Source organism: Lynx rufus, unplaced genomic scaffold (assembly GCF_022079265.1).
Source record: "Lynx rufus isolate CCGP_SWC_20201006 ecotype Redwood Valley unplaced genomic scaffold, mLynRuf1.p SCAF_4, whole genome shotgun sequence".
Classification (NCBI taxonomy): Eukaryota; Metazoa; Chordata; class Mammalia; order Carnivora; family Felidae; genus Lynx; species Lynx rufus.
This window is the reverse complement of record NW_025814856.1, coordinates 125,983,850-126,195,852: the sequence shown is the minus strand read 5'-3', so window position 1 is coordinate 126,195,852 and position 212,003 is coordinate 125,983,850. Positions and strand designations below refer to the sequence as shown.

The window sequence follows — 212,003 nt, the reverse complement described above, 5'->3', positions numbered from 1 at the left end:
GATATTTCCTAAACTATAGTTCCATGTTCTTGCTTGATACAAGCATCAGCTTTGTCTGTTTATTTATTTATTTAGTTGGCTGGAGGAAAGACAGTTTAGCTCATGCCCGTACAATTAATTTCTTTACAAAGCGACACCTTCATTCTCTGACATCTTGGGGGAGTGTTCATTGGAATGCGGCGTTCTCAAATGGAATGGGCATCAGAATCACCTGGAGGGTTTGTTAAAACGATTGCTGCACCCTGCCTCAGAGGGTTCTGATTCAGTTGACCTGAGGACCCGAGGTGGTTGTATGGTCTGAGTGTTTGTGTCCCCCCCAAAACTCATATGTTGAAATCCTGACACCCGAGGTGATTGCATTAAGAGGTGGGACACTTGGGAGGTGATGAGATCATGAGGGTGGAGCCCTCATGAATGGAATTAGTGCCACTGTAAAAGAATTCCAAGAAAGCTCCCTTGGACCTTTTCACATTGTGAGGGTATAGCTACAAGGTGCCATCTGTGAACCAGGAAATGGGCTCTCATCAGACATTGGATTAGCTGGAGCCTTGATCTTGGACTTTCAACCTCTAGAACTATGAGAAATGAATTTCTGTTCTTTATAAGATAACTCAAGGGGGATTAAACAGGTAAGTCCCCAGAATTTATATTTCTAACCATTTCTCAAGTAATGCTGATGCTGTTGGTCCAAGGGCCGCACTTGAGAACTGCTGCTCTAATGGATTGCAAAAGACTATTTGGATGACTGGCCTCTAGAGGGCGCTCCGTTCTTGACAGCATTTATCCCACCCCGACAGGCTAGAGGGTCCCTGTATTGGAAACTGAATTGTGTAGAGCCTCTTCTTTGTCTTTTAGGGGGCATTGCTTTCAACAGAACTTGCAAGGAGCAAAGAACAGATAAGGTAGTTTTTAACCAGAACATCAATACACATTGTGTTTGCTGAGCAGGTGGCTTATGATCATTTAAATATTTTGAAGCCATAAACTGTTTCTTTTCAGCTCAGAGATGGAAAAAGTGAAATCCTTTAAAATCGAACTTCTTTTTGTAAAATTACTTTGTCTAGAAGAAAATGGATAAATTCAGTGATGTGTGTGGATTTTAAAACTTCATTTTTCACTTTATTACCGTTGGCCCCAGAAATCTTCACTCTTCTCCCTCTATTAGAGAGCAGTTAAGAACTAGCTTTGAGTCACGGATCACCTGTTTCTCTCTTCTGCCTTCCCTTTCTCCTTCCCCCCAACTAAAAGCTTCTAATTGAAATCAGTAAAATTGTTCCCTATGCAGAAAAAGAGAAGCTGCTTTTAAACTTCATTACATTCTTGAATTGGTCTTTATTTCACAGTACTATATCAGTACAAATACAGTTTTACATTTGGAGTCGAAAAGGACATTAAGGTATAGAAAGGTCTTGAAAACTCTTTCCTTTTACCTTTCTTCTCATGAGAGAGATTTTAAAATTCTGAGCGAATGTTCAAGTTGAAGACTTTTTCCTGTTAAGATTTTGAGTCATTGTAGTGTAATTAAAAGGTAGATTTTTCTTTCTTTTCTTTTTTTTTTTTTTTTTTTTTTTTGCAAAGAGATTAGGATGGAATTGATATTGGGTCTGCTTTCAAAGGAGCATTCTCTGTACTCAATTATCTCTAGCTCAAAATTTTAATTACTTTAAGTAAGCAATGTGTTGTCAAAATGACTTTCAAATAAATGGTAGTGCTACCAAGTATTATGTTTACGCAGGCATGTACTTTTTAATTCAACATAATATCATTTCATTGATTTGTAAGTACCTGGACTTTTTCTGTATGCAAATTTAATACCTTGAAAGAAAGTTCAATGTAGCGAAATTAAGCTCATTCAGTTGTTATGCTGATTGCCCTAAAGCTTAAGTACTCAGCCATTTCTAGAAAGACATGAAAACAAGACATGGCCATTTTTAAGTAGATTTGGCATTAGGCCATTAAAAGGGATTTAAAAAAAGAAAAGGTGCCTGAAGGCCAGCCCTTCAGCTCAGTTTTATGGGCACAGTTCACATCTCTGGCTCTGTCCTGGGTGCCGATGCCCTGCACACTGGCCACGCCCCTCGGGTCTTCACTCTTGGTATCTGCTCCTTGACAAGGCCAGATTCTGAGGCCTCCCTCTTGCCCTAAAACATCCTCCCTCGGAAGTGCAGTTTGGTCATTCTTCAACCCTTTAGATCTGACTTTAAATTTTTTTTTTTCAACGTTTATTTATTTTTGGGACAGAGAGAGACAGAGCATGAACAGGGGAGGGGCAGAGAGAGAGGGAGACACAGAATTGGAAACAGGCTCCAGGCTCTGAGCCATCAGCCCAGAGCCTGACGCGGGGCTCGAACTCACGGACCGCGAGATCGTGACATGGCTGAAGTCGGACGCTTAACCGACTGCGCCACCCAGGCGCCCCTTCTTTAGATCTGACTTTAAATCCGAATTAGACTTTTTCTAACAAAGCCCCCTTATGGCAGTCATTCCCAAACTTGTGTGCACATTGGAAATTACTTGGGGAGCTTCAGAACTGCTGAATCCTTTCTCCCACCCCCAGAGTTTGGGATTTGATCAGTCTATGGTGTGGTCTACGATTTGGAACTTTAAAAAATGCCCAAGTGACATTGTAAAACCTGGCCTCCTTGCCTCACCTCCGGATCCACCCTTCCCATGTCTCCTCCACTCCACGAAATTAGAAACGGTCAGCAAGTTTCTCTCATATCCACTCTCTTTTATTAATGATGAGGGCCTATTTCTACTTTATTAATCATGTTGAGTCGACTCTATAAGGAAAAGATTCTGTGTTCAGGTAGAGATAGCTGCCATGGGGTAGGTGGGAGTGGGCAGCCTATGTGCCACATATTCATAAACACGGATTAGAGTGTCAGTGAGAAATGAGAATAGAAGAGCAAGAAAATAAGTGAAAAGAAATTCCTTTCCGAATCACTGACAGTTTAATATCAGTGTGGAGAATCATGCTTTTTTCTCTTTCCCTGGACTGTACTTTCTTGATCAGTTTAACTGAAAGGTGCAACTCACGTGTCCCCTCCTCTGCGAAGCCTTCCCTGAGGGCCTGCTGCTGAGTGAACTGCCCCCACTGCCCGTGCTCCTGTAACTCAGTGTGTTTATTCCACATATTTAACATGACTTTCTCTACTACACCGTGGCCCTATAGACTGGACTTCTGTCTTACTCCATTCGGAATCTGCAGTGCCTCTTGGTACAGTTCCTGGCATGTAGAAATGCTTAATGGTTTTCTAAATCGTGCTTTGTCCAACAATGCAGCAAGTTCCATATGGCAGTAAAAATTATTTTTTGAACTGTAAGAAACGGAAGAGTATGTACTATAGCTGTGGAGATGAAAAATAAGGACATTCAGAACACCTTCAGATGAGATTAATATCATATATAGGAGAAGAATGTCCTTGACAAACAGCAAAACAAAAATTAACCACAAGACATATTCTGACTAGGTACCTTGATACACTCAGACGCGGCTAGTAACTGAGTAACTATTAGATAGCAATATGGCAAAGACAGATATGTCTGTCTCCAGAGAGAAGCCTCTTATTGGCCTGGTTTAGGTTGTGTGGCTTAAGCTACTATAATGGCTGGTCCTGGGCATATTCACTGCTGGCCGGGAAGCAGAGAACTCTGATTAAGAATTTGGTTAAAGTATGGGAGAGGAAATTTCTAAACATGGGGAGAGATTGATATGTTGCTGCTGGATGAGGATATTAGACAAGACAAATGACAGTAATACAATATTGTCCTAATTGAGACAGCTAAATGAGAATCCTGGCTCCATCTTCACAAACTTCATGAGATAAGACATGTTTCTTATTTTGAAAATCAGTTTTCTTGTCTTCTAAAAGGATAGGCCTCCTATGGTGGTAATTAAAAACAAGAAAAATAGATGAATTCACAAATACACCTGGAAATTCTAACATGCCTCTCTTAGAAATGCTCTAGGGGCACCTGGGTGGCTTGGTAAGTTAAGCATCTGACTCCTGATTTCAGCTCAGGTCACGATCTCATACTTCATGGGATCAAGCCTGACTTCAGGCTCTGCAGTGACAGTGCAGAGCCTGCTTGGGCTTCTCTCTCTCCTGCTCTCTCTGCCTCTCTCTGTCTCTCTCTCTCTCTCTCTCAAATAAATAAACATTTAAAAATTGATATATAAGCAGGCAAAAAAAAAAGTAAAGATATACATAATTTGAGTAATAGGAAAAGCAGTGTTGATCTAACAGTCATATTATAAAACAGCTGCACTGAACAAATGAAGAATACACATTTTGTTTAAGCATTGAGACATTGCCAACAATTGACAACAGAGCATGAATTCCAGAAAGCCATGAATTTTCGGTCGATTTTGTTCACTGAGGGAATCCAAGCACCTAGAACAATACCTGGAATGTATGAGTGCTTAATACTTGTCGAAGAAAATGATTATGTGTAGAACTAAATAGCACTTTGCAAAAAAGTTATTGAAAAACCCTTACATTAAAAATTAATACAGGGGCGCCCGGGTGGCTCAGTCAGTTGAGCAACCAACTTCGGCTCAGGCCATGATCTCACGGCTCATGAGTTCGAGCCCTGCGTCGGGTTCTGTGCTGACAGCTCAGCAGAATCCTGCTTCGGATTCTGTGTCTCCCTCTCTCTCTCTGCCCCTAACCCACTCGCATTCCGTCTCTGTCTCTCTCAAAAATAAATAAACATTAAAAAATTTTTGTTTAAATTAATACAAAATAAATTTTAAGTTATTCATGAATTGAATAATCTGTAAAAATTTGAGGAAAAAAATAAAGCAATTATATACCACAAACAGCTTGTAGAGTGTAATTAAAGCAGGTCTAGAGGTATGGGATTTTTTTTTTCCTTTTAGGTCTAAAATGCACACATTAAAAATGAATTCAAATATCTATGTCATAAATATAGACAAAACAGGAGCACACCCTTTCCTCTGCCCATGAAAGGAAATAACAAGCAAAACTTGATGAAATATAAAAGAGACCAACAAAGCCAAAGTTGGTTATTTGACATCATTCAGATTCAAGACTAAGTAGGGAAGGCATAAAAAAATTAGGAATGGCAAGTTACTGAAGCTGTGAAGAGTAAACAGATAACAGGAAGATATGAACAAATTTGTTCAGTAAATGTGAACACTTAGATAAATGGTTAAATTCCTAGAAAACTACAACTTAATAGAACTGATCCAAGAAGAAATAGAAACTGGGAACAATCTTATTTCCAGCAATGAATTTGAATTAATAATTTGAAGAAACATCTCCCCTCAAAGAAAACAGCATAACCTAGAGAGTTTTACAAATTTGTTCTACTAAACGCTCAAGATACTGATGATTCCAATCTTACACAAACATCCAGAGAATAGAAAATTAGAGAATTCCATTTTGTTAGGTGACTGTAAACAGGAATACCAAGAGCAGAGTGGGGTTAATGCAATAAAAGAAAATTGCCGGTCTATTACATGCATGAACAAAGATGCAAACAAGAACCCAAGAATAAGTTGAACGTAAGATGTAAAAATATCAATTCTCCTCAAATTGACCCATAGTTTAATCAGCATACCAATAGGGCTTTTTATGGAGCTTGACAATCTGAATATAAAATTCTTATGGATGAATAGTCCAGACAAGTCTGAAGAAGGACATGAGAGAGGGGCATTTTTTTCCCCTGCCAGATAACAAGATTTATCACAGCAGCTGTAGAAGCATTGGCACAAGGATATACAAATTAACTCCTAAAAAGAGACGAGGATAGCTCAAGAACAAATGTGCACATATTTAATAAGTGAGGCTGATAACAAGTAAATTAATGAATTGTTTCCCTACCTCACATCATACATAGAAATAACATTCCAAATAGGTGAAAGACCCAAGTAGGAGAGTATGCTGGAAGTATAGAGTATACTAGAAGACAGTTTAGGATAATATCTTCATGCCCTCAAGGAGGAATTCCTCAAAGAAGGACTTCCAAAACAAAAGGAAACAAAAACCTGTATAAGAAAGGATCAGTCAATTCACTAGGGCTAACAACTTCTGTTTACTAAAAGATATTATGAAGGAAGTGAACCTAGCCATGATATGTAGAAGGCACTTGATTAGTATTCAGAAGAAAGATTAGTAACCAGAATAAAGAACTCAGACGAGTGGTAAGAAACAAAGAGCTCATTAGAAAAAGTGGCCAAAGACATGACATTTCACAGAAAAAGAAATGCAAATGGGCCGTAACTGTTAAAGAAACTATTCATAATCAGGGAAATGCAAAATGAAACCATAATGATAACATTTGTCACACAACATTGTTTAAAAAAAAAAAAGTACGTACTGGGAAACAGGAGGAAAAACACAAAGTTTCCTTCATTCCTGGTGGAAGGTTGCCATTTTGGAAATAAATGGCATAACCTGATACATTTGAGAATGTACGTACTATGACCCAGCTTCTCTATTCTTTAGACATATACCCCAGACAAATTCCTATACACATGCATCAGGAGACTTGTCTAGGAAGGTCACTGCCAAGTGTTCATAATAGCCCCAAACCAGGACGTCACTTGAACGTGCATCTGGAATAAATAGTAGACTAGATAAAGACATTTAGGAATAGTCATCCAGTAGGGTCTTACCGAATACGTAAAATAGCGATATGCAACAATGTGGATGACTCCCAGGGAAATATTATTAGGCCAAAAAAATCTAATTTGCAGAAGAATACATGCAATGTGAGTTTATTTGCAGAAGGTTCAATAACATGTAAAATTAAACTATATTTTTAAGGGCCTGAAGCAGCAAAATACAAAGAAAATCAAATGAATAATAAATACAAAATTAGACGAGTGGTCATTTCTCAAAAGATGGGATGGAGGAGGAGTTCAGTGGGGTCTTTGAAGTTGAAGGTTATGTTCTCTGAAATTGGGTAGTGGATATGTGGATGTAACCTTATTATAATTACTTATGCTTTAAACATTTTATGAGTATTCAATATTGAAAATAACAAGTAGACACTGTCAGATGCTAATACACACGAAAAGAACAATCTCCAGTAGGTGTGGCAGGAAGTTGGGAAGAAATCCTCAATTTCTCCGGCAATCACAACTTGTAAGTAGGCTTTCCCTTGGGGTTTGGTGCACGATGGACCCTCTCAGTTCAATATGAAGGGACTAGAGGGATGAAGGAAACAGGTGTCTCATTCAAAAAGTCAGCAGTAACCACTTAGGATAATAAAACCACAGACTGTTAGAAGGAAGTGTTGACTGGCAAGTTTGAAGTCAACATCTTTTTGCAAATGATGAAACTGAGGCCCTGAGTGGGGAAGTGATTTGTTTAGTTCACACCAGTACTCAGGAGGGGAACTGAAATTAGCAGCTGTCTGGGTCCAAGGCACTGTGGTCACCTCGGTAAGGTGGGAAGAACATGGGCTCAGGAATACATTGAAGCTGGGTTGGAATCCAGGCACTGACACTTAGCTCTATGAGCCAGCACAAGTCAGTTATACTCTGGAAAGCCTAATTTCCCCTTGAGTAAAACGGGGATAGGAAATCATGCCAGTCTCATATGGCTGCTGGAAGATGCATGAGGTACTGTATGTAAAAGTTTTATAGTCAGAGTATATGATAGATGCCCGTTGCCTCCTTCACCTGCTACCCATGGTGGCAGCAGGTGAGGAGGCTGAAATGCTGTGACATCATCAACCCCACACACACCCAGGCAGAAAGCAGCACGTTTGCTCGCAGGAGAGCCAGAGCCCTGCACCTCCCGGGCGTGCTGGCACGTAGAAGGGCACATTGGGGTTTCTAGGTAAGTGTCTTCTTGGTGCTCTTTCCTTCTTATTTTTGATACTCAAATCAAATTTATTTCTGGTTCCAGATGACTAGACATCCACTTTGCATTTGTGCAAACAAAACAATTATTGTTGTTTCCTGTTTCCTCCAGACACGCAGAGCTTTTGTTATCACCAAGAGATCCCTACGGGAACAAAGAGAATCGAGCTGAACAAAGATTTTTTGCCAGAATCAATTTCCTGAAGCTGGGAAGCTTTATCATTCACAGTCTGTGTGCAAAGCTTATTTTTATTATTATTATTTTTTTTTTTTGGATGAATGATTGACTCCTTTATTGATTTCTCCCTTCACCCAGCCTCCCATTGCCTGCTGTTCCGCCCTGACTCTGGGATCCTACCCTCGGTGGAAAAGAATTGGCAGGACATTCTCTGCCCATGGAGAGTCAGTGACATTCCTCTGCTCCTCCTCGGGGACCTTTCACCTTGGCTTGAACAGGTGTGCAGGCTGTGGAGATTTGCGATGCCCTGACAGGGCCACTAGGAGGTTGGCTGAGGGTCCTCAGTAAATGTTTTATTGAGGCACACCTGGGTCACATTCCAGCTATGTAATCTCAGGCAAATTAATTAACTTCTGAGCTCTATGGAAAATATTCTCCACGATAATTTGTAGGATTTAATTTGGGGGGGGAGGGGGGGTTGGGTGTTGCAATTTAGCCTATACATATTGAGTACCCACCTGCTGGATTTCAGGCAGTGGGAGAGCACTAGAAAATAAATACGTCACACTGCCCTACCATCAAGGGATCCAGAATTAAGTTCAGGGGTGTGCAAGTTTTATCACAAGCAGACTGGTCAGGAGCACATGAGCCGGAGTGGGTCAGAGCAAGTTATGCAGCCTGGTTCTGCCAGTCTCCAGAAAAGGCTGAGTGAGCTTAGGCAACCCAGTATACCTGTCCAATTCTGGTTTCCCGTCTGTAAAATAGGAATAATGATTCTTCATAGCCTGGGTGTGAGGTTTAAATGAGATCTTATTTTTTGAGCAGGTTACTGCCAGCTCTCTGTGCTCAATCTTTCATTCGCTGCAAGAATAAACTCAGCCTAGGGACGCCTGACTGGCTCAGTCGGTTAAGCGTCCGATTTCGGCTCAGGTCATGATCTCACGGTTCCTGAGTTCAAGCCCCACATCGGGCTCACTGCTGTCAGTTTGGAGCCCTCTTCAGATCTCCTGTCTCCCTCTCTCTGCCCCTCCCCTCCCTGGCGTGTGTTCTCTCTCTCTCTCTCAAAAATAAATAGACATTAAAAAAAAAAAAAAAAACGAAGAGAATAAACTCAGTCTACGAATCCTGTCACACGCATTGTTTGATCATGTTGGCCTTTCCACCACACCAGCATCTTCTTCCCTATCGCTCATCTCTCCCCCTCCCCCTGAAAAGTGCTTTAAAGCCCCCCAAAACACTGCTAACAAAAGATGTGGCACATTGTGGGCTTCCCCTGAGGTTAGGGGTGACAGCGGTGCTATCATCGTGGCCCCATTTCTACCCCAGGAACTTTTTCACCGGCTGAGCTTCCTTCCTTGGCCCTGTGGTATGAACATTTAACACGAGCTCTGCCCTTCTAACAAAATTTTTAATGTACAACACACAACTGCTAAAGATCGGCCCAACGTTGTGAGGCAGAACTTTTGAACTTGATCTTGCAGAACGGAATCTTCATACCCGGTGATTAATGATGCCCAACTTCCCCTCCCACGAGCCCGTGGCAACCACCACTCCTGTCTCTGCTTCTAGGAGTTTGGCTATTTTAGATTCCTTATGTAAGTGGAATTGTGCAGCGTTTGGCTTTCTGGCGCTGCCTTATTTCACTTAACATAATGTGCTCACAGTTCATCCATGTTGCCACATACGGCAGGATTTTCTTCTGTTTTAAGGCTGAATAATATTCCATTGTATGTATAGACCACGTGGTAAGAATCCGCTTGTTACACACCTTGGCTGTTATGAATGCGGGGAGCCCAGGAGGGCTGACATCTCTTCAAGATCCTGATTTCGGTTGTTTTGTCTACTCTTCTTCTCGTCTGGGTTAGCTATTCCAAGGGGACTTCACATTTATAAGCAAACATGTTTGTTAGGTTATTTTTTCCCAACCAGAGGATCAGAAGTCTCTTTGAAATGAATTTTCTATCAAGCTCCAATAGCAGAGAGCTTTAAAAAAAAACTAACATCAGTCCACCTTTCCCTTACCTTAATCATACGTAGTGCCCAGTGGGATGAGCCAATCAGGGTGGATCTGATCACTAACCATTTCCAGCGCTGAAAACCTTTGAGGTTTCCTTTTTGTGCCTTTTCTCCCACGTGTCTCCCCAAGCCCTGGGGAATGATTTCTTGCTGTTCCTCTTCGCTTTTCGTTGAGAATAGGAAGAATTCATCCAAACATAAGGAGAGGGGGAAAAAAGGCTTTTGGGGAGAAGGGGGAGAAATCAATCCCCTGTCAAAATAGTCTGGCTCCACATCTGCCCCTTTCACTCAGCCTTTGCTTAAAGCGGGGCCGGTTGGGTAGGATGGGCCGGGCTCTGCTCCCCAGAGCATCTGTCGCTCCCAGCACAGCCAGGGCTGCCTTCTGAGTGAACAGGAAAATGACTAAGTGAAGACAGAGAAATGGCTGCCAATTCCAAGTAGAATCATCACCTCCGAGAATGCACAGCATTGTCTTTTCAGATGGCACTTTCACAACCAGCTTGCTGTCCCTGAAGAGGCTTATGATCTGAAGATTTGATTTCTGTCCAAGTGCTCAGGCATCCACTGAGTCCTAGAGTTGCAGAGTTTTATGCTGGGAAAGAAACTTGACAGTGAAAGGCCAAGTTGAAAGCTATGAGGTTGGTCTTGGAAGGACAGGACATTCCTAAGGAAGTTTTCAAGATTCCCAAGGTTTCTGGATGAAGTGCTGAGGAAAGGACACTGGGCTTCCGGCAGAAGACTTAAGTATTAGTCTCTGCTTTAACACCCTGTGTGATCTTGGGCAAATTACTTTACTTTTTGGGACTTTAGTTTTCTCATCTATAAACTGAGGACATTGAATGGGATCAATAATTTTCAAATTGCATTCTGAGGATCCTATAGTCAGTAAGTTGGAGGAAATGCTGGGATGAATTACTTAGGTTGCCTTAGTAATGATCTTTTCATTGATTTAAAAAAATTTTTTTACGTTTATTTATTTTTTGACAGACATAGACAGAGCACAAGTTGCAGAGGGGCAGAGAGAGAAGGAGACACACAGAATCCGAAGCAGGCTCTGGGCTCAGAGCTGTCAGCACAGAGCCCGATGAGGGGCTCGAACCCACAAACTGTGAGATCATGACCCGAGCTGAAGTCGGATGCTCAACCGACTGAGCCACCCAGGCTCCCCGACCTTTTCATTTATTTAAAACTTTAATATGCCAATATGCACCACAAGTTTCCAGGACAAGGATAATGTGCAAGTTTTCATAAGCAATCAAAGGCCCTTTAGTGGAACAGGTGGCAGACAAGCCACTTAATGGCTTTATTGGTATGAATGATACTTGTTCCGGACATTTCGTTACACAGCTCAAGAAGGTGGGGAGAAGCTAGAAGAGGGAAAAGCACAAGTCCTAGTGGTTCAGCGAGCGAGACCATGAGAATGAAAGCCCATGGAAATGGGGATATGAATTAGGAGAGATGCGTAAAAGGCTATGTGACTCACCTTCACTTACAGGAAGGGCTTTAATGAAGTGTTGGAGGTCGTTGAGACCCAAGTGAAGGAAGAGCAACTTAAAACTTAAATAGTAAGAAAATGAATCTTACGTGTTTGCTCATGGCTTTATCTGTTCCGGTGATCCTCGTGCCTTTGTGCAGCTCCAGATTTCTGTCCAGTATCAATTTCCTTCCACAAAGAGGACTTCCTCTCACTTCCCGTAGTGCAAGTCTGTTGGACATGAACTCTTACAGTCTTCCTATGACTGAAACGTCTTTATGTGGCCCTTGTTTTGAAATGTTTTTACTGAGTAAAAAGTTCCAGGTTCACAGGCTTTCTTTCAGTGCAGTTCTTTCAAGACATTGCTCCACAGTCTTCCTGCTCTCAACATTTTCAAGAAGAAATCTGCTATAATTCTTTTTATTATTATTATTTTTAAGTTTTTAGAATCCTGCTCTAATTCTTTTTATTATTTTACTTTATTTTTTAATAAATGTTAGTTAGCATATAGTGCAACAATGATTTCAGGAGTAGATTCCTTAACGCCCCTTACTCATTTAGCCCACCCCCCCTCCCTCAACCCCTCCAGGAACCCTCTGTTTGTTCTCCGTATTTATGAGTCTCTTCTGTTTTGTTCCCCTCCCTGTTTTTATATTATTTTTGTTTCCCTTCCCTTATGTTCATCTGTTTTGTCTCTTAAAGTCCTCATATAAGTGAAGTCATATGATTTTTGTCTTTCTCTGACTGACTAATTTCACTTAGCGTAATACCCTCCAGTTCCATCCACATAGTTCCAAATGGCAAGATTTCATTCTTTTTGATTGCCGAGTAATACTCCATTGTATATATATACCACACCTTCTTTATCCATTCATCCATCGATGGACATTTGGGCTCTTTCCATACTTTGACTATTGTTGGTAGTGCTGCTATAAACATGAGGGTGCATGTGTCCCTTCGAAACAGCACACCTGTATCCCGTGGATAAATGCCTAGTAGTGCAATTGCTGGGTCCTAGGGTAGTTCTATTTTTAGTTTTTTGAGGAACCTCCATACTGTTTTCCAGAGTGGCTGCACCAGCTTGCATTCCCACCAACAATGCAAAAGAGATCCTCTTTCTCCGCATCCTCACCAACATCTGTTGTTGCCTGAGTTGTTAATGTTAGCCGTTCTGACAGGTGTAAGGTGGTATCTCCTTGTGGTTTTGATTTGTATTTCCCTGATGATGAGTGATGTTGAGCATTTTTCCATGTGTCAGTTGGCCATCTGGATGTCTTCTTTGAAGTGTCTATTCATGTCTTTTGCCCATTTCTTCACTGGATTATTTGTTTTTTGGGTGTTGAGGTTGGTAAGTTCTTTATAGATTTTGGATACTAACCCTTTATCTGATATGTCATTTGCAAATATCTTCCCCCATTCTGTTGGTTGCCTTTTAGTTTTGCTGATTGTTTCCTTCGCCATGCAGAAGATTTTTATTTTGATGAGGTCCCAGTAGCTCATTTTTGCTTTTGTTTCCCTTGCCTCTGGAGACGTGTTGAGTAAGAAGTTGCTGTGGCCAAAATCAAAGAGGTTTTTGCCTGCTTTCTCCTCAAGGATTTTGATGGCTTCCTGTCTTATATTTAGGTCTTTCATCCATTTTGAGTTTATTTTTGTGTATGGTGTAAGAAAGTGGTCCAGGTTTATTCTTCTGCATGTCGCTGTCCAGTTTTCCCAGCACCACCTGCTGAAGAGACTGTATTCCATTGGATATTCTTTTCTGCTTTGTCAAAGATTAGTTGGCCATACATTTGTGGGTCCATTTCTGGGCTCTCTATTCTGTTCCATTGATCTGAATGTCTGTTCTTTGCCAGTACCATACTGTCTTGATGATTATAGCTTTGTAGTGTAGCTTGAAGTCTGGGATTATGATGCCTCCTGCTTTGGTTTTCTTTTTCAAGATTGCTTTGGCTATTCGGGGTGTTTTCTGGTTCCATACAAATTTTAGGATTATTTGTTCTAGCTCTGTAAAGAATGCTAATGTTATTTTGATAGGGATTGCACTGAATATGTAGATTGCTTTGGGTAGTATCAACATTTTAACAATATTTGTTCTTCCTATCCAGGAGCATGGAATCTTTTTCCATTTTTTTGTGTCTTCTTCAATTTCTTTCATAAGCTTTCTATAGTTTTCAGTGTATAGATTTTTCACCTCTTTGGTTAGATTTATTCCTAGGTATTTTATGGTTTTTGGTGCAATTGTAAATGGGATCGATTCTTTGATTTCTCTTTCTGTTGCTTCATTGTTGGTGTATAGGAATGCAACCGATATCTGTGCATTGATTTTATAACCTGCAACTTTGCTGAATTCATGAATCAGTACAGTCCTAGCAGTTTTTTGGTGGAATCTTTTGGGTTTTCCATATAGAGTATCATGTCAGCTGCGAAGAGTGAAAGATTGACCTCCTCCTGGCCGATTTGGATGCCTTTTATTTATTTGTGTTGTCTGATTGCAGAGGCTAAGACTTCCAATACTATGTTGAATAACAGTGGTGAGGGTGGACATCCCTGTCTTGTTCCTGACCTTAGGGGGAAAGCTCTCAGTTTTTTTCCCACTGAGGATGATATTAGCACTGGGTCTTTCATATATGGCTTTTGTGATCTTAAATTATGAGCCTTCTATCCCTACTTTCTTGAGGGTTTTTATCAAGAAAGGATGCTGTATTTTTTCAAATGCTTTCTCTGCATCTATTGAGAGGATCATATGGTTCTTGTCCTTTCTTTTATTGATGTGATAAATAACACTGATTGTTTTGTGGATATTGAACCAGCCCTGCATCCCAGGTATAAATCCCACTTGGTCGTGGTGAATAATTTTTTGAATGTATGGTTGGATCTAACCGGCTAATATCTTATTGAGGATTTGTGCATCCATGTTCATCAGGGCAATGGTCTGTAGTTCTCCTTTTTAGTGGGGTCTCTGTCGGGTTTTGGAATCAAGGTAATGCTGGCCTCATAGAAAGAGTTTGGAAGTTTTCCTTCCATTTCTATGTTTTGGAACAGCTTCAAGAGAATAGGTGTTAATTCTTCCTTAAACGTTTGGTAGCTAGAATTCCCCTGGAAAGCCATCTGGCCCTGGACTCTTGTTTTTTGGGAGATTTTTGATTACTAATTCGATTTCCTTACTGGTTATGGGTCTGTTCAAATTTTCTATTTCTTCCTGTTTCAGTTTTGGTAGTGTATATGTTTCTAGGAATTTATTTCTTCCAGATTTCCCATTTTATTGGCCTATAATTGTTCATAATATTCTCTAATTGTGTTTATTTCTGCTGTGTTGGTTGTGATATCTCCTCTTTCATTCTTGATTTATTTAGGTCTTTTCCTTTTTCTTTTTGATCAAACTGGCTAGTGATCAATTTTGTTAATTCTTTCAAAGAACTAGCTTCTGGTTTCATTCATCTGTTCTACTGTTTTTTTTTTTATTTTGATAGCATTAATTTCTGCTCTAATCTTTATTATTTCCTGTCTTCTGCTGGTTTTGGGTTTTATTTGCTGTTCTTTTTCCAGCTCTTTAAGGCATAAGGTTAGGTTGTGTATCTGAGACTTTTCTTCCTTCTTTAGTAAGGTCTGGATTGCTATATACTTCCCTCTTATGACAGCCTTTGCTGCATCCCAGAGGTTTTGGGTTGTGGTGTTACCATTTTCATTGGCTTCCATGAACTTTTTAATTTTGTCTGTAACTTCTTGGTTAGCCCATTCATTCTTTAGTAGGATGTTCTTTAGTTTCCAAGTATTTGTTACCTTTCCAAATTTTTTCTTGTGGTTGATTTCAAGTTTCATAACGTTGTAATCTGAAAAATATGCACAGTGTGATCTTGATCGTTTTGTACTTGTTGAGGGCTGATTTGTGTCCCAGTATGTGGTCTATTCTGGAGAACATTCCATGTACACTGGAGAAGAATGTATATTTCGCTGCTTTAGGATGAAATGTTCTGAAAAAATTTACACAGAAGTAAAAAATACAGGATAAAAAGTTAAAGATAGTTTTAGTAAAAATTAAAAATAAAAATGAAATTTTTTTCTCTTTCTGTATTCAAGAAAGAGAAAAGAATTAAAAAAGAGAAAAATGAAAAAAGAAAAAAAAAGAAAGAAAATTAAATAGATGGACCGGTGAACAGATTGAAGTACGACTGAAATTACTTCATTTCCCCCTAGAAGTCAAACTATGAAGCACTTATAGTCCATAAACTAAGCAGGCGGAGAGACACGTTCCTGAAGAGGGAGATTGGCCCAGTTGGGCGGGGCTTAGTGTAATGGCTCCATTCTCCACTAGATGGCGCTGCCTACTGGGGTAGATTGTTGTGGTGCTTGTAGGTGTGTATACGCATGCGCGGGAGCGGTTAAAATGGCATCACTCAGCTACCCAGTCTCTAGTATTGAAACTTTTCCTGGATCAGCAATCGCGCACCGGTCCTTTGTCTTCAGCCTCCGTCCACTCCCTGTTTTTACACAGTCTGTGACCAAGCCCCAGGCAGCACCTCCCTCCTGAGTTTTGTTTCCGGCGCGGCTTTTTTTTCCCCACCCCTAACTTTGAGGGACTGCGGCTTTGACCCATTCTGCCCCTCTGCGGAGGGTCTCACCGAGCAATGGCCGTGTGCCGGCTGCACCCAGGAACGTTTGCGGTCCGTGCTGCTGCTGATGTCCCGAGACTGCGGCCAGGTGCCAGCCCGCCCCAGAAAAAGTTCGCGAGATAGTGTAGCAGCAGCGTTTCGGGGATTATGGAAAATCACAACGCACATCTGGCATCAGGCTTCACCCACAACGACCCTGTTCCAGCACCAGCGAATGTGGTTGTTCTCTGGGGTCTGCTGGGGTCTCTGTGACTGTGGGCAGCCACAGTCTCCGCCAGATGTCCTCCCAGCAAGGGAACCGCCTGTTCCGTGTGGCCAGAGGACCACCCAGACCCCACTCTGCTCCTGGGGATTCGCCCTTCCCACCAGAGCACCGCCAGGTATGGAGCTGCGGCGTTTCAGACTCTGCCCTCCCCTGTTTACAGTCTTAATGGAAGTTAAACCCTCTCCTTTCTCCTTTCTCCCTTTTTAGTTTGGTCCTGCGGCTGTTTACACTTTTCCACTTTCTCTCCAGCTGCTTTTTGGGGGCGTGCTTTTCCTGTATCCCCCCCCAACCCCGTCTCCGTCCTCTCTCCGCACACAAAATTGGCTCCCTGCCCTCCGCGGCTTCTCTCTCCCTCAGTTTACCTCTCTGCGCCGCATACACACTGAGTTCTGTGGTTCAGGTTGTTCAGATTGTGTGAATCCTCAGATCATTTTTCTAGGTGTGCAGGATGGTTTAGTGTTGGTCCGGCTGTATTTCATGGGCAGGAGACACACAAAAAACTTCCATGGTGTTCCTCCATCTTGGCTCCTCCCACCAAATCCTGCTCTAATTCTTATTTTTGTTCCTCTGTATGTAACCTGTCATTCTCTGGATATTTTAAAGCTCTACCCTTTATCATTGTTTTTAAGCAATTTCATTGTGATATGTCTTGGTGTCATTTTCTTCATGGGTTTTGTTTTGTTTTTGTTGTGCTTGGGTTTCATTGAGCTCTTTTCATCCATGGGTTTATAATTTTTACTGAAGTTGGAAAATTTTAAGCCATTATTTCTTCATTTAAAAGAATATATTTTCTATCCACACCCCCTCTCTCTAATGTTTCTTATGGAGACTCCAACTACCTACATTTTAGGCTGCCTGTAATTATCCTGCAGCTCACTGATTCTTTTTTCATTTGGGGGCGCAGAAGGGAGGAGGGATTCTTTTTACATCCTGTGTGTCATTTTGGATAATTTCTATTGCTATGTCTTGAAGTTCACTAATCTTTCCCTCTGAAATGTCTAATCTACTCTGGGTGCCATGGAGTATATTTCACCTCTTAGACCTTATAGTTTTCATCCCCTGAAGTTCCATTTGGGTCTTTTTAAAATATTCTCCATGTCCCTACATAACTTTTGAACATATTGGAATAGTTATAATAAATGTTTATTGAAGAATTTTTAATGTCCTTCTCTGCTTGTTCTACTATCTGTGTTAGCTCTGGGTCAGTTTCTGTTGATTGATTAATCTTCTCATTGTGGGTCATATTTTCTTCTTTACATATCTGATGATCTTGGATTAGGTTCCAAACATTGTGAATTTTATCCTGTTTAGTGCTGATTATTTTTTATATCCCTATAAATATCCTTCAACTTTGTCTGGGATGCAATTAAGTTACTTTGAAATAGAGCTTTTTGGCTCTTGTTTTGTGATGTTTTTTGGTGGGCTCAGAGTTGTGCTCAGTCTAGGACTATTTATTCCCTACTACCAAAGCATGGCTTCCCTGGGAACTTTCCCCAGTGTGCCATGAGTTATGTGTTTTCCCCTTTGCCTTAGGAATAGGAACTATTCACAGTCTTGTGTGAGCACTGGGCACTGTTCTTCAATCCTTCCAGATGGTTTTTCCCCAGCAGCATGTAGTTTCCTTAAATGTATTTGCTGCTCAATACTGTGCTGGATGCCCAAGAAGGACCTTCTACAGACCACTCACTGTGCAGTTTTCTCCTTTTTTGGTACCCTGTCTTGCCAGCTCCAGCTCCCTTCTTTTCTCCAGACCCTCAATTCACAGAGTCCATCAGGCTCTATCTGGCTTCCCCCTTCTTAGACTGCAGACTGTAAATTCTTTCAAGTTCATCTGTGGCAGTTATAGGGCTCACCTTATTAGTTCACCATCTCAGCAATCACTGTCCTTCACTGCCTAACATCCAGTGACTAATCTGTTTCATATATTTGGTCTGTTTGTTGTTGTTGTTGTTGTTGTCATTTCAGTAGGGAGATAAATCTAACTCTTGTTACTCTATCTCAGGTGGAGGCAGAAGTCTTTAACTTAAAATTATAGCAGAAAGTTTAATTTGAACATAAGGAATGATTTTTTTTTACTCTCACTATTAGAAAAACAAAAAAATCATTGAAATAGGAGACCCAGGAATGTGTTGGAGTCATCTTGCTTGGAGACTTAATAAAGGGGACAGGTTGAGAGTGTGATCTGGCTGGGACATCCATGGCCCCATTCATGAGAGGATTGACTTGGCTGCTCTGGCTGTCTAGACAGGTGTCCCCTTCTTTCCTAACTGCTGCATGTGCATACCTCCCAAAGCTGTGTGCTTGATCAAAGAGAACGACCACACCCATAGGGGAAAATCATTCTTCAGTCAAGGATATATGAGTAGCCAGGCTCCCCTGTTAGAACCTCTAATCAAGCCCTCAATGTCCATTTGCAGAAGAACATAATATAGGCAAGCTTTCAAAACTCCAGAAACATCCAAATGAGGCACTGAATATGGCAGTCTACCTTTCTTAAATAAAATAAAATGAAATAAAATAAAATAAAATAAAATTAAATTAAATTAAATTAAAATAAACAAATAGTGTTTGTCATGGGTGGCTATTTATTAAGAATTCTTTCTGGTGTGTGTGACAGAAAGTAAATTCAAACCTTCAGCCAAAAGGGTTATTAATTAGTTTAACACTTTTTCTGAAAAGTCCAAGGAGTTGGGCCAGGCACATCTGTTACGCAAGGTTTGAATAATCATTCCAAACCCAGGTCTTTCCTTGACATGAGGGCTAAGACAAAGAGAATGATCCTCTCCCAAGCATAAGTAATTTAAATGGGCTCTTGAGTCATGTGAACACTGCCAGATTAATTACTGCTTCCAGGGAAATGATCTAAATTACTCTGATTATTTAGCATGGATCTTGTTTTTCAGTCTCTCCACACTCCCCTCCATCCCCCATCCCCATGATTGACAGTTTTGTTAGAATCACACTAGAGGGGGAGGGACACTGTGTAGTCAAAAATGTACCCGTGAAACATGAGGGAGCTTTATGAGATGATGTTGCAAGATTTCTACCTACTCTAACAATTCCTGAGTCTAAAGACCAAAATGTTTGAAAAATTATAGGGCCTCAGCTGATACACACAATAAATTGATTTCCTTCCTAGGAATCCTTTCTTAAGGTTTTGTTGTTTTTCTGATTTTTAAAATAATGCAGGCTTATTACTGAAAATTTGGAGAATCAAGGAAATGTCACTACCCAAAGAAGGTCCTTGATAACATTTCAGCGTATGTCCAAATTGTTCTAGAACTTGATTGATATGAATTAAAAGAAGGCATACCTGAACAAACACTGCTGCTAATTCTCTTGATCTTTCATGCATATAGACCAAGTTGAATACCAAATCTTGGCATTTATGCTCCCGGTAACAGTAAGCAGATTTTTCAATTAATTATGGCATATGAGCACTCTTGAAGGTCTTATTCCTCTAATTACCTACTGGTGGCTGTTCTGCATTTTGCCTTATTGAATAAAAATGCACATCATTAATGTCTAGTCACTGCTGCTTCATCCTGCATTGCAAAGCTTCACCACAATACACATTTTATCTTGACATATTTCTGAAGGATCTTACATACAAATAGGAATGGTGGGGTATGGGTTGAATGGGACCTATAGCTAATTTTGTGCTAATTCTACTCATTCATTCCTGCATTCATCATTTGTTTACCCATTTATTCAACAACCTTTTATTGAATTTCTACTATGCTCCAGGTACTTACAGGGTAGTAGAGAAATAAATGTGAACAGCACACATGGGGTTTTTCCCCTCTCATAGTTTGAAGTTTAATGGGAGACTTGGAAAAAAATAAATGTCAGGAAAATACTTACAAACTGTGATAAGTGCCGTGAAAGAAGCAAACAGAGTGTTGAGGTTTACAAAATGCTGACCACACAAGAGTTCTTCTCTGCTCCCAACCTTCCGTAGCTCCCCACTGCCTACCTACACAAGGCCGCCAGCAACTCAGCACGGCGTTCAAGGCTCTTCAGAATATGGATCCTGCCTGATGTTACCACTCCCATTGCCCCAGTACTCAAGCACACATAAATATTTGCCACTGCCTGGATGTGTATGTAATGCCAAGGGCTCAGATGTTTTACTTGCAAGCGATAGAGAGTCTTTGGGTGGTTCCAAGCAAGGCAGTCAAACAAGCGCACACAATGCGTGCTTTGAATGGGACAGAGCGCAGTGTGCAGGATGACCTGGTGAGGTGGGGGTGTGAGGATCTGTGAGGAAGCATCAACAGGGCTTAACCAAGAGGATGGCATTGCCTAAATGTCAGTGGGAGTGGCAGACCTACTAGACATGGACCCGAGCCCTTCTCTTGGACGTGGTCGTGGATCGGCTGTGAGGGTGAGGACATAACGAGTGACTCCCATCCTCCTGGCCTCGAAGAGGTTGGCGAGCTGCCAGCTGCAGCAGTAAAGTGGCGGTAAAGTGGTATTAAGGTAGTAGTGCTACTTAAATCAATATATAGATTCTTCCAGAGGAAAGTCAGAAATAATTTCTTCCTCCGGGATTCGTCAGTCTTACTAGAGAACTACCCAGACTCCTTGCTGGTGGTGCTCTCATATCACAGGGTATGTCAAGAAAGATGATTTCGTAAGCCTTCAACCTGGGGTCTCACAAGGGTGGCCCACGGGCTGAATCTGGCTCACAGACCAATGAGCTGATTTATCTGGCACTGTGTTTTAAAACTGGGAATCTCCCCCACAGAATTTCTGATTTCCACCTTTTCCTTAAAAATAAGATCGGCTGGGTGTGCCTGGGTGGCTCAGTTGGCTAAGCGTCTGACTCTTGGTTTCTGCTCAGGTCACCATCTCAGGGTTTAGTGAGTTCGGAGCCCCGCCTTGGGCTCTGCATTGGCAGTGTGGAGCCTGCTTGGGATTCTCTCCCTCTCTCTGTCCCTCCCCTGTTCACTCCCATCTCTGTCTCTCTCAAAACAAATAAATAAAAATAAATAAAAATAAGATCTGCTAACATTCTCATGTGACAACTGGCTGGAGCTGAGGGGAGACCCTTTTTTCAAAGGCATTTACACCCTAGGCCCATGGCAGGCCCCACCAGTCCCTAACAGCCGTCGGGGCTGCAGGTGGAGAAGGCCCCAGCTCTGCAGATGGGCCCTGTGTCATACATGCAGTGCCTTCCAGTCTGAGCCCCAGAGCACACGGGTGAGGTTGTAAACACAGTCACCCTTCGCTGATTGCCAGGGAGGCTTGACTCTCCTCTGTGCCCCACCAGGTGCCTGCCCCTGGGGGGTGCCAGGCCATGGCTGTGCCCCTTCCCCAAGTCTGCCCCAGGCAGTATGTGCCCGTGCCTTGGTGACATTATTTGAGCACTAACAATACTTCCAATAATATTAATAGGAACAATTATAGAGCACTTAGCATGGTCCGGGCACTTTGTCAAGAGCATCACACGGATACACGACTCCTTCAATGAACCTGAGGGCAGACATTACTATTCCCATTTTATAGATGTGGAGACAGAGGCACAGAGAAGTGCCTTGCCCAAAGTTACACCATAGGTGATTAGGAGAGAGAAGAATCCAGGTTAAATCCTTGGTGCCTACCCTTGAAGAATTTTAATGTTTATTTATTTTGAGAGAGAGCGAGCATGAGCAGGGGAGGGGCAGAGAGAGAGTGAGAGAGAATCCCAAGGAGGCTCCACACTGTCAGCGCTGAGCCTTATGCGGGGCTCAATCCCATGAACTGTAAGATCATGACCTGAGCTGAACTCAAGAGCCAGACGCCTAACACAGAAATGATAAAAATCATTTCTGTTTTATCTATTCTTTGAAGTTTAATAATGTATATTTGGAATTATCTTCAAACAGCTACATCTATCTGGAATTGCTGGTTAATTCCAAATAGTGTGCCATATGCTTTCCTATCCTTCATCTTTGTGCACACGTTTCTCTTACGTGGGTTGTGGTTCCCTCCTCCTCTTGCCCATACCGAGGTCTCTGCCCTGGAAACTTCTGGTGGCAATTTGCATATGCCTTTTACAGGTGGCATGGCCCCATATTCTGAGGTAGTGTTGATTTAAACTATTTGGTCCTACTGTTATGTGTTCTTGAAGCTTGTGCCCAGGGCATGGATACCTGATTCAGAATACATGACCATAGTGTGTTTATAGTCCTTTTGGTTTCTATTGAGGGTTTTTAAAAAAATTGCACACAAGTTTCCCTTATGAGACAATGAGGTCCTAAGAGCAGAAATTACGTCTTACTCAAGTGCATGTTCTTGTCCAGCTCGAATGATAAAGAGTATTGCATGGGGTGGGCAGTCTGTCTTTTATCCATCTGGATGTTAGTTCTATGTCCTCTTTACTTAACAGCACATTCAGATCCCTTTTTCTCTCCCCATCAATTCAGCTTGCTTGAAATAATGGAAACTCATTCTGAGGTGTCAGAGACTGATGACGGCTTTGTGTGGAATCTCCCTAGGCACTTACTTTTCAGCTGGCATCAAAGGCCTCATCCAGAAGCATCCATATAGAAAAGGTCAGTGAACAGAATCCAATGTGTCTGAGGACAAAGTGTGTATTAGAATGAATAACTGTGGAGGGTTCAGAACAGCTGTTCTGGGCCAGGGGTGATTTTCCCCCTTCTGTCCCACTCAGGGCAATGTCTGGAGACTTTCTTGATTGTTACAACTTTGGCAAGGGTCTCTATTAGCATCTTGTGGGTAGAGGCTAGGAATCCTACTAAATATCCTACAGTTCACAGGACTGCTCCCACAACAGAATTTTCCAGTCCCAAGTGTCAATAGTACTGAGGTTGAGAAACAAAGTTTCTGACAGGGTTTTCTACGTATCCACAAACACAATGGCTTCAACCAACACACAATTTTTGTCTCCCAGTTCTGGAGGCCCGAAGTCCAAAATGGGTGTCGCTGGGCTAAAATCAAGGTGTCAGCAGGGCAGAGTTCCTTATGGAGATTTTAAGGGAGGATCCACCTCCTTGCCTTTTCCAGCTTCTAGAAACCACTCGCATTTCTTGACTTGTTGCTCCCGTCCTTCATCTTCAAAGCCAGCAATGGCAGGCTAGGTTCTCAGGTGCCAGGGGTCTGGTTCTCCCTTCTCGGCCTCCCTCTTTCACTTAAGGACCCTGTGATTATGTTGGATCTATCTGGAGAAACCAGGATAATCTCAGGTCATCTAATTATCAGCCTTAGCTCCATCTGCAATTTTAATTCCCTGTCACCATGTAACCTAACATATTTGTAGGTTTGGGGAGTGAGATGTGGACATCCTTGGGGGCCATTGTTCTGCCTACCACAGAGGACCCTTGTCCTACAACCCAACCCTAAATCAAATGCATTTACTGGCCTTACCAAGGCCAAGTTGCAAGTCATTTAGATAATTCCCAAATACCATAATATGATTTGAAGAGAATTAAGTGTGGACTGCTCAAGACCTATAATTCTCTTCCAGTTACAGTTACTTCTTTTTAAAAATTAAAAAAAAATTTTTTTTATTTTTTATTTATTTTTGAGAAATAGAGAGTGCAAGCAGGGGAGGGGCAGAGAGAGAGAGAGAGAGGGAGACACAGAATCTGAAGCAGCCTCCAGGCTCTGAGCTGTCAACACAGAGCCTGACGCAGCTCTTGAACCCACGAACTGTAAGATGACTTGAGCCGAAGTTGGACGCTTAACTGACTGAGCCACCCCAGATGCCCTCAGTTACAGTTACTTCTTCACCAGGGCCTGCCATTGGACCTCCAATGACATTATTTCCTGAGCTGTGGGAGTCTGGGATCAATCACACCTGCCTCCCTGTGTAGCTATCAGGTGAGGGGCTTGCACACAAGGATTAATAGCCAAATGGAAATCCGTATGCCCCTTCATTAAGTGCCAGATGCAACAACTCCCAGTACAGATATAGGAGTCTAAGAGAGAGTTCACTCCTCTTCCCAGAAAATTCAAGACAGCAGCCTAAATTTCTTGCCCAGTTATAGTCAGAATGAAGGTGGAAGAGAAGGATCCCAGGCTGGGCTCACACAGAGCTGGAGGCCCTACCCAGGAGTGCCTGCCACAGGGGCAGGGTGGGCACGCATGCCTGAGTGCCCTAGGCTGTGACCAATCAATGACCATTTTCTGCTGTTTTGTACCAAGTTGGAAAACTAGGTAGGAAAAACGGTTAACATGAGTTTAAGTAGCCTATTGGAGACTTATACTTACTTGTAGGAGGCATGTTGGAATTTGGGGGCCTCCAGCACAAGAACTGGGGTTACCAGTAATGGTACAGAATGGCTGGTGGAGAAAGTACTGGCTTTGGAATCAGAAGGCTCTGTGCTCTGTGCCGGCTCACCTCTGCCTGGGACGACTGCCTTATACAGCCTTGCAGGGCCCGGTGGCTGTCCTGCCCCTGCTGTCCCACAGCCTCACGTTCTAGCCCTCTTCAGGTAGGGCAGGTGCATGCAATATAATGTTCCCTGTAGAAGATGCACCTGTGGATCAGTGGTATTAGTTTAGGAACACAGTAGGAATGTAGCTGTAATCCAGGCCCTTTCCAGCTTTTGAGAGTAAGGCCCTAGTGCCTGGCATGTCACAGAGACCACGGTGCTGTTGTCTCTTGCTGGCTTGTCATGTGGGCCCGGAGAAATATTCTCCTTTGCAGCCAGCAATATGATTTATTTGAAAGAAAGTCTGTAATGAGCATGTGCTTCAAATGAAAGAATCAGGATGGTACTACTGCCTGAGCTCGTTTATGCTAATGCTCTGCAGGGAAGTTGCTTGGAAATTGCTTTTATTAAGGGAATAGGACACACAGAGTGGGGAAATGGAGCCTGCGGGCAGCCAGAGGCCTCCCATCTCTTCGCCTTCAATTTGCAAGCATCTGGGATGCCATCCGAGGTTGGCAGGGGCCTTGGCACAAAGTTGGTGTGGCTGGTGTTGGCCCCGTGGGCTGTCTGGGCTGGAGAAGTGCTTTCTTTGCACCCTCGTGGTCTGCCTGAACTTGCTCTCCCTGGTCCCTTTGCTCTGTCTGGGTGTGAGTCAGGAAATAAGAGCAGGCCCCTAGTGTCCCTGCAGTGACAGGGTAAAACAGCTTCAGTTAATAAGCTTGGCGGCTGGCAGAATAGCTGAGCCTCACTGGCCCTAACAAATGCAATACTGGGAAGAGGATTTCATAGGGCTCTGGGTGGACCTGACCTTGCCACCTTTACAGATAACCTTGTTGGCAACATATAGAGCATTCTTCTAAGTGGGTGAATGACCCAGGGGTGGAAAGAGGAACCTTAGGAGGTGCTGATGTTGCCATTTGCAGCATATCTTGGCCCCTGAAGTTTTGGCAAAAGTCCTGAGCTCCCCATGCACACCTGTCAACCCTCCCTGCACTACACAAAAGTGTATTCCTTTCCTATTATCTCTGTAACAAATTGCCATAAACTCAGTAGCTTAAAACAACACACATCTATTCTTCTACAGTTCTGGAAGTCAGAAGTCTAAAAGCAAGGTGTCTGCAGGGCTGTGTTCATTCTAGAGGCTTTAGGGGTGAATCTATTTCCTGTCTTTTCAGAGTCTAGGAGTGGGCTGTATTCTCCTCTCTAACTTCTTGCTCTATTCGCACCTCCTCCTCCTGATTCTGAGCCACCTGCCTCCCTCTTACAAGGCCCCCGTGATTGCACTCAGCCCCCTGCATATTTTAGCATAATCTCTCCATCCCAAGACCCTTCACTTAATCATGTCGGCAGACTCTCTTTCACCATGTAAGGTGCAGGATTCCGGGACCAGGATAGCACAGGAGGACTGCCGCGGGTGGGGTAAGATGAGGAGACCACAAGCAAACCCTGCCCCATCCGGCCCAGCAATGCCTCCATCAGCGTGATGGCTCCAGTACCGTGTCGGAGGGCAACTCTGGCTCTGCTTGTGTATTTAGGTCTTTACTAACCACTCCCCATATTCTCTCTCCTGCACCCGAGGGTGCTCATCTTCCCCCGCTGCCAAGTGACTTTGCAGCCCCTTCTCTCCCTTCTTTTGCTTAAACACTGGAACGTTGGGCCGTGCCAGTTCCCTGGTTCTAACCTTGGGTTCTCTTATCTGTGTTCTGCTTCTTCTCCTTGTGGCTCTCCTCAGTGGAACATTTCCTCCAGAACTCCCATCATGGCTCTACAGGTTTTAGGAAGTTGAACACATTAGTGTTATAACAGAAGGGCGGAAGTAGACCATCTCTTGGAGCCGAAGGTAGAATTTCAGGGCAGCAGGTGTGAACAGGAGTGAGGTCACAATGCTTCCTTCTGTCCTGTGGGCAGAGCATTGGACACGATGAGCAGGTGCAGAAAGGAAGTTCAATGTTCCTCACATTGGGACAAACTGGGGAACCAGAGAGATTTGTCCCGCAGAAGTGGGGATGCCTCAAGGAGAGACCTGCCTGGAAGGATTTGAAAATGAATGAGGAACCCTGGGGGGTGCTGACAAGGCTTCCACTTAGGAAGTGCTGTCTCTGGGACAGTGGAGGCAGTCACTGCTTAGGGCACCAGGAGACCACTTCCAGAAGGGCAGGCTGTGCACCTGAGACAACAGCTGAACCGACCAGAGGAGAAAGATCAAGATCCTGGGAGCCCGAGCTCAGGCTGGAGCTGAAGGTGGTGGTGGCCAGGACAGACCACAGAAAAGGTGGTACACAAACAGCCAACCGGCTTCATTAGACACAGGCTGGATGAGTGAGCAGTCCGGGTGTCTAGAAATTGCCTCCTTCTGCAGAGGGTCCCTGTCTCATATGACAACGAAAGGACTTTAGCCCTCCCTAGAGCTGGAGGGACAAGTGTTTATCCTGTGGGAGAAAGGACAGTTTCAGTGGCTTGATGTGCATGTGCAGTGAACGCGGGGTGTCTCTAAGGTGGTTTGGGAAAAGAGAGCAGTGAGGCCAAGGCTGGAGGAGCATGGATGGCCAGTACGGGATGTGTTTGCTTTGGAAGATGCTGGAAGACTGCTGGGAGTGATCCAGCAAAGAAGGTGGGGAAAGGAGTCAGCCTGGAACTAACCTTTAGGTAGCTCATCTGTCCTTTGGGAGGGGATCTCCCACTTAAATTCCGAGGTGCCCTGTCGGGGTTCCCTCCTGGTCCAGTCACTGTCCCTATCCTTTTCTTAGTTTCCTGCAGGGAAGTGGCAGTGGCCTCAGGAAACCGGGCAGAGAAGAGCCAGGGGCCATCTGAGTTCTCAAACCTCTCCAGGTTCCTCTCTCAAGTGATGTCGCAGCCCGCACCTGTTCCTCTCACCAGGGCAGGAGGAAGGCCCTGGCCACCCAGCAAGCAGACACTGTAAGCACCCGCCTCAGTGGACTGTAGTGTCCCTTGGCAATTCCTCATTTGCTCCTCTATCCTTTTTCAACACAACCCTCCCTCCCCCTTAAAAAAAATCCCTTGAGGAAAGATCTGCCTCTGCTTCCTGTGCAAATTTCTCTCTCTCTCTCTCTCTCTCTCTCTCTCTCTCTCTCTCTCTCTCTCCCCCCTACCCCTCTTTCCCTCCCTCTCCCTCTATCTTTCTCCCTCCCTGTTTCCTTCCTTCCTTCCTTCCTTCCTTCCTTCCTTCCTTCCTTCCTTCCTTCCTTTCATCTATTTTGAAGCTTAACTATAGATAGGGTGGTGGCTCTGAGGAGTCTGTGTATTTTGTTAATTTTTTTGCTTTGATCTTAATCTTTTAATCATATTTTCCCTAGATCCTGATTCTTTTATTCCTATTTTTGTCATTACTTCATTTAATGTGTTTTTGTCATTGTGACCCAATTGTGTGTGTGTGTGTGTGTGTGTGTGTGTGTGTGTGTGTGTAGCACAGTGCTATGCACTAGGTCTAGAGACCTCAAGTAGCTTTACTCATTAGGAACTGGTTAACTGATCTTGGACAAGCTAAATAACATCCTTGGATCTTCTTTTCCTCATCTGAGAAATGAGATAATTACACTGCATATTGGCTTCTTTTAGCTCTAACTTCTTCCTTAATCAGATGGAAACCCAGGGCTTGGGTGGACTTCATTTCTGCAGAGGTGTGCACGTGGGCATCACGGGACAGCATCTCACTCCTGCAATGATCAGTATAAATCAGGAAATCTACATTGGCTTTAAAGAGTTCTTCCCACTTGGTAATGGAATAAATTTATCAACTGTATTATTTTCTTGAGGCTGCTATAACAAATTCCCCAAAGCTTAGTAGCTTAAAACATCAGACATTTATTCTGTCATCATCCTAGAGACCAGAAGTCTGAAGTCAGTATCAGTAGGTGAACATCAAGGTGTCAGTAGGACTATCTGTGCTCTGGAGGATTTGGGGAGAATCTGTTCCTCGCCTCTTCCCACTTCTGGTGGCAGCTGGCATTCCCTGACTTGTGCTACTTCAGTCTTTGCCTCCATGGTCACATTGTCTTCTCCCCTTCTCTGTGACCTCACGCTGTGCTCTCTTCTCAGGGCATTTGTGATTGCATTTGGAGCCCACACCCTGATAATCCATGATAATCCTCCCCTGCCAAGATCCTTAACTTAATCACATCTATAAGGACCCTTTATCCTTATAATATTCACAAGTTGCAAAGGTTAGAATCTGATATATTTGTAGGACCGTTTTTCAACCCATGACACCACCTTACACCAGCCCAGTTATTGGCCATCGGCAAGGAAGGGAGATAAGTGACTGTGGTGGCATTTCCAGCCTCTCATCATAGCTTCAACCTTTGTAAAATCAATCACGGAGGTGGGTGCCGATAACGATGGCCCTGACATTCTTGGAGAAAAAGGCACAGAACTTTTACAGGCAAAGAAGACAGAGCGTGTGTCTATGCATCTGCAGTCTGGGCTTCTTGTTGGGGGCACCATGAGACCCACAACGCCCCAACTTCTGACAGATTATAGGAGACAGATGACCTGTTCTAAGAATTTCTTTGCTTTGTCCTCTTCTCTTCTAGGTCACTATTTAGAGAAAGAGTGGCATGGGAGGGAAAACTGCAGAAGGAACTGAAAACTCAGTGCCACGGACAACTCTTTTATTGTGAACATGGCACCTTCTGATCCAGAGCCTATCAACTTCCAGAGCTCCTCTCTCTCTCTGTCTCTCTGCACATGGCTGACTGGTCAGATTTTTACTAGACATTTTTGAATTGAAATATATTAATTAAAAGTCTCAACCTCAAAATTTATTGCCTGTTTTGTTTCCCTGTATGACATTGGGCAAATGCCTACCTCTTTCTAGACCTCAGTTTGCTCATCTGTAACTTAAAAGAGGATGAACCATGAGGGCAGAGGCAGGAAGGGATGTCTCGGGTGAAAAAGACTATATGATGTAGTGGAGAAACCCGTGCTTGAGAACCAGCAGACTTAAGTTAGAAACCTGACTGACACTCTGTTAGTCATGTGCTCTTGAGAAAGTCGCTTTTCCTCTACCAAGTCCGGGCTTCTCGTTGGTAAAATGGAGATAACAATTGGTGTGGGGATTGTTATGGGTTGCATTACATCCCTCAAAAAGATACATTGAAGTCTTGATCCCTAGTACCTGTGAATGTGACCTTATTTGGGAATGGGGTTGGTGCAGATGTAATTAAGAAGAGGTCACACTGGAGTAGGGTAGTCTCTAATCCAATATGACTGGTGTCCTTATAACAAGGGGAGAAGACACATGGGGAGAAGATGGTCATGTGACAGTGGAGGCAGAGATTGGAGTGATGTGTCCCCAAGGCAAGGAATGCCTGGGGCTACCAGAAGCTGGAAGAAGTAAGGAAGGATTCTTTCCTGGAGGCTTCAGAGTGAGCACAGCTTTGCCAAGCTTGATTTCAGAACTCCAGCCTCCAGAACTGTGAGAAAATAAACTTTTGTTGTTTTAAGCCACCCATTTTGGGGATGTTTCAGCATCCCTAGGAAACTAAGTAGTCATGTCTGCTTAGGCTCCTCTTGGCTGTAATAGTTTCTCAGGCTTTCCTTGTTTTCAATGACCTTGACAGTTTTGAGGAGTGTCGGCGAGATATTTTGCAGGATACCTTTCTATTAAGATTTGTCTGATGGTTTTCTCATGATTACACTGGGGTTTTGTAATTTTGGGACGAAGACACAGAGGTAAAGTGGAGTCTCATTTCATCATACCAAGGGTGAATGCTATCGATATGATTTATGACTGTTGATGCTGACCTTGACCACTTGGCTGAGGTAGTTTGTCAGATTCCTCTACTCATCCATTCCTGTTTTCCTACTGTGCTCTTTGGAAGGAAGTCACCATCTGCAGCCAACACTTAAGAGATGGGCGTTCTACTGCACACCCTTGAGGGTGAAATGTCTACAGACATTATTTAGAATTCTTCTGCATGGGAGATTTATCTCTTCTTTCCTATTTATTATTCAATCATTTTTCTTTGAGTATGGACTCATTGATATTTATTTTATACTGTAGATTATGATTCAACACTACTTTCTTTATTTTTGTTGCTCAAATTACTCCAGCTTGGCCATGGGGTGGCTCTTTCAGTTGGCTCCCATTTTGATAGCCCCATCACTGGGATTTTTTTCCTTCCCAAGGACTTCCTTATTTCTGGCACTATGAGATGCTCCAGGTTCGTCTTGTATATTTCCTGTCCTGGTTCTGGAATCAGCCATTTCTCTAGGGAGACTTGGCTTTTCTTTCTTTCTTTCTTTCTTTCTTTCTTTCTTTCTTTCTTTCTTTCTTTCTTATTAGAAGATGGTATTATAAATCACTAGGTGCTCATTGCCACTAGGGTGTCATTTCTTCTAGTCCCTCTCAGCTGACAGAGTGAGGAAGTATATATGGTCATACTAACTGTGTTTTTCTAAGTTGTCCTTCACTTTACATTTGGTGCTTCTTGGATTCCTCCTCATTATATGTCTAATAGGTATCTAGCACCCCTGATTTTTGGGCCCATAAGTAGGAAAGGTCTATTTGAACTCACCTAATGAATGGGTCTAGGTAGATACTTTTTATCTTAATGACCCAGTTTGTTAAGCCTGTATTCTCATATCCTCTCCAGTCCATCTCAGAAGCTCCTACCTTTGGACTTTGATTCTTATAGCTCCTTTTTCCTGTCATGCCTGGCTGGACTTTCACTTCTGTTTCTCCAAATTTTCTAGGGTCCAACCCAGGTTGTTGCACGGGTGTGTTCCTAGTATCATAATTCATAAAACTGCACACCTAGGATTTGCACACATTTTTAATTTATGAGGAATTATAATAAAATACTTAAAAAGATAACTTTGATCCAGGTAGAAGACATCAATAACTTTGCTTCCATGAGGTTGCAAATAATCTTCATGATACTAAAAATAAAGCTTATTATTATGCATCAGTTAAAATATGTTCATCTTTAAGAAACAGAAGCCCTATCTCAAGCTGGTTTAAATGGGGACTTTATTATCTCAGGGCACAGGAAGCGGTGAGGTAGGCAGCTTCAGGGACAGCTGACTTTGTGGCTCAGTGATGGCACTGAGGACCCAGGTCATACTCTCTGCTCTGTCCCCTGGGTACTGGTTGTATCCAGACATCAGTCTCTTCCTGTGGCTCCCCCTGAAGAGCAAGGGAACTTTCCAGCAACCCCCCCCCCTTTCAAAAAAATCATCCCTTCAGACCCCTTCAGTCAGAATTGAAGAAGAGGGGGTTCCGGGGTTTTTCAGTTGGTTAAGCATCCGACTTCAGCTCAGGTCATGGTTTGCAGTTTGTGAGTTCAAGCCCCGTGTCAGGCTCTGCACCTTCTTTGGATCCTTTTTCTCCCTCACTCTGCCCCTCCCCCCCTTTCAAAAATAAGTAAATATTTTTTAAAAATTTGAAGAAGATAAGTCCAGAGTCTTTGAGTCTTGTATTGGAAACAAACACTGTCACTCCTTCCTGAGGAAGGAGAGTTCCTTCAGGCAGGAGAATAGGTGAGGCTCTTGTCCCAGGGATTTTCTTAAGACTTTCAACAACTTATTTTTTGACTCTTCTCTGCCATGTCTTCCAATATTGCTGAAATCTGGTTGGAGTGGTCATAGGACAGCTAACTTGCAGGATGAGAAGGTGGGCAATGAAGGGTCAAGCAGTGGGCTTTATAAAGGAGGGCTGCACTGCCCTGGTCCCCTGTGGGGATTATTACCAGCCAGGAAATAGCTTCAGCACCCAACCCAGGCTGCATCCCGGCCTCAGGCTCCTGGTTCAGATGTCACAGTGCCAGAAAAGTGTTCTCTCAAGGCATTTAGCACCGTTCTAATTTTACATTTTCTTTGGCTGATTAACAGCTTTCCCCTTACTCTGTAAGTTGCCCAAGAGTAGGGAACATATCTATTTTCCTCAGCTTTGTATCTCCAGCATCCAGAACAGTGTGTGGAACATATGGGAGTTAAACCCTATTTATTAGTTGAATCAATTAATGTGGTAGGTAGAACATGGGGTTTTATTTTATTTTATCTTTATTTATTTATTTTTAAATGTTTATTTATTTTGAGAGAGAGAGAGCGAGCACACATGCAGGAGACGGGGAGGAGCAGAGAGGGAGGGAGAGAGAGAGAGAGAATCCCAAGCCAGCTCCATGCTAAGCTCAGTGCAGAGCCTATCACAGGGCTCGATCCCATAGTCCTGGGACCAAGACCTGAGCTGAAATCAAGAGTCAGACGCTCAACTGATTGAGCCACCCAGGTGCCCCAGGACATGGATTTTTAGATCAAACCAATGTTGTTTCTTTTCTTTTTCCATATAAGGAATATTTTTTTTAATTTAAAAAAATTTTTCAAATACAATTTATTGTCAAATTGGCTTACATACAACACCCAGTGCTCATCTGAACAAGTGCCCTCCTCAATGCCCATTTTCCCCTCTCTCCCACTCCCCATCAACCCTCCGTTCTCTATATTTAAGAATCTCTTATGGTTTACCTCCCTCCTTCTCTGTTTGTAACTATTTTCCCCCCTTCCCTTCCCCCATGGTCTTCTGTTAAGTTTCTCAAGATCCACATAGGAGTGAAAACATATGATATCTGCCCTTCTCTGACTGACTTACATCACTCAGTATAATACCCTCCAGTTCCATCCATGTTGCTGAAATGGCATGATTTCATTCTTTCTCATTTTCAAGTAGTATTCCATTGTATATATAAGCCACATCTTCTTTATCCACTCATCAGTGATGGACATTTAGGCTCTTTCCATAATTTGGCTATTGTTGAAAGCGCTGCTATAAACGTTGGAGTACACGTGCCCCTATGCCTCAGCACTCCTGTATCCCTTGGGTAAATTCCTAGTAGTGCCATTGCTGGGCCATAGGGTATTTCTGTTTTTAATTTTTTGAGGAACCTCCACACTGTTTTCCAGAGGGGCTGCACCAGTTTGCATTCCTACCGACAGTGCAAGAGGGTTCCCGTTTCTCCACATCCTCGCCAGCATCTATAGTTTCCTGATTTGTTCATTTTAGCCACTCTGACCAGTGTGAGGTGGTATCTCAGTGTGGCTTTGATTTGTATCTCCCTGATGATGAGTGACATTGAGCATCGTTTCATGTGTCTGTTGGCCATCTGGATGTCTAAACCAATGTTGTTTCAATGTCCAACCCAGGGACATTTCAGCTCCCAGCTTTGACAGCTAAACTTCTCTGAGCCTCTGAATCCCCTACCTGTAAAATTAGGATAATGCCACCTTGCCTTTAGAAGAGCATGGGGCGCCTGGGTGGCACAGTCGGTTAAGCGTCCGACTTCAGCCAGGTCACGATCTTGCGGTCTGTGAGTTCGAGCCCCGCGTCAGGCTCTGGGCTGATGGCTCAGAGCCTGGAGCCTGTTTCCGATTCTGTGTCTCCTTCTCTCTCTGCCCCTCCCCCGTTCATGCTCTGTCTCTCTCTGTCCCAAAAATAAATAAACGTTGAAAAAAAAAAATTAGAAGAGCTTAATACATGTTAGCTTGCCCCTAATTTTTCACTCCGCATTTCCCAACACCTCCTGTGGACTGTTTCTTTATGAATCAAATGGGGACCAACAGCTTATTTCATAGAATGGTTATGGAGATTAAATGAAGTAAAATGTATAAGAGAAGGTGCTTGGTAAAAGTTGGAATTAAAATTATGATAATCATCATGTAAAACGGAGGGTGGAAGAGCATTGAAGTCAGTGTCCACCTCACCAGATTGTCTGGAATATACAAGACTTCCTATGCTGCTATTGATTTTGCTCTGTGTCATTTGAAGACCTGAGTGGCATCTTTGAGGGTTGATTTGCTATATTTTAAAATTGTTATGTATTGCCTATATTTTTGAAATGTTCTCTGTTCTTGATGCTCTGGCATTTAGGGCCTTATTCTGGAAAGACTGTCTCTCCCTGGGCTGGCAAATTCCTCCAGATAGCAAGCATCTCCCCTGAGAGTGCATTTCTGATACACAAACCAACCAATCTGGAGCCCACATCCCCAACCATCACTTTCATCAACCTCTCCCACACCAAACCAGTATTCCCCTTGCCCCAGAGCACCACAGGGTCAGGTTCATGGGACAACTAGCAACCACCCCTATAGCCCAGAGCCCACCAAGATTATTCAAACTATCAAATCCCAAGCTATTCAGTGCACCTACCCCAATAAATGCTCTGAGCCATGCTCTCCCTTCTCACCTCTTTTGCCTCCTGACTGACAGTATTGTTTCCATGTGTCCTGCATGGTATGGTGTGTTTCCTGTTTCCTGGGATCTGTGAGCATAAACTTCTTCCTTCATGATTGTCATATCTGTGTTTGCATGTCTTACCAAACCTGATTAAAACAAATCCTGAGTACATTTTAACACAGAAACAGCCCCCAGGACCAAATGCTCTGTGTGGGTGTGGGTGCCCAAGTTAGAGAAAGGATATCTAAAGAGCCCCCTTCCCATCTTCTGAGAGGACACCCAGTGGCAGAGGCTGCCTGAGCTGTGGGCTCAGATGCTAGGAACCCAGGCTAGAGGACCCTCACAAGTCTCGGGCTTGGCCAGGGAAAGGTTCATGAACTTCATGTTTATACAGTGAAGAGTGCCTGTACCCCTCAGAAATCAGTGGGAGAGATATTATTTAATGCCCTGGAGACTTAACTGGAATCAAATCTGCAGGAATTTCCAGTAAAGGAGTCAGGCAGGAAAAGATTTTGTTGAGTGTCTACATTATGCTCTGTGCCAGAGACATGGCAGCCTTTCAAAGAAGGTGCTATTTAGCCTCACTGTAGAAATGGGGAAACTGAGGCACAGACTGTTGCCCAGCTTGTGAGACCAGAAGCGGAGCACAGGTGTGTTGCTCCATGGTCTCCCTGACCCCACCTGCCTGTTGTCTCTAGACTGTGCTGTCACACATGTAGGGACAAGGGAACCCAAGGTCATCCCCATCTTCTGGGTAGATATGCCATTAACACATCCATAATTATTGTCATGCAGATTGATGCCAGTAGTCCACCATATTTGTCAATGAAGGATTATTCTGACTTAGGATATAGACTTGGATTGCTCCATTTTGCATTCCACAAAACGAGATCTTGGTTAATGCTGAAAGTGATAGTATGGATGGGATTATCCTCTGTATCTTCAAGAAAATGAAAATCAAAAGGTTCATCCTTCTTTTCTGTGCTATTGATATTTTGTCATATGGGGAGAACTCACAGTGATATAGAAAACCAGAATCATGGGCACCCAAAGAAACCCAGAACTTCCCTGGCTCAGAGAAGCATGATGAAGGAAGGGCCTCTAGGACACCCAAGCCTCTCAGTGAGCTCTTTGTGCAGCATGAGCCTGTCCTGGATGTTTGTGCAGAAGCAAGACCATGGCAACCCCTCCCCTTCCACTGGGCTTTGTTGGGCCCTTCTGCTCCCAGGCTCTCCCAGGGAACCCCTGGTGCCCACCACCTGCAATTTCATGCCCACCCCTGACTTGAGCCCATCTTGAAGGCAGGGAAAGGGTGTTTCCTGAGGGCCCTCTGTTGTGCCAGATACCATACTAGACTTCTTTTAAGTCATCACTAGGACTTGGAGGTGGGTTTTGCTATTCCCCTTTTGCAGGCGAGGAAATGGAGATGAAACACATTTATTTGGGGTACCCAATGTTAAATACAGCCAGTAAGTAGTGAAACTGGACACAAATCAGATCCTCCCCACTTCCTGTTCCAGTATGAACAATAGCAGACCCAGACCTGGCATGGCTGGGCTCTGGATTCAGTATGTCGGGGGGAGCCTAGGAGCCTCCCTACAGCCACAGTCACCCCTCTTCACTACCATGTTGATTTTAGTCTCAGTTTTCGTGCTTAGGCCTGCCATTTCCTTCTGACTGGAGTCCTGTCCTGAATATATGCCCAGGTACCTGATCTCCTCCTTAACTCCTGTTAACATAAAAAATAAACAAACGAACAAACAAAAAAATGAGAAAAGAAAGAAAAAAAAAGGAAAAGAAAAGGTGAGGGGTGTCTGGGTGGCTCAGTCGGTTAAGGGTCTGACTCTTGATTTCAGCTCAGGTCATGAAATTGAGCTCCACATTGGGCTCAGAGTGTGGAGCCTGCTTGGGATTTTCTCTCTCTCCCTCTTTCTCTTCCTCTCCCTGCTTGTGCTCTCTCTCTCTCTCTCTCTCTCTCTCTCCCCGCCCCCCTCAATAAATAAACAAAACAAAGAAAAAAAAGCAAACATTCTAAACCAAAAAAAAAACTTTATTTATTTATTTACCGCAGTGAAATGAGCGTTCCTTTACAAAAGCCAGCCAGGAAGTTCACCAGTCAGAACAAAAAAAGTACATTGAAGCAGACATTGGCGAACTCTCTCCGGAAGAAAGGAAGGAACAGCACACCTCTCTGGGAGGCATTATGTTTCTGGGAAACCCACATCAAACATGTCATAATCTCCCGGCCTTCACAAAAACACACATTCATTACAAAACAAATACGTATTTATTGTAGAAAATCTAGAAAACTGAGAAAGGAATAAAAAGGAAAATCCTATGATCCTCTCACCCTGCCACCTAGTATCTGTGTATCTAAGACGTGTGTGTATTTACAAAATTGGAGTTACGCTATTATATACTACAAAGTATAGATGTATCTATATTTACACTGTTTATGATATTGGTATTTAAATGTCTTTTGTTAACATCTTTTTAATGGTTGGATAGTAGTATTGTGTAGCGGAAATCGGTACTTTACTACAGGTTTGGTGCTGCTTCATCATTGCCTCGGGAGCTTACATGTGTTTGTGGATTCCTGGGCTCTTTCCCGTACGTTACTGCGTCAGAATTTCTAGGTTTAGAACCCTGCATTTTTATAAGCCTCCCTGGTGATTCTGATACAGCCCGGCCTGCTGTGACCCATTTTCAGAGCCACCAGTGACCGTGAGCTGTCGTAAGCAGTGAGAAGTGGCACCGGGCAGAGGGCCACCTGCGGCACGTGATGAGAGCAGAGGAGCCCAGGAAGGCGGCTGACCAGTTCCTCCCCGGCTCTCTCCTTGAGGGAGGGGCAGAGTCGGCCTCCTGGAGTTGACATAGAAAGGAGAAAGATGGGAAGGAAGAAAGATGGCTTGAAATGGATAAGGCCTGGGTCTTCTATGTGTGAACTCATTTTGGGAACTCCTCATACCACGTATAGGTCACCCCTGACCGCTGTTTTTCACCTTCTAACTAATACCACTGTGGGGGTCTTTTTAAAATGTTTTCTCCTGTGAGCCTCTCTGATGGTTTCTTTCATCCTCTTTCTTCAACTCTTTCCCCGGGGCTGGACCCATGCTGCTCCGTCTGGGTGTCTGCTGGGAGGACAGCTGGCGTCCTGACCAGTGCCAGCCGAGTGGCTCCCTCAGAGCCTCACACAGTCAGCTCTCACCTCGCCACTGGGGGCCCGAGCAAACCTCTCAGCCTGGCTGAGAAAAACGTGGTCCCGGACCCACGTGCAGAATCTCAGGCCAAATCCAAACCTGTATTTTCAAAGGGTCCCAGGTGATTGCTATACACATTCAAGTGTGAGAAGCCCTGTTTGAAGGGGTAATAACATCATTCAGGAAGCATTGCTGCCCTACACTCGAGGGTCTAATTCAAGGAGTGAGACCACAGGCTACAAGTGCAAACAAGCCACTGAGAGCTGGCCCTGCAGCTCTAATACCGGTCTGTTCTCCATCCTGGACTGGCCCGGAGATCCCAACTTTAAGGGAAGCACACAAGCCGTTCTCCAAAGGGCATCGAGCCCCAGCGCTGCCTGGAGGCCTCGGGCTGTGGCACTCACGCTCTGGGCAACACCTGGCTGCTTTGTTAGGGGAGAGTAAGGACCAGTGGGGATAGTGAGTGGCACTGCAAATTCTGAGTGACTCGGCAAAGCTCCTAAATGCATTGGGAATGACAGTCCAGTTCTGTTCAGGAAAGAAGCACAATGGCTCTTTATCACTGGGTGTTACCAGATTTCAATGGCCGGAACCAGCCAGATAGGCCAGGGGATGATTAAGAGGCAGAATGCAAGGCATTGTGAGGGAGCCACGCTGCACCCCGTCCTGAAAGTCCTATCATAACAGCCATTGTTCACACAGCCCCTGCCGGGGCCCCACCTCCTTCCTCAGAAATACTGTGGGACAGGAACACGGGTCTATTCATCTCTTCCCAGGAAAAGGTGTATGGAGCCGTAGTAAACTCTAGGGTCCTGGAGGGCTGGTGGGGGAGAGGGATGAAAGAGGGTGCACAGGCAGGACAGAAGGTGATGGTGAGGGTTGGTTAGCTCATAGGACACAGCAGATCGGAGAAGACATGTTGGGGGCATGATCGATTAGTGTTGCACTTTTTGGCTTTGAGGAGCCAGAAGCAGGTGGAGCGCGGGGAGGGCAGGGGAATGCTATTGCTGGCCCACACTCCTGAGACAGGATGTCGGGAAGCCCAGGCTCAAAATCCATACCCCACTGATGGCTAGGTGGCTTTGCCATTTTGTGTACATTTTCTGAGTCTTACTTTCCTTGTCTGTAAAATGCAGATACTGACATTTGCCTCACTGGAGGATGTGACAATGAAATTAAATGAAACGAAGCCTAAGAAAGCACCCAGCACAGCACTTGGAACAAATCAGGAGCTCAGGTTCAGAAAGATGTTGCTTTCTGTTGCCTGCCAACGAATGCACCACACCCTGCCAGTTCCACTCCCTAAGAAAGGTTCACAACGTGTCCCCAAAGGCAGCCTGTGAGGAGGGGGCAGGGTACGGCTGTTGTCCATTAGGCTGCTGCAATTAACCAAGAACTAGTTAATTATGGTCTGAGTCGAGGCAGGGTGTGCTGGAATGGAGAAAAGGCAGTGATTTTAAACAGGATCTGATGTCACCAAATTTACATTTTAGAAGAATGACTTTCAAGCACTGTGAATGACTGGGCCTGTACTTTCTCCCCTTGAATTATTTAATTGTTTTACTTGAATTGTTGTATTGTCCAGTCCATTTGCCTGATTTTTGCCTTCACCTGGTAACGAAGGCCACTTTCTCCCCTGCAGTTGCCAGAGGGCGTCACCCAGCCACAGATCTGTCTGCTCCTGCCTTGTGTTCAGCCCCGTCTTGCGCCTCTTCCCAGTTCCTCAGAGGAGGTTTGTCTCAACCCCACCCGGAGCCACGGCTGCCTTTGAGCAGACGTGGTATTGCACACAGGGCCCTCCTTGTTCTGGCCCCTTGCATCTAGGCCTTGGTGATTTTAGCGCCGGAGGCACCTCTGCGCCATATGTTGACAGAGGGGGACAAGCAACCCTGATGAGTTTAAACTGGAGTCCATGGAGGCTGGCTCAGGGGACAGACACGAGTGACTACAATACTCCACGATGCCTCTCTCCTCTGAAGAACAAGACGTGCCTTACTGGGCCACATTTGCACACCCAGCTTGCACACGCAGCTCTGCATTAGTGCAAATGCTTTCTCTCTCTTACTCCAAGAGTAGGCTCCCCCTCTGCCAACCCCTCTGCTGCACAAGTGAGCTGCTGCTGTGCCCAGTGGCCGGCCCTGCGAGGGTGTATGCTGGGTGCCAAGTATGGCTGGCTGTATGTTCAGACCTCGTTTCCTTTCCTTGACTTTTGGGGTTACTCCCTCAACTCTCAGTGGTCAGGGAGACTGAAATTTCCAGTCTGGTTTCTCCCCATCAGGGTCAGAGCTACTTAGGTCAGGCTGAGGGAGGAGACAGAGATGGATAGGCCAGGGAGTACATGTGGGGTGCTGTCCTGGGTGCTGCAGGGGTAGCTGCTCTCTAGTAGAGGATGCTAAGGGGTTCCAGACTCCCTCTCACTTTCACTCCTGGCTTACCCCCTGGGCTTCTGAAATCTTTCTCCTGCTCACTCCTCGCTCTTTAATAAAGGAAACTTGGGCGCCTGGGTGGCGCAGTCGGTTAAGCGTCCGACTTCAGCCAGGTCACGATCTCGCGGTCCGTGAGTTCGAGCCCCGCGTCAGGCTCTGGGCTGATGGCTCAGAGCCTGGAGCCTGTTTCTGATTCTGTGTCTCCCTCTCTCTCTGCCCCTCCCCCGTTCATGCTCTGTCTCTCTCTGTCCCCCAAAAAATAAATAAATAAACGTTGAAAAAAATTTTTTTAAATAAAGGAAACTAACCAGGGGTTTATTTAATAACATTCTAGTATGTACACCAGATTATTTGGCTGTTTGGCTAGTTGAATTGTCAGTCTTAGCTTCATTGCATTCAATTTCCTCACTAACTTCTTTGTTTTGGTGAGGATTAAGATAATTCAATATGTTATAGCTTTCTAAGTTATACATTTTAAAGATTGGAAATTTTTTAGTAAAACTGGCTGAACTTTCTGCATTTGGGGTAGACATGCCTCATTAGTTTATTCCACAGATCTCAGAGTGTCTCCTTTTCATAAATGAACTCTCTTATTGGATGTAAGACTGTTTTGGATTTATCCTGGAACCCAGGCTGGGAACACTATGCCGTAAGGAGAACATTGAGCAGGGGGAGCCATTTGTTTTAGAATTTATTTTTTTAATTTTTTTAATTTTTTTAATGTTTTATTTATATTTGAGAGAGAGAGAGAGAGAGAGGGAAAGGGGGGAAGGGGCAGAGAGAGAGATGGAGACAGAATCTGATGCAGGCCCCAGGCTCTGAGATGTCAGCACAGAGCCCGACGTGGGGTTAGAACCCACTGGCCACGAGGTCATGACCTGAGCCAAAGTCAGATCAGACACTTAACCAACTGAGCCACCCAGGTGCCCCTAGAATTTCTTAAAAGATATTGCTTCTGAGAGAAGTTCTATTAATGTCCCCAGTGACCCTTTTCTTATTTCCAGATCAAAATCAATCATCATTATTGCTCTTTAGGTAATATACGGGAAATCTCCAGGAAGAAAGATGCCACTCGTCTATAGCTATAACAGGTGTGGTCACAGGGACTTGGATGTGTTTCTCCAGTAGGACCTGAAATAGTACTGGCAAGTGAGTATTGTCCACAGACCTACATTCTTTGAAAAAAATTTTTTTAATGTTTATTTATTTTTGAGACAGAGAGAAACAGAGCATGAACGGGGGAGGGTCAGAGAGAGGGAGACACAGAATCCAATACAGGATCCAGGCTCTGAGCACCCGACGCGGGGCTCGAACTCATGGACCGCGAGATCATGACCTGAGCCGAAGTCGGCCGCTTAACTGACTGAGCCACCCAGGCGCCCCATAGACCTACATTCTTTGGATGAACGTGCCGATCTGGCCGAGTAGCCCCAAATAGCCCCAAGCGATTCCTGAAGATGAGGACAGAAGATGCACTGTGAGTTGTCAAGTGCCAGGATCTCCTGTCTCATGTGGGGATCCACATCCGCCCATCTTCCCACTTGCCACTCTGTTATTCCCTCCGGGGCATGGGTTGGAGCTAAACTCTTTCACCCTTCCCTCCTCCCATTCACCCTGCTTTGGAAACTGGCCACTAAGCCTCTTGGCCCTTGCAGCTCTGTCAGGACAACTGCCCTCTTTCTTGGGGACACTTGTTGGTCTTGATAATGGATCCAGGTTCTGGGTTCCACGTTACCGAAGCTCACATCTGTGGGCTTTTGTACACAAAGCCTCTTTACCTTAGCTTGGAAGGGTTTCATCCAGGCCTCAACATCCCACAGCAGGAAAGGATCAGTATCTGTCTTGGGTTGAAAGATGACAGTGAGGACATGATTTAGTTCTCTCTTTATTAGAAGTAAGGGAAAGTCAACTAATTTTTTACCAGCCCGATGATGTCCTTGAAGAAACCTTCCTTATTTCTTCATGTGACCTGGAGAAGTCTTCAGTGTGGCATGGATTTTCTGTGGGTGACTTTTCTTTTACCCTAATCCCCAAACCTTGTAGAAACCTAAAGAATGCCATAAAAATTCACCTGTCTTATTCTCCTTTCTTCACAAAGTACCAATCTTGCCAAGCTCTCTATTATTTATTCACAGCCTCTTCCCAAAGTTTATAGCTCAAGGCATCTGACAGGTAGGTAGGAAGAGGAAGAAGCTCATATGAGCATAGTTTTCTAGGGAATCACTCATCACAGTTTGATAACACAATTATGGAAATGAATTCTTCTAGTCAGATAAGACACAGTGATGCTCTCAAGTCAGGTCAAGGAAAAGGGAAGTTATTATAAGGATAGACATGGAAGGAATTGAACAACTGTCAGGATCCAAGATATCTCTGTGGATGGGTTCCTCCAAACTGTGTTCTCTCTCTCCCTTTCTCTCTCTCTCCATTTCCCCCCCTCTCTCTCCCCTCTCCTGTCTCTGTTTGCATTTCTCTGCACAACTATATCATTGTCCTTTCTCTATCAGTCCATTTCCTCTGCTTACTGCTGGGTCCTATTGTTTTATGGGTTTGAGATGGTCCATTGTGACCTCCCTTGTTTGAATCTTATACCATGAACTTTGGGTTTCAGTTCCCACTAAATGGCTCAGTCTCTTGGCCATAGTTGGTGGATCAGTCTGTAGGTGAGCCCCCATGGATTGGAGGTCTTCCTTGTCTAATCTGCTTTGGCTAGGAGGTGTTAGGTCACATGGTACTAAGCCAAATCTTGGCCTAAGCATTAATTGCTGTGCAGGACAGTGTCCCTCAGAAGGGACTGTGGGCATGGCAAGTACACTAAAGTGGGCCAATCCCAGCATATATTCTTGCTATGGTGAAGATCTGGGCTTTTCTATTTCCATTTCAAGTAAAGGCATAAGAAAGGTGGTTCCCAGGAAGGTGGACTCTGGGGGTGGCTGAGAGCACAAATTTCCCTCAGAAACAGCCTGGTGATTTGTAAGTAAATGCTACCATTCTTTTTTAAAATGTGCCAAGAATCTCCTGTTATGTCTGCTGAACATGACCCTTTGTGGATTCTGGAATCTAGAGCAGGTAGGGAGGTGGGTGGTCAAGAAGCATTATTTTCCCTTTAATTTTACTCCATCTTTGCCCAGAGGACAATTTGGCTGGGCTTCCATGGGCCAATCACCAGAGAGAAGCAAAGGCAATTGCCCTCTTTTTCACACCTGTTAAGGAGGCTGGGGTGGAAGTGTGTGTCTTAGGAAAGAGACAATAGAATCTGGATGGGGAGCAAAGGAAAGATGTCAGTGATGAAAACAAGAGGTGTACAAAAAGAAAACACATTTTTGATGGGCAGATATTTCCTTCCACAAGAAGGTATAATGATCTTAGCTTCTGGAAAGAGGCCCCCTCCTGCCAGGTGGTCTTAATCTGATTGGTTTGAACCTGAGAAAACTGTACTGAGCACACTCAGCTCAGCCCCACTCTCCTTCTCTTGGGCTTGGGCTGTCCACAGGGTGCAGAAAGTTTTTTCTGCTTCTCTGTCTCACTGAAGCAAGCTAACTCCATGCTGTAGGAAAACCCATCCTGGGTCAGCACTTCCCGGAACTGAATGGGTAGATCAGAGAGGGGGTAACCTAAGTGCTGCAGGAAACAACTTTTGGAAATTTAGTAGCTGCTCCCTTTTCTAAGCCCTGCAGAGTCCCCTGCAGATCGGGGTGGGAAGGGAAACATGAGAAGGAAAATTCACAGCAAGTGTTTATGGATCATGCCAGGAGGGTGTGCGTGACTTTTCCACTGGGCAAAACTCACGAGCAGAGTTACCTCTAAGAGAGGCTGAGAAATGTATAGTGCCACGTGCCTCAGAGAAGGGCTGCAGATAGTGATGAGCAGGAGCTGTATGAAGTCTCATTCTAGAATTCATTATTAGCAGCTTCTCTTGCCTGTAGGTACAAGCCATATTTATTTGTAATAAGGGTGTTTTATTCTACCTTCTGTCATCCTTTGTTTTGTTTTATAATCTGCTCAAAGCTCTCATGGGGAAGAGAGAGGCTATTTTTGGGCCTCTCAACTCCAACATTTGGTGCATGGCCTTGGAACACTGAGAAATAGAACGTAGGAGTTGAATAACAAATTGGGAGGAGATTTAGATTTTAATTTTCTTTGAACCTTAAATCACACAGGGAAGAGAATATGATTTTGGACTTTAAATCCTTTGGATTTTAATATCTTTGGACTTTAACTTAATCATTGAACTTTAATTCCTTCCTAGAAAATTCATGATGAGAAGGGGTTGATATTCAAATTTGGAGCATGTTGTAATTGGTATTTTATTGCTGGAGTATCTTAACATCATTTGATTTTATTGCAGAACATATAATGGTCTGTATTTAGAGTGACCATGTAATTTATCACCCCAACTAGGATAGTTTTGAGAGAGACAGGAGGCTCTATTGAGAGTTCAGTTGCAACAACGGGCATGAACCTGGACTGTTTTGGGTGAACTTGGATGTATGGAGAACATGTGGAAAGACATAACTAGAAAAGAGAAATGGAATGCGGAATGAATTTCCAGCAGTGTAGTAAATTTAATTAATGAAGATTTTCTGACCCACATGAGAGCCCTCTGGGGATCAGTTCTAACTTGTTCACCAGTGGTCCCAGCAGGATCTACAAAGGAGCTGTACCAGTTGGGGCCATGCAGCCAGGCAAGAGGAGCCACCACAGGCATTTCAGATAGAGGGGACTCAATGCAGGGAATTGGTTGCACAGGTGTGGGAGGGTAGAAAGAGCAAAAAGGAAGAGTAGCAGAGATATGAATAACGACAGGAAGCTGCTACCATCCCCGAGACTGTGGGAACAAAAGGAAAGAGGAGGAGTCATCCTAGGAGGTTGGGCCCCCAGCACAGATGCTAGGGTCCAGGCTCCATTCAACTCAGGAGAGGCACAGCCTGGATATTGCTAATAACTCTGAGGAGATGGTGAGGCTGGTGCTTCAGACAGAAAGGAAGCCCCCCATTCTCCCCAGTTGTGTTCTCCCCTCCAGTTTCCTGCCCATGTCCCTTTGTCACACCCTACCTAACAGAGCCAACTACCAAGGGAGTCTGGGAAATGTGGTTTGCAGAGTCCCAGCCCCAAATGGAAGGTGGACCTGAAGGGTGGGATTGGAGCTGAAAAGCAGTATGGAGATAAAGGGCCTACATGCAGTGGATGGCACCAGGGGCGTGCCTGACAAAGGAGGAGCAGAGAGGTCTCGAAGGAACGTCCAATCTCCTTCTCTGAGTATTGCCACCCTCTGGCTGACCACAGCGTAATAATTAAGCAGACGGATTGAGAACAAATAGTTGAAAGTCACAGTGGATGTTTCTCTATTCCTGACGTTTCCTTTCACGTGGAGATGTCACAGTCCCAACTTTTATTTGTTTGCCCTTCAATCACTCAAGGAAAAAGGAATGGCCTAATCTGTGTCACAAATCTGGGAAGAAGAAACTGGGCATGCTCGGCTCAGCGTTCCCCTTCTCCTGGGTGCAGGTTCCTTGTAGGAAGCTGAGGTTCTCCTCTGCTCTTCCATGTGTAAATCTTACCACTTCATTCATAAGACTAATATGTATCGGCACCTGCTCTATTTCAGGCACCATTCTGGTCCTGGGGATACAACAGTGAATGAAACAGAAAAGATCCTTATCTCATGGGATCTGCAGCTAATAAACAATAACCGTAACCAATAAGTACATTGCATAGTATATCGGAAGGTGGTAAAAGCTGGTATAAACACAGAACAGTGAAGGGGACCAGAGTTGCCGGACTGGGCAGCTACAGTTCTGGGTCAGCCTCACTCAGCAAGCACCTTTGAGCCAACAAGGAGTGCTATTTGTTGCTGACACTCAGAATCCCTAGCTTTTGAGGGGAATATCGGCCATTGTGTTCCTCAGTCTAAGCAATCACTTGTCCCCAGTCCTGGACATGCACTAGGGGCTCGTATGGGTAGGACTAGGAGCCCAGCCCCAGCAGAGACAGGCTGAATCATCTCCTGAGGTGTTGTCTGGGGGCCTGAATAAGAACTGCCTGTGATTATGCTTTAACCAGCTTTGCAAACAGATGCACACGGTCCCTTACCCTACCCCCCTCACCCCCACCCTGCATCTGATTTGCACCCAAGACAGTGGTAATAGCAATGCTCTTGGCAAGCAAATCAACACTGTTTTTCTTTCAGGCAGCAGTCCTCAAAGGGTGGTCGAGAAGCTGGAGGCTGGAGGGCCATGTCCTTGAGAACTTTTCAGGGGGTGATGTGTGAGGTCAAAACTATTTTCACAGCAGCACCAGGATGCTATTTGCCCTCTTCATTTTCATTCTCTTATGGGTATGGCAGAATTTTCCAGAGGTTACATGGCATGTAATAGCACAACAGATTGAGTGCAGAAGCAGATTAAAATACTCTTTTTCCCCCTAACTACATATTTGTGTGAAGCCTGATTTTCTTTATATATTTCCATCAAAACAACATATTGCAACAGATTGAATGCAGAAGATATGAAAATCCAGCTGTCTTCTGTTAAGCCAAACTTAAAGAGATTTGCAAAAGTTAAAACAATGTCACCCTTCTCACTAATTATTTTGGGGGGAGATATAGTTGCTTTCCATATAAAAGATATTTAGGTTAATATGTAATGAGCTTATTATTGTTACTTGTAAATGAATCCATAAATATTGAACATTTTCTCACTTTTAATTTTTAATGCAGTAAATATCAATGAGTATAATCCACATAAACAAGCATAAAGGGGTCCTGAGGAAAAAAAAAAGTGTAAGAAAGCCTGCTCTAGAGGGCTTTGATGTGATATCACACCCACATGCTGTTAGATCTCCCCAGACTCCTCTTTGGAAGCATCCTTCCTTGTGTCCAGGCATCATATAAATACACGGCCATACTTATCCACTTGATTCTCTTTTGGGTATCTACATGGATGCAGAACTATTTTAGATTAAGTCTGTCTTCTTGGGGAAAAATGCATTTAACCCAGAGTAGAAAGAAGAAGAAATTGAGCTGTCTTGGGTTTATCTAACAGATATACAGAGAGTTGCAAGCTGAGAAAGTTGGACTCTTAGGAGAACACGTTTGTCCTCAGGTGGGTCCCAGAGCAACTGGATGCAGGGAAGCAAAGGGAGCCTGCACACTTCGGCCATGAGAAATTTAGGCTTCTAAATCCTGGCCCATTGAAGGGCTGCACAGACTTGCTACACCATAACCACCTGAGTTGCTTGGTATTCATACAGATCTCCTCACTGCCCAGAACCCAGTGAGGCAAAATCTCTGGGGCTGGAGATCTAGCAATCTGTACTTGTTTATTTTTTATTTTTTAACTTCTGTGAGGTAGGTTTGGGACCATTTGATCAGCCTCCTTAAAGCCAGTCAGGTAGTTATGGGGATGTGTGAGTTATAAGATTTTGGCCCCAAATATTTCTCCCAGCTACCTACTGCAGGCCTAAAGTGCCTACCTTTGGTGATTAGTTCTTTGGGGTTAGGACATCACCATCTTCAGTGTTCCCAGTTTACATGTAAATCTCTCAAGGAATGCTGCATTCAGCTGAGCTCTGGGTAACATCTTAGCCGGTGTATTGTGTATCTGCTCTGCCCTGCGGGATGAAGAAGGGCAGGAAGGATGGGGACAAGGAGGAGAGGGAGACTTTGGGAAAGGATATGGAAGGATATGGGAAGAGCTTAAGTACTCCAGACCCCCAGACAGACAAGAAGAGAACAGAAGATGAATATTGATTTCTGCTGAACTGACTCCCAAGGCTCTGTGAAGGAGCCAAGATGTCTCTGCAGATTTTGAAAAATGTTGGCATCCAATATCCCTATTACTTGATGCTAATGATACATGTTGGCTCTGAATGCAGAGAAGGAACCCAGAAGGATCTTTCAGCCATCTCTGCTGTTTCTTATATGGAACTGAGACACAACTGATCACCTCCCTGTTGCCAGTCTGGCTCCTCTCTCCGCACTGTGTCCAGAATAATTGTTCCAAAAGCCTTTTTGAAATACAGTTTTAGAAATTCTGTGTACTGTGAAATATAATGCACATTCATAAAAGTGCACAGGACGTAAATATACAGGTTAATGAGTAATTAGAGCATGTAACTGCCACCCAGAGCAAGAAATATAGCCTGTCCATCCCTCTTCTGCATGCCCCCCTCTCAAAGAGAGTTCTTCCTCTCTCCCCTACAAAGGTGTCCTGGCCTTGGCTTTTATAAAAAGTAATTTTCTTGCTTTGCCTTAGAATTTGTATCACCTATGTGTGCTTCCCCAAACAGGGCAGTTTAATTTGGACTGGTTTTGAATTTTACACGAATCAAATTATACATAGTATCTTTTGGTATCTATCTTCTTTATCTTTTATGTTATTTTTAAAAATATTTTTTCATATTGTGGTAAGCAGCTGTGGTTGTTTTTTTTTTCATTTTTGTTGCTATAAAGTATCCCATTGTATGAGATCCAGCATAATCTGTTTCTTCTACCATTGGTGGACATTTGTTTTGTCTCCAATTGAGGTTCTTAAAATCAATGAAATCAATCCTTTCATTTGTATCATGGTGCACATAATTACACTGTTCTGTGGTATGTGCACTCAGGAATGGAATCTCAAGGTCATGGGGTATATGCATCCTTAATTTTACTAGTTAAAGGCACATAATTTTCCAGAATAGTTGTATTAATTATTCACCCACCAAAACAGAATGACAATTTCTGATGCTCCATGACCTCACCAGGGCTCGATATCTGTCAACGTTTTCAATTTTTGCCAGTCCAGCGGATGCATATTATTTTCTCATTGTGGTTTAATTCACTTTCTCCTGACTTTTGATGGTATTGAATTATACATGTTTACCAGCCACTTGGATCACCTCTTTTCAGAAGTCAAGTATTGCCCATTTGTCTCTCTTCTATTGTCTTTTCTTACTGATTTGCATGAGCTTTTATATATTCTAAATACTAGATCTTGCTCAGTTTTATGTGTTACAGACATCATCTCCCATTCTAAGGTTCTCTTGACCCTTTCTATGATGGCTTTTGGTGAACCGAGTTTCTAAATTTAATCAAACTTATCGCTATTTTCCTTGACAAACTATAGTTTTTGTTTTTTGTTTAAGAGCTACTTCCCTATTCAGAGATCTTAAAGCCATTGTCCTACATTATTTCCTTAAGGTTGTTTTGTCTTTACAGTTAGATCCATAATCCACCTCGAACCAATTTTGCATATAATTCACTAGGTTTTCATTTTAATTTTTCCCCATGTTAACGCCCAGCTGTGCTAGTATGATGTATCTGAAAGAGTATCCTTTCTCCATCCCTCTGCAATGCTACTCTGAAATAAATCAAGTTTTCCAAATGTGAGCATCTTCTCGATTCTTTCTCTGTTCCATTTGCTAATTTGTCTACTCTGAAGACAATACCACAACGTTTTTTTTATTATTATTATTATTATGGCTTTATGATAAGGTTTGGTACCTGGTTCATCAAGTTTTTCCATTTTTTTTCTGCTTAGTGTCTTGACTAAGCATTTCTATATAAATTTTTAGAGTTATCTTGTCAAGTTTTACAAAATTCCTGTTGAAACTTTGATTGCCATTGTATTCATATTATACATCAATGGAGAAGAATAATTTTATGATGTTCAGTCTTCCAAACAGTAATCATTATATATTTATTTCTACATTTTATTTCTACATATTATATCTCTCAATAATATTATGATTTCTCCATAGAGACTTATATACATTTTATAAATTTGTTCCTGGAAACCTCATCTTTTAAGGCTATAATAGATAATAATTTAAAAGTTTAATTTTCTATTTGTTGCTATTATGTGAAAATGATACAGATTTTTGTGTATTGATTTTGTATCCTGCTACCTTACTAAAACTTATGATTAATTTTAATAATTTATCCACATATTATTTTGAATCTTCCACTATATATTTATAGCAATAATATTGGTTTTTATTACTCATTATCAATGCTTATACCTTTTATCTTATTTTGCTTGCTTCGTAGCATTGGCTAGGATCTCAGTACAATGTTGAAATGTAGAAATGATGACGCTAGTGTTGTTAACTCATTCTTTCAGGAGTAGAATTTAGTGATTCATCACTTACATATAACACCCAGTGCTCAACACAACAAGTGCCCTCCTTAATACCCATCACCCATGTAGCCCATTTCCCACCCACCTCCCCTCCATCAGCCCTCACTTTGTTCTCTATAGTTAAGAGTCTCTTGGGGTTTGTTTCCCTCTCTTTTTTTTCTCCTTCCCCTATGTTCATTGATTTTGTTTCCTAAATTCCACATGAATGGAATCATATGGTATTTGTCTTTCTCTGACTTATTTAGCTTAGCCTAATATAGTCTAGCTCCATCCATGTTGTTGCAAATGGCAAGATTTCATTATTTTTTACAGCTGAATAATATTCCATTGTGTATGTGTGTGTGTGTGTGTATATATATATATATATATATATGTATATGTACATTTGTACATACACACACACACACACACACACACACACACACACACACACACACTACATCTTTATCCATCATGAGTCAATGGACATTTGGGCTCGCTCCATAATTTGGCTATTGTTGATAATGCTGCTATAAACATTGGGGTGCATGTGCCCTTTTGAATCAGTATTTTTATATACTTTTGAGTAAATACCTAGTAGTTAAATTGCTGGGCCATAGGGTCAGTCTATTTTTAACTTTCTGAGGAACCTCCATACTGTTCTCCAGAGTGATTGCACCAGTTTTCATTCTCACCAACAGTGTAAGAGGGTTCTCCTTTCTCTGCATCCCCGTGAACATCTGTTGTTTCCTGTGTTGTTAATTTTAGCCATGTTAACTCATTCTTTAATTTAAAGGGAACACCTTTAAAGTTTCATCATTAGATTTTTTGGTATGTAACGTTTAGAGTTAGTTAGGAATTTCTTTTTATCTCAAGTCTGTGAGTTTTTTTATTGTGCCTGGATGTCAAATAATTTTATCAAATATCTTCTCTACCTTTATTATAAATCATTTAATCTATTAATGTAGTGAGTTATTGAGTGATTTTCTAATGTTAAGCCAACTTTGCATTCCTGGAATGAATGCAGTTTGGTCACAAGTGTTACTCTTTTTATATTTTTTCTGGATTTGGTTTATTAATATCTTATTTCAAGTTTTTGTATTTATTTTCATGACAAAAGGTGGCTTGTAATTTTCCTTTTTGTAATCTTTGTAGGATTTTGGAATTAAGTATTTTTAGTCTCAAAAATAATTTTAAAACTCACCCCTTTTCTAGTCTTCTGAAGAGTCTGTAAAATTGGGAGTTGCTTTGTACTTAAATGGTGGCAGAACTCACCAATGAAAGCATATTCTTTATTTAGTAGTTATGATACTACTCAGATTATCTGTTTCTTCTTATGTCCATTATGGTAAGTTGTCCCATTCATGCATATTTTCAATTTTTTTGGCATGAGTTTAATCATAATATGCTTTCATCATCTCTTTATTGGCTCCAGGACCTACAGTGATATCCTTTAAAAAAAATGATATTGCTTATTTATGAGTTCTCTTTTTTTCCCCCTTGACTAATCTTACCTGAGTTTATTTTATTATTTTTTCAATGAGCAGAAATTTCTCTTTGTTGAATCTTTTAAATTACATTTATTTTCTATTTCCTTAATTTTACTCCTACTCTATTATTTCCTTAGGTTTGGGGGGGGTGCTATTTTGGTGATTTTTTTCTAACTGCATGAGACAGATAATTTGTTCATCGACTTTAGATTTTTCCTCTTTTCTTTAAGCATTATTTTATCTGTATCCCACACATTTGATATATAATTTCATTATCACTTAGTACAATTGTTTTCTAATTTCCATATACTTTCTTCTTTGACCATAAGTTATTGAGGAGTATGTTTCCTAATTTCCAAACATATGGCAATTTTCTACTTATTGTTCTAGCATAATTGCATCGTGATCAGAGAAACTCTTTGACTGTATGAGCTCAGTCTTCCAAAGGTTTTGAAGCTTGTTTTATGGCCTGGCACGGGGTCAACTTTTATAACTGCTTCACATGTGCTTTAGAAGACTGTTTATTCTGGGGTGTTAGGGTAACGTGCTTCATGTGTTACTGACGTTGTTCAAATTATCCAGATCATTTCTAATTTCTGCTTCAATAACTGGAATTAAGCGTGATAAAATTCCCCATGAGGCTATATATTGGCCTATTTATTTTGTATTTTGACTGCTTTGCAAAATATATATTTGAAGCCATGTTGTTAGATGCACAGAAATTTGGAATTAAAATACCACCTTGTTGAATTAAAACATTTATCATTTGAAGTGTCCCTGTTTAACTCTATAAATGCTTTATGCCTTAAAGTTTATTTAGTCTTTGTTAACATAGTCTCACCAGCTTTCTGTTGGTACCGGGTGCCTGGAATGCCTTGGTCCATTCTTTTACTTTCAAACTTTCTGCGTGTTGTTTTGTTTTCTTTTTTTAAATTTTTTTTTTCAACGTTTATTTATTTTTGGGACAGAGAGAGACAGAGCATGAACGAGGGAGGGGCAGAGAGAGAGGGAGACACAGAATCGGAAACAGGCTCCAGGCTCCGAGCCATCAGCCCAGAGCCTGACGCGGGGCTCGAACTCACGGACCGCGAGATCGTGACCTGGCTGAAGTCGGACGCTTAACCGACTGCGCCACCCAGGCGCCCCTAGTTTTCTTTTTTTTTTTAAAAAACATCCAGCCTGACAGTCTTGGATTATTAATTGGAGTATTTTATCTGCTTACCTTTATTACAATTACTGATATATTTGCATAAAAAATCCTCACCATCCTCCTATGTGCTTTCTATTTGTCCCAGCTCTTCATGTTCCTGTTTCTCTCTTTTCTTGCCTTCTTTCAGACTGCTTAAGAGATTTTGTCATTCAGTTTTTCTTCTTTTTTGGCTTAGAAATTTTACACCTCTTCATTTCTATTATTTTACAACATGCATTCTTGAAATCACAGCATGCATTCTGGGTGTATCAATGTCTAATGTACTGTACATTCTACTCTCTCTCATTCCAGGTAATTCAAGGACCTTTAACCAATTTAACTACATTTAGTTCTCTCTGGACATATGTTATTGTTGTGTGTACAAATGGTAATACCGAGTCATACGTCCTGTGAACCTCTTAAAGGATCCCTGAGCAGTTTGAAAACCATGAGACTAGACAGCCAAGCCTCCATCCACTTTAACATTCTATAAGCACAGAATTGCACTTCTAAAATGTTAACTGGACCAGCCCAGTTAATCCACTGTTGTGGATAATGCATTTTAAAAATGCAATTGCAGAGCAATGAGGCATGGATTCCTCACGATTCCAAAAGCAAGGAGGTTGTTGCCAAACAGGGCTATCTCTTTTTAATCAAATGCAATTGAAAAGCTGTAGGGAACACAAGCAGATCTGCATATAAAATGAGGTATATTCAGAGGATGACAAAAGAACTGCAGTTGCCACCAGGTCTGTATCTCACCTAAGATGATTCTAGAAGTACAGAATAACTCTATCTCCCGCTGAGACTATCTTTGTTTTCCTGTTTCCTTGTGGCCCCTTTCCACACCATGCATGCAGAAGGAAAAAAGCAAAGTCATTTCTGCATATGTGTGTATAAAGTTGTTGAAGTGAGGAAGACAGTTTATGCTGCACGTTTGTTTGCTTTAAAAGGGATGCTTTTTTTCTCATGATTAATTTCAAGTTAAAGCCATTAAAAAGGTGTTGCCACTTACTTTCTGGAGGAAAAATGGTGAGAGATGTTGCTTGGCAAGATTAAACTTCAATTAAATTATGCTTCACACAAACCCTGAAAGCAGAGAAGTTTTTACCATTCATGTTTAATTTAGTTCAGTAAAGTGGAGACACTTATTTCTATAGCATGGCTAAATACATTGAGCACACCTACTCTTCTTATCCTAGATTTTCACCTGGGCCTGGAAGTATGTGATAATGTAACCACAGACCTCCTCTCAGTGTAAGAAGTGAGCATCTTTATTTTATAAAGCACCTTGTTGACTTCTCTGGCCCCATTTGGGCATCCAAAGCTACCGACAGTGACATCACATCACCAAAGCTGTCTTTTCCTCCAGGAGCTCAAACTGTATTTCTCGATTAGGAAATGATGTTTCTCTGATATCATAGTGATAGATAGTGAAGTTACACCTTCTAAAGGGCAAGTGACTCAGTGCTGAGTCACCAAGTCACCAGGCCCATGGGTAAAGGATTGCAAAAAGTCTGACTCTCTGGGTACAATTTAAACCATTTCAGTCTCAGAACTGTATCTATAGAGAACGTATAAGATCCTCTGCTCCAGCCTTATTCTGTTCCCATCTTGCAGATTGAGGCAGTTGATACCCAAAGACATTAAATGATTTGTCTGAGGTCATAAGACTAGTAAATTACCAATGTTCTCATGTTTAAATTGTATTTCCCTGAACCTAGCAGATAACATGGAGATGAGGATTCCAGAATCCACACCAATCAATATAAAGCAGTATAAAGCAAGTTTCATTTCATTTTCATCTTCCAGGGGCACTTGGGTAGCTCAGTCAGTTAAGCTTCTGACTTTGACTCAGGGCATGATCTCATGTTTCATGGGTTTGAGCCCTGCATCAGGCTCTGTGCTGACAGCTCAGAGCCTGCTTGGGATTCTCTCTCTCCCTCTCTCTGCCCAGCCCCTGCTCATGCTCTTTCTCTCTCTCCTCTCTCTCTCTCTCTCAGAAATAAAATAAAACATTAAAAAAATAAATAAAGGCAGCTTATCCTGCAGTAACATGTATCATTATCTTACTGATGTCCAGTCTTCTCAGGGAATGAGATACACCGCATTACAACAACTACAAAATCACATTCCCAGTTTCTAAAGAGCACACAGCCCCTCACTCTACTCTCTCCTTCACTGTCAGACTCCACTGATAGATGAGGTAGACATCTAATATCTTTTGCAGACCAGGACTTGACAGAGATTGAAAGCGTCTGTCAGGAGAACCCAGGCCTCCTATTTTGCCATCCCGGACACCTGCCAGATTTTGCTCTGTTAATTGGCTTCCATGCAGGCAGCGATTTTAGCAACAATTCTGTGGGTCTTTTCTTTTGTGGCACATCTTGATTGAGAATGAAATGTTGAAAAGTACTTCTCAGCCGCTCAAAGTGTTCAGGGTTGCTCACATTTAGCTGATTGGACAGAAGGGGAGGCAGTCTTCAAAACCATTGTGTAGACATAAACTAGATTATTCAGGCTACTCAATTCAGAGAATTATTCTCAGAGAGATAGTGACTGAAGAGTCTGATTTCTGCCCAAGGAGATACTTTCCCTAAGGTCAGACAGAATTGATAAGAGAGTTTGCGGGAAAAATGCCACTGTGACCTTAAACATGCAGTTGCTGGGCTGACACCATAATGAGGAATGGAGTGCTATTAAAATATACTGCACATTTTAATGACTCCACTAGCAGTAGGCCAAGAAAAAAAAAAGACTTAAGCTCAGAATAATTCTGGGAAGGAGGATTTTGCCAAGGAGATTTTAATGTCAAGAATGTATGTGAGGCTAAAAATAAGGAGTTCACGCACATTCCACAGCCGTGGGTGGGGTGTATATATAATCAAATTAAATTATGCCATTTCCACTTACGAAAAAATCTGATGGCAAAAATTGACTAGAAAACATTTAGTCATATTTCACTTGGATTATGCTTATAAATACCAAACTCCAGACTTGTCAAAATAAACCCCACCAGCACTTTCTGGCCGAGGTGTTAGATAGACAATGGCTATGATATGCAAAAATGATAGAGCTTCTGGGACCGCGCCTAGAAAAGCCACAGGAATTCAGCTCCCAGCTAACGAGAGAGGGTTCATGGAAGGGAAAGAAGTGTCCCTGCGACATGAGGAACAGAGCCCAGAGTGGCCCAAATGTTGAATGCAAAGGGAGGGGCCTTCAGAGAGCCTCAGATATGTGAGACCTAGGTCCCAACTCTCAGAGACTGGAAATCTGGGGCCCATGATTTTTTAGTGTTGTTTTTTTTTTCCCCATCAGTGAAAGCACCCTTCGATTATAACTTTCCTCTGGAGGGCCAGCATTGGGTTCTTTTGACAAATCATTTGTTCATACAACAGCACTGTGAGGTTGATTCCTGCCAACACACCCAACTACAAACCAAGGCTATCTGCAGAGGAGACACAAAGTACCCATGCCTGGAAATGAATTTGTTGGCATTTTGAGGACAGGTATCTTCTGGGCTACAACTACTAAACAGCCAATCCAAAGATGGGGGGACAATCTAAGCTTTAAGAAGTCTTTCATTTACATCCGAAGTTGTAATTAGAAGACTCTCGTAGCACAAGTATGCTTCTTTAGTCCCCTCTGCTTGCCCAAGCTTGATCCTGGGCCAGAGATGTCTCTGTTCATTGGGTTCTGGTGCTGACCAGTGGGAAGGAGGGCTGGGAGTCATGGGGAGGAGGGAGCATCTTTCCTGGCTGACATGAACAGTTGGTAACTTCACATTAGCCAATACTTGCTGACGTAGGAGATACACACTCATTGGGATGTTTGCTTTGTGCAAAGGAGCAGAATGGAGAAGTTCCATGCACGTGCCCAAGGTAGAGACGGACCCGGCACTGCTGATGGGGCTCAGACTAGCCATACTACTGTCCCAGAGTCTAGATAAATTCTGGCTTGGATAGAACCTGCATCTCGTGCCTCGCGGTTCTCTCCCGGAATGTAATTCTGGAATCCCGTGATGTTTGCTGCCTAGAGAAAGAATAAATCAGAGAGGGAAAATAATTTGACCTGATGAAAAGAGAAGTAAGGGAGTTAAACCATAATAGTTATGGAGGACGTATTGATGACTAAACACTGGACTAAGCACTTTGCGTGTAATATCCCTCTTTCCTTCCCACTCCCAGTCTTCCCACTGGTCAGCACCAGAGCCCAGTGTACAGAGACATCACTGGTCGAAAGGTAGGCACTGCTTCTAGTCCCATTTTATAGGCGAAGATACTGAGTTTTATGGAAGTTAAATAACTTGCTCAAGGTTATTGAGCTTATCCACATCTATTATCCGTAGCCATGGATCAGCAATGGCAGGATTTGAACTGTGGCCACTGACATCAAACCCAAGCCTTAAACCACTTTATTATTTTATCTCCTATGGATATCTCTACCTATTCTCTGTAGCCCATGCATTAAAACAGCTGAAAAACAGCAAGATGGCTGAGTAGTTGTGGGAGGGATCTAATTTCAGCTTTGCTACTAATTTTTCAGATAACCTCAATAGTGTTACTTAAGGTCATGGGCCTTCATTTGTTTATCTGTAAAATGATAATAAGGTTTTGGATCCTGCTATCACCACAGCATTGTATTGACTGTAGAGAAATTAGTGTAGAGAAACTTTGGACAAAAGAAAGCTCTTCTATGTGTGACCCGATTAAGATGGTTGCTACAGGAGGTGATACGGTTATAGGAGAAAGAGCATGGACAATGGCCCAGGCCTGGGTTTGAATTTGTCACACTAGCGAGACCTTTCTGACCCTGAAGCATCTCATCTATACCTGTCAGGAGGCACTGAAAGAGAAGACACATGTCAGTGTCCTAGTGCAATGGCCATCTGCGCTGGCCCGGGCAGTAGTGACCCTTACCCATAGGGAAAACAGATGGAGCTGCTGAAGACACAATAGATAAGTGGGTTGATGGCACTATTCAAAGCCGGCAGGTTCTGAATGATCACAGAGGCGTAGAAGCGCTCCTCGGTGTCTGGAAGGAGACTGAAATTGTCCAACATGTCGAAGAGGAAGTATGGACTCCAACAGCAGATGAAGGCTGGGGAGAAGAGAGCCATTAGTGCCATAGCAGATCACAACCAGGGGCCTTTCAGTGGCGTCCTCAACTGGAGCTCCAAATAGGAGGCTCTTTAGCCCCTGGGATCTCTCAGAAATATTTAGGACCGTTGTGTGTGTTCACATTAATGTCATGTTTCCTCACACACACACACACACGCACATGTACACATGCATGTATACACATCCCACAGACACATTGTTAAAGTTGAGGGAATTTCTTGGATCTTCTCTGTCTGTAAAGGGAGTGTTTGATTTGACCATTGTTGTCAATCTTCATGGAAAGGTTGGGAATGGCTTGGCATGGCCTCAGCCTCTTATCCTGTATCATGTGGAAGGAAAACCAGCAAAACTCTTTGGAGATTCTATTAAAAAAAAAAAAAAAACCCAGAAGAACAGGAAGCATATTAACCAGATAGTGATTTCTGGTTTTAGTGTGCGGCAGGGGAGAGTTGTGGTGCCTAATGTTTTCAGAGCAACGTCTGGCCTCATCACAATGTTCTTAATTTTCTTTTCCATTTCTAAGTTAGCCACTCCAGAAAACAGCTGCTCTCTACCCCTCTCCCAGTCAGTCGGTGCGTGTGAGCCCCTGATTCTGTTTGTCTCAACATCCTCAGAGGAAATGAGTGGTAAACAGAGATCCAGAGTATGATGGTTAACTTCATGTGTCACCTTGACTGGGTCAGGGGGTGCCCAGATATTTTGGGAAACATTATTGCTGGCTGTTCCTGGATGAGATGAACATTTGAATGGGTAAACTAAGAAAAGGAGATTGTCCTCTTCGATGTGAGTGGGCCCCATTCAATCACAGAAGGCTTGAATAGAACAAAAAGCTGACTGAGAGATGAATTGTGCTGTCTGCTTGACTATCTTCTAGCTGGGACATTGTTCTCCTGCCTTCACACTCAGACTCGGACTGGAACTACACCATGGGCTCTCCTGGCTCTGCAGATCCTAAGCCAATTTCTAACAGTTCTCTTTACATATATGTCTCTCTCCTCATTCTCTGGAGAACTGAACCAATCCCCACATGCACAGAGGTAAACACTCTTAGGCTGACTAAACACCGAGATGTGCTCTTCTGCTTTCTTGTCACACCCTCTCCACCCTCCTTCTCCCCGCTTTCTCACCCATAGGACTTTTCTCAGAGAAGTCAGGCTTCCTTCCCCATCTGCTTGCAGGGGCCAACTTTCTTCTGAAACTGTTCAACTGACATGTGTTTGTTTCCCCAGACCTTGGCAAGGTATTAAAGAGGAGCAATTGAAACACAAAGACCCCTGAGCCTTCTGGGTGCTGGTGGTTGAGCTTAGCATTGACCTAGAACAGTGGTTCTGGGGCATGGAGGGGCAAAAGTCCTCTTGGGAGCATTTTGAAAATGTGCATGCTTATGGATTTGTGTGTGTTGAGGGGGTAAGGGGTCTGGGGTGCCCAGGGATACTAGTCCTCCTGCGGGACCCAGGTCCCATACAGCCTTTGATTTATGTAGCAGAGCACTCTGTTTATAATTTCCAGAACTCTGGAAACCTAACTCTATTTTATATATGAACACAAATATTTGTACTAAATAGTGAATTTTCCAGAAATGCAATTCTCTTGCAAAGGGAGGAAAGATTACTTTCTGTAATTTGGAACTTGAGCAGGATTTGTTTACCTGCTCAGAAAATCAGGTCCCTGACAGCAATACTGCTTTATTTTCATGCCTTCATGAAAACACACCTGTACTGATTTTCCTTTGTAGCTGTTAATACATCTAACTGACTACTTCATTATTCTCCTAGGGTAGCTGTGCCTAAGTATTTACATATTGAAATCTGCATGGTTTTATTATAAATTATTTTCTTTCTAGTCCTCCTTTGTATTATTAAATATTGATCTTTGAAGACTTATGTTGGGTAAGTGGTATTAATTATACATTTCATTTCAGGTAAAAGGGCCTTACAAAACATGTGTTTTAGGAAGGGCTGCTTTGGTCTGACTGGGCTGTTAACATGGGCTGCCCCTCTTGTGGGCATCTCTGCTCTCTGACTAAAGGACCCCCAGGGCCTGGGCATATGGTTCCTGATTACAAATAATTATGTTGGCTCTGGCACACATGTATGACATATATTTCCTGACTCAACATCCATGGGAGGTATATCTGTGTTTCTGATTGTCTGGGAAGGCAAGAGAATCTTTGATCTACTTTGTAAGCTGTTGGGAAAGGATTCTGAGCCCCCGTGGTTATATATGCTTTATCCCCAGGTCGGCCTGCAATGCTGTTTTGTGCCTTTATTCTACTGGCTGTGTCACACTGCATGTGGTCTGTTTGGCATTTTGCAATTGTGTCTCAGAAAGGTGAGATATGGACCGTTTTGGTGAGCTGACACGCAGCTTCCACAAGAGGTATGCTTTCTCAGAGCTCCTGGAGCTGCAAGAGGGCAGGGAGGGTAGTATTTGAGCCAAATAAAAAGAATCCTTTTTCTTCCTGCATATCCTAATCCATTTGTTCCCAGCAAATATTAATGAAGCACCTAGTGTATGTGGGATCTTATTTAAGGCTTTGGTGATAATAATATAAGGAACACAAAGCAAAGGTCATTGCTCTCATGGATTGAAGCCAGTAGGGGATACACAAAATGCAGATTAATAGATATAATGTCAGGTAGAAGTGGGAATAGGCAGAAAAATACCGCAGAATAATGACGAGGGGGGCTGTTTACAACTTGTGCTGGAGGACTGGATGAAGAGGTAGCACCGTTGGTAAACAAAATGATGTGAGGGGGGAGCCAGGCAACCATCTGGGGGCAGAGTCTCTCAGGTGGTGGAAACAACACAAGGTCCCTAAGGTGCAAACAAGTTGACATTGTAAAGAAATAGCAAGAAGACCAACAGAAGTTGGAGAGAACGAGCAAGAGGGAGAGCCCTGGGAATGAGGCTGGAGACCTGGCTGAGCGATAGATCACACATGGTAAAAACGTGGGGTTTTATTCCGATGTAATGGGAAGCCAGAGGTGGGTTTGCAGGATTGTGATGATACCTGGTTTACAATCTTGAAAGATCACATTGGCTGTTTTGCAAAAAAGGAATAAGACAAGACCAGTTCTAATGTTACAGGCAGAAATTCGTGGAGGCTTTGCCAGGAATTGTATAGATAGCGAAGGATGATTGGGTTTGAGAACTATCTTGGATGTAGAGCCTCCAGGCTTTGCTGATGTGCTAGTTATGCAGGATGTCAGAGAAATAGAATAATGACAGACAGATGGCCCTTAGGTTTTTGATGCAGACACCGGGTGAAAGATGGTATCATTTACTGAAATGGGGACAAATGGGGGGAAGAGTTACTCTGGAGGAGGAGAAGAACATGCCAAGACTTTGGGTTTGACGTGCTGAGTATGATGAATTTATTGGAAATGCAAATCAAGATCTCAGGTAGAAATCATAAATATGATTTCTAAGCAAAGGAGGTGTTCTAAGAAGGAGACCCTGATCACATGTTGCTTACAAGTCAAGATGAAGATTGAGAATCGACACTGGGCATTTTGGAGGTTTTGGTGACCTTGGTGAGGGTGGTTTCAGGAGTAACAGGACAGAAGAGAGATAGAAACAGACTCCAGAGAATGAGAGGTAAACTGTGGAGGAGTTGTACTAGGAGAGAGAGTGGTGAAGCAGGTCTATTCTGAAGAGCTCACTGAGGGAGCTACTGCACAGCATTTACGTGCACATGATCCAGGTGAGGGGAGGCCTGTCATGGAGGAAAAATACCCAGAGAGGCAAAATTCTTGAGGAGGCAGCAAGGAATGGGATGCACGGCTCCAGCCATCATTTTGGGCTTAGAAAGAAGCAGTGTTGGTTTATCCACAGTAATAGGAGAAAAGAGCACATTGTACAGAGGCAGATAGGTGGAAAAATGTGAAGGTGAAAGGGTGAGGGAGTTCTTTTTTTTTTTCAATATATGAAATTTACTGTCAAATTGGTTTCCATACAACACCCAGTGCTTATCCCAAAAGGTGCCCTCCTCAATACCCATCACCCACCCTCCATCAACCCTCAGTTTGTTATCAGTTTTTAAGAGTCTCTTATGCTTTGGCTCTCTCCTACTCTAACCTTTTTTTTTTTTCTTCCCCTCCCCCATGGGTTTCTGTTAAGTTTTTCAGGATCCACATAAGAGTGAAACCATATGGTATCTGTCTTTCTCTGTATGGCTTATTTCACTTAGCATCACACTCTCCAGTTCCATCCACGTTGCTACAAAGGGCCATATTTCATTCTTTCTCATTGCCACGTAGTACTCCATTGTGTGTATAAACCACAATTTCTTTATCCACTCATCAGTTGATGGACATTTAGGCTCTTTCCATAATTTGGCTATTGTTGAGAGTGCTGCTATAAACATTGGGGTACAGGTGCCCCTGTGCATCAGTACTCCTGTATCCCTTGGGTAAATTCCTAGCAGTGCTACTGCTGGGTCATAGGGTAGGTCTATTTTTAATTTTCTGAGGAACCTCCACACTGTTTTCCAGAGTGGCTGCACCAGTTTGCATTCCCACCAGCAGTGCAAGAGGGTTCCCATTTCTCCACATCCTCTCCAGAATCTATAGTCTCCTGATTTGTTCATTTTGGCCACTCTGACTGAGTGAGGTGATACCTGAGTGTGGTTTTGATTTGTATTTCCCTGATGAGGAGCGACGTTGAGCATCTTTTCATGTGCCTGTTGGCCATCTGGATGTCTTCTTTAGAGAAGTGTCTATTCATGTTTTCTGCCCATTTCTTCACTGGGTTATTTGTTTTTCGGGTGTGGAGTTTGGTGAGCTCTTTATAGATTTTGGATACTAGCCCTTTGTCCAATATGTCATTTGCAAATATCTTTTCCCATTCCGTTTTTGCCTTTTAGTTTTGTTCATTGTTTCCTTTGCTGTGCAGAAGCTTTTTATATTCATAAGGTCCCAGTAGTTCATTTTTGCTTTTAATTCCCTTGCCTTTGGGGATGTGTCAAGTAAGAAATTGTTACAACTGAAGTCAGAGAGATCTTTTCCTGCTTTCTCCTCTAGGGTTTTGATGGTTTCCTGTCTCACATTCAGGTCCTTTACCCATTTTGAGTTTATTTTTGTGAATGGTGTTAGAAAGTGGTCTAGTTTCAATCTTCTGCATGTTGCTGTCTAGTTCTCCCAGCACCATTTGTTAAAGAGACTGTCTTTTTTCCACTGGATGTTCTTTCCTGCTTTGTCAAAGATTAGTTGGCCATATGTTTGTGGGTCTAGTTCTGGGGTTTCTATTCTATTCCATTGGTCTATGTGTCTGTTTTTGTGCCAATACCATGCTGTCTTGATGATTACAGCTTTGTAGTAGAGGCTAAAGTCTGGGATTGTGATGCCTCCTGCTTTGGTCTTCTTCTTCAAAATTACTTCAGCTATTTGGGGCCTTTTGTGGTTCCATATGAATTTTAGGATTGCTTGTTCTAGCTTCGAGAAGAATGCTGGTGCAATTTGGTTGGGATTGCATTGAATGTGTAGATAGCTTTGGGTAGTATTGACATTTTGACAATATTTATTCTTCCAATCCATGAGCACGAAATGTTTTTCCATTTCTTTATATCTTCTTCAATTTCCTTCATAAGCTTTCTATCGTTTTCAGCATACAGATCTTTTACATCTTTGGTTAGATTTATCCCTAGGTATTTTATGGTTCTTGGTGCAATTGTGAATGGGATCAGTTTCTTTATTTGTCTTTCTGTTGCTTCATTGTTAGTGTATAATTATGCAACTGATTTCTGTACATTGATTTTGTATCCTGCAACTTTGCTAAATTCATGTATCAGTTCTAGCAGATTTTTGGTGGAGCCTATCAGATTTTCCATGTATAATATCATGTCATCTGCAAAAAGTGAAAGCTTACCTTCATCTTTGCCAATTTTGCTGCCTTTGATTTCCTTTTGTTGTCTGATTGCTGATGCTAGAACTTCCAACACTATGTTAAACAACAGTGGTGAGAGTGGACATCCCTGTCGTGTTCCTGAACTCAGGGAAAAAGCTTTCAGTTTTTCCCCATTGAGGATGATGTTAGCTGTGGGCTTTTCATAAATGGCTTTTATGATGTTTAAGTATGTTCCTTCTATCCCGACTTTCTCGAGGGTTTTTATTAAGAAACGTTGCTGAATTTTGTCAAAGGCCTTTTCTGCATCGATTGACAGGATCATATGGTTCTTATCTTTTCTTTTTATTAATGTGATGTATCACGTTGATTGATTTGGGAATGTTGAACCAGCCCTGCATCCCAGAAATGAATCCCACTTGATCATGGTGAATAATTCTTTTTATATGCTGTTAATTTCGATTTGCTAGTATCTTATTGAGAATTTTTGCCTCCATATTCATCAGGGATATTGGCCTGTAGTTCTCTTTTTTTACTGGGTCTCTGTCTGGTTTAGGAATCAAAGTAATACTGGCTTCATAGAATGAGTCTGGAAGTTTTACTTCCCTTTCTATTTTTTGGAATAGCTTGAGACGGATAGGTATTATCTCTGCTTTAAACGTCTGGTAGAACTCCCCTGGGAAGCCATCTGGTCCTGGATTCTTATTTGTTGGGAGATTTTTGGTAATTGATTCAATTTCTTCGCTGGTTATGGGTCTGTTCAAGCTTTCTATTTCCTCCTGATTGAGTTTTGGAAGTGTGTGGGTGTTTAGGAATTTGTCCATTGCTTCCAGGTTGTCCAGTTTGTTGGCATATAATTTTTCACAGTATTCCCTGATAATTGCTTGTATCTATGAGAGATTGGTTGTAATAATTCCATTTTCATTCATGATTTTATCTATTTGGGTCATCTCCCTTTTCTTTTTGAGAAGCCTGGCTAGAGGTTTGTCAATTTTGTTTATGTTTTCAAAAAACCAACTCTTGGTTTCATTGATCTGCTCTACAGTTTTTTTAGATTCTATATTGTTTATTTCTGCTCTGATCTTTATTATTTCTCTTCTTCTGCTGGGTTTAGGCTGCCTTTGCTGTTCTGCTTTTATTTCCTTTAGGTGTGCTGTTAGATTTTGTATTTGGGATTTTTCTTGTTTCTTGAGATAGGCCTGGATTGCAATGTATTTTCCTCTCAGGACTGCCTTCGCTGCATCCCAAAGCGTTTTCATTGTTGTATTTTCATTTTCGTTTGCTTCCATATATTTTTAAATTTCTTCTCTAATTGCCTGGTTGACCCACTCATTCTTTAGTAGGGTGTTCTTTAACCTTCATGCTTTTGGAGGTTTTCCAGACTTTTTCCTGTGGTTGATTTCAAGCTTCATAGCATTGTGGTCTGAAAGTATGCATGGTATGATTTCAATTCTTGTATACTTATGAAGGGCTGTTTTGTGACCCAGTATGTGATCTATCTTGGAGAATGTTCCATGTGCACTCGAGAAGAAAGTATATTCTGTTGCTTTGGGATGCAGAGTTCTAAATAGATCTGTCAAGTCCATCTGATCCAATGTATCATTCAGGGCCCTTGTTTCTTTATTGACCATGTGTGTAGATGATCTATCCATTTCTGTAAGTGGAGTGTTAAAGTCCCCTGCAATTACCACATTCTTATCAATAAGGTTGCTTATGTTTGTGAGTAATTGTTTTATATATTTGGGGGTTCCCATATTCGGCACATAAACATTTATAATTGTTAGCTCTTCCTGATGGATAGACCCTGTAATTGTTATATAATGCCCTTCTTCATGTCTTGTTACAGCCTTTTATTCAAAGTCTAGTTTTTCTGATATGAGTATGGCTACTCCAGCTTTCTTTTGACTTCCAGTAGCATGATAAATAGTTCTCCATCCCCTCACTTTCAATCTGAAGGTGTCCTCAGGTCTAAAATGAGTCTCTAGTAGATAGCAAATAGGTGGGTCTTGTTTTTTATCCATTCTGATACCCTATGTCTTTTGGTTGGCGCATTTAGTCCATTTATGTTCAGTGTTATTATAGAAAGATATGGGTTTAGAGTCATTGTGATGTCTGTAGGTTTCATGCTTGTAGTGATGTCTCTGGTACTTTGTCTCACAGGATCCCCCTTAGGATCTCTGTACGGCTGGTTTAGTGGTGACGAATTCCTTCAGTTTTTGTTTGGGAAGACCTTTATCTCTCCTTCTATTCTAAATGACAGACTTGCTGGATAAAGGATTCTTGGCTGCATATTTTTTCTGTTCATCACATTGAAGATCTCCTACCATTCCTTTCTGGCCTGCCAAGTTTCAGTAGATAGATCAGTCACGAGTCTTATAGGTCTCCCTTTACATGTTAGAGCACGTTTATCCCTAGCTGCTTTCAGAATTTTCTCTTCATCCTTGTATTTTGCTAGTTTCACTATGATATGTCATGCAGAAGATCAATTCAAGTTACGTCTGAAGGGAGTTCTCTGTGGCTCTTCGATTTCAGTGCCTTTTTCCTTCCCCAGATCAGGGAAGTTCTCAGCTATGATTTCTTCAAGAACACCCTCAGCACATTTCCCTCTCTCTTCCTCCTCTGGAATACCAATTATGTGTAGATTATTTCTCTTTAGTGCATCACTTAGTTCTCTAATTTTGCCCTCATACGCCTGGATTTTTTTAACTCTCTTTTTCTCAGCTTCCTCTTTTTCCATAATTTTATCTTCTGGTTCCCCTATTCTCTCCTCTGCCTCTTCAATCCGAGCCGTGGTCGTTTCCATTTTATTTTGCAGCTCATTTATAGCATTTTTTAGCCTCCTCCTCCTGGCTGTTCCTTAGTCCCTTGATCTCTGTAGCAAGAGATTCTCTGCTGTCCTCTATACTGTTTTCAAGCCCAGCAATTAATTTTATGACTATTATTCTAAATGCACTTTCTGTTATATTGTTTAAATCATTTTTGATCAGTTCGTTAGCTGTTGTTATTTCCTGGAGATTCTTTTGAGGGGAATTCTTCCGTTTCGTCATTTTGGCTAGTCCCTGGAGTGGTGTGGAACTTCGGGGAACTTCCCCTGTGCTGCTTGAATAACTTGCGTTGGTGGGCGGGGCCGCAGTCAGACCTGATGTCTGACCCCAGCCCACCGCTGGGGCCACAGTCAGACTGGTGTGTGCCTTCTCTTCCCCTCTCCTAGGGGCGGGATTCACTGTGGAGTGGCATGGTCCATCTGGGCTACTTGCACACTGCCAGGCTTGTGGTGCTGGGAATCTGGCGTATTAGCTGGGGTGGATCAGCAAGGTGCACAGGGGCAGGAGGGGCAGGCTCAGCTCTCTTATCCTTTAGTGATCCATTTTGGGAGGGGCCCTGCGCCACCAGACCTGCTGCGGGAGGGATAGATCCGCAGAAGCACTGGATCCGCAGAAGCACTGTGTTGGGTGTTTGCGCGGTGCAAGCAAGTTCCCTGGCAGGAACTGGTTCCCTTTGGGATTTTGGCTGGGGGATGGGCGGGGGAGATGGCGCTGGCGAGCGCCTTTGTTCCCCGCCAAGCTGAGCTCTGTTGTCCTGGGGCTCAGCAACTCTCCCTCCCGTTGTCCCCCAGCCTTCCCACTCTCTGAGCAGAGCTGTTAACTTATAACCTTCCAGATGTTAAGTCCCACTTGCTGTCAGAACATTCCGTCTGGCCCCTCCACTTTTGCAAGCCAGACTCAGGGTCTCTGCTTGGCCGGCGGGCTGCCCCAAGGGTGAGGGAGTTCTATTCTGATATAGTATTTTCTTAGTGAAATAGGAAGCAAGGTCATTAGTTGAGAGGGCGTAAGAGGGAGGAAGCTTTGATGGTTTGAGAATAACGAAGAATACACACCAATCCAACACATACTATGTGCTCTAGAAATGCCTTTTTTTTCCCCCTAAGGTGAGGTGACTTTATTGGTCTTAAGAGTAAAGAGAAAAGGGGTGCCTGGGTGGCTCAGTCAGTTGGGCAGCTGACTACAGCTTAGGTCATAATCTCATGGTCTGTGAGTTTGAGCCCTGCATCGGGCTCTATGCTGACAGCTCAGAGCCTGGGGCCTGCTTCCGATTCTGTGTCTCCCCCTCTCTCTGCCCCTTTCCTGCTTGCTCTCTGTCTCTCTCTCTCAAAAATAATAAACATTAAAAAAAGAGAAAAGGGAAAAGAAAAGGAAAGGAAAGAAGATAGGATGATGGGGGAGAAGGTAAAGTGACCATTAGGGAGAGATTTGTAGTGAGTCTGCAGTTATATATCCAGAAGAATTGGAATGTCACTTCTGTCTTTACTTTGCCCATATACTTCAGCTCCAGGGGGAGTATGTCTTAGAGAATGCAACTGGGTCAACTGGATATGGTGAACATCATCAAGCTAGGTATGGTTTTTTTTTTCTGTTTTTAATTTAAATCCAAATTAGTTAACATGTAGTATAATAATGATTTCAGATCAGCTCGTTATGTCTTAATCGACTTTCTCCAAATTATCCACCCCATGGTCTTGGTAGGCTACTCGAGTCATACAGGGAGGCATCAGGCACCAATGTCTTCCCTTAAAGGAGATGCAGATGGTGTATGGCAAGTTCCACACTCTCCGCTCCAGTCAGACAAAGCTGGCAGTGCCTGCAGACAAATTCCTTTCTTGCGTGGGCTCTCCACTACCAGCTCCCAGGTGCAAGTTTGCTTTTGGAATGTTCACCCAGTTCTACAACACAAAGAGGGACTTTGCTTACCGAGAATGATGACAATGCTGTACTTGATGGCCTTGATTTTTGCCTTTGAGATGAGCCCTCGGTTGTAACTGGTGCACAGCTTTCCATCTGTAGATACAAAAGGGCATCGTGAAATGAAATTGTTGTTGCCAACAGGAACATCACAGGCTAGACCCACAGCTGTCACGGGACCTCTTGTATCCCACTCACCTCTTCCCAGGAGGACCTCCTGGACATTTTCAGAGTAAAGACAGCTCTGGGCCTGATGCTGGAAACTGCTCAGTTTGCAACTTGATATAAAATGCAAATGCATCCGGACATCCAGACTCTCTCGAGTCATGGCTGAATGCCCTGAGTCAGCGGAAGCTAGAATTAGCCTTCAAACCTTGAATTGGCCAGGGGGCAATGCTAACATACCCATCTAGTCACTTTAGCAACTTAGGGTGAAACCATTGTCTTAGAATGGTTACCCCAAACTAACTCATACATCTAACTCAGAAACTCCACTCTCAACAAAAGCTCAAGCCAGGGATATTAAAAATAAAACAAAGACCAAAAAAAAAAAAAAAAAAAACAAAACTGTCCCAAGTAGGAGCCTGGTTATAATTTAATTCTATGTAGGCTATTGTTTGATGGTAAATACATGAAGGATAAATATAAGAATCCACTAGAATATGAACTTGATGGAAGCAAGGACTTGGCTTTTTTACATTCCTGTATCCTCTAAGCTTAGTGAATGATTAATAAATATTTGTTGAATCAATCAATATAAACCTCTCTCTCGTTAAAAAGTAGTGGTAAAATTAAAGTTGATTAGGGTGGACAGAGTTCAGAGAGCTCTTAGTAAAAGGAGTGTGTAGATGGCAACTCTGGGATTGGAGGTGTTGGACACAGGGTCCATTGATGCTGTGGAGGAGTTTTTATTGTCAGAGCTTCTGCCAGGCAATAGGGCACCTTTGTAAAAACTGGGAAAAGGTGCCCTTCCTCTGCATGCACACAGCCCTGTCCCAGCATACCCTCAGGGAGGATGGGATGCCAATCCCACACATCCCTGGGATGCCACTGATTAGGGCTCGATGGGTACAACCCTGGCAGTGGTCCAGGTCAAAAGCCTACCCAGGGCCCCTGTCACATGGGGCAGGACAGTTGTATACTACAAACCAACTGCTGTGCTTGCTTGTCCTCACTACATTGTTCAGATTCCACATTTGAAATTTATTTTAAACCCATGGAAACTGGTGTGAAATTTACATTTGCACTTCTTATTCTAGCCCCTCTCCAGTCCAACCCAGCCCAATCCAAACAGCATAGCACACTGTCATGAGATAAGGACCCCACCACGATGCTGAGGAGGCTGCGGGGCAGATGCAGAGATTCCAAAGGTAGAGCTGGGGGCAGGAAAGACTCATGAAACAGAGGGAGTCCTCAGCCAAGACACGGAAACAAGAAAATGTCGGATGTATTTGGACCATGGTGGAGTCACCTCACTTGGCTGGAGCCTGAAAGAATGTTGGCTTTGGAGTGGGGAAAACTGAGGCCAAAATGGGGAGACCTAAAATGTCTTCAAGCGGAGTCTGGTCTGAATTTCTGAGCTGGTCGCAAGCCTCTGAAGCTTCTGAGTCTTTTCACAGTGTGAGCATTTACTCACTGGAGTGAACAAACTGTTATCAGGAATAATAGGAATAAGGGGCTCTTTTATGGGCAATAAACTGAAATGCTAATTATAATTGATTTTTTTATTTCTTAATGTATACCTCGCAAGGCCACTCTCAGGTACTATTATGGCTTCCAATTATTCTGTGCATTTCACAGAACCACAAGGCTTCAGTGGTGGAAGGAAGCAAACGCTTCAGAAGCATTTACAGCAGTGGATCTAAACTACGGGCAATATCGCTCCCCAGGGTTACATTTGGCAATGTCTGGACACATTTTTGGTTGTCTCGATGTATGGGAGGCTGCTAGCAGCCTCTAGTGTGTAGAGGCCAGGAATGCTGTTGAACATCTTAAGATGCAGAGGACAGCAAAAAAGAATTATCCAGCCGCACATACCGGTAGTGTCAAGGTTGAAAAACCCTGATTTCTAAGGTGGTATCCTGGGAAGGATATAGGCTTCAAGGTCAGAACCTATTACACCTTCCAGCTCTACCAATTACCAGCTGTGCAACCTGAGGCAAAATGCTGACCGTTCCCAGCCTCAGTTTCCCAATTTAAAAAATGAGGCATAAACACCAAAGTCAGAGTTTTGAATATTGACCTAAAATAATGTATTTAAGGTGTCAACCCTATGCTGAGAATATCAATTCTCTTATTAATTGAGATGAGTAAAGTTTTAACAGTATTTCAGGAGGAATATGAACCACCTTTATGGAAGTGAACAGAAGGTATTACTACATTTAGATAGTCTATTATACAATGTTGTTACCTGTTTACAGGAATTATATACATCCAAAACTTATCCCGGAAGGATTTTACCCATGGGAGGCAAGTAAGAAATACAGCCGACCAAATTATATCCTTTCGAAGTATTCCCATTTGCTGGAGTAACAGCTGGCTTTGAAACAATATGGTTCTGAAGACTTTGTTTTTCAGAAAAGTTCTTGAGCATGACATTTGTACTCTGAAATCCTTTTAAAATGGAAACTTGCAGTACTTTCCAGGGGGCAACTGGGTGACAATATAATCAACTACCTGCCCTTTGATCTCCCAACGAGATCAGGGAAAAGCGTCTTTAATCTGACCACTCAGGGAAATGCAAAGCCTCCAGCTTCTCAAGATGGCCCTTCAAAGAGAGCTGAGCTACAAAATGCCAGTAATTCTCCTTTATTGAGAGATAAAAGGATTATTTCTACCCGGGGCCTTGGCGCTGAGTTGGAGCAAAAAGCAGTTAAATTCAGCCATCACTGAGCATTAGTAGCTGGGGTAGCCTAGAGGCAGCAGGTCCATGAGATTCGGACTGGAAGCGTCATGCTGCCTTAGGCAGTTTTGGTTCAAGCATGCATCCCTGGATACCCCACACTGTAAATTTAGTGTCTCAGGGGCCAGTTCCTGCTCTTTACTTCCCCTCGCTTCAGGCCCCTTGCAGAGCCACGGGGAACCCTTTGTTCTTATATGCCGAGAGCTTGAAGGAGGAGCAATTGGTGTATTGGGATTTTTAAATGAGACAATTTATTCCTGGCCGGAGGAGGGAGCCATCTATGGACTTACAATGAGTGCAGGTGATTTGTTTGTAACAAGGAAATCCACCTGGTGATGTTTTTATTTATTTATTAATTTTTTTTCTATTTTATTTATTTTTTAAAATTTACATCCAAGTTAGTTAGCCTATAGTGCAATCATGATTTCAGGAGTAGAATCCAGTGATTCATCCCCTACATATAACACCCAGTGCTCATCCAAACAAGTGTCCTCCTTAATGCCCCTTGCCCATTTAGCCCATCCCTCCACCCACAACCCCTCCAGCCACCCTCAGTTTGTTCTCTGTATTTAAGAGTCTCTTATGTTTTGTCCCCCTCCCTGTTTTTATATTATTTTTGTTTCCCTTCCCCTATGTTCATCTGTTTTGTATCTTAAATTCCACATATGAGTGAAGTCATATATTTGTCTTTCTCTGGCTAATTTCACTTAGCATAATACACTCTAGTTCCATCCATGTAGTTGCAAATGGCAAGATTTCATTCTTTTTGATTGCCAAGTAATACTCCATTGTATATACTTTATCCATTCATCTGTCGATGGACATTTGCACTCTTTCCATACTTTGGTTATTGTCAATAGCAGTGCTATAAACATTGGAGAGCACATGCCCCTTTGAAACAGCACACATGTATCCTTTGAATAAATACCTAGTGGTGCAATTGCTGGGTCATAGGGTAGTTCTATTTTTAATTTCTTGAGGAAACTCCATACCGTTTGCCAGAGTGGCTGCACCAGTTTGCATTCCCACCAGCAGTGCAAAAGTGTTTGTCTTTCTCCGCATCCTCACCAACATCTGTCATTGTCTGGGTTGTTAATTTTAGCCATTCTGACAGGTGGTGGTATCTCATGGTGGTTTTGATTTGTATTTCTCTGATGATGAGTGATGCTGAGCATTTTTTCATGTATCTATTAGCCATCTGGATGTCTTCTTTGGAAAAGTGTCTATTCATGTCTTGTGCCCATTTCTTCACTGGATTATTTGATTTTTGGGTATTGAGTTTAATAAGTTCTTTATAGATTTTAGATACTAACCCTGTATCTGATATGTTATTTGCAAATATCTTCTCCCATTCCATCGGTTGCCTTTTAGTTTTGCTGATTGTTTCCTTCGCCATGCAGAAGGTTTTTATCTTGATGGAGTCCCAGTAGTTCATTGTTGCTTTTGTTTCCCTTGGCTCCAGAGACATGTTGAGTAAGAAGTTGCTGTGGCCAAGGTCAAAGAGGTTTTTGCCTGCTTTCTCCTTGAGGATTTTGATGGCTTCCTGTCTTATGTTCAGGTCTTTCATCCATTTTGAGTTTATTTTTGTGTATGGTGTAATGACATGGTCCAGGTTCATTCTTCTGCATATTGCTGTCCAGTTTTCCCAACACCATTTGCTGAAGAAACTGTCTTTATTCCATTGGATATTCTTTTCTGCTTTGTCAAAGATTAGTTGGCCATATGTTTGTGGGTCCATTTCTGGCTTCTCTCTTCTGTGCCATTGATCCATGTGTCTGTTTTTGTGCCAGTGCCATACTGTCTTGATGATTACAGCTTTGTAATACAGCTTGAAGTACAGAATTGTGATGCCTCCAGCTTTGGTTTTCTCTTTCAGGATTGCTTTGGCTATTCAGGATCTTTTCTGGTTCCATACAAATTTTAGGATTATTTGTTCTAGCTCTGTTAATGATGCTGGTGTTATTTTGATGGCATTGAAACCTTTTTCTTCTTTCTCCCTTTCTTGTTCAGTCTCTTGTGAGTATTTCTACTCTTTCTCTTTCTCTCCAGGTACTTTCTGGGGGAGTGCTTTTACTGCACTCTCTCCACTTTCTCTGTCCACTCTCTGCAAAAACAGCTCCCTACCCTCCACGGCTTCTCTCTCCCCCAGTTCACCTCTATGCGCTGGGTACCTGCTCAGTTCTGTGGCTCAAGTTATGCAGATTGTTGTGTAAATCCTCAGATCAATTTCCTAGGTGTGCAAAATAGTTTGGTGCTTATCTAGCTGCATTTCAGGGATGAGAGAAGCTGAGAATTTCCAGGCTGCTCCGCCATCTTGGCTCCTCCCTCAAAACTCTTACTTGGTGATATTTTTAAATAAATATTTTTTCATGTGTTGGGAATTCCATGTATTTCAGGTTGATTTAAAAAATTTTTTTTGTAGTTAGGCTTGATTTGTAAAACTTTTAAATTTGAAATTAATTTTTGATTTCTGATCACTGATGTCCTGTTTATTTACAAATATAACCTCAATGTTAAATATTTTTCATACATTAGGTCTCATCTGCTTAGCTGTGGGATTTTGACTACTACTTTCCCTTGTGGGTTTTTTTGTTTGTTTGTTTTTTTGACCCTCTAACAAACCAGAGGTCATAGCTAGATATGAGCAAGTTTAACCTAACTAACCTACCTCACATCCTTGTCTATTCCTCAGCTCCTCAGCTCAGGTGGAACCAGGAACCCTGACAGAACTAAGATAATTGTGGCAGAGACAGGTTAACTGTCCACCAAATCGTTTTCTTTTCAGCAGGGTGGAGTCACATGACTAAGTTCTACCTATGGGAATAGGGGAAGAATCCATATACACTATTGTCAGGTCCGGCTCAGATAAACCACCTGAATATTCCTCTGCCTCTCTCTTCCTCCCACCCCTGACTATTGGATGTTGATGTGGAGGGGTACCTTAGCAGCAATCTGTTAAGTGTGGCAGAATCTCCATCTCTTTGAGTTTCTGAATGACTGTGGAACAGTGCCCTTCCCTTTGACCTTTACTGTCAATTGGACTTTAATTAAACCAGAAACATAGTTCTACTTTGTTAAGGCTACTGTATTTGGGGGTTTCTTTGGTAGTGCATCTAATGTTTCCTTACCTGAAACAGAAATTGGTATCTCATATGCAGTGCTATCATAACCAAAATCTAAAATATGTGACATTGGCCTAGTGGGCAGGCAGCAGGTGGCAAGGAAACTGATATTGGAAGCTGGAACACTAGAGATCCATTTGCTACAACGTTCACATATGATGCCTGGGAAATCAAATTGTGTGCCTACGGAGCCCAGAGCCCATGGGACAAGGTTGGTGTAGGAGTCGGGGCTCTCCAGAAAACAGAACCAATAGCAAATACATAGAAGAGGAAATGTATTATAGGAACTGGTTCATAAAATTATGGAGGCTGAGAAGCTCCACAATTTGCTGTCTGCAATCTGGAGAACCAGGAAAGCTGGTGGTATAATTAAGTCCAAATCCAAGGAATGAGAACGAGGGGAGATGATGGTGTAAGTCTGAGCTCAATGGCTGGAGAATCAGGCAATTATGTAAATCCTGGTCCTAACCCAAAGATGAGAAACAGGAACACTGAGGTCCAGGAGAAGATGGATGTTCCAGCTCAAGTAAATTTGCCGTTTGTTTGCCTTTTTATTGTGTTCAGGCCCTCAGAAGTTAGGATGATGCCCACCCATATTGGTGAGTACATTTTCTTTACTTAGTCTACCAATTCAAATCCTTCTAAAAGTGCCTTCCAGATATACCCAAAAATGGTGTTTTGCCAGCTATCTGGGCATCCCTTAGTCCATTCAAGTTGACACATAAAATTAACCATCACTATTGGTAAACAGAATGTTATTAGTCTCTGTTGATTGCTACCAGATGTGTTTAGCAAGGTATTAGGAAAAAAAAAAAAAAAGATGAACTCAGACAAGAGTTGGTTGGTAAAAATGAAAGGAAGTTAAAGAAAGTCTTACAACTTCAGATTTCATAGAGCTGTAAGCATCAATTACTTCTAGTCCCTAATAGTAACAGATACACACTTTACCTGATCCAGTGCAAGAGGAAAATGTGAGCAGAGCATTAAAGCAAATGTGTACAACTTCTAAGTGTGCAAGACTTATGCCAATGAAGCTGACCCTCGTCCCCAAGTTAAGTTATAACTCTGAGAAGTTTTAACAAGCAAAGACCCATTTAGAATCATTCCCAAGGCAAAGATCAGACTAAGGACGGGGCCTCCCATTATTGTTTCAGGTGGCTTCAAACTAGCTTCCATTAAGTTAAAGATAGGGATTGCATGAGAAAGCAAAGAAAGTCAGACCTGAGAATTCTATTAAGAAAGACTTTTTGGACATGATTGTTGGCACATGAAACTCACTGAAAACAAATATGTCAGAAATCTACTAAGTTTTTGAGGAATGATATTGCTAAACAAACCATGACCTCTTTATCTTTTACAACACTTTAAAAGATCAAACGGTACAGGGCGCTTGGATGGCTCAGTCGATTAAGTGCCCAACTCTTTTTTTTTTTTTTCATGTTTATTTATTTTTGAGACAGAGAGAGACAGAGCATGAACGGGGGAAGGGCAGAGAGAGGGGGAGACACAGAATCCGAAGCAAGCTCCAGGCTCTGAGCCATCAGCCCAGAGCCTGACGTGGGGCTCGAACTCATGGACCGTGAGATCGCAACCTGAGCTGAAGTCAGACGCTTAACCGACTGAGCCACCCAGGCACCCCAAGTGCCCAACTCTTGACTTCGGCTCATGTCATGAGTTTAGGTTTGTGTGATTAAGCCCTGAATCAGGCTCTTGGCTTACAGCATGGAGTCTGCTTGGGACTCTCTCTCTCTCTCTCTCTCTCTCTCTCTCTCTCTCTCTCGCCCCCTCCCCTACTCTCACTCTCTTGCTCTCTCAAAATAAATAAAAAATAAAGATCAGATATCAAAATTTTTACTAATCCTGTGGTTAGAAGAAAATTGTACCCAAATGAGGTTTAAATGTGCACTTTCCTAATTATCTGTGAGGTTGAGAATCTTATTTTTGTCCATTCCTCTTTTCCCTTCTGTGAAATGCCTGTTTATGTCTTGCTCATTTTTTTCTATTTATCTTTTGTTGTTGTGGCTATATATATATTTTTAATGTTTATTTATTTTTGACAGAGAGAGACAGAGCATGAGCAGGGGAGGGGCAGAGAGAGAGGGAGACACAGAATCTGAAGCAGGCTCCAGGCTCTGAGCTGTCAGCACAGACTATGAGATACGACATGAGCTAAAGTCGGACATTCAAGCGACTGAGCCACCCAGGCACCTCCTATTTTTTAATTGAAGTATAATTAACATACAATGTTATAGGAGTTTCAAGTGAACAACATATTGATTCAACAATTCTATACAGTACTTAGTGTTTATCACGATAAGTGCAGTCACCATCTGTCACTATACAATATTATTAGGTTATTATTAATTATATTCCCTATGCTGTAATTTTTCATCTCTGCAACTTATTTATTTCATTCATATTTTTAAAAAACTCTTTTATCAATTGATTTTTAAGTGTTCTTCATATATTGTGGATACTAATCTTTCCCAGATATATGTGTTGCAAATAACTCCCACTTTGTCACTTGACTTTTTAAATTAACTTTTTAAACAAATCAAATTTATCTATCATTTCTTTTATGATTTAACATATTTTGGATCTTGCTTAATAAATCCTTCTTTATCCCAATGGCATAAAGGTATCACCCTACATTTTCTTTTAAAAGTTTTACATATTGTGAAAATAAAGGAAACCTCACTTAAAATGGAGTTGGCAAGCCCTGCAGGGGGTGCTCACATACTTACCACTCCTTGCAGCCTGCTTACTATCAGAAAGAAGAAACAATCATTTTGACAACGGAGGGCACTTTGCACATAGAATTTAATTCCTGCCTTTAAGAAAAGTAAGGAAGGGGTACCTGGGTGGCTCAGTTGGTTAAGCATCCAATTTTGGCTCAGATCATGATCTCACTGCTGGTGAGTTGGAGCCCCACATTGGGCTCTGTGCTAACAGCTCAGAGCCTGGAGCCTGCTTTGGATTCTGTGTCTCCCTCTCTTTGTCGCTCCCCCCACTCACACTCTGTCTCTCTCTCTCTCTCCAAGATAAATAAACATAAAAAAAAAAAAAAAGAAAGAAAAGTAAGGAAGATCCGTACCTCCCTGCCCCAGCCACAAAGCACCAACCTCTGCCTGCTGTCAATGAGAAACAACCACCACCTGGAACTCTTGTTCTCAAATGAACTTTTGTTCAGAACAGCCCTCCCCAGCATCCTCCTAAAACCTAATAAAATCTCACCTCCCCTTTGTCTCTTTGGACTGGCCTAAGGTTCATCATAACTTGCTTGTCCCGAATTGCAATTTCTCTGCTATTTATAAATAAACTCATTTTTTACTGAAATAAAATTGCTTTTTGCTCTGTTTAAAGTTAACAAAATTTAAGTCTCCAATTCACCTGGAATTTGTTTTTTCCCTATAAATTGAGGTAATGACCTAATTTTATTTCTTTTCCTGTGATCTTCTGACATATATGAAGTTCTCATATATCTGTAGATTCTGTTTTGGGGTTGTTTTATTTTCTACTTGTCTGTTGTATTGTGTCAATACCACACTCTATTAATCACTCTGACTTTATGATGAGTTTTAATATTTAATACAGTAACATCCCACCCCCCCACTTTGTTCTACTTCTCCAGGAGTGTCTTGACTATTCTTGGCTCTTGAAATTTCCACATATATTTTAAAATTGGTTTGTCAAGCTCAATAAAATGTCCTATTTTAATTTCAACAGGAATTGCATTAATCTATATGTTGTTGGGGAGAACTGACATCTTTAGGCTATTGAATTTTACTACCCATGAACTTGTTATAAGCTTCATTTATTTATATATTTATACTTTTTTTTTGCATGAAGTTCTTTATATCTTTTGCTAAATGTAGTTATTTGTAGAGAAGCCGTTTTACCTACATTTACTGATGAAAAAAGGTACTGAGAGCAGTTAATGGGCTTATCTTAAATTCATTTAGCTAGAAATGAGTAAGAGTCTAACCCAGTTCTTAATACAAAGTTTTTTTCTCCACCTCTTTGTGCCTCATTTAATTTGAAACCTGCAATTTGGCTATAGTATGGATTGTATCGCATCTTCCAAGCCACAATGACCAGATGCAGTTATATGTAGATATGTTACTTTATCCATGCTGTGTCTGCACCTCCCACATCTCCTGTCCCTCTGCAGTTAAATGTTCTATTTTATAGAAGTAAATATCCCTGGGCATCAAGAGCATGTCTGTTTATGAAAGATAAGCTACAAGATTGAAAATCTTATCTCCTCTACCTCTTGCCTTCTACACCTGTTTTTGGGAAAGTATTTAGATCATTTATTAAAAAATGCTTTTCCTTTTCTTTCTGTCAGCCTTTGAGGGAGAGAAAATAGACATATTTGCCAGTAAGAAGAGTGGTTCATAAACGAGTGATAGATTGAATTTTGCAACCTATATTTATAAAGTGCGCTTCTGTTCACACTAATCATTGCTGATGTCCCCTTGTTGATGAGCAATAATCCTGGCCTGCTAACACCACTGGAGATCTATTTACTGGCCAACTCCATAGGTGCTTGGCTGTAATGACAAGTAGAAAATCATGGGGCACTTGGGTGGCTCAGTCTGTTAAGTGGCTGACTCTTGATTTCAGCACAGGTCATGATCTCACGGTTTGTGAGATGGAGCCCCACGTTGGGCTGTGCTGACAGTATGGAGTCTGCTTGGTATTCTCTCTCTCCTTCTCTTTCTGCCCCTCCCCTGCTCACTCTCTCACTCCCTCTCAAAATAAATAAACTTAAAACAAAAGAAAATCAGGTGAATTCCATTTATGAATCAGATACAGAGAGTATACAGGCTTTTGATACAATTCTCTGCTCCTCACTCCAGAAGGGGCTCATGGTGGTGATAGTGGACAACTAGAAAATAGAGGTAATGGAGATGTAAACTTGTATTAGAGAATAAAAATTGACTGCCACCATTTCTACCTTCGGGGAAGGGTAATGGCATACTGTATATCAGTGGGAAAACTGATCACTTTGAGGCATTGTACTATTTCAAAGACTGGAAGACGGGGGAAGCCAAGAATTTAGGGACTGGAAAATCTAGTAGCAGGGAGATATGGGAGATTCTGGAGAGAGACAGAGCTCAACCATAATGGTGAAAGACCTAATGAGAAAGGGGGAGGGGTGGGGCAGCTGAGGGGATGTAGAAACCTTTCATCACCTCGAACCTCCGGCAACATTTGCTGTATTTACTCTTGTGAGTGATGAACTCAAGGAAAATGATGTGGATTCCATGCTTTCTGGGCCAGGAGCGGAGGGAACAGAAGAACCCTACGAGATGAGTCGTTGAATGTGAGAGCTTAGGGGTCAAGGACATACCAGCCTCCTGGAACTGGCAAGAATCACAGGACAGGGATTTAAACCAGCCTGATTTACATCTGAAAGCACAGGAAGACCTCACCTACCTAAATAAAATTGAGCCCTGCACCCGTAGCGGCCATCTTTTAGATATTAAATACTTCAAAACGAAACAGTTTAGGAGAGAAGACAGGAATAGCGCTCTGAAGGCAAAAGCCACGCCACAGAGCATGTGTTTGGGTTTTTTAATTAGGAAAAGTATTTTTTTCACTCTGCGCTTTGTTTTTGTTTTTGTTTTGTTTGTTTATTTGTTTTGGTAGGCTTCACACCTAGGGTGGAGACCAGTGTGGGGCTTGAACTCACGACCCTGAGATCAAAACCTGAGCTGAGATCAAGAGTTGGACACTTTAACTGACTGAGCCACCAGGCACCCCTGAGCATTTTTTTTAGCCATTTACCACCTCCCTTTTGCAGTGTCCTTCCTCTGAGAGGCAGCTTGATACAGCGGGAAGACACACAGGCTTTCTGGTCAATCACATGGGCTTAACCTGCACGCCTGTCTTCTATTTGTAAAAGAGAGACGATAATGCCCCCTTGCAGCATCGTGTAAGGATTCAGGAAGACAACGCATGGAAAGAACTTAGCGAAGTGACTGGCAGTAGACGTTCTGTCTGTTCCGCTGTCTCGTCAGATTGTGTTGACAGACCGAGTAAACAAATGGATCATGGCAAGATCAAATATAAAAACAGAACTCTGACCCACACTCTGCAGCTGCCAGGCCAGGAAACCCATCCACTATCTATAGTAGGCAGACCAGAAAGCCACCTTCTTATGTACAAGTCAGACCTGTATCTCTAGCATGCTGGCCAGTAAGACCTGTGACACTCTATGCCAAACAGCCAACACTTGATTAATGACTGGAAGCTTCTTCAGGTTTTGTCCCTGCTTTCAATGTAAAACCAACCAGAGAAAGCCAAATGCACACCCCTAACCAATCAGACAGGATGTCGTGCTTCTACTTCGCTCTGCCTGCAGCTTCCCAGGCCAATAGCCACCAACCAGGCACACCTGATATCTTCCTTTTTTTCCACTATAATGCTTTCCCATTCTACCACTGGCTTTTGAGTCTCTGCCAAAATGTAAGTCATGGCTCTTTTGCAAGCCATGCCATGCAACCCATATGGCTCTTTTGCAAGCTCTGGATAAATAGTGTTTGTCTATTCTCATTTCGTTGGTCTTCAGTTACTTCCACGGTGTCTTTTTTTTTTTTTTTCTCTCAATTCTCTCTCTGTATGGACTAAGTGTGTGTGTCTTCCCCAAATCCATATGTTGAAACCCTAATTCCCAACATGCTGGTATTTAGGGATGGGGCCTCTGGGAGGTGATCAGAGTTAGATGAGGTCATGAAGGCCTGGAGCCCTCAGGATGGGATTTGTGCCTTTATAAGAAGAGAGGTGAGAGCATGCGCTCCCTCTCTCTCATCTCCTGCCTCACAGCAGGGAGGAAGTGGCAGCCATCTGCAAACCAGAAGAGAACTCTTACCAGGAACACAATCAAGTGGCACCTGATCTTGGGCTTCCAGGCCTCTAGAACTGTGATAAAATAAATTTCTGTTGTTTAAGCACTTTGTTAGGGAAGCCTGAACAGACTAAGATATCCCCCTTTTTACTTTGTCCCCCTTTAGACCCAAAGCTCTGGACCTTCCAAACCCCTCTGGTCCCACCACACTTGATCTGTCCACCATCAAACAGGGGTCATGCACTCTAAAGTGACAACTTGACCAGTATATGCTCGTGTGGTGCATGCACATTGCTCAATCCAGGCTACAAATGTACTGCTGGGTCCTCCTTGAGAGAGTACCTTAAGGAAAAATGACTGACTCCACTGGTTTGAATTTCCGGCATCATGGAAGGCTCAGGAGGGAGATAGCTCAGGGCAGACAGAGGCACTTTTTCTATCTCTCTTATCAGCCTCTGGGAGCTTCCTTATTGCTTGTAGCTTCTAGATACTACCTATATATCCAGATATATCTGATCTTGGTCATTACCCATTCACTGAGAATGTAAGTTTTGAATGTTTAGATATTCATCAGTATAAGATCTCTATCTATCTATCTATCTATCATCTATCTACACAGTCTCAGCATTGGGTCTCTCAGAGTTCAAGCATAAAGTTTACCCAGAGAAGTGCATGAAAGGATAATTTTTTGTGGGGGCTGAGTTGACAGTTAAAAAAATATCTCATATACACAGCTAGCATAATGATGGATGTTTATACTGACTAAAGGGCCAGTGGGCTATTACTTTATATTATAAAATGTATGTAATCATGGAAAATTTTAGCCCCTGGATAAGCAAGGGAGGAAGGAAGGAAGGAAGAAAAAAAGGAAGGAAAGATAAAATTCTACCACTCAGAGATAGTTACTATAACATTTAGTGTTTGTCCTTCCTGACATTTTCAATCATCTATCTATCATCTATCTATCCATCTATCCAACTAGCTATCATCTATATGTGCATGCACATGCATATTCTATTTATTATATATTAATATACTTAAAAAAGTGATATTTACATGTTTCTGTAATTAAGTACTTAATAATTAAATAAATACTATAACTGTTTCAACAGTTATAGTATTCAATGTATTTATCTGATACCTGATAGAGGAAGGATGTCTTCCTCCTTTCCTTTTTCAGACAAATATTCTGACTTTTGACCAAAGCCACTCACAATAAATAAGATGAATGCATTTGTGTTTAGTCTTCCCGACGGCTCTTGTTCTTCTAGAAAAACCAGGTTGCAGAGACTAGACTGGCATGAGGGAGTCTGTGTGGAGGATCTGCGTAGAGGCCAGAATGAGCCACGAGCTGAACGATAGGTATTTCACGGGCGGAAAATTTCCAAGCAGCCTGCACACACCTCTGGGTTACTCTCGTCAATCATCGTGGGAGTCAGTTGCCTATAACTGTGTCTCCCACTGGATGAGAGGTTGTCAAACCTGGTTGCACATTAAAATCATCTGAAGAGCTTTTCCAAAGTAATGATGCCAGACCTCCCTCCAAACAAAGTGAATCAGAATTTCTCAGGCAGTGGTAGCTGGTATTGGGGCATTTGAAAAGCTCCCCAGGCAAACCCTTGTGCAGCCGGAGCTGAAACCCAGTGCACGAGAACAGGCTTCCTCTAGCCAGGAATCGTGCCATTTACTCATTTGGCATTCCCGGTCCTTTGTAGCACTGCTGACATGTGGGGAACACAGCAGAAATGAACTGAATTCAGATGAAGACACTAAAACTTACACATCTCTACCTATTCTTCTAGAGAGAGGGACACAGATTATCAGTGCCCACTTGGGAATCCATGTGACTTTCTCACTGGAAGAAGTAGCTTCAAGAGGGAGGAAGATGAGATGAGTGTGGTCTCGGTCCAGTAAAGGTACTGGCTCAAAGTCTGAAAAGAGGTAGACTTAGAGACCATTTAGTCTGTCCCCTTATCTTAACCTCTTGAAGACCAGAGAGGTTATTGCAAGGTGCCACAACTCTTAGTGGCACATCTAGAACAGAAACCAACTCTTCATAGTCCACGTAGCTGCGCTCTAGCTTGCTGTCCTTGTGTGAGTGCATGTGGGTGAGTATGTAGATGTGAGTGCATATGAGTGCGTAAGTGTGTGTGTGACAGACTGGGTGTGTGAAGGGATGCGTGTGTGTACAAGGAACGGGAGGAGGTGGGGAGCCTGAGGAGAGAACTAGTTGCATTATAATAAATGGAAAACCAGGAGCCCTTGCCCCTCTCTTTCTGGCAAAGTGAACTTGGTTCACTGAGTTCTCTCCAGGTTGGTCTCCATCAGGTCCAGTAATATTTGCTTGGGAGGCAGGCTAGGCTTTCAGGTCCCGGTGCCTGCCATGGGGGAGGTGTTCTGCATCAAGGTTTACTGCAGCAGGATCTGGGAAGGGCTGTAGCAGGTGGTCTCAGGCTCATTCTGAGGTGAAATTGGCCATTTTTTGCCTAGCTTAGGGTCCAGGATTGTTCTGTGGATAGACAGCAGTTTTCTCCATCTGTAAATTTAAGTCAGATAGAAATGTCTATCCTCATGTTTCACCAAATGTGTGCTCCTTGGACAGCTGTCTTTTCACCCCAGTGTCCTCCAGGGTGTTCCTTTTTGCCAGGCCTAAGAAACTGGGGGGGGGGCTTTGGATCATGGCCCCCAAAGTCCCCCCTTCCTTCCTTCTTTGAGTTTTCAGGGAGGCCACCTGGAAGAGATAGTACCTACTGGGAGAGCCTTTGGTGGAGCTACTCTGCTGGTTGAATCCTGATAGAATAATGCAGGCTTATTGTATTCAGGCAAAGCGCAAGCTCATATTTGCCAGAAAAAAACAAAAAACAAAACAAACAAACAAAAAACACTGCAGAAGCAAAATTACCCAAGAGTTGGGTAATTCTGATTAGAGACTTACCGGAGCAGTTGGAGATCACAGTCTCATGGGCTTTGCTCTTAATCCAAATGGTTCTGATCACAATGGCATAGATGACACTGTGGAAAGGAGCAGAGGTAATATTAACATGGCTGGTGGGTTCCTACAGTGAAGACACAGAGACAGGAGGACTCTCAGGTCCCGGAGTGTGAGGTATGGAGGGAGGGGTCTCTACACCATGCCTGGTCCCTGTCCTTGCTGATTATAGAATCCCAGAAGATGACAGCTACCTCTTTTTTAACTGAGGACGCTAGGACTTGGTGAAGTGAAATGGTTTCTCAAGATAACTCAGGTGGTTAGAGATATAGCTGAAGAATAGCTGACATTAGAATCCAAACACAGGGTTTGGAGTCAGAAAGATTTATGTTTGTAACCAGCACTGCTACTTGCTGGTTGTATGACCTTGACCTTAGACACTCTTTAATGTGGCCCCATGATTCCTGTCTCTGGTGTTCATGCCTTTGTGAGATCCCTTCCCCTGGAGTGCGGTGAGAACTGTGACTTACTTCTAATCCGTGCAGTGGGCCTAAGGTGATAATGTCTGTGATTGCATATAAGCGTAGTGCCTGTCTTGCTAGTGTCTCTCTCTGTTGCTGCCATGAGTCCTACACCTCCAGAAAATTAATTCTGCCAAGAACCCATGAGAGCTTGAAAGAAGATCCTTCCCCAGTTGAGCCTCTGATGATATCCCGCCCCTGGCAGACACCTTGATGACATGCCCAGTTAAGCCATGTCCCGACTCCTGACCCATAGACACTGGAGCTAATATATATATGTTGTTTTGAGTCATTGAGTTCATGATAATTTGTTACCCAGCAATAGATAAGCAATACACTGAGTGATAGAGGCTGAATGTATCTCCACCCCCAAATTTATATGTTGAAATTTTAACGACCACAGTGATAGTATTAGGAGGTAGAGCCTTTGGGAAGTGATTAGGTCATGAGGGTGGAGACTTCATGGATGAGATTAGTGGTATTATCAAAGAGACCCCACAGAGCTCCCTAGCCCCTTCTGCCATGTGAGGACACAACAAGATGTCTGCCACGTGGAAAATGCCAAGCACAGTGCTTGGAAATTAGCAGAGACTCAATCAATAAATGCCATTTTTCTTTCCCCTCTTTCTTTTCCATTTTTCACATAATATCACATCCACTTTCGCATGATATAATCAATACCTAACAGGAAAGCAAAGTGTAAGTGACTCAAAAGCATCAGCAAATTTTGTATCTTTTGTCTCCTTTAATGAATATAAAAATTTATACTGTAATCAGTTATTTGTTGTTTCTAATATATTAAGAAACTCAACAAAAACTTTGGGACAAAGCATTGCTTCATTTTGTTTTATTTCATTTTATTTTTAAATCTTTTTAAATGTTTATTTATTTTTGAGAGAGAGAGAGAGAGACAGAGTGCAAGTGGGGGAGGGGCAGAGAGAGAGGGAGACACAGAATCTGAAACAGGCTCCAGGCTCTGAGCTGTCAGAACAGACCCTGACGCGGGGCTCGAACTCATGAACTGTGAGAGCTGAACCTGAGCCGAAGTCAGATGCTTAAGCAACTGAGCCACCCAGGTGTCAAGCATTGCTTTATTTTAGAACTGCACAAATTTCCCTCCTGAGAATCACTGGTTAAAACAAAATCGGAGCTCTGGTCTGCAGTAGCTGACAAAGCACTAATTGTTTTTAGTGATCTTTACAATATAACTTAATTAATGACTGTGTTAAAACCTTCTGCTCCTTATTGCTTTTCCTATTCTTGCTCACTGAACTCCTCTGAATGCTCCAGGTGAGCGTGGGACCTTTTTCGAGCATCCCCACTCCTTCTCATCTACCTGTCCAGGGATTTTTCTGGAATGTGTAAGTCTACTTTAAAGAAGAAATGAGAAAACAATTACTTGTGAGTCTATTCTTTACCCTAAGTTGGACATTTGTTATAGCAAGGAGACTTTTTCCCCAGGAAATGAAATATAAGGAAAGGTTACAACCACTGTGAAACATTAATTATGTATTACAATTGCAACCTCAGTGCTAAGTCAATTAATAATTCAAATATTCATTGACCACCTGCCATATACACAAAGGAAAATTAAGGAAGGTCTTATGTGTTAGCGGTTTAAGACTAAGTCATCCCCCCCTAGTCTACATAGGACCAATCAGGCAAGTGGAAAACAGCTCCTAATAAGTAGGGTGTCCCTTTATTACCCAAATCAGGCCACTTCTCAGAGCAGAGCAGAGCAGAGCAGTCATGCATCAGAGAAATCTCTGAATTATATTTGTCTCCTTCTCCCTCCTCATTTCTTTCATCAGCAAGTTCTGTGGACTTTCCATTCAAAATGTCTCCATGATTTGTTCCTTCCTCTCCTTTGCTGCTCCTCAGCATCAATCCAGATCCTTCCAACCTCTTTTTTTATACTTTGACAATTTAAAAAAAATGCTTATTTATTTTGAGAGACAGAGACTGAACAAACTCACACACAGGGGAGGGACAGAGAGAGAGAGAGAGAGAGGGAAACTGTGAATCCCAAGCAGGTTCTGCACTTATGCACTGTCAGCATAGAGTCCGACTCAGGGCTTGATCCCATGACCCTGGGATCATGACTTCAGCTGAAATCAAGAGTTGGATGCTTAACCAACTGAACCACTCAGGTACCCTGACAACTTTTTTTATTGTGGTAAAATAAACATAGCAGAATTTACCAGTTTAGCCATTTTTAAGTGCACAGTGTGGTGGCATGAAGTACATTCACATCATTGTATAACCATCACCATCCTCCATCTCCAGAATTTATCATCTTCCCTAAGTGAATCTCTATAGCCATTAAAAGTATAGAAGGCTTCATGAATGTTCATATTATACTCATGCAAGGGCCATACTAATCTTCTCTGTATGATTCTAATTTCAGTATGTGTGCTGCCCAAATGAGCACCCCTTGTGACCTCTTGCCTGATTATGGTGATCTTCCAATGCCTCTACTCAGCTACCATCTTGAATGTCCATGCCACCATCAAGGTGGAGCTCTGGGACACAGAGTCATTCTCTGGCTTAAAACACTCCAGTGTCTCCACATTCCTACAAGATCGTATCCAGTCTCTTATGCAGGGCATCCAAAGCCTCCCACAATCTGCCTCTGCCTTCCTTACCTTATCATCATCATCCTGCTTCCTTCCACCCCACTGTCTCTCAATGACATTTCTCCATATCAGTGGTGGGAGCAGCCAGTAGGGGCAGGCCAACAAAACTAACCCTGACTCCATGCTTCACATGTAGTTGACTTTGGGTGAATCTGAGTTCCAGTGTCTTCCATCTGTCAGCATCCGCTTTGCTCTCTCATTGAAATGCATTTTTAAGCCTATTCTCTGTATTTCACTTTGCTATGAAACCTTTCTGAGCTGTGCTTGTTCCCCAGTGATAATTAGCTCCCTCTTCCTTGGGGCTTCCATGATAGTATAACACTGGTTACACTGATTCTTGTCTATGGTGGTCATGTCCTAAAGATCAGCAGACCTATAAATAGCCCATTTGTAGAAAGAGAGCTAAAGAATAGCCTCTCCATTCTTTTAGTCCAGCTTCTTCCATGTCTTCAATCTATTTCCATTCTCTTGACAAGTGCAGCTTTCCTTCAGGCTTCTTAGAAACCTGAAAACTGAAAGATCACCTAGATTGAAGAAAGTATCCCTTATCGGTAATGGCAGGTGGAGTTCCTGATTTTATGGAAGACTATCTGGACACAGACCCATTTTCTTTCATTTCCTTTATAGAGGCAGCTCATGGCGAGAGGAGAGTGAAAGCCTAAGCCAGAGAAAACCTTGTAGGACACTTAGGAGGATGCCTGAACCCGGTTCCTTAGTTCTGAGTCTGGATTATGTGTAAGAAGTGTTGAGGAAACAGAACAAAACCTTTGCTCTTCCTTTGAGACACCATGAGAGCACCCCATTCAGACTACAGGTGCCTGACCCCTGAAGGACTCAGCACAAGGCTGGGGACTTGATGGATGTCCACTGCAATCTTGGAGCCATACGCCTTCAGAGTCAGACAGGGACTAAGGCTGCATCTCTGCCTCACCTTTGGGGCCTGAGGATGGTGTTGAATTGTGCTCTAAAGGTCTCGCTGGAGGTCAGGCATAGGGAAGACAGGCAGGGGGAGTTGGTGCTTCACTGGATAGGCCTTTTTTTCTCCTCTCCCAGCAGGGGCTTTAAGAATACTCCTTAGTTGAAAGTGTCTCTCTCCTTCATTAATTAATTCATTCCACTATATGCATTTGAGCACTTTTTTGTATCAGGCACCTGTTGAGCCACTCTGGATACCACGGTGGAAAAAAACAGAGTCCTACCCCTCATGGAGCTCATATTGTATTTGTGGAGATAGACGATAATAAAATGAGGACACAGTAATATATGATTATAAAGGAGCAAAATCATATGGCGATAAAATGTAGGGTGACACAAGAGTATATAATAAGGGCCCTGACTTGTTCTGGGGGTCAGACTTCAGTTTTGAGAGATTCAGTGACTTGTCTGAGTTCACACAACTAGAAAATGGGACTGTAACCTGGGTCCTCTGACTTCAAGGACTGTTAACCAACTTGTTAACAAACTTGTTAAGGAGGGTGCACAGCCTCCTCTCGGGGCTGTATTGAGTCACGCATACTATATATGGTTCTAGTTATTTACTTCTTTGATTCCTAGACGAGCTTAGCCTCTCTGCTGTGGATCCCCTAAGGGGGCTCTCTATTTGCCCTACCATAGCACTCATCACACTGCTACAACACCTTCCTTAATTGGCTGCCTTCTCTGTTATACAAGAAGATTCTTAAATTCAAACAGGATGTATGTCTTGTCATTTCTGTATCCCCTTTGCCTGGTCCAGGGTCTGGCAGAAGTTGGGTGCTCTACATGTATTTCTGGAAATAACTAATGTGTGGAAAGAGGCAAGGAGTCAGGGACTGTGTCATTGGGCTCTGGGAGACATGAAGGCAGAAGTAACTTTGCGGGGGAGAATGTAGAAAGAGCATGATACTTAAGAAACTAAGAAAAATGTGAGAGTCCCAATATACACAACCCATTGACACCATGTTTAAGGGGCTCCTGGACTGAGAAAGTCAAAGGAATGCCTTTATTAACTCACTCGGCACTACAGAATTAACTGAGATTTCTCAGAATAGTTCACTCTGGTGACTTCTGTAGTTCAGATGAATTCACTGATGTCTGGAACCAGCAAGTATGGACAGTTGGGTATCAGAATGCTTTTTGTAGCAAGTTACAGAAAACTCCCAACTCAAATTGTTCTAAGAAATTAGAATATTTCTTATCTTCTGCAATTGTAACTTCAGAGGGTCAAATCTGCATTCCTTCCATCCCTGTCTCTTTTCTTTTCAGTGTAGGTGTCTCCCTGAGTCAGACTACAGCAGTTCTAGGTGTCAATGCAGAGACAGCAATGTCCAAAAGATGAGAAGCTGTCCTCTCCTGGGCTTGTTCCCTAAGAATGGGGAAATCTTTCCCAAAAGCTTGTCAGAAACACTCCCTCACATCTCATTGGCTACAATTGGTCACCTGGCCATTCCCAAACCATTCACATACTGAGGGGAGAGGCGACCATGAGCAGCTTATTGTGGAATGGATATTGGAAAGCCCATCACAAACATCTACCCTAACCTAGCAAATTAGTAAGAATGCCTTTTCAAAAGGTATAACTCTTGCCACCCCTCAGGTAACACCATATAGTATATCCCTTCCTTTACTAATATCATGGGTCATTCTCCTTGACCTTGGACCTCATGCCCAGGGACAGTGCTGGTCAGCCCCTGGGTCCTTTTACCCACCATAGCCATGAACTCTACTGGGCTGTACCAACCTTAGCATAGGGCTTTCCCACAGTCTGAACTCCATTCCCCAAGCAAAATAAATGGATTTTTTTTTCATGTAACACGAATCAGTGCTCTATGACAAATGTGCTTTTTTCCACTTATTACTTTGCAATCGTTGGCCATGGATCTTTTATGCCTCTATCTTTATGTCACAGAGATAAAAATGATAGAAAAATGAGACATCAATTAAGTCACAAGAAAATAACCACAGCTAAACTAAAGCAATTACACCGGGGCTAATAACCTTCCCAGCAACAGTTAGACAGTTATGTCAAGTAAATTTTAAAATAACAGGAGTTGTGTTGACCCAGAAAAACATTGTATTGCCTTTATTGTCAGTCACTGTGATTTCAAGTCCTGGGAGGCTTGATTTAATTAATGGCAGAGCAGCTAAATCTTTATTCATACACAGCTCTCCTGAAAGTTTGCCACAGGCAATATAACTCCTTCTTCTCTTCTTACCACTCCCCCCGCCCCCCGTCTCTGCCTTTCATCCTCTCTCCCTTTCCTTTCTCCCTTCCTTCTTTCCTTTCACAAATATTAATGAAGGATCTGCCATATGCCAGAAACTGATCTAGGTACTAAGTAGCCAGAAATTTCCATGATAGGTATGTGTGTGTGTGTGTGTGTGTGTGTGTGTGTGTGTGTGTGTAAGAGACAGAGAGAGTGACACAGCATCTCTGTCCTGTCCTGTGATTGGGGCAGTTTGTCCATTGGCCTTTATGGTGTGCTGGATTTGGAATCCAGAAATTAAGAGACAAAGTTCTATATTCAAGAGATACAGCCGCACAAGCAGGTGATTACACTACCATGAAGCCTTTATGGCGACAGGGACGAGCTGAGGTTGGAGGCTCTGGGTGAACAGCTGAGGCACTATTTGGCCCAGGACTGGCAGCAGCAGCTCTGTGTGGAGTTGGTGTGTGGAGGGACAAATGAAGAATGTGAAGTGAGTTTCCAGAAGCAAGGCAGGGTGAGTGTGGAGGAGTGCTTAGGCACAAGGAATGATGTGCACAAAGGCACAGGCATGAGAGGAGTGAGGGACGTCCCTGTTTGTTCTGGCTGGAGAAGTGCGTGAAGGGAAGAACATCAGTAACTCCCTTGAAATAGCCAGGGGACCTTTGAGAAAGACAAGCCATCTTGTCCTAACAGATATTAAATGTATATAACGCTATAATAATTAAAACAATGTGGAATTAGCGGCAAAAAAGCACCTAACCTACTTATTTCTATGTTCTCTCCTTTCCTAATTATGGCAATTACGATGAACTGAAAATAAAACCATATTTAAAATGAAGAAGCAAATGACAAACTAGGGACATATTTGCAACTCGTAAAAAAAGAAAAAGGTTATTGTATAAAGAATATCTCTCAAGATAAAGAAAAAAGAAGATAAAAACAAACTGAAGAGACTAACAAGCCCAGAAACAATGGGAGTATTTATAATATAAACATGCATATGATAGAATTGCTGTTTCATACCATGGAGAAAAGATAGATTATTCAGTGAAAGGTGTGGGGACAAATGACCAACATTAAAAAAAACAAATTCAAGTTAGATCTCTAATTCATATGTAACATCAAAACTAAATGCTATTGGGGCAATTGTCAAATCAAATCAAATATGTTTTTTTAAAGTGACATTTTTAATGTACTCCCAACACAGAAATTATTTTCAAATAACTAAAATAATAAATCATTAAAAAGTTAAATCGGGGTGTCTGGGTGGCTCAGTCAGTTAAGCATCTGACTTCGGCTCAGGTCATGGTCTCATGGGCCATGAGTTCAAGCCCCGTATCGGGCTCTGTGCTGACAGCTCAGAGCCTGGAGCCTGCTTTGGATTCTGTGTCTCCCCCCCTCACTCCTCCTCCCCCACTAATGCTGTGTCTCTCTCTGTCTCAAAAATAAATAAAACATTAAAAAAAATGTTTTGGGGCACCTGGGTGGCTCAGTCGGTTAAGCGGCTGACTTCGGCTCAGGTCATGATCTTGCGGTCCATGAGTTCAAGCCCCGCGTCGGGCTCTGTGCTGACAGCTCAGAGCCTGGAGCCTGTTTCAGATTCTGTGTCTCCCTCTCTCTGACCCTCCCCTGTTCATGCTCTGTCTCTGTCTCAAAAATAAATAAATGTTAAAAAAAATTTTTTTTTAATGTTTTAAAGTTAAATCAAAGTAGAAATAAGTATGTGGAAGAGGCAGTTTCCTAAGAAAGAAATGGAAGGCAACAATGTAAAGAAAAGCATGAGTAAATGTGCATACACGACAGTGTGAGACGTGGGTGTATTAGAGAGAAGCCATATACATTTCATTCATATTTTCTCCTGCATTTATACAAAGTTTTGCATATGCTTTCCTACGATTCTTTTAACTTTTTAAATTTATTCATTTGACTTTTTCATTTCTTTATTTTTTATTTATTTTTTATTTATTTATTTTTAATGTTTTTATTTATTTTTGAGACAGAGAGAGACAGAGCATGAGCAGGGGAGGGGCAGAGAGAGAGGGAGACACAGAATCTGAAGCAGGCTCCAGGCTCTGAGCGGTCAGCACAGAGCTGGACACGGGGCTCGAACTCACCGCGAGGTCATGACCTGAGCTGAAGTCGGACGCTTAACTGACTGAACCACCCAGGCACCCAAGACTTTCTCATTTCTGATTTTTTTAATTCATGCTGTCTCCCCTTTCATAATTATGTCAGTCATATCAACCAAAAGCAAAATAAAACTATATTCAAAATGAAAAGGCAAATGACAAACTAGGGAAATATCCTCAATGATTGAAAACATGAAAAGCTCATTACTTAAAGAATATCTTTGAAAATAGAGAAGAGAGAAAACAAAATAAAATTGAGAAAAAAATGGGTAAAAGAATAAAATATGTAATTTACTTAAAAAAGAAAAAATGATAATGTACATATTAAATTTTTAAAATCTCATCCGTAATGAAAAAAATACAAGTTAAAACAATGACATATGTATTTTTTGCCTCTCAATTTGGTAAGGATATATGTATGTATGTATGTATGTATATGTATATATATGTACGTGTGTATCATGCCTGAAGAACAATGAAGCATGAGGCATGGTTCATAAAGTGAATGAACATCTTATTTGAGTTGTTTCTTTTGTCTACTTAAGCTTGGAATTGAAAGTTCAACTTTACCTAAAAGAACTATAAGCAAAAGAATCAAACGCAAGGATTCACAGTGTGGTTAAGAAGGAAAACTAAAAACAACAACGGTGAACTTTAGCTCTGAGAGATATGAAATTGTTACAAGTTATCCGAGGAGCTAGCTGGAAAACAATAAATAAATAAATTCCTCACGAGATTCCATTTAGGCCTGGTCTTGTGTCAAGGGAGGAGAAGAGGCTCCTGGGTGGCTCAGTCAGTTGAGCACTGGACTCTTGATTTCCACTCAGGTCATGGTCCCTGGGTCATGGGATCGAGCCCCCAGTCTGACTCCATGCTCAGTGTGAGGCCTGCTCAGGATTCTCTCTCCCTCCCCACTCTCTGCTCCTCTACCCCTCTCTCTCTCTCTCTCTAAAATTAAAAAACAAAACAAAACAAAAAAGAAGGGAGGAGGAGCTGATGGGGTGGAGCCATATCCCCCTGAGAGAAGTTCTTTCTCCAACAGGAGGAGCCTGACCATGAAAGAGTGAAGCTCCTAACTGAGCAGATAGGAAACCCTTCAGAGAAGCTCAAGGGTTGGAGGGAGGTCACTCTGAATCTCCATCGTTCTACCTCACCTAGGGAGCAAGGAGAAGGATGAGGGCCGAGGGAAACTCGCTTTTGAAATCATCCCTTCATCATCAAATTATACTTAGCTTTTTCCAAGGACACTACAAGAACATACAAGTTGGGCTGTAGGCAAGTTTGAGAGGTCCTGATGGGAAGAAGCAGCTTGAATTGATGGGGGAAGATTAGGGACAGTGAAAGAGCCGTGTGACAGATCTGGCCAGACAGCACAGTGGGAGCCATGTGGTTCACATACTGTATTCACCCTGCTGAGCAGGGGTTTTGACTGATTTCGCAAACTGATGGGAAATCAATCAGGAGAGAACAAGGACATACACTGCCACCGAAATCGATGTGTCAGTTGTGTGACAGACGGCGGAAGCCGCTTACTCCCAAATGCTCACCCCTGCGACTAGTCGCCCTCCTCTTCCATGTGCCCCTTTCCAACGATGCTATGACTTACCTTTGGTTGGTTGTCTAAATACCCTTCATCTTTCCTTCAGGATTCCTCCCAAGTTCAACTTGGTAGAAAGGAGGCAGTACGTTGAAATAACGTAGACGTCAATTTGTCAGTTCAGCAGAGATGACTGGGCAATCTCCAACCTCAGCAAGGCTGCTGGGCTGGCTATGGGATCACTGTCCTGCCCAGCTCCACCTCTGATGCTGGGTGAATCATTTTGCTTCTTTTAAGCCTGCTTTTATGAAAAATTCAGGGGCTGGACTATGTGATGGATAACATTTTTCCAGCTTTGGGATTTTATGAGACTGAAGATGAGCAAAGAGCAAGAATACGTGATTCCCATAATGTCAGAAAACACTTGAAAAATACTTAATACACTTAATTAATAATCAAAGAAATGCATATTAAAATGGTAAAATACTTTTTCTTTTTTTTTATTTAACATTTATTTATTATTGAGAGACAGACACAGAGCATGAGCAGGGGAGGGGTAGAGAGAGGGGGAGACACAGAATCTGAAGCAGGCTCCAGGCTCTGAGCTGTCAGCAGAGAGCCCGACTCAGGGCTCGAACTCATGAGCTGTGAGATCATGGCCTGAGCCGAAGGTAGACACTTAACTGACTGAGCCACCCAGGTGCCCCGGTAAGACACTTTTTCATAACCTCTATGTTTGACAAAGATTTAATAAAGAAGTGATGTCATCTTCCATTGGGTCAGGGGAAGAAGAATCAGAGCTCTTTTTTGCTGTTGGCAGGAATACATCTTTTCTATAGGGCAGCTTATGAATATGCATCTAAAGTCTTAAAATGAGCATCATCTTTGATCTAAGAATTCCACTAGAATGGGTTCTGAAGGAATAATCAGGGACTCATGAATAAATTTAAATACAAAGATTTTCATTGCATCATTATTTATATGATCCGAAACCAAAGGCTCATCTTCCTTCAACCAGGAGAAATTATGGGACGCGCCATGATAAGCTTGAGGACACTCAAAACAGGATCAGCCTGGCCACATATGCACTCAACATGCCAGCGTCTCCCTCAATCCCATCTCATCCACCCACACAGAGCCACGTAGTCAGAGGCGATCCTGCCATATGACTAGTGAGACCCTGCCTTTCCAGGTGGCTGTGGTCTTCTCTGCTGAAAGACCATCAGTGGCCACCATTGGCTGCAGGACAAACCACCTATGGTTTGGTGGTTAAGGCCCTTTATAATCGAGCCTCACCCCACCAGAAAGAGCTTTTTGCCAACTTCTCCCGTCCCCTACTGACACCGCCTGCCTTCCCTTTCCCTGTCACCACACTTACTCTAACCCCCAGTCACCAGGGAGCCTGCTTTCCTCTCTCCTTCAACGGTGGCTTCCAACAAGTGTTCCCTGCCATTAAGTGACCTCATTGCCCACACTTTCTAGCATAGTTTTTGTGTATATTGCCTTTTTTCCTTTTTTGCTCAGTTTTGTTTCAAGTTTGCCTATCTTTCCAATTATAAGGTCTCTGAAACTGGCACTATGTCTTATATTTGAAAGACTACATGCTATAGGAGAAAGAACAGGCATGAAATCAGAAAAACCCATGTTTAAATCCTGTGCCATGTTGGGCAAGTTGACCTCTCTGAGCCTGAGTTTTACCACACATAAAATGCAGACAACAGTAGTTCTTTCATAGAGTTGTAATGTGGTTAATGGGACAATTGTTAACCACTTAGCACAATGCCTGCCCCATAGTACATACTCAGAAAATATTAGTTCCCTTCTTTCACTCTACTTTGGAGAAGTTGGGCTTGATAAACAGTAAGTTTAGATGAAATCTTGTGGTCTGGCCACTTCCCTCAAGGACTCCAGGAACAATGAAAGACCTGTAGGGAAGGAGAGCAGGAATTGGCGAACCAGGAAATCCATGGGTCTGGACTGCTGGCCCCTTACCTGATGATTGTCAGAGGGATGAAATACACCAGGAAGGCCACGATGGTCATGTATGGGGTCCAGTAGGAGTCGTCAGGCCACAGTGCCCAGCACTGCACTTCACCATTAGAGAGTTTCCTTTTTCCAAATATGATCAGGGTGGGAATGGAGAAGAGGAAAGAGAGGGTCCAGGCAATCATGATGAGGACCTTGGCTTGCTTTTCTGCTCAAAGGAAAGAGAAGTTGGATGGTTTGTTCATGTAGAGATCAAAATCACCCAAGATGAGGACAGTATGAAAGGTGAGAAAGAGACTGAGAATAGTGTCTGACATCTTCACTGGGTGAGGAGCATGGCTGTGTGGTCAGACAGAGGGAACATTGTAGAAGGCAATCATGGTAACATGAGCATCAAAGGAACAGACCAGTGCACATGCAGTAATGGAGGAGAAGGGAGCTAGAAGTGATTCAGGGAGGTAGGAAAATGTCAACACCACCCCCACGCCTTGATGTTCTCAGAAGGAAGGCTGAGAAGCATCCTTTTCAGAGATGTTAGGAGGACCAGGGATCTCAGGAGGCAGAGGGTGGAGGGAACCTACTGTGATGTGGTTGACAATGTAAGGGAGTTGGTTCCTGGAGGAATAGAGGAAAGTTGTTCTGGGTATAAAAAGCCATGGGAATTTGGTGAGGAAATAAGCACAGAGCAGGATGGGATTGAGAGAGCAAGTGAGATGGCTGGAAGGCTTTTCCTCTTGATCAGAGGAATGTGATCCCTGCTGGGTTTCTGCAGACCTCGACAGCATTAGTAACTGTTCCTGCATGCTCTTGTTCTTTCACTGGTTAAAATTCAAATTTTATCTTCTGTAGGTCCTAGAGCCTGGACTTTTAAGAGTGATCTGCAGCTCCTGGGTCCCACTCAGTTTCCACTTGACGGGCTAACAATGTATTCACTTGTGAAAGGAATGGGCAAGGAAGTAATCAGATTCAAAGAATAGGAAACCATGCTTTAGAATTAATTCCACCAAGGTACTAAAAATGTGTCCCCAGAGTCCACCCAGGGCACATGCTTGGAATTACTTTTCTCATACAGGTGCTGGGCTGTACCGGGAAGTCCCCAGTCAGATGTGTCACCAGCAAACACACAGCAGTGGTAAGACTGTTGACCTTCTGATCAGCGGAGCCCATCTGCTATAAAGAGTGACTGTTTGGGGCTTAACACTCAGGGACAGAACAGATGAAATGCAGTCTGGGTATTAGGTAGGCCATCCTCTGTTATCTTCAAAGTTGCCTGTGTCTCCTACCCATAGGAAGGCAGCTTCTTGTTCAAAGTGCTCTTGTCCAATTCTGTACTTCTGTCTTAGCCTCTACCTTTTATACATCATAAAAGGTAGAAGCCTCTACCTTCTTTGTTTTTAACAATGGAAGTTACATATGATAATTACAGACATACTAGCAGAGAAATAGAAGCAAAGAGAAGAAAAAAAAGTCCTTGGTGGCACCACCCAGAAATAGCCAGACTAAATTTTGATAGTGCATTCATATATAATACAATAGATTACACATATAAAAATGAGAACATAATATATATGCTGATTTTCAACCTAATTTTTTTCCCTGGAAAAAATTTTATGACCATCTTATCATGTCAAGAAAATCTTTTGTCAAAAAATTTTATGACATCTTTTCATGTCTACATCTACACAAGCGGCATTCAGAGTTTTTCAGGCAGTGAAAGCCTTTCATCAAATGTTAATTTTATCCTGGGCCCAGTGCAGGATGCCTGGGTAGCTCAGGTTGAGGCTAGGTGACAGCCAGAAGCTTCCAGGCCTATCTTGGAGCAGGTCTACAAAATGAGCCCTCAGGGCCCAGTGTGTGAAATATAATTTGAAAAGCACTGATACATTCCCCCCCCCCAACTGGTTACACTAAACTGCAATTTTATCCATAGCCTCTTATTACGTATTTAAATTGTTTCTGATTATTTTTATTACAAATAATTTATATGTATCTCTTTGTACTGCTATTGCCTTAGGATAAACTCTTAGAAACAGATTTTGGCAAATATTATTAAATTTCTCCCAGAAGTGTCTACAACTTATGGTTCCCGCCAGAAGTCTACAGACACGACTATCTTGTTATACCCTCCCAACCCGGAGAAGATTCCCCCTCTAACTCTTGTTACCTCATTGGTAAGATTTCATATCCAAATGTTTAATTCTTGCAATTGTTTAGTTAGTGGTCCAAAAGAGTATTTCTATATATGGTCTGCTCATTTTTCTTTGTTTCTTAATAATTTGTTCATGTTCTTCGCCCACTTTTTCTATTGGTATGTTCTTCTATCCTTGCCACAGTTCTTTACAAAAACGATATTACCCCTTTGTCTGTTGTATACAAATATTTTCTCACTTGTCATTTTGCTTCTTAAGCATGTGTACAATATTTATTATTTGTATAAATAGTTTTAAAGTTCTGATGTAGTGAAAACAACATTTATTTCCCTTATTGTTCCTGCCTTGGGTGTTATTCCTAGGAAGATCTTTCTCTCACCAAGACTAAAAAAAAAAGTTTTACTCATACTCATCCCCTTTCAAGTTTAAAATTTTTACTTTTTTCAATCCAACTGGCATTTACTTTATAATTAGCTGTGGCAGATAGCAGTCTAATATTTTTTAAGTGGCTAGACAACTACAATAACACCATATACTGAGTAATTCATTCTTTTCTAATTGACATTATTCCATATGCTTTCCATACATTATTCTGGTTTCAGTATCATGTTTTTTAAAATTATCAAACTTTTATATTATGTTTTAATATCTGGCATGACATATTTCTCTTCATTATTAACAGATGTTTTCCTAATTGTTCTTATATTTATTTATCCTAACGGGCCTTGAAATGTCAACTTCTCTGGAGTGGCTGGCTAAGGAAACTACCACTTTAGTAAAAAGCATTAAAAAAAATCAGTAAAATGTGGCCTCCCCTTCCCCTCTCCTTCCTTTGCTTTAGTTGTCATTGCCTTGTGGCTGCAAAGCCACATGTGACTCTGTGTGGCTTCCACCTGCTCCTGTTCTCCACAAAGGTGTGCTGCCTGGTGGGGAATTGCTTTCTGTTGTCTTCTCTTTGTTCAGTCACGTAAACCCTTAGCTCTGCCCCTCAGGGCTGCCCTTAAATTCCAATGAGCTGTGACATCAAGAGACTCTAGCATCGGGTTCCCTGTTCTCACCTGTACCTCTCCCCCAAACTCCTGCACAGCCATACAGCCTTCCTGGGGGTGTGGCACCCATGTGTGCTAGGAATTCCTTGAAGTTTCTGGGATTTGGATGGCTTCTTTCCTTGGCTCCCACCCAGCTCCAGGTCTCCTCTATTTTGACCGGGGCCAAGGTCAGACACTTAACAGACTGAGCCACCCAGGCACCCCAAGTGTCCTCGATTTCTATGGCTCTTCCATGACTTCAGAGGAATTGGCAGCGAGGAAGGGAAAACGGTTAATGTCGATTTCCAACTTTCATCTTTCCCCGAAGCCATTGGAGATGATTATTTTCTAAGTGCCCAACACTGAACCTCTATTAATTTTGTAGTGAGGAAATAAATTGCTTTACATCTTTAACAGAACACTGTGATATTCATTCCTGCCTTTTCTGTAATTTAGGACACTGTTCATAATATTGCGGTGTTTCTAGAACTCGTCATATCTTCCATGAGCTAAACATTTGATTTTTTTTTTTTAATCTAATGAGTATGGTGACATGGGCAACTGACCATGTTTTCCTTCTGTCTACGGATTCCCGAAGGCTCCACCTTCTGCCAAGCATCCTGAGACACCTCTCACATGTTTTCTTATATGATTTCCCTTCACTCATATTTCTGCACTTTGAAATACCCTGGTGTATGTGTTTTTTGTATGTCCCCACTCAAACCTTCCTGGGGCCTACTGGGCGTAAATAAATAGATGAATGAATAAGTATATCACACTTTCGTATACAGCATAAAATGTTTCCCCATTTTCCTTCATCTCACTCCCTGCTTCCTTCTTTATCATAATCACTGAGGCAATGGTAGTGCCTAGAAAGCTCAGTAATGGTCACGTACCTTCACACACACACACACACACACACACACACACACACACACACACACAAAAACAACCCTAGAAAAAGCCTAAAACAGGTGTAAATTATATTTTTAAATTGGTTTTAACTGCACACAACACATCAATATACCTTCTTGTATGTAAGTCCCTGTGGTCACTATGACTAGTCCAAATCCCATCCCCAGAAGTGAGGACTATTTGGTGTGTGTCCTTGGAAGCAATTGCTTATTACTTTCTTTTCTTTTCTTTTCTTTTCTTTTCTTTTCTTTTCTTTTCTTTTCTTTTCTTTCTTTTCTTTCTTTTCTTTTTTTTTTTTTTTACTATCCATTGCTATCCCAATACCTCACTGAAAGGCAGGATATATGGTAGTCAAAGACACCCATGCTGTCTTGGGTTCAAACCTTGCCCCTACACCTACCAGCTGTGTGATCTTGGGCAAGTTACTTTAACTATCTGAATTGCAATTGTCCAGACTATAAGATTCAGATAATAATAGCATCTATCTCCCAGAGATGTTGTAAGAATTAAAGTACCTAACATTCATAAAGAGCTTAGAATCGTGAATGGAATATAGTATGCAATCAATAAATCTAAGCTACTGAAACTTCTACATAGGCTAGCCAGCCATTCCTCCAACAAGGGAATCCCTGCTATTCTAAGCAACATTACCATAAACGACATGTGTGCATACTTGCATGCATGTGGGTGTTTGTCAAGAGAAGATACCAAAAAGTAGAATTCCTATGTCAAAGGGCACATGTGCCAATATTATCTGATATATTCAATAGATTCTGATGACATTAATTCTACTTATTCTAACATTCTGCTTGTTCTGTTCATTTTGCTTTCTTAGTTGTAAACTACACAGAATGGTATTTTAAAGTATTATCTATTGGCCACGTTTTGACTTTTGTCCCATTTTCTATATTTGATTGCACCTCATCTTTGTAGTCAAGATTTCACATTAGGTTCTTCATTTCATAAGTTTTCATGGGCTGCTTGGGAAAGTGTAGTATGGGTCACTGAACATTGGGTTATTACTTGCTTTCAGGGGTCATGGAGGAAAGTAAGCTCTGCCCATGGGCAGAGTAATGGATAATTAGTCTCATGACTAGGTACCCATCACCCCTCCAAGGACTCATTGATTCCTAAGACCCCCAACTCTGTCTCTCCAAATCCAACACCCCCACGATTAGGAGGAAGAGACCTCCATCCCTGTTGCCTCTCTAGGGCTGGGGAGGCCAAAGGGAAAGGAAACATGCAGTGATCAACCCTCCTTGTTGTGCTCCAGAAATCACCCGTTAGTTTCCTTGAGTCCTTCCTGCCCTGGGCTTTTACACAATCTTAACACTTCACCCACATTACTGTAGCCTGTGGGTACTGGCAACCGTGTGGCTTCAGTCTTCCCTCTGACCCATCTGCGTCCTCCTAAGGATTCCTTACTATCACTGGATCAAGGAGAATGTTCTTTGTTTCCAGTATTGTTATGAATTAAAAAAATCTTTGCAATTATTTCTATGGTTTGGGAGTACAGAGGGCAAGGTGCTTGTTTCTGGAAAATGAGCAAGTTGAAGTGGAAATATTCATTTCTTGGGAGAGGTGTATGTGTCAACACTGCTCTAAAGGAAGAGGCCAGAGGCATTAGGGTCAAGGGAAATGGTCACAAAGTGGGCCCAGCAAACTACCCTCCTTAGTAGCTCTTGACCATCCGTGGGAACCATCAGCATTTCTCCAGGCATCCTGCCTCTCTTTCTACATCTTTATGGACAATCAGACCCATTAAATAGAAAGAAAGCAGAGAAGGAGAAAGCGGGAGGAAAAGAACCATAGAAGATATTAGTGAGAACAATCCCACTCTCACCCAAGGATGATTTCTTACAGAATAGTGCTTGGTTGAGCCAGCTCACCTCCTTGCAGGAACTTCATGGGGTAGACGATGGCATGGTATCTGTCTATGCTGAGGGACACCAGGACATAGGTAGAGGCATAGAGCAGCACAACCTGAAGACAGAAATGAGAGGGGGTGCATGACTTCATAGAAGTGAGGGAATCCACACAATGGGAAGAAGAATGTTCTGTGCTATTGAGAAACCTGCGCACCAAACCTAGGGAGGGATGAAGTTTGGGTGAGGGAGAGAAATGATTCACTCCCTGTGTCTACAAGCAGATTGCTGTTCTTGGTGCTGCACTTGTCATTGTTAGTCGTAGCTGGGGAGAATGCTTCCAGATCACCCTTCCTCACTCATTCATTTGGCTTCTTGGAGACTCCACATCTCAGGATCAGTCTCTCTTGACATTTGCATGGTACATTTGTTTGTAATTGACTTTTAAAGCTAACCTAATTTTCCCTGCCACAATTGACATTCCAGAATAATTAGAAACAAACGTTCATTTGCCTTTTATCAGTGTGAGTTGTTGAGAGACAATGGAAGGGATCTGGTTTCTGGGAGCCCATGTGCTGTTTAGAATCATTTATCATCATCTGCATTGACAGTCTCAGAGCTCACTTCCTCCTCCACTTCTCTGGTATAACTGTTCATTAAGGCCAGTCCTTGGGTCCCCCCCTTCCTCCTTCCCACCCTCTCTTTTATTAACCTTACTCATGCCCTTTAATTATCCTGAGTACAGTGTTATTTACATAGTTTGCAGAGAAGGAAATTGGGATATAAGAGGTTAACATCTCTCATATTAAAAGCATAATCAAAATGTAATTAAATGAAATATTTCTGAAAGAATGATCAAGGTGGAAAGTTTTCAGGTAACTTTGAGCCTTATTTATACCAAGAGTCTAGTCATATCTCTGCTTTGTAACCTTTGGATCAATTCCAGAGCAGGGAAGAATAACTCAAAGACCAGAGTCTAAGGGTGAGTGTCTGAATCTCTCCTAAAAACAAAATAGAAATACCGTGACTTTGGCAATAACTTTTGTCTGAATTTATACCTTATTGTTCTTTCTCTCATTCAGAAAAATAACAATCAACTATGTTATTGTTCTCTATTATTTTTATTTGTATAACACCACCGCAAATGCGTCCTGGCACTAATGTTGTGGAAGGTGCCACAGGGTGGGAGTTCTGATTAAAGATTGAAGGCTTTCCTGAGGGATATAAGAAGAAATTCTCCTCTTGCTAAAAAGATGCAATATGGACAGGGAGAAGAATTTTGGCCAAATTTAACCAAAAAATTTAGACAACAGTCTTCTTAGAGAAAAGTGGGATTTGTACGTGTGACCTATGAATTCAGAACTTTTAAGGATGGCCACACACAGCATAGGAGGTGGCATTCGAGGAATATGAGAAAGAAAGCTCCCAAGGGCAGAACTCTATGGGATGGAACGTCTTGGTGAGAAGGTCGTAAGAATCTCAGCCATCTTTGACTGTGTTGAGTGACTGTGACCTTGAGGAACTTGCCAACACAAGTTCAGAATTTGAAGCAAGACGAAAAAGGTCACAATAAGGAGTGGCTGGAGGAGTAGGCGATGTTAACACAAAGAGATGTACTTTCAGACAGTCAAAAAGAGTAGTTAATTTCAAGGGTCTTCAAACATGTAGGCAGGGTAAAAAAAAAATTAAAGGTTACATAAAAGAAATGCATCTCAAATTGTCATGCCTCTTTTTTACAAAAATAAATGCCAGAAAACAGCATAAAAACATGTTCAGAGTTTTGAAAGAAAAATTATGATCCAAGAATTTTGTAAATATCATTTCTGTGCCAAGGCACAGAATAGTTTTCTTAAATGTATAAAAAAAGAAAGTATAACATCACATAATCTCCTGAAAAATCTTCCTTGAGGAAATATTTCTGCTGACTGAGCATTGTTTAAAAATTAAGAACTCTAGAAGAGGGACGGGATTGAATAATAATAGCTATGGTAAGCAATGAGTCCCCCCAAATCCCACAAAATGTTTACAACATCATTATGAATATAGTTAGGAAACATTCCAGGGAAAAATCTGGGGAATTGAGTGAGAAGAGAGAGTAGAAGGAAAGAAATCATATTATATATTTCCATTTGGTCATTTTAGACGTCTCTGTTGTTTTTTACTTTGATAGAGACATATTACATTTAAAAATTAAAGATAAGCTATGACATAAAATAAAAGGGGGGAAAATAATTTATTAGCTTCTTACGGCTATTGTAACAAATCACCACAAGCTTCATGGTTTAAACCAGCATAAATGCACTTTCTTATACTTCTAGAGACTAGAAGTCCATAATCAGTTACACTGGGTCAAAAATTAAGGTGTTGGCAGGGCCACCCTCCCTCCACAAGCCCCAGAGGAGAATCCATTCCTTGCCTCCTTCAGCTGAAGGTGGCTGCCAGTATTCTTTGACTCGTGGCCACACCAATCTCATCTCTGAGTCTATGGTTACAATGGCTCTTCTGTCTGTTTGTCAAATCTCCCCCCTTCCCTTTAATAAAGGATATATGTAATTACACTTGAACTCATCAAGATAATCCAGAATAATCTCCCCATTTCAAATTCCTGGACTTAATTACATCTGCAGAGTCCTTTTTAGCCATATAAGGTAATATATATAGGTTTCAGGGATTAGAATTTGGATTTGGGGGTGCCATTTTTCAGCCTACCACAATTAACAACCAAGCAGGAAGGAAAAAAGACATGTAAATAAAAAAATTAACACAGAAAGATTAAAATGAGGTGACTTAAATAACACCAAACACTATTTGTCTCAGTAAATATAAATGACTTAACCTCCTTGACTAAAACAAAGACTATGTACAAGACCCTTCCACAAATCTAACTGTATACTGTGTTGAAAATAAGCCTCTCAGTCCAAATTATTATCAAAGTTTAAAAATAGAGTGATGGCCAAAGGCATAGGAAAAACTAAAATCAAAAGAAGGCATTTACTACAATACTACTATTTGACAAATTAAATTCAAAGCAAACTGTACTACATGGGACAAAGCGATTATTTTTATTGATACGATACATAATGATGACAGAATATTAATAAACTTATATGTAACAAGTAACATAATACTAAATATGCATAACTAAAATGTTCAAAGACTTACCAAGTATAAAACACAATAATACATAGAAATAATTAAACACATTTAAAAAATAATACACATTATTGTAAAATATCTATCAACATTTCAAAAATTGATCATAAAATAAACTACCAAGAAAAAAAATCCCTCAATAGATTTCAAAATTATACAATTTATATAATTTGCATATTTAAAACAACAAGCAATAAAAACTGAAATCAGTATCATGTTATTTTTTTTTAAATACCACTTGGAAATTTAAACACCCTTGTAATTAACTTGAGTCAAGAAGGAAATCAAAGTACAATTATAGTCAATTCATAAATGTCAACAATGAAAATTCTACACATCAACAACATATGGGATACCATTTGGATAACAGATGGCAGATTGAGGACATATGTCTGAATTCTCACTACCCCACCCCTCTATTCTGACAAAAATGACCTAGGAAATATAAAACCAAAGAAAATCTTGCACAGAAGTTGAGACTTAAATGCAGCAAACTTAGAAAAATTTTATTTAGAAAAATACCAGATTGGATTCATGTAAAGGAGGATCCCTGGATTGACTTAAAAAATTAATATACTTTATTTTTTAGAGCAATTTTAGATTCATAGAAAAAAGGATAGTTTCCACCTCCATCCCCAACTTTTCCCCATTATTAACATCTTAAGTGTGGTCCATTTGTTAAATTTGATGATCCAATATCAATACATTACCATTAAAGTCCATACTTGTGTTGTATAGTTCTATGGGTTTTGACAAATGAATAATGTCCCCTATCAATGATTCATACAGAAAAGCTTCACTGTCCTAAAAATGCCTTGTACTTTACCTAGTCTATCTTGCCAAATCCCTAGCAACCACTGATATTTTTACTGTCTCCATAGTTTCCCTTTTCCAGAACATCATATAGTTATCATACTTCTGTAGCCTTTTCAGACTGACTTCTTTTACTTAGCAAAGTTCATGTAAGATTCCCCCATGACTTTTCATGGCTTGATAGCCCATTATGTTTTATTGTTAAATAGTATTCCATGATATGGAAGTACCAAAGTTTTTTTTTTTTATCCTTTCAGCATTTGAGGAACATCTTACTACCAATTTTTGACAATTATGAATAAAGTTGCTATAACATTCTTGTGCAAGTTTGTATGAACATAAGCCATCAACTCAATTGGATATATATCTAGGAGCACAATTGCTATCTTGCACGATAAGAGTATTTTCTCTTTGTTTTTAATCTTTATGTCCTTATTTTGAGAGAGTGTGTGTGTGCAAGCAGGGGAGGGGGAAACAGAGAGAGAAAGAGAGAGAAAGGAAGAATCCCAAGCAGGCTCCACACTGTCAGCACAGAGCCTGACACGGGATTCGACCCCATGATGCTGGGATCATGATCTGAGTCGAAATAAAGAGTTGGACATTTAAGCAACTGAGGCACCCATGTGTCCCAAGAGTATTTTCGATTTTTTAAGAAACTGCCAAAATATCTTCCAAAATGGCTGTACCATTTTGCACTCCTACAAACAGCACTAGCATTTTGTATCATCAGTTGTTTGGATTTTAGTCATTCTAATAAGTATGTAGTGCTTTCTCATTTTAATTTGCAATTCCCTAATGCCATATAATGTTTCTTTTGATATGCTTGTTCATTATCTATATATCTTCTCTGGTTAGCTGTCTGTTCAGATAGTTTGCCTATTTTTAAGTGGGCTGTTTCCTTACTGTTGAGTTTTAAGAGGTGTGTGTGTGTGTGTGTGTGTGTGTGTACATTTTTTTAGAGAGAGAGTGAAGGGAGGAAGGGGCAGAGGGGGCGGAGAGAGAGAGAGAGAGAGAGAGAGAGAGAGAGAGAGAGAATGAGAATCTTAAGCAGGCTCCACGCTCAGCACAGAGCCTAACACAGGGCTCGATCCCATGACCTTGGGATCCTGACCTGAACCAAAATCAAGAGTCCCATGCTCAACCAACTGAGCCCCACCTAGGCATCCAGGTCTGGTATATTTTGGATACAAATTCTTTATCAAGTATGTGTTTTGCAAACATTTTTTTCTCATTCTGTGCCTTGTCTTTTCTGTCTCTTAACAGTGTCTTTTGCAGAGAAATTTGAAATTTTCATAAAATCAGACTTTTCATTTTTTTTCTTTCTTGGGTTGCGCTTTTGGTGTTATACCTAAAAAGTCACGGAGAAATCCTAAGTACCCTAGCTTCTCTCCTATGTTTTCTTCTAGTAGTTTTATAGCATGCATATTTCATTCAAGTCTATGATCCATATTGAGTTAGTTTTTGTGAAAGGTGTAAGGTTTGTAGTTAGATGATTATTATTTTTTTAATGTGGATATCCCATGACTCTAGCAGTATTTCTTGAAGAGGCTGTTTTTTCTCCATTGAACTGTCTTTGCTCCTTTGTCAAAGATCAGTTGACTTTTTTGTGTGCATTTGTTTCTGGGCCTCTATTCTGTTCCACTGATCTATTTGTTGATTCTTTTGCGAATATCATGCTGTCTTGATTTAGCTGTAGCTTTATAGTAAGTCTTGAAATCAGATAGTATCAGTCTTTCATTTGTGTTCTTCAGTATTGTGTTGGCTATTCTGTGTCTTTCACCTTTCCACATAAATTTTAGAGTTTGTCTATATCTATAAAATAACTTGGTGAGCTTTTTATTGGGATTGCATTGAATTTATAAATTGGAGTAGAATTGACATCTTAATAATAGTGAGACTTCCTTTCTGTGAACATAGAATAGCTATCCATTTATTTGGATATTCTTTGATTTCTTTGATCAAGTGTTGTAGTTTTCTTCATACTGATCTTGCACGTATTTTATTAGATTTATACGTAAGCTTTCATATTTTTGGTGCTAACATAAATGGTATTGTGTTCTTAATTTTAAATTCAAATTGCTTATTGCTGGCATATAAAAGCACAATTGACTTTTGTTTACTAATCTTATATTCTGTAATCTTGTTATTTTCACTTAATAAGCCCATAGGTTCTCTGTGGTTTTGTTTGGTTTTGTTTTTTTGTCAATTCTTTCAGATTGTCTGCATAGACAATCTTGTCATATGTGAACAAAGATATTATTTCACCTTTCCTGATCTGTATACCTTTTATTTATTTTTCTTGTCCTGTCGAGTTAGTGGGACTTCAGTATGATGCTGAATAGGAGTAGTGAGAGTGAACATCCTTGCTTTGCTCTCAATCTTATGAAAGAAGCATCCAGTTTCTCACCATTAAGTATGAGGTTAGCTGTAGCTTTTTGTAGATGTTCTTGTATCAAGTTCAGGAAATTTTCCTCCATGAAGAGTTTACTGAGAGTTTTTATCATGAATTGATATTGGATTTTATCAAATGATTTTTTGGTATTTATTGAAATGATCATATACATTTTCTTCTTTGTCTTTTGAGATAATGGATTACATCAATTGATTTTCAAATGTCGAACCAGCTTTTTATACATGGAATAAATTCCACTTGACTGTGGTATGTAGTTCTTTTTATAAATACTTTGATTCAATTGCTAGTATTTGTTGATAATTTTTACATCTATTTTCACAAGAAATATAGGTCTATCGTTTTCCTTTCCAGTAATTCTTTTGTCTGTTTTTGATGTTAGGATAATGCTGGACTCACAGAATGAGTTAGGAAACATTCCCTTTGCTTCTGTGTTCTAGAAAAATTAGCAACTTATTGGTATAATTTCTTCCTTAAATATTTGGTACAATTCGCCAGTAAACCGATCTAGGCCTGGTGCTTTATTTCTCGGAAGATTATTAATTATTAATTAAATTTGTTTCACAGATACAGGCCTACTCATCTTGTCTATTTTTCCTTATATGAGTTTTGGTAGATTGTGTCTTTCAAGGATTTGGTCCATTTCAAGTAAATTATCAAAGTTTCAGGCATATAGTTCATAACATTCCTTTATTATCCTTTTAAAATCTATAGGATCAGTAGTAATTAACCCTCTTTCATTTTTAATATTAACAATTTGTGCCAACCCTCTTCTTTTGTTTACTGTCACTAGAAGTTTATCAATTTTATTATCTCTCCAAAGAACCAGCTTATAGTTTCATTGATTTTCACTGTTGATTTACTGTTTTCAATTTTAGTAATTTCTGCTCTAGTTTTTATCATTTAAAAAATTCTACTTGCTTTAGGTATACATTGTCTGTTTTCTCTAGTTTCCTAAGGTAGAAGATTAGATTATTAATTTTAGGTCTTTTTTCTTGACGAATACAAGAATTTAATGCTATAAATTTCTCCAAAAGCACTGTTTTTATTGTCCTACAAATTATGATAAGTTGTATTTTCATGTTTAATTTGACCCACATGTTACCTAGAGTGGGTCTAATCCCCCAGAACATTGAGATTGGCCAGCCAGCCTTCTGTTATTCATTTCTGGTTTAATTCTAATTTGGTCTGAGAGCATACTTTGTGCTATTTCCACTCTTTTACATTGTTAAGGTGTATTTTATGGTCCAGGATGTAATTTCCCTTGGTGAATGTTCCATGTGAGTTTGATAAGAATAAGTATTCTGCCTTGTTGGATGAAGTGTTGTGTAAATGTCAATTAGGTCAATTTGATAGATAGTTTAGTTTACCTCAACTGAGAGCTATTTAGTCAACTATATCCCTGCTTCTAACACTAAGTATTGGCATAATTTATTTCTCAGCAATTGCCACAGTAAGCAATTGATAACATTTATCTACAAGGAAGCAAAATTTTTTCAATGAGGAATTAAAATATGTTTTAAAAAATAACCCCTGAGAAAATACCAGTTCCAGATGGTAATCAGGGGTCTTTCACATCTACTAAACTTTCAAGATTATATTCAGAACACAAAAGATTTTTATTTTATTTATTCTTTTAAAATTTATTGATTTATTTTGAGAGTGTGAGGGAGGGGGAGAGAGAGAGAGAGAAAGAGAGAGAGAGAGAATCACAGGCACGCTCTGCACCATTAACATGGAGCCTGAGGCAGGGCCAAACTCACGAACTATGAGATCATGACCTGAGCAGAAATCAAAAGTTGGACTGTTAACTGACTGAGCCACCCAGGCACCCCAAAGATTTTTAATTGTAACTATTCTCTATTAATTTTCTGAAGATGGAGTAACTCCATTTCCAAGGTCTGAAAATGATAGAATAAATGAAAATCATAGATGAATATAGATATGAAGATTCTTAAAAACCCTACTAACAAGTGGAATACTGTGGGATAAGGTTTTCCAGAAATGTACTCTACATCTCTAGAGCTACAATAACTTAGATCCGGAATATGGGCATCAAAATAAAAATTATTCATGGAAAATAATTTTAAGAGCTCAGAAACAGAACACATCAGTTCTAATGCCAGTTCATTCTTTCTGTATTAGTTGAAGTGCCTTAATCCATAGTATGTACATATATGGTGTATTAACAATATATGTATATGGTAAATATGTAATATTTTGTACCATCTATTTTATGCATATATATTTGCATTAGTAATTTTTACATTAAAGTATATTCAACAGGCAAAGTATAAATGTCTTTAATCTAAAAATAGATATTAGCAATAATTAAGGAAAAGCACGTATCCCAGGGATGCCTGGGTGGCTCAGTCAGTTAAGCATCCAACTCTTGATTTTCAGCTCATGTCATGATCTTACAGTTCATGAGATTGAGCCCCAAGTCTGGCTCTGTGCTGATAGCATGGAGCCTGCTTGGGATTCTCTCTCTCTCTCTCTCTCTCTCTCTCTCTCTCTCTCTCTCTCTCTCAAAATAAATAAATATTAAAAAAAACCCAAGTATCCCAGTTATAAAAAAATTGAAAAGGATAGTAGGCAATTTAAATAAGAAGAAATTCAAACGCAAATTGATATTTTTAAAAGTCCAATTTAGGTGGTAATACAGGCACCACAAGTTAAAACAACTAGAGATAATACCTATTTTCTGACAGTCTGTCACAGTTTTTCAAAAAGAACAGTAGCCAGTGTTGTGTTAGTTTCAGGAGGAAAAAATTAAAGGAACAAAAACCAAAAAACAATCAAAAAAAGAACTTTGAATGTTTGTATCCCACCAAAATTCATATGAATCCTAATGCCCAATATGATGATGGTAGGAGGTGAGGCCTTTAGGAGGTGGTTAGGTTATGAGGGTGGAGCCCTCATGAATGAGTGGGATTAGTGCCCTTATAAACAAGGCCTGGCAGAGCTCCCTTATTCCGTCTGCCATGAGAAGTCTGTAACCTGGAGGAGGGCCCTCACCTGACAATTGCTGGCACACTGATCTTGAACTTCCAGCCTCCAGAACTGTGAGAAATGAATGTTTGTTTTTATAAGACCCTTAGTCTGTGGTATTTTTACAGTAGCCTGAATGGACTAAGAAAGCCAGAATATGTCAAAGTCCTTCATATTTACCGCCCCCCCCCATTTAAAATGTGAATATTTATGTTCTTATTAATGCTTATTTATGTTTGCTTTATATATTAATTATTTTTAGCAAAAAAAAATTAAAAAATCTTACCAATTTGGCTTATCCTTCCAACTAGGAGGAAGTGAGCAGTTCGTTGTGTGGAAGTGTTGAGTTCTATATTATTGTCCTTGTGAAGACTCCAAAAACTACTTGTCACTTTGCCTCATATTTTTAAAGGGCTACATACCTGCAGATAGCGGACCACTCGGCAAACGAGATCAGGTGCCATAAAATCTCCAGTGAATCGCCAAATGATATCTGTCAAGATGTTAACCAGTCCTGTGAAAGAGTCTAACAAAAACATGCAAGTGGTTAACTTTAGTCTCTTTCAAATTTCCAGCCTTGCCACAATAGAAATGAATTCCTAGGGAGATTTTTTTTTTTCCTTCGGATTTATCAGGTGGCCATTAAGGAAAAGTAAGGCAAGGCAGGAGTTCATTGACTTTTATTATTAGGTCTCGTTACCACTCAGATGTAACCACCTTGGAAGGATTTTGGTAATGACTAAAATGATTTTGGTAACCATACAGTTGACCTTTTAAGTCACAGAAGAGGAGTTTTAAGGGGGTTTAGATCTGTACCAAAATAAGGACTGTGTGAGGATCGATAAGGGAAAAATTGAGAAAAGGAAAATATTTATCTTTAAGAAGCCCCTCAAAATCCCTCTTCTTGTACCCACTGTTTTATAATGTCAACCTCTTGTTACCTCCCTACCAGCAATGACAGCACTCCACTTTCACTCCAGGTTTCTTTTCTTTCTTCTCCTTTCCCCTTTCAACATCTATGCCTGGAAAAAATCAAGTGCATGATCTATCAATTTCATTAACTTAATTGGCTAAACAACAGAGGAACTGAGGCCAAGATTTGAGACCAAAGTCAGAGACTTTAGGCTCCTGTGGTTATCTTTACTCATTTCTGTACTTAGATTGAAAGTTGTGTAGATATCTATATCAGAAATGGTAAAATATATGTCTAGAAGCTCCCTCTCACCCTTCCATGACATATCACTAATTGATCATGTGATCCAGAATCATTCTCAAAACAGTGCTATAGGGATTCTCTGCTAATTGATGGATAGGGCTGGTACTTAAAACAGGATAAGTAAGAATTCATTGACTTAGAGTCACTTCCTTGGAACATGGGATATAACACTCTGTCAAAGACCCAAGAGGCAAGGCAAATTCATTGCCAGGGTAGCTCTTAGAAGTCTGGAGAAAGTGTTGGTCTTTCCTAGGCAAAAGAGAAATGCCTGAGTTGCCCCGGCAGACAGTAGAAAAAATAAAAATAAAAAGGCCAAGTAAAGTGTGCATGCTATAATGGATATATTATGTAAAGCCAGAAGACCCACCAGAGAATTATATTCCATGGAAGGACTCAGAAGACACATCACTTATCAAGAATGTACTGGTGAGAAGAGCACCTGCATTACAAAGAAGCTTCCAACTATGCTAGAGTGGATGTAGGAAAGGTGGTCATAGAGCCTGGTCTTATTATACATGGTAAGGCTGCACTATAATAATTCTCCTAGTCCTTCCCCAAAGGGACCTATAGTCACTTATTTGTGTGACTGTACACTGGGGAAAGAAGAATATACAGACATTTTGAGTACTGAGGCACAGGCTGTATGTTGACATGATACCTAGAGACCCGAAGTGTCATTTTGGCCCGACTATAAGAGTGGAATCTTTGGGGCCAGGTAACAAATAGAATCCTAGTTGAAATGGAATGTTTCACTAGATCTGCAGACCCTCCAGTATTCATTTCCCCATTCCCTGAATGTTTAATTTATACTAATATACTTAGCATTTGGAATAACTCCATATCTGCTTCCTCATAATAGTGGCAGACAGCAAGACTACTCATTGGACAACATGATGAATTACCCCTTATCATGGCCAATCTAGTTACTGCTGTATTTGAATGTCTTTGAATTACCAACAGTGGAGATCAACACTGAGCCCCAGTATGACACTATTTCTTAAGAAGACCAACCAGCTACTTTGTGACAAGCTGACTACATTGGACCCTTCGATATTGCAAGGGCCAGCTGTCCATCTTCCCAGCGTATACTTATTCTGGGTATGAACATGCTTTCCCTGACCTCTGAGTTGTAGTCAACACCATTCACCAATCTCTAGAGGATTTCTGATTGCCCAACTAGAATGGAATCCCGCACAACACAGTATCTGATCAGGAAACCCACTTCATTGTGAAGGGGATATAGGCTTGCACCATGGATCATAGAATCTATTTATGTCACACAGTGCACCACCCAGCACAGCTGTCTTCCTGGAGCACTGGGGTGCACTAGTAAAGGCACAAAGTGCCAGCTTAGTGGCAATACTCTGAAAGCATGGAATCCCATCCTCCAAAATGCTGCATATGCATTAAATCAGAGCTCTCTTTATGGTGCTGTGTCACTAACAGGAGATATACATATGCCTGAGAACCAAGGGGTAGGGGTGGGAATGGTCACACTGCATATTACTCCCAGTGAACCCCTGGGGGGCACTGTGTATACCTTTCTGCTCTGCAGGCTGGAGGTCCTAGTCCCAAAAGGAAGTTGCAAACCTGCCGGGGGTCATAGCAAGGGTCCCCTTGAACTGAAAGTGATGGCTGACACGAAGACACTTTGGACTCGTTGGTCCAGGGACTAGCAGTCAAGGAGAGAAGTCACAGCTGTGGTCAGAGTAATTGGCTGTGATCAGCTGATGGAGGCAGAGCTGGGTTTATATAGTGAAGGAAGAGGAGAGGATGGGTAGAACACAGGTAATTTACTCATTATTTTATGATTGACTGTAGATAATTAGTGAATGGGGCTAGATGTGCTAAGCATACTGCAGCAGGCTCTCAATGTAAGGTTGTGCAGATTTTTGAGGCTGTAGACTGCTCTGTCCTGCTGTGGTGGGAGGGTGCGTGGGGGCTGAAATCGAGGCTTTAGTATGGTCATGAAGACACACACCTTGGCTTCAGGCTGCACAAAGATAAAGCAAGTGTCAACTCTGTCCTGCATGACATACGAACTATACCCTCTACGAAACTGTTCAGATCAACATTCTAATCCTGCCTTTGTTGAGAAACACTGCCAGGTGTTATGGGAGAGAATCTATGGTTTCTGTGCATTTCTGCTCAGACAGAAGAGTGGGCAGAACCTTACTTAGAAGTGAAGGGTATCCATTTGGTTGAGTTCAGGCTCTCGGAAAGCTGAACAGCTAAACCACAAAAGAAACTCCTATTTTGGAGTAGGCCGCTCATGATTTCATTTCCAATGGTTTATTTTTATTACTGTGTTTCTGCTAAAGAGGAGTAACAAAAACTGAAAATGGCACTGTCACTTGGTTAATTACTTCTGTGCATGCTGGAGAATGAGAACAGAAGGGAGGCTAGCATCCAGAGCAGGGGATGGCATGTAGTAGGTGCTCAGAATGTATTTGTCAAATAAATTGTCTCTATGGTTTGGAAAAGGCATTTATGGCTTTTTAAAAATTAAACTTGGGTTCCTGGGTGGTTCAGTCAGGTAAGCATCTGACTCTTGATTTCAGCTCAGGTCATCATCTCACAGTGGGTGAGATCGAGCCCCACATGGGGCTCTGCACTGACAGCATGGAGCCTGCTAGGGATTCTCTCTCTCCAGCTCTCTCTACCCCTCCCCCACTCACACTCTTTCTCTCTCTCTCTCAAAATAAACATTTTTAAAAAATAAATAAAATCAATTTTTATTTTGAAATAATTAAAGACTCACAAGATGTTGCAAAAATAGCACAGAGAGTCGTCACGTACCCATCACCCAGCTTCCCCCCATGGTGACATCTCATGTAACTAGAGTCGGCTTCATTGTTCAAAGGAGAATTATTACTCTCAATCCAGGTTTCTGTACAACACGGAGCATGATCCTAAGGAATGTTACTAAGCAGTCATTACATCTTTGTCAATATTTTAAGTATTTAAAGTATCTCAAGATTTTTTAATCTAACAAAAAACTATAAATTCCTCATTTGATAGATAGGCAAACTTCGTGTGATTAAAATGTTTTTTAAGATTGTGTAACAAGTTACAGCTAAAGTCAGACTTGTAACCCAGACTGGATGTTAGTGTCTAGTCTTCACCACACTGTTTTTTTTCCTCCTCTTCCCTCCCCTCCCCTCCCCTCCCCTCCCCTCCCCTCCCCTCCCCTTCCCTCCCCTCCCCTTCCCTTCCCAATTCTTGTTCTATCTGTTCTCCTTTAATCCCTAGACCAATATACAGGCACAATTCTTCCTCCTATGCCCTCATTCCCTGTCCTGGTTGCCCTGATTTTTCTCTCAGCCTCCTCTATTTGTAGGATCACTCCACCCATAGGATTTGCTTTTATACCTTTAGAGAACTGTGATGGTAAATCTTCCTTTTCAGGATCTGTATTGTAAACAAGATAAAGGCTGAGCTCCCAACTTAGCATAAAGACTTGCTAAGACTTACCTCTTGCTAAGTAACCACCTGGCATTTTTATATTGAACACCATAGTGATCACACATTCATGTTTTCAGACATGCATTCCGTCTTCTTGAAATTGCCTTGTTCCATTTGTCAGTCTGTTGAATTATTATTTACCTTTCAATATCTAGCTGACATGTCCTCTTTTTTCCAGGAGCTTCCTTTGACCATTCACAAGGTAGGGTCTGTCATGTAAGGTATTGGGCCCTCCCAGTCTTATGCCTGTCTGTCTTTTCCTTTTTGTTTCTCTGTAGGTGACAATTAGAGCATGGACAAGCACATGGGAACTACAACAAAAGTGTCAAAGATTAGAGAAATCAGAGAAGTTCTGAGAAGGTCAGATTTGAGCAGCGTCTTGAGAGTCGTGGGTTATGACCTGATTAATAGAAATCTCATGAAGGGTTTCCTGGCAGGAATGGACTGAATGTGTGAGTGGATTGGGCCAATTGAAGTTCCTTGGATATTCTCTTTTGTTTTACATATTCTTTTTTTTTTTTTTTTTAGTTTATTTATTCATTTTTGAGAGAGAGAGAGAGAGAGAGAGGAAGGGGCAGACAAAGAGGGAGAGAGAGAATCCCAAGCAGGCTCTGCACCCTCAGTGCAGAGCCAGACGTGGGGCTGGAACTCACAAACTGTGAGATCGTGACTTGAGCTGAAGTTGGACGCTCAACCGACTGAGCCACCCAGGCACCCCTACGTATTCTTTAAATAAAGAATAATGGGGAAAATCCCTAAACTTATGTTTTTCTGAACTGAAGTGATACATTAACAATTATATTGTACCCCCAGTAACATTTCTTTTTTCTCCTGGAGCTCAGTCTTTAATGAGCCCATATCTAGGAGTAGACTATCAGTGAAGCCTGGGCCACAGCATTTGTTGCTATTAAGCAAATGCTGCTGGATCTGATCGGTAAAAAGCTACTTAGTCACCTAAGTAATTGAATACATTGCAAATAAACCTTTCTTAAATGGTAATTAACAGGACCTTGGGAACAAAGGGTGCACTTTAAAAGTCTTAATCACTTCCCCACTATTACTCCTGTTTCTTGAAATTTCTTCAGTGAGAGATCCTAGGAAGCTGAAATACTCAGAAAAGCCAAAACAGGCTCCCTGCAGGCATTACTGCCCCTTTGATGGCTTCTTGCAAGTATGAGTGTGGGTTCCCAGTTGGAGCACAGATATGGGTGGAGTGGGGAGAAATCAAGAAAGAGGGGACACCTGAACTGAACCCTGAAGGGTCAATATGAAGGGGTCGCATGGAAAGGGGGTGAAGGACACTGATTCTAGACAGGGATGACACCATGAGCAAAGTTGTGGCGAGAAAAAGTGAGGTAAGAGATTCCGTGGCTTGTGTATATGAAACAACATCAGTTTGTAGTTGCTGAAGTCTGAAGTAGGAGCTTCCAAGCGGCACGAAATGGGGCTGCAGAGACAAGAGTTGGGCCATTTAGGGTCTCCGGTGCCAGTTAAAGGAACTCTTGCGCTTTTTCCCCTGTGTACTGTGGGAGCAATTGAATGTTGATGTGTTCAAACACCTGTTTCAAATAGATTTCTTTAGTTACTGTTGGGGGATCAGTTTGGGAGGTCCAGTGCTAGATTTTACACTACACTTGTTAGGGAAATGTGCAAAAGTTCAGGAAAGAGATAAGTAGTACCTGGGGTGTGTCAAATAGGAATTGAGATATAGAGAAGGATGCAGATTTGAGGTATACTTTATAAGGTAAAATTAGGAGGACTTGGGGACTGAGTGATAGATGTTTTAAATGGGAGGCAGAGAGAGAAGTCTACACTGTATTATGGGTCCTGGCTTGGGTGTTCGTGGGAGATGGTGGTGCCTCTTGAGAATACGGGAGGATAATAAGTTCATTGTATTTGGGTTGTTCCCAGTTTTTGGCAATTCCACATAAGGCTGTTACGAACATCGACGTATAAGATTTTGTGTGAATTTAAGTTTTCTTTTCCCTGGGGTAAATACCCAGGAGTGAGATTGTTGGGCTATAAGGGCCTAGCTTCAATTTGCATTTTCCTACTGGTTACCGATGTTGTTGTTATGGTCACTTGCAACCTCTATGCCTCAAATTCCTCTTTGAGTGTTCAGTGATGGTGGGAGCTGGGGCGTGGGGTGTTCTAATAATCCATTCTCTCCCCTCATCTGCATCTGCATTCCTGTAACACTGCTGCCTCTTGTTGCTCAGTGCTTGCTAAGCTGCTGGCTGGAGGTTCTACTTTGCCTGAGCTCAGCCTCTTATATCCACCTGTGCATCTGGGCCATGGGGTTGGGACCTTCTCAGCACTCCAGTTGCTACCTCACCATGACTGTCGAACTTCTGCTTTATATCGATGTGGTGAGTCTTGTGTGGGAGAGTTTTATGCCCTTCCCCTAGTAGTAGGTGACTTCTCATGGAATTGGTGTGGTACCCGGGGCCAGCCATTGTATGCCCCCATCCCCAAGAGTTGAGGGTTTTTTATTGTTTGTTTCTGTGTATTTCCCTGTGCTCTGGGGCAACAGTATTTGGTCACACAGTGGCCTAAGGTTTTTGTTGAGAGGTAACTGGGCAGGAGGGCATGATTTCATACCTTTCCTGAAGGCATAAACTAAACCTTCATGTATACCTTCACACTGTCTCTGTAACAACTCCTCAGTTCTGCCACCGTAGAGTGGAAGCAGCCATAGACTGTCCTCTAACTGAACAAACATAGCTGTGTCCCAATAATAACTTTGTTTATAAAAATAGGCTGCAGGCTGGATTTGGTGGGAGGGCTACAGTTTGCCTCCCCCCCCCCCTCCTGCTCTACAGTATAAACTACAAATCGTCCTACTGTGACTTTTGGAGCCTTCCTGCCTACCTCTTAGGTCTGATCTTTTCTGGTCCTATTACAAATTCATACCATAAGGGAAACCCTTTCAACCAGCAGTTATACTGACAGCTGGTTAATTGATCAAAACGTTGGTTAAAAAAAGGAAGCACGCACACAACCCCATCTTAAAACATTTTTATATAAAACATTAATGTGCATGTATTTATCCATTTCTTTAATGTAGGGCCAAGAGTTTTATTTGATTTTATGCATCATCTTTCTTTTGTGTGCAGAAAATACATCCATAATGCATCTTTTATGATTTCCAGTTTTGTTTTCTTTAAATTGGAAAACTTGAGATACCAGCGAAGCAATTTGAGGCAGAATCTCATTGTAGAGATTTTTATAATCCTTTTTCATTCTTTTATAGTTACATTCCCTGTGCTTAATTCTATTGCTTCTTTTAGTGACTCAGGAAAAAAAAAAAAGTCTTTCCAATGTATCCAACTTAATTTTCACAGAAACAACCCTTTCATGTTGTTTATGTCCATTATATAGTTGTAATAATGAGAACAACTGGCATAAACTGGTTTGGGAACAGACCCCTGGGACTCCTATAACCTAAGTAGTGGGAGCAGAAATGGACAGCTTCTTAGGGACTATCCTGCTAGTCGTGGGAGCTAGTTAGTCAGGGTGTGTGAAGGATGGAGACTGTTGGTTAGTCCAGTAATGCATAAAGAAGATGCACCCAACAGACCTTCTATGGGAGACCCTTACTGTTCCTTGACAATTCCTGGCCATTCACTCTGCCAGCCCCTTTCTTCATGTTGCTCCCTTCGCTTGGGAGTTTCTTTATGCACCTCTGCTTAAGGATATCCTAACTCCTCTGGGTTTAGTTCAAGGTTACCACCTTTATGAAGCCTTTTCTACATACTGGGATTGGTTGATTACCTCCTCTGGGCCTCTCCCTAGCTTACCATCAAAGTACATGAACACATTTATTTTTTGTATTTCTCTCTAATTTTGTTATGAGGGATAAAGATTTTTTTTAATGTGCCATCATGTCTCCAGACCCTAACATCTTCTTATTTCATGGCAAGAGCGTGGTAACTTTCTGGTAAATGAATGGCGACATTATCACTGCTGTTGCTTGATTGGCTGCCTCAGCAGATGTGGTTTCACAGAGCAGACTGAGTCCCATTAACTGTGTCCTTCAGAGTAGATTAAGGTAATGATTTTGGAGTCAAGATGCTGGAAGGAGGAATGTGATTGGAAATTTTGATCCCCAAGCAGAATTCTAAAAGAGCTCTCTAGATTCTGAGATCTCTGCTAGATGGTAAGCTCCTGATTAGTAGTGGCTGTGCCTCACTCATGTTTATAGCCTCATCTTTTTCCAGGGTGTCTTGTGAGATACTCAGTGCTTGCAAGGTGAAGGAGAAAATGGCCAACTGAACAGATTTGCAAAGCTCTTGAAAATGCAAGGCCACTAGTGAGGGATTCACCTACACAGAGAATGAGTTGAAGCACCATTTCTTAGGTTCTCCTTGCTCTCAGCTGATGTTCATATTTTCCCTTACAAAGCAGGACTACAGGAATAATGAACACTTAGCAAGCCGAGTAACTTTTTTTGGCAAATGAGTAGTACATGAGCATTTGTCACACTGGATAAGAGGACTACTGAATACAAACAATTTTAACAATGACTTTGACATTTCTGACAATGTAAGGTTATTTTAGCTTCAGCTATGGTGTTATGGACGAGAGGTGCTTTGGTTTTCCTGGAGGACACTGTAGATGGCAATGTCAACAGTGAATCTCCAGGGTATACAACGCTTCCAGCTCAACTCAACATCTCTGGTGTGGTTGTTTGTTTTGTTTTTAAAGCAAGGGAGGTGGTAATTGTTTGCTTGTGGTTGCACATGAAAACGTTTTTGATATTGCTAAGAGTCCTTCTTTTTCTCTTTCTCTCTCTCTTTTAACAACCAAATGCTTAAGGACTCTCTAAATGGAACAAGATTTGAAGACTTTATGTAAAAATTTGTTTATTGATGGAATTTGCATTACCCAACCTGTCAGGTGCTTAACTGCCAATTAAAATTATTTCTCAAAAAGGTAAGTTCTTGTGTTTCTAAGTCTTAGACTCATTTTACAATACTAATATGATCCTGGCACTGTGCCCTTCACCAAGATTAAGTACAGGCTGAGCTTAATGGCCCAAACTGTCAACTCCCCAGCTCTTTATTAATCCTGGGAAAGTGGCCCGCACCTCAGTCATTACTGCTCAATTAGGTAAATAACCATCACATCCATTCTCATCAGACCACTCTCTTCACAGAAAGCTGTTCCTGAGATTTTCAGTTAGTCTTAATAAGTCATGAATGTCGCTAGTGCCTCCCTTTTTCCATTGGTCCACTGAACAAATAAAAATCATGTGCCTGATTAAAGGAACACAAGTCATCCTAAAACCTATTCTCTGCTTCCATTGTGTGCAAAGGCAAGAATCTCAACACTTGAGGCCAACTGGCCAGTGTGGGTCATTGGTATTGCTGGGTGGTGAAGAACTCTTATATTCATATGTGTAAACATCAGGTTCAGCAAGAGCATATGTTTCTTTGAAGTGAGGACAAATAAGGCACTGAGTCACTGCCATTTCTCCTCCTCACTAAACTTTAGGGGGAAACTTCTGGAGGCATGACAGTACATCATCACCATTGCACAACGTGAGGATCAAACTGACTCTGGGTGTAAATACAAGACATGGACAACTTGTTTCCTCCTTTACTGAGAGTTTGCTTTCCTAGTAAGAATGGGCTTCCATCCATCCCATCAATGGTCTTGCATTTTTAAATATCCAAGAGAAGGGGAGGAGTTCCATTTGCAGTTATCCAAGAGAAGAATTCTTTTAATGGGTTTTTTTTCTTTGCAGTTCTTGCCCAAAGGCAGCTGAGTTGCAGCAGGTTGGCACGAAAGTTGTAAATTGTAATAAGAAATATTTGGTTCTCATTTCATCCTGCTGTAAAAAGGGGCAGACTTACACATAAAGAGGTGAGGCAGACATGGAGACAGGCTGCTCACATCCCTCTTGAAGAAAAACCTCACTGTCCAACTGTGGAGAGTGTGGTTTTCTGGCATCCTCCAGCTGTTAGATTCCTCAGGGTCTGTCCCAGCTTCCTAGTTGAGATCACTCTATTAGTAGTACAAGCTCTGCCAAGGACTGGGCAAGGTGTGACTGGAAGGGTCTAGTCATTTCCATCTAGCATGGGAGTCCTACGGTGAGCTGGTAGAAACTGTAAGGTTGTCATCATATTCCGATGGGTCCTCTTATAATCTTTCTTCTTCCCTTTTCTTTTCATAGATGTTATATCCCCTCCAATTTTTGCATGCTTAATTCTGTTTCAGCATCTGTCTCCCAAAGAACTCAACATGCAACAGGAGATAGGGCAGGAAGAGACGCACGACCATTCATTGTCTAGAGAGTCTTTAAAGGCTGCCTCTGCATAATCTAAGATCTTAGCTCCTAGCCCAGTCCCGAGCTCCTACCCAATTTTCTGGAAGATAGTTTTCTGAAAAAAATTGATAAATAGGAGGCTCAGCCTTTGTTTAAACTTGATCTACAGTAAAGACCGTCTATGTTATTTTCTATAATGCACGCTTGTTAATTTATCTAGTTAATTTAATACATTTGGCATCCACTATGAAGACAGTGCTAATTAAATTAAGTGATTGGCTCACAAGGTGAATACAACCAAGCCAATACTTGAGAGAATAGAACACCAAGAAATACTAGTTGTGATAAAGGTTCGGAGATAGGGCCATTGTTTTGCTGAACAGCAAAGATGCTGTTTATGGGGCAATTCTTTGTTGGGCTAGACCATACTGTGCATTGCAGAAAATGTGGCATCCCTGGATTGTGTGATAGTTCCAAATGCCCAAGCATTTCTAAATGCCCCAGGACTGCCTCCAGTTGAGAATCACTTACAAGGCAAGCTGAGGTGTTCAAGGTCAGAGTTATCGAAAAGAGTCTGAGCTGTGGCATAATATATTGGGGCAAAAATGAGTTGTCTGTGTTGAGTGGGGAATGGAGCCAAAGCTCAGAGGGGACAGAAGATAGGAGCAAGCATGCAGAGGAAGGGAGCAGAACCAAATCACAGGGCCAGAAGAAAGCTGGAGGATTTGGGCCACGGTTGGTCACTAGAATAGCACAGTGAGATGAGAGCAATGCCTAGCCTAGTGGGTGATTGATGAAGGCAGAAACAGGGATCAGCCTGGGAATAAGAGAGCTGCCTGGGCTTCAGAGCTAGTACTCATACACTGGACACCCTACTGCCTTGGCCTGTTAGTTCCAGTGCATTTTATAAGGCCTTGGCCTCATCTTTCTAGGTGACATTCCCTTTTCCCCAAAAATAGTTCTCTGAGTCTGGGCAGAGGGTGGAGACAAATTTTTGGCTGACCGCCTTTGGCGTTGCGTGAAGGATTTAACATACGTTAGTTTAAGGGCATCTGGGTGGCTCAGTCGGTTAAGCGTCCGACTCTGGCTCAGGTAGTGATCTCATGGTTCGTGGGTTCGAGCCCACATAGGGCTCTGTGCTGGCAGCTCGGAGCCTGGAGCCTGCTTCAGAATCTGTGTCTCCCACTCTCTCTGCCCCTCCCCCACTTGCATTCTATCTCTCCCTCTCGAAAATAAACATTAAAAAATTTAACATGCATTAGTTTATTTAATGCAGTGTTTGTATAAGTGTATCTGAGCCAAACTCTCTGCCCTACACATAAATAGAATCAGTGACCATTGAGAGTCTGCATTCAAGTTTGGGTTCAGTGAAATTTGGAGTGTAAATTGGACTTTTATAGATTTCTAATTGAATAGAATAATTCTAATTAGATGAAATGATTCCGTCTAAGGTGCAGGATGACTCTAGACACTCAGAAAAATCACAGAATCTTAGAGAAGCTGGGACACTATCACTGAACCAACATACGGACTTCTGCATGTGATAAGGATTAACCTCCATCAACAGTGGAGACCAGGTCAGGCATAATTTACACATAATCTCTTTCCGTCACCGTAATTGTCCAAAGGAAGGCAATAATAGAATTTCTGTATCTTGTGGTCATTATGCAGATTAAATTGAGTAAAGCACACAAAGCACGTATCTCGGTGCTGGTCACAAAGGAGGCTTTGAATGCATGGTCCCTGCTCTGCTCACTTCCCCAAGAGAGAAATGAAGTGATAAGAATTTAAGTAACGTGTTGAAAGCCACACAAATGATAAGCACCAGAGCCAGGACTCACACCCAGGTACTTAGACCCTGCCACTTGATTTTGTAGAGCTTTCAAACTAAGAATGGTTTTTCAAATGTTTTAATAATTGAACAACATTACAAGAGTGAAAACATTTTGTGGCACATGAAAATGATATGAAATTCAAATCGCAGTATCCACAAGGTTATTGGAACACAGCCATGCCCATTTGCTCACATATTGTCCATGGCTGCTTTCCTGCTCCACCAGCTGAACTCGGTGACTGAGACAGAGATCATATGGCCCCCAAAGCGTAAAATGTTTAGATAAAGCTGGCCGACCCTTACTGCAGACCTTAGACCCCTGATCCTTCCTTTATGCCCAAGTGCTGGTGGATCCAGATTGCTTGTGACTTTGCCAAATTTTTCCGGCATTTCGGGGGAATTTTCAAACTGCCAGACAGGTTGCACTGAAGGGCTCCCTGCTGGCTTACATGGGAGAGTTTTGAAGGTACCAGATGGGAACAGATTCCTTCCTTTCATCTTAACAAAAATCCAATCTCACTCTGTTTCATCTTCAAAGGATTTGATTAATGAGGACACAAAGGGGGAGAGAGAACAATTCCTACTCTTGCACTGGGCCAGGCTGCCAGCTGGAGCTGCTGCCGTTTGAGCCCCACCTCCTCACGTCTGACAGGTCCCCAAGCCCCCAGCCCTGCCCAGCGGACGTGGAGGCTGACTGCACAAGCTCCAGAGGCAGGGACCTGCTTTGTGTTGGCTTCTCCACTCACGGGCACTATGGTTTGGAGCAAGTCATGTAACCTCTGTCAGCATCAGTTTCCACAGGTCTACAATGGGAGTAATGAAAACATCCATAGCACAGGCAATTTGTAGGATTAAATGAGAAAATACATGTAAATAGTTCTTTGTTTTGCGAAGAGTTGGCTGAGTAAACATTCAGTAAATAGGAACCATTATTAGTATTTTTTTTTCTGCCTACTTGTCAGCAGGGAAGAAGCTAATTTTCTGATCCCAGCTAAAATGCCCTGGGAGGTATTTTTAAAACATTTTTTAGAGTAACACCAGCACACAATACACAATTCAAGCAGTACAAATAATAAAAATAGATGTCTCACAATGTTCAAGGCAGCACTATTCATAATAGCTTTAAACTGGAAATTACCCAAATGGCCATCACGAGTAGAATGGAGAAATAAATTGTGCTATATTCATATAGTGGAGCCATTCAATAAAGAGTGTGAAGGGTCTACAATATGTGCAACAATGTTGACGAATCTCTTGAACAGAATGCTGTGCCAAAGGAGCCACACATAAAACGCATGCCTACTGTAAGCCTTCATCTGGAATATACAATAAGGGGAAGCTCTCCTCTGCTTCTGGGATTACCCTTGGCGGAGGTGAGGGGTGGGGGCTAGAAGATGGTGGAAGGAGATCGGGGGAAACCAGCGGTGCTCTGTTTCTTGATTTGGGTTCTGGTTACATAGGTATACTCAGTTTACATGAGTAATTTAATGAACATTCATTAAACTGATATTGGTAATGTGTGCACAGGATTAGACTTCATATTTCAATATGAAGAATAAAAACTAAAAATAAGAAAGCCACCTTCCACCTACTCTTGACTTCCACTCACTCAACTCCGTCCTTAGAAGCAGCAAGTGTTGCCTGGGTGGCGCAGTCGGTTAAGCGTCCGACTTCAGCCAGGTCACGATCTCGCGGTCCGTGAGTTCGAGCCCCGTGTCAGGCTCTGGGCTGATGGCTCGGAGCCAGGAGCCTGTTTCCGATTCTGTGTCTCCCTCTCTCTCTGCCCCTCCCCTGTTCATGCTCTGTCTCTCTCTGTCCCAAAAATAAATAAACGTTGAAAAAAAAAAAAAAAAGAAGCAGCAAGTGTTACCATCAAACAGAATCACCAGAGCTGGTCACTGAATGTACAAGAACGTGTCTGCACGGGTAGATTGTGGGTCTTTCGTTCTTTCTTTGGATTTCCTGAGAGGAAGTTTTTGTGTTATTTTATAACATCTTTATTTTTAGAGCAGTTTTAGGGTCACAGAAAAATTGAGCAGGAGTACAATGAATTGCCATATACCCCCTGCCCTCACATATGCACAGCCTCCCCCATTATGAACGTCTCCCACTGGAGTGGTACATTTGTTACCATTAATGAAAATACTGACACATCATAATCACCTAAAGTCTATGGTTTACATTAGGATTTTCTCTTGATGATGTATGTCCCAGGATCTTGGACCAATATATAATAAAATGGAACCAGCATTATAGATAGTGTCACACAGAGTATATTCACTGCCCTAAAAATCCTGTCTGAAAGCAAGTTTTGATATGCCTAGCCTATGTCCAGTTGACCAGCTGTTACAAAAAACAGACCTCAGGAGAAGGAACAAGAGCAGAGGGGTTGGGAAGGGGCTTGGATGTTGGGTAACCCTCCTGGCCCCGGCAAGATTTCTGCAAATGTTTGTTGAACTGTCAAAGTGAATTTAAGGGCTTCAACGTGGCTGGGTCTTTTTCTTCGTGTTGGGTTGTTGTCACCTCATGCCTTCTTTGTGTCTCAAACTCCAGTTATCGTTTTGGGCAGCCCTGTTCACAAGCCTATTCCTGATGAGCACTAGGCCCGATCTGGGATTCTGAATAACATCTATCTTCTCTCATTCTGAAGCTGTAACGGTGTCTGACAACAGGAAGGAATATTTGAAATCAGGCCACCATGAAATCCCTGGGAAGACATCCTCGTATTTCTGGACTTTTTATTCTGTCTTACCTTCCCCGCTGGTGACTTCCTCTTGCACTTTTGGCAGCATCAACAACCCCAGATGTTGTCACCCTTTAAGACCCACTGCGAGGGTTACCTCTGCATGGAGTTCCCCCCATGTGCCCCTGGAGGGCAGACTCTGACTTGTACCATTTCATCTAGTATTCCTTTAAGTGATCATCAGTCTATAATTATCGATTGCTGCCCACTAGGCTTCACATACCATATCATGTGCTAGACATCCCCCGAGGAAGAGAACCGCAACCCTGTCCTCTACTTGCTCACATTCTGGTGTCAAAGGGAGTCATGTAAAATAATTTAACACATTTTTGCATGGTATCTGTACAAAGGATGGGGTGACCGATCAGCTCTGCTAGGGTAGGAGCCCAGAGGACAAGGTAGGCTTCACCAAGGTTCCCCTTGAGCTTTGTATCTCAAAGACTGAGCAGTGCTTTGCTAGACGGATGACAGCAAGAGAGCAGCATGCAAAGTATGAAGCACCCATCGCCATTCGTCATTTAGGGTGTCATTTTATTTACTAGTCTTTCCAACTAGACTGTGACAGACTCATGGATGAGACTCATAACAGCCTTCTCTACTCCCTTAGTCAAGTTCTAGACACTAAAATTAGATGGAAACAAAAGATTAAGAGCAAACCCAGGAAGAGTCTTCTTAAAAGATTTAACTAAGGGCCTGAATTTTACATGTTCAGCAAATCTCCATTTTTAGTGTGTGGACTTCTCATCAGACTTGGAATACAAAGGAAACCTTCTAAAGAGATGAGACTGAACTTCAGTTGGAGCAGGTTTTATAATCAGGGTCAAACTGTGACTAGCATCTTGTCACCTCTGTACTTTCTGCTTTATTCTACATCCCATGCCTGGGTCCCCAGGGCTTGCTTCTCCAGGTCTCAGGAGGATATGAATTATTTTGAGTGTAACTGGGTCTGGCCTGTGACATAGTCCTTGTTTGCCACTTAATTGCTTTGTGACCTTGGGCAACTTACTTAGACATCTTGGGTCTTTGTTACTACCTTATAAAACTGAGATAAGTATGCATACTTACTTTGTCAAGATTAAATGTCATAAGTGTTTGGAACATAGCAATAATGTAAGCTTTTCCTTCTTTTCTTCTCCTTACTTTCCTTTCTAACCCCTTCCCTCTTTCCTTAGCAGGATTGAGAAGAAATTTGGGGAAGAGAGAGCCTAGGAGTCAGACAATGAAGAGACTCTGAGCAGCTGATGGAGACTTTGGGAGAGGTAAACGGATGGGTAGAGAGAAATTTTAAGACACTTTGCTGGGTTTCTTACAATTTATCCCCATGGATAAATGCCATTGCAACTGAGAGGTTTCCTTTCTTTTTTCTTTTTTATTTTTTATTTTTTCAATATATGAAATTTATTGTCAAATTGGTTTCCATACAACACCCAGTGCTCATCCCAACAGGTGCCCTCCTCAATACCCATCACCCACCCTCCCCTCCCTCCCACCCCCCATCAACCCTCAGTTTGTTCTCAGGTTTTTTTTTGTTTTTTTTTTTTTAATTTTTTTTTTCAACGTTTATTTTTATTTTTGGGACAGAGAGAGACAGAGCATGAACGGGGGAGGGGCAGAGAGAGAGGGAGACACAGAATCGGAAACAGGCTCCAGGCTCTGAGCCATCAGCCCAGAGCCCGACGCGGGGCTCGAACTCACGGACCGCGAGATCGTGACCTGGCTGAAGTCGGACGCTTAACCGACTGCGCCACCCAGGCGCCCCTGTTCTCAGTTTTTAAGAGTCTCTTATGCTTTGGCTCTCTCCCACTCTAACCTCTTTTTTTTTTTTTTTCCTTCCCCTCCCTCATGGGTTCCTGTTAAGTTTCTCAGGATCCACATAAGAGTGAAAACATACAGTATCTGTCTTTCTCTGTATGGCTTATTTCACTTAGCATCACACTCTCCAGTTCCATCCACGTTGCTACAAAGGGCCATATTTCTTCTTTCTCATTGCCACGTAGTACTCCATTGTGTATATAAACCACAATTTCTTTATCCATTCATCAGTTGATGGACATTTAGGCTCTTTCCATAATCTGGCTATTGTTGAGAGTGCTGCTATAAACATTGGAGTACAAGTGCCCCTATGCATCAGTACTCCTGTATTCCTTGGGTAAATTCCTAGCAGTGCTATTGCTGGGTCATAGGGTAGGTCTATTTTTAATTTTCTGAGGAAGCTCCACACTGTTTTCCAGAGTGGCTGCACAATTTGCATTCCCACCAACAGTGCAAGAGGGTTCCCGTTTCTCCACATCCTGAGAGGTTTCCTTTAAGACTGAAGTTGGATGCTTCTTTGGAGCATGACATCAGGCTGAGACTGGCCACAAGGGGGCTCAGCTTTGTTGGGGTTGCATACCGTGCAGAGGAGGGATGGGATATTATTTATCTAGAAGTTTCAAGGTCACACTCTTGACCTTAGTGTGTGCCTGTCAGGCATTCCTTTAAGGGCTGTCACCTGGGAAAAGCATTCAACTTGAGACCAATATGTGGCTGGCTAAGGGCCTTTTCTCAGTAATATCTTGGAGCTTTGAAGTAGCTTATCCCCATTATTAGAGGGGATTATGCAAAGATCCTCCATCCATTTGACAGGGATTCAGGCGCAGTGGGGAGATGGATGCAATGACCCAAGCTGTGTCTCCCGGACCTGTGTCTATGATTCCATAATGACTCGCCAGGACCCTTCTCTATGTCACCCACCCCACCCCCAGGCACGAGAGTCCCAACACCCCAGTTACTCTTCCCCACTCTCGCCCCCATTTCAGCCCACCAGAAGTAAAGGGTTCTCCATTGCAAACAAATCTAACTGACAGCTAATTTTCCAGGGCTAATGGTTGAAGCCACTTATGCTCTCCACAGTACTTTCATTTTAATGGGGGCATCAAACCTTGGCCCAGGAGGGACTCTTTAATGGAGGGATTCCAGGCAGTGTGGAATGCGGACAGGAGCAGAATGGGCTGGCAGCTTGCCCAAGGTCACACAGCAAGGTGGAGGCAGAGCTGTAAATAAAGCCCAGCCACCTCAACTCCCAGTCTCACACTGCTGCCCCAGCCTGAGGCTGCCTCTTTTGGTCACCAAGGGGACTTCCGGCCCTATTCTTGAACTGTGTTAGTGACTGTGCCCAGGCCTGAGTGTGAAGAGTGTGATGTGAGACCCAAACAATCCTCCCCCACTGCCAGAACCCAGCATGAAGAATAGGAGCGTGGAGGCGGCTTGATCAATAGATATTATGCAAATGCCTAGAGCAATAACATTCCCTTCCATTACCAAGCTAACAGTCCCAATAAAGAGCGTGCCTGGATTCTGACAGTTTTATTTTTCCTGGTTTGTCTGACGGAAACCAGGGTCTGACTGATGCCCACATGAAAGCATAAAAGGTACATGACTGGCAGAGGCCCAATTCCTTTTTCTCTGAAATAGAGGCCCTTGCACCATGAGCTTGCAACAGCCCGGCTCTGTGCACATCAATTATGTTCTCTGGCTGAGAGCCTTGCTGAGTAGTAAACATGCCTAGAGCCACGATGAGCCTCATTTGTGATGCAGCCCCCATAGAAGGGAAGCAGCCGGGCAGCGGTGCCCACATGCCCTCCCTCCTTCCCCTCTCCACCTCCTCCTGCCTGTCACGGCAGCTAAGGCATCCTGGGATCTGAGTATTTGTTACACTTTTGTTTGTAGTGTACAAGAAAAATAACATTCTTCATCTTCTAAACCTGAAATTAATTGCTAGTGTGAACTCCTACTCTGCTGGATGTCGAAAAATTAATTGCAGTCAATTAAGTGTTTACTCTTCCCCTGTCTCTGTAGTCCTCTTTAAGTTCTAGAAAACTTATTCAGTATTAAGTCGTGTGTGTGTGTGTGTGTGTGTGTGTGTGTGTGTGTATGGGTGCCTGCCTGTGTGCATGGCGTCTGGTCCTAGGTGTCTTACCTTATACTCACTGGCATCTACTAAGAAGTCCTCAATCCCATCTTGCTTTTGGTTGATCAGCAGATCAAAGTGATGCCTGCCTTGTTCCAGTTGCATGGCCCCTTTAGGCCACCGGCTCTCTCTTCCTTGGTTGCTCAGAATACATTCCTCTGTCCCTGCACCAGGATAAGGGCAGTCTCTGCAGACTGCATGTGGCTATTTCAGACTCTCTGCCTACACACCCACACAGATATTTCTTCTCACTTTCAGTGCTGGGTTGTGGGGAGGGGGAACCCCCCTCACTCACTCCCTGGACTACCTCTGGAGAATGTGGGTCACAGATCCCCTTGCCCTTGAGTTTCTCTGACTTGTAGTTCCCCTCCCATATCCCCCTAATGTTTGTCCTGGAGTGGCTCAAGGCTCAAGGTCTCCTTCTCAGCAATGCCCTGATGTCTTGGCTTTTGTCTCCTGCACGTGTCTCCTCACCCTTTCCCATTTCTGGATCCAGGTAGTCTAGCTTTTCAGCTTTTCTTCCATATCACTTGAAATTCAAAAGCCAAGAAGTAGACTATTTTGTTTTCACATTCCTTTAATAAACCTTCGTTATGGCAGTAAAAGCCTCATGATATAGTTGTCCAAATGGAGGATTATGTAGCGATAGAAATGCTAAAGAGGAGAGGGGGAAGAACACATTGGTTGTGGAGCAAAAACATCATACGGTTACATTCGATTTTTTAAAAACTTGCTTGCAGTCATTCTCAAATAGAGTTCCAGAGAAAATTAAGCCTTAAGGAACATGATTGGAGTTTTCATCTTCTCAATGTTCCCAAGGTTGATACCTTCCCAACGTTGCCCAGGGCATTTCCCCAGGGTAATTCTGGATGCACGGGAGAAAAATAATTCATTAAAGCAACGGACACTTTGGGAAAGCAATTCTCAAAGTGTGATCTGAGGACCCCTCAGGGTCCCCGAGACCCTCAGTCTATCAGGTCAAAACTATTTTCATAGTAATACTAAGACTTTATTTGCCTTTTTTGACTCTCGTTCTCTCATGAGTGTCCTATGGCCTTTGGAAAATTCCTCTGTGCAAACAAACATCTGCGTACACACAGAAAATAGGTGTACAGCGATTTCATTGGAAATGATCAAGTAACCAGTATTATATCACCTTTAAAAAATGTTACAATAAAGCAGGGGATTATAAATTTGATGAGATTAAAAGGCAGCTGTAACTGAGCAGATATATTAAAACAAGAACAAAATAGAACTTTTAGAAATGAAGAGAAATTATGTAATAATTAAAATTAAAATCTCAATAAACATGCTAAATAGAAGACTAGAACCAGATGACTAGAGAACTGTAAGCTTGAAGATAGGTCTGAAGAAATCACCCTGAAGGCAATAAAGACAAGGAGGTGGATCAAAGAGAAGTTAAAACCCATAGTGAATAGAATGAGAAAGTCCAACACAAATCTCATTGGAGTTCCAGAAGATGATAAAGAGAAAGGAAAAGAGGCACTATTCAAAGAGATAGTGGCTATGAATTTTCTGGAACTGAAGGACACCAATCCTCAGATATAAGAAAACTGACAAAGTCTGGGTTTTAAATTTCCCACACAATTCTCAAACAGTATTTCAGATTTAGGATGAGGAAATCATGTGTGTTGTTTTGAATCACAAACCAAATGGAGTGTCTATTATGAACAGAAGGCCTAGGAGATCAGGGTTTCTTAATGCAACTCCTAGAGTTTCAAACACAAAAAAGTCATGAGGAGACTTTATCTGATTCCAAGGCCAAGGCTAGGAAGAAAACCTGGCCATAAACAGTCACTTTGGTGGTTCAACAAATATTTGTTGAAGCCTTGCCAGGCTCCAAGAAAGTCACCCAGCCTCAGGACTCCTTCCCACCTCCTCTGCTTTCCCTTATCTTCTATCTAAGGTCCACTTCTCCTTTATGGCAGTCAGTCAAACTGCACACAAGACTAGGCACATGAATACTTGCTCTAAGGAAAGAAGAAAAAGGAAGCACCTAACATAAAAATACAAAATGTTGTGTGTTTTTAAGGTTGTATTTATTTAAGTAATCTCTACACCCAACTTGGGGTCCAAACTCACAACCATGAGATCAAGAGTTGTATGCTTTTCTGACAGAGCCAGCCAGACACCCCCCCAAAACACAAAATGTTTTTAAAAAAGAATACATCAGACAAATATTAACTAAAACAAAGATGCTATAGATACATCAATACAAGATAAAATCTTAAAGGCTAACAGCATTGCTGAAGATAAAAAGAGTTACTGAATATTGATTAACAGTTTAATTCACTGGGAAGATGTAGGAATTCTAAATATTTTAGAATAAATAAAATAAAAAATAATAGAACTATAGGGAGAAGTAGACAAATCTACCACCATACCTACAGATTTTAGCAATTTCTTTTAATTATTTATAGATCAAGTAGGTAAAAAATCACTAAGAATAGAAAAGATTTGAATTATACAATAAACAAACTTGACCTGATATATATAAGTAATGCCCCTCAGATCTGGAGAACACATATTTTCGAAGGCACCTAGCACATTATGAAATTGATATGCATTAGACCATGTGTCATGTTTCATCCAATTTCAAAATATCCAAAACATGCAAGACATTAAGCTAACAATAGCAAAGACATAACTAGACAAGCCTGGTACTTTTGAAAATTAAAAAAACATACTTCTAAATAATTATTTGTCCAAGAATAAATCATAATAAAAATCATAGATTAATTAATCATAATGATATAGTAAGGAAAATAGTAGCTGTCAGAACTTGTGAGAGGAAATTCAAGTATCTTTGAGAAATACTTGTAATCCCTAAATGCCTATATTAGAAAAGAAATAAGTATGAAAGTAAATTAAGTAACTTAAGAAGCCAGAAAAGAGTGGAAGTGGTATTACTGAAAATGGCAGAGTAAGGAAATCCCTGAACTCTCAAAATCAACTTTCAAAGAACGCTGAAATATAGTAAAAAACTTACAACAACCAGGGGAAAGCCTAAGAATTTGCTGCATTGTGGTAAGAGAGTGCTACAACATTTTACACTGCCTTCCTTCCATACCCTAGTCCCCAGATCAGCAATGGCCATAAAGACACCACATTCCTGGTGCAGGTTGCTACTGCCACAGGGATCAATACAAATCTCATTCTCAAAGAGCTGTGGTTGTATGTTTTGACTTGTCCAGCAGCTCCCTTTAAGCACTGGTACAAAGTGTGCCTTCATTTCACCTGGCTTGGAGTGTTCTCAGGACTGAAACACTTCCCAAGTGGTACTTGCTGAAAACATTTAAAGACAAAGGTATTGAATACGGCAGTATGGACCAAAGAATAATAATAGGGACAAAGCAATAGAGAGATCAAAAAGCCTGGGAAAGATGAGGTTGGGAGAGAAGATATTTGGGGGAATAAAGGCTGAAAGCACCCATGAATACAGGTGAATCAAGGTCACATGCAGGACTCAGGGATGTGTGAATTCTCTGACAAGTCTGGAGAGAACCCTAATCTTTCACTTCTGGGCATCTCAGAAGGAGAAGAGAGAAACAGAAAAGAGTAGAAAGAATATTTGAAGAAATAATGGCCCAAACGCTCCCCAATTTGAAGAAAGACATGACACTACCCTTGCAAAAATCCCAATGAACTCCAAGCAGGATAAACTTATAGAGATCTACACAAAGACACATTATAGTTAAACTGTTGAAATCCAAAGAGAAAGACAGAATCTTAAAAGCAGCACAAGAGAACTGACATGTCATATATAAGGGATCCTGCATAAGATTAACAGCATATTTCTCTTCTGAAACCATGGAGGCCAGAAGGCAGTGGGATGACATATTTAAAGTGCTGAAAGAAAAAAACTGTCAGTCAAGTTTTACATGCAGCAAAACCAGCTTTTAAACATGAAACAGAAGTGCCTGGGTGGCTTAGTCAGTTAAGCATCCAAATTTGACTCAGGTCGTGATCTCATGGCCTGTGAATTTAAGCCTCACGTTGGGCTCTGTGCTGACAGCTCAGTGCCTGGAGTCTGCTTCTGGTTCTGTCTCTTCCTCTCTTTCTGCCCCTCCCCAGCTCACACTCAGTCTCTCTAAAATAAATAAATAAATAAATAAATAAATAAATAAATAAATAAATAGAAATGAAGGAGAAATTAAGATATCCCGAGATGAAAAATGAAAAGTTCTTCAGCCATGAACATGCCCCAGGAGAAATGTTAAAGGGAGTCCTTCAGGCTGAAATGAAAGGCCACAAAACAGCAAGTAGAAACCGTGTGAAAAAATAAAGAACGGTAAGATTCATGGCAAAGGTAAATATAAAAGCTAGTATATTATATTTCAGGTTTGTAACTCTTCATTTTCGTTCAATATGCTTTAAAAGACAATTGCATAAAACAGTAATGACAAATTTATGTTAATGGATATGTGTTGTGTAAAGATGTAATTTGTTACTTGCAACAGGAAAAAAGAATGAAGATGTAAAAGCACAAAGTTTGTGCACAAAGTTTGTATACTGTTGAAACTAAGTTGGTATTAATTTTCAAACCTGATTATACGAATTATAACAGCTACGAAGTTAAGATACCAATTGTAATCCCCTGGGTAACCACTAAGAAAAAAATAAACTAAAAAAAATAAAAACTATACACCAAAAACATCAATTATTCACAAAAAGAGGCAGTAATAAAAGAATACAGGAACAAAAAAGCTATAAACAGAAAACAAATAGCAAAATGGCAGAAGACTTGCCTTGTCAGTAATTACTTTAGATGTAAATGGATTAAACTGTCTAATCAAAAGGTACAGAATTGATAAGAATCATTATCCAGCTATATGCTGTCTAAAAGACACTCACTTTAGATTCAAAGACACAAATAAGATGAAACTGAAAGGATGGGGGGGAAATCCATGCAAATAGTAACCAAAAGAGAGCTGGTGTGGTATCACTAGTTCATTCATTCAACGAATATTTATTAAATGGCCCACTATGTACCAGACACTCTTCTAAATGTAGTGAATGAAATAGATAAACATCTTTCTCTAATGGAGCTTACACTCCAGTGGCCATTACTCTATATATTTGAAGGTTGAGACAACTGAATTTCCTGATAGACTGGAAATAGAGTGTGAAAGGAAGAGTCAAACATATCTCTGAGGTTTTGATTCTGAGTAACTCTAAGAATGGCACTGCCATCAATTGAAATGGTACCATGTTTTCTAGATCTCACACTTACTAGGAACCACATTTTCTAGATTCTCCTTCCCCATGTTGTTCCAGATTACAATTTTCAGTGTGAAATTTGAGAAGTAAAAAAGGAGAGACCATTCTGTCAGTAGGCCATAGAAAGCATATGTATAGGCAGCTGCAAGATTTACGGTGGCTTCTCGGGCTTTTGGAAGAGACTGTTTTGCTTCTGCAGTTGAGACAGTTGGTGGGAGCTTTGCCAGAGAACTTGAGAATTGCTGCTGTACTCAAGGGAATATTTGAGAACCACTGGCTTTTGGGGGATCTTTCATTGACCACCTGGATTCTTTTTTAAAGTTTTTTTTTTCATGTTTATTTATTTATTTTGAGAGAGAGAAAGAGTGCAAGTGGGGGAGAGAGAGAGAGAGAGAGAGAATCCCTAGCAGGCTCTACACTGTCAGCACAGAGCCTGACGCAGGGTTCGATCTCACGAACTATGAGACCATGACCTGAGCTGAAATCAAGAGTCAGATGCTTAACAGACTGAGCCACTCCCGACACCTCAACCATCCGGCTTCTTGGTCTTCATTCCTCCAGCTCTATTAACATTTGAGAAAGTACCCATTTAACTGCTATATTCCTATAATACTTAGAGTGACTTTAATTTATAGACAAATCCAAACTGATACAGATGGGAAAGGATCCAAATGAAGTAGGTGTAGGGAGAGAATATCAGGAATTTAGCTCTGGGCATGGATTGTTTGAACATCTTTTTGTGGCAATGTCTAGTAGGGTTGTATATTCAAGTCTAGAATTTAGGAGTGAGGTCTAGTTTGGAGATACAAATGGGAAAGTTATTGGCATATAGATGAGGTGTAATGTCGTGCTGCTCTATGAGATCACCAAAGATGTGGGTGTGGCTAGGAAAGCGTAAAGGTCTGAGGACCAAGTTCTGGGACACCCAAAACTAATTGATCAGGGAGAAAACAAGAAACAGGGAAAGGCGACAGGGAAGAAGGAACCAGTGGGGTGGGATAAAAATCAGGAGAGTATGTTGTTCTGGAAGGCAAGCTTGGAAAGCACTTCAGGGAGCAGGGAGTGATTAGCTATGTCAAATTCTGCTGACAGGTCAATGAAGATGTCTGAGAACTGAACGTCAGTTATGTTTACCATAAATATGGAAGCTAGAGAAAAGTAGAAAGTTGCGAGAGAAGGAGGATCGTATGTTTTATCATCACTACCACCAACAGTTTTCCACATTCTTTTTTCTGTGCAAAGCTTTACTTTATATAGCTGAAGTCCATTGTGCATATATAGTTCTTTATCTTGCTTTTCATTTACTTTATGAGATTTTTTGTATACCATTACAAATTTATTATTAACATTATTTTTAATGGTACATTATATTCTTTGAGGGGAGGTAGCATATGTTAGTTAGCCGTTCGTTCAATGTTGGACATTTAAGTTGTTTACAATTTTCTGCTGTTATAAATAGCCCTGTGATAAAAATCTCTTTGCAAAAAGCATCATCAGCAGTTTTAGATGACTTCCCTAGGGTAGATTATCAAAACGTTAACTGCTATTTTTTTTAAAAGAACATTTTTAAGGCTGTGTTTCAGGCTTTTGGAAATTAACTCATTAAGCATTACTTTGCACAAGATATCTGTTTTGTTTTCTCAAGAGCCTGAGGTAAAGAACTTTCATTTTTTTCAGCTCTTCTATTCCAATAATCACCCAATTTATTTTTTGGAGGGAAGAAGGAAGGCTGGCGTGGCATTTATGGGGAACATATGTGTAGGATCCAAATATATATTCATTCATTCATTCATCTATTTATTCATTCATTTATTCATTTATCAAAGTCAGCAAAATAGAAAAGAGGAACTCTGGTATAAGGGGCTCTGGGATAAGAAACAAGAGAGACAGCCCTGTTGTGAATGGCACAGGCTGGCCTTCATTTTAGCTCTTTCTTCCAGAATGGTCTTTTCTCTGAAACCTCCGGGGCCTCCCCATAAAGCATGGCCATAACTATCATAGAGACTGGGGAAGGAACATAGTAATCCATGGACTATTCCTGGGGTTCATGGGACGGACTCTGGTGAGGCCTAAGGGAATGGAAAATTGGAGGCTCGCTGAAGTTTTACTGGGCACCTGTTGCTTTGCTTGCCCTGCATATATTTCTGCTGACGACAGTATCTCAATTATCCTTTCCCCAACCAGGTCTCAATACACATGATTTAGGTGGCGTTAACTCCATTCCTCCTACCAAGGATGGAGTCATGACCCAGCAATAGCCAGTCAGAGGAGTTCACCCATGGTCATAGTAATTAACTACTAGCTCTAAGGATAATGTAAGCCTTGTGCTGCTGGGGTCCTTTGTGCAGAGATCCTGCCTAAGAGGAAAATACAACCATTAAATGGTTGAGAATAGCAAGAGAAAACAGGTAATGCCAACAGGAGATGAAAGAGAACATACTTGCAGGTAGACATTGGTTTTCAAGAAGACTGAAATCTAATAATTTCTATGCAACATCATGGCCATTTAAACCAATTTGCACTCTGCAAAGAGTGCACTCTGAGGAGACACTCCACCTCAATCTTAAAGAAATGATAAATCTGATCCCAGAGAGGATGAAAATCTTCATGACAAAATATTGATATTTTACTATCTAGATCTTCCTTGAGAGCAGGCATCTACAGTCAAGCCATTTTTTCTTGCGGCTGTTGAGAGGATAGGATTTTCCTAACACTAGCCAACCAATTTGAAAGAAATATTTTTCAAATATTAGAGGCTTTCTTTGCTGTTGTAGGTTTGTAGCACAGGCTAGGTTTTGAAGTGACTATAAGTTGTAGTATATTCAAAGCTTGAAATGTGTTTAGCTCTGAGAAGGTCCTCCATATTTTCCATCTTAATAAGTGTTGTGTCACCCTATCCTCCAAGCTGTCCAAGACCTGCACCTTGAAATTAGATATTTCCTGTTCCTCCATTTCTATCAGTCATCATCAACTTCTACCTCCTGAATTTTTTTTTGAAAACATCCACATTTATTGCCAGTGATGGTTTGCAGTGGCATTTTCAACTCTCATCTTGCAACAGAATCATTTGGGGGAACTTTGAAGAATATTGGTGCCCAGGTGTCACTCCCAGAGATTCTAATGTAATTGATCTGGAATGGTATTCAGGAATCTGCAGTTTCAAAAACTCCCCAACTGACTCTAATATCCAGCCAGCATTGAGAACCACTGGATTGGAGACTAACTTGAGATCCTTATCATCTTTTTAGGATTATGAAAATATTCTCCTAAATTGTCACCTTGACTCTCCCAGTCTGGTTCCTTCCCAATCTGTCCTCCACACCACTTCCTGGGAAATCTTTGGGGGGAATTGGTTTCCAGGGAAACCTGTCTGACGCTGTCACTCTCATGATTGTGACCCTTCTGCGATTCTAACCTAAGTGCATTGCTGGAAACACAACCTCACAGTGGGCTACCCACCTCCCTCTGCTCAATATCAACACCTATGCTGTTCCTCTCCCAGTTTATCCTATGGGAGTACCAAAGTAGTCTTTGGTGTTCAAAAGAAAAATATCTCAAGGCAGTTGTGACACTCTATTTTCTTAGATGTCACATAATTTCTTTCCATACAGTGTGGTATGCTATAACTAAAAAATTTGTGACTTCCCTGACTCCATAAATGCAGAACTAAGGTAATTTAAATAGTAATAACAGTACATTTTGTCACGAAAATAACCTCCACACAATGTTGCATTACATTTCTATAGTAACACTGACCAAGAATGATGAATGGGTTATGTATTCCAGTAGAGTCCACATTTGTACAGAGGTGGGATTAAGAAGCCCTCTCCTCACAAAACCCTGTTATCTAAATTCTGCAAAGGAAAAAATAATTCCTAAAATGTCCAACCAACTTTTATTTTTCAGCACATGTCATCAAAGCCTTAACGATACTTTTGCTGTGCATGGGTTCCTGTAAAGAGTCAGACACCTGCTAACACTGCAAGTTCACCACCATTTGACCATTCATTTATTGTACCTCTAACTGCATGAGCAATTTTTGAATTGGTTCAGGCAGTCGTTAAAACAGATTCCCGAATCACCTTTTCTTCTTTCTAAATGCTATACTCATTATCATTCAAACTTTAACAAATAGGTGAGTTAACATTTCTCTGTCATTTACCCACACCTTCTTTTCTTCTGTCCAAGAACTCATAATCTCTCACTCTTTATGGCCACCACAAGAATTGGCAGTTGATACCCTTTTTGTGCCCACTTTTTACAAAAGAACAGCCTCGTTGTAAAAGTGTGCGTGTGTATTTGCGGATAAAGACACAAAACGATGTTTAGTAGAGCTGTGACTTCTGGGTGGTCAGCTAGTCTCATTCGCTAGTTCAGTGATGTACTGTGCACAGTAATCTTAAACTGTGGATCAGTCAGATTTAGCCTCAGTAAAATTAAAATTGCTGAAACATCGTGGACCTTTGCTACGGGTACCCGAATAGTCCAAAAGCCACCCTAGGAGTCTGGTCTGGATAAACAGAAGAGTCTAAAAGCAACCCTGGGAATGCTCACTGAGTTGCCCGGAAGTTGAGCCATTGGAGACAATGGGTTTTTCCCATGCCAGGAGATGGAGCCTCCCTTGTACTCAACTTCTTGGGTCTCCAGCAGGCGGCTGGCTTTCCTAAACAACTAGAGTAAACAACTGACATCTAAACCACCCTGCCTAGTGCTAGGCCTTTCCTTGCCACCATGATTCCCTTCCCCATCGCTGAAGAACTTGCCCTATCCCTTGATAAATAAGAGAGGTGAACAGCTAGAGAAGCTGGCTCTCTTTCCTGGGAGGTACACTCGAGACTTGCCCCAGCACTTGCCAGGGTGAGAGGTTAGAGAAACACGCTCTTTTTTACTGATGCTTGCTTTGCAAATCTCATCGAGAATTCTGTCTGTTACCCGTAACCTGTGAGGTGAACTTCAACCTGAGCCCTGCACATGATAAACTTTTGGTGGCACTTGTGAATTCTGGGAAGTGAGAAGTCAACATGTCGCTTGTTTTTATTATGACACTACTGTGCCCCATCCTGTCTTGTGACCCTCTCCTTTTGCACGTTCTATTCTTCTGCCTATTCCACTGACCACCAGGAAACCTCTAGTGGGACCTCAAGATCCATCTGTGCAGTATTAACCCTCACCCCCTGGTCCTCATCCAAAGCAGAGAAAAAAATCACACTCTCCTCCGTGCTACTGACAGGTGCAACAGACCTAGGCGATTCTTAGTACTGAGGCATTATTTTTCAGGATTGGCCCATCCAAGGAGCCAAGGTTTATCACGGCTATATATTTTTTATGTACACTTAATTTTTTTATTACGTAAGAAGTATGTATTTCTGAAAAATTAAAAAGTACCGAAAAGCTAAATATGACCCAGAAATAAAAACTTCCTAATGTTTTGTTGATGCCATTTTGGATTTCATTAAGAAGAAATGACCTGATGCCCTACCAATTTCTTGAAACCTACTTTCTTTTCTTAATAGGAAAACATGGCAGTTCCTTGTTATTCTTATTTGCATTTACTTAGTGGCAACATTTAACATTTAAAGTTTGCTTACTGGTAAAATTGAATTTCTGTTTTGTATTTTACCTGTTCACATATTTGTGTTTATTTCTTTATATTAAGTATTTATCTTCTTATTATTAATTTGTCAAAAGTCTTTATTTGGTGAGCAAATTAACTGGTTATCAGCTATGCAAATATTACTCATATTGTAAATATTCTAATCAGTTTATAATTTTATTTTTTAAATTCCCCTTTATAATTTAAATTTGGTGTTTTATATATTTTAGTCAAATTTGTTAGCCTTTCTTAATAATTTCTACCTTGATTTCACATTTAGAAAAATCCTTTCTCACCCTAAATGTTGAAATTTTTTTCCTAGAAACAATTTCATGTTTATATTGGAACATTTAACTTACTTTATGGCTTACTTAAGTATACCTCCTTTCTTTTTTTTCTCTTCCTCTCTTCCTTCCTCCAGCAAACGCTTTTTGACCTACCATTCTGTTCAGGCATTCAATTTTTTTTTTAATGTTTACTTACTTTTTGAGAGAGAGAGACAGAGAGACAGAGTGTGAGCAGGGGAGGTACAGAGAGAGAAGGAGACACAGAATCTGAAGCAGGCTTCAGGCTCTGAGCTGTCAGCACAGAGCCCTACACGGGGTTCAAACTCGTGAACTGCGAGATCATGACCTGAACCGAAGTCGGACGCTTAACTGACTGAGCCACCCAGGCACCTCTGCACTCAATTGTTTTTGACACTGAGTAAACAGCTGTGAACAAAGATGTTACGGTTCCTGTTTTCATAGAGTAAAATATTCTAATGAAAAAAAAGATAATAAACACAAAAACCGAGTAAATATAGATTATAGTGTTACAGAGTGATAAGTGTTAACAAAATATGAAAGGGGCAAGGAACTAGAGAATGGGATGGGAGTACCTTATATAAATAAGAGATGGCCTCTCTCTATTGGTTCCTAGGTTGCTTGTTTCTTCACAGCAGACTGAGATCTGTTAGCTCAAAAGCCACTGGCACCAAAATCAAAACTTTACATCCAATTATTTTAAATACAGCCCCAAGTAACAGACATTTAGCCATTGAAAGCCTGCCTGCTTTGTGTACCCTGAAACTGTGTCCAACATCTGCTAGGCACAGATAAGATAAATTCTGGGGGTGTATAGACCTCAAACTGATCCTGTCAACTTTGGAGCTGTCTGGTGCCAGTGAGTGGCATCATCTGGACACATAAACCTCTCCCTGATCCTACTCCCCGCTTGACCTCCTCTGCTTCTGAGCAGTGAACTTGCACCATAGCCTCTAGATCATGCTGATGTGAAGAGCTTCCTTACATACAAACTTGTTAAAGTAGCCCCTAAATAACGCTTGCGTGCATTACCAGTCAGACCTTTTTCATTGATCAGCCTGGAAATCCCTCAAACCCCCTGCAGGGTGCTATCTTAGGGAGGCCAAGGAAGGCCTCGTTCAGGAGGGAACACTGAGCAGAGACCAGGAACAGCTTTGGTGGAAGACTGTTCAAGTCAGAGGGAAGAGCAAGCCCAAAGAGCTGCAGGCAGCACAGAGTTAAGTATGTGCTGGGAGGCAGGAGCATCAGTCAGCCCCAGCACATGCATCCTGCCAACTGTTTATTCAGTCATCTTCCCCTTGCCCCCTATTCATTTCAAAAGCACTTTTCTTATACCGTCAAGTCTTACAGATATTTGATTTGTTTCTGGCCTTTCATTCTGTTCCTTCACTTTCAAATCTTAAGCCAACACAGACTTGTTTTAAGATGAGCAGCTACATTTTACTTATTGTTTTCGTTTTAGAAAGCTCCTTGGGGGTGCCTGAGTGGCTCAGTCAATTAGGCTTCCAACTCTTGATTCCGGCTCAGGTCATGATCTCACAGTTTGTGAGATTGAGCCCTGTGTCGGGCTCTTTGCTGTTAGTGCAGAACCTGCTTGCGATTCTCTCTCTCCCTCTCTCTCTGTGCCTCCACAGCTCATCCTCACTCTCTCTCGCTCTCAAAAATAAATAAATAAACATTAAAAAAAAACAGAGAAAACTTCTTGGAAAATTTCAAAAGTGTATGTTTCCTGATGTGCTTTAAAATAATATCTGCTAGTTCTCCCTCTCTCTCTGCTCCTCCCTCACTTGCGCTCTCTCTCTTTCTCTCTCTCTCTCTCAAAAAATAAAAAATAAACTTAAAAAAATAGTAATATCTGCTAGTTTTAAATTAAAAATCTATTTGGAGTCTTCAGCTGAATTGCATGAAACTAAAATTTTGATTTGGGGATAACTGGAGTCTTTACAAGGCGGTGTCTTTTGACCAGAAACATTGAATGGATTTTTAATTACTAAATTTTTAAAATGTCACTTAGTTAACTGTTCCTATAAGTCACTACATTTATTTTAAAGTGTATTCACATGCATTTCATGTTTTGTCGCTCTAGGAAAATGTAATCTGCAGGGTTTTTTATATTTTCTAATAGGTTATTGCTATTATATAGGAAAGCTAATTGCTTTTTATATTTGTTGGTTTTATAATCAGCTACTTTAATTAAATCTCTTATTAGGCCCAATGGGTTTCCAAACAATCTTGCATTTTCTTCTTAGACAGTCACATCATTTGCAAACTGATAATTTCACTCATTGTTTTTTCACTTACATCTTTTATTATGTTGTTTTCTTACTGGATTGCATTAGCTAAATTCCTTAGAGAGTTTCCTTTTGAACTGCAGAATCTTTGTATGTGTTCATTGATTTTTCTATCAGAGGCTAGTATATTTTTTCAAGATGTTTAAATCTTGCAAAGTTCAGGGATACATCTCTTCTCTGGGATCGAACATATTTTGACTCTTTTATTCACAAGAAGATGGAAATTTCAGGAAACAAAGAAGCAGAGATCAGTCAATAGGTTTTGCTTCTCCTTTATTCCGTCTTAAGTGTAAGATTAAGCAGTCTTGAGAGATCACCTGTACCTCCACAGCCCTCAGCAGGATAGGATCTTGCATAGCTGAGACCCTGGGAGAGGATGGTGTGCCCAGAAGATTTTAGAGCTGACCCTTTAACAGGACACACAGGTGACAGTTCCTGCAAAGGGTTGGTGGGAGGCACTTAGATACCCTGATCAATTTCCCCAGGTGGGAAACTGTGGGCACACTGTGAAATGGAGTCTCACTGTTTATTTTTTCTCTTGGGAGACAGAGGAGCAAGTTTCTCCCTTGTGTTTAATGCCAATATAAAAAGCAAGCAAAAATGTTTTCTAAACACAGGGGACTTTGATGAGGAATTTACAGACATTTTATGTTCTGTCTTTGCTCCTATTTGCCTCTTATCCGAGAAGAGGCCCACAGAGACCTCGGTAAGTCGCCACAGTCTCCGGGCCAGTGGGCTTCCCGTGAGAAGACACACGGTGCCTGTAGCGGCCATGGTCTCAAGCCCAGCGGAGGAGTTCTTCCTGAGCCTCTTCCCTGACACCAGCCTTGGAGCTGAGTTTATTTCTTTCACAAACAATGTCACACTTGTTTGTATACCGGGGTAGTTCCTGAAAAAGCTTAGATGAGCAGACAAAAATTGAGGGAGAATTTTCTCCAGTTCCGTTTGGCCAGATCGAGATCCATTTATTTTCAGAGACTAAGGTAAAAGTACCAGCTCCCCCTGTAGAGCTTTTGAGCTCTGTCAGGGCCTGAGGTACTGCCACTTGGCTCCGTTTAGCATCACCACGCCAGGTAAGAAGCGGCTCTGCCTCGTGCACCCCTCTCCTACGCCCCCATCCCAGTGCAGTCTGCCTCCAGTATGCACTGGGAGGTCACCGTGATCCAATGCTCTGTGACTGGGTCTGGCACACTTCTTCCATGACTTGTACCCAGAATAGCTTTTATTTGTAGCTCTTGGTTTTCGGGGCTCCGGGACTGAGAATGGACTGTTGATTGGTATCCCTTCCACTTACTAGTTCCTGTTTTCTCACGTGTAGGCTTTCCCCTTCACCTGCTCTGAATCTGGTAAGAAAGATTTTTGTTGTTGTTTGTTTGTTTTGTTTTATTGTGTGTTTTTTTGTTTGTTTTCCACATGGATAGCACTCTTTCCTGTCATCAGGAAATTTTTGTTATATTATTTCAACAAGAATGTTTCTGGGGAGTGCATGTAAAGCTCATGCAGGCTGTTAGCCAGCTTGAAACGGAAGGCATGACTCTTTAATAGTGTGAGGGTGGGCTCCCAATCCGTGCATTTATAAGCAATTCTTAGATCCAGACTTTATAAAGATAAAAATAAAATGATTTGTGAGATTGACTGAGCCTATACTATAAGAACTATGTGCTATTGGGGCGCCTGGGTGGCGCAGTCGGTTAAGCGTCCGACTTCAGCCAGGTCACGATCTTGCGGTCCGTGAGTTCGAGCCCCGCGTCAGGCTCTGGGCTGATGGCTCAGAGCCAGGAGCCTGTTTCCGATTCTGTGTCTCCCTCTCTCTCTCTCTGCCCCTCCCCCGTTCATGCTCTGTCTCTCTCTGTCCCAAAAATAAAAATAAACGTTGAAAAAAAAAAAGAACTATATGCTATTCATTCATGTTATAGATTCAGGCATCCATTCAGCTTCTTGCTTATTCATTCACTGAGTTACTTCACAGTGTTATTGACTACCTCAGCACTTACTTGAACAAGGTATCATAGTTGTGGTTACACGCATTTTCACATGAACACACACATTTTACCCACATCAGTTTCCTGATTTTGATATTGTATTAAAGTTATGCAAAATGTTATGCAAAAAACCCTGGGGAAACTAGATGAAAGGTACAGAAGATCTCTCTCTACTGCTTCTGCAGTTTCCTTCCAATTTATTATTATTTCAAAATAAGTTAAGAATAAAGCAAGCAGTATAAACATGTTTCTTGCCCCCTTAGAGATTACTATTCATCAATGAATTGTAAAAACAGTGTGCATGTGTTTGAAGTTCATCATCCACTTCCTTTTAAAAAAAAACAAAAAACACCACCAGATTTCAGTTTTTTAGTTTTTTTTTTTAACGTTTTATTTATTTTTGAGACAGAGAGAGGCAGAGCATGAACGGGGGAGGGGCAGAGAGAGAGGGAGACAGAATCTGAAACAGGCTCCAGGCTCTGAGCCATCAGCACAGAGCCCGACGCGGGGCTCGAACTCACGGACCGCAAGATCGTGACCTGAGCTGAAGTCGGACGCTTAACCGACTGAGCCACCCAGGCACCCCCAGATTTCAGTTTTTTAGATCAGTTTTAGGTTCATAGCAAAATTGAGAGGAAGGTACAGAGTTTTCGGATACGCCCCACCGTGTTTCACATCACAACCTCCCCAAATAGCAACAACCTGCACCAGAGCCATGGACTAGTTACAATCGATGAACCTACATTGACACATTGTTATGTTATTCCGCAAAGTTCTAGTTTAGTTAGGGTTAACTATGGATGTTACATAATCTCTGGGTTTTCACAAATGTTTACAATGCCATGTATCCACCATTGCAATGATGTACAGAATAATTTCACTGACCTAAAAATCCTCTGTACTCTGTCTTTTCATCCCTCCTTTTCCCTTAACTCCTGGCAACCACTGATCTTTGTTCTGTTTCCAGTTCAATTTTAAAATAGAATAGTTTTATCTTTTCCAGAATGTCATAGAGTTGGAATCACACAGTATGTAGCCTTTGCAGATTAGCTTCTTTCACTTAGTAATATGCATTTAAGCTTCCTTGACATCTTTTCATTGATAACTCTTTTCTTTTTAGCATGGAATAATATTCCATGGTATGGATTTACCACAGTTTGTTTACCTTCTGAGGGACATGTTGGTTGCTTCCAAGTTTTGGCAATATGAATAAAGCTGTTACAGGGGCGCCTGGGTGGCGCAGTCGGTTAAGCGTCCGACTTCAGCCAGGTCACGATCTCGCGGTCCGTGAGTTCGAGCCCCGCATCAGGCTCTGGGCTGATGGCTCAGAGCCTGGAGCCTGTTTCTGATTCTGTGTCTCCCTCTCTCTCTGCCCCTCCCCCGTTCATGCTCTGTCTCTCTCTGTCCCAAAAATAAAAATAAAACGTTGAAAAAAATAAAGCTGTTACAATAATCCATACCCAAGTTTTTGTGTGGACATAAATTTCAACTCCTTTCAGTAAATACCAAGGGGTCCAATGGCTGGATTGTGTGGTTAAGAGTATGTTTGGTCTTGTAAGAGGCTGCCAAACTGTCTTCCAAAGTGGCTGTACCATTTTGCATTCCCACCAGCAACAAATGAGAGTTCCCGTTGCTCCCTATCCTCACCGTCACTGGTGTCACTGTTCCAGATTTTGGCCATTCTGAAAGGTGTACAGTGTAACTCGTGGTTGTCTTAATTTGCAATTCCCTAATGACATATGATGCGGGGCATCTTTTCATAGGCTTACTTACCATCTGTGTATCTTCTTTAGTGAGATGTCTGTTCAGGCCTTTTGTCCATTTTAAAAATCAGGTTGTTTTCTTACCATTGACTTTTAAGAGTTCTTTGTATATTTTGATTAATAGGCCTTTTATCAGATGGGGTTTTTTTGCAAATATCTTCTCCCAGTCTGTGGCTTGTCTTCTCATTCTCTTGACCACCTTCCTTTTTTTTTTTTTTTTTTTTTTTTTTTAAATAAGCTGGTGACAGCATTTAGCTGGCATAATTCAGGAAACCATCTCTCCACTGGGCTTTGCCCTCATTACAGGGACTCTACTGTGAGGGTGCTCTGGGTATAACCTGGTTCCACTGCCTATGAGGTGTGCAGCCTGGCTAAGATTCTTAATCTCTGTCCTCAGTAGTCTCTGTCAGAGCTGGAGATTAAACCAACACTCACCATTGGATGGCTGTCAGGATAGAAGGAGCCAACCCCAGCCGAGGATTTGGTGTCCTTGAGTGGACATAGCAGATTCTTCAAAAGTGTAGTTATGACTGACATGTATGATGACACCCTCTTTTGGCTTTAGCATCTTAATTACTAAGTTTTAGTCCCACAAGTGCTTTCTCTTTTTGGGATATGAGTGGTTTCGGGAAATGGTTATGAAAATTATGGCAGTCACCTTGTGGCAGTTGGTACTCTGGGTTTCAGATCCCCCCTCCCTTTTTATTCCTTTCTAAAATGGGATTTGAATGTATCAGCCATTTGGTAGTTTGATAACACTCACTGTCTATTACCATTAGACATTCTTTCATCCAACCCCATCAACCACAGACATTTGGGGGGGGGGTTGTGTTTAATCACTTCTGTCATTTGCATACTACAGTACTGTTTTAGACTTTTCATATACTATAATGACAATAATAATCACTCCCATTTCTTGATTGCCTACTGTAATCCAGACTCTTATGCTAAGCACTTTACACATATATTTGTATATATATACCATCTCATTAATTTTCACCTATGATCATCCCCAGTTAATTGATGGGAAAATTGAGACTTAGGTAGTTAATTGACTTGCCACATTCACCTGGTTGGTGAGATAGAGAGCTGGGATTTGACCCCATGCTCTGTAACTCCCAAGTTCCCAACCACTAGGTGCATACTACCATCAATATCCCACTTAGAGATTCTTGAAAAATTGCTCCAAAACCATCTGCATAAGAATAACTTCGAGGGGGGTATTAAAGAAAAAAAAAAAACAGCTTCCCAGTCCCACCAGACCTGTTGAATCACGCTGTCTGCTTTCTCTCCCTTTCTGAGCATACCTTATTCCTGCAAACATTTTACACTTTATCAGAAGAAAGAAATCTCCCAGCTCCTGGGAGCACAGAACAGATGCCAGGAAGTGAAGCTGTGTGGGCTTATGGGTAGAACTGAATGAGTTTATATCCAACCATGAACAAAGGCTGCCAGACTCTAGGGAAAAACTTATATAATATGCTTTCCTTCTCTGGAGTTCTTGGGTTTATTTTTCTGAGTTGGTTTCTGTGGCAATACGGCCACACTATTTAGAGGTTTTCCTTTATGCTAGCTACACCATTTTTTCCAGGTCTACTTATAGGAGGTGATGAAAAGGAAGTCAACAGTAATTACGTTTTTGGAGAAATCTGCTAATTCAGGTTTGGGGGGCTTTGAGGACAAAGGTCAAAGTGAAACTATACTGGGGCTTTCTTGATAATAGCATGTTCTTTTTTTTTTTTAATTTTTTTTTCAACGTTTATTTATTTTTGGGACAGAGAGAGACAGAGCATGAACGGGGGAGGGCCACAGAGAGAGGGAGACACAGAATCAGAAACAGGCTCCAGGCTCCGAGCCATCAGCCCAGAGCCCGACGCGGGGCTCGAACTCACGGACCGCGAGATCGTGACCTGGCTGAAGTCGGACGCTTAACCGACTGCGCCACCCAGGCGCCCCAATAATAGCATGTTCTTTAAAGTAAAAGCCTAACTCTTCAATGTGGGACATAGGTGGGTTTTGGTTCAACCCAATGGATACATTTTCTCTCTGACATCTATAGAAATTAGATTACCTTCTAATTAGATTACCTTCTTCATGTGATTGTTGTAAAGATAAAATGAGATATGTTCACAATAGGGCCTGGCAAACTAACAAATGTTCACATTATTTTATTATGATTATTATCATTATAAACTATATTGTAAGAAATGTTGAGTAGATCAACTGAAGAAGTCTTTTGATAAAGAATTTCAGTGATTTGAAACAGCAATTCCAATGACCTATCCGTACTTTAAAAGTCTGCTAAACATAGATAGATAATTGCAGGTCATCTTATTTTGTGCCACTTAGAAGTTGGCACCCTCTTCATTCTGTATATAAAGGATGCTTTGCTCAAATCCTCAGGCTCTTGGAGTCCTCAGGGGGAACCTGTCAGTGTGATGAGTCTTCACATGCTGACAGGCCCTCCGATCTGCCGGATGGTATTTTGGAGCAGGTCCTTGGGGAAACGACACCAGTCCCAATGAAGGTCACGGTGATTATTACTGGGCAATGGGACATTGTTCTGCTATTGTAAGTCATCGGGGTCAAATGTGTTGCTATTTCCTAGAAATAGAAACTGTGCTGTGCTTGGCTGATGCAGGATTCCCAGGAGTTCTCCATTCAGGAGTAAATGAGGCGCTCAGCAGAGAATAACCCTGTTCTGCAAAGCGGCTTGGGGCGGCATCGCCTGGGGATTGCTTCAGCCAAGATGGATGGATTCACTCTGACTGAGGGGTTCCTGAGGGAGCAGTACTTTCCTCTCCCTTTGAAAATGCTCATTCAGATTTGGTGTGTTTGCAATTTGGCTGGGAAAGGCCACCGTGAAACAGGTCAAATAATGGGACCCACATTTCTGGCTGAAATGGTCCTCCCCTCCTCTCCAGAGATCTGGCTGACTCTTCCTTTTTCTTTAAAGCTCCGAGGAGACATGATTTCTTGCTGAACTGTACAGTAATTATCTGTGGCTTTACTCCCATTTCTACCCAATCTCCAGCCTTATCAGTCCCTCGTCATTGGAATCACTCAAGTCTACCTATTTTTGTCCATCTCCCCCGCTACTGTCTGGCTTTGGACGGCTACCATTTCTCATCTGACTTGCTTTAATTACTGTGTTTCTCATCCTGGCCCTCAATCCTGTCTCTACCCTTGAAAATCGAATATGTCACAGCCTTGTTTAAGTCTCTTACATGTAACTTGTTGAAAAACTAGAAAATCCAGAGGAGCCAAAACAAACCAACATTTACCAGAAAATAACAAGTGTGTAAAATCTTTTCCATTCAGATGTAGCAACTATTAACATTTAATTGCAGAGATGTCTAGACTTTATTTTCTATTTATATGCATATGTTAATTTTTTTCCAAAGTAGAATTATACTATAAATATTGGGTTTTAACTTGCTTTTTTTTTTTACATGACAACATATCACACCTTATTCTCCTATAAATGGATTTTACCTGCATTGTTCTATTGTATTTCATTATAGGCTTATATTATTGTTTCTACAGCCAATGACACTGCTGTTTTTCTAATTTTTTTTCACTTTATAATTAACACTGTAAATCATATCTTTGTTTAGAGATCATTACACCTATTCTTAAATAATTTCTTGGGAAATTATAATAGAATTGTTATGTTGAGGGTGTGTACATTTATATATATTCTTTTTCAGACATATTATTTGATAGACATTTTCAACTGACAACCATATGTACTAATTATTTATATTTATTTTAATAATTTCAGGACTTCTATAACATAACTTCTTCAATCTCAGGTCTTCAGTTCTGTTCCAACTCTCCACTGGCTATGGAATTTCAGTTTTTAAGTTTTTAAGTTTTTTAAGTTTATTTTTAAACATTCTATATTATTGCCGTGGTTTCTAAACTACTGCATATCTGCATACGCCATTTTGTTACCTTCACACACAAAAGGTAACCTGGCAGCCTCTGAAGTCCCTGGGCCATGAAATATTCCCTTAAGACTTATTCCTTTATAAGTCTCAGGGCACCTGGGTGGCTCAATTGGTTGAGCATCGGACTTCAGCTCAGGTCATGATCTTGCACTCCATGAGTTCGAGCCCTGTGTAAGGCTCTGTGCTGACAGCTTGGAGCCTGAAACCTGCTTCGGATTCTATGTCTCCCTCTCTCTCTCTCTGCCCTTCCCCTGCTCACACTCTCTCTCTCTCTCTCAAAAACAAATAGATGTTGAAAAAAATGAAAAAAATTTTACAAGTCCTCTCCAAGTGTTCTTATGTTTGCTTTCACGAAGATATCAGAAGTCACTGGAGGTATTGTAAGTAAACAATTTTGTTCTACCTAAAATTTGGAGACCTTCCTTTAACCTTTATAATTGTAGTAACTACACATAAATATTTGTTGAGTGAATGCACAAAAACTCTTTGCTAAGATGTGACTCGATGGCAGTGGAGGTGAGCCAGCGTGTCTTTTCAATTACTGTGTCTAGAAATGACAAGCCCCTAGAACCTGTGCACACATACCTCCCTCTCCCCTTTCTTTAAGCTCAGGGAGACTTTCTTTCGTGTCAGTCTTGATTTTGCTTTTCTTCCATTTATTCTTCTTTGTCTTCCAGGAATACTCTTTGCCGTCTTCCCTTCCTACCTCCTTTTACTTTGTTTTGACTTCGTTATCCTTTCCCTTGTCATTCTGGAAAGGTTTCTCACTTTTGTCCTTCTGGCAACTGAGGAGATCTTTTTTTTTTTTTTTTTGGTTGTTGCCTCAGGTGTTGTCTGGGGGTTCCTTCCCCCACCAGGGGTTCTTTCCTATCACCCTGTTCCTCTTTACTTGCCCTGCTTATGCTACTGCTCCCTCTTAGGCCTCCTGACATCTTTAAATGACACCAAAACATTTCCTTGAAAGATTTTTTTTTCTCTAGTCACTGAGGTACATATTTTCCAGAGATATCTTTTTCTTCTGAGTCTTCCAGATGTTGTTTCCTTTTTCTTGGTATAAAGGACGCTTCTATAGTTCTAAATTATTTGATGACTTCCTTATTTTTTTTTTCAGGAAAACACCAGATTTCTTTTCAGATTTGATGATGAGAAGCAGATATGGCAAATGAATTACTCTTGTCCGTGCATCTGGTGAGCAAATACCCCTTCCCGAAATGCACTGGGAGGCCAGGTCACTGGGCACAGCTCCATGCCAAACCCAAGTTTCTGATAGCTCTTTGTCTAAGGGAAGTCTTCCCTCTCCTTCAGTCACCTGATTCTTTAAGACTCTTGATTAGATGTACACCCCCCCCACATGCCATACATACACACGCCACACCACACAATTGCCACGTATACACACATGCGCACACACATGTGCACACACATGCATGTACACATCACACACTTGTATCACATACACATATGCATACATACAACACACGCAAAACTCCTGCATACACATATACCACACACCACACACACACACACACACACACACACACACACACACACCATGCCACACTAGTATGCACATACACATACACACACCCCACACACAAACCACATACAACTCTCAATGTGGTACTGTTACTAGAGGACTTCTGTAAACTCATGTACCTAGCTTTTTACTTGTGGGACTGACATCACCTTGTATCGTGAGTCCACTCCTACATCCTGCCCATTTTTCCCCTGGAACTTGTATTCCTTTCCAGAAAGTAGTTAATGGGGGGATGAGTCCATTTCCCTTGCCTCGCAGCCTGGCAGTGTCTAAGGATGAGCTTCTCCTCGTCCAGTGGGTCATCAGGGTCATCAGGCCATAGATGCTCCCTCTTTCTTGCATTTTTTGTCAGTCTGGGTTTTGCAAAATGAATCTAGGTATAGCCTAGAGAGTTCCTTGGCTTGGTGTTTCTCAATGCAACCCCATCTGCCTTATAAGTAGCATCCATTCCCCTCTAATTCTGACATTAGATTGTCTGTCATGGGTGGTTTTCGATAGTAATGGGAGTTTTCATTTTTTCCCATGATTTTTAAGTGAGAAAATGGGACAGGTTGCATGGGGGGTTGTTGAGACAGGCACAATCCTGAACTGGAGGTCCATCTCGATTTTTGGCATAAGAGATTGGAAACAGTCTGTGATTTAGGAACATATTCTGACAGCGGTATGAGAATACGTTTAAAATCCTCATTAATGAATCAGGTAGGAAATATATATTTATTTAGTAAGGTGCCAACTATATGAAAAATCCCTTTCTTGTTTCTCATATTTCTGAAACTTCTTAACAGTGCATAGAGACAGAATGTCATCATTATCCAGGGACGGCGCGTTATCCTTTTTTTCCTAGGACCACTCTTTTCTAGGTCACCTGCTGCTTCAATATAGCTCTGAACAATCTAGCATGCTAACCATCTGACTCCATTCTCCTCACTAAGTCGTGAGAGAGAAAACAGCCTTGCAGCAAATTATGCCAAGCACAGGATGGAATGAAAGGAGAGGAAAAAGCCTCCTTTCCCTTTCTCCCCCGAGAGGGACAGTCATGGGGCAGGGTGGCGTTTGCATACCCAGTACATGTGTTCTGAGAGCATTTATCCTGACTCCAGCCCTCTGATAACCAGCCACGTGACTGTCCATTTCCCACTCACTGTATAACCCCCTCCTCCCCAGGCAGTTATTAGGTATCGAGTGCTCATCCACCCTCGCATGGTTATCACATGCCATGGGCTCAGGATAAACTCACAGAGCAAACTCCTTCCTCCACTTCTTTCTGCTCCCTGCTGACCCTAGCCAGCAGGACTGGGAAAAGCACGGGCTTGGAGGTCAGACAACCTTGGATTCAAAGCAGGACTGTGTCATTTTGTGTCTAATGGGCTCCTCGGATTACCATTCTGTACTCTGCAACCCCAGGGTGCGAAAGTAGCCTCTCCCTACGGTGAGACCCTGAGAGCACTGCTGGGCTTTTGAGTGTATGCCTCACTTCGGGGCACGGCCAATTCAGAGCAAGAGTATAAGAAGTTCTGCACCAACGGTACCTCCCCAGGGAGAGTCTCACTTGCGTTCCTTGTCTTCTCGGCTGCTTCTCAAATCCTCTGGCTTTTCATCCTCTCTTACATCTCCCCAACTCACCTAAGCTGCTTTCAGAAAGAAATCTGAGAAGTTAATTTCTACTAAGGTATATGTGACTGATAGGTTTTAGTACATGTCTTCTCCCTGGAACTTTTGTATTTTAGCTGAATGATTATATCCTAATTTATGGAATGGTAGACATGGGGAAGTGAGTGAGTGATATAATGTTACCGGCGGTGGGAGTTTTCTGGTGTCCAACAAAGCACACCAAGGAGGGAATTGTCTGGCTTCTCTCCCTCTGAGAGCAGCCCTCGCTCCCAGCACAGCCGTTTTAAGGCTCCGTGTAATCTTCTCCTGAACACCCTAGTCTTGGCGTAAAGCACACAAGGAGGGTGGCAAGTCAGAGATTTGGGACATACAGAAAGGAATTAGCGCCCTTAAGCCGTGATGTCCCCATCCCAGAGTGAGGCTCCACAGTGCACTTCTGTGTTCCCAGGAACAGCACAGCAGGTGGGGGTAGGGAGAGGACTGGCCTGTCTTAGGCATTTAGAGGGGAAGAAGGGGTAAAGAAAGGGGTAGGGATGCCTGCCCAGTGCTTGGAAGGATCCCCGTTAAATCATGATATCTCACATTTACTTAGGACTCAAGAATCAGACATGGTGCTAAATACGTCTCTGCGTGATTTAATGTCATTCCTGTACTGACCTCATGAAAAACGAACTGCTTCAATCTCCCTTTGACAGGTGAGGACATTGGAGCAGAAAGAAATCAAGTAAATATCTTGCAAGATTTCCCCAAAGAAAGCAGGAGAACCAGGGTTTGAACCACGAGCCCTGTCTCTGGAACCAGCTGTCAATATGTACATTCTCCTCCTTTTCTTACCGAAAGGTTAATAAATGAGTCCCAAACAGCTCGATCCCAGGCACAATTTGTACCATGTCCTGGTACCTCAATTTTGGAGGCCGCCACGCCATTCCCTCGACTTCCAGGTTGTCTATGCCTCCTTCTTTGCATTTAACCAATGCCACTTCCCTCATTCTGTCACTCACCTCTCTTCTCATGGCGGTACCTCCCTGGGCTGCTTGCACTGACATCCCTCAAGCCGAACATGGAGTTTTCCCATCCAGGTGCTGCCCCCGCCACCTGCAGGGGTCCCAGCTTTGGGGTGCTCCTGGAGCTGCAGAGATGGGCCCACCGAGTCTCTGGACTAAGAGAATAGTTGAGGCTTATGCAGCCTGCAGCAGGAAACAACCTCCAAATGGAGAGAATTCAGGCTACTCTGATCTAAAGAACCCGATGCCTCAACACACGGCCTCCACACTCATTACTAATAATGGAGGGGCAGACAGACTTATTCATGGCTTCAGCTGGGAAGTGACACGACCACTTCTGTTCATACTTCATTGGCCTGAACAAACTACATGGCCCCATCCAGAGAGGATGGGCACGAAATGGAACATAGTGAACATACGGCATTACGTCTGCCACAAGTTTAAGATAAGGCCACAAAGAATGTTCTGTAAGGCTGACTGACAATTCCCTGGTGGAGGCTCCAATGATATGAGGGTTTTCTGACTCTCTTGAATGCTTCAGAGTCTGGGTGCCTATATAATCCCAGGGGTCTGACTGGCTGCCAAAAAGAGGATTTCTTTGGGAGAAATTCCCATTTGCTTAGTCCAAGAGCACCGCTGGCTTGGGACAGAGTTGCCTTTACATTCTTGAGCTTCTTGATTTTACTGAACTAGGTATTCTTTCTCTGCTGTCTTTCAAGCAGCCCAAATTATAGGCCGTTATATCTCTGCTCTATTCTGAAGCATCAGTCAGGCAGAGGGGAACCTGCCACAAGGCAGGACGTCTGCCCTGAGAGTCAGACTCCTCTCTCTCTCTCTCTCTCTCACATCAGGTGTCCTCAATTAATCTTCCTCCAGAGAGAAGGAGCACAATGGGACTTGTCATTCGTGTTAATCAGAGCACATATCTTCACTGTGAATTGTTCCAGCCTGAGGCTTCTTTTCAGAGATGGCTGCTGCTTGCCTGAGATGGGAGGTTTGTGGTCCTAGTACCATTTCTTACGGACATGCAAGTGGTCTTATTTCCTTCAGAATAATAGCACATCTTCATTCATTTGGCTCCTGGTCTCTATGGCACTCCTTGATGCATAGCTAAAGTCACTAGGTAGCCCACCTACCCATCTAGCCCTGATCCCAGCTCTGCTTCTCTCCAGAGGCTGGTTGGAACAACTGACTGGGTCTTGGGTTGAGAACCCTGTGGACCTCCATTTGCTCAGCCTTGGAGCTCACATCCCAGCTCTGCTAAGTGGACATCTACCTCTACGTTCACCTTCCAGGGGACCTATCTTCTTTGGGAACTCTGAGCTTCGGTAGGTGGTCTAATGCACAGAGGACCTTTGAGGCAAATTTTTAGGGTTACTTCTGAAGGGCACCAGAGTTGTTGTCTTATTCTGAACCCGTGTTTCTATTTGGCTTTATGCAGAGATTCCTATAGCCTTAGCCAAGTCCTGGCACATTGCCCAATTCTAGCGGTTTCCAAAGATGCTCCCCTCCTAGCCCCCCAAGCCATGTTTCATGTTGAAATGCCCCCCTCCTCTTGAATCCTGGCTGGGCTGTGACTCATGCTTGATCAATGGAAAGTGGCAGAAGTGATACTTTGTAACTTCTCAGCCTGAGCCAAGTGAATCCTGGCAGCTTCTAGTAGGTGCTCCTGGGAACCCCGCTGCCCACCTTCAAGAAAGCTCTAGAGAGGTTGTGTGAGAAGGAGCCGGGGAACCTGCCTGAAAGATCTTGTTCATTTCCCAGTGGCCAGCCAGCATCAACATGCCAGCCATGCCATTTAAACCATTTCCACTTGAGTCCCAGACATTGTGGAGCAAAGACAAACTACCTCACTGTGTCCCGCTTGATTTCCTGACCCCCAGAAACATGAGGGGCAATAAGCTGATGTTTAACCCACTAGCACTTGGGGTTGTGTGTGACACAGTAACCAATGACCAGAAAAGGGGACACTGGTTGGTGGGAATGATGTTCCCTGGAGGTGTCCAGTGGACATTTTGCCTGGTACGTGGGACACAGTGGGTTTGAGATCCTGTTTCTTGAGGGTATTCCTATATCCAGAGGGGCCTGGGACAAAGCCTGGGACAGATGGCTGGCTTCCCAGCCAGCAGAGCAATTTTCCATTTCCTAACCATGGATGGTGCAGTGTCTCCCCAGCTCCAGGCTTTATTCAGGGAGTTCAGATCTGTGCTTTTGCCCTGGAGCCTTGACCTCCCCACAGAGATGTGAAAACCCACCTCTTCAACATGGCATCTGGATCCTCACTGTGTTCTGCAAGGCTTCAGCTCCCAGAGCTTTCTGGCCCGAGCACTTGCCCTTCATCTCTGGCACCTGGAGATTTTTTCTTACTGCCTTTGAGCTAAATCATTAATTGTCTTAATATATGTTTTTTCTTCTAGACGTTGCAATTTGGAGATGGGACAAGGATGGGCTACATAAGAGAAATCCCAGAGGCGGCTCCGTATGACATTTTAACCTGATTTTCTTATCTTCTCTCTCAAATATTTTTGGGCATTTCCCCCCTATCATGAGACTGTGCTAGCAAAACCACAAACGTGTTCTTACAAAAGATGAAAGTCATTCAGAAAAAAAAAAAAAAGAAATGATGTCCTAGATTTTTAAAGTCACAGTTGTACTCTATTGTCCCACCAGGGTAGGTCTGACAGTTGAGACTCTGTTTGCTTTGGGGACCAGCGGTGGTAACTACCAATCACGGAGGTCTCCTTCCTGCCCAGTCTGTGCTTTGTAACAACCACCCAAGAGCTGTGTCCTTAAAATCACACCCACTCGCAATCCATTTCCCCTGCAGACGACAGCTAATGGGGCCAGGCTGCTCACATGCATCTCCTAGATAATGTAGAGGGTTTTTTTCCCCCCATTTAGATTTTAATAAAACTAGCAGATGGGAATTCAAGCTGTAACATTCAGCGAGAGAATTAATATACTGAAATGTGACCCTTTGACAGATACTCAAATGAGTATAAGGCTATCAGGGCAAGTGAACGGAGAAAAAAATCATTATAGAAGGAAGGAAACTGGAAACAGAACTGAGATGATTACATAGTCCTTTGAGAAATGAATAAAGGACTCTCTCAGAAGTAATTAAGTCGCCTTGTATCCACAGGCTGTATTTTGGCTTACACACTTAACACACATTTCTGTTTAAGTTGCTCCCCTGTTCAAAGCCTCCGGTGATGCCCCAGTGCCCTGATTTCTTACCCTCCAGCTCCTGTCCCAACCCACCCCTAGCACATTAACTTTAGGTACACTTTTGAGTCACTGGGGACCTTTATAAATTGTGGAGGCCTTTCGCATACACAAAAATAGATCAAACATAACTGACATGCGTGTTAATCATCTCATTGTATGTTTACTTTTACACCCACCAGAAAGCTTCGGTGATGGATTTGAATTTTGAAAAGATCGCTCTGGCTACAATGTGAAGAAAGGACATAAAGCAAAACAATGACAAAAGAAAACATGGCAAGTAATGTAAATGGAAACGTAGAACGGGGAAATCAGGGCCTTTCAGATGGGTATCTGTGGCTTCAGACAATTAGTTAAATTAATATTACTTAAATATATGCCATATGTTAGAACTTTGCTGGGTACCCAGTGCAAGAGGAAAGAGATTGTATAAAAACAAAATGAAACAAAACATAATCCTTGATCTCCAGTGATTAACAACACAGTGGGAGAGATAATATAAACAAGCAGCTATAATACAAGGCATATTGTGAAACCTGAAATGGCATACAAATCGATTATGAGGGGGAAACAGATCAGATCACGTGGTGGATTTTTGTGGAGTAATTAATGAGGAGAATATCGTTGCCTGGGTCCCACCCTAGAGATGCTGATTTAATTGGTCAGAGTAGGCCAAGACATCGGTGCTTTTGCAAAGTCCCTGTTGAGTAAAATGTGCAGCCAGTGTCGAGAAGAGTGCTCTGTGGTCTTATCCACCAGGCAGCTGTAGGGCAATGAAAATGATGCTCTTCAAAGAAACCTGGGCCAGGTTTCAGATCTCCTAAGCAAAGACAGCAGAGAACAAAAGCTAACATTGCTTGAGCAGGTTTTGTGCTAGGCATTTCAAGAGTATTGTCTCAGTATTTCTCCCTGGCTGCACATTAATATCATCTGGGGAACTTTGAAAAAAATACTCATATATCAATTTGGCCCCAGATCAGTTGAATCAGAATCTGTGGTGTGGGGCCTGGACATTAATGTTTTTGGTTTTTTTTGTTTTTTTTTTTAAGTGCTCTTGGACTTGACTCTTCCCTGCAGGATGACTGAAAACTACTAGCGTTGGATGCTATGAAGTATCTCTAGTGCTTATATTTACAAACCCCCTCCCTCCTTTATGGAGTCCCTGTTTTCTAGCCAAGCAAGCCTACTGGCCATATTCTGAGAACACCACACACCTCCTGCTCTCCTATTTTCTAGGCCAGAATAACTCCTGGCTTATTTCTTTGGGAAATCTACCTATCATTTAAGATCCATCTCTCCCTGAAAAGCCTTTCTGATTTCTCTTACGAGAATATAATTTCACCTTCTTTGAAAATGTCTTAGCTCTTGCTTTTATGTAATTTTTTCCATGACATTTTCCTCTGCTTTGTGTCATTTCAATTAATAACTTTGATATCTCCCTGTTATACATAAGTCCCCCAGTGAAAGACTATTTCCCACTAATGCCACTCTTCTCTGCCGGCTCTAGCAGAGGGTCTTGTACACAGTAGATCCCAAATTAGTATTTCTCCCACTGAATCGGGCCACAGATCAAGAATAGCCTCTCAAAAATCTAATATCAGTCCAAGCAGAAAGGCCTTTCTCTTATTAGCTAAAGGAATCTTATTGGCTCAAGCTTCTGATTATTCATGGCCTTTGAGACTCCAATATAGGAAGTTCAGAAGGCTGTTTAGTCACTAATAGTAGAATTCAGAAATAGGCAATTCACGGACACTGGATATCTTTCTCTCCTTTCTCTGCTTTATCTCCTCTCTCCCAAGGGAGGTCATTGTATATTTAGTCTCAGGGTCTTGAGGCGAGTGCCAAAACAGGTGGGACTAGTCCTTCCCCCCATAGACCTATCAAACTTGTCAGGTTTGAGCAGAAAGTAGCTTTCCTAGGAATTCCAAGTAGAAAGGGTCTTGGATACAGGGAACTACAGACATAAGAGGGTTCCGGGAAGCTTGATCTTAGCTCCCTGTAACACTACAACAGGTGGTCTACAGGAGCTCACCTGGAGTCTCTGAAGACTTCATGAATTGTTGTAAGCACCAATAAATCAGGACATTTCCAAGACCTAGCTTATAAGGCACTGATGATAATCTCATGTTTGCCATCTGCTCATGACTCGCCACCAGTGAATAATGACCTCTCCTTTGTTTTTATCTTTCACATCTCCTGTGTGTGCTCCTCAGTGCCAGGATCTGACCGGGCAGCAAACAGGAAAAACAATTCTGGGAAATGTAGGCTTCTCCCCTGTGACTCAACGGAAAATCTAGAGAGGGGGCAGTGGTGATGAGGAATTAACAAGAGACGATCTGGACAAACTCAAGGTAACTCAAGACAAACTCATTCGTGGGAAGACAGAGAGGGGAAAATGAAGAGATAAGAATAATGTAAATGGAAAAAAGAAAGGAAGCCCAAGAAAATGTTTCTCCTGAAAAGACCGTATGCAACAAGCAGAAAGGTATCTCTGAGGAGGCCTCTGCTTGTTCCCAGGAGGTTTACAGAGTGGCTTTCTCAGGGTGAATTTGCCAGGGTGTGTGGTTTACTCCTTAGTTAAACAGGTCCAGAAACTGGGCTTCTGATCTATAGCCACCACCAAAACTCAATTTTCTGATAACAGCCTGTTCGAGGGACTGAAGTCATCACAAGGTTGCTTCATGATCATACAATCAGCGTAAGAATCAGCAGCTGGTCTTGGAGACCCCCTCCCTGCGTCCACACTAGGCTTCTGCTCCACAGGGCCACACACGCTGCGTGTTTGGTCACTACCAGATCCCTGGCACTTAGCACAAGCCTCGTGCCTAATAGATGCTCAATGAGTTTGGCTGACAGGATGGATACACAGTCATGATGAGGCCTGATGACACATCCTTGATTCAAAGGACAGAGCATCACACTAGTGACCCTGATTTAGTGTGTCTCTCTTGGGAGGGCATATAGGTCAGATTAGGTCAGTGAAGGGCATGAAGACATTTGCCGAACACTACTGGGAAGAGTGCCTTCCTATACTTCTAAGAAGCCTTCTGGAAGTTATAGTTTTTCTCCACCCACGTGAACTAATGTTCCTCAGGGGTCATTAGGAGGCATCTGCTATAGGTTGAATTGTATTTCCACAGATTTATTTGTTGGAGTCTTAACTCCCAGTACCTCAGAATATGACAGCATTTAGACACAAGGCTTTTTTTTTTTTCTCACAGCAAAGATTACTGGGTTTATTTAAACTGCATAAATAAGAATATTTTGGCAGTTACAATAAGAACTGTAGCACATATTAATATCCACAGGGATTTCAGGCTATATTACAAAGCTGTAGTCATGAAGATAGTATGGTACTGGCACAAAACAGACACACAGATCAATGGAACAGAATAGAAAACAGAGAAATGGATCCACAACTATGTGGTCAATTCATCTTTAACAAAGCAAGGAAAGAATATCCAATGGAAAAAAGACAGTCTCTTCAACAAATGGTGTTGGGAAAACGGGACAGTAACATGCAGAAGAATGAAACTGGACCACTTTATTACACCATACACAAAGATAAATTCAAAATGGATAAAAGACATAAATGTAAGGTAGGAAACTATCAAATTTCTAGAGGAGAACACAGGTAACAACCTCTTTGACCTTGGCCATAGCAACTTCTTACTAGATACATTGCTGGAGGCAAGGGAAACAAAAGCAAAAATGAACTATTGGGGCTTCATCAAAATAAAATGTTTCTGCACAGCCAAGGAAACAATTGACAAAACTAAAAGGCAACCTACAGGGGCACCTGGGTGGCTCAGTTGATTAAGCGTTTGACTTCGGCTCAGGTCATGATCTCACAGTTGATGAGTTCGAGCCCCGCGATGGGCTCTGTGCTGACAGTTCAGAGCCTAGAGCCTGCTTCAAATTGTGTGTCTCCCTTTTTCTCTGCCCCTCCCTTGCTCACGTTCTGTCTCTTTCAAAAAGAAATAAATATTAAAAAAAATTTAAAGGCAACCTGTGAAAAAGGAGAAGATATTTGAAAATGACATATCTGATAAAGAGTTAATATCCAAAATCTGTAAAGAACTTAGGACACAGGGCTTTTTAAAGAATAATTAAAGGGGCGCCTGGGTGGCGCAGTCGGTTGGGCGTCCGACTTCAGCCAGGTCACGATCTCGCAGTCCGTGAGTTCGAGCCCCGCGTCAGGCTCTGGGCTGATGGCTCAGAGCCTGGAGCCTGTTTCCGATTCTGTGTCTCCCTCTCTCTCTGCCCCTCCCCTGTTCATGCTCTGTCTCTCTCTGTCCCAAAAATAAATAAACGTTGAAAGAATAATTAAGGTAGAATAAGGTCATATGAGTGAGACCTAATTCATGTGACTGGTGTCCTTGTAAGAAAAGATTAAGACACAGACATTCATACACACAGAGGAAAGACCATGTGAAGACAGAAGAAGATGGCCATCAAAAAGCCAAGCGGTGAGGCCTCAGAAGAAACCCAACTTGCCAACAACTTCCTCTTAAACTTACAGCCTCCAGCATACTCCAGAAAACAAAATTCTGTTGTTTAAGTTACCCAATCTATGGTATTTACAGCACCCCCAGCAAATACAGCATCCCATAACCAGGATGGGGAACAAAGCTTAGGGGGTGATGCCTTCTACCATATCAGAGAGAGGGTCCTTCATGGCACCGCTGGATTGTTAAAACAGATCAAGCCCAAGGCTTATTCTGCCACTGACTTTTCCATGGACAAAAGCAAAATTGTCCTCTTTCTTGCATTAGTGTTTGAACTCTCACTTATATCCAAATACACCACTGTGCCCTTACCACCCAGAACCATGTTCCATCATAGTGAATGCTTAATAAATACTTGTTGAATGATCATAGGAAGGAATGAATAAATAAGCCATGTATGGAATTGTAGAACGTTGATCTGGAAAGCCCCCCCCCCCCCCGAGGCAGCAAGCAACAGGGGAGCGAGTCAACCTTATAACTGCATTCCATGGGTCGTTTTCCTTCGATGTGGGCCTGAAGCCAGATACTACCATTATGAAGTGACGGCGCTAATTCATAAAGGTGTCGGCACTCATTACAGCAAAAGTGTTTAATTACTAAACAATTATCTAAAGATGTAAAAGTTCCTCTCACTTTTTACAACTGGGCATTTCTGATTAGAAGCACAGGGCTACTAGAACCAGATCACTTTGGCCTCTTACGCTCAACCAGCTAACATCTTCATTTTTAGAGATGGGAAAACAAAGGCTTAGTGAGGGTAAGTACCTTTCCCAGGTCACCCAGTGTGCTAATGGTGGCATGAAAGCAGGGAACAAAAAGAAATACAAAAGAAGGAAAAGCTTTCGTAGGAGAAGAGTTCATTCTTTTTAGTCAAATTATTCACATAGTGATAGGACAATATCTTCTTTTCCTGCTCAAAAGAAACTGATTTTCTTTACAAACATAGACTTTTCTTTTCAGAGTAGGGAACAATGATGGCATTGTGTAGCCACTGTAGCAATAATCTAAATGAAAAGCATGTGGATTTATTCAGATGTTAGCCAATTAGGCAACTTTTGGAGGAATAAGTGAGTCATAGAGTAGAAAGATTTTGTGGTATTAAGTAGGAAAGAGCACACAAATATCAGAAAAAAGCTACATAAAAAACACTTTAGTTCAGAAATGTACTTCAATTTTAAGCAGTGTATTTTGTGTGTGTGTGTGTGTGTGTGTGTGTGTGTGTGTGTTTTAGGAATGCTTTACAATATGGCATAAAAGGTGAGAGAGGAACCAATAAGATATTAAATGAGTTCCAAAAAAAGAAATACTAAAAATTGACAGAAATGAAAGGCACTAGGCAATATAAAACATATTTTGAAACTAATTGTTGGAAAAACAACTTTTAAGAGACTTCAGAAATGATAAAAAGTAGAGGTAATGCTGCTAATAATGGAATCAAAATCAAATCTGTGATTAGGAAAAGGTTAAATAGTTCTTCCAAATGTAGAGGAATAGGACCAAGATATTTAAATGATAAGAAAGAAAAACCGGAGTTACTGACATACGGATAGTTAGCATTCCTGAACAAAAGATCAGAACAAAGGAGATAATCAATATTCAGACATAAATAAAGTGAGCTAAGAAATCACTTTATCTGCAGATCAAGAGCTTACTTGGCCGAGAGCAGAACTGATCAAATAGACCAATAAATAGATATAACCAGAAAAAGGTATGGAACCACAAAGAAAAAAAAATCTAGAAACAAACAAACAAAAATTTGATAACCTATAAAAGAAGAAATCCCTGGCTGACTTTAGACTTCTCCTTTGTAACATATATTGCTGGGAATCTATGGAGTAACATCTATGGAGATCTGAGCTGTGAGTTAAAAACTTCTCCCCCCCGTCTATATTGTCATTGTTGAGAAGGTGAGAGAAAGACTTTTTCATAAACGCCAGGTGTCTGAGACTCCTCTTCAGGTACCAAACCTGAAAGGAGAAGGAATCATAACTCAAAGTACTTCAGAAAACTGTGAGCTGTATCAAATACAGGGGCCAAGAATGAGGAAACCAACTGCTGGTGAGCACAAAACATTCCAACATAGAAATACTTGTTGATAATTGTAAACATCAACACAAAATGAAGACGAAGGCCATAAAAACATTTTTAAAGATAATATTTTACTAAAATGTTTGGTCCAGTGTTTGTCAAATAAATGCAATAAAAATAAAATAGATGAAGTTAATATCAAATAAATTTGGAGCCGAGTGAATAAACGAAACTAAAAGGATTGTGTGTGTGTGTGTGTGTGTGTGTGTGTGATGTTAAGCACACAAACCTATATTAAAGATATACTAGTCAGGAGCCTTTAGGAGCCAAATAATAAAATGTTAAAACTTATAAAATAAATGTTGATTAAAAAGTATTAGGAGAAAATGAAAGTATGAAAGTTTGTAACAGCGCTTTTTAGTTACCCATGACGTATCAAATAGATCAGAAATACATGAAAATAAAGAATATTTGAGGGCTATAATTAATATGGGAAAATTCAAAAAGATAAGCACAAAGAACACACTGAGAGACTGAATATACAAATGGACAATGATCAGACTGTATATAAACGTAGAAATCTGACCCACAACCTGCAGCAACCAGCCCAGGAAGCCAACTTATTATCTATCTGTAGCAACCGGTCCAGAAAGGCAAGCAATAATCACTGTAGTAATCCACTCCAAATAGCCAGAATTTGGTTAAAAACTGACAACTTTTCTAATTTTTGACCCTGTTTCCAACTTAGAGCCAAAGAGAGAAAGTCAAATATGCACGGCTACCCAATGACATAGGATGCCATGCTTCCACTTAACCTGCCTATGGCTTCCCATGCCAGTAGCCTCCCATGAGGGCACAACTGAAGCCTTCCCTTTTTTCTATATAAAGCTTTCCCGCCCTTCTGCTCATCTTCGAGTCTCTGCCAACAGAAAGGATGGTGGCAGACTCCCCAGCTCTAGCAAGCTCTGAGTAAACAATTACCGCTTGCTCTCATTCAGGTGACTTTCTCTTATTCCCAACAACATTAATCATTACATCCTATTTTTTATAGTATACGTAAAATATTTTTCAAAAGAAATGATTGCACGTTAGACCTCAAAGATACTCTTAATAAATTCCAAAAACCAGGGATCCTTCCGAAAAATACTCTTTGACGGCAAGGCAAAAACACTAAATGTGAATTATAAAATGTTAAAGAAAATAGAAAGTCACCTAGACAATAAAAATAAAAAAAACCCCAAAACCACCAAACGGTTATTGTGTGAAAGGAGATATAAAAACTTCAAAACTAAAGTGTTGGAAATGAAAATAGTAACATAATGTCATACACAAATTTATGAATTCAGAAAAAATTCATAGTCTTAACATTTTCATTATGAATGAGAATTACAAGTAATGTCATCAATATGGCAACACATGTTATTCCTGACTTCTCCCTCACAAGAAGACAAACTAGCAGTTGTCCATACACAAGATACAATTATGAAGCATCCTGCTGGAACACAGAGGCCAAGAAGGGCTGCTTTAGAAGGGTAAGAAGAGTAAATAAACTCTGGCTGCATCACCCCTCACTCAGGAAGGCACAACACCACATCAGCAGGACCCCTCTTGGACCTACAGTTTCTCTAGGGGGAAAAAAAAAAAGATCGCTAGAGAGGTCTGCAAGTCCAGTCAAAATATATTTTAAAATTCATACAATTTAAAAGCCAAAAAGAAATGATCCATTTAAATTATGGGCGTGGGACCTGAATAGACATTTTTCCAAACAAGGTATTCAAATGGCCAATAGGTTCATGAAAAGATGCTCAAATCACTGATTATCAGGGAAATGCACATCACATCCATGAGGTATCATCTCACACATGTTAAACTGGTTATTATCAAAAGATAATAGATAACAAATGTTGGCGAGGATGTGGAGAAAAGAGAATCCTTGTGCATTGTTGGTGGGAATGCAAACTGGTGCAGTCACTCTGGAAAACAGTATGGACGTTCCTTAAAAAATTAAAAATAGAATTACCATATGATCCAGCAATTCCACTCCTGGCTATACACCCAAGGAAATGAAATCTCCATCTTCAAGAGATATCTTAACCCCCATGCTCATGGCAGCATTATATATAATAGCCAAGACTCAGAAACAACTTGTGTTTGTTAACAGATGAAAGGGATATGTGTGTGTGTGTGTGTATGTGTGTGTGTATGCCTAAGACAGTAGATTTTGAAAGTTCTTAACACACACGAATTGTAACTATATGCGGTGATGAATATTAACTAAACTTATTGTGGTAATCATTCCACAGTATAAACATATATCATTACTTTGTCCACCTTAAGCTTACATGTTATATGCCAATTTTATCTCAATGAAGCTGACAAACTTTTACAAGTAAATAAATAAGCAGAATTAAAATAAATAAATAAATGAATTAAGTACACAACTCAAAAATACAGGAAAAAAGTGAAGAAATAGGCATAGGCAGGTCATAGTGAGTTCCACCTACGACCTTGAACACCTCAACACCCCTGGTCTTACTTCTCTTCCCTTGCTGAACCTCTCAATTTTCTCTGTTGTCAGATAATTAACCAGAGGTTTTAAGGGTGGAGAGTTCCTTAGTTCATTAGTAAATTGCTCTCCAAGAAGTGCTTTGAGGCAAAGCTAATTTTCTATACTAATATGATAAGATTTGGCCCTATCAGAAAAAGGAAGTTATTTGAATGTGTGCCAAAAAATATGTTTTCTATCTTTCCTTTGTTGAACTCAATGGGAGTTATTCTCATTAGCTCCTCTTCTTTATTGCGTTTGAATAAAACAGACAAGTCAGTCTTGAAGATGATAAATGACTAATAAATTTTAATTGGCACTTTAGCTCATAAGATATAAACAGTCATTAAATTCATCCAGAAAATTGTTAGAATGGAAGTGCTAAAAATTGCAGAATGTGCCAAAATAGCAGCTTCAGTAGCTTCTGGTTTCCTTCCATTCTTAAGACTAATCCTATAACCAAAGGTCCTAATGGAATTTATAGAAAAGAATTAGTTAAGGTTTTTTTGGAAGGGGTCTGAAATGTGGAGAGGAAGTAAGTTAAAACATATGAAAACACACAGATCAATAGTATAGTATGGAAAGCCCAGAAATAAACTCCCTACTCATATACGGTCAATTAATCTCTGACAAAGGAGGCAAGAATATTCAATGGGGAAAAGGCAGTTTCTTCAATAAATGGTGTTGGGAGAACTGGACAGCTACATGCAAAAGAATGAAACTGTCCACTATCTTACACCATATGCAAAAACAAATTCAAAATAGATTAAAGACTTGAATGTAGGACTGAAACCATAAAAGTCTTAGAAGAAAACACAGGCAGTAAACTCTTTGACATCAGCCTTAGTGATATTTTTTTGGACCAGGATTTGCCAGCAAGAGTAATCAAAACTAAAATAAAATGGGATCACATCAAACTGAAAAGCTTTTGCATAGCAAAGAAAACAACCAACAAAACAAAAAAGGAACCTATTGAAGGGAAGAAAATATTTGCAAATGATATATCTTGATAAGAGGTTAATATCCAAAATCTATAAAGAGCTTACACAACTTAACATCAAAAACAAATAAATAATGTGATTAGAACATGAGCAGAGGACTTGAATGGACATTTTTCCAAAGAAGACATCCAGATGGCCAACAGATACATAATAGATGCTCAACATCACTCATCATTGGGGGAATGTAAATCAAGACCACAATGAAGTATCACTTCACACCCGTCAGACTGGCTATAACAAGTGTTAGCAAGGATGTAGAGAAAAGGGAGCCCTTATACACTGTTACTGGGAATGACAACTGATGCAGCCACTGTGGAAGACAGTATGGAGGTTCCTCAAAAAATTAAAAATAGAATGACCATATGATCCAGGAATTCCATTACTGGTTATTACCCAAAGAATATGAAAACCCTAGTTCAAAAAGATACGTGCATCCTTATGTTTCTTATGTTTATTGCAGCATTATTTTCCATAGCCATATTATGGAACAACCCAAGTGTCCATCAATAGATGAATGGATAAAGATGTGAGATCTATCTATCTATCTATCCATCTATATCTAACTATCTGTATTTATCTATCTATCTAGACAGATAGATCTATATACAGATAGATCTATCTATCTATATATATCTATATATGATCTCTCTATATCTCTCTATCTCTGTCTCTATCTGTATATAATGAAATATTACACAGCCATAAAAAAGAATGAAATCTTGTCATTACACAACATGGATGGATCTTGAGGGTATTATGCTAAATGAAATAAATCAGGAAAAAGACCAATACCTTAATGATTTCACTTACATGTGGAATTTAAAAAACAAAACAAACAAACAAAACAAAATAGAAAACAGACTCATAAATATGAGAAACAAATTGTCAGTTACGAGAGAGGGGAAGACCTGAGGGCTGGCCAAATAGGTGAAGTAGATTTTAAAAAGGTATAAGCTTCCAGTTATAAAATAAATAAGTCATAGGAATATAGACTATAGCATAAGGAATATAATCAATAACATTGTAAAAACTTTGTATGGTGACAGTAGGTGAGTAGACTTATAGTGGGGATCATTTTGTAATGTACAAAAATAACAAATCATTATGATGTACACCTGAAACTAATAGGGTATTATATTTCAGTTATACTTCAATAAAAAACATAGATATGCAAAATTAAAATACTTCTTCTATTCAAATTTTCTGATAAATGATGTGTTCTTTGTTTTCACAAATGTATGAGTACTGCTATGGTTATTGTGGAAGACAAAGACAAATTAAGTTTCTTCTCCAATACACTGGCTAAAGTAGAAGAAAATTCCCCCTTTTAAATAAGCAAATTATACTTGGATAGGTACATAAGTATCATCAACAGATGAACAGAGAGGACCCCTGCCTTCAAGGAACTGGGTATGACTCTATAACTAGTGCAATCAGCAAGGCTTTTGTTTTCAGGGAACTTCTTGAATAAGACTCAGTATGGATCTATTTTGGTGGCTTCTAGAGCATTTGTCTCCTGAAATTTTTCCATCATCTTTTAGTCCTGGGGGAACTAAAAGGACATCAGCCAATTTGAAAGACTTAAGAGTGTCTTTCTTTCATAGAAGTCCACTTCTATAAACTCTTATAAAAAAATAAATAAATGCTCACAAGATTTAATCATGAGACTATTCATTGCATAACTGCTAATAAAAGCCAAAACTTGGGTGGGAGGGATGCACACAGTCAACAGTAGGATTTTATCGACTTAACGGGACAATCATCCAAAGGGTCAATGTAGTATACGGAGAGCGTGCCAAGATAAAAGGTTAGAAGAAGATAGTATGACACTCTGGAGGAGGCATTCTCAAAGCAGAGGAATAGCTAGTCAAACAGATTCACTGTCTAAACTTCTCAGTTCTCTATGGAAATTAAAGTATGGAAGATAAACTATACCAGAAGACTGCCACATACCTCTATTCTCTCATTTTTCCTTATGAAAAGGAATCTAGTTTTATTCTGGCCAATGGACTCAGGTGAAAAACCAACAAAAGCATTTATTCTTCTTCAATTAGAGATGGTTGATGAAACACAAGCAAAAATTAATGGGTGTGAGTTCTGGGAATGTCAGCTAAGAGACAGACAGATAGCTGGCATGGACCCTCCTCTCTTCCCTCTTTCTTCCCCTCTTCCTTCCTATTGACTAGACTTTGTGCACGATGGCTGGAGTTCTAGCAGCCATCTTGAACCAAGAACACTCCATACCATGAAATGACCTTGGGGATGGAAGTCCTTTAATAGAGTAGAAACACAGAGGTACATGATTCCCGGTGATGTGGAAAGACAATATGAGCCCTGGACTGCCCACCTCAAGAATTCTTTACATAAGATAAAAATAAATCCCTATACACTTAGGCCACTATTATCTGGATTTTATGCTTGTGTGGCTGAATTTAATTCCAACTGATTTACCAACTAAATAAATGAAAGATGAAATGGAAATCCAAAAGTTTTTCAAAGAATCACTCAAGCCTACTTGAGTCGCTAAGTAGGTGGCTATTGTCAACAAGTGAGTGATGATGGAAATATTATTTAATGAATGGCATTAGTATTGCCTTACCAAATAATAAGTATTAGAGCACATTTTTCTCCCTCAAAAAAAGCCAGGTACAGTGTTTGGATTTATTTTCCAAATATTTGTGCCATTTATGATGTCGGTTGAATCTGATGATTTAAGAATATGTTTATATGAAAAACTTTGGCCATCCTTCAAAGCAACATTTGAGAGCCAAAGGCACATCTGAGCTAAGTATACTGTCCTGAATAAAAGAGTAGAGCAGTTGAGGGTTGCAATGAACTTCAGGCCTTTTGCAGAACTTTCACTCTTTTAGTAAGTGACTCAAAGGATTTTAAATTATCCCATTCATTTCATTTGGATGAATGAAACAACCATAGTGGTACATTAGCAGCTAGCATTTATTGAGCAATTACTATGTGCCTTGCACTGTATTAAGCACTTAATTGATATCGTCTCATTTACTCCTCTCCACAACTCTGAGAAGCATCCTTACTTTTTGGATTAGGAAACTGATATTCAGAGAAATTGCCTTTTCCAAAGGCACAGAGCTAGGAAGTACAATTGCTGAGACTCAAGCCCAAGTCTGAATAACCTAAAACACTGGCAAAACAAAATGCTCACCCAAAGAGGTGAGTTTGTGGAAATTTTTATCAATTTAAAAGAGGGGTTTTATACAGTGGTTGATAGAATACTTTGAAAAGATCAGATCTCCATTCAGAATGTTGATTAAAATAGAAAGGTAAAAATTTGCCAGATCTAGCTCTTCCTAAACTTTGGAACCATCACATTTGGTTTGCCTTTATGTAAATTCCCCAAGGGATCAGAAATAGAAAAGTTTGAAATGGGTGAAGTTTGTCTTCAATAACACTGGCCACTTCCCCACTCCCTGCCATCCACTGCCCTCAGGGCCCTTCTCTTTCTATGAGCTTTCAGAATTTCATTCCGTACTGGGAAGCAACGAGCAAAGTGAAACGTGGGATATGTTTTCAGAGTATTTTCACTTTAACTGAAGTCCAAGAACTGGTTATGCTGTGACAGACATTTTAGCCAATGTCAACAGGTTTGCAAGGCGTTGGGATGGGACAGGAGGATTCCTGGTGTCCCATCCTGCATGGGCAGTTGTCACTAGTTCCGGTCCTGGGACTCACTGTGCAGACTGGAAATCCAGCCAACTGGTCAGATACAGATAGTTTTAACTTTATCACAAGCACTTTCAAAATCCTTTGAAGTTTATATTCAGCTCTTATGTTCTCCTGCCTCTAATGACTTCTATGCTCTGGCTTGGCCAATTTCCCTCATTTATTAAATACATTGGCACCAGGCTCTCCATTTTGCTCCATCCAACCAGCTTCCCATTGTCCTGAGGTGTTTAAGTATGCCCACGGATCACTCACCCACACATAGGCCTCTTGGGAAGCCCATCCTGTAATGATTAAAAGTTCACGATTGGAAGAAAGACTACCTGAATTTGAATATTTTGTCCACCCTCACTGCATGACCTAGGGCAAGGTCTGAATATCTTTGAGCTTTAATTTCCATGCCTGTAAAAAGGGGATTATGGCAGGGCTAGGTCATGGGGCTATTGTGAGGATTAAAGAAAATAATCTACACAAAGCATTTAGTATGTAGCCTGGTACATGGTGAGCATTTAATAGAATTTAGCTTCTCTTATGGTGGCCCTGTTTGCTAATGACTTTCTCTGTGACTCCACTTTAGCTCCCCGATACAAGGGAGACACTGAGTTATATCACCTCTGTAACATTCACCAGAGGATACCTTGATTGTTGAACACACACTCGCTGCTTTCCAGGCCTCTTCTTCAGGGGCTCTCACTAAACCCACCTCAAGACTGTGTGGCCACCTGTCATTCCTTGACTCTCCACTATCTCTATACTTTTCTGACCTGTACTGCTTTCATTTCCTTCTTTAACAAAATTTTTTTAATGTTTATTTATTTTTGAGACAGACAGAGATAGAGTGTGAGCAGGGGAGGGACAGAGAGGGAGACACAGAATCTGAAACAAGCTCCAGGCTCTGAGCCATCAGCACAGAGCCCAATACGGGGCCTGAACTCATGAACCACGAGATCATGAGCTGAGCCAAAGTCTGATGCCTAACCAACTGAGCCATTGAGGTGCCCCTTCATTTCCTTCTTTAATCAGGGTCTCTGTGGCCCAACATTTGTATCACGCTCTTGAAAAGAAGTTCAACTTCCTTGCTTTGTTGTGTTCCCCTGTTACCAGCAAAACATGGCCATGGGCTAATTTAAGTATCTGTTTTCTCATTCTTACACCTTGGGACTTTTGCATAAAAGGCGATGGTGGACTGAACCAAGCTAGCATGCTAGAGGATAAGCTCAAGGTAAAGCCTGAACATCTTAGCAAGGCATCCAAAGCTCCCATTTATTGTTTATGGCCATGCCTTATTTCTTTCATCCAAGACCTCCATCCCCCCATACCATGTTCCACACATTCCGGGTCACCTGTCATCTTCTAATGCACCTAGCTTTTCCCTCTGTTATAATCTGAATGTGCCTCCCCAAAATTCATATGTTAGAGCCCCAGCTCGGATGTGGACGTGGCTGTATGTGTCGATAGGGCCTTTGTGGAAGGGGTTAATGTTAAATGAGGTCATAAGGGGAAGGCCCTGATCTGACAGGATTCATGTCTTTATTAGAAGAGATACCAGAGAGCTTGCTTTCTCTCTGTCCATGTGAGGACATAGTGAGAAGACAGCCCCCTGCAAGCCAGCAAGAGAGCTCTGACCAGAACCTGACCATGCTGGCGCCCTATCTCAAATCCCCAGCCTCCAGAACAATGAGGAAATATGTGTCTGTTGTGTAAGCCACCCAATCTGTGGTACTTTGTTGTGGCACACTGGGCAGACTAAGACATCCCCTTCTTGATGCCAAGAGGAAAACACCTATAAGGTGTTATCATTCCTTTCCTTTCCTTTATGTGATTATCATTATGCAAATGTCTTGGCCTCACAGGGAAACACTAATAATAGCAGCATCTTCATGTGAGAACAAGTCATTCATGCGGAGGTTAACCTAGCAGCCTTTGCTTTAATACCACCCTGACAGGGCCAGTGTCTTGTCTGATGTTTCCTCATATAGAGAAGCCTGGTACACGTTCCTCTGAAGGAAAAATCTTAGTGACAGGCAGATACGAATGTGTGCTGATTTTGACTTTTCTCCTTAATCTTACTGGTCATCTGATAATCACGTATACTGGGTTATATGGATTAGGCTTGATTTCATTGGGAAATTTCCTTTATATTTTCATTTGCATTATTATTATTCATGAGGCATATAATGACTCAGTGTTTTGGTTTCAGTAGTTCCATATAATGGTTTATAATTTTCAAGTTATAATAAAAGCCCTAACATAGCATTTATTTGCAAGAGACTACATTTTATTTTATTTTATTGAAAGAGTTTTTTAAATGTTGATTTATTTTCGAGAGAGAGAGAGGGAGCAAGCAGGGGAGCAGAGGGGCAGAGAGAGAGGGAGACACAGAATCCGCAGCAGACTCCAGGTTCTGAGCTGTCGGCACAGAGTCCGATGCGGGGCTTGAACTCAACGAACCGTGATATCATGACCTGAGCCAAAATCAGATGCTTAAACAACTGAGCCACCCAGGTACCCCAAGAGAATGCATTTTAAAACTTTGACAAACATGTGACTTATCTAAACCGTTATAAATGTTAAGCTCCCCATCTTGCTTTCACTCTCCCCAACCCCACGCAAAAAGCTTGATGTTCCCTTCACATATTGAAAATGGGATTCATACTATGGGCTGGGCTAGAATTTTATGATGGTGCAAGCTTTTCAAATTCTGATTTTAAGATTTTATATAACAGCAGTTGTAAACCAGTGGCCCTTAGGACAAATCTGGCCTGCCAGAGTGGTTTGTTTGATTAGTATCCCATTTGACAAGAATTGAGTTTGAATGCCTGTAGGTGGGGCATGCATTCTCCAGTTCCCCTGGGTGTCCATCTTTTCCTGTCCCTTCCCTGGGCTCTTTCAAACATTTGCTTCTGAAGGCATTTGAGACTGCAACTCCTGCTCTATATTGAGGAGCTGTGTTTTTTAAATAAAACATTTACTGATATAAACTACGTAAAGTGCACAAATAATTATATAACTTGGTGAATTATCACAAAGGTACACACCTGTGTGACTACAATCAGCATCACCAAAAAGAACATTAATAGAGCTAGAGTCCTCTTGTCTTCACTCTGTTCCCCTAAAGCAAGTGCTAAGACAAAGATGTGGGCACCCGAGCTATGAGAAGCACAGTGAATATCCGGATTTCCGACATATAAATATAGCTTCATAAGCTATCTTTTGGTTTGTGCGTCCTTGTTTTATTATTTTTCATTCTTTTACTTTCCTTCTAATTTTATTTCTTTCTGTATCATTATTTTTAAGGTATACATCTCTTACAAGCAGATTAAATAAAGTAGGTATGTCTTTTTTAAAACTATTTTTAATGTTTATTTATTCTTGAGAGAGAGAGAGCACAAGCGGGGGAGAGGCAGAGAGAGAGAGGGAGATACAGAATCCGAAGCAGGCTCCAGGCTCTGAGGTGTCAGCACAGAGCCCGATGTGGGGCTCGAACTCAAAAACCGTGAGATCATGACCTGAGCTGAAGTTGGACGCTTAACCAACTGAGCCACCCAGGCGCCCTATAAAGTAGGTATGTCTTAAATCTACTCTGACCATCTTATTTTACACTAAATGCAATTACCAATATATTTGAGGTGACATGTATCAGCTTATTTGCCCTACCTATTCTAATAATTCTAATATTTTTCTCTCAATTTCTTTTAGATTAATTATATAGAATACATGCATATTATATACAAATATGTACATCTATATGTATGTGTATATTTTAAATATTTCACTTTACATGTTTTCAACTGCTAGTATTATGCATATTTATAATTTGGGGATTACCCTATAGGTTTCAATATCCCCCTTGACTTCTTAATATCTGACACGAATTAATGCTTCTACTACATCCAAAACAATTCAAGGAACTTAAAGTTCTTTAACTCCCCAAATCCCTTTATTTTGTTTCATTGTTATGACGTATATTTTTTTCACTATTCTTTGTTTTAAATTCTGTATTATTAAAACTTTTCTAATGTATGTAAAAGTAAGGAGAATAGTATGAGAAGTTCAAAGAATCCAATGTACTCACCACCAAGCACCAACAAAAATCAGTTTTGTCCTTTATATCCCTACCTAACCATGCCCTCAAATTATTTTGAGGCCAGTCTAAGATGTGTTATCAATTTACTTGCAAACATTTCAGTATGTACCCTTTAAAAGATAAGGATTCTTTTAAAACATGAGATAAACCATGAGTTGACACACATACTTTCTCAATTCAAATTCAATATGGGAATTTTACTTAAACTCATTATTTTCATGTGTTTCAATTCTCTTTATATTTATTTGATTGTTTTCTGATCTGTTGACCTTTATGGTGCTTTATGCATCTGAGTTTTGATGTCTTTCAGGGTTTTGGGGAAACTGTTGGTCATTATATCTTGAGATATTATTTCTGTCCATTCTGTCTTACCCTTTTGTGGGAATCCTTTTCACTGAGCCCATATGTTTCTTACCTTCTGTCTGAATTGTCCATCCTTTTGTTTTTTCATGCTTCAATCATTGTTTTCTGACCTATATTCTAGTTTAATAATTTTCTCTGCAGTTACATCTAATTTGCTGCTACACCCATCTATCGTATTTTTACCTTGGGTTATTTTACATTTTTCAGTTTCTAAACTTTCAGAACCTTGGCAAAATTTCCTCTCTGAGAACTCTTCACTTAAAATGGCCCTGATCTGACACCTTGAGTTTTTCCAGAAAGAATTAACAAATAAACAACAGACATGAATATTCATGAGAAATTAAGCCCAGGTTATACAGCAGACTATGGATTAGACTAGAATACACAACTTTTCTCCTTAACAATAGATGGTGATATTTCAATGATTCATTTGTTGATTATTTTTGTAACACTTTAAATTCCAAGCTGATATCCTTGCCGCCTCTAAGTTCTTACATTCTAAAAAAACTCACATCTCTGTAGAATGTGGGTTACAACACAGTAATTAAGGAAATTTAATGAAAGTAAGTTATTACATCCTCATCCAGGGATTTTGCATTTCAGCTTTTGCTGGATGATCCTGATTATCCTTTATTCCTACAGTCAGGAGTGAAAAGTGTGGCTCCTGTTTGCAGGAAAGATTGAAGGAGTTTTCTTCCATCATAAGCATCACCTCTGTGACACACAACCTTCTCTCCTCATGTCTGTATTTCTCAGTAGTGCCTTTGTTTTTCATCCTGGTCTCTGTAGCCCAGCTTAAGCAGATGGGCTTGCTACACTTTTTTTAGGAAGATATGGGAGAATGTCAGGCTATCAACAACGTTTAGCTAAGTTTCTCCTCTAAGTTACGGTGCCATATTTTTCCCGTATTGTGGCTCAAGACTAAACCCCACAGCCAGTGCTGCAATGGAGAGTACAGCATAGGTTGAAATGTACCAAACAGTCCATTCTGATGGTCATCTACCATTGCTTCTTGTTAGCACTTAATTTTTTTTTTTTTTTTTGCATTTTCCCTATAGTCTGATTGAAATTAAAGTCATATCACAGCCATCTTGTTCCCAGAGCTCAGGAGTCCAAGCCTGTCTTAGGCTGGACCTTCTAGGAATCCCATCTGTCCACTCTCTTCTTTGGCCTGTAGAATAGGACTCTCTCCTTGATTATGTTTTCCTTTCGAGCATGACCCCTACCAATTTGGGCTCTACCCATCTCTGTGGGAGTCTTTATTTCACAGATCATTTTTAAACTTGAGAATATTTCACCATTCACCCTCTAAGTGTGATGCATTCACACTTCAACTATACTGGCCATTTCCCAAATCCGTATTTAAACATCCCGATCCCAGATATTATCTTCTGTCCTTATACTGTACCCACCAGTGGTGTTACATATAACTTATATTTCCAAAGCAATGTCCACAGACATAAATCTGCAAAGTACTTGAGACTTCACATTTATTATTGAATACAGATGATTCTGGTCCATTTTCTGGGATATATTCTCTTTTTTCTCTTGTTTTAGAGAGAGAGGGAGAGAGAGAGTGGGGGAGGGGAGACAGAGAGAGAGAGAAAGAGAGAGAGAGAGAATCGTAAGCAGGTTCCATGCTCAGTGTGGAGCCTGACACAGGGCTGGATCCCATGACCCTGGGATCATGATATGAGCTGAAATCAAGACTCAGATGCTTAACCAACTGAGCCACCTAGGTGCCCCTAGGATACATTCTTTAAGCTCATAATATGGTATGATATTGTATTATCACCTTAGTGAACTATGGAGGCTGCTGCGTAGAGGAAGGGTGGAACCCTAGAGAACCCCTTGGTGGCACTAATAATGGTATTTTCAAGTGTGTTGTAGAGTGAATTATTTTTACAATGGAGTCTTGTGGATGTACAGATGTGTTAAAACTTTCTGAAAGAAAAATTCACACGTGGGTTTTTTTTCCCTATAGAAATCAGTCTTAAATTTGCCAATGCCTTTTGGACTCGATAGTATGCCATTTCTGTTGGTAAAAGAATTGAAAGGAAGGAGCCATAGGAATTTGGAAACAGCTTATTCTCTCCCACCCACACAGTTACTTACCTGTGATAGCCAGCTGAGTCACAAAAAAGGTCATTCTTGACTTCTTCTTCCTCCTCCACGTAGAGAACAGCACCATGGAGTTTCCAACAATGGTGAAAACAAACAGGACCCACAGAGTTATCAACTGTTCAGTCTGTGAGAAACAAAGCAACACAAAACCAGCGTACTAGTGAGGACCAGGGTACTTTACAGAATGCAAATCTCAGGCTTTGTTCCTGGAATGTCTTCCTCTTGGTGTTGAATCCTCACCTGTCAAAGCTCTACCCTCAAGAGAACAGAGACGCAGTGGTCTTTATTTACAATGATAGCAGTGGAAATTGATGCAACCTTAAGAAATCTATTTGGAAATATACATCAGGAGACAACAAAATGTATATATATTCTTTGGCCAAGCGATTGTTTAAGTCTACGTGAAAGAATTCAAGGTGTGAAAAAAAAATACTATGATAGAAAAGATGTGGATATTTATTGTAAGAATAAATTGCTAATTGTTCAAAGATAACAAGAGAAGTAAATGAAACACTTCAATTCAGTGAACGATTATGTAACTATTAACAATGAGGACCAGGAAGATTATGTAGTGACATTAAAAATGCTTATACTATAATGGTAAGTTGAAAAACATGATACAATTATATATTGGGTATGATTATAACTGCAAAATTCTACATGTGAAGAAAGACTGAAGTATACTAAAATGCTAAGATGGGTTATTTTAGGGTAGTGTGATTATGGGCTATCTTATTCTTTTTCATTTGACAGAATTTTATAATACAGTAATATTAAAGTTCCACTGAGTAATGTATAAATAGTAAATAACAGAAAAATGAGGAATGCTACTCATTTAAAATGCCAAGTCTCTTGCAAGGAATTTTCCATGATTTCTTCAAGTGAAGCTTTCCATCTGTTTAAAATCCATGGCCCAGAATAAGCAGAGGCCCAGGGCACTGGGGCAGCCTGGACACAAGAATAAAGCAGAGCAAGGCCATGGGTGGAAAGCATGGGGCCAAGGGGATCCAGAGGCAAGCTTGAGGTCAAAAGCCAAGAGACATAAGCTCAAAGGGTCTGGGCAGAATGCTGGTAAGAATGCATACGAATACCGGAATCTGAAGTGCAGCTCTTACTTGGTGAAGATAAGAAGAGCCTGAAGATACCCATTGTGATGGTAAAATTTCATGTGTCCACTTGGGTAGGCTACAATGACCAATTGTTTGGTCAAACAGTAATGTAAAATGTTGCTGTGAAGGTATTTTGTCGATATGACTAACATCTACATTCAACTTCAGTTTAAATACAGCGGAATAACCCTCCATAATATGGGTGGGATTCATCCAATAAGTTGAAAGCCTTGAGAGCAAAAACTGAAGTTTCCCAAAGAAGGATTTCTTGAAGAATTCCTTGAGAAACATAGAAATCAGGCCTGAGTTTCCAGCCTTCCGGCTCATTTATGGATTTAAGACTTGCCAGTCCCACAATCACGTGAGCAACTTTCTTAAAATAAGTCTCTCTCTCTCTCTCCCCATTGGCTGTGTTTTCTGTGGAGAACCTTAATACACTCTAAATATCTGAGGCATCACAGTAGCACTTTTTCTTACATTAAATTAAGTTATGCAGTGACAGATGGATTAATTCTTTAAGATCTATAGAGGTGCCTGGGGGCTCAGCTGGTTGAGCTTCTGTCCCACTCTTGATTTGGGCCTAGGTCATGATCCCAGGGTGGTGGGACTGAGTCCGACATCAGGCTCCATGATGAGTGTGGAGACTGTTTAAGACTCTGTCTCTCCTTCTGATCCCCTCCCCTGCTCTCTCTCTTTAAAAAAAAAATACTATAACAATTCAGGGGCAGCTGACTGGCTCACTCAGTAGAGCACGTGACTCTTGATCTCAGAGTCATGAGTTCCAGCCCCACATTGGGTATAGAGATTACTTAATTAAAAAATTGTAACAATTCAGATAAAGCTCAAAGCCCCTTTGCTACTACTCTCTGTCTTGATCAACTCCTTCTCCCAGAAGGCAAATATCATTTTGATTACATTATCTTTCCAATTACACACAGACATACACACACACATATACCCATAGCAAACAAATAGTATTTTGTGTGTGTGGACAGCAATCTGATATGTACTCTACTCTCTATGTATTGTGCATATTGCTTTTTTCGGTCAGTTGGAGAAATGGCTACATAAAAGGTGGTACTTTCATATAGGGCAGTAAAATATTTCAATGAAAAGAAATGGATTAGATTTGCCAAAACAAAATAAGGTGACGGTGTAGGGAAGCCTCTAGCCTGAAGGAGGGGAAGGAGCTGGGAAGCGTACTGAGTCAGCTCCATTCTCTGAGCCCCTATTCTCCCCAAGCATCACCGGGGTTCCCTGGAGCTGCCAGGTAGAAACCTACACCTGCTTTGCTGGGTTCCAGGGCCGGAGCAGTTTCTCATGGTTTCTCCTCCAGCCCTATCCTTTCCAGAAGTCCAGGCTGGAGCTCACATGTCCCTCAGTCCTGCACTTTGTAATACTGATATTTAGGTCCTCCATCGCAGATTTACAGATGGGTTCCTGGGGCCCTGGGCAGAGGTCGGGAGTGAATGCAGATGGTGGGAGTAGGGGGAATAGCGTTAGTGGCAGTGCCAGGGGGCTGGCTGCACAACTAGAATGGGGGGACCACAGGCTTGATGACCTCTGCTACTTTGAAGCGCACAGGTGGTCAATACCCCACCTCCAGCATGCTTACTTCATCTCCCCTGATGAGAACAGTGTCTGATCAGTGCCAGGTTCCAGATTTTTCTCCGGTCTTTTGTAACCAGAAGGGTCACCTTCTTCTGGATGATTCATCTCTCTAGCAGTCTAGATATGAACAGCATTGAGAAAGCATCAAGAGTGAAAACTATTATGAAAAAGGTTAGTCTGAGTGGAGTGAGGGAGTGGTTTTTGTAAGAGAATTCTCTCCTTTGAGATAGATGGACAGTTGTCAGGAGCAGACCTAGCAGGGGAAGCCTTTGATGTACCAGAATGATGTTCCCCTTTCAGCAGCTAGCAGGTAGGTCATAGAGCATAAATAGGTGGTTTGAACTTGGAGAACCTACCTTTTAAAACTTTAGAGCAACTTGGGGACCAACGTAAGAAACTAGATGACTTAGACATCTGTTAGCAGAAGGTCTCACTGCCACCATGAGGCTGAGAGCTGATACAGTCGGGGGCCAGGGTGGGGGATGAGGCACCTATGTCCCCAATATGGTCCTAATACAGTGTGCTATCAGGGAGGGTGATGGGGTCGTGGGGTGTTTATGATTCAGGAAAAGACGAGGAGCCCCTAGAGCTGGTGGTGTTGGAGATGTGGGCACACAAAGTCCTGCCAAGCCCCACTGAGAATACAAATGAGAGATTTTCCAAGATTTTCTCCTGTTTCTTTCAGGAAATGTCTCACAGGGAAAAATGCTTTGATGCCTTCAAGAAATTCCTTTCTTCAAATTATAGGACACTGGGTCCTGTCCAGCAAACCTTCTCAGCCCGGGTGATGGTGGTGTGGGGGGGTTATTTCCACGCTTGTCCAGTACTGAGTTGATTTCTGTTAAACTCTCTTAGCCTCAGATGAAGAAGAAAGGAAGAAGTCAGAATGTTTGTGATGCTTCTTTGCCAGATCGGGAATCGAGATCTCCGCGGTGAGTGGGCAGAGAGCAAAGTCTCGGAGCAGACAGAGAAGGAGGCATGTTTCCCTGCCAGCAGTGGTTGAGTGTCAGGAAGGTGGTGGATACAGGGCTGTTTTCCTTACTGGGACTCCCATCTTCACCAGCACCACCTATGGCCCTGGTCGGCTGCCCACGTCCTTTAGCTGGATGATAGCTGCTTTCCGTGTCTCCCCCATGGAGTCTGCAGCATTCAGTGAACTTCCCACAGAAACTCGCCCCACCTCAGCCTCTGGACTCCCCTGGGGCCAGCCTCTTCTCATTGCTTTTCCAGGGAGAGACTCTTCAGTGAATCTGTCTGCCCTTCCCTCAGAATGTCTTACCTACTCACTACTTTATAGGGATTCTTCCCAGTTTGCAGACGTAGGGTCAACCTTCTCTGTTTTCTACTTCTGACAACAGAACTTTTTTCAACTAAAATTGTACTCTGAAGGCCTTCTGGATGCGAACTGGAGGGATGAGGAGACTTAATCAACTAAACTCAGGTAAATCTGAACTAGAAGTTAACGTTTTTTCCCAGAATGTCTCTCTCCTGACGCTCTCCTTTCCTCACATAACGTTAGTTACTGCCTGTGGTAAGTACGGTCAGGCCTCATTTCCAGAAAAACAGCACTGAAGTGGTTAAACAGTTTGCTTTTCACATGGCACATTGCCAATTACTCTGCTGAGATCAAAGTTCAGATTTCCAGAAATCAAGTTTCTCCATACTGGAAGACCTCCGGCCTCTCAGTGGGCATGGGGCGGCTGTTTTCTTCGTTTTTGTGCTGCACAATTCCGACCCAGGCATCCAATATCGTCAAAGTAGGCTTGGAGCTCAGATCTGTTCTGCTGGGAGCACAGAGTGACAAACACTGCAAATCAAATTATCCTGCTTAGATATATCAGTGAATTGGAAGTCAGGCCTCAGGAGGGCTGGCAAAGTCAGTGCTAGCTTGGTTGAGCCTTTTCTTAGAAGCTTGCAGTAACTGTTTTGGGCTGGTAGACCCAAGGCTCTCCGTAAACTGGTCAGGGTCTATTCTCCTTGGGATTGGATGATGTCTACAGGGCAGGCTGAGCAGGTCCTGTGAAATTAGGCCCCCTGCTCTTGCTTTAGTGTTCTCTATTTGAAGACAATCTCACCTTACCTCAGAAGCTTCAGGAAATTTCCAGATGGAAGAAGACCCCCCCCCCCCCCAACGCCCTCCTTGCTTTCTGGAGTCTTCCTAAAAGCCATGTTTACTTCTTTGTTTATTAATTCACTCAAAATCAATTAATTGTCTATAGTATAAGGTGTTGGCATTATAAGGGAAAATAAAACATGTAGAGATTGTGCTCGGCCAAGTTTAAATCCTGTTTCAGTCAAGTAGTACAAGGGGCATTAAGTATGCAAACACTTACTTGTAGGATCATTTATTCATAGTGTTCTTACCCATGTGTGCATAGACACATAGACCCACACAAATCCCACGGTAATATGAGGATTTGGAAAATTACGACAATGGAAATTCAGGGAGCAAGTTCAGGGGCATTTGACTATCACAATCTGGCGAGGGATGTGTAGAAAAGTGGATAGACTTCGAAACCAGCCCGACCTGGGATCAGATTCTTTGTTACTTGCTAGATGTGTGTTACATTGGTAAGTGACAATCTGAGTCTATTTTCTCATTTATAAAATGAAGGTAAAGATAAACTCTGCCAGAGGATACTTGTGATGGCTACATATGATGATGAAAACGGAGACTTCTAGCTCACAGCTTGATGCATAGTATACGCACAGTAAAAACTGGTTTACCTCCTTCCTTAGTTTCATGTACTACACATAGGTTTGAGGAGTCATTTATAAATAACTCACAACCTTTTCAGGACGATGCTTGAATTCACCCTGTTCACCCTATTTTCAGTTACAGTCTATTGGAATTTCACCTGAGCCCAACCAGCTCTCCACCCAGACCCCCTTCCCCCAGATAGGGATGGTGTTCTAATACCATTCTCAAAACTGTTGCAGAATATAGTTGAGGATCAAATGCCCCCTAGTGGTCACACGAGGCAAAATTCCAGCCAGATGCTTAATCGGTGAATTTGAAATTTTGCAGTGACTAGAGACTACAGTGTTTTCAACTCAGCTATGTGGTTTTACTCATGACTAATTGGTTTTCAAATTCAAAGTCATGAGGCCGTGCAGTGATGTCATCTCTTTGCAGATCAGAAGATGAAGAGCAGGGATTTAGAGAGATGGATTGCAGCCTTCACTTGATGATGCTGGTGCTGCCACAGGGCTGATACTTTGGGTTTCACTCCATAGAATAGGCTTCTAAGGCCAAAAGGACACCCCTAAGGGCGGGCATTAGGTCCATGGCACCACTCCAGGCCGGCATTCTGTCTTCCCTATAGAAAGTGCTTAATAAATATCTGTTGGATGGATACACAGTTAATGACAAGTGAGAGGTTAATTAGAAGTATAATAGAACAGGTTATCTGAAATGGGAATTATCTCAGGAAATACAGTTAGTTGGGTGATAGTAATTAATGCTGGATATGTCAGATTTGTCTGGAGGAGAAAGTACGAGTTATCCAAATCCAACGAATGGGGATCCACTTTTCCAGAGGAGTCCTAGAAACCAGAATTAAAAAAAAAAACCCTAAAGTATCTTTAACAATTATAGGGTGAATGGAAACTAACATTATTTGAGTGAATCACATTAATCTAGCATGTGACTCACTTAGTTTGTCATGTATAGGAGATGTACTATAAGTGTTTGTTCTTGATTGATTGTCATCTACCAACTATCATTTGAGAGGCTTTACATATTGCTCATGGAATTATCACAAACTGACCAATGAGACATCATTGTCCTCAATCTTATAAGTAAGGAAATGGGGCTCAAAAACTTAGTAGCCTGGGGCACCTGGGTGGCTCAGTCGGTTAAGCGTCCGACTTCAGCCAGGTCATGATCTCACGGTCCGTGAGTTCGAGCCCCGCGTCGGGCTCTGGGCTGACAGCTCAGAGCCTGGAGAGTGCTTCGGATTCTGTGTCTCCCTCTCTCTCTGACCCTCCCCCGTTCATTCTCTGTCTCTCTCTGTCTCAAAAATAAATAAACATTAAAAAAAAAACTTAGTAGCCTGGAATATCTGGTTCATAAGTGATGCAGCTGGGATTTGAACACAGCTTTACTTGACTGAAAAGTGCATGCCCTGCTTCCTATAGTGGTTTTCTCTTACAATTTGGGGCCAGAGATGGTGAAGTCACCTCATTTACTTTCAATTTTCAGTTGGAAGACAGATCTTCATTTTTCTCTGACCTAAAACTTGTCAGTGGCTCAGGTTAGTTTCATGACTGTGTCCTACAGGTCTGAGTGTAAGGTCAGTGCTCAGTATGTGCTTGGATGGATGGACACTGGAGCAGTATATGACTTGCACACAACTGTAATCATAAATATCATACAAGATGTAGCTGTATCATCTGTCCCAGGAATCACAGAACTTTCTGTACCCCTTACATTTTCATGGTTCATTTTATGGTTATTGTTATTTTTGCGATGTTGAAGATGAATCCTTCAGACACAGGAAGGAGCAAATATATCTTACTTCCCAGGAGAGGAAATGAAGTCTCGGGTTATGATTCAGCCTCAGTTCTCAGGGAGCAGGCAAAGAAACTCTGCTCCCCTGTCACTGAGACTCAGACGCCACCTGTCTTTCACAGCACTCAGGCTCTGAGGCTGCTCAGAGCCCAATTAATTTGCTTAGGTAGGCTGCAAATATCAAGCAAAGATCTGAAAATGTCTAATTTCACTGAGGATGAATCACCAGGCAATGAAGGGAGCACGCAATTTAAAGTGAGACAGGTAGGAACAGACTACAAAGCTTTGGATTCCTGAAGCTGCTTGATTAGACTTGAGGAATGAGACACATTCAGGGGATCTAGAAACCCCTGGGCAGTAGCCATTTCTGCACAGTTGGGAACCTCTCATTCAGGAGTTTGTGCCAACTTCTCCCCATGTCTCACCTCACGTGCTGCTTCAGACGCACTGCCAGGAAATGGTCAACTAGAAGGCTCAGAGGTAGGACTGGGCTTGCTCCAGGGTGCACACCTTGGCCTCTCCCCCACAACCGCCTCTGCATTTTCACCACCCTCCCAGCAGCCATCTGAGAGACACCTTTGCAAATACAACTGAATTATTATCATCACCACCTATCTGCATTCACCTTTTCAAACTGTTTTACCCAGAGCTATAGGAATTCCATGTACGATTACCCAGGATAGCCTTCATTTCTACTACTCACTTATGAGCAAATATATGGCAAAACTTTTAAAATAATTACTGTTGCAAAAACAAGAAATTATAGAAAGCTACATATAAGTGCGGATGTTAATTCAAGTTTTAAATTTTCTGTAAAGCTTTTCATATCACTTTATATCACTTTCACATATATCACATATCACTTTAACAGGGGCCCAGGACACTCTCTTACTAGGGCCTGGTGGGACAAACTGACAGGGGCCTCTTGCTGGAAGAATAGAGAACGTGAATAAGAGGGGAGGTATTCCCACAGCCTGGGTCTTTTGAAGTTGACAGCACGGCTGTGCACAAAGATGGTCCCAAAGTGTTGTGAACCAAGAGTCATTCTGTGAACTCATGTAGTATATTTGGGGGGGGGGACGGGTAAGGGAAGGCATTTGCCCTAAGGGGTTCAAGAACCTTGGTTCTCATATACATACATATATACATATATATGTATATACACACATACCTACATATACACATATATATGTACATACACACATACATATATATGTTGGTGTAGAAATGATAGACCAGAAGTGGAAAACTGTCCTTGAAATTGTGTTCCTGTGAAAACAAACATACTGGTTTGCTTTCTGTATAATCAATTCCGACAAACATTTATTGAGAATCTAGTACTAAAGTTCAACATAGTCTGAGGAAGGAAGGAAGGCTAAGATAAGGAACTCACGGTCTAATGGTGGAAGCATGTATGTAAAAAAAAAAAAAAGTGTGAGCTACTATAATGGAGATTTTTTAGAATTCCAAATAAGGGGCATGTAATAGAACTTGAGGAGACACTAGTCATGGTTGGCCAAAAGGTATATCTTGGAGAAATTAACATGTGAACTGAGTCTGAAAAAATGAGAAGTAGCCAAGGAAAGAGTAGAATGCCTGACAGTAGTGTAAGTGAAGGAGGAAGGTAAAAACTCTCGGGTTAGTAGGACAGATAGGGGCCACTTATAAACATTAAGTGTGGTCACAGAGCAATGGAAGGCTTAATAATGAGAAACTGGACCTGTGTCCTGAAAAGCAACTTTTTAAAAAAAATGGGGCCAGGTACATTCTAGCTAGATCTTTGTCCTGAGTTCGGAGAACTTACTACCAAGAGAAAAATAAATTCTCCATCTAGAATTGTCTTCACTGTCTGAACTGCCTTTGCCCTATCTCTCAACACCACCATCCTGAGTGACAGAAGACAATTTTATCTCCTTCAAATTGGGACTGCACAGGGAAGTGATTCACTGCCTAACATTTATTTCTCAGTTTAGCCTCCAGGACGTATTGAATAACTGCATCAGCTCTTTCTACTCTGACAAGAAAGGGTTACTTATTGCTCTGGAGTGTTTTATCATTACTGCCATGGGTTATATTTCATGTTTAATTAACAATGTTAATTTCCCACTGCCTAATTGTTCTCATTTCAATCAGGGTTTGGTAGCATGGGACCACATTTGCATGGGACTGTCTGATTCAGCCTTTTGGTTACTGGTGAATGCTTGAATTCCACCAGCAACAGAAATACCAGTGCCCCACATTCATTTCAACGTGAGTCCCTTCTTCTGATTCATTCTTGGCTCACAAGAGGACCTCTCGATTAATCACAAATAGGGTGTATTGGTAGCTTTGGGGCAATTAAACTCTGGGATTCCATCTGAATTCCCATGATATACCACACCACAGATATTAGAAATCATCTGAAAACCCACTGGGCTGCAAGTCCAGGTCGTAATTAATATTTGTTGAACAAACAAATGAAGTTCCTGCTATGTACCAAGAACTGAGATGAGCATTTAAATTGCTATTTGAGCTCTAGACCCTTGAAATATTAAAAAAAAAAAAAACTAACATTTGAGGCCACCTGGGTGACTCAGTCAGTTAAGTGTCTGACTTCAGCTCAGGTCACGATCTCACGGTTTGTGAGTTCGAGCCCCGCGTCAGGCTCTGTGCTGACAGCTGAGTCTGGAGCCTGCTTTGGATTCTGTGTTTCCCTCTCTCACTGCCCCTCTCCTGTTCATGCTCTGTTTCTCTCTCTCTCTCTCTCTCAAAAATAAATAAACATTAATTAAAAAAAAAAACACTAACATTTGGGTAAATTAGGTCCAAATCTCTATAATGTAGTAGGAACTAAAGTAATTACTATGTAATATACCAAAAACTATTCTTCCTGTTGATCCACATAATTTAAAAAAGCCTCTGGGAACTTGTTTTCTGTTCTGGAGGTACTAATAAATGGGGGAAAGTGTCCACGGAACCCTTCCCCTTGGAAGCCCACTGCAGTTCAGACTCCGATACTTTCAATCCGTAGTTTCCAGTCTATCTCACATTCGAGTAGCTAAAAGAAACTGGCAGGACTTAGCAGATGACGAGCCGGGGCAGACATGAGGCCAGGATATGGAGTAGATGAGAATGGGTAATAGAAAGGGGCACGAGAGGCACCCAGTACGAGGATTCCAGGGAGATCATCCTGAACTCCTGGTGACTTCACTTTCTGGGCACCTACGTTGAGTGGTTGGTCAACAGAGTATAAATGGCTGATGAGTTACCTTGCACCCAATTCATACAGCTACTCATCTGCCTTGGTTTCCATTTGTCCTCTAATTCCCTTGTCTGCATTTCTGGGTCTCCTACATGTTGTCTGAGTCTTGCAAGCCTTCCCTGCCCAGGGTCACACACTAGTCCCTCCACCTCTTGTCAGTCGTTCCGTGGGAACCTATCTGAGGCCTACAGATGTAACTACCTGCTTAGCTGCAAGCATCACTCCTATCTGAACCTCTTGGGTGTTGGTGGAGTTGGCCATATCACCTTGGGTTTATACTCAGGAGCCTCGGTTACCCCAGCAGGGACAAGTCCCCTAGAGACTGGTCCTCTAGTCCGATGCCTGCCCCTGTCTAAACCACCTTCCTTCTCTTTAGCATGGAAGTTCAAGAACAATTAGTGGTTCAGCCCATCCCAACAACGATAGAAAAATGATGCAGGATTGGAAAAGTGGGTTTTCAAAGGAACAGATAATTCACAGGCTGCATGCATAATCCAGAAACCACAAAATCTCAGTTGGGGGTTGGAGTGCAGAGAAATTCTAAGGGGAGTGAAAAGAGACAGGAGAAAGAAAGAAATGAAAAGGGAGAATCGCAGCACTGATCCCACTAAATTCCAGAGCCTGGCTGTGGCTCTGAAAGCGCGTAACCTTAATTATTTCAAGACCACATCCCTCCCCCATATACCTGGGCCATTATTAGAGAGACACGGGCAGCTCCCCAGACCCTTCCACGTGTGAGCCTCAGGGGCCAGTACATTCTCTGGAATCTTTCCCTCTTTTTGGCATACTTTGCTGTCACAAAGGCGTCTTGCTCTCAGATGCCTTTTAGAACGTCCCTTAAGGTTTCTCTGCAGAAAAAGATATTTTCATTTGCTCTTATGGAAATGCAATGTGCAAAATATATTTAAAAGTCTGCATAGAGTATTTTATATGACTATTTTGTTGTTTCTGATAATGAAAGTAATAGGTGTTTGCTGTCGAAAATTTAGTAAAATACTTACCAAAGACAAAAATCACCTTCCAGAGAGAACTTCTCACTTTCTCATTTTGGTATATTTCCTTCCATATTTTCTCAGTATGTATCTATGTAGCTTATAAAACTTGGAATAGGGGCGCCTGGGTGGCGCAGTCGGTTAAGCGTCCGACTTCAGCTCAGGTCACGATCTCGCGGTCCGTGAGTTCGAGCCCCGTGTCAGGCTCTGGGCTGATGGCTCAGAGCCTGGAGCCTGTTTCCGATTCTGTGTCTCCCTCTCTCTCTGCCCCTCCCCCGTTCATGCTCTGTCTCTCTCTGTCCCAAAAATAAATAAACGTTGAAAAAAAAATTAAAAAAAAACCTTGGAATATATTATATATACAGTTAATTGTGATTTTTAAAAAGCTTTAGCATTGAATGAAAACAATGATTGATTGTTATAGGTGCATAATACTCCATCCTGTGGTTAGATCATTATTTTACTCTTCTACTACCAGATACATACTGAATAAAACAACTTAATACATAAACCCATGTCTAAACTTTCTGTGAATATTTCTTTAGTATTCCTATGGCTCAATCCTGTAAGCAGAATTACTAAGTCCAAGTGCAGTGCAATACATCGTTTAGGCTTGCGGTGTATTACCAAATTGCTCTCCAGAAAACATGTCAATTGTCCTGATTTATTCTCTTAACAGTTTTACAGAACTGTCACATGCTGTACGTAGTATTTTTCTTTAATCTTTGCCAATTTGATATGTCTCATTGTTAAGTTTGTATTGTTCAGACACTAGCAGAGAATATTTTTTATATGTTCTTTTAGCTCCGCATTTAATCTAAAATTGTTTTTATTTCTTTTGCCCATTTTTCCATTAGAAATATATTTTTCTCCTATGTGCTCATTATATATTAAAGGCTTTAATCATGTTATATTCATCACACAATTATGTATTATTATTAGCTATAATAGTAACATATTTAGATTTGTTGCAAATAATTTTCTGTTTTTGTTTCCCTTTAAATTTTTATTTTTAAACTTAGAAAGTTCTTGCTCATCCCAAAATCAGTCTGATAATTACGCTTTTTTCTAGCTATTTTGTAAAAACTTCATTTCAAAATCCAAGTGAAATTGATCTTATAACCTTATGCGATATAAGAATCATCACCCACCCACCTTCTACTTTTATTGCTAAAATATGCATTCTTTCTTACAAATTTTTGTAGTTTCTTTGTAGTATTAAGTTCATTAATGCACAAGAACTTTATTTTTAGGTCAAATCTGTATTATTATTGATGCCAATTACTGTGCTATTTCTGAAATGTTTTTGCTTAATGCAGATTTATATTTATTAAGAGCTGATAGGGAAAAATGCCTCTTCCTCATTAGCATTTATATTAAAAATCTCTTCATTTTTCTCACCTGCTTTTTATAAGCTTTTGAATTATTTTATCAAAATAAAACAATCACATTGAAATTTTGGCTAAAATTGTTTTAGACATTATAAGGTAATTTGGGAGGAATCGACATCTTCACACAATTTAACCTTCCTATCCTGAAGCACCACATGTTTTTTTATTTATTCAAATATTTATATATTTCAAGAATTAATGCTATGTTAAAGTTGACTAATTCTTTCCAGTTTATAAGGTATTCTTGTATTTTCACGATCCTTCCACAAGCCAACCAGGAGCTCTGACTTAGATATCTAGAGACTACAATTCTGTCCTGTCTCTACCATTTATCGCTGTGTGACTTTGGGAAGATGGCTTTACCTCTCTGGGCTTCATCTGCCCAAACAGGTCATTCTGTTAGGTTATTCCGCAGGTTCCATGGGGAGAGAGCATGATTTGGTAGAGAATTTTCTCAGGTGTGTTCCAGGACCATTGTCTCGATGGCATATTATTAGAGGTAACATCATGATGTTCTGTGGTCAGATAAATTTGGGAACTTCTGATTAAGCAAAATTAAACTGCTTTCTTTACTGTAAGACTTCTCAGAAACTTAAGTAGGCCACTACATTATATATGGTGATATATGTAATATGTGCATTTTCCCAGACTTTTTTGGCCACGGTCCACATAATTAGAGTTCTGAGGAACATCTTTGTGGGGTTCTGTTACGGTGCAGAGAGCATGTGCTTCTGAACCAGATCCGATGGGGTTCACATTTTTGGACAACTGATTATTCTGTGAACTCATCTTCTATGAGCCTCACCTTTTCTGTCTGTAAATCAAGGATAATAATGCCTGTTTCAGAGCTACAGGAGCTGCACACACAGTTCTGATCACCAACAGCCCCTGCCTCTCCCAGAGGGAGGATGCTCTTTCCTTTCTCCTTTGATATCAGATCTGACCGCGGACTGACTTTGGCCAATGAATGGTGAGCAGAAGTGATATGTGTCATTTCTGGGTAGCAGCTATAAGAGCCAGGACAGGGTTCACATTTTCTATCTGTCTTTTAGCCCTGGTATCATGGCAGCCTGTGTTGAGATGGAGCCTCCGTCAGCCTGTGTCCCTGAGTAACTACAATAAGCAGGGGCTCCTTGTTAACCCGTAATAAACACGTGGCATGAGCAGGAAATAAAGATAGTTTTAGCTTTCTGATAATACCTGGTTACTTGCTACCACCGCATAACCTAGTTTAACCTGAGTAATGAAGGAGAAAATGAAATAATTGATGGAGAAAACAAAGTGCTTGGCGGGTAGCATTCAATAAATTATCCTAAGTTTTATTTTGGGCAAGTAGTGTCTGTATTCTTGAATACCTTTTGCATTTTTATCCCAACCTAGGCAAAAAAAAAAAAAAAAAAAAAATCCTCAAAAAGAAATAATGCATTGGAAAGAAAATTAAATTTATCCTCAGTTGAAAGAATATCTTCTATTTGCATAGATTGCTATGTGTTGCCAAGGGCAATAGTCCACAATACTAGATGAAAGGGAGGAAACTTACGTTCGGGCCCTAACAATATTCCATTTCATTTTTTATTAAATTATGAGTTGTGAATAATGGTCCTTGAGCAAAGACTTCGGCTCGATATCTGTACGTGAATAGAATTCTGAGTGCCGTGGGGAGACCTCTTATCAGGTGCAGAGTCGGAACACTGCAGGCCTGGGTGAATCAGGGCTCCAGCCCAGCAGAGAAGCTGGGCAATAGCCTTTGGGAGTCAGAAAAAGAAGAATTAAGGGGAGCCCTTTTCCCCCTTGCTGTCAATTCTTCAAGGAACTCTAACAACTCCTCTAGACCCTGTGATCTTCACTATCTCCTTCCAGGATGCTCAGAGAGTAGGGGATTGTTTATGTTAAGCAAAATGCTCTTTAAAATGCAAATAGCCTTGGAAGGTTAAGGGCGCTGTGGGGAGAGACACCCCTGGGAAAGAACTCCGTTACTCAGAAAGGCTTTTATGCTGATACTTGGAATCAGCTTGTTGGGGAAGAATGTTGTTAGATGGAGGGAGGACAAGGGAAAAGAGGGAGAAAAAAAGTTTTCAAGGCAGGTCATGGAAGGTCAAAGCTGAATGCCTGGGCAGGCAGGTATGAGAGCAGGCAGCAGAGATAGTGAAGGGAAAGATAGCTCTTGACAGTGTGGGAAAGCCTAACTGATTGTTGTTTGTGTCAAGGTTATGCTTCCTTCTTCTTCCTCTTCAACAACTTACTTCTATCTGTGGGAGAACTGTCTCTTTCCTTCCAAAAATGAAACATAAATAGGGGAGGAATCCCTGGAAGTTTCTGCTTTATTTACCTTTGGTATTAGGGGAATACCCTGGTAGAGAGTGTGGTGGGTGGGGAATCTGGGTGGGTGGAGAATCTGGGAGTGTGAACAGTGTGGGAGGGTGCAGAATCTGGGGGTGTGAACAGTGTGGGTGGGTAGAGAATTGGGGAGTGTGGAGAGTGTAGGCAAATGGAGAATCTGGGTGAGTAGAGAATCTGGGAGAGTAGAGAGTTGGAGAGTGGACAGTATGGGTGGGTGGAGAACCTGTGTGGGTGGGGAATCTGGGTGAGTGGAGAGTAGGGTGAGTAGAGAATCTGGGAGAATAGAGAGTTGGAGAGTGGCGAGTGCAGGTGGGTGGAGAATCTGGGTGGTGAAGAGTCTGGGAGGCTGGTTTTCAAGGGGAAGGGCATCAGCCTTCACCACTCACCCACTCTCAGTTTGCAGACACCCTCATAGGAGATTAATGAGTAGAGCTCCTCCATGACTGCCTTCCTCTTTCTCTCCCCCAAAATCCATCTTCCACATGAGAATGGGCTCCTTCCCTTCTTCAGCATCCTGCGGTGAAGTAGTCGTTGCTCTGCTCCCACAGCAGAGCTACATGAGGGGAGAGCAGCTCTGGGAGGTGTTCCGGATTGCACAGTATGGAATTGGTTTCAGGGTCCAGAGCTAATGTCTCACACTCTTCTTGGTCGTTTTAAAGTGTCAGGAAAGGATATGATTCCTCACACTTTAGGAAGAATAGAAACTCCTCTCGCTGAGCTGTCATGAAAAACGACTTAATGTTTCGGGTAGTTTTTTAAGATAATATTTAAAAAGTGCTTCAGTATTTTTTCATAAAATTGCACAAGTGAATAACACTGTCATTATCCGAAATGTGGAGAATCAGTCTGAAAAATTTAAGCTTTTTTCTTTCAGAAAGGGGAGATACTTTTTCGTAGTTACTCAGATACATACGATCCAGTCTGAATCAATGTTTATAAAACTCTATTCAATGCCTTCGTAATCTGGATAATAGCAGGATGAGAAAAACTGAGCATAGCCAGCCGCTGTACCAACCAAATGTGGAACAAAAGAAATGAAATGTCTATTTGATTCTCTGTGGCCCTTTTTCAAGGCCCTGTCTTCCAAACATGTAGTTTTGCACTTGGTTTTTGTATATATTGGGAAATTGTTCAGCTCGAAAATAAAGAAAGTCCATTTAACGGTGACTTAAACAAATATTTTTTTCATATAATAAGAAATCTGAAGTTAGGTGGCGGCTGTCTTTGACTCATCGAACTTGCGTTGGCTTTTCTCTTGCGGTCACAAAGTGGCTGCCACAGTTCCATGCATTGTGTCAGAATTCAAGGCAGACAGAAGGGAAAAAACAAAATGCCAGCCGTATCTTTCTCCTTTTATCAGAAAAGGAGAAACTTTTTCTCAGAAATCTCACAGGCTTTTTAAATTAAGTTTCCCAAACTGAACTACTTTTAACTGCAAGGGACACTAGGACAGTGAATACTTGGCTGGGAACGTGAGAAGGGATTTGAGACCAAATCAGCCAAACAGCTGATCAACCAAACAGCACTGCCCATTCAACATCCCGAGCACACCTTTGCCTTCTCCAGTTTCATCCAAAGCCTTTCACAAATCTGTTGATGTTCTCCAAAATTAGGAAGCCTCATCATTATTTCTCACCAGCACTAGCTATTACAGACTTAAGATTCATGCTAAGCGGCTAATGGTTGATGTCTACTTGTAAAGTAGAATAAAGAAGACCCTAGAAAAGCATTCACAGAGCTGTGCCTTGAGTTCTTTGTCGATATTTATACCTATCTTAAGTCCACAATAGAGTCCATTCACTCTTTAAGACTCTCCGAGGGTCTCGTCAGGGCCAGCATGGTTGCTGACACTGGAGACACAGGATCAAACAAAGTGAAGTTTTGGTCCTCACGGAGCATAGTTTCACACACGGATGTGTGATATCATGTCATAGAAGTTGAAGAAGACTCTTGAGGAGATGACATGTGAGCAAAGACCCGTGTCAAGTGGGACCTTCATCTTTCTGTCCATTTTGATGCATATTTGCTGCTTTTGGAGACTCATCTATCTTGAACTCTGTACTAATCTTCTGAATTTAGATCCTGTTTTGGGTCTTCCTGGGGCTTCAGCTATACTTCCCTTATGCTGTCACTTGGGGATTTATGATTATTAAATGAAACACATTGGGTTGAAAATTAAACTCACGATGTAAATCTCTAGATGATAAATTTTTTATTAAGGTATAATTTATACAGAAGAAAATTCAACCTATGAGTGTACAGTTCGGTGAGTTTTGACAGATGTAACCATCCTTACAATCAGGGTACGAAATAGTTTCAGCATTCAAAAAGATTCCCCTGTGCTCATTGTAGTCGGGCTTTTGCCCACTCCCCGCCCATGGCAACCACCGATTTGTTTTCTGTCCTTAGAGTTTCATTTTTTTTTTTAACAATAACATGTAAATTAAATCATGACAGTATGTAGCATTTTGAGTCTGATTTCCTTTCATTTAGCATAATGCACTTGAAATCCATCGTGTTGTTTTGTAGATCTGTAAGTTTATTACTTGTTATTGCTAAGTAATATTCCACCGAATGGGTGTATTATAGTTTGTTTATCCATTCTCCAGCTGCAGGATGTTTGGGTTGTTCTGCTTTCTGGCATCTTTAAATTTTTTTTTTTTAACCTTTATTTATTTTTGAGACAGAGAGAGACAGAGCATGAACGGGGGAGGGGCAGAGAGAGAGGGAGACACAGAATTGGAAGCAGGCTCCAGGCTCCGAGCCGTCAGCCCAGAGCCCGACGCAGGGCTCGAACTCACGGACCGCGAGATCGTGACCTGAGCCAAAGTTGGAGGCTTAACCGACTGAGCCACCCAGGCTCCCCAACTTTCTGGCATCTTTAAATGAAGGCAGGGTAATTATTGACATACAGGCTCTTAGGTAGACATGTGTTTCATTTCCCTTGGGTTAATGCCCAGGAGTAGGATTTGGGGGTTAAACATACAATAAATGTATGTTTAACTTCATAAGAAAATGGCAAAAAGTTTTCCAAAATGTCTTTACCATCTTGCCATCAGCAATGTATGATGGTTCTAATGGCTTCCCATCCTTAACAGTGCTTGATACAGTCAGTATATTTTTATTTTCGCCCTTCTAATAAGTACGTGATGGTATTTCACTGCGGTTTTATTTTGTATTTCCCTAATGACTAAGGATGCTCAACATCTTTTCATGTACTTATTTACCATCTGTGTATTTTCTTTGGTGACATGTCTATTCAAAACTTTTGTCACTTTTTTAAACTGAGATTTTTTTCTCTTCTTATTGAGCTCTAAGAATTTTTTTATATGTTCTGGATAAAAAGTACCTATTAGATATATATGTTATTTATAGATATTTTCTCCTAATATGTAATTAGTATTCCTTTTTAAATATTTTTCTTTATTTGTTTTGAGAGAGAGCAAGAGAGCATGAGCAGGGCGGGGCGCAGAGAGAGAGGGAGAGACAGAATCCCAAGCAGGCTTTGCATTGTCAGGGCAGAGCCTGATGTGGAACTTGAACTCACGAACTGCGAGATCATGACGTGAGCTGAAATCAAGAGTCGGACCCTCAACCAACTGAGACACCCAGGGACCCCAGTCATTTAATTCTCTTTATAGCATCTTTCAAGTTATAGAAGTTCTTAATTTTAATAGAGTCATATTTATCAAATTTTTTCTTTTATGGTTTGTGTCTTCAGTGTTGTGTGTAAGAAACTTCTGCCTAATCCACAGTCACAAAGATTTTCTCCAGTCTTTTCTTCTAGGTGTTTTATTTTAGCTTTTAAACTTAGGTAAATGATCCATTTGGGGTTACATCTTAGAAGGTGTAAGCTTTGGGTACGGGTCCACTTTTTACACGTAGCGATCCACTCGTTCCTGCACTATTTTTGCTGTCTCCATTGAACTGCTTTTTCCCTTGGTCAAAAATTAACTGACCATGTACGTGCGGGCCTATTTCTTTTCCATTTCTGGATGTTTAGCATCCCCTCCATATCTCACTGGAACTTGACAATAAGTCTGTAAACCAGCTAGCATGAGTCCCCTTACTTTTTACTTTTTCAGAATTATTATGGCTATTCAATTTCCTTTGCCTTTTCATATACATTTTGGGATCAACTTACCAATTTTAACCCCCATATCATCTTCCTTCTCTGCCTCAGCCTGCATTCTCCGATTCCCTGAACTCTGCCCGTGACCCGACACGATGGCCTCTTGCTTCTTTGCCCCCACTATCAGATAAGACAATCTTTGCTTGAGCACTGACACCTCTCGTTAGGGCATCATAACTGATTCTCGGTCCCCAAGGTCCCCTCCCTACAATCTGTCCAGCACTCTGCAGCCTGATTAACCTCTCTCTGATTAGTTTTCACTGTTAACAGTTTTGCTAATAAAACTTTAAAGATCTTCTTTGTCTATACAAAATATATATACATTATATATATATTCTACTTCTACTTGTCTTCTACAAGATCTATTTGATTTTCTATGCAGAAATGCTTCTTTTCAATCTGTTTATACAACTCCCTGCCTGCCCTCCCCATCTTTTCTTCCCTTTTTTTGACTTCAACCTCTTCCTTTATAATTATTGACTGAATGTCTGGTATCTTTCCAAAGGCAAGATACCTGTGTCTTTCATCTCTGTACCCACCTCCACCCCCCCACCCCCCGCCCAGTGCCTAAGGTAATACATCAAACCAATCTGATTCTCAATTTGGTAGGGCAAAGGGATACATGATATATGGGGAGGGAAAGAATATAGTTGAAAAGATATTCTACATTATTATATGTACGCTTTTGACTTATTGTCAGATATAGTATTTTATTTTAAAATTTAAATTAAATTGAGAAATATTTATGTTTATCTATAGGGATTAAGATCTTAAAAGGCTGAAGTCATTTTAGTAATATTTGTTGAATTAAAGCATTAGTTTACCAGCCCTTCACGACAGTGATACGTCCTTTTTTGGTTCCCTGGTACCTACTATAAGGTCCTCTCCTAAGAAAGCAGCTGTAGTCTCACCGTTCACAGGGCAGACAGTTTCTGCTGGCAGTGACTAGAGGCAGCAGACAGCAATCCTGTGTGACTGCTTGACTGAGATTCTAGTAGACAGAGCTGAGTCCATTCACCCCACTGCAGCAGGTCCTATTGTCCACAGATGGTGGCCTTTGCCTCTGTACTTTGCGGAAGACCTGTATGGCTGGACTTCTATAATCAGGTGTCAGAACACATCATTGGAGAGCAAGGATGTGAGTGTTAACATCCGCCTTTCCCAATACCTGCCTGATGTCTTGGGGCTCAGAGATGGATGGTTTGCAGACCTGAGGTGTGGAATCTGAGCTAGCAGCATGAAAAGAAGTACAGTTAGACCTCGCATATTGTCTGCTTCGGGTCTAAAGATTTGCCTACACCCACTTCCCTGTCAGACGGTCTTGTGCTGCTCTCAGGAACTCACCCAAATTGCAGTACCTTTAAAATTCAAATGCAATGGCGTGTGGGATAAAGATTAAGACTCTATCCACTCTTATATGCTCACATTAATTTACTGAGACATTACAAATAAACTTGTGACACAAACCATTCTTTTTTTTTTAAAGTTTATTAATCTTGAGAGAGAGAGAGTGAGAGAGCAAGTGCATGCAAAGGAGGGGCAGAGAGAGAGAGGGGGAGAGAGAATCCCAAGCAAGCTCCACGCTGGAGCCAACAAGGGGCTCAGTCCCACAAACCATGAGATCATGACCCGAACGGAAATCAAGAAGGAGACACTTAACCAGTTGAGTCACCCAGGTGCCCCATGGCACCAACTGTTTTTTGATGCGCTCTTTCGTTCACCAAAGTATTTCTTGACCATTTTTCTAATATGTGTCAGACACTATGCTGGGGAAGTAGGATCTAGAGTTGTCCTTCCATGACTGACATCTAGTGGTGTGTGTGTGTGTTTGTGTACGTGTGTGTGTTCATGTGCGTATCTTACGTCATATGATGTATGAGTTATGAACATATTCAGGTCAGGTCAAAGAATCTGGGTTTCGTCCTGTAGAAGGTGAAGATCAAACCAAACTTTAAGCAGTACACTATGCTCCCCACTCTGGGGGTGTTCAATAAAGCTACATTTCCCACGCCCGTCACCTAATTAATTCTTGCCAATGGAATTGAGTCAAAGTCATGTGCCATTTCAGGGCAGAGCAGATGAGGAAAGGTTTGCGTTCTTCCTTGGAAACCATTTTGTTCTAGAAGGCAGAGTTACAAATTGACCTGCTTGCAACTAGGATGTGAAAGATAAAGCAACTTCTGATGTGCTAAACCACAGATATTCAGGATTTAGTTTTTACTATTGTAGAACCTAACCTATCCTGACTAAAATCAGCAGCAGAATCTTGTTTCTTTTTTCTTCTTTCTTTTTTTCTTTCTAATTTCTTAGGAAGCTCACACCTTTACCTTTTCTCAGATTTCGTGCCTACCTTTGGTTAAAAAACAAGAATGCTATTTTAAACTCTCCTAGAGCTGATGGTAAGTCAAAAAAAAAAACTCATGTGAAATTATGTTGTGGACTATAAAGTGCTGACGGGTGTAAAAGATCCATCATTTTTAGGCAGCCACCAATATTGCCAAAGTTAGGATAAAAAAAAAAAAAAAAGAAAGAAAGAGAAGACAAGAACCCTGAGGATTACTCCTTAATGATTTCATCCTGACTTTAGGTGGTTTTGGCCCAGAAGATCTTTTTGCCACAGTAGAAGCCTGTCCTTTCTTCTGCTGGATGGGGCATAATTTCCCATCTCTGTAAATAGCCCTTCTTGTACTGGGCCACTAAGCTTGCCTAGATAAAAAGTAGACATTATATCAAGATGATAAAGTAAGAAATGGAATCTTCTTTAAATATCTGACTCTCCATTTTTCATGGTCTAATTGAGAGAAAAGAAACAGCTCAATTCACCACCACTGTTTGAGGACTTAATGCATATTAAAACTGTCCTAAAGGGCTTCAACTGCAGTGATATCTTTTAAAATATTCAAAAGCTTCTTCCATAGAGATAATGGTGGCCCCTCATCTCTCAGAAAGTAGCTTTGGAAAAGAGTTAAACAACTAGTTCCTGGGTATAGAATAGCTAATATTTATTGAACCCTTTAGGCCACTCACTCTTCTGAAAGGCTTCACAAGCATTCCGTCACTTAACTTGTCACAGCAGCCCTCTGGAGGACATTTAACTGTTCGTGTCATCTATCTGACATGGAAACCATGGCACAGGTAGAAGCGAGCTGCAGGTAGATAGTGCTGGCACATGTACCTGACCCCAGCGGTCTGGCTTTAAAGGCTACGCCTCAATAAAACGATGGGGAAGATTCAAGAGCCTGAGTTTACCTGGGGATGACTAAGCTACTTCTGAAATCAGGTCAACTGAGATGTAGAGAAGAGCTAGATTCAATGATAGAGGAATGAAGTTACATTTCTTGACCACTTGAGTACATGGCTCCAAACACTCTTACCCACTATATCAACAGGATGACAGGGTAACATTTTGAAGCATAAATGGATGTGCCCCTTCCTACCCCTTTGCTGGATCCTTCCCCAGCCCAGGCTGCCAGAGAGCTGTACCCCATCTGGCCTCAGGGTACATTATCTTTACCAATGGGTAAAGATACCAGGGTATTATCTTTACCAATGTAGGCAGAGAGAAACAAGTCAAAGTCAGGCTTTCAAAAAAAAATGCCTCATGGAGGTTATCTCAAATACCTTGAAAAGAAATAGCTTTTCCCCTTGCAAGAGAATGTGTCTTTTGAGCGTTCAGAGCTGAGAGCTTGGAATAATGAATTCAGAGGAACACAGTGCAGTCAGCCTCCCCTCCATAAAGAAAGGCTGACGGAGAAGGCCGGTAAGAGAGGACAACAGTGGTATAGAATGTGAGGAAGGGTAGACACTGATGAGAGGGTATTACATTGCCCCCTCCAAAGACCGGCACAAAACAAGGAAGAAATAACACCCTCTGAGTTTGGGAGCACAGGATTAAAAGGGCGCTGAAGTCCACTTACTGTATAGGAACCAGGGAATGGCAGTCTCTGGGGTTTTTCCCAGCTATCATGAGGTAGGAGTGGTACAGATATGATCGTCGCGTGGGTAGAGGCGGCACCAGAGACATCACTGTGTTTCCCACCGCCCGGAGCTGGGAGGGGAGGACACAAAAACTGAGCCAGGATTGACAGAGGGAAAGAGGGAGCTATGAACACCCGTGTGCCTAAAGGAAGTGTGACAGAGGTACCCTGCCTCAGAACGCGGTGTAGCCCCGACGGCCCGATGGGGATCCAGACGAGGGTCTGGACCAAGGATGTCCACTTCTGAAGGCCAGAAACGACTCTTCGTCTCCGTTGAGGCCGAATTGCCCGGATGCCTCCTCAGGGCGGACCCCCACCCTTACCCCCATCACACACATGTGAACACATCACAGAGACAGCATCCCGAGAGCCGAGACACCTTCCCTGAGTCAGAAAACGGGAAAGCCCTTCGGGGGCGGAGAAACCGCAATTCTGAGTTCGCTTGGCACTGACGAAGATCACGTCTCCTGCCATCGGATGTGTGAGCAGTGCGAAGGGAAATTTAGTTGAGCAGGTGTTCCTTTCTCACAAGCTAGAGTCCAGAGCTTGGGAACTGTAGGGCGTCCCCGTCCCCGAGGAACCCGCCAGCAGCAGCTGTGTCTTTCTCAAGGACCCAGAGTAAAATTGGACGAGGCGGAGCTTACCCAGTAGGGGGTGGGGAGTGTAGCGCTGGGTGTGCACAGCAGAAACAGGCAGGAAATAGCAGACCTTTAACAGTTACTTAAGTGAGCAAAACTAATAGTCGTTCCCTCACCAACAGCCACATGTTCAGCTGCACGAATGTACTGAAAATGAACGCACCGAGTGAAACCATACAGGAGGGCAAACACAAACGCATGAGGTGAAGGCCAGGCCTTTGTTGTCATCTGCCGGAGATCACACGGGAAGGTCAGGGACCGAGGGCTCCTGGATTCCAGGAAGGGCATCAGTGACAACTGTCCTGGCATCCAAGACGGAAGGAGACAAACAAGTCCCCAACAGGTGGGACAGGACAAGAGGAGGGTTCAGGCCAGCGGGCAAAAAGGAGCTGAAATGACAGTCACTGTCATTTGAGGTGAAAATGCTGGTACTTGGTAGGTCAAGTTCTTTTTTTTTTTTTTTTTTTTTTAACGTTTATTTATTTTTGAGACAGAGAATGAACGGGGGAGGGTCAGAGAGAGGGAGACACAGAATCTGAAACAGGCTCCAGGGTCCGAGCTGTCAGCACAGAGCCCGATGCGGGGCTCGAACTCACGGACCGCAAGATCATGACCTGAGCCGAAGTCAGCCGCTCAACCGACTGAGCCACCCAGGCGCCCCAGGTAGGTCAAGTTCTTAGAAATGAGTTGTCAACCAAAATACAGTGAAAAGAAGCAAGTCTTCGTAAACTTTTTCAATTGAGCTCTTGCTAAAGCCTCGTGTGAGATAAGGACATGAGTTGAACCAGAATTTGCTATTGTTATATTCAAAGAGGAAAGGTGTAGCAAGAATATTAACAATAAGACAGTAGACAAGAGGTTGCACTAACAAAGGGGGGGAAAGAAACGTGTCCAATCACCCTCAAGCACTTAGCTGCAACCATTTACATATAAACAATAGTTAGACTAATGGCATATCATTTGTTAACTACTCACTGAAGGAGATTCAATAAAAGATCGTCATTAGGTAACATTTAGCAATCTTGGTTGATGTTTTTTCCCTCACCTGAGAGTAATAAAAATGAGTTCATCTGCATTATTTCATAATTTTGCCAATTTACTCATTCAGACCGGTTTCTGTCCCAGTTACTTTGAGTTAATTTTCTCATCATTAAGAGATACTGGAAGCATTGCTAGCACCTTCAAGGGCAAAATGAAGAGTTTCATCTTTGTCTTCCACTTGGACAGGCTTATATTCACCTCCTCCACTCACTTTCTGATTAGCCAGGTCCCATCCTCCTAGGGAATTGCTGGTAGAGTTTAATGCTGTCACTGGGAGCTGAAGAGGTGAAGCGGATGGGACCCTGACACTGGAAACTATGAAAGAAACTGGGGCTTGAGCTGGGAACCTTGAACCCAGGACCACATAGGATTGGTAACATGAAGCCAATGATAGAGGAAGGGGGTGGCGAACTCACCTCTAACCTTCTTGCCTATATCCAAGGACATGGTTACACAGCAGAGTAGGCTAGAGCAGTGGGGAGTGGCGGTAAGACTTTGGGGGTGGAAATGGGAAGAAGGGAAAAGGTCTAAGCCTGTGGAAGGAAAAGCTAACCATATTTACACAGGGATGTCTTTTCTCCTGCCAAGAGAGCTTTGGAGTTCAGAGGAGAATCTGAAGGCTAAGCAGGAAACTAAGTCAGAAGCCCAGGTGTGTGGACTAAACAGGACTGCTGAGACTAGTAAGGCTGCAACGCGGTAAGTACGGTTTCTCGGGCCTAAATCAGTACTAGGTTCTAGTCTATGGCACCACAACGAATTCCATACCCCATCCACTGGCATCCATAACTTACCTTGGTCATGTTGGCTTAGAAATGAGACAAGGATGATTCGAATGTTCCTGCAGAGAAGGACTTTGGCCAGTACAGAGAGTAGAGACGAGGCAAGGCAGAGGCTGCCATGTGCAGTCATGGTTGATAAGATACCCACTCCCCCAACTCTGTTACAGAGCAAGCAAGCTTTCTATTAGCCAATCTGACAAAATGTGGGCAGTTGACAGAAACAGAATACCACACTTCATTTGTGTAGTAAACATTTATTGAGTACGTCTAGCATGGTGCTGGTTTCTGGGGAATAGGAAACAGAAATCAAGCATTCCTTTCCCTCAAGGAGCTTAATGACTATTAGATATCTCCTAGACACGTACTGAAGTAGCAGCTGAAGACAGATTAAGTGGCAAGAAGACAGTTACACTCCTTGGCACGACTGGAACTCAGAGGAGAGATGGGTCAAGGGGGGCTTCGAGGAGGAAGCAATTCAAGAGGAGACTTGAAGTGGGTAGAATTTATATAAACACAGATGAAGGTGGAAGGCAAGTCCAGGTGGAAAAGAAACACCATAGTGTGTGAGAATTAAAGGAGATACTTCACAGAAGTCCTTTAGAAAGATTCCTGGCACCAAGAAAGCCCACAGCAAATGAAATGCAAGGCTATTCCTGTTATTGTTGGTTCTACTACTTTTACTGCTGATACCATTTGTTTTATTTGTATATTATTTACTGCTTTCGGTAGAGAACGGGGATTAAAAGTACACATTTGAGAGACAGTAAAGAGGAGCGGTTCTGGCTTTCTTCTTGAGAAGTAGGTGAAATCAAAGGACCAATGAATAAGGGTTTGCATCACCATTGTTCCTGTATCGCCAATGTAACAGAACTGCCCTGTTCAGAGAGGACCCTGGGGAAAGGTTACCCTGAAACATTTAAGCTAGGTTCCCACAAACACCAGCACCTGCCTTGTAACTACAAATCACTGTGTTTTAGTCAATGATTTCATGGGTCAAAAGTGAAGCGTTCTAAGCTCCCAGACAAACAATTCTTCTCTTTTATCCTCTTTTCCTTGTACACTGGTCCAGGTGTTTGAGGGCAAACATGAAAAGGAAGGAGATTTAAAAGAAAAAAGTGATATGATTCTCCTTAGTGCCCAGAGATGGTGTTGCTAGGACAGAGTATAAACACTAGTAGAGAACCAGCAGGGGGTGAGGGGTGGGGGTGGTTTGCCTGAATATTCAAAATCTCCCCTTAGGAGCTATATTCAAAAAATGGCCAATGAGATTTCAGTGGAGACTGAGTATTGCCTTATTGCTGATTATTATCCCTTTTGCAATGGCCATTCTCTCTTCATTCTGTTTACTGTCATGTTTTATAAATATCAGAGAGGCTTCAGAAGCAGTGTCACTGAGAAGGAGCTGTGTCTGTCTCCTGGGTGCACAGAGCCTGCTTCCCCAAGACAGAATCTCTGGGTCTGCAAGCTGATTTCTTAAAGGGGAGATTATTCAGTCAAAGGTAAATGACAACAAACTCCAAGTTCAGTTTCTATTTTCTGTCTTGGAGCTGGGCAGCTGGGCAGGGTGTGTGCATGCATTAGGAGGTGGTTCTGAGGGGCTGGACCCGTGGAGCCAGCCTAAGTGACTTGTTCAGGCTCTGCTTTGTTATTTTGTCTCTTGGTTTTTGAGGAGCAGGAGGCTGCCTTCCGAGATTGCTCCCTGTTGAAAGTTTTATTTTGAGTGTTTGCAAAGAAGCAAAGCTCCGGTAGAGAGGTGGATGTTACAGTAATTCTATTTTGTGGGGTAAAAACTAAATCATTTCAAGAACACCCAGAGGACTAAAAAAAAACTGCTAGAATGTTTTTTTTTTTTTAAGTATTTTCCTTTTTGGTATAAAAAACCAGTTGGAGACCTGGGAATTACTGCCACCACTTAATGCACCTTCCGGCAGCGTGTGAAATACCCTGACATGCCTGCCTTCTGATGCAAGAAGCAGAGAACTGTCGTTTTCCAGATGCCTGATTTCTGACCAATCTTGTTGCAAAAGAGGGAACAGGATTAGGTTAATGAGGATCATTTCCTCAGTATGGCCCTTGGATGCTTTCAAGGTGAAATTCACCAAAGTCGGATTCCTCCTTTGTTCTAGGAGGCAACTTGTTGCAAAGGATGGCACCACAAACTACAATCAAAGAATCTATTTCTCACTGATGTTCAAAGGATAGGATCAATAAGAGTATGGACCTTCCCTCCTTACTGCTTAGGTCTTCGGTTGCACCAGGCACTGTCCTGGGGGATGTGGGCTTTCCACACCTCTGATGTTCCTAGCAGAAAACTCACGGCAATAACCCCTACAAGAAACAGGCAACATTTCAAGCACTACTATAGAATTAATTAAAAGTGCTTTTATCTAAGGGGAGGGGAGTAAAATCATCCACTTTGCAGACTCTTAGGCATGAAGTTAACATAAATGTTACTCAAGATTCACATGTTTTCAGCAGCAGCAGCAGCAGCAGCAGAACAAAAGACCAGTATTCAGAAAAAAACTATACTATAGGTCCTTGGACAATATGAAAAACTCTTTGCCTTAGCTCATTGGTTGTTTTTTGTTTTTTTGTTTTGTTTTGTTTTGTTTTTTCCTTTTACTCTTTTCAGTAGGGAAAACAAACTATACCCATTCACGGTATTGGCAATGATAGTTTAATTGGGTCTCTTAAATTCTACTTGTCTCATTTAAAATCGTTCAGACTGGAAAGCAGGAAACTTACCTTAAAGGAGTAGTAGAAGGAGCCCCACTCCTCCCCTTCCACCACTTCAGTGAAAGTCACCGTTTCGGTGCAGAGGGCTGGGGAAGCATCCGGGGTCTGCGTGGTCCCGCTGGAGCCGTTGGAGTCGGGGCTGCCCTCCGTGAGGTTGGCTGGCATGGCTCGGGTGGAGTTGAGCCTGGCTGTCCTGGCTCCTGCAGCCCAGGGAGAGTCCAGCTCCCCTCTGAGAGCTGGCCAGCAGCTGCAGTTCTGCACCTGCTCTGGCTCCTAAGGCTTCCGGCTGGAGCTCGGCTGAGCAGAGGCACGGAGCCCTCCCAGAGCCCACCTCCCTGAAGAGCTCTGCCTGACGCCAGGGAGGATCCTTGTGCTGCTCTCTCCTCAGCAGTTGTGATCCAGTAGCCGACACAGCCTCTTCACCCCCAAGTCCCGCCCGCCCATGGCGGGGCCTCGACCCAGGGCAGGTCTGAGACCCCCCCCACCCCCCACCCCGAGCGATCCACGTGGCTCCTGAGACAGGCCTCCCTGCCGGGCTATGCTTTCCTTAACTTCCAGAATGGACTCCCACTTCTGCTCCAGCTTCAACAGCACAGGAACTTGGACTCAACAGCAGACTGATTAATTCAGGTCGTGTTGGATCTTCTGATATCAAATCATAATTATGCATCTGCCTCAGCTGCACTTGCCTTCTGACTTACAATACTCTCCTAATCATTTACTTAGTAGCCTGCACATTATTTCACCATTTGTATTTATTCTAGATTTTCGCAGGGCACTTCTCAGAAAAGCCTGGGGTCTGTGTTTGTCAATAAGCTACGACTGTTGATGATGTACCTGGAAACGGTGCCTGGTAGATCCTCTGATCACCTTGTTCTTTCATTGGATATCCAAGCAACTCTGTGAGATAGGCAGGGGACGCTCCTGTATGTTCTCATTGTACCCTAGAGGAGATTTACCCAGGGGTGAAATGACTTGCCCAAGATCCCACAACTGGTGACGGAAATGAGATAATAACTCATCTCTTCAGAAATTCCTAGACATTTGGTCCCTTTACCGGAACGTACACTGATTTGCATCAAATATCAAATGGCTATTGAGGCACGAAGTTAACATAAGCAAGGGTAACAGGCCAGGTGTAAAACAACAAAAGCTGCTTGTATTGAAACCAACCATAACTGGGGCGCCTGGGTGGCTCAGTCGGTTGGGCGTCCGACTTCAGCTCAGGTCACGATCTCGCGGTCCGTGAGTTCGAGCCCCGCATCGGGCTCTGGGCTGATGGCTCAGAGCCTGGAGCCTGCTTCCAATTCTGTGTCTCCCTCTCTCTCTGCCCCTCCCCTGTTCATGCTCTGTCTCTCTCTGTCTCAAAAATAAATAAACGTTAAAAAAAAAAAAAAAAGAAAGAAACCAACCATAACTGCCTGATTACTTCCACGGAAAATGCTCCAAATACAGGTGGCCGTTGGTTATGGACACCTAGTATTAAAAGAAGCGGGTTTAGTGATGATCATAAAAAACTGTAGCCCCCATGAAATTGACTGGGAAAACTTTAGCATAATCTCTCCAGACCAAGAAGAATATAGAGAGTTAAAGATGAGAAGATATTAAGTCTATACTGAAGGGATAGCAATTGGCACCGGCCTGATCCCCTGAGCTCAGGACTGACCTGAACTCAGGACTGACTTTCTGAACTGTCTGTTAACCTTACCTTTTAGAATCTAGCTAATGACCTGCTGGAACAAAAAAGAAACATTTGAGGAAGATGCCTGCAGGAAGACTCAAAAAGTGCCAGAGAGTGTCACAGCCTCATTACAATCTTAAAATCCCCCTTGGAATATTTATTCTAAACCCTAATAAAAGGAGCCAGCTTTCCCTTGTTCGTAGAGACCCGACTTTGGGAATCATTCTCAGTGATCTATAGTCCACCAAGGAGCGGATCCACTTTGGTCCAGTAACAAGGGACAGCAAATAGGAGGGAGCTGTCTAGAAAAGTGGATAAGCCGTGGGTTCCCAGGGGAAAGAGTCAAAACAGAACAACAACTGGGGCACCTGGGTGGCTCGGTAGGTTGGGCATCCTACTTTAGCTCAGGTCAGGATCTCACAGTTTGTGGGTTCGAGCCCCACATCGGGATCTCTGCTGAGCACGTTTCAGATCCTCTGTCAGCCACTCTCTCAGGCCCTGCCCCATTCATGCTCTGTCTCTGTCTCTGTCTCTGACTCAAAATAAATAAATAAACTTGAGAACAATTCATTAAAAACAAAAATACACAGGACAACAACCAACAGCAAAATGAGTAAAGAAAATTCTGACTGGCAAATAAACATGAAAAGATGCCCAGCCGTATTAAAAATTAAGGAAAAGCAACTTAAAACAGTAACACAAAATTTTCACCTGTTGGTATAGGGAAAACTAGGGTTTGACTACCCCAAGTATTGACAAGGATGAGAAGAAATGGGTATACCCTCTCACTTCCGTGAGAGGTAGCTGACATGGTCACTTTGAAGAGCAATTGGGCAGTATCCAGTAAAGTTGAAATTAACAGAACCTATAATGCATCATTCCATTTCTTACTGCTAGTAATTTTCCATTTCTATCAGGGTTACTTATGTGTATTTAATTTGGGGAATTTCGTTGCACTGCACACATAAAATGTATGCACTTTTCTATAGATATGTTTTACTTCAATAAAAATTTGTAAAACAAAATCTGTGAGAAACTTCTGGGAAAGGGAAGAAGCTGTTTATTTCATAATGTGGTGAGGGTGAAGAGAGAGAAACATACTAGATGCCAAAATGGACAGGGAATAAGTGGAAAGAGAACTTTCTGGTTGTGTTGTTTTCTCTCCACTCATGGTCCAGATGGATCATTTTTTTTTATTTTGATCTGTGGTTACCCAAGAGAAATATTTATGTGTGTGTACAAGTAGACGTTCAAAAAGATGCCTTTGCAATATTGTTTAGAAACAAATTAGAAGCAACCTA

The 212,003-nt window shown here is 41.7% G+C and overlaps 1 protein-coding gene and 1 non-coding gene across 3 annotated transcripts; both read right to left on the bottom strand.

Moving 5' to 3' along the window:
- Nucleotides 1–57,296: 57,296 nt before the first annotated feature.
- NPSR1 (neuropeptide S receptor 1) lies at nt 57,297–209,186 on the bottom strand. 2 transcript variants are annotated; one of them, XM_047097299.1, is made up of 9 exons: nt 209,031–209,186; nt 180,513–180,645; nt 112,609–112,712; nt 102,844–102,937; nt 96,868–97,069; nt 84,871–84,947; nt 69,068–69,154; nt 58,275–58,455; nt 57,297–57,387 (listed from the first exon to the last, which is right to left on the bottom strand). In XM_047097299.1, the coding sequence occupies exons 1-9, from the start codon at nt 209,184–209,186 to the stop codon at nt 57,297–57,299; spliced, it is 1,125 nt and encodes a 374-aa protein (XP_046953255.1). The 2 variants fall into 2 exon arrangements, with proteins under 2 accessions (XP_046953255.1, XP_046953256.1); XM_047097300.1 differs by lacking the exons at nt 102,844–102,937; nt 112,609–112,712.
- LOC124525200 (U6 spliceosomal RNA) lies at nt 87,710–87,816 on the bottom strand. Its single transcript, XR_006965423.1, has one exon. It is a non-coding gene; the product is annotated as a U6 spliceosomal RNA (small nuclear RNA).
- Nucleotides 209,187–212,003: the final 2,817 nt, after the last annotated feature.

What these genes read in the sequence shown, in the direction of transcription:
- NPSR1 (XM_047097299.1), bottom strand. Translation starts at nt 209,186, where the DNA reads ATGCCAGCCAACCTCACGGAGGGCAGCCCCGACTCCAACGGCTCCAGC. An exon ending in GACTCAGCTGGCTATCACAG is followed by an intron (nt 112,713 to 180,512) that starts GTAAGTAACTGT and finishes TGTTTTTGTTAG; the next exon opens with ACTCTTTCACAGGACTGGTT. An exon ending in CAGCATTGTCATCATTCTCG is followed by an intron (nt 58,456 to 69,067) that starts GTAAGCAAAGTC and finishes TCTTCTCCCCAG; the next exon opens with CCTTCATCTGCTGTTGGAGT.